This window comes from Ursus arctos, unplaced genomic scaffold (genome assembly GCF_023065955.2).
Source record: "Ursus arctos isolate Adak ecotype North America unplaced genomic scaffold, UrsArc2.0 scaffold_17, whole genome shotgun sequence".
Taxonomy (NCBI): domain Eukaryota; kingdom Metazoa; phylum Chordata; class Mammalia; order Carnivora; family Ursidae; genus Ursus; species Ursus arctos.
This window is the reverse complement of record NW_026622841.1, coordinates 40234968-40523325: the sequence shown is the minus strand read 5'-3', so window position 1 is coordinate 40523325 and position 288358 is coordinate 40234968. Positions and strand designations below refer to the sequence as shown.

The window sequence follows — 288358 nt, the reverse complement described above, 5'->3', positions numbered from 1 at the left end:
ATAGATAGTCCCCGCTAAATGAGTCAGTGGCAATACACCCTAGTGGAGAGGCAAGGGAGATGAAAGGTTCAATACTGAAGAGAGGCATGTAGATCCTAATAAAGATTGAGGATAGGGCAGGAGACCTGAGACAAAACCTCCAGGTACTAAAATCCCAGTTCCAGGTAAAATCTATGACCCTGCCTTCAAAGTTTACGAAGGCTATGATGAACAAAATATAACATAAGAAAAACAAAAAACAAAAAACAAAAAAAGACCTAGACTAACTACTGATTACCCTGACTCAACTGAACACAATAATGACCTGAAAAAAGAAGAAAAAAGAAGGAGAAAGAGGAGGAGCAGGGGTACTTTTTATCTGTGCATAAATATTATTCACCTCAGTTGTCGGTGTTCTTTTATGTAATGTTCAACAATTAATAAAAATTGCAAACACAATGTGATCCCTCATGAGAGACACAATCAAAAGTCTTACTCAGGTAGTAGAGACGTTAGAATTGTTACATAAAGTTTTAATATATTTAATTGAATACTTACTTTTGTCTTAAGGTTCATTGCTATTAATTAACAGGGTATATTCTGAATAAAAAAGAAAACACTGTTAACAAGTAAAGGAATACATAATTATGGAGTTACTTCATGAACTACATGGGGGGAAAGCTCTAAAGCTGTTGTGAGTGTTGAGATGCCTCCCTATATATGTTCAGATGCATAACCTGTCAGTTTCTATTTTCTACAAATATTTTATGTGTATATGACCTATAATTTCCTCTTGACCACGGCGATTGGTGGCTTTGCGACTTTATGTGCGCATCTTCCAAGTTATGGCCAGGATAGTGGTCAGCAGACATAGCAGCATTGAATATTTCTCCCACCACCATTAGAGCCTGGAAAGATAAGCTGTTCCTAGCTGCTTCTGAGTAGACATCTTTTATCAGAAACCACCTGCACACTGGGAGGTGTGAACTATATGGGAGATATTAGTGACACTGAGGGTGAGAAAGATTATGTAAAGAGAGAAACAGTTTATCACTAGTAGTCTCTCTGTCTTAACCAAAGTTTATAGAGACAATTCTATTGATTACAAATAAATCCCACATTCTACTAATAAGACTATGTCAGAAATGGAAGCATTATAATAATCCATATAAAATTCTAATAGCAGGGTGCCTGGGTGGCTCAGTCAGTCAAACATCTGGCTTCGGCTCAGGTCATGATCTCAGGGTCCTAGGATGAAGCACTGCATTATCTGGCTCCCCGTTCAGCAGGGAGTCTGCTTGCCCCTCCCCCCCTTCATGCCCCCTCTCTCTCTCAAATAAGTAAATAAATAAATTTTTATTATTATTTTTTATTATTTATTTTTTAAGAATTTTTATTTATTTATGTGACAGAGAGACAGCTAGCGAGAGAGGGAACACAGCAGGGGAGTGGGAGAGGAAGAAGCAGGCTCCCAGCGGAGGAGCCCGATGTGGGACTGGATCCCGGAACGCCGGGATCACGCCCTGAGCCGAAGGTAGACGCTTAACGACTGCGCCACCCAGGTGCCCCAATAAATAAATTTTTAAAAATAAAATAAAATACTTATAGCAATTATTTTAACTTACAAAAACAGAACTTTCATATATATAAACTTTATACAAAGTAGGGGTCTACAAATCTTATTTTGGATTATATAATTGCAATTAAAGTAACAACATTTTATTTAAAATAAAGTCTAAACCTAATGTAAAATCAGACTGGACATCAGGTAATAAATTTAGGAGCTCCAGGCTAACCAAACAATTGTCCTTAAAAACCTAAGTTTGTGTATATAGGCATGAATTTATAATGAAAGGAACCATAATTTACATTTATAAAACAATGGAAGCATCACATGTACTACTTTTAATTAGAAAACATAGAGTAATTGAACAAATTATAAAACTTAAGTAATGAGTCTTATATATCTATTAAAAGAAAAAATATCCAGTATGACACAATAAATACAATCAAATATACAGACTTCACTGAAGGACGTTTTTTACAATGTTTTGTTGTTGTTTTTGTTTTTTTGTTTAATTTTGTTTTGTTTTTCCATTTACCCCATCCCTCTCCCCTCCAGCAACCCTCAGTTTGTTTCTTATGATTAAGAGTCTCTTATGGTATGTCTCCCTCTCTTATTTTGTCTTGTATTTTTCTCTCTCTTCTCCTACGATCCTGTTTTGTTTCTTAAATTCCACATATGAGTGAGATCATATGATAATTGTCTTTGATTGACTTATTTCACTTATCATAATACGCTCTTGTTCCATCCACATCTTTGCAAGATTTAATTTTTTTTGATGACTGAGTATGTATGTATACACACTATACATATATATACCATACTATATATATATATATATATATATATATACTATACATATACATATACATATATTGTATATATGTGCCACATCTTCTTTATCCAATCATCTGTCGATGGACATCTCAGCTCTTTCCATAGTTTGGCTATTGTGGACATTGCTGCTATAAACATTGGAGTGAGGTGCCCCTTTGGATCACTACATTTGTATCTTTGGGGTAAATGCCCAGTAGTGCAATTGCTGGGTCTCAGGGTAGCTATATTTTCAACTTTTTGAGGAACCTCTCTACTGTTTTCCAGGGTGGCTGCACCAGCTTGCATTACCACCAACATTCACTGAAGGACTTTAAAGAAACTAAATACAAAAAGTAAGTCTTAGAACGTGAAAAAGGTATACTGAGGCTGGAGTCATAAAGCACGAATTTGACTGCATCATATACATAAGTTTTAAATCATAAATGTATATATGACAATTTTAGATGCCTTCTAATGACAGTACAGAACTTAGCTGGTATCTTTGAGTGCAAGCACATATATAATAAAATTATTTTAAAGCTTAAATGATGGTGAGGTAATACAATAAGTGATAAACTATAATACTTTTGAGACTGTGATTGGGAAACTTGTTGAATCATTTATATGTTTTAATAAGCTAATTAGAAAAGTTATAAACATATATTTATTAAATTCAACTTATAAACCAATAATATAGACTATATTTTTTAATACTTATTTTTTAGAAAATTCTTAGTTTTTTCTTTATCATCCCAAAGGAAGCCCTAGAGTTGGAAATTCTCAAGTTCCCCTTACCTTATCAAAAACCTCAGGGACACTAAAAGTGGGATGTAAACAGATGAGAAAGGTTTCACTGAATTAATATTATATCAGCAGTTTTGTGTTAAAGACTCAAAGCTCAAAATATCAGTAAACATAAGAGATTTATTAATCACTCATTCATTTAGCTTTGAGCTTTCTTTTATAACAAGCTCTCTGATACTGGTTTCTAGGTACCTACCAGCCCTTTTAAAAATTTCAAAAATAAAATATATTGGTTTCATTGGTAAAGAGAATACAAAGAATCTTTGTTGGATAATGGAAATTCAGGATATGAGATGGCCCAAATTATGGAATTCTCAGATTAAATAAGGAGTTTATTTCAAGAACAAGAAACCATGGCATTTGAGAAAATAAATAATTATAAATTTTGAACTCACTATAATTCAATTATATACAGTTCTGGTAAGACACTTATATGTAACATATATGAAATTTATGTAATATGTGTTTGTGTACTATGTAACATATATGATACACAATACATATATATATAAATATATGTATAATTTAAACCATTCCTTCATAGAATGGCAATCTTCTTTCTTTTAAATATATCAAATTTTAATGACTTGAATATTCACATCATTTTTGAGATAACGTTTCTGGTATAAGAAAAATTCTTAATGAAAAAGAGAAGTACCAGCAAGGTACATTCTGCTCAGGGCACACGAGTAAGCATAAAAAGGGCATCTGAGTATCTGAGTGGTGAAACATATGTGGGAAGTGCCACAAAATTGTTTTGTCTGTAAGCTTACAAAGCATATCTATTTTCACACATTTTTCAATTTTTTGTTACTATTCTAAATAGCGATCTTCTCATTCAAATATGTCTATCAACCTATCAAAATGGATAAAGAATGACAGAATCATTTCACTATTAGAAAGACTGACTAATTGACTTTATAGTTTTCATGTATGTTTGGTTTAGTCACTATTCTTAGTGGGTAAATATAATTATCACATAATTATTTTATATAGCACAACTTTTATTTCACTCAGAATGATATTTATGATGGTTAGAGGAAATTCAAGAATATTATAAACATAATTTATCCTGAAATGAATAAAATATTTACACAGTCCATGTGCACATAACATCTGTCAAATCAAAATCAAATTACAACAATAATTTGAGTGTTTCCTCTTTGAATCTTGGCAATTCCACTTATAAGCTATATGACATTAAGTTACATAAATTTAGTGGAATTTCCCCAAAAAAACACAAATAAACAAGCAAAAAATAGTTCAATTCTAATGCTGCAGAGAAGAAATCTACTTCTAAAACTTACGACATTCTTCCCCTAGATTTTGTTCAACCATATTTCAAAAACTTAAAACACTTCCCTAATTATGTACTAATATGTAAATAAACCAAATAATATTAAGACATGCAAAATCAATATAATAGAAGTTTCACAGGTTCACATATTCAGAATTGTCCCTAAAGTATATGCCAATTGACAACTGTGCTCATGAATATGTGTAAAACTCAGACCCTTCTCTTAACAGAGAGAAGACATGACAGAAGCCTTGTGAAGGAAGAGAGAAGAAAAGAGTATTGATAGGCCATTAGCTCCCCTAATTTAACTGTTATCCTAATTTTCATGAGGGGAAGGGTCCTGATCTTAATAAGAAGCAAGTATATTTTCTTCCATTTCAGGAAAAAAGTGTAGGTTTTGAGGATTCTAGCAATCGGGGTCTCCCTTTCCCTCAGGGAAGGAATGAAGTTAGACACAGCAATTGCACTACTAGGTATTTACCCCAAAGATACAAATGTAGTGATCCGAAGGGGCACCTGCACCCCCAATGTTCATAGCAGCAGTGTCCACAATAGCCAAACTGTGGAAAAAGCCAAGATGTCCATCGACAGATGAATGGATAAAGAAGATGTGGTCTATACATACAATGGAATATTTCTTAGCCATCAGAAAGAATGAATATTTACCATTTACATCGACATGGGTGGAACTGGAGGGTATGATGCTGAGCAAAATAAGTCAATCAGAGAAAGGCAATTACTAAATGGTTTCACTCATGTGGAATATAAGAAGCAGTACAGAGGATCATAGTGTATAGGAGGGAAAACTAAAACGGGAGTCATCAGAGAGGGAGAAAAACATGAGACTTTTAACTATAGGAAACAAACTGAGGGTTGCTGGAGGGGAGGAGGGTGGGAGGATGGGGATAATTGGGTGATGGGCTTTAAGGAGGTCACATGATGTGATGAGCACTGGGTGTTATATGCAACTGTTAAATTATTGAACACTATATCTGAAACTAATGATATACAACTGAATTTAAATAAAAAAATTTTAAAAAGATGTTAGTTGAAAAAAATGAAGAAAGAAAGAAAGAAAGAAAGAAAGAAAGAAAGAAAGAAAGAAAGAAAGAAAAGAAAGAGAAGGAAGGAAAGAGAAGGAAAGAAAGAAAGAAAAAGAAAGAAAGAAAGAAAGAAAGAAAGAAAGAAAGAAAGGGAAAAAAAGGAAGGAAGGAAGGAAGGAAGGAAGGAAGGAAGGAAGGAAGGAAGGGAGGAAGGAAGGGAGGAAGGAAAAGAAAAAAAGGGCCTGATGTTCAACTGGTTGAATTCCTATGAGTTCAGATTGGATATGGGGCTATTGTATGAAGGCTGTCACCAGTTCCTCCCTCTGCATTTGCAAAACATTTTCAATTTTATGAAGTTATCAGAAAATATGCTCCACCAAAACATGGGATAAATAAAAAATAGACAAAAATCTGGAAGACATGAGATTCAGGAACCTTGGAATCCAATTCAGGAATCAGGCTAAGGAATTTAAGGACACCATCAAAGGGATGTCCTGAGATCACCATTATTCATCAGACCAAGGAAGTAACCAACATTGGCAGGAGTTATTTAGGAGGAATGTTACCAAGCAAAACTTGAAACTAATGAACTATTTGAGAAATTGGCTTTGTGGAAAATTGAGGGGTTATTAAGAGTTTTAGCAAGAATCAGCAATTAGCACAGAGAAAAGCAAGTTAATGAAGAAGGCATTGAATATCTTCAGGAAAACATAAAGAATTGGTGATGGTAGTTCAATAAGATGTTTAGCTACAGATAACATTTGCATAGGGATGTTATTTAAATACTGTTATTGACTTAATATGAGTACACTGGGAGAAAAGGAAGTAGAAAATATGATGGTATAAGATAGCTAAATCTCATTCATCGTAATAGCAATATAAAATTGATACCCAAAAAGACACTAATATATCATTTGTATATTTTCCATTTGCATCTTTTCCATTTGCTAGTATATCACATTTAAAAGGACCAAAAATGTAAAATACTTGAATGAGCCTATATTATAACATTAATACTATTGAGATTATCTGCTTTCCAGGCTGAAGTGATTTATTCATTATTCTAGTCCTGCTTTAGTCCTTTGTAAGTTGTGGTAATTATGCTTTTCTTTTTAATAAAAAATATGTATAAAAATAAAAACTTGAAAAGGCAAAAAAAAATTGGCAGAAGAAACATCTAATACAATTTGCTTTGTGGGAGGAAGACTGATGAGAGTGAGCAAGGTTGGGACAAGAAAATGATATATTTCTCAAAAAAAAAAAAACCAAAACAAAACCAAACCCTTAGTGTATGATTTAACTTTATAAATAATGGGCACCATCATGTTGATAGATTAAATCAATTTTAAATCAATTATGCAATTATGTGTTATTCTGACAATTGGAAAAAGCCTAGGTAAACATTTTAAGTAGGAGAAGAAATTACCACAAACTGCCTCTTTCATAGTTCTATAATTGTGAGTGGAAATTTGTTTCATCTTACTTTTTAAAATGATTAATCTCAACAGTTGATTTAAAAACTTATAAGATCTCTTGATTAATCATTTAAGTTTGTATATTTGTATACATAGACTGTTATGATAAACTCAGTCTCAAATATTCCCCCAGTTGCATCTTAAATGTCTACTAATTACATGTCCTATAAAGTCAAATCAATATACCAAATTCAGCTTCCCAACTCCCAATTAAGATCCTATTATTATTATTATTTTTATTATTATTATCGTTAGATTCTAAAAATCACTGATTTGTTATCTTAATATTACACTTAATTTTATTTAAATTAGATTGCCCATATTTATAAATAATAACCTACATAATCATCTCCAGAAACGCCATAGTTGCTATTAATTCTGAACCTAGTTTTTCAAGTTTTACTATTGTTTACGAGTCCTTTCAAACTTTATAGTAAATTCTTGTTTTGCTTATGTTATGCAGCCTCTGCTTTTTTTCCCCAATGAAAGAACTTTTTTTTAATCAGCAGAGTTAATATCCTAAGATCCAATTTGCTTATGTTAAAGAATTTCTCTATATTTATTTGTGAATAGTTTAACAATAAAGATTGAAATACTTAGCATACCATGCCAAATGCTCTACTACTCTTCTTAAACTACTTCTTACATTATGTGTTCTATTTAGTTCTTGTTATACTCTGGGATGCTCATGATTCTCTGAAAACACACTGTCTATTGATATCTTGATGTCTTCTCTCCTATGTTTACATATATATACACATATACATGTTTATATATATATATATAAAATGTTTATAAATATATACACACACGTATGTATATACACACATACATACACAACGGTTTATTGTCACATTAAATTATTTTGGACTCAAAGCTAACTTTTCCACAATGACTTCAACAATAAAAATGTTAAGAATGTCTATGAATCTATAGTGTTTATTTGTGCCTGTTATATTCATTTTTTAAATTCTGTGTTGTTTATAAATTATTCCTACTTGAATATTCTTTTACTCAAAACAGGGATAATGCCTATATAATTTTTCATCCCCTACCATGGCTGGCATAATACCTTACACATAATACAGACTAGATGATTTGTCCCTTGAATTGAACACTGAAATTATATAATCATACTGAGGTTAATTTCTATTTCTTTTCTTTCCCTCATACAATATGTATTATTAATAATAATTAATATTATTACAAGTGGAAAAAAGCCAAAAGTGGTTATAAAATTAAGGAATGTACAGATAGTGATTATTTTCATAGTTCTGCCAATCAAATTCCAAGCAAAATAATTGCCTCCCTTGGGTTCCCAATAACCCAGAGGACATAATGTATATAATAATAATATATTTTAAATATGATTCAGAAACAACATTAAAGTATGGAAATAGTGGTTGGATTCACGTTCCAAAATTAAAGTGCTATTATATAATTAGTAACACTGAATTGATTTATTTTTTACAAAATCAATTACAAACTATTGAAATTATTGCTCTTAAGCCTTACTGCACCAGATTTTGCTGATGTATTTTTATATATGTCTTCAGTACAAATATATTGGTTTATTGGAAAGGAAATGTGTTTCCCAATTATATACTGTATAAAGGACTTAAGAATGCTTCAAGAATTCTTTTTGCAAAGAATTCTCATAAAACTTTTGATGTGGAAGACACTGTTTTCCTAGAAAGGAAGCTCAGATTTTTATTTCTCACAAGGATGAAGTTTATGAATATCCCTGATATCAATTGTCTGGGTTTGGCCTACACGAGGAGGAATAAATACTTTGGTTATAAGAGAAGGGGAATACTCAATAGTCCAAATCCACATTTGCAGAAGGATAAATTCTTATCTTTGTTTGGATGAAGTAATAGCTGAGGGAAAGTGTAGAATATACAGGAAAGAATCTCCCCTTATAGTAGATTTCACTCAAGTTTCTATGTTGGGGGGACATGAGACATCACTGAATCTATTCCTAAGGTAGCCAAGGCTTTGGGAGAGAAAGAATTCTTCATACAGTGAAGGAACTATTAATGCTGAAGAGTTTTCTTTACTTTCTTTTTCTTTCTTTTCTTTTTCTTTCTTTCTTTTCTCTTTCTTTCTTTCTTTCTTTCTTTCTTTCTTTCTTTCTTTTTCTTTTTCAATTGTTAAAACTTTCTTTTTCTTTTTTGTAGTGTAGCAAAACCATGACATAGGTTTTAATTTTAAAGCAGAATAGTGCTAGTCCTTATATTTGTCCAATAAAGCAAGATTTTTGTGTCCTTCTGTGACAGGCTTATTTTATTTAGCATAATGTCCCCCAGGTTTATCCATGTTGTCACATATAGTAGGATTTTTTTTTTTAGCTGAATGATATTCCACTGTATGTATTTACCACATTTTCTTTATCTTTTCACCTGCAGATATGGGCATCTAGATTGTTTTTGTATCTTATCTAAGTATCTTATCTATTGTGAATAAGCCTACAATGAACATGGGAGGTATTTCTTTGAAGTTCTAATTTCAAATAGTCAAACTCATAGGAACAGAGAGTAGAATGAAGTAGAATGATGGTAATCGAGAGCTGAAGGGGGAGAAGGAAATAGGGAGTAGTTATTTAATGGGTATAAAATTTCAGTCATGCAAAGATATATGAGTTCTAGAGATCTACTATACAACACAGTGCCTATAGTGAACAATACTCCATTGTACACTAAAAATTAGTCAAGAGACAAGTGTTTTTACCACCAAAAAAAAAAAAAAAAGGCGGGTGGCAGGAGGAAACTTTTGGAGGTGATAGATATGTTTATTACCTGGATTGTGGTGATGTTTCCACAGGCATATGCATATGTTCAAACCCATCAAATTGTGGGTTTGAACACAAAGGTGGATTTGTGTATCAAACATACTTTAATAAAGTTGGTAAAAATAAAATACAGCAAAAATTAATCTAATCAGAGGAAATTAATAAAAATGTCACTAAGAAGAGAAATTTAAAAATAAAATATTTTGGAAAAAAAGAAATAAGTTTGTTAAAATTTAAAGAACATTTATATCCTTGAATATCACATGTAGAGTTTAAATATACCTGCCACATATTCTCCTTAACATGACTTTGCTGGTCTTGATGCTATACTTTTCTAAGCTGCATCTGATGTACTTTTTTTCCTACAGTCAAGTGTCAAAGCAACAATCTCAAAATTCTAAAATGTTGATCTCTCTTTTATAATTAGCTACAGAAAAGAGGGCTAATTTTTTGTACAATACTAAGGTATCATTTATTTTTGATCAGTAAATAAACATTAATGCTTCTCATGGAAATGTCAAGCCAAGAGTTCACTGGCTCCCATATAGTTACCTTTTTTCTTTTTTGAAAGATTTTATTTATTAATTTGTGAGAGAGAGAGAGAATGAGCAGAGGGAGGTACAGGAGAGGAACAACCAGACTCCCCATTGAGCAGGAAGACGGACATGGGGCTTGATCCCAGGACTGGGATCTTGACCTGAGCTGAAGGAAGACACTCAACCGACTTAGCCACTGAGGTACCCCTAATTAATATTTTTAATATGCTCTTAATACCTCCAAGACATCATGAAAAATTCAAAGGTGATCCTTGAAAATAAATGAGTTATCGTGAACATATATTTCAGAAAAAAATTCATGTGTTTAAAAACTTTCTTTTCAGGTAATATTTTCTATTATTTTCAAACTTTAAAATATAGCTAGTATTTTTACCTAGCACTCTGACAATTTAGATAATAAAAGATCAATTTGAGCAGAAAATGACAGAAGTACTGAGAAGCAAGAATTCAAGGGATCAGGAACAATGGAAAATACAATAAAATATTCAATTTTCTGATTATTATATAAAATCTAAAAGTCTGTTATGTGGCCCTTTGGAGAATTTATTTTAAAAAATACAGAGTTTTGGGGCACCTGGGTCGCTCAGTCGGTTAAGTGTCTGACTTCAGTTCAGGACATGATCTCAGGGTCCTGGGATCAAGTCCTGAGCCAGGCTTCCCACTCACCAGAAATGTCCCAAGATCAGTTAGGGCACTACTTTTGTGAACTAAAGAATCTTCCCCGATTTTAAGAACTATATCTACTTAGGTCCTTCTGCAATTACATCTGTTATTTAAACTGACTCTTCATAGCTTTTATTCACACTCTATTTTTGTTAGGATTAACAAAATCTTCTCACTGGCAGAGTAAACTATTGTTTATTAACCTGAGGGGCAGATCTCACGGAGAAAGAAATCTCAAAATAGACTTAGATCTTTCTGGCTATTCACAAGATATTTTATAATTGTCATCCTGAATGTTTTTTGCTTGTTTGTATTTACATTAAATTAATGAGGAAGTGTCAGCCTAATGTTTATGTGCGAGTTTTTATGTGTGCTTTTTAATTTTTAAGGTAAAATTCTTATAAACATATGCATAACTTATTCTGTACTTTTACAATTTGAATTTTCGCAGTTTGCATTTTTATAGTTTATCACATAAATTACAATTATCTCATTGGGTATCAGAATTATTATAATGGCCATTTCTTTCAGAGACTACTCTTTATTTATAATTATTTAATATTTGAAGACATAAAACTCTGGAATCCTAATGGTCTCATATTAATGATTCTTTTTCTTTAAGATTTATTTATTTAGGGGCACCTGGGTGGCTCAGTCATAAGCATCTGCCTTCAGCTCAGGTTGTGATCCCAGGATCCTGGGATTGAGCCCTGCATCAGGTTCCCAGCTTCTTCCTCTCTCACTCCCCCTGCCTGTGTTCCCTCTCTCACTGGCTGTCTCTCTCTCTCTCTGTCAAATAAATAAATTTAAAAAATAATATTAAAAGATTTATTTGAGAGAGAGAGAGAGTGTTCCAACATGAGCCAGTGGGACGAGGGGCAGAGAGAAAGAAAGAGAATCCCAAGCAGACTCCCTGCTGAGCATGAAACCTATGTGGGGCTGGATCTCAGCACCCTGATATCATGACCTGAGCCAAAATCAAGTAAGACGCTTAACTGACTGAGCCACTTAGGCGTCCCTTAATAATTCTTCCCTCCCTACTATTAATATTATGAGTGTCAATACACAAAATATCTGGCATTTTTAGCTCTTTTTTTCTCAGTGATATTTGGGTTTCTCATTAAGGTAAAAAAAAAGAGGTGATTATAATTGTGATAGAGTTTTTTTCTTGTCCTCTATATTTTACCACTTAGACAATGATTATTTCTCTATGGAACACTGAACAAAATAAGGCAAACATTAAATTAGCCATAATTTAAATTTTAGTATCCCATGTATACCATAACTTTTCCAAGGACACTATTTCTCGAATCACATTTTAGTATATATTTTATTTTCTTCCTATTGAGATTCTTTGAGGCTTTTGAATACAAGGGATAAAAATATATGACTTAAACATTTATCTTTATTGTAGACTATAATGACCCAAATAACATTCTGATTATCTATGGTATTGATTCTCATTTTCTGAAAAAAATTCTAAAACAAAAACAAAAACAAAAAACAAGCCTTTACTACAACAGCATAGGAAAGTGTGATTCCTTTCACATAGATTCTTCACATATTCATTAATTCAATTAGAAAGATTTGGCAATGATGATGTGTGAAAAGAACAGTGAATATGGAATGAAAGTAAAATACATTGCAAACTACACTATACTGTATGTTAGATTGCAAGTTGGGAAAACTACTCAAGATCAGTTTTCTTATATTTAAAATGTGACTAAAAATAATTACTTTAGTGATTATTGAAATAATTAATGAAATAACTATAAAATCCTCAAGCACAGTGATTGAGATACAGTGAGTCTCAATTGAATATTTTCTTGCATTAGTCATTATAGGAGTTTTTGGCTCCTTTTTGTGTCTTTAAGTTCAGTAAATGCTAACATTTTATTGCTTTGAAGTATTTTCCTATATCCCAGTTTAGTTCCCCGGTGAATTATGCTAAAATTCACGAAGGGCTCATATTGCTTAGGGTATAGCCTATGCAGCCTCTTAACTGTGTGTCTTCTATCTCAGGCACACAACAGAAACATACAAAGGAGAACAAGAAGGGTTGCATCTCAGCCACATTCTTTAGTTCCTCTTCACCATCTCTAAGATAACATTGTCATGACAGTGTCTAACTTTTTGACATAACAGGTGTTAAGATTCTGATGAGAAAATATAAGAGAAAAGGCAGTGGGGAATGAACAACTTATTCAGGGTTAAAAACTGAATTGTGTAGAGATGGTAGGCAAAGAAGGCTTCCTGTTTATGTATGTTCCTCCATCAACTGTCAGCTGAATCAACCTCCACACTATCCAATCTAGTAGACAGAAATTATTGAACCTTCATAATTACTGAAATATCCACTTGCTATAAAATAGGCAATATATTGTTTATTCGTCCTTTAGAATTCATAAATAATTCCTTAATGTCCCAAATTTACATGCTTTATTTCTGTAAAGAGAAATATATAAAGATAAAAAAATTATCACAGGTCTAAAATAGATAATTTGGTGTTAAAATTTAGAAACTACCTAGAAAATCTAAAATGGAGATTTCCTAGAAGGTAAAGAATGTGTCTTTTCTTTTGTTTCCTTGGAGTTACTCAGAGTTCCACAATTATTACTGGTAGAAAAATGAAGCAATACTGTAATGCAATATTTTGTTCATTTTGCACTGTTAGGTAAATATATTTTAGTCAGGAAAATTATCTTCATAAACATGAATGAAATGTGAAATGTGTCTATAAGCAAATATTCCAGTGGGGAAGAACTCAATAATACTCTAAGAATTCAAAATTCCATTGTAAATTATATTATACCTCAGCCATGTTTGCTTCTTTAATAACTGATTTTTTTTAGGAGAGTTTGGTCTTCTCTCCATGAGACATGCTTCAGACATGTCTTTAAATGATTTTTCATTCAGTAACTGTTGATGGCAAAAATTCAAAATACTGCAGTCATATTAAAACTGGGCTGAGGGGCACCTGGGTGGCTCAGATGGTAAAGCATCTGCCTTTGGCTCAGGCTCATGATCCTGGGGTCCTGGGATCAAGCCCCATGTCAGGCTCCCTATTCAGCAGGGAGTCTGCTTCTCCCTTTCCCTCCACCTCTTTCTCTCTCTCAAATAAATATATTTTAAAAAAATCTTTTAAAAAATAAATAAATAAAAAATAAAACTGGGCTTAGCAACATACCATTCCAGATTTGCATATTTGCTTGTTCACAATAAACAAAAAAGTCCCGAGTGTTTAATAAGGTAATGAATTACACTCTTATATTTTTTATGAAACTAAAAATAAACTCTAGAAATATGAGAATAGGTTCAGCCAAATTTTATGTTAGCCATAGAAAATAATGAATGTCACACAAAGGCCCCTGAATCTATAATAAATTGGGCTATGTTTATGTCATAAATACATTATTAATTTTCTCTCATTTTAAGATTCTGAAATTAAGTTCCAAAATTGTGACCAAAGGATATTACATAAAATTATTTAAAATATCTGTTTTTAAAGGAGGAAAATTAGATTTTAATTTGAATGATATCATTTACATGTGTTATGATACATATGTCTTTGGCCATGTGGCTTGCAAGCTTAATAGAAAACTTACTTTCAAATTATTGAGTACCATTTAATTGCTGTAGGATTTTCTCAATCTCATTTCTGAGGATTAATTTGTAAAACTATAATTTTAATGTTTGTTGTACCTATCTTACTGAAATCATTTCCATTCAAATAAGATGTTATATGAGATAACACTACTGTACCTGAAACTTTCAATTATTGTACAATCATACTTGTAGTGGTATCAATAGCAATAATTATGTATACTTAAGTTGTCATTAAGTATACTAAATAAATATATTTTCTTTTTCAATGAATATAATGTTATCAATCAATATAAATCTATGTCTATGACATAGTTATAATAACTGGAGATCAAAGTCATTTATACAGATAAAACTGTGTCACCCTAGTCTTAAATAACTCTTCTATCTTCAGTTTCATCAACAATAAAATAACGCCTGTTGTATAATAGTACTGTGATTACAAAAGAAAATATAAAATACTTGGCTCATAATAAGAACTCAAAGCATTTCATTAAGATATAGAAATTCGTGGTACGGGTAATTCATATAGGTGTGTAAAATTGAGAATACAATGGCCATTTGTTGTGAAATAATTGGCAGGAAAGTAACAAAATTCATATGAAAATGTTTATAAAATTAAGAAGCGTAGTTTCAAAGCAATGATGTTTTTCACTGTTGTTATGCTTATTTTAGAAACTAAGAAAATGTTTTATAAAAATGATTTATTACAATTTACTTTAGCAGTTGTGCCCAGAATCTCCTGTTATTGCAAATGTCTACAGCTTCGTTTGAATTATAGTCTAAGTCTACATATAATAATTCTTAGGCATAACTTTCTTTGCAAATGTTATGAGTTATGAGTTAATTTATCAACTTTGTAGATGCAAGGATGTAATGACCTACCGTTCATACAGTCAATAATATTTACTGAGCAGAACTGGGGGGTACATTAAAACAATAGCATACTCCAAATTCAGGCCCTTTGCAATCGCTGTCCCCTTGGATCAGTCTTCCTTAAAATATCCATTTGTTCACTCACATAACATCAAACTCTGCTCAAATGTCATCTAATCAGAAAGGTCTTCTCTGACAACACCATTTAAAAGTACCCTATATTATTCTTCATAACATCACCTATATTATTCTTCAAAGAACTTATCTGAAATGCATTACATTTTCAGTAGACTTTATTTTTAGAGCAGTTTTAGATTCACAACATCGAGTAAAAGGTACAGAAATTTTACATATACCCCCTGACCCCACACATAAATAGCTGCCCCCAACATCAACATCCCTACCACATTGGTACATTTGCTACTAGTCATGAACCTACAATAACATATCATAATTACTCAAAGTTCATAGTTTACACATTATAATTCATTACTGATCTATGAGTTTGGACAAATGTATAATGATATGTACCCATATCAGTACAGTACAGTTTCACTACTCCAAAAATCATATAGGGGCACCTGGCTGGCTCAGTTAGTGGCACATGTGACTCTTGATCTTGGGGTTGTGAGTTCAAGCCCCACATTGGAAGTAGAGATTATTTAAAAAAATAAAATCTTGAAAAAATCGTATAATGAAAACCCTGGAGAAATTTAAATGCCTATTACTAAGTGAAAGAATCCAATCTGAAGAGGTTACATAGTGTATGCTATGATCTGAATGTTTATACCCTTCCTGTCCCGATTCATGCTGAAATCCTAACTCTCAAAAATAATATTAGGAAATGGGACCTTTGGGAATGCTTAAGTCAGGAGTGCGGAGCCCTCATGAATGAGATAGTGCCTTATAAAAAAGGCTCTAGAGAGATCCCTAGTACCTTCTATCATGTGAGGACACAGTAAGAAGGCACCCTCTATGAACCAGGAAATGGACTCTCACCATCCGCCTCACTGAATCTGCCATTGCCATGATCTTGGACTCTGCAGCCTCTAGAAGTATGAAAAATAAATTTCTGTTGTTTATAAGTCACCCAAGTTGCAGTATTTTGTTACAGCAGCCCAAACAGACTAAGATGCTGTATGACTGAGCTCTATAACATTCTACAAAAGGCAAAAATACAGAGACAATTAAAAGGTCAATGGTTGCCAAGAGTTAGTGCGAAGAGAGGGATGAATAGGTAACTACCTAAGCTCCACCTCCAAAAGTATCTTCCAAATGTAAAACAATAAGGGAAAAGTAAAAGTACACAACACCACACCTTTGGTGTAGCTAAAAAAAAATGTTCAAATATCAAATTAACTGTAAGTTAAAAAAAAAAAGAAGAAGAAGAAGAAAGAAAGAAAGAAAGAAAGAAAGAAAGAAAGAAAGAAAGAAAAAAGTCTACCACACATTCTCATGTTCTTGACCCATCCCCACCACACTGAAGGAAGGCAGAAAGGAAAAGCTAGTAATTGGCTTAAGGTTGATCCAAAAACACTGCAAAAGTGAAGATACTAACATAATGTCCTATGATGAACTCATGGCCTACAGGGAAAAGACTTAAAGTATTTTGAAGGGGTACTAAAAATGAATACATTCTGGGGAAGAAAAAAATGCAAAAAGAAAAGAAGTGTCTGTTGACAGCTGTGGGATAAAGAGGAAAAGAAGTACAAGGGAGACCATTCATGCCCCTACAAAAGAAGGTCATCCAGTGACAGAGATAGTGGGTGACACTGACTTGCTACTGGTCTTTATGGAAACTGTTTCCTTACTATTCTTTAGACTAAGACATTTCTCCTGCATCACTCCCACTGCACTGTTGGAAAGAGAGAAGAGGAGTGCTGGCAATAGGTTTAAGGTTGCACTAACACCACTGTCAGAATGACAAAGTCTATTCTAACCCTTAAAATATGAAAAAGTGCCCTGGTTAATCAGACTATGGGCTGTAGGACAATAAAATAAAATAAAATAAAATAAAATAAAATAAAATAAAATAAAATAAAATAAAATAATAAAATAAAATAGGAAAGGGAAAGGGAGAGGGAGAGGGAAGGAGGGAAAAATAATGAGCTACAGATTTTTTTAATAAACTTAGTTAATAAAATGTTAGTATCTAGAAATACATTAATTGATAATACATTACGATCAAGTGGTTACTGCTTTTAGAAATTATGAATAAAACTTTTATAAACATTTTTTGTACATTTTTCTTAAACAGAATGAAGATTTTCAAGAAAATTTCCAGAGTAATTAAATATTTTTAGCAAATGGTGCTGGACCATACCTAAAAACCAAAATGAACTTTTAACTTTTAACCTTACCTCACACCATAGTAAAAAAAAAATAGTTTGGCATGGTTCATAAACCTAAATGTAAAGCCCAAAACAATAAACTTTGGAAAGTAAATATCAAAGAAAATATCATTTCCTCTTAGGTTAGGCAGATTCCTTAAACATGACACCAAGTACATAAAATATCAAAGAATACAAAGATAAGTTGGTCTTCATCAAAATTAAAAATCTTTATTTTATTTTTTTTAAAGATTTTATTTATTCATTAGAGAGAGAGAACACAAGCAGGGGGTAGTGGTGGAGGGAGAAGCAGACTCCCCACTGAGCAGGGAGCCCACTTCAGGGCTCGATCCCAGGACCCTGGGATCACGACCTGAGCTGAAGGCAGATGCTTAACCAACTGAGCCACCCAGGCACCCTCTTAATACTTTAAAAGACACTATTAAGAAAATGATTAGAAGTAATATTTGCAAAATACATATCTGATAATGGAATTATATCCATGATATATAAATCATATTTAAAATTCAATAATAATAAAAAGCAAATGACCTAATTTGTTTTTACCTTTAACGGGGAAAAGTTTTAAAAAAATGCTAGGCAACTAAGCATAAGATGCTCAATACTAATAGTTATCAGGAAAATGTTATGATATTACAGTACACACCTTTTACCATGGGTATTCTTTTTAATGGGAGGAGGAAAAAAAGAAAAAAAAAAACACTAACACTGGCTACACCAAGTTCTGGTGAATATACTAACTGCAAAACTCAGCAAAGGCTGGTAGAAATGCAAAGTATAAGTACTTCGGAAACCAGCTGAGAGTCTCATAATGTTACACTAACAATTACCATATGATACAGCAGTCTCATTTGCACGCATTTACTTAAGAGAAATGAAAACAAGTCCATAGAAAGACATGTACAAAAACGTTTATAGTAGTTTTATTCATAATATCCAAAAGTGGTAAACAACCTAAATGCCCATCAACTAAGCCACGGTAAACAAATTCTGATAAAGTCACAGAATTGAATATTAAACAAGACTGAATATTAACCAAGAACAAAGAAAGTAATTTTATAATGATAAAGCAGTCAATTCATCAAGAGAGCCAAAAAAGGGAAGGAAGCAAAGAAGAAAAATGGAAGGAAGGAAGGAAGAGAAGGATGGAAGGAAGGAAGGAAGGAAGGAAGGAAGGAAGGAAGGAAGGAAGGAAATTAGTTCTAAATGAATATGCACATGATAATAGAGCTTTAAAAAACGTGAAGCAAAAACTTGAACTGAAAGGAGAAACAATTATAGCTAGGGATATCAAAACTCTTTAATTATTGGTAGATAAAGGTCTATTGGTAGAACTAATAGGTAATCAGTAAGGATATACGAGACTTAAATAGAAGTTTGATCAATTTCCTTAAACAGCAAATTGCCCTAATTGATATGGTACCTAACAAGAGAATACACATTGTTTTCAATGGCTCATGAACTTTCATCAAGGTAGAAGTTTGTTTTTTGTCTGTTTGTTTATTTACTTTTAATTTTCTAATTATTTGGGGAAGTTTTTGCAGCCATCTTATTGTTAATTATCTCTGCTATAAATTGTGTCAGAAAGCATACTTCAAAGTTCGAAATCTTTAGAAATTCAGTGAGATTTATTATATCACCCAGTATTTGTTATACATTGGTGAATATTTTCTGTACTTAGAATGTGTATTTTGCAGTTTGGCATTTGATGGTGTTGATCAGATCTCTACATCTTTCTCTATTTTTTTTTTCCCCTAGTGGTTCTGAGTGGTTTCTCAAAAATCCTCAACTGTGTTTGTGATTTTGTCAATTAATCCCTTAATTTTGTTAGTTTCCCATCTTTATTGAAGGTATTTTTACTGGCTATAGATTTCTACATTGACAAACCCCCACCACTACCACCACCAGGACTTAAATATAATGTCCATTGTCTCTTGGTTGTCATTGTTTTTTGAAAAGAGGTAATCTTATATTTATATCACTCTTCTTATATATGCAAATTATATATTTTTCCTCTAGTTGTTTTTAAGACTTTCCTGTATCTTTGGCTTTTAGTTGCTTTTACATGGCTTCCTTTGTATTTATATTGCTTAGGATTCATGCAGATTCTTGATTTATAAGTAATTGTTTTTCACCAAATTTAAGAAATATGCAAACTTACTTTTTCAAATGATTTTATGCTGCATTTTCTCTATCTTCTCCTTCTAAAATACCAAATAAAAATTCATTAAACCTCTTCATTTTGTCCCACTGGCCTTTGAAACTGGCTCATTAAAAAAAAAAAAAAAAAGAAAGAAAGAAAAGAAAAAAAGTCTCTCTTTGTCTTTCTTTCTATTGTCTGTCTGCTCCTCTTTGTCTTTCTGTTTCTCTGATTAGATAATTTCATTATTTTGTGTTCAAGTATATTGATGTTTCTTCGGCCATCTGTGATCTCCTAGTAAACTGATGAGGGCAATTTTTCATTTCATTTATTGTGTTTTATTATGTGGACTAACCCTTTAGTCCTTGTTCTTATAGTTTCCATTTGCATCCATAAATCATACTGCTCTTCACTCATTATTTCCATCATTCCCTGTAGATTATTTATGAGGTTTATCATTGCAGATAGTAATAGTAGAGAACTGAATTCTGTTATTTCCCTTTCGTTAGTGTTGATTTTGTGTACTAGAGGGCGGCAACTCTATCCAATTCACATACCAAACTCTACCTCCCCTGTGGTGGGCAATGAATGAAATCTCTATTCTTGTTCTTTTCTTTTCTTTTTTTCTTTTCTTTTTTTGTTTTAGACTTCCAGCCGTTCCTTTTTTTTCTGGGAAATTTGAAGTTTCCTCCATGTAGATGCAGTTCAGTGATCAAAGATCTATCAAAGATTTATGTAGAGTATATATACAGATTTTGGAGTACTCTCTCTGCTCATATTACACAGTCAGGACTGTATTTCTCTCGGGCAAAAAGATTTAAACAGGCAAATCTCAGTTTCATTTCTTCTAGTGTCCATTTCCCTTCCATTTCTGCATTGTAGGGAAGGTTACGCTTTAAATCATTCTTTAAAGTTCAGTTTTTTTTATATAATTTTTCAGAGTATATAATGGTTATCTGTGAATGGATTAATCAGGGCAACTATTCCATCATTACTAAAATGTATTCATGCTAGAGCATCTTAAAGTAAGCAATTCAAAATATCCAGAGTTTCTTAAGTGTGGGTAAAAGGATGACGAGACAGAGTTTCCCCAATTGAATGTTCTATATGGGAAGAGTATCTTGCAGCATGCTGCTACTTGTCAGTAATTTTTTTATAGAATTTTTATAGCTTTTTGCCTGTTTGGGCATTACTAATATCCACTAAGTATCCAGGCAGGTTTAAATATCTTTATTGCAGGAGAAAAAATAGTGTATGTTATGATAGAATGAAAGCCAAAGTGGTGTTATAGAGATTTCATAGTGGATTGTGTCATATGATGAGCCAATAATGTGTGCGTGCGTGCGTGCGTGCGTGTGTGTGTGTGTGTGTGTGTGTTCCTATTTATCAGGATTCAGAATTTGGCCTTCAGAATGGAGGTCATGAATAGTGGGTAAGAACATCTTGATTTATGGTGTTTGGATACAACTAGGGAATGAATAAAATACTGCAGTTGGATGTAAATTAGTTAGTAGATGTATTTGAAGATCCTTTTGTAGTGTTTTTTTGAGAAGCACAAAGAGGGAATAAAATATGCAGATGACAAATACGTATCCATCAAGCACAACATGAGATATTTTCAAACATTGTATATTTATACAGATCGTGTCTTTATTCCTATAAATATTTCTTATTTCATAGATGAGAAATCCAGCAGTTGTTGAGGTCAAATATTTATCTCACATGACAGAATTTATGAGTGGTGGAATCAGAATCTGAATCTAAGGATACCTACCTCTAGACCTCGAGCACTTTTGAGGCTATATGAATCATGGTGTCTTTTTGTGGCGTCTATGTGCTTGAATATAAGCATCCCCTCTAAGGAAAGGCGTGCAGGAACTCAAATATAACAAACTGCCTTAAGTTTTTAGATAGCAAAAGATCGAAGAAAAATATTATGGCATATTATTCATGTTTGGTCCTATCAGTTGAGTATGCAGGATCCACACAGAGGTGGCCGGAAGCAAAGTTTTAAAGAAGACATGTATTTTAATTTCTAGATGTCCCCAAGATTATACACATGAATTTAGTAATTTCAGAATTGTTCTGGTTTTCCCCTGAGCTTACAACCACTATATTTTCCTTAAAGTTTTTGTTGTTGTTGTTTTTGTTTTTTTATGGTTTTTTTTGTTTGTTTTAGTATCTTTTTAATCCCTTGATGAATTCAAATGCTATATCCTACAAGAAGACTTCATTAGATAGTACATCTGTGATTGGCACTGCTATTTTTTAAAGTGCTAAATAATGTGTGAAGAACTTATATTATGCTAAACATACAGTTATTTATTATGTGTACATTTCTATGACCCACTGCCATATCCATACCATATGTACAATATGGTATGTCAATACCATAAAGTACAGGAGCTAACTGGCTATTAACTAACACATTAAACACTTTGTAGGTATTCCTTTAGCATTCCCCAGTTTTTTTTTTTTTTAAGATTTTATTTATTTATTTAAGAGAGAGAGAGCACGCACATGAGCAGGCAAAGGGGCAGAGGGGGAGGGAGAGGGAAAAGGAGAGAATCTTAAGCAGACTCCACGCTAAACGTGGAGCCTGATATGGGGCTCAATATCATGACCCTGAGATCACAAACTGAGCAGAAACCAAGAGTCAGACATTTAACTGAATGAGCCACCAAGGCACGCCTTACTTTTAATAATAGAAAATTCTGTAGTAGTTTTAATTTGTAAATTGGCCCACAAATTTAAAAGTCCAAAGTTTACGTTGAACTCTACTTTTTTCTTACTTTTGATATTAAGTTAAAACACAACTTCTCAAGTTATTTATGTTCTAAGAATTTTACTATGATATGGTTTATAACTGGATCTTAAAATGCTATTGCAGAATGGATTTTACTGTCTTTCAAGCATGTTCTTAAGGAACAAAATCAGTAATGCAACTACAACCCACTAAATTAATGTTAGGTCTTTTTTCTAATATTTCAGTGAGTATTTTCCATCATTTTGTTATATTACCATGTTTTAAAAGGTTTATGTAACTGATTGCCCCAACTGCAGCATTTAGGAAAGTTTTTTTTGCAGTTAGCACTAGGATATCTCAAGTTCCTAAGCTCATTTCATTTGTGACTTTTGAAAGCTAGCAGTCAAGTCACGTCTTTTCAGCATAAGACTCCAAGGAATTACACAGATAGAAAACTAAAAGAAAAAGTGAGTTAAGAAGAGTTAAAAGCAAGCCAGAGTAGAAGGAGATACAAGCAGCAAGAAACAGCAGAAAGCATAGCTTCAAAGTAGGATATATGGACTCTTGTGGTACACACAGATATCAAAAAAAAAAAAAAAAAAAAAAAGCCCAAAACAAAGGGTGACATTTTGGTATTCACCCAACCTTCGAAAGGAAGCCTCCAGAGAAATGGGGAAAAGTATCTTAAGGATTTTTTACCTCTGAGATTGAACTTTTTGAAAAGATGTAGATTGAGATGAATAATAGCATTCTTTCAGACTGTGATTCTGTTCTCTACATGTAGAAACAGTGCTTTATATACACATAGGTATATCCCTTCATTTTCACGAAGGAAGCTAGGATTTTGAGGGGAATGTGGCAAGTATTTTCAGGTTCGAAATAGTGGTTGTGATGCTTCACTTATATAAAAATGCACCTGTTATAATGAGTTGCATTTATTGTGTGCTTAATTAAAACTGTGTTTCAATTTACATATAATTTATGAAATTTTGTTTCATGAAGATAATTCCACCATAAGTCACTTTTTCATTAGTTTCAATAAAACAACTTTTGGGATATTCAAGCCAATCTTCACGTCAAATCCCTTTACCTAATACAGTCCAATCTCAATATATAGGACATTGTGTTTTACTTTTTGAATGGTAAGGCAGCCTCCTGGTGGTATAGGGAATATTGAGATTTACAGTCAAAATGGATATTCTAATATAATTTTAATTTAAAATGTATTCATTTAGATTTATGCAGCCAAGGAGCTGGATAATTGAGTCCAAGTACAAAATAATCCACTGGTACTACTATTGCTTAGAAATTGGATGGAATGATGGTTTGTATCGGTAGTCAGATACAGAATCTGTTGCCAATGAAATCACTTGTTTCAAATGAAATCCTGTTTGTCTTATAAATGCAATACTCTACAGACTTTAAAGCCATGGGTTATTCAAAATAAAATAGATATAACTAACATGCTAGGATTTCTTTCTGACAGGATGCTCTTTTTATTTTTCCTGGTCAAATATGTATAAAAAATACTGGGATATTTCAGTAAATTACAGAAAACTTTTTGAAAGAAACCAATTAATGGAAAGATAAAAACTTTTAGCATTTTTCTAATTAAACAGATTTCTTTGGGGTCACCATGTTAGTAACAAAAGTGCCTCTCCTAGGTGGGTGTATATTTTTCTGACTCAGCCTGAAAACTGTACATTGGAAATTAAGTGAAAATGGATTTCACTGTATTTTCAATAATAAAAAAAATATGTATGAAACTACCACTGGCAAGATGGATTTAATCTCCTACTTGAAACAATCCAAAAATAAACAAAATTTTTTAAAAATGTGACTTTCAAGACGTCGGGCATCAGACTGGACATCAAACATCAGGAAATTAAACATAATCAACACTGAAAAATGGGGAACAAACAAGTCCTAAAACTGTATCAGCTTACTCCTTTGATAGCGTTTCTGACTAATGGTAAAGGGACGGGAAAGCCAGTTGGAGCCTGACAGGCATGGCATGTTAATTTTAGGAGCTGGAGCTGGGAGAACATAGAGACTAAGATGTCTTAAGTAAGAAAGACAAAGTCCCTGAGAGGAAAGAACTACACAGAGAGAAAATTCCAGAGACCTGAAGATGGTCCCCCTTGTGTATGCAGCTGAATATCAATCAGTTAATCATGTTGTGGGGAAGCAGCCTAAGAAAATGGGAAGAACCATCTGAGAGGAGTAGAGGGAACTGTATCCAGTGCTCACACAGGGCATCACTCTCTTAGACAAGAAACCTCATGACTCACAAGGCATTAAATACAGGATTCAGAAGAGTTTCATTACGGTAGTGAGGATGATTATTGGACTGAGCTGTCATCTAACCAAATAATCCTAAAAGTGATATACAAAAGGACCAAGCTAGTTCCAAATAACTACACCAGGCAAAGCTCAAAAACAGCAATAATACAAAACAATATCCAACAACTAACAAAGTATTAATAACACCTGGCATCCAAACAAAAAATACCAGGCATACAAAAGGCAGAAAAATGCAATTCATAATAATGAGAAAAGTCAATCAATTAAAAGAGACCCAAAAATGACAGAAATGTTAGAATTAGAAGGCCAAGGCATTAACACTATTATTATGTCTATATTTCATAAGTTCAGGACCTTAAGTAGAAGCACTAAAGATACTGAAAAACACAAATTGAACTCCTGAGAGATGAAAATTATAATGGATACGATAATACTACATTCTAAGAGATTAATAATAGATTGGAAACTGTAGGAAACAAACAAAGGCTACCAAAGTAGAAAACAAAGCAAAATAAATTATCTATAAACTATCCAAATCTAAAAGAAATCAGAGATCTACACTACAAGAATGTTACAGAAAGTCTTTTACACTAAAGGGAAATGATTCCATGACAAAACATAGATTTACACAAAGGAAGATAGAACAATGAAGATATTAATTTTGTATGTAAACAAAGTTTTTATAAAGTAAATCTTATTAAAATATAATTGAATGCTTAAACAGAAATGATTACAGTGGAGTATGGGGTTTACAGTGTATATAAAAATAAAATATATCACACCAGTAGTACAAAAGATAGGAATGGTTTAAGGAAAATATGCAATTATAAGTTTCTTATACAGTATTTGAAGTGGTATAATATCACTTAAAGGTAGACTGAGAAATTTTAGATGTATTCTAAAGCAACCACTGAAATGATGAAATAAAGTTGTATTGACCAAGATGGTCTTAATGTCTCCCTCGGTTTGATAAATTTTAGACAGGTTTCTTCTTGACTATAGGCCCCTGACCTTCCTTTTCTTTGAGCATTTCTTCTACAAAAATTGCAAACACTAATTCTTTTTCTGCCCTTTCAAGATGTAAATATTCTCCCAGTATCTTGCCAGTTTTACCCCCAGTAATATCTTTCACAAGTACCTGAGAGCCATCCCTTTGAAATAAAACCATCAAAAAATAGTACCCCTAATCTCCCAGTTTCTGTGGGATGGAAGGGTTTCTGTGGAAGGCTCCAAAGAAGCCTAACTTCTTTAAGCACCAATTAACAAACACAGGTGTCTTAATCTCATTGAGCAACTTCCCCCCTAAAGTCCTCCAGTATTTTTCCTAGCTCATCTTGGCACTTAAAACTCTCCCATTTGTTTTAGTGGACTTGAGTTCAATCTCTTCTTTGTAATAGTCTTGCTCTATATTGTAGTAATCTTGAATAAAATCTTCCATACTTGTTTCACTCCATCCATTTTTTCTTTGAGAATACTTAATAGACCAACAAAAGAGATGAAATAAATCATAAAAAGCACTTAAAAAAAAAGATAGAGAAATAGGAGAAAAAGAACAAATGAAACATATACACACAAATAACAAGGACTTAGAATTAAACCTAACTTTATCCATGTTCACATTAAATGTAAATATTTAAAATATACCAACTAAAAGGCAGAGATAATTAGTATGCATTTGAAAAAGACCAGATACGTGCTGCCTATAAGAAGCACACTTCATGACACAAATACAGTAAAATTAAAAGTACTGAAAATGATGCAACATGGAAGGAAATTACCAGGATTAAAGAAGATTATTTCTTCATGTTAAGGGGATCAATTCATCAATAAGAAATAAAGATCCTAAATATTTATGCACTAGTAATGTAGTTTCAAAATGTCTGAAGAGAACATTGATAACACTGCAAACAGAAATAAAAACATCCATGATTACAGGCACAAATGCCAATATTGCTCTCTAAATAACTGACAGAACAGACAGAAAATCACAAAATATATAGAAAAGATGAATAATACCATCTTGCAAGGTGACTTACTAAACATTTTTGTTCATTTACCCAATGACAACAGAAAATGCTTTATTTTCAATTGTGCATGGAATGTTTACCAAGAAACACAGTTTTCTGGACAATAAAACAAGCATTAAATTTAAAAGATTCAAATAGTACAAAGGACATCTTCTGAAAAATTATCAATCAGTGGCAGATCTCTAAAATACTTGTGTAGCTTATTTGGAAAATAAATAACACATTTCTAAATATCACATGAGTCAAACAAGAAATTAAAAGGGAAAGATAAAGCATTTTAATCTGAATAAAAATGAAAACACATATCAAAATATGGGCTAGAGCTATGCTTAGAATTAAAATTTATACCACAAAACATCTGCAATAGAGAATAAAAACACGTCTCAAATCAATGACCTCATCTTTACCTTAACTAGGTAGAGAAAGAATAGCAAAGTAGAAAAGAACTAATAAGAAGCAGAATAGAAATTGGTAAATAGCAATCAGAAAAACAAAAGTGAAATCAATGAAACCAAGACTTGATTCTAAAAAAGAACAAAGATGAAGGACTGGCACTACCTGTCCTTAAAACATAATATAAAACAATGTGATTATTAGAATCTTTGGGTATAAAAATGGGAAAATGAATCAAAGGGACACAATAAAGGGTCCAGAAATAGTCCCACTCATTTATGAACAAATGATTTACAAAGTGCAAGGGATTTCAGTGGAGAAATTATAGTATTTTTCCACGAATGTTGCTGGAAATATTGTTTAGCCATTTGTAATAAAATTAATTTTGAGGCATGCTTTACACCATCCACAAAGAACTAATTCAAAATGAATCCTAGACTTCAATGTAAAACCTAAAACCATAACATTTTTAGAAATAATCTTAGGAGAATCCCTTTGTTATCTTGACTAAGGCAAAGATTTCTTAGATACAACACAAACAAAATCTATTAAAAAAAAACTTGGTAAATTGCACTTCATAAAAGTTAAAATTTCTACTTCTTAAGATATTCTATAAAGAAAATAGAATAATAATAAACAATAATAAAGTAGTAACTATATAAGAACAATAATCCAAACTGGGGAAAAGTATGTGCAAATCGTATTTAAATTAAATAACACGTATTCATATTATTTAAAAATGAAAACACTCAGTAAGAAAAAAAAACTCAACTAAAAATGGAGAAAAAGTTAAAGTGGCATTTTCCCAAAAAGTACTTATGAATATAAATAAGGCATGGCTACTAAATGTATTGTGGGATCTTCAGTGAGATCATGGAACAGAAAAGGGAGATTAGGTGAAAACTAGGAAATCTGAATAAAGAATGCACTTCAGTAAATAAACAAAAAACAGCTAGGTATAGCCCTCTTTGCATAAGATCTATTCTTTTTTATTTTATGATTTTGCATATCTCTTTTATTTTGAGTGGCTGTAGTAGGCAGAATAAGGGTCGTCAAAAATATTCATGCCCTAATCACTGGAACCTATGAATATTTTTCTATGCTTGGCAAAAGGATCTTTGCAGTTCTAATTAATGTAAGAACCTTAAAATAGGGAGATCATATTGGATTGTCCAGATAGGGCCAATATAAGCACATGAGCCTTTAAAAAAACAGAACTCTTTGCATCTGGAAGCAAGCAAGAAAGTTGGCAGAAGGGGAATTAGTGAGATCTAAGCCTGAGAAGAATTTGGTACACTGCCGCTGGCTTCCAGAAGTAGGGGCCCAAGTGCAAGAACCAAAGATAGGTTTCTAGAAGCAAAGGCAGCCCCAGTTGGCAGTAAGCAAGGAAAGAGGACCTTGGAAATTGGATTCTGACAATTACTTGAATGAGCAGATTCCTCCCAGAAATTTCTGACAACAGTCTATCTGGCTGACACCTTGATTTCAGCCTTGTGAAACTGGAGCAAAGAAACTAGCTGAACTAACCTTGAATTCTGATCTAAAAACCTGTGAGATAATATATTTGTTTTGTTTTAAGACACTGAGTTTTTGGTAATTTGTTATGGTAATAATGGAAAAGTATAATATATTCTGTTATATAAAACAAAAAACCAAAACACTTTCTCTAGGGGACCTATAGCATAATTATCAATGCATGAGAATTCCAATTGTTCTGAATCCCAACTTTTGATATTGTCTGTGTGTGTGTATATATAATTTACACACATATATGTACATTTTAGGTCTTTTAGTTGTGTAATAATATCTAATTTTGAACTTAATTTTAATTTTTTCAAATGACTAATAAGGTTGAACATCTTTCATGTGCTTTGCTATTGTATATATATATTTTTGGTGAAGTATCTGCACAAAACTTTTATTTTTATTGGGTTGTTAATTTACAGTCAATTTTCATTATTCACAAATTTTGTATCTGCAAATTTTCATACTTGTGAAAATGTATTAGTAACTCTGAAATCAATACTCAATATCATTTGTATACATTCATGTGTGCAGAGCAGTGAAAACTTGAATCACTCAAGATGCGTGTTCCCAGGTGACATCAAACAGCACCCTTTGCCTCATTGTTTTAGCTCTCACACTCAAGTTTACTTTTAACAGTCAATGTAATGCAATGCTTTTCACATTTTTTGTTGTTTTGTTGCTAATTTCACTGATTAAAATGTCCTTCAAATGTAATGCTGAAATGATGTATAACATTCATGAGTGTAAGAAAGATACAATGTGCCTTACGGAGAAAATGCATAAGCTAGGTAAGCTTTCCCCAGGTATCAGTTATAGTGCTGTTGCCTGTTATTTCCATTTTAATTATTCAACATTGTACAATAAATAAGGTGTCTTAAAACAGAAACACATATACAACAGGTTATGTATTGATCAGTTAATGAAGATGTTTCAATCAGAGACTCATTAGCAACCTAAACCTGTATTTCTCCAAGGAACAATGTTCTCTGTTCAGTAATTCAGTGTCTGTGACGACTCTACAGACAGAACTATCATAAATAACGAAAACCAAGTGTACTTACTTTGAGCATTCTTTATATATTCTGGATATAAATCTTCTGTCTGATATGTAATTTGCAGAGACTCCCTGTTTGTGGCTTGCTTTTTAATTCTCTTTACAGAGTAAAGAGAGTAAAGAGCAAAGTGTTCTTTATAGAGTAAAATATTTTAATTTTTACGAAGTTTAATTTGTAGGTTTTATTTGTTGTTGTTTATGGATCTGCTTTTTGTAGTGTATCTGAGAAGACTTAGTCTAAAATGAGGTCATAAAGATTTTCTTCTAGGCTTTCCTTAAAGAGGAACTTTCAACTATCAATTTCCATCGACATGAGGAATTCCCTTTAGCATTTCTTTTAAAATACTAATATTGTAAATACTCCTTTTTCCTTCATTTGCTGTGCTTTATTTTACCTATACTTCTGAAGGACATTTTACTGAATATACGATTCAAAAGAATCATAATTCTTTTGTTTCAGTGCTTGAAAAATTTTATTCCATTGTCTTCTTGAATCAAAGGCTTTTGATCAGAAATCTGCTAAATTATTCTAACCAGTTTCCCTATACATAATGAGTTGCTTTTTTCTGAATGCCAGTAAGAATTTTTTCTTTATTTTTGGTTTCAGATATTTGATTATGATGTCACTTGTTTTGGATTTCTTTAAGTTGATCTTATTTAGGGTTTGCTGTGTTTTTGAGTATGTGGATTTTTATTTTTAACCAAATTTGGGACTTTTTCAATTATTAATTGTTTTTTGTCTGCTGCAATCTGTCCTCTCCTTCTTGGACTCCTATCACATGAATATCAGAATTTTTGACATAGTTCTACTGGTTCCTAAAATTATGTTTTTTAAAACTTCTTCTCAGGTTTTACATTATAATTCCAACATTTGAGCTGTTGAGATTGGCATTCATTGATTACCTTTTCAGTAGAAAATTATTTAGGTTTTCCTTTTTCTGTGTATATTATAAAAATTTTGGTATGCATCCTTATAATTTGAAATTTCATGTGATTCTGGGTCCTGTTTACAACTTCTAGATAATATTGATTTTTGTTGTTTTAGCAGAAAGTCATCAGGTTAGGTTAAGACAAAAAGTCTTTACTAATTTCCTGCTGGCCTTGCTTCTGATGTCTATTTAGTTTACCTTTGCAGTAGTATCTTGGCCCACCCTTATTTTAAAATTCCCAGTCTGAAATCTGAACATTGGTTTTTAAGCTATATTTCAATGCTTAAAGTTTTCTATGATGATTCAAGTCAGTTTCATGCATGCAAAGCTATGGGGTAAACACAGGTCTTCACACCCCTGGCTTTAAATTTAAAGCATCCTTTCTCAAGCCCCTTCCTCTTATGATCCTTCCCACTCCAGCCTGTGTTTCCCAGTGGCCCCTTCCCAAGGTTCTGCCTATGAATGAGGAGGTTTAAATTTCCCTCACTAATGCCAGAATTCTATTTCCTAAGGCCTGTCATAATTCTGTCGGTTGGAAGTGGGCAGGTCTCCTTCTCTTTACTGGCATTTGTCTGGTGTAAGACAAAACAAAACCTTCAACATATTCCAAATTCCATGAGAGTGAAAAAACTCATGGAAAGGTGTTTTGGCCACAAAACTCTATAGAACACTCCTTGGAATATTAATAGTTAGAAATAACGATAATAATTTCTTAAAATCTGTAAGAGTCTAATCTGCAAATGTTCTGTTGATACTTAATGTCTGTTCACTGAAATATGTTATACCAGCAACGTGAGAGATAAAAGACAATTTACCCCTCTATCATCTTAGTTTCCTATTGCTAAACTTCAAAGTTCAATAATTACTGTTGTGTTGTATACCCTTTCCACAAATGACTTGCCATTCTAATTAGTAAAGATTTAGGAGCAGATAACAAGAAAACTGCTGGTATAAAAATACCATCACTATTCATTACAAAATATAAGAATATTTGCTCAACTCACTTTGCTCTATAATTCAGTTACCAGATGTTATTTCTATTTTGAGTGCAATAATATGGATCACTTGATAACCTCAATCATGCCAGAACAGTCAAAAAATTCTATTAAAACTCTCAGAATGTCTTATACATAAGAATCTATAACAGCACAATATAAAATCAGCAGATAATGTTTTCAAAATTTTAAAACTTGAATCAAGAAAATAATTAACAACGATAATAATACATTAAAGCCTTTAAAAATGCCCAAAAGTCTCCTTCTGTAAATGTAAAAATGTTTTCTTCTACTTCCTTATTTTCTTTTCACTAGGGTCTTGCTAATCATTGCATATCAGCATCAAGATAAATTACTTCTTATACATTTTATTGTTTTCTGTTTTTTCTAATTAGTAATATTGCATGAGAGCTGTTTTCTATTATGTTTTATTACTATGCTTTAGAGTAAGTAATGATTTGGGAGATGGTTTGAAAACATGAATACTCTTAATAACATTACTACTGTGGGGAAATATTTTCTATTTTCTAATATCTACTTACCAAAAAAAACTTTTGGGAAAGAAAAACATTTAAAAGTTTATAAATATGTAATATGTAGCAGATAGTAAAAGGAAAAAAAAAACTTTATTAAAGCAGCATTTTGTAGAAGAGCTACTTAACCTAGTATTTCCCACAGTGCACAGCTAGTCATCACTGTCAGGTGGACTCCCTCATTCCATCTTATTCAGCTAGTCATTCATTTCAAACATTTCTTAAAGAAAAAAGATTAAGATGGTTTTAAGCTTTTAGTAAGAACAAGAATTATACTAGATAATTAATCATGATCATATAAAGCAATGAAACGACTTAGTTTCAAACATATACAATGAAAACAGTCGCAAGATTATATTAGCCCCGATTTTTTTTCTCCTCGTTGGAAACCAGAAAGAACTCTGTAACAGGCGGGTAAAATAAAACTCCGCCATAGACTGGTTTGTATCCCTTTTTGTTATGTTTCTCTTGATATTCTCTTATACCCTCACCATTCTCTGCCAAATTTTCTTCCTTGGAAATGAATTTTTGAATATGGTTAGTAAAGACACCTGGTTTCATACCTTAGCTCAATCAAATTACCAGCTAGGTGGTCTTGAGTAAAATACTTTCTCTTGCTTAAATGTATATTATATCTCTCTTTAATTTCTATGGTAAAGGATAGAAGAATTACATCCACTCTCTACATTTATTGTTAAGAATAAGCATCTTTTGACATACCTCTAGGATTTATGTACTTATTTTCCCTAAGACAGTGAAAGATATTGGCTGTTTGTATGTGCTGTCCTGCATGTTTTTTCTTAGCCCCGCAGCTCTAAGTATCTGATTGTGTAAGATGTTTGTTCTTCTCAAGCTACTTGTAGGTGTTAAAGGTGACATATCATATTATTTTGTATAAAAATAAATAGTTTATGGTGGAATATTATACTGAAAAATCTTCCCTTTTGGAAACAGTAATATGCTGGGAATGAATACACTGGATGACACTATGGGTAGAAACTCCTTAATTGTTTTTACTTATCAGCATCATAGAAGCTGACATACATAATCCATGGTCCTTTAAACAACAACAACATTTCTATATTTTTTAATTTTTTCCTTGACTTTTGAAATGACATCTTGATATTGACCAGGCAGATATGGCAGTTGAAATAGTCCTGAGTCATCCAACACAGAAAGAAAAAAAAAGAAGATACAAATACATTATTATAAAGCACAAATGCTTTCTCTTACGGTATCCGACACACAAAGATTCAATGTAAAGTAAGAATTTGAAAATCAAGGTTGTTTGTCTTTCCCCAGATTAAATAAAAGAGATCACAGCAGGTAGGGAAGATGGGAAGAAACCAAGTAGATGGCAGATGATGAGATTGCAAAGCTGCCACATTTTGCTAGATCAAATTCTGCCCTTCCTCAGCATTGTGGAGCTGCGTGCAAGTTGAGTCAATATTGCCAAGTACAAACTGGTAATAAAAACACATTGATCATTTATGGGAACTAACTCTCATCTATGGCTCACTCTACTTAGAAACACCTTTGCCCCAGTAAACCATTTCTACCCCATCTAGACATCCTTCAGCACATGTATCATCACTATCCTCCCTCCAAATATAAATCTGCATACATTAAAGAGTGAGCTGACCATGAGAGGAAATCTTTATCTCACCAAGGAGAAATTTAAAAAATCTAGTCAGATATATTCCAACTGAGCCACTAGAGTAGTAAAACACATCTTTCACACATCCAAGGCCCTACATAGAGGATCTCAGTTTACTTTTCAAGTGTCATCTTCTTGCTAGGTAACATTGTTCTGACTACACTTTAACATAGGCGGCTCTAAGGAAAGGCCTTGCTTAAACTTCTCCATAGTTTTCAACATGTTATATATGCAAAAGCTAGCATGGGTGCTGCATTTTTCTCTTAGCATTTAAGGATTAGCTTGTTCCTTTTCTTTGTTCTCATTGCAGTTTGACTATTCACTCACAGTATTCATATCAAATAAGGTAGTTATTTTTTCAGGTGTATATGTCCTCCACTAGCTTGTGTGCACAGCTCCAGGATGATTAAACATAGAAAATATTCCTATGCTCAAAATCACACCATGCACAAAAAGCCTGAATGCCATGGGTAATGACATCTGTTCAATAAAGCTTCCTAAGACATTATTTTTCCTACATAATCATGACCCTATACACTTATTCTTTTCTCTAGCATCTTTGATTCCTCTTTTCTAATTTACAGTAACTGACAAAGTTTGATATTCTATTGCCTTTGTTTTTCTTTTCTTTTTTTTTTTAAAGATTTTATTTATTTATTCGACAGAGATAGAGACAGCCAGCGAGAGAGGGAACACAAGCAGGGGGAGTGGGAGAGGAAGAAGCAGGCTCATAGCAGAGGAAGGAGCCTGATGTGGGGCTCGATCCCATAACGCCGGGATCACGCCCTGAGCCGAAGGCAGACGCTCAACCACTGTGCCTCCCAGGCGCCCCTTGTTTTTCTTTTCTTAATGTTTTAGGCCCATAGTAAATATTCAGTCCTTTCTGCTTCCTTTACTTCACTATCTTCTCTTCCAATTCTTAAAAATTTATCATTATCCTCTATAACATGATGCCCTGTTTCACTAGTAAATATCTGACAGCTTAACTACAAGACAGGGGAGCCTGGGTGGCTCAGTTGGTTAAGCATGGGACTCTTGGTTTGGGCTCAGGTCATGATCCAAGGGCCTGTGGGATCCAGGGAGTCTGCACTCAGAAGCAATTCTGCTTGAGGCTTTTCTTCCTCTCCTTCTGCCACTCCCCCCACTTGTGGGCACATACACGCACTCTCTCTCAAAATAAATACATTAATCTTTTAAAAATTTTTGAGATTAATCAGTAAGAGTAGCTAGCATATATTAAGTACACAGTAGATATGTAATACAAAAATTGGTGTTCGTTTAAAGAAACACAATTTGTGATAAGCAGAACTGTAAGAAACCTTCTGTACTTAACAGCTGTCTACTAGATAATAAAGTGATATTAAATAAATAAATAATTGTAATCACTCCATAAAAATACTAGAAAATGCATTCAAAACCATTAGCTTCCTCTACTTCTAGACCATCTACCTCTAGACTAATCAAATCGTTATGAAACATGGAGACATAGGAGAACATTTTGTGTGCACTTGCCTTTCCTTTTGCATCGTTTCATTCCAACATGAAAGAAAACACTTGAAAAAACATATTCATTTGCCAAACTCAATCCAGCTTTTTAAAATTTTTTCATGGAATGGTTAATATGACATCTAAATTGCATTAAAAATCCTTAGGTCATTAACACAGTTCCTATGTATGACTTATGAGTGGTTTGGGCCAGGCTACCCTATGACATCATTATGTCAAATGTCAACCTGAATTATAACTGCAGAATCTTACAGTATTTTTAACTAAAGTGGAAAATCTATTCATTATGGCCAAATCCTGCAAAGAGAGGGAAGATACAAATATAACAGATTTCATAAATACTAATTTGGACTGATTTTTTTAAAAAAAAATTTTAGTGTTTAATTACTGCTTAGGTGAAGCTGAGCTACCAAATTTGTCCTTAGTTTCCTCATTTGCCCTGGTTTGTTCTTAATGCTTTGGAATAGATCTGTAACTGTTTTGTGTTCTTCAAATAGATTTCTTCAAATTATACACTTCTGTACTACAAAGTTTAAACAGAAACTTTCTGTATTTAACAGCCAGGTGGACTATATGAAACATTTTACAGTTCAGGAATGTGTCTTAATCTCCTCCTCCTACATCATATTTCCTATCCTATGCACTATCCCCTACCTATCCCTGGTCATACATAAAAAATAGCTGGCTAAGGACTTCACATATTCTCCATGCTTAAGACAGATTTTATTTCCTTCATTTCTAGTTTATGCTGTATTCCTGTAATATATCTGTCTGAAACAATTTTATATATCTGCATCCAGCTAATCTAATTTATTTTGCCTGAGATATTTTAGAATGTTTATTGTGTCATCCTTTCAAGAAATGTATCAGTTACAAATCTTAATCAAGAAACTATTGTCTGCATAAATACACTTTTTTATTTCACTTGAACAAATTAAAATTTGTTTCACAAGCTCCCATTCTACCAAACTGGCAGAAATTTAACCTCAGTCATCACCTGGGTTTCCCTAAGTATACTCTTCCAGAATCACACATGAACAAAACAGGCTTTACAGAGAGCCTGAGGCAAAGGAAGTTAGAGCAGGGAGAGACCCCTAATCTATTCTACTCTGCTCTATACTGACATCCCCATCAGGGAGCAGTTCTTTGAAAATTTTGCCATTTTCTCAGGCACTGTCAGAGTGTTCTGCAGAGTACCCAGTATGCTGGTGTGATGGGATCCATAAACTTGTGTATCTTCTCTGGTGAGAGAACAACGAATACTATTACTTTATTCTTGTTATAGCTGTCAACAGTAAGATGATCTTTGTTTTCAGGAGAACAATAGCCAGGACATATACATGCTTTTTTGGTTTGTTTGGGTTTTTTCAGAAAATATGTAGACTTTTTTTTTTCCTTCTGCCATTGTAAACTTGAAATCATCTAGGCAGGGGGCATTCTTGAGAGTTTAAAATGTTGTATGCCCAAAAATGGTTTTGAATCCCAGTTTATAGTTATGGTAGAAAAACTGTTAGTGGAGTAGCCTATCTCTCTGCTGATAAAAATTATAAACTCAGAAACAAAAAGCAAAACCGTTTGAAGGTAGCAGAGTCTGAGGGAACATGACCTTTGAGAGAAGGTAAACATGATAGGTGAAATGCACATTCATTCAGCTTTGTTTCTGAAAGTACTGTTGTATTTTCAGGATATTTCAGAGGTGAGGCTCAAACAGAAAGTAGTCACTTAGGGCTGAGGAGTCAGAGATTACACTTTGAGTCTGCAAAAGCAATTGAAAAGCATGGAGCCACAAAGGTAGGAGTCCCAGATCTGATTAGAAACATACCACACATGCTTGCTCCATACCAGACCTGCAATTCTGCGGGGAAAGACTCCAAGCAGCCCAGGGAAATACTACAGACAGAAGACTAGAAATTCTCAGCAGAGATTTCATCAACTGCCTGCCACCGGGGATATGGCATGTAAAGCAGTAGTCTTGCCAAGTCAGAGGGACTTGGTAAACAACTCAGACTTGTGAATAAAATTAAAGAAAGGCCACATGTTAGAAATTAGGATCAGATTCCATAACTAAGGACAATTCTCACATTAAATGCTGAAACAATCATCCATAACATCAAGATGATCTTACAGTAGTTTATCTGCTTACTGGAACAAAATTTAAAACTTCTTAGAAGATTAAAGATTTCAGACTTCCCCAACAATGTATGATTGACAATTTCCAGTTTGAAATAAAAAATTAATAGGCATATGAAATTACAGGAAAATGTGATCCACATAAAGGGCTACAGAATCAATATAAACAAATCCAAAATAACCAAACTGTTAGCAGAAAATAAATGTAAAATTACTATGATAAATATGTAGAGAATCTACAAGGAAAGATTGAAATGAATCAGCAAATGGGATATTTTAAGAGATGTACGGAGATTTTTATGAAAATATGTAATAGAAATCTTAGAAGTGAAAAATACATTACCAAACACACACACACACACACACACACACCATACCTCAGTGAACTGGATATACAGTACAGTAAACACAATAAAAGAAAGGATCAATAGGAATAAAGACAAGTCAGTAGTAATTGTCCAAATGGAAACACAGACAGAAAGAAAAAGTTTGAAGAAAATGAAAGAAGCCTTAAAGATCTATCCAACAATATCAAGTAGTCTAATACATGTGTATTCAAGTCTCAGAGAGAAGAAAATGAAAATAGGGCAGAAAAACATTTGAAAATTATGGGCCAGCATTTTCTAAATTTTATTAAGACAAACAAAAAATCCAACTATGTGTGCAGAAATTATAGCAAACCACAGCAGAATAAATATAAAAGCATTCCCAGAATATCATGTTTAAAATGACGAAAAACAAAGATGTAGAGAAAATATTAGAAGCAGCTAGAGAAAAAAAAGATTATATACAACAGATCAAAATTAACTTCAATGGCTAACTTCTTGTCACAAAAAATAGAATGTAGAAGACAATGAAACCATATTTTTTAGTGTGCTGAAGAAAAGAAACAACAAACACAATTGTCAATACAGATTTCTACAAACAGTGAAATTATCTTTCAGAATCAAAGATAAAGTTTATGTCAAATAAGTGAATTCTGAGAAACCAGCTCAAAAATGATAGAGAAAATTCTTTATGCTTAATAGGAATCAGACTACATGTAAATTCAGATCTATAGCATGAAAGAAATACTACTGAAAATAGTACTTAAGAGAATAATAATATGTTTTATCCATAGCCACATATCCATATGTGTATATCCACAGCCACACCTATATATAGCTATACTGAAATTGATAAGAAGAAATGACACTTTCATAGTAATAGTCACACTAATATAAACATCTTAATTTCACTAAAGAAAACTAGAAAACTCTTTGGAGAATGACTTATTGCAGATCACTAGCAGATATATTTTGTAAGAACAGAAATATAAAAGAACACAAATAATAAGAAAATTTGGGCAAGTATCTATGAGCCAGCTTGAAGACATTCCACTAGCTAAATCTGAGATCATCTGAAACAAAAATAGAAAGGATCATAACTAATGGTAATATTTTGAAAAAATAAACCCATGAATCCCTCTAAAAGATGTCAAAAAAATCACTTAAATGTTATCATTACAAGTGACCGTTTAAAATAATCCATTGTGCTGAAATTTGTAGTAAAACAAGATAAATTAGGCATTCATTATGTCTTTTTAGGAGGAGTTATTGCATGCCACAGTTGGTGGAATAAGTTACTGTGTGTGTGTGTGTGTGTGTGTGTGAGAGAGAGAGAGAGAGAGAGAGAGAGAGAGACAAAGAGAGAGAGAAAAAGAAATGGTTTTAGGAAGAGTGAATAGAATTTTTTTAAGGAAATATTTCAGAATAACTGCCATTCTGTGCTTGATTTTTAATAATGTTTTGTTTAGTTCATTGTCGGGACATAAAATGATGAGTATTTTTGACATCCCATCATCAATGACCTTATAATAATAGGAAAAACATTGCCCAGTCAAAAAGTATTGCAAACTAACTTCTTGAAAGCTTTTTTGTTAGCAGAGCCATTTTCCCAGAGATGGTAATATAGTTTTAGTCTTCACTGTATTATAATGCTTAACTTTGTTTTCCACTTTCACAAATATTACTGACTTCACTGAAGCAACATTTAAAAATATATTTGCGTACTACGTGGTGAGATGGCAACGGAACTCCAGTAAGATAATATATTACTGAATATTTTGAATTTAACATGAATGCTAATGGTATTATTTCTAACCATTTTTATAATTTTTATTTGAAAAAAATTTATTTTATACTGAAAAAATATTATATTTGCAAACTTTGGGATACTGTCCCTTGAAGAAGTTTGGGTTTCAACTTTCCACATTCAATACAAACACCATTATAGAGAATGCATACATATATATTTTTTAAAATATTAAAATCAAAAGCTCCTGAAAATACACAATAAACAAAATAAAACCAAGTATGCTTTTCTGAAATGTAGCAAGTGTATTTGTACATGAAGAATAGATAAAATCATCACTACTACTAAGTAAATATAAATTATAAAAAAATAAATGAGTACATATAAATAAAATATAAATAGAACAAGTAAAATCACTAAAAGTCAAGAAGGATTTAAAAACGGGTAATATATTTCTGCATCAAGCTCCTAGTCTTTTTAATAAAAATATCTCACCTACTTTTAATCTTTTAAAAATTTCATGACTATGTAGTTTCTTCTTCTGTTATTATTTTTTAACTGCTTTACTGAGCTATAAGTGACATGAATAACTTAAATGCATTTAAAGAGTATAACTTGATATGCTTGTGATGCAAGAATACACCTGTGAAACATCACTGCAAACAAGATATTAAACAATCCCCACAAGAGTTTCCTGTGTCCTATATTGTACTACCTCCCTTTGGTCCTCTCAACACCATCCCTATCCTCAGGCAAGTGCTAATCTGCTTTCTTTCACTATAGATTAGTTTATAATCTCTGGCAATCTATTTTATATAAATATAAATAAATACAGATTTTATATAAGTAGAACAATAGAGCATATACACTTTTCATCTAGTTTCATTCATTTGGCATAATTACTTTGAGATTCATCCATATTGCAGTGTGCAGCAAGTTCATTCTTTTTTATTAAATAGTATTTCATTATATATATATACATAGAGAGAGAGAGAGAGAGAGAGAGGGAGTTTGTTTCCAGGTTGGGGCATTCTGAACATGGCTAAGAACATCTGTGTAATAAATTTGCAAAGTTTTCATATGGACATATGCTTCCATTGTTTTTGAATAAATATCTAGAAGTGGAATAGACAGGCTATACAGTAGTTGGTAAGATGTTATAGTATAATGTTAAAAGAAAAAAGAATGTAAGAAAATCCTGCAAAACTCAACTTAAAATTGCAGTAACAATGAAGTAACAATGAACCAAACCAAGACCTCAAACATGGGGAAACTCTGACTAAATATATGAAACAATGGTTTTGAAGACATTGAGCATAAGACAATAAATGGGAGTGACTCCTTAGAGGAACCAAATTAGGCGAGCTTTTTGATTAGCCCAACTTACTCCCTAGAGAGAGAGAGTCCAGGTGATAGTGAAAAAAGAGGAAATGCAGGCAGAACCCAGTGTTCTCCCTAGGATGAGGATAAACAGCTCAGAGTTCAGTGAGGCAAAATGGCTAGAGTTTTCATAGCAGAACCCTGGGGAGTAGAGAATTCTCAAAATCTGCAGAAGGTGCCTCCTCCAGTTCAGCTCAGTACTATCATATGCATGTGAGAAAATAACTCAAGAGCAGGAGAAGCACACAAAGACTAGAGGGAGAACTTCCTGAACTACCAAAGGCCAGGGGTAGTTTCTGTTACCATCAGTAGAATGGAATACTTCATAACTGAAAGGACTTTAGATAGATTACTAAAGAGGGAGTTACTTTATTAATAGGGGAAATTAGCCTAAATTGAAGCCTTCACTCATTTCACCTAACAAACGTAGAACCAAGGCCCTATCACTGTTTTCACATAGCTTAACTGCATGCCAGAGAAAGTTCAAGAATATTTATAGGAGTACAAAACTATCCAGGATTCAACAAGGAAAAATTGACATACCTTTGCATCCAATCAGAAATTACTGGTCACAAAAAGAAACTGAAAATTATGACTCATACTTAGAAAAAAATAACCTATAAAAAATGACCCAGTAATGGGGGTGCCTGGGTGGCTCAGTCAGTTAAGCCTCTGACTTTGGCTCAGGTCATGATCCCAGGTTCCTGGGATCGAGCCCCACATCAGGCTTCCTGCTCAGTGGAAAGTCTGCTTCTTCCTCTGCCCCTCCCCCGTTTGTGTTCTCTCTCTCGATCTCTCTCTCTCAAATAAGTAAATAAAACCTTAAAAAAAAAAAAAAACCCTAACCCATCAATGGCAAAGATAATAGAATAAAAAAGGACATTGAAATAGTTATTATAAATATGTCACAGGTTTAAGTAACTAGAGAAAAGATTGAACACGTGGAGGATATTAAAACTTTCCAAATCATATTAAAAAAATAAAGAAATCAATACCCAAAGGAAGATACCAATTAATAAAGGATTAACTAATTTTATTATTGAGCAAAGTAAATATTCTAAAGGTGTGTTGTCATCCAGTCATAAGTTGAATTTTATCCCTCCAAAAGATGCTGAAGTCCTAATACCCAGTACTTGTTAATGTGATCTTATTTGGAAGTAGGGTCCTCGCAGATGATCAAGTTAGGATGATGTAATTAGGATTTGCCTAATCCAGAATGACTATATCCTTACAAAATGGAAAAATTTGGACACAGAAACAGATAAGCACACAGGGAAAGTGCCATGAAAAGATGAAGGAAGAAATCCAGTTGATGTGTCTATAAGCCAAAGAATGGCAAAGAGTGCCATTAAACCACCAGAAGCTAGGAAAGAGGCATGGAACAGATTCTCCCTCACAGCCCTCTTAAAGAACCAAACCAACTGACACCTTGATCTCAGAATTCAGCCTCCGGAACTATGAGATGGTCATTTCTGTTGTTCTAAGCCACCACTTTTGTGGTACTTTGTTACAAAAGAAAACTAATATTAGGCCAGCCACTGCCTACAAGGCAAAATTTTTCAGCTTTGTGGTTACGGAATTGGAGCTACGATTGTTCTACATCATCCTACTTTTAGGAAACAATCAAAGGTACTCAATTTATGTTAGTAGCTACACTGAGCTTATTTTGATGCTCTGTTTTTCATAATTCATTACCAGGCTTAGTCTTTACCCTGTGTTCTTCATTAATTCTTTGTCAGTACCTCCTAAGGATGCCCCCGACAGTGTGTTTACCACATACAATTTGTCACATCCTTCATCATTCCTCAGTGAGGTTAGATCAAATTCTTTTACACACAATTATTTTCCCTTTTGATGTTATTTTAGAGTTTCACATTTTCCATAAATTTATATTGCGCTGTTGATTTCTCTTTGAACTGTCCTTAATTTTCTACATACCCAACAATTCCAAAGCAGTATACATAATAAAGTGATGATAAATAATATGATAATACAGAATAAAAATTCAAAAAGAGTATTAGTTTCAGATGAACAGCCTTTGAGAATATACTATACATATATATATATTTAAAGCAGATTCTTGATTAGCTAGATGTAAGAATTCTCGTTCATTATATAAACAGCTTTACAAATAGTTGATTAGTTTTAGTAGCTCATTTTTTAAGTGCTTTACAATTTGAAAGTTATTCTTTAGTTCTCATTTTAGATTTTCCCAATTAGATCCCCCAATATACCTAATGCATAATCAACATAGTCTAGTCAACACAGATAGCCTAAAGATTTGAGTCACAATTTTTCTTGCATGGCTCAATATATTTTATAAATATCTATCAACTGTGCAAGTTTTTTTCTTTTTGTTCTTACAGATTAAATCAGGGCCAACAGAAATAGTCCCGTCTTCCCAAATAATGTTTCCAATATAGAAAGACATGTTGCACCAAGACCATTATCCATTATTGAAGTGCATTAGAAGATGCTTATTGGAGGTACATTAGGAGCAAATTTTAGTTCATTGTAAACCTCAGGGACAAACCCAGCCAAATGGCCATCTTTTATGTCTATCAATTTTTTAATACTAGCACTTTAATTGCAGTCAATTAAATCTCTTTGAATGTCAAGCATTCATCTAACATATTTGTCCCATATATTTATAGGAAAAAAAGCATATATCCTTAAGGAAAATTACGTTGGTTTGATTTTTCAACAGTTTCAATCTGTAAATGACATTTTTATCTCCTCTATAAATATCATAAACCTTCTTATATCATCTTTTAATCCCTCCATAGATAGTATGATGCCCAATACCCAACTGTTCCCATGAGTAGCTACAATCCTATAGTTCAGTACTAGTAAATATATCCTGTAATTATTTGTCCTATTGTTATAGAGGTGGGGGCTTATGACTATTCTTTAGCTGTGTTTTGTTGAAACAGGATTTCATTCCAAGCTATCCAATTCCAAATTGTCTCCCAAATACCTTCTAATTTTGTTCTGATCTCTATACCTTGTATTATGTTCTGATTCGATCTGTTTGCATCTGAATTATGTGTTTCTGTAACTGTCCTAGTGTATCAAGTTTGTCAATATTTCTGTATCATAAGAGTTTACAGTTCTAATCCTGGGTTCTATTCCCACAATTTTGTATTTAATAAGCCCCTTTCAGTTTGATGATGGACAAATTTTAGTCTCACTGTAAAAATATCTCAAAATGGAAAGCCTATTATATACAAATAGAATTAAATCAAATGACATTAGTGCAAGAATATTAAGAAATAAAGTCATTTAATTATTATAGGGTCCTCATGTATGGGTAGTGGAAATTGCTAGGTTCTAACTAGTTTCATTATAGAAAACTGTATTTCAGGCCTTTCAGAAAAACCAACCGATCATCTGGGCCAGAACACTTTTCCATTTTACATCTATATTCAGTTTTGTTAACACCCAAATGGCTAAAATATATAAAAATCAGAGTGTTAGGATAATGGTAAGAGACTTTCAACTTTAGTACCATTATGTTTTTAGCTCAGTTGGTGAATAATTCCTTCCTTTTGGTATATTCAATAACATAATGGGTGATGAATTTAAAAGTGTATTTATTAATATTTTGTTAATACTGACTTTAGACTATGGAAAGACTTGGAGTTTTTCATTTCTTCTAAACTTAAACTATCCATGGTTGCAGTATAGACCAAAAAGGGGGGGGGGGGGGGAAGGAAAAAAAAAAGGTTTCTTCAGCCTTCATCTCATAGGACAATTTGTAGTTGAGGTACTCCTTTTTGAAAGAATGAGGAATAAAAGATAAAACAAAATGATAAAATAATAAATAAAAGAATGATGAATAATACTATAAGCTCCATATTTAGATATGAAATATAAATATCAAATATGAAATTATTGTCAGAATAATTTTTTTTCAAAAACTGATAAAACTGACTTTGCCTGAAGTAAGTCCATTATAAAATCTTTTCTCTTCAGCTCCCCCGTTATGTAAGTTACTGCCTAGAGAGTATAACCTTATGGCCCTTATAGGGAGCAGCAGCTCATCCAATCAGATGTACTGTCTCAAATGCAAAGCATGTCTGCAGCTGGGTTTCTTCTTCACTTTGCTAGCAAGTGAATTATCAGCAATATATGGCAGGTTCTTTCTTAGTGCAGTGATAATCCATTCTGTTATAACACTTTGTTGTAGACTTGATCTCCTGATCCATATCAATAAAACACTTCCTCAGGACATTTTTCCAGCATCTGGTTACTCCATGGTTAAATAAACTGAGTAAAATAAGCAAACCTTTTCATTATTTTACCTATGAATACATTAATGATATCAGGTAAAGGGGTAGGTTTAAATCCTAAATTTGTAGATCTTCCAAACATTAATTCAGAGGGAGTTGGCCTTATTCTTAATAAAACCAGTGGTAAAAACACAGACCACAGTGATTTGACATAATTTAGCAACATAATTCTTTGGGATATAGTTCATTTATTCCACTTGTCCAGAAGACTGGAGATGATAAAACGTATGATACGTTATTATATTTGTATGCTAATACAGAGACCCTGAATTACCAGGGAAGTGAAATGACTTCTTCCATTGGAAACAGTTTTAATGTGTGGGATGATATAATTCAGTAAGGACTTGATTACCATTTGAGCTTCTGCTTTAACTAATGGGAACACGTCTGGCCATGCAGACATCACACATACTCTCACTAACAATATTTCTTACTTTTTTTTTTTTTTTTAATTCAAGGGAAAGAGAGAGGGAGCAGGCATGAATACAGCAAGGGAGGAAAAGTCTGAGAGAGAGAGAGAGAGAGAGAGAAGCAGACTTCTCGCTGAGTGGGGAGCCAGACACTGGGCTTGATCCCAGAACCCATGGATTATGACCCGAGCTGAAGGCAGACCCTTAATTGACTAAGCCACCCAGGTGCCCCTACTTCTTATCTTCTGATGGCACAAGCTAAAGAAAATCTATTTGCTACCATGTCTCAGGTAATGTCCTCACCAGGCTTCCTTCACATCTTATATGTTACCAATAAAGAATTTTTTTCTGATGAACAGCAAACATTTGTATTGTTTCGATAATTATTTGATCCTTATTATAAAGATGGTAAAATTCCAAGTCTTCCAGCACATTCCTTTTGTTTGAAGAAGTTTTTAATGACATTATAAAAGCCATTAGATATACAAAAATTTAGGTACAAGAACAATACCAGGTAATTCTCATGTCCCTGTTCTACTTGATTTCCAATTTTCTAATTCCTTAGAAGTCATATATTTTTATAACTGTGAATAGCAGTTCTTGGATAGAAGTACTGGGGATTCAGTTTCCCCAGTATACAATCTAGCAGCCCTTTTTACAGCTTAGTCTACACATTTATTTCTTTTAGGCATTTCTTTTTTTGTCTGGTATAAGCTTCATAATGATATATATAAATACATATATTCATTAAGGAAGTGGCAATGACTCTAATAAATCATTATTTTCCCATGTGATATTTTAGTTCCCATTGATATTAGAAAGCCTCTATTCTTGCTAAATTGGGCCACAACATGACAGACCCCAAATATATACTTACTTTCAGTATGGATATTCACTTAAGAATGCTAGCTAATTTGACCACTTGAGTAATAGCTATGAGTTCTATCTCTTGAGCTGATTTAGTTTGGGAAAACATAATACTTTAATACATCATGAAGACTAACTACTGCATAAGATGCTTTTATACATCCCGGTGTATTTCTCACACAAGGTCCACCAACAAACAGTAGTAAATCAATATTGGGAATAGGAATATCAGAGTAATTAGGGAAATCAGACTGTGGTATGAGTACATAGTCTATGACTATGAGGCAGTCATATTCTGATACGGTCAGGGTCAGGCAACAGAGTAGATGAATTCAAAGATTACGACTGCTTAAAATAACAGTAGGATTAGACAATAAGACTTGCTCATAGCTAGTCTGGCAGCACAGTGACAAGTGTTGCCCTCGTGAACCTATAAAATTGCAGTAACAGCATGAGGTGCATTTAAATAAGTTAGCTGTCCCAGAGTTAAAGCCTAAACCTTTTCAATCAGAAGAGAGGCTAATTTTACTACTAATATACATCTTGGCATTTCCAAAGGAACAGAATCCAATAATACATAAAAGTAAGCAATAGGCATAGAGTCAGAGCCTACTTTTGAGTAAGCATACAGTCACTAGCAGCTCTCTCATTCTTGTGACATTAAAGGTTTAATACTTTATCAAAATTAGGAACAATTAATCTAGGAGGGAAATGGTGGTTACTTTAAAAGTTTGAAAGACTTTTTCAGCTTCTTTTGTCCACAATAAAGGTGCTAGTGTATCACTGTAACGTTTCATCGAGAAGCACAGCCTTTATTGAAAAAGCAGGACTCACCAGTCCCCATCTCAATGTTCTACTGTACTGGTTCATATGTTTGTTTTTCTTCTTGCTTTACGGTAGACTGCTTTATTTGTAAAAGTGATTGACCAGGATAAAACTGTCTTTCATTCATTGGCTGATAACAAATATTCTAAAACTTAACTTCAATTTGACACATTGCAATTTACCTAGAGAGTCTTTATGTCCTTTACAAATTTAGTAAAGCCAAAGTACCTTCTTTAAAGCATGTAAAGTGTTATCCACTATCAATAAATCATTCACATATTGAATGAATGTGGACCTTCTGAGGTAGGGAAATATTTTTAAGGTCTCTTGTAAATGCCTAGAAAAATAATAATAGATGAATATCTGGATCACAGAGGGATCCATGCAAAAATAGTGCAAGACACCAGAAGTAAGCAAAAAAAGGAATCTTAATTACTGTGCCAAAAATATAGAAAAGAAAGCTGAACTTACGCCTATTACAGAAAAACATTTAGCCTATACAGATACAGAAGTTAAGACAATAACAGACTTGAGTACCACAGGAATCAAAGGAATCACGCACTCATATTTTTTTTTCTCTAAGATCTTATATAAATCTAAAATGGGACAAATCCTTGTTAAATCCTCCTTCCATTGTCACAAATCAACATCTCTTCTTTATCATGCTCTTTTTTTCTAGCTTTTTAATTACAGGTTCTACTTCTTATATTTGAGCTAGAGAGAAGATATTATTTTAGACACAGCCCTAGCTTTTTGAAGTTTTGTTTGTTTGGTGTAAGTTATAACAATGGAATTGATATCTTACATTAAACTGGTATAATTTGTAGGGCCCATAAACTTACTATTTCTTGTAGGTCAGGTAATTTTTTTTTTCTCCTGTGTATGCTTGACACACATTGTTACATTAGTTTCAGGTATACAACTTAGTGACTTGACAAGTTTATACATTATGTTATGCTCATCACGAGTACAGCTACTATTTGTCCCATTATATTGCTATTACAATATTACTGACTGTATTCCTTATACTCTGCTTTTTATTCCCATAACTTACTCATTCCATAACTGGAGGCCTATATCTCCCTCCCCTCTTCACTCATTTTTCGCAACCCCCACCCCCTCCCCTTAGCAACCATCAGTTTATTCTATTTATAGTTCTGATTCTGCTTTTTGCTAGTTTATTAATTTTTTTTAGGTCAGGTATTTTTTTTAAATGTCAGATGAGAGTGCCATTTTGGTTAAGAAGGAGCATATTTAATAATTCAGGTACTGTACCTTAAAAGGAGTCACAAAAACACTCCATCTAGAGTACAGTAGTCCTTAATGTACACAGGAGGTCCCTTCACGACTAGTAAATAGGCACATCAAGATACGAGGGAAGGGCATGATCTTTCAACATAGACCTATTTTCATGGGGACCTCAAAGGAACAGACACAAGGTTATCAAAATTGCCATTAGGAATGAAAGAGGTGACATGACTACAGTTTTTACAGATATTAAAAAGATAAGAGAATTTTATAAAATACTTTATTTCCTAGATTAAACAAGTTATATAAAATGAGCAAATTATTTGTGAAATACAAATTTCCAAAGTTCACTTAAGACCAAAATAATAACTAGAATAGCCCTTACAACTATAATTAAAGACCTTTCAAAAACAAAACAAAACAAACAAAAACAACAGCAACAACAAATAACATCTACGGACTGCTGACTTCACCTGTGAAGTATTTATGAAAAAAATACCTAAAATGATATAATTTTGGGGAAAAAATCTTCCAGTTTAAAGTGTATAAGTACTCCCATCTCATTCTGTTACTCTAATACCAAAATAAGGTCATTATAAGAAGAAAAAAGCATTTTTAATATATACAAACATCACTCACGACCATATATGCAAAAGTCCTTAATATCATTTTAGCAACTGGACTACAACAAGAAATATAAAGGATAATATTTAATAATAAAGTGGGTTATCCCAGGAAAGCAAGGTTGGTTTAATATCAGAAAATCAATGTAATCCCATATTAACTGATGAGATAGAAAACTGTAGGAGCTACTCAATGATGCATTTGACAAAATCCAACTTATATTTCTGATCAATATTCTTAAAGGAAACAAAAATTAAAAATAGAATTAAATTTGCTAAACCTTACAAAGGATAGCTACAAAAAACTAAACAAAAACAACAAAAGTACAGCTGTTTATAGTCTGAAAACATTTCCCCTAAGACCAGGAAGAAGCACAGCATGTCCAATTCAACACTAAAATGGAGGTTTTAGCCACTACAATAAGGACGGAAAAAATTAAATCCAAGCAGATAGAAAATAAACTGTCAAATTGATTTTCAAAGTGGTTCTGTCATTTTATAATTCCACCAGGTGTGTATAAAAGTTCCAGTTCTTCAACAATCTTACTAAAGGTCTGCCATTCTAATAGATGTGTAGTGGTATCTCATTGTAGTCTTACATTTCTCTTCTAACTATGACAGGAACATCTGTTCATGTACTATTACCTATTTGTATATCTTTGGTAGTGTCTTTTCAAAATTTTTGTCTATTTAAAAATTTTTGTTTTATTTTCTATTGCTCAGTTTTGAGCACTCTTTCATATAGCCTGAATGCAAAACTTGACCACATAAATGCTTTACAAAGATGTTCTCTCTAGCTATACTTTTTATTTCTTAGTAGTGCATTTCAAAGAGCAGAAATTAGGGGCGCCTGGGTGGCACAGCGGTTGAGCGTCTACCTTCGGCTCAGGGCGTGATCCCGGCGTTATGGGATCGAGCCCCACATCAGGCTCCTCTGCTATGAGCCTGCTTCTTCCTCTCCCACTCCCCCTGCTTGTGTTCCCTCTCTCACTGGCTGTCTCTATCTCTGTCGAATAAATAAATAAAATCTTTAAAAAAAAAAAAAAAACAAAGAGCAGAAATTATATTTTTATGAAGTCTAAATGATCATTTTTGTTAATGAATCTTGATTATGTATCCAAGAATTGCTTAAGTGAAAGGCATAAATATTTTCTCCTAAATTTTTTATAATTTGTGTATAATGTGTTTTTAATTATTCATATAGTACAAGTGTGAATCAAAGTTCCTTCTTGAGTGTATTTCTTTGCTTGTTTTGCATATGGACGTTCAACCTTTCCAGAACCATTTGTTGAAAAGACCATCCTTTCATGGTCTTTAACCAATGGGTGGCCCAGTCAATTAAGCATCTGCTTTTGGCTCAGGTAATGATCCTGAGGTCCTGGGACTGAGCCCCTCCATGAGGAAAAGAGTCTATTTCTCCCTCTCACTCTACTTCTCCCCCCAAGCCCCCCCGGCTTGTGTGCTCTCTCTCTCTCTCAAATAAATAAAATTAAAAAAAAAAAGACTATCTTTTTTCAATTGTACCACAATTTCACCTTTGTGAAAAAGCAATTGTCCATTTAAATCTGTATGTATTTCTGAAATGCCTAGTCTGTCCAATGATCTATTTTATCTATCTACATTAATATCATTTCTTTATGATCCTTTTAATATTTATAAAATTTGTAGTGATGTCACCCTCTTATTCCTGAAATTGGTACTGTCCTCTTATTACTCATTGATTATTCCAGTTAAAGATTTACCCATTTTATTAATCTTCTCAAAACATTAACTTTAAAAATATTGATTTGCTCTATTTTGTTTTGATTTCCATTTCATTGACTTAGCATCTGATCTTTAATGCTTCCTTTCTTTTATTTACTTTGGGATTTATTTGCTTTTTATTTTTTTAGTTACTCAGGCTGTAAGTTAAGATAATTGACTTCAGGTATCTGTTCTCTTTCAATGTAGGATTTTAGTGCTATAAATTTCCCCTTAAATTGCTCTTCATTGAATTTATTATACATTTATAATATGTAATTTAGTATTTTATTTGTTGATTTAGGGTTTACTGTAAACATCATGAAATTATCACTATCTGTCTTCAAGTGATTTTTTAATATCTCATCTTTAGTGTAAGAAATTTAAAGTATTATACTTCCATTTACTCCCAACCAAACTTTGTGCTATCATTACTATTTCATCATGTGTTATAAATCCTGCACTGCTCTTTATTATTTTTATGTAAAAAGTCAGTTATCTTTGAAAAGATTTAAATAATAACAAAAACGTTATATATTTACACATATAACTACCTGTGCTCTTTGTTCCTTTGTGTAGATAGATACATTATTTCCCTGTGGTATAATTTTCCTTTACTTGAATTACCTGAAGTAATTCAGTTCTGCTGGTTAGGGATTATCTTGACTTTTGTATGCCAGAGAAATCTTTATTTCAACTTCTTTTTGAATGATATTTTAACTTAAAAGTTCTAGATTGGTAATATTATTTCTTTAAATACTTTGGAGATGTTGCTGTAATATCTTCTCATTTGCATTGTTTCCATTGAGAAACCTGATTTTATAGTTATTTTTGATACTCTGTATGGAGAGTATCTTCTATCTCTGATGACTTTGAGCTATTATTTTTATCGCTACTTTGAGAACTTGATTATGATGTGCTCTTGTGTGATTGTACTAATGTTTATTGTACTTGATCTTTGTTGAGTATCCTGGAACTTTCGGTTTATACTTTTCATTAAATTTGAATGACAGCTATTATTGTTCAGATATTTTTGTCCCTCTCCCTTCAGGGTTTCCAATAACAAGTGTATTGGAACCTCGAAGTTTCCCTATTGCTTTATTATCTATTTTTGTTTGATTCTCTATTTGTTTCTGCTTTTGACCCCATCTTCTCTCTGTATTTCATTTTGGATTGCATTGCTGTATATTCAAGATCACTAATCTTTCATTCTATGATATCTACTCTATCCTTAATCCTCTTTTTTAAAATTTCAACAATTGTAGTTTTAATTTCTATGAAGTTAATGCCATCTTTTTAATAATGTACATTTCCATACTTAACTTTTTGAATGTATAAAAACATTTTTAATAACTGTTTTTAATGTCCTGTGTCAATTTTAATAGCTGCGTCATTTCTAGGTTGATTTCTACTGGTTGCTTTTCTCCCTGTTATAGATAGTATTTCCCTGCTCTTTCCCTGCTTGCTTACTTTTTGTTGATTGCATGTTTGTTTGTTTTGTTTTTTTTCACACCAGGTATGATGAATATCTTGTTGGGTGCTGGATTTTTTTAATTACCACAAATTTTCTTGATCTGATTCTGAATGCAGTTAAATTACTTAGAGTTTCATCCTTTCGGAAATTTCTTTTAATATTTATTAAGTGGTTGTGTCAGACTATTGCTTAACCTAGGAGAAATTAATGTTAAATTAAATGTTAATGTTAAAGTAAAACACTTATTTTCTTGTTTTTTGTTTGTTTTTTGTTTTTGGTTTGTTTTTGTTTTTATTTCAGTACATTTGACATGCAATGTTACATTAGTTTCAAGTGTACAACACAGTGATTCAACATCTCTATATCTTTTGCTATGCTCACTACAAGTGTAGCTAAGGTAAGAAACTTCTGATTATGCTATCCAATGCCCTGCAGGTCATGAGGCTTTCAATTTAGACTAGTGGGAACAGGTATTTTTCTTGGATGTGTGTGACATCCAGGCACTGTTAACTCATAGTTCTTAAGCTTGCCTCATATGCATGTGTCGATATGTAATTACCTGAATATTTGAGAACACTCTTCTGCATAACTGCATTCCGCCTCTGCTCACCAATTCTCTGTCCAGAAAACCTTAGACACTTTGATATCCACAGATTCTCAGCTTTGTCTCTTTGATCAGGGAGTATGCAGGGCTTTGCCTGTGTGCCATCCTCACCTGCCACCTAAAGTCAATCTCAAGGTAGGAAGCTGAGCATTGATAGGGCTGAACTTGTTTACCATTTTTTAGGGATACTTTGTACTCCATTGTCTAATATCTAGTTTATTGAAAACCATTCTTGCAAATGCATTGTGAATTACTGATTATTTCATTGTTTATAAATTATAAACCAGACTACATCCTCCCACTTTACAAATCTCTGTAATACTTTATTTGGACAAAGAAACGTTACAGATAACTATAATACTGAGGAGAATTTGCATGATGATGTACTGAACACTCTGATCTATCAGCAATAATAGCCTTAGGTTGAGATTGAAGATTAGATGCATTAGACACAATAAGTTTTACCTGAGACAAGTTTAACTTTTCAGAGGAATTAAAATAAGTAACCACAAGAGTAGCAACAGCATGACAAAATTCTGGTGACTCTCAGGCACAGCTTCTAAAGTCCTCCACTTTGTACAAGGCATGGGTAAGTTTACAAGTCGCAAAGCTTGTAGGGTGCAGACCATCTCTAGCTCAGGAAAATAATAAACTTCAGCATCCCTTGAATTTCTACCTTTCCTCAGAAGTGTGTGAATAGTATCTATTTTCTATTGTAGCTCAGTATCATTTGTTATCATTAACTTATCAAATACTGCTTTTCCAATAAGCAGTCATGAATAAACTACATGTTCTTTTTTGGTACAGAACATTTTTCTCAGACCTAACATATTCTTATAAATCCACTGGAGTTAGTTGCAAGAATGATTCAATCAAAGATTTTCCTGAAGCTAATGGTGGAGTCATAGACCACCTGTCAACATTTTCCTCACAGATAACATACCCATTATTTGCTTAGGATACTATTTATTCTATATGAACTCATTCACATCTCAGTATGCTACTCTAAACAGTCTGTAGTTAGTTTCATATACAGAATAAAGGGAATATTTAAATCAAGGGCTAAATGGTGGTGGTTGGAATGAGAACGGAAGGTAAAGGGAATATGTTCCTTTTTCTTCCATATTATTATGACTTCATGGATTTTGGTATCAATGTCCTTGGAAGTAATTTGCTACATGTGTTGCAATAAGAATTTTATGAAATTTTGTTACTCTGGAAATCAGTAATCAATACTCTCCACTGTTTGGAATATACAAATATTTCAGAATATCAAAAGCTCAATTTTCTAACAGTAGCACACACTTGTAGATCACCTATTATGCATAAGGCACTGTACTCTACATGTATTTGGTTAAGTAAATTTAAAATTATTAACAAAGCTAATCTCTCCCAGTCTCACCCAGGCAGAGTAGCGTACTATCCAATGGAACTGAACTGACCCATAACTTGTATTATTCATCATGTAAATATCATTGTTAAATGTAATGCATAACCTCACTCTCTTTAATGGACTGTAAATATATGTGGATACTGAAGTTTTTTTGCAATTAATATAAATATAACTAAAATTTATCTGTTCTTACACCAAGTGATATTTCTTATCTCAGCTGTAAAATGAAACATAACTCCTATGCATGTCCAGCATACAAACTGATGTGATAATCAAATGAAACTGTATATGTGAATCAGCATGGTAAACTTTAGTGTCTTGTCTTAAAAGAGAAAAGAACCAAATAACGACTAGACTGTTTCTCTATTCAATACTTAAATGGAGAATCTTGATTATTATCCATGTTAGTCAAGGATGAAATTCTACTGTTATTAGTTTTGCCAAATTCTTTAATTGTATATTAGGCTTAAATAAGCTGATTTCACCTCAATTTTAAATTGTATTATAATAACCCTCATGATATATTGATTCTATAGGATTACTACTCATTATGTAAATAAAAACTTAAAAATAATCACTATGTTAATAATATGACTTAATTTTCTGACTTTTCACATAAATTTATGTAATTTGATGGTATTAGGAAAGCTAACATAAAAGAACAAAGACATCGTCATTATATTTTATAATTCAAAGCATGCTATTGAAGAACAGAGTTATGGAAATATTAAAAATAAAAAATTCATTGTTAAATTATATTAAACAGAGAAATGAATTAGCTTCAAAGTATTTTAAAGTTAAAATAACTTTAAATATATATCAGAAGAAAATTATGGACAATTTCTATTTCCCTAGTAGGTATTCTAACTTTATTCTTTGCATATTTATTATAAATGATAATCCTTTTGATCTTTTAACTTCATTAGAACTTCTTAGAAATTTAATTCACTTATGGCAAGTTTATCTTATGTGAGTTTGTAAATTAAATTTACTCCTCTACCTCAAATGATTCCCTTTCAAAATAATGCAACAATTATTTATGTTAATATTCACTGAGCAAACATTTATTGAACCCCCACCCCATCATATGCCAAACACCATACTAGAAGATGAGAAGACAAAAGGGATAAAGAGTTTTGAGCTAAATTAACAGTTTCATCATTTCCACAATGTACCAACTAGCCAGATGTAGGACCTGGGATATGCCCTCAGGACACACAACCTGACAGCAGGGGGAGGCATACATGTGAAACAGTAAGGGGCAATAAAATATATTGTAATTAACAGTAAAACCTATTCATTTATCAAATCTACCCATATTACTTGGTCTGAGAAACTTAAATTTACAACTTGAAATTAATGGTAAAAAAAATCATTTTGTAAGAATGTAAAACAAAATTCAATGATTTACTTTCCAGATAAATAGCTATAATTCTTACAGGTGTATCTGGACATTTTAGGATTTAAATTTGCTAATAAAGCTTGCCTAGAATAAAGCTTGAAATTTGAGAATAAAGCTTGCTAGACGGAGGGGAGTTTGATAAAATGACTTAACGGTAGGGTGCCCCTCATGTAAAGATAGCTTAAACGCAAGTCTACTTAAGAAGCAAGCTAAATTTAAGCTTGGTTTGGGCAGACTCCAATACTCAACTACTGCAAGATAAAAACTCACTTGTGGCGGACAGCAATACAATCATGATTATTCACAGTGGACTTGCAACCATTTTTTAAAGCACACTGTGAGAATTCAGCAACCTGAATGTTAAGAACAGTGAAAACTAGACATATTTAGATCACACAGTAAAGCAAATAAAATTAAAAATGGAAATATATTTTGCTAGCAACAAATTCAAGTCTGAGATAATAAAACAAACACAAAAGCCTTGTATGAGTATACGGAAGGGAGCCAAGACCTTACTACCACTTTTTTTTTTTTTTTTTTGGTCTGGAAAGTACATGACTCACTAACAGAAGTACTCCATATGACACTGTGACTAATCCTGGGTGAAAGCTGATGGTCCACTTAGTTCTCGTGGTGGTTCAGGGCAGATCAGGAACTGCCTGTACTAAACACAGCTGGCATTTCCTCTAGAGGAGGTAAGTGGTAAAGACAGGATTATCAAAAAATTATTTTTTAAATATACTTGGTGTTAGAATATTTCATATTGATTCTAAAAGTATTTTGTTATCATTATCTAGAACTTTCAAGCAAACTTAATGGACACATATAAGTGATAAAATTGCCATCTTTTTATCTCATGTGTAATGAGGGAACAGTGTGGAGAGAACTAAATAGCTGACCTATCTGTCTGTCAGTCTGTCTTTCTTTCTCTTGCTCTCTCTCTTTCTTTCTTTGTTTTTCTAAAGCCTCTAAAAACTTCTACAGTAGGTTTTATACCAACAACTAATTAAAACTTTTGTAGACAATATCCAGTAAACAAACACACTCTAAAAGAATATTCCCCAAGCATGGAGATTTACTAATGAATTACTGTCTTCCATGTATCTTTCTTGGCTACTTCCCTAAACAATATGGCAAATTTTCTAAAATACAGTAAGGACAAGCAGTGTCTGACATACTCTGTTGGTTTCTACCTTCAGCATTATAAATCTAGTAAGAAATATCAATCCAAGGTTTCCCCTTAATGAGGTCTGCTGTGAAACCAAGAAAAGAAATATAATCTTTGTAGCATTAATGTGAAATAGTTCACTAGTTAGAATATTTAAAATAATGACTAAAAAACTAACTAAATGCTTATATTCTAGGATGACAATTCAGTAGTACTTTTTGTTTAAAAAATGATGATGATAGATATAAGATCTATCTATCTATCTATCTATCTATCTATCTATCTATCTATCTATCTATCATCTATCTATCCATGTATCTATATATAGTGACAATCTTACTCTTGGATAAGAAACTAAGATTCCTAGTCTCAGCTTGTTCTTCTGTGAGTGAGAGGGCTGGATGGGACACATAGATACTTTACAAATGAAGATGATATGATTCACTCCTTAAATTCAGAGATTATAAAACTAAGGAATTATTAATAACTCAATTGATTATAATGGAATATTTTAAAGAAATATTTCAAAGAAATGAATTACCACCATGATGTGAAGAAGAATCTGTTGCTACTGAACATTATCCCATACAATTATATTGGCTAATACCAATAGAAAGTGTTGCTAATATTAATTTCTGTTTCATTTATTTTAAATCTGAATGTATTTGATAAAACTAGTGTAACCTTATCTGGAGTCACACATTCTAAAGTCATAAAAGAGAATCTTATAATTACTTAAAATCACTTTCTGCTCAAAGAACTATAATAAGTAATTGTTTTAAGGAATGGCACTGAGTTACAATACCATTGTATTTTGATCATGACAATAAATTATTAAAATAGCGTAAATCTAAAATATATCCATATCCAAGGAAACCGAGATGAAGAGCTATTTCAGCATCCTCACTGTTTATATAATCCATAAAGAAGTTTTCTTAATTGGCCAACAAAATCTAATGTATAAGTTGGCCACACAATGCATACAAAAATGTTTTCAGATGGCTAGAGACATGTTTCCCATACATTATTGAAAAGATACATGCTATTTCTAGACAGTATACTTTACCACCAAAGGTATTATGCACCTATTATATTTAGTATTGAATTTATATATTGTGCTAAAAGGAAATAAAATTTTCAGGCAGTATGGGGAAACATAACCATTGAAATATATGACCAAACTGACTAATGTTCCCTGAAGAGAGGTACTTTTAAAAGGAGCATCTTTCAACAGCTGTGTGACTGACTAGAACTACTTCTTCACTAATGCTGTGGTAGAAGATAAGAAACTTTTTTTTTTTTTTTTTTTGGTGATGGTGCCTCCCTCCATCTGTGTACAGGAGTCTGATTCTCCTTCTCCCTCTCCCTCTGTCTTGCCCCCCTGCTTGAGCTCTCTCCCTCTCTCTCTCTCAAATAAATAAATAAAATATTTTACAAAGAGAGAGAATAATAATACCTAGGCCATAGATTTATTTGTGCTGATCAAGTCGACTGACAAAAAAAGCATTAACTAATAAACATAAATTTTTAATAATACCTGTGACATAGTAAGAAATAACGGAAACTCTTATGTTTAATGATATTATTCGTTTCCTTTTTATCTCATACAGGTCTTCCCTCTAAGATATTCTAATCTGGCAACATATGAATAGATTTTTTCCTTATATTAAGAATGACAAAAACAATTTCTAAAATGAAATTGTTATTCTTGTAATCAATAATTTCTGATATGCTCTGAATTGATACGCTCTGACTTGGTCCAGCACATCATGCTGAAAATTAAATCACCCTTTATCTCTGATATTTTGATTTGAATGGACCTCCTATTGCCAATAGTAAGAGCAACTGTGTTACTTCCCTTTCAGTTTCCACTATTTCCACCATAGTCAGAGAGGCTAAGACCAGATTGATATGCAAATATCTTGGTCATATTCTAAAGTCTCCTGTTCATTCTATCACTTCAGCTCTTTGGGACTGATGTTGGATTTCCTCATATCCTCATCCTCTAGTTCCCTGACATTCAGGAGTAAGGACATGAAAATTCTCAATTCCCAGGATGTGGTACTACAGGGTTTTCTGGGTCTCCACCTTGGCCTACAGCACTTTACTTCCATTTTTGGGGTATGTCAAAGCAAGTCTTCCCATATTTTTGTTATTTGTAGGGGTTTCCATCTCTGAAAAGCTGATGAAGTGAAAGCAGTGATGATGGAAAAAGAGGTGTAAGAGCACTTAGCTCAAGATTGTGTTTGCTGACATGGTAGTTGCTATAGAACTTGTTGCTGATAACAATTAATCCACAAAGACAGTGTGCATTCCTCTCTACTTTGTTTCACACTGAGGGTTTTCTCCATTTCTTGGAACAAAGCATGGGTCTCTAGTCAATGACAGTGATACTATCTCAATGGAATGAATTCTGTAACACTGATGATAAGTAGAATTCTCAAAATAATTTCTGATATTGCTGTGAATATTAGTGATTTCTGAGTTTTATCAACATTTTAGAAAGGGTTCAGAATAAATTTCTTCTCAGATGGCTGTACTGATGGTGTTTGAAATGATAAGCTGTTCTTATAAATACATATAAATGTTCTTATAAATGACTGAAATTTTTCACTGGTATCAATACCAAGTACAGTGAAAAAGCTTTAAAAAAAACTGTAGTGTGCATGTATGTACAGCCTAAATTAGTTTATTTTGCATCTCCATGAACCTATCAATGAATTTACCCTTGTATATTTAAATGATACTCTCTAATCAAAACAAAAACATTGCATAATTGGTACTATGTTTTTTATTATATTAACATTTAATATAATTCTAAATATTTCAGGATTTGAGAAAAAGATAATTTGAAAACTTGTTTTAGATGTATTTGTGTACAAATTAAATTTGTATCAGTATGAGGATTAGGGAAAAATAAGTAATGAAAAATTATTTGTATCAAGTATGATGGTTAAGTAGAGACAATCTTGCCACTATTTTTCTCATAGTAAAGTTTCCTTTTTTCTCCCCCTGTTCAGAAGCAGAGATTTGTGTTTTTTAATCCCACTGATTTGGGTGGCTCTGTATTCTCAGGAGCCAGCAGAGGAAGTATTTTAAGAAACTGCTGTTAGTGTTAGCTCTCTTAGCTTGATTCATGACATAGTCTCCTGCATGCCTATATTTTCTTCTTTTAGTCTATAACATGTAACAGCTACTGATCAACTGGAGGCAAATTTCTTCAAACTTCTGGGAGTAGCAGTTGGTAAATTTAGCATGTCCTGCATACAAAATAGCAAAACACTTACATGTATGAGCTTTGGGATCAGATAGACTGATTTTAATTCTAAAATTTATTGGGGGTATATTTTGTCCATATTTTACTCAGTTGCTGTTATTGCTACTGTTTTTCTTTTTGTGATAATTCTCTCTGGTTGATTTTTGCCTGGCTGAGATAAAAAGGAAATGGTTGGTATCATTAAAAATTAGAGTTTTTTTTTTTATTTTTGCATACTACATGCCAAGCACTACAAATGTTTATGTGCTAATTAATTTGATTTTGCCATGCTACTGCCTCAACCAGTAAGTCAACTCTACAAAATGTATGACACATACTATGGATTCTGTAATTGCAGCCCACAAAGAACCCCTCTTCCTAAAGACAGCTGAGGAAGTTTAAGAACTTTTAACTACAGCTTGGACCTTATAGAAGCTGTACAAACCAGCATCTCCATTCAAAGTCATTGGATGTGACCCTGCTGCTTTGCTAAGTCACTTTCTTGGGAAAAAGCAGTTGGAGCAAAAACGGATCAAGTGATTGGACTGCTATCACTCTTAGAGGAACAAGACTTTAAGATCAGCTGCTCATTGGATTGCTGTAGAAGTCCACCATCACATTCTCCATGCATAAGTATTAATTTGAAAATGTACTGCACTATTCTATTTTCCCCTATTATACTTTCCTCTCTTCTGAGAAGATAGCTAGTGTAGTTATTAATAACTTCAGAATGGATGGATGACAGCACAGACATCTGTACTTGGATTCAATTGTTTTGACAATGTTGAGTTAGTGCTCTGTGTGAGTCTGAATTTCTTAGAGATTATCCAGTTGCATTGTTAGGATTTGATCTCTCAGTTACTACACTTAATATAAGTGGTTAGTACTATCATACAGATAGAAAGAACTAATGGGCAAGCTTATGTCTCTCTCATAAGGACTCTACTCAACTTACATCTCCGACTATTTTTATTTAAGTGTTTCATATTTAGAATCCCCTCTCTATCTTAGCTACAAAGTAAGAAATTTCCAGCACATACAGTAAGGAGGATCAACAAATAAGAAACACAGTTATTGCTCCATTTGGCTATTGTGATAAAAATAGAGATGGATTTGACATATATCCCCTACCAAGAAAATTCTAAGAATTTTAAACTTTGGCGCAACAGAACAAAATCTTTACAGAAAGAAGCTTTATGAAATGACTCAAAGCATAGGATAAGTCCATCTCGTAGTGAACAGAGACTTCTTACACAATTGAATATCAGTCTAAGAGAGTTCCAAAACCATGAAATATCGTACCTATGGTGCGAAAGAGAATAAAATGTGATACTGAGCTCTCAGTAATCATGCTTAGTTAGATAACTAAAAGCCTTGACATATCTTTGCAGTTTAATGATAAACAGTTTATAATCCTTAAACTATATGGTTATCGAACAGTATGGTTATTGAACAAATATCTATGAATCCAAGTAATAGTCTTGTGACACTAACTTCTTCATTTAAAAAATTTTGTCTAAAATACACTCTAATGAAAGAAAATTTTCTTCCTGTAGTAATATTAGCATAGAACACTTGAAAACAACAAATCATTGACACAAGCATTCCCAAAAGAAACAAAAGTATGTTCTGAATTTCACCAATATTAAAAACTGGAGTTAGAAAAAAATCTCAGTATTAATTTCCTAATATTCTTGTTTTAGATAAAACTAGTACTTTTTTTTATCATCTAAATCTCAGTAATCCATGTTTTTTGTTGTTGTCATTGTTTACATCATACTTACTTTTCCTCTAGCTAGCTGTGCATGCAAAAACACACAAAAAAGGAGGAGGTAGAATTTTACATATTAATCTTTAGTAGGAAGGTCTCAAAGAAGTGGTTGAGGATTTCTGGTCAGGACAAAATAATTAAGACTCATCTCCCTCAGTTAAATACAACTATAAGGCCTGGAAAGAACACGAGAGAAAACCAAAGGAGAACAGTGAAAGGTAGTATGTAGGTGAATTCATTTTGTTATGGAGATACCTGAGGACTGGAAGAACGCCACAGCAAAAGGCGATAGCCCAGGGTTGGCATTTCCCATCTCCAAGCCAACAATAGAAGATAGCCCAGGTCCGGTGGACTCACATCTCCGGTAGGTCAAATGGGAGTTCGGCTGACAATATCAGGCAAGTTTGGCAGAACCAGCATGGTAGAATCTATCAAGATCCCTGTCCACTATCAGCAAATATAGTAAATTAAAGGATAATAGTTTATTGCATTTCCTTAAGGGGATTATTCTGAGTTCCTCAGACAATACATAGATGTCCATTTCTTCTGGATCAATCATTAGAGTTTTATTAGTTTCCTTTGGTCGTGTCATGTTTCCATGATAATCATGATCCTTGTGGCATTGTGTTGGTGCATGCACAATGGAGAATGTAGGTACCTCTTCCAGTTTTTATAGACTGGCTTTTGCAGGCAAAGAACGCCCTTCACCCATCAGCACCTCTGGAGAGTCTGGTGGTGTTCACCAGTGCACTTGCTGTTGGAGTCCTGAGGCAGGTGGATCTGATGCCTGGGCATGTAGAAACAGGCCTGGAGCCTCCGTTCAGTGAGGCTGTTGTGATGCACCTGGGATTTAGATTCTGTGCCCACAGACGACAACCAGGCACTAAAAACAGATAGGGTGAGCCTGGACTCTGCATCCAAAGGAAGCCATTGCGAGCATCGGTCCACAGGAGCTGAGGGAGCCACAGGCACTTAAGTGGGCCCAGTAACTGGGCTCCCAGGAACTCAATGAGAGCCTGGTGCTGAGGAAGCCACCTGGGGCTGAAGGAGCCATCTGGGGGTGTTGGAGCCTGCTAGTGACCTGGTAAGCTGGGGGCCCGCATTCACGGGCTCTTTGGGAGCCTGGAACTGAGAAAGCCACCAAAGCCGAGGGCCTGGGTTCCCAGGAGCTCGCAGAGAGCCTGGTGCTGAGGAAGCCGCCTGGGGCCTATATGGGGCCACCGCAGCCCATGCCTGTGCGGGCTGGCGCCTGCCTTCATAGCACAGTCTGGAAGCCTGAGCTGAGGAAGTCACCTGAAGCCGCAGGAGCCGCCCTGGGTAGCTGGAACTGGAAGGCCTGGGTTTGGAAAAGGCGGGCGGAGTTTGTTGCTTCGGGGACAGCCTGGGGCCAGCAGACACCAAGAAGAACCCGCATCTAGATTCCTGGGAGCTCAACGACAGCCTGGCGTCGAGGACGCCTGCCGTAAGGCGCAGGGGACAGCGTTACTGCTGCGTTGCCGTAAGGCGCGCAGAGAGCTGGAAGTCTGGTGGCCAGGATGCCACCACGACTGCAGGAGCCGCTGGAGGCACCGAGGTGAGTAGGGGCTCAGTACGTGGAGCCAGCCCACCAGGAGCCACCTAGGGCCACAGGAGTTAGCCTGGTAATGGGGCGACCGGCTTTGGGGTCCGCGCGCTGTCATCACTTCACTGTCCTCCCTTGAGTACGTGGGGCTGGCAGGTCTTGGAGGAGGGATGGGGGGGGGGGGGCGGTGTGATCTTTCTTTCCTAACCTCCTCTGTGTGCCCTTTGTTATTTCTGTTCTTTGCCCAGGTACTGCAATCCCTCACCTGGAATCCTTGGTTCCTACGAAGGTATTTTCATGCGCCGTTGTTCAAATTGATGTTTCTGGAGGGAGGGTGAGAGCTGGAAATTCCTATGCTACAGTTTTGATGCATTTATTTTTTAGTCTGTTTTTATTTCTAGGGACATTTTCAATTTTATCCAAGTTATGTTGGATACTAGTCATTAATTATTTATTATTTAATTAATGTTTGCATTAGGTTCGGCTGTTTCACCTGTTTCATTCCTAATTTCCCTCGTTTTTGCTGAAACATGTTTCTTCATCAATCTGTGAAAACTTTAAGATTTCTATTGGGTTATTTAAAGCAACTTTTTGCTTGGTTGTTTCTATATCTTTTTAATTAATTCAAGCTTTTATCCTTATTGTATTCTGTCCACTTTCTTTGGATTTATTTTGTTTCTCTTTCCCCAGCATTTTAAAATGTGCCACTTGATTATGGGCCTTTAATTTGGTCCTCTGAACCCCGTATTTGCAAACCCCCTCATCTTCTCTATCTAAGTGTGGATTTCAGCCACAGGTATCCAATTCATTAGTCTAACTCTAAACCAATTACCTGCATTCTCCCAGCTCCATCCCTAAACCCATGGCGCAGAATTTTTGACATGAAAGTTTGGGTATTTTTTTTTTAATGGAACCCAAAAAAATATTGACAGATAAAATATTTGTCTTTTTCTTCCATTTCCTGAAACCTTTATTCTTAGTGTAGTTTGGTGTTTTTTTTGTTGTTGTTGTTTGTTTGTTTGTTTTTTTAGGGATACGTGTTTGAAATTATCAATTAAATTTTGTGCAACTACTGATACGATTTTTAATTGATTTATGATTGTAATCAGTTAGGTATTAAGCTACAGGCCTTTAGTTTCCTGAAAAAGTTGTTTGAACGTGTTGTATTCTTTGACTTAGATTGCTAATACTTAGTTATTCCTCTTCATTCGTAAGGGAGACAAGTTTCTCTTGCAACTCAAGCATAACATATCTTTTTTTTTTTTTTTTGCCTTAATTGTTCATTATCTTTAATGAAAAAAAATCTGTATTTTCACCCTCCCCTTTTTAAATATGGAAATTTGGTATACTATCACATATCCTCCACTTTACCACCTTCAATTATTTTGCTGGGAATTAAGTTGGGTCTGTAGATTCATATGATGATGATAAAGATGATGACAATGAGACAGGGGTAAGAGATGATGATGATATTTTTATATTACTCAGTAACTTTTCTCTACATAATTTTCCTAATAATGAAAATAATTTCTATAAAAAATAACTTCATATTTTACAAATTTATGTTTCAAATATGCAACATCTTTCAGAGCTGTGTTATTTATTCTGGTTTTTCACACCTTGTTTTTTTGTCTCTAAAATGAAACACATCTCTGTTTCTAAGACCAGTACACCAAAGCCAGACTCTTGGTGGTCTGCCTCAGGTCAAATTTCAGTATGGGTTCAGTCAACTGTGGGCAAAAGACAAGAGCACTAGATAAAATCGTGCAAGCCTAAGAGGAATGCAATCCATTCACCTTGCTTGCTAATTTATGTATAGTAGTACTGTTTGCCTATTGCAAAAGATAGCTGTTATTTTTCACATTTCCTACATAGCACTGTCTTCTTAACAAGTGTGCAACTATGGGCTGGGTTCTCCAGAGTGATGCCTTAACCTATTTGAACAAAGTGTCTGTCAACACTAGCAGGACCTATCAATGAGGCAAGGATGGAGTGATCGAGTCGGAATTGGGGATATGTCAGTATTTATAAGATAATAACAGATTTTTCTCTCTTCTTACAATTGAAGGGTGAAAGAAAGAATTTCCCAGAAAAATAAGGAAGGGGAACTTTTAGGCAAATATATATATATATTATATATATATTTATTATATATAATAAATATATATATATATTATATATATATAAATATATATATTTATATATATATATATATTCACCATAGTGCATATTCTAGTTTGTATTTGCATTTTCTTTGCAAATCTTATTAAAATATATTTTATATTTATTCCATAACTTTATTATGTTTATACCGCATAGGAATATTTGCTTAGTATTATCAGATCACTTACTTTATTTAGAGCTTCTAAGTCTTATATCTTTCCAGTGATCATTCTGTTTGTTCATACTTACTAAGAGAAGGCTGTGTTTATTCAGTATTGATTGTTGACATGAATGCTCTTCAAAGACTGAGTTATTACTATTCAAATTTTTTTGGCTCAGAAAAAAAAATGAGAAGGGAAAGTCTGCATGTTGCCATTGATATACTTTTTTCACAGTTTGAGCTAGATGCGGCTTGAGTAAAAATTAAAGCCTTAAATATTTTGCCTATAATGATCTTTTTCATGTCTGTTGTTGAAACATGTTAGGACAGTACCCTATATATATTTTTAAAGATTTATTTATTTCAGAGAGAGAGAGGGAAAGAATGAGCATGGGGGAGGGTTGGGGGAGGGAAAGAGACGCCTAAGCCTACTCTGCGCTGAGGCCGAGCCGGTCGAAGGGCTCAATCTCATGACCCTGAGACCATGACCTGAGCTAAAACCAAGAGTCAGACACTTTATTGGCTGTGTTACCCAAGTGCCCCAAGACAGTACCCTATTTATTAAAAGGGATGAATATCGTCATTAAAAGTTAAGTAGTCTCACTTTCTATATTATGCTATCCTTAGCAAGTACAGCTAGAAATGAGTATCATGGAAGACCCAGTACAACTGAGATCTAATGTTATTAAAGCTAGTCTTTGCCAACATCCTTTGTGTTTCTGAAACAAATCAGTATATTCTCCTGGGAGCATTGATTATTTATTCCTTCATTCATTCCATACATATTTATTTAGCTCCTTCTATATATTCCAGGTAGTATTTTAGGAAATGAATATATGAAAGAGAACAAAAGAAACATGAATATAGAAGCCCACTGTCTGGTTGTAGAAAGAAGAATTAAACATGTGTAATCAAACCAACAAGCATATCTAATGAAATTGTGAAAAGAATTACAAGAATAAGGTGTTAAATAATAGCTACAATGGGGGTTATCAAGACAGCTTCTTTCATTACAGATTAAATTTCTGTTTCTAGAAATAAGATTAGTAAGAGTGTTCCCCCTCATTCCTCTCCAGATGACCAAGTCTTTATAAACAGACTTCATGCAAAAGAGTTATGAATAAGATATAAGCAAATTTTAATGTTATCTCGGTTGTTCTCAAAATCATACAAGGAAGAAAGGGTAGAAAGCTTAGCAAAAAGGGAAGTTAAATTTTTAGTGTCCCTAATTACCCTAGTCAAGGTATAGTGGAGAAGAGAATTGAAATTATTTTGATAGCCTTGGCATCCTCAAGAAAACTGGCTTGTTACATATCCATTCAGAAGAAAAATTACTTCTCTGAATATCTTGAGTTTGTAATAATTTTGGCACTACCCACTAAATACTCTGTTATCTAAGGCTGTTTTAGACAGATGGCCATTGGGCCTTTCAGATTACTTGGTTAGAGTCATCTTACTGGCCATTAAGCATGGCCAGACATCCAGGGGCTAGACTGGCTAGGCTCAAGTAACTTAGAAATCCTCTACAAATATATTCCTAATTATATCTGCTTTTTTCAATTTTATCCACAGTTTTGGTGCCCAAATTCAAAGTGCTTTGTTACAGTTAGTCAGTTTGGCTTTAGATTTAAGTCCTTAGGTTATTTAGGGTCTTACCAAATTTGAAATGTTATTGAGGGGCTGGAGATACTAAAAAGGATTATTTCAGGAACTTCTACTAAGATTTCAGCTCTGTCCTTATGGATCAAAGTCTTGCAAAGAGGTAAAGGAGAAAATACTCTAAGCAAAGGGGATGGTAAATGAGAAGGCCCTGTTAACAAAACAATTTGGCACTCTTACTGCACTTTCTTCCAAATGTGTCATATAAATTTAGTCTCTCAGCAACTGAATATTGTTGATTCCTCTTTATTTTTCTTCAGACTTGATAATAGAATGGTACCCTATATTTATGTTCTTCGAATGTTGACATGAGAATTTTAAAGATGGAGAATTAAATACTTGTGTTTACATACGCTTAATACTTGCGTTTACATTTCTAGATAGAAGAGGAATTACCTTTCCTAATGTTAGGCTGTAAAGGCAACCAAAGAGCATATAACCTTTACTTTTCCTCCAAGAATAGCTTAGCAATAGGCCATGGAATATTATTTGGTCTTTTGTGTTCACAATGATAAATAAAGGGGTTTAAAGTTCTGAGACTATAGAGATGGTCCTTTTCTGTCTGAGTATAGGCTAGGAGCTGGAAAGGGGTCAGATTAGTCTCCTGCTTGCTTCTCTAGGCCTCACAAAGGTCAACCTTCTCCAAGACTGTTTGTTTTTCTTGAACTGATCCTTTATCATTATCAGAATGGAAAGTGGATGTGGGCCTATTAAAAAGGAGCTAAAAATGTTTCTTCTTAAATCTTTGCTGTACTAGCCCTTTAGTCGGCATCCAAGGGCAAATTAAGACTTCCACTTTGTAGAACCCAAATTACAAGACAATTGATTTGGTTTTTAAAGCTAAATTATCACAATAAGCAAAAGCAGGCCTTTGTCCAGTATTGTTCTCTGTGGGTGCATTTCTTCAGGTTGTTGGTAGCAGTGCATGTGGCTTGATAGAGAGGCAAAGGAGGAACTGAGATACATCTAAGTTAATAGATTTAGGGACGTCCCCCAAATCAGTTCTTACTAATCCCCTCAAAGATGAGTTAAAACCATTTCTTTATATATCTTCCTATGTATATGCTGTGTATTCCTTATCCTTCCTTACAATTTAGTTATTCACCGTATTCCCTCTGCTCTTTAAAGTTATTATCCATTGCACATCTTTAAATATTTTTTCTATTGAATCACTCCCAGATAATAACTCATTTTTGTATCCTTCTTAGACACTGAGTTGGTCACATTTTCTCACATGTAAAAATTTCAAATGATGTAAAAGTTGCAGTCATGATTTTTCCCCCCTTTTGATAGGCTAGGTAAAACAGTAGTGTAGACAGTTCACTTGAGAGCTGTCTCAAGAGATGCTAAGCATACTCAGACTGGCAGGGAACCAAACTAGGCTGTGATGACTCTTTCCTGTGAAGCTCTGTGTTGGGTTGGGTGGCAGGATTTAATTTGGGGATTAGGATGAAGGTTTAGGGGTGGCTCAACATAGTCCATCTTAGCCTACCTAGTTCTGTTTGGGTCTTATGTGTAATTTCTTAAGGGAAAAAAAATTACTACTCTACTTACCTTTTTGATTAATTGTTCTGTTCATATATTTGTCTTCAGAACTTCAAGGGTAAGGGTGGCACATGAATGAGTTTTCCAGGTCAAATACTGCATTATACTCTCCTAATGTAAGTCAGATTTATTAAATATCATGGTACCTTCAGCCAAACTAAATTTGTTTTTCCTGGAATATTTTATGAGACACATTGCTGTGTATTTCCTCTTCTTTTCCATGTCAGAATAATTTATCTAACTGCTTCTTATCCTATCCATCCTTAAAGGTATACCTGAAAAATACACCTCTTCTATCACAGTATTTTATATTTGTGAACAGTTTATTATGAAGATCTCGTTTAGGTCAGACACTCAATGCATAGAAAGCCACTGAATGTGGATTCAGAAAGGATTGACTTTCGTATAGGCTATTTAAGAGAGTGTAACCTTGGGAAAGTAATTTATAACCCTTATGTATCCCTTTTTGTTCAGAGGTATATTCAGCTATGTAGTAACCCATTTTACTAGGTAAGTACATAAGAAAATATATAAATTTTATCATCAATAAAATGTATTTTATAATGTTTATATATATATATAACATTTGATGTAAAAAGTGCATAAATATTATTAAGTAGAGCTGCTATTATTCCCACTTTACAAATAAGAACATAGTGATTGATGTCCAATATCTGACAGTGTTTAGGTGCAACTATTAAAAACCAAGTTAAATCTTTTGTCTTGGTATCCATTCTACATCACGTGTCTATTACGCTCAGTCAGAAAGCATGACATAATTTTGAATACCCATTTTTCTATGTATTTAATAATCTTTCCTGATTTGTAAAGCTTTTTTGTAGCTTGTTAATTATAATTGTAAATAATTTTGTAGTTGTTTTTGTTTTCTTTCTTTTTTTTTTTAAAGATTTTATTTATTTATTCGACAGAGAAAGAAACAGCCAGTGAGAGAGGGAACACAAGCAGGGGGAGTGGGAGAGGAGGAAGCAGGCTCATAGTGGAAGAGCCTGATGTGGGGCTCGATCCCATAACGCCGGGATCACGCCCTGAGCCGAAGGCAGGCGCTTAACCGCTGTGCCACCCAGGCGCCCCTGTTTTTGTTTTCTATACCAAATTGTGACCTCCTTTAGGCATTTATGAAATCTTTACATAGCACACATTATGTGCCAAAGTGAGGCAACAGAGAAACCTAGGGCAAAGAGTTAAATAACTTACATGAAGTTGCAAACCAGTGAATAGCAGATTTGGGGATTTGAATCCAGTAGTCCAGCTTCAGAATCTGTGTTCTTTAGACATACTTTATTTATATTGTCTTTCCAATAATAGCTTACTCATTTTTGAATTCTCTAAACTCACCCCTTAGTGGCTATAATTGAAATGGATGGGTACATTGTTAAAAAAATACATTTGTTAATGATGATTAACCTTTTTTAGAGACTCAATATTAAGAATTTTCATGGACAGATACCCATGACAGAATGATCACTATAGCATAATATAATATCAGATGACTCCTTGAGGAGAATTTATATTCATCATAAATACTTACTGTAACTGTGTCATACCTATTTTTTTTAGAATGTAATAACGCAATTGGTTTATGGCAAATCTTGTTAATTCGCTATAATTAATTTACTAGAACAACAATTTCAAAACATGATAGAGAAGAGAGATACCAGTAACAACTCAGAGATTGTCTGATCATTTAGTTTTATCACCAAAAATGAACAATAAAAATTATTTAATAACACTAAAGAAGGGAAAGGATAGGGACATCTTAAAGCAAAGCATCATTAGGGGTGCCTGTCTGGCTCAGCTGGTAGAGCATGCAATTCTTGATCTTGAGGTTGTGAGTTTTAGCCCCATGATGGGGGTAGAGTGTACTTAAGAAAAAAAATTAAGTTAATAAAAACACCTGACTTAAAATCTGTAATCAAATTTAATATAGATAATCATTGAGTTACCATTGTCAGCTTTCCAGACCAAAAAACAAAAACAAAAACAAAAACAAACACAAAACACAAAAACAAAACCAGAGAAAACATATATAGATAAATGAAGAAATACTTCCTTTGGAAAATAATTTTGTAAGAGAGTTTAAAAGTGACTTAATATAATTTATTTATTTATTTTTTAGCATGAGGATCTCTCTTAATTCTTGAAGCCTATTCAGTTGAATACATTTTCTTCAACCTAAAACTAGAGCTGAAAACTTGGTTTAAATGCCCAGTGTCCCATGGTCATTTAAAATTCTTATTATCCACATTTGAATTTAGCTTCCTTTCCATAAAGTCATTATTCCTATGCTCCCCACCATAATTCTGGGCATCTACCATGTATCCAGTTACGAACATCAGAAACCTAATAATCAGTTCAGATTTCTCTCTATTTTTTATTCACTCTTATTTGATTTTTTACCAAGTCTTGTAGAATTTTCCTTCTGAATATGGCTTGAGTCCACTCCAATATTCTGTATTTATATCTATATTTATATTTCTGTTTACCTCACATCTTAATCTCTCTAATCTATTCTTAAATAGTCTCTCTTTATTCAGTCTTGTCACTCTTAAAATGATCTTCCAGGTTGCAATCAGATTCATCTTTCTTAAATAAAATATGACTGTATTATTCTCTTGTTCAAAAATTCTCAGTTGCTCTGCAACCACTAAAGAGAAATGTTTAATCTCATTGTCTGGCATAAAGTCCCTTGATGAAGTGACCTCAGACTACTTCTAATTCAACATTTGCCCCTCTATGTCCTGCACTTTAAACTATAGTTCCCATCACATATCGTGCTGTTTTATAGGTTCATGATTTATTCACAATGATCCTTTGATTGAAAAAAATCTCTCTGTCTTCATCTGGTTAATTCCCTTCAGCCCTTTATATTAACTGTCAGCTATTTTCACCAGAAAAATCTTTCCTGATGAATATGGCTAGAATAATTATTCCTTCCAGTTATTCTGAAGCACCTAAAATGTATATACAGCATAACGTTTCCCACAATTTAATGAATTTACCCTTTTTTAAAAAAAATTTAAATAATGTTGTCTCACATGCTATATTAGATATCCCTCAGAGACAAAGTAGTATCCCTTTAAAACCAAGACTTTGGACAGTGTCTGAGTATAACTGATATGCAATAAATGCTGGTTGAACTTAAAGATAATTACGTACTTCTGTGTGAATAGGACCTTCAACTTTGACCTACTCAGTAGTTAATGAAAACCAAATTTTAATGAAGAATGTCATATCATTGACTTTCACAAATTAAGATTTGTGATATGTATTTTTTAAAAAGATTATGAGAATGGACTACAGGTGATAGAATTATAAAATATATAAAGTTTAAATATCAAGAAATGAAGTCTGTGTGTGTATGATATATACAAACACTTGGTGGAAATAGACTATGTTTTTAACAAGAAGGAAAATAAAATGACAGAATTTATCATGTTAGAAGGAAAATGCTGCAAAGTTTATTACTTCTCAAATATAGCACCTCAGGCCAGAGTCACATTGAGAGAATTTGTGTTAACTATAATATTTTAACTGTAGATACTCAACTTCACAGCTTTCATTTTTTTAAGATCTTAAATAAGTTACTTTTTAAGAGGTATTCTCCTTCCCTAAGGATAGAAGTTGAATTATTTAAAACTCTGTCTGACTCTTTTAAAAATTTAAAAAATGTATTAAAGCATATTTAATTTTTCTCTTGTGAAGAAAAAAATTTCCAAGCCTGAAGGTCACTTGCAAACCAAATATTTGTAAGAATGACCCATCTAGCCATTGAGGATTCTGTCTTGATATAAATGAGCACCTTAAACCATAAATTGGTGTTTTTCAGAGAGGTACTGAAAAATAAACTGTTATAAAATTGTCAGCAGCTGACAACCAGAAAACTGATTCTGTAATTTAGTGAGAAACTAAAAAGATCAAAATCACATTTCTGCCTTTTAACAGGCCTGTGGCTGTAGCACAGAACCTGCTAATAGCGTCGTAGAAGGGAAGGAGGAAGTAGAGGTCATAAGGCCCACTTTACACTGTTGGGGAAATGGATGTGCCTATTCTTAGTCTGCTGTGACTCTTAAGAACAGAAGACTTAAAGAGGTACTGGCCGTTCTCTGAGAGAATTAATCAGAAAAATTCAGACAAGTCATCGTGCTATGTGTAGAACAGTTTGGCTGCTAATAATTACAGGTTTTTTTTTTACCTAACTATTCTGACGCACAAAACAATTAACACATATTCTCTAGTTTACCCTTACAAATGGATTCAGAAGAATTAATCATCCATCAGGCTTTTATACGTTTTTCTTACTTTAGCTTATTTGATCAGTGTGTCCCCTGCATCTACTGAATACCATAGAATAATCTTTTTTTGTATATTTCTGTATATTCATATGTATTCCAATATCCCAATAGTCCTCACTTGATTTTAGTTCTCTGACTATAATTCTAATCGTGGTACGTGGCAGTTATGTACTTTTTTATATTTTTCAATCTAAAAAAAGACCAGATTCTTTATGTGGTTAGGTAGCATAGAAACATTATCAGTACTGAAGAAAAATACTTAATAGTGGGCATTTTAAGAGCTAGGAGATTCTATGTGAAATAAACAAAAATACATACTATCCTCCCAAGGAACTGGATATTTATCAGTATTTAGTGGCCTTTCCCAAAGATCATAATAATCATATTACTGAAACTTAGGAGGTTATATATTTATAAGCAAAGGAGTGATCAATCCTTTGTAGTTTTGTTCTCAAAGTACAGCCTGAAGAACAAACCATGGAAACACTGCAAATGCTGCTGATTCTTAGTTTGCTTTAATTATTATTATTTTTCATTTTAAGTTGACAGCTCTTCTGTCCCAGGTACACTTATTGCTCAACATGTCCCATTTCCTTCAACTTACTTTCCTTTAGTGTTTTGTTTTTTTTTTTTTTAATTCAGAGCCTCTTCTGAATTGCTAATACTGCACACACTATTAGGAGCTCCCTTTCAAACTATAGTCATTAAAGTTTTCTTCTCCCTAATGGTTGAGCTCTCCCCAGATATAAATTAATAGTTTGGAGGCATGAAATATAACTCCTAGAATACAAAATAGTAGAACCAAAGGTTGACGGAAATACTGGGTTTCACAAAATTAGTGGGAGAAAGTATAAGTGAAAGTTTTATCTAAACATTAAAATAGAATTTTACAGATTTATCAGTAAGTTTACCCATATTGCTGGCCTCACAGTGTTTATTCACAATGTTGCTAATTGATGTTTCTCAAAAGCTAAGTATATATCAATCCTTTATCAACTGAGTCATATTTTAAAAGAGACATTATCACTTAAGAACATTATGCCGTTCCCTTTTTAAAAGGAAAAACAACTCTAGACAGCTTTTCTTTTAAAATAGGCTGTGTATGCCGTTAAGGATTTTGTATTCTAAATAAGTTTGTTCGAAACGGGGTACAATAATACTGTCTTAATTATAATTATTTATGCTGTTGCTGTGACATTCAACAAAAGTTTGTTGGAAAACATACAGGATACTAAAACTGAACTGACTTTTAAGTCGCCGTAATAATAAACTTGCAAAAGTAGGCTGCACAATTTCCAGATTTCTGTTTCATAGTCGTAGAATGAAGAGAGAGGCAAAAGAAAGAGAAAGAAAAGAAAACTCAGCTATTATTAGCTCAAACATAACCAAAGCAAGATTGTACCTTCCAGCATACATATCATATATGTTTCTTATCCAAATGCTTCTTAGATTTGAGGAAGGGTAATTGTCATTCTTTTTTAAAATTTTTATGTATGTATGTGTGTATGTATGTTCAGTTAGCCACCATGTAGTAGCTGGGTGGTGGGTATTAAGAAGGGCATGTGTAGTGATGAGCACTGGGTGTTGTGCACAACTCATAAATCATTGAACACTACATCAAAAACTAATGATGTACTATGGTGGCTGATTGTCATTCTTGTTACTGGTTTTTTGTTTCTTTGTTCACAAATTTGATTAATTCTTAAGCAAAGTGCATTCCTCTTTATATCAAAATAAGACGAAGACTTGTTCTTTCTTGGAATATCCCTTTCTCATATTTCTGACTTTTACTTGGGGTCCTTTACTTTCTCAGGACCTTGGAGCCCTAGAAGTTCAACCCAACCTTTTATAGACATTGGCTTCATTTAATACCTTGGCTGTTTTGTTTTTTATTTATTTTTTTAATTGGGATGTATCTAGTTTTCCTTGAATTACTTTTAAGTTGCTAGGACCAGGTAAACTCACTTACTTTATGAAAAACAGCTCATTGACAGTAATGCTGCCCTATAAGTAGCTTTCAGGAATTCAGAGAAATGATAGTAAATGTAGACCTCAAAGAAAGATAAGATTTTTTGTGACAGATTGGCATTTGGATGTGCTTGGAATGGTAGGAATTGAATAGTAAGAGAGAAGTGGGATCAGAATCCAAGCTTAAAGAGAAAGCATATACACAATAACAGTTACAATGAAGGCTCTATAATTTATCATTTAGTAGCCTTGCCTAATTTTCAGTTCTGTAATACTTATTTTTGACAAATTAGTAACCCATGAATAAATAAATACCCAATAAAATCTGCAAAAAACAGTGATTCTCTGTACAATGATCTCCATAAATGCATTTTCAAAAATAATGCTTTCTAGACTATCAACAATTTATGATTTTCTTAATATCAAATATAAAAGATCTTATGGACATTATTTACCTTTTTTTTTAAGAATTTTTTTAAAGCAGTTTGGGTTCATAGCAAATTGAGTTGAAGGTATAAAGATTTCCTTTATGCCCTCTGCCCCCACTTATGCATAGCCTCCCTCATTATCAACAACTCCCACCAAAGCAATGAATTTGTTATGATTGATGAATCTACATTGATGCATCATGGTCACCAAAGTCCATTGTTCCTTCTTGGTGGTGTCCATTCATTGGGTTTGAACACATGTGTGTATATGTTGTCCATCATTGTGGTATTATACAGAATATTATCGCTGCCCTAAACATTCACTGTGCTCCACCTATTCATTTCATCCCCTCTCTACCACCAGCCCTCAACTCCTGGCAACTACTGATATCTTTACTGCTTCCATATTTTTGCCTTTCCCAGATTGGCATATAGTTGGAATCATATAGTATGGAGTCTTTTCAGATTTGCTTCTTTCATTTAGCAATAGCTTTTAAGTTCTCTCCATGTCTTTTCATGGTTTGATAGCACAGTTTTTACTACGAAATAATACTCCATTGTCTGGGTGTACCAAAGTTTATCTCGTAATTTACCGAAAGATACTTTGGTTGCTTCCAAGTTTTGGCAGTTACGAATAAAGCTGCTATCCACATTTGTGTGCAGGTTTTTGTGTAAACGTGTTTTCACCTCTACTGGGTTTGAGTGTAAAGCTCAGAGACTCTTTCCTCAGCTGTGTCCAGTCTGCTAGTGAACTCATCAAAGACATTTTTCATTTCTGTTACATTGTTTCTTTTTTCTTTCTTTTTTTTTTTTTTTAAGATTTTATTTATTTATTCGACAGAGATAGAGACAGCCAGCGAGAGAGGGAACACAAGCAGGGGGAGCGGGAGAGGAAGAAGCAGGCTCATAGCAGAGGAGCCTGATGTGGGGCTCGATCCCGGAACGCCGGGATCACGCCCTGAGCAGAAGGCAGACGCTTAACCGCTGTGCCACCCAGGCGCCCCTGTTACATTGTTTCTTTACCTGCCTTTTTTGCGCCCCCCTTTCATTCCAAGGTTTTATGTAAATTTTAGTTAGGTAGTTAACATACAGCATAATATTAGTTTCAGGTGTAAAATTTAGTAATTCATCACTTACATACAACACTCAGTGCTCATCACAAGTGCCATCCTTAATATCCATCACCAATTATCCCATCTCCCCTGCCCACCTCCCCTCCAGTAACCATCAGTTTGTTCTCTATAGTTATGAGTCTGTTTCTTGGTTTGCCTCTCTCTCTTTTTCTTTTTACACCTATGTTCCTTTGTTGTTTCTTAAATTCTGTGAGTGAAACCATATGGTATTTGTCTTTGACTGACTTATTTCACTTAGCATCATACTCTCCAGCTCCATCCACATTGTTGCAAACGGCAAGATTTCATTCTTTTTTATGGCTGAGTAATATACCTAGTAATACCTAGTAGCACAATTTCTGATCTAAGGGTAGTTCTGTTTTTGAAGAAACTGCATACTGTTCTCCAGAGTGGCTGCACCAGTTTGCATTCCCACAAATACTGTAAGGGGGTTCTGAACCCTTTCTCTGCATCCTCACCAACCAGCACCTGTTGTTTCCTGTGTTGTTAATGTTAGCCATTCGGACAGGTGTGAGGTGATACCTCATTGTAGTTTTGATGATGAGTGATGTTGGGCATCTTTTCATGTGTCTGTTGGCCATCTGTATGTCTTCTTTGGAAAAACGTCCATTCATGTTACATTATTATCTCTAGCATGTATTTTTGGTTCTTAAGATTTCCATCTCTCTGCTTACATGGCTGATCTCTTCTTAATGTGATATCTACTTTATCTAGTAGAGCCCTTCGCATATTAACCACAGTTGTTTTAAACTCCCAGTTTGATGATTCCAATATCCCTACCATATCTGATTATGATGTTTGCTTTGGTCTTCAAATTGTGTGTGTGCCTTTTGGTATGCCTTATAATTTTTTTTTTTTCTTGATAGCCAGACATGTTGTACTGGGTAAAGGAAATGATGTAAATAGCAATGTGGCAGGAAAGGAGAAGCATTCTATAACTCCTGCAATTAGGTCTCTGTTTTTTATTGAGCTTATGCTTCTGAACTGTGAACTTCACAAGTGTTTCTCGGGGGATTTTTCTCCATGCTTAATGTAAAAGCAGATGGCCAAAGTGGGCTGCAGTTGGATATTTTCGTTCTCCCACATGGAAAGCTAGTGTAGGTTAGAATTGGTATTTTTCTTCTCCCACATGCAAGGCTTAAGCTGACTGATGTTGGGTATTTTCCTTACTCCAGGTCAGTTAGGCTCTGATAATATCCCAGCAGGTTTGGCTTTGTTTTTCCTTTCTGAAAGCAGCTCATGTTAAAAAGAGTAAGATACTCTGGTGAGTATCAGAGTGGTACCTTTTATCTTCTCCTAGCAGATTGCACGAAGGGATATTTTTCTGATATTTACTCTGAAAACATGATCTAGATGCAGATGAATATCACAAGATTGTGGGGGATCCCTTCTGTGGGTTCTCCTGGAATTTTTAACTCTTTGAGTTTTCCACACTGAGCTCAGTGTATTCATTCACCTGTTTGTCTCCCCAGCCAGTGTTGGGGTAGTGACTTGCCCTGTTTCCTTACTTCTCTCATGGATCCAAAAGAGTTATTGATTTTCCAGTCTGTTCATCTTTTATTTATTGTCAAGGATGGAGTGATGATTTCCTAGCTCTTTACATGCAGAAACAGAAACTAGATGTCCAATTTTATTTGCCTTTTTAAATCCAGGGTGATATGAATTAATTTAATCAACCTTTTGCAGAATATTTTGGGAGTGATTATTTGTATCTATTTCAGAAACTAATGTATTTTCAGCTGAAAATCTTCTGTCGTGTATATACCTACATTATAAGAATCTGACAGAGTTCCTACAATTTATCCAGCTCTTTCCTTATGCTTCTTCATCACATCTTTAATTATTTCAGCTTGTTATTGTTCCTCATAACAAAATGCTGTTGAGTAGTGTCTAACAATTAGGTAGATCCTTGCCTCTATTACACCCCTTGCTTTCTGACAAACATTTTACTATTTATACTTATTTTTAAAATCAAAAGAAAAATTTCAGTCAAACTTGCTTTAGGTTTACACTTCTAAATACTTTCTTGACTGATGTTTATAGCAATAATCTTAAAAGAATCATTGAGTTAGAAAGCAGGTGAAATTATCTTACGATTAGTATAGTGTTTTCTGGGCCATCTATACCTGAGAGATGCATTTGTGTTTTCATCACAGGCCTTGTTGTTTTGGATTTCCAAGGTAGCTGTAAAACTGAAAGAAGGAATTCAGTCGAATGCTCATGTTTAATCTTGGCAAGGTACTATATTTTTAACAGCACTTCTAGTTGTCATTTTAGTCATTTTTGCTTATTAATAAAAGAATTTAATCATCCAAAACATATTTTGAAAAGCTGCTTAACAAAACTTGATTATTTTTTTTTAATTTTTTTATTTTCATGTTTTTTTATCATAATGTTAGTCACCATACTGATTACTTTCTAATATGAGTTCAGTTTAATATAAGCATTCTGGGTTTTCGTAAGTATGCAATTATGTAGTACAAACTATATATGACCTAGTAGACATTTATATCTGGAAAGAGATCAACTTTGTGTTCACGGTGAAATTATGTTCATGACAATACATAGAACATTAATATTGAGACTAGCCATTTCTTTAAATTGTTCTATGAGGAATTGTGTGTCTTGTTTCTAATTTGTAATAAGATCAGAATAAAGTCAGAATTAATGAATTTTTTGTAGAATAGAGAGATGGTCATAATAGAATGGTAGTTTATATTAGAGTATAGACATAAGAAAGAACATGGCATTCTATTTAAGTCATTTAAGGTAACTGATAAAATGATAATCATTATTTTCTTAAGACTCATTTTCTTAGATGTCACTTACTGAAGACTCCCCATTTTGGATCAAAGCTATATACATAGGCCATACAAAGAAACTATACATTTTTATTCACCTAAAATGGTGTCATATTATTCATGTATAAAATTTACCACCTGTGATCAGAGAAGACTATCTTAGGCCTAATTGAGAGCTATAATTACTTTATTATTTAATTATAATATACTTTCCTGTCTAATGTCCTGACTCATAGTAGATTTAAAATGTTATGATTAACCAAATAAGTGACAGAGTAACATTTTAGAGAACACACCCAATCATTTTCAGGGGAAAAATAACATAAAGGAGGGTTCAGAGTTATAGTTACAGCCCTGCTATTTAAGTAGCATGACTAATCCATGATTTATGTGAGGAAGATTGGCAATTTTAGATTAAATCATCTTTAATATGAGGAAGTTTCTAAAAGAATGAGTTTCATATTAAGCACCATCATTGCTGTGGCATGTCTCTTCAGGAAGATAAAGGATAAAAATCTATATTGTAGTGCAGTGCTACTGATTCAGTAGATCTGGGCTAAGACCTGAGTTTCTGCTCTCTAATAATCACAGAGGTAGTACTGGTGATTCTGGTCATGGACCACATTTTGGGTTCATGATCCCTTCCTGAGTATTTTATTGCGTGTCATGATGTAAGAGTATTATTGGCAAACTAAATAATATTGAAGAAAGGCAACTTTATTTTTATTACATACTTGAAAATATTTTATTTTGAGGAAAAAAACAATTGAGGAGTGTGATATTTAGACAGAAGTATATAATAAGGAAGGAGAGGAAGATGTAGAAGCTATTTGACGATTTGAAGAACTAACTGCCATTGGTTATTGCAAAGGTTCGGCTTAAATGAGAGCTTTCTAACAAAACTGTCTAAAATTAAATTGACTTCCTCCCAGAGAAGGGGCTTCCTTATAGCTGAGCATATTTTACATAGTCTGACTAGTTAGCTAGGGATTCCTGAAGTAGATTAAAGGAGATAAACTTTGAATTCACCAGAATTTATATCCTGTTGCTCATATATCACTTCTATTTATTTTCTTAAAGATCTGAGAATCTTGACAAAAGTGTCCGTTCTCAAATACTAGAATATGATATGATTCTTTGCATAAAGGGGATCTATATGGACATCTGGTTCAACCTATCCAATAAAAGCACATAGGAATAGTATGGGAGTAATCATAGTATTTTTAGCATTTACTTTGGTTCACACATTGTGCAGAGCAATTCACATTGCATTTTTGTCAGCTAACTCTCATAACAAACTAATAAGATATTACCCCTGTTTACAGATGAGGAAGAGCAGACTGAGTGATAAATTAGCTTGACTCAGGTTATACATCTAGCATATAGCAGAGACCAGATTCAAAGCCAGACTGTGTAATTAAAGAATTTAAATTCTTAACCATGGCTTCTCCTCAGAGAGGATAAAAGAAGGACAAGTAAGTTAGGAAAAATGCTGCTGATAAAATCCTCTTGAACTTCAAATGCCTGCATGCTGTTTTCCTTGCACGATCTTAAGCTAAAGAATCAGGAAATTTCAAACTCCTTGTTTGGTTGTACTACATCAACATCTAGACGGGGACTGCATCACTTCTGTTTAAGCCATTCTTAGTGAAGTCTGTAGGAGTTCATGGCTGACTCACACCATTACAGAAAACAAAAATGATCCTGGTCTTTGCTTTGGTGAAAGTAATGGAGTATCAGCATTTTTATAAACTTCTATCAAATGTTCTCATTTTCAAAAGCATGGACTGAAAATAAATATTTTCAAAAAGAAGTAAGTCTTTTAATCTTGAGGATAAACTTTATTAATAACTAACATTGACGGCATACAGTAGTCTCCTCTTACACACAGGGAATATGTTCCATGACCCCCAGTGGATGCCTGAAACTGCAGTGGTACTGAACCCTGTATATACTGTTTTTTTCCTATGCATAAAAACCTATGATGAAGTTTAACTTATAAATTAGGCACTATAAGAGATTAGCAATAGCTGATAATAAAGAGAATAATTATAACAATATGCTGTAATAAAAGTTGCATGAATGTGGTCTTTCTCAAAATATTGTATACTTGCACTTGTCCTCCTTGTGCTGATGTGAGATGATAAAATGCCTACATGATGTGATGAAGTGAGGTGAATGTTGTGGGCATTGTGATGTAACATTTACCGCCATATGACCTTCTGAGGATATGTCAGAAGAAGGATCATCTGCTTCTGGACTGCCTTTGACCATGGATAATGGAAAACATAGGTAAGGGTGGGGGATTACTGTATATTGTTAATAAAGTTTTAGTGTCCTCATCTTGGAGATAAACCTTATGCAACTGCTCTTTAACAGCATTCTTCTGAGTTACATTTAAAGAGTATGACAAATTTGCAGGAAAAAAAAAAATCAGAGTCCTAGGCAGAACTTCAGAAAACAGGCTTGTGCAAAATAATAAGGGAAGAGAGTATATTTTTACACTGGGGCAGAGCAGCTAAAATAAACTCAAGGAGGCAAAATACTGTCCATTTAACTTGACATAAAGAAGGGAGTAGATTTCTAATAATCTTTAGAGGCTAAAAATATATAATAGCCTCGTTAACAGTGAGGAAAGAACAAAAGAAATGGGAATACTTTTGAATTCATAACTGTTAATTCTATAAAAAAGAAAAATGTGGAAAATAATGAAATAATGCAGGTTATTTAACTAATTAGAACATCTAAAATAACTGTTCTTTTTCGTTGTATTTATAACAATCTGATTTGTGAAGAAGATAATGTTTTTTTTTTTAATTAAAGGATACTTTCTATCTGATCGATAGCTATTCTACTTGTAAAGTCCCTTCCTCTTTCTTTAATTTCTTTGAGCTTCTCTTTTTTTCATCCTCATCTCAAGGAATGAATGAATGAATGAATAAATAAATAAATGTTTAAAAGGCACCAAAAAATGATGAAAACCCAAGGAGTAAATGCTAATCTTAAATTACAGGGTAGTCTAACATGTATCCACAGAGACTTCCATAGTAAAAATTCCTTATATCTTTCTCACACAGTCTTATTATTTTCCAAATATCATAGCATTATAGAGCTAGAAGGGATGTTAAAAAGCAAATGCATCCCAACTGCCATACCTACAGAATGAAGAAATAGAGACCCAAAGACATAAAACTGGCCTGTAGGAAAAGGAAGGGCATAATCTTGAACTTCTGATTCCAATTACAGTGCTCTTCTGGCATGCCATCAATATTTAATACATGATTTTTCTTCTTTTTTTTTTTTTCTTCTTAACTCACTTTTGTTTTTTTAATTTGAGAGAGAAAGAGAGGGTGGGGGCAGGGACAGAGAGAGAATCTTAAGCAAGTTCCATGCCCAGCACAGAGCCTGACACAGAGCTCGATCTCACCACCGTGGGATCATGACCTGAGCCAAAATCAAGAGTTGGACACCTAACTGACTGAGCCACCCAGGTGCCTCTTGATATGTGATTTTTGAATGTAGGATCTTTACAAATTTCAGTTTAGAAAATACGTGATAATCCTTTATCCCTTAAGGTAAATAAAAACAAAATAAAAACTTAGGTTAAAAAATCATGGAAAATAGACATTATTCTATTTCAATGAAAATTAATACCCAGGGTGATTAAATAAGTCATACAAATTATAAAGATTGTAATTATTTGGTTGGTATGAAAAGAGATAGCAGGTGAGTTTCCCACATATTACCATTGTGGAAGAAACATTTTTTCCAAGTAAATTTTAATTAGTATCATAGAAAAATGATTCAGCAGCAGCTCAATGAAGTTCATCTCAGTTGGGTTATAAAAGGAATTTGCTTGCTCTTTCCAGTTCCTCAAATAGGAATTATCTACAAGTTATAGTTAATAATGATCAAAGGTAACTTTAACATGTAGTGGAAAGCACTAATTCAAGCATTAGCAGACTTTGTTCTTTACTAGTTTTTACCATGTAATTGCCTTACAAACATTCAAGGGCATAGGCTCAAATTTCATATCTACAAAACAGTAAGAGTAGATCCGGCTGTGCTTACTTCACCCAGTTACAGTAAGATTCAAATGAAAGACTATATGAGTGTTTATTTATAAATAATTTAGATTCATATGTCAGTGCAGGTTATTAGAAATCAAGGAGTGCCAACTTCTCAGTTTTCAGATAAATAAAGGAAGATTCTAGAAAAATTAATGACTTCCCAAAGTCATATAAATAAATAAGAGCAGAACTAAGAACTTGTTTATTGTTGTATATCCCTTTCCATTCATTTCTGAATTGCATTGTTCAGTCATCATTCTCTTCAATGTCACCTTTTTCCAGGGACTATCACTAGGAAAAAAACAAAAACAAAAACCTTTGTATACTATCATACATTATAAAACATTACCTACCAGTTTTTTAGTGTTACCTTTTGTACTACTGAAAATTGAAATGTCACATTTTTGCACAAATAAGGTACTTTCAGCATATTAGTTTGATAAGAAAAAGTGAGAAATTGTTTTGCACATAATAGATTTTCTTTACCACTTAGTATTCGGTGCCTTTAAACATTAATTTTGATTTTTTCATTTTTTAATTTTTTTTTGCCAAAACAAGACCATTCCAAATATTCAGTACATAATTAATCCAGAAGCTATATTTTTTATGTACTTACAGCATTTGTCTTTTTAGGACCTAACAAACATCAATCTGATTAATTATTTTAGGGGCAAGTCACAAGATAGGAACTTCTATGGTCTAATGAATCATGTTATATAAAAGCATGGATTCTGTATTATTGGAATATGGAATGGCACATACATACTAAGATGATTAGGTAAATATGTAATAAATAAATGCAATATTACATAATTTGAATACATGCAGCATAAATATCTGTATAAATCACTAATCATTAGGGAAATGCAAATTGAAATCATGATGAGATAATAACTTACACCTGTTAGGATGGCTATTATTAAAAAAGTTAAAAGATAAGTGTTGGTGAGGATATGGAGAAAGGGGAAACTTTATGCACTGTTGGTAGAATGTAAATTGCTATAGCCATTGCAGGAGACAGCATGCAGTTTCCTCAAAAAATTTAAAAGAACAGAACTACCATATGATTCAGCAATCCCACTTCTGAGTATATATCCAAAGGAAATTAAATCATTATCTTGAGACATCTGTACTCCCAAGTTTATTGCAGCATTATTTACAATAGTCACAGTAATGATGCAATCAAAGTGTCCATCAGAGGATAAAGGATAAAGAAAATGTGATTAAATGTGATAGGTACAGTGATATAAAATATTATTCAGCTCTATAAAAGAAAGAAATCCTGTCATTTGCAACAACATGGATGAACCCAGAGGACATTATGCTAAGTGAAAGAAGCCAGACACAGAGAAATAACTGCATGATCCCATTTATCTGTGGAATCTAAAAAAGTCAAGTGCATGGAAACAGAGTAGAAGATTGGTTACTGGAGGTTGGGAAAATGGGGAGATGTTGGTCCCAATGTACAAATTTTCAGTTATAAGAAGAATAAATTCTGGAGACCTAATGTGTACAGCATGGTGACTGTAGTTAATAATAATGTAATGTATACTTAGAATTTGCTAAGAAAGTAGATCTTAAGTGTGTTTGCCACCAAAAATAATAACAATAATAATAACAGCTGAGGTGATGGGTATGTTAATTAGCGTGGTCATAGTAATCATTTCACACACACACACACACACATATATAAAATCACGTTATCCACCTTAAATATATACAATTTTTATTTGTCAGTCATATTTCAGTAAAGCTCTATTCAACAAATCAATGCAGATTTTATATTATTAAAATAATGCAATGGCATAAACATGATAAGGTAATTAGATATAGATATTATTCATTATTATATAATTTGAATATATAGCAACATCAGTGTCTATATAAATGTATTAATGGTTATGGATAGATACTTCTAAATTCTTTAAAAAGTAAAAGTGTAGTCAGTTTTTCAAGTAATAGTGAAATATATGCACATGTAATATTGGAGATCACTGATTCTTCAGAGAAAATAATCTATCGAGATTTAAGTATTACACAGTTTGAAATTAAATAAAATTAACCAGAGTTGTCTTGTCACATATAGCCTCCAAAAAGACTGAATATAAGGCAAGTAGAGCACTACACTCTAGACAGCTTAGTGGTCTCTCTGAAATACTAAGATGGATTATGAGTTCGCGTCACTTGCATTGGTGCTTGCGTTTCTTTGTCTAAATCCAGTTGCTTTCTTAATATTCTCCACGTGGAAAATGAAGCATCCCATTTGCATTTTAAAAGAATGTGACATGGTAAATCATGCCCAGTGCCAAAGCTAAGTTATTTCTTTAATATGGTTATGATGTAATCCACCCCAGGTTTATTCAGATGTACGCAGAATCCTAACCCTGACCTTTATGAATTCAGTATGGTGCTTTATTAAAAGAATATGTATAATTTTTCAAAATGGACAAAAGAGAGGTTTTAATGTGATTTCACTCTTTCCAAGTTCTTAAAATATTTAACCCTTTCATGTTTAAAGAGTTGTTCTTTTCTTCTTCTTCTTTTTCTTTTTTTTTTTGTTCTCCACAATTGAAGGTAATAGAACTTAAAACTATAGAGACAAAAAGTAGATTAATGGTCACATAGATCTGGAGGGGAAGTTGGGGAAAAATAGAAGTGACTGCCAGAGGGTAGAAGTGACTGCCAGAGGGTACGAGATTTCTTTCTGGGGAGGATAAAATTTTCCAAGTTGATATTGGTAGTGGTTGCATAATTCTGTGGCTATAATAGAAAAATTACATTGTATACTTTAAATGAGTAGTTTATATGGGATGTAAAGCACCGTAAAGCTGTTAAAAATTTAGCCTCCAGGGACACCTGGGTGGCTCAGTCATTAAGCGTCTGCCTTCGGCTCAGGGCGTGATCCCGGAGTTCTGGGATCAGCCCCACATCAGGCTCCTCTGCTGGGAGGCTGCTTCTTTCTCTCCTACTCCCCCTGCTTGTGTTCCCTCTCTCGCTGGCTGACTCTCTGTCAAATAAATAAATAAAATCTTTAAAAAAAAATTTAGCCTACAAAACAAAAATGTAAAAATCATATTTCCTTAAGAGAAAATTTCATGAGCATTTTGAAAATTCTGAAGTTTGATCATATGCTCATGGATTATGCGTTATATTTCAAGCATTTACTAATATGGGTGAAGTTTACAGGATTGCTCTCAACTAAACACTTTTTTTTTAACTAAATTCTATCTTCTTGTTGAAAATCCAAGTAAAGGGAAAATACTATTTGTGTTGGGTAACAGTTTAACTAGTTTGTTATGCAGAATATTTACTTTTCTCTCCAAAGTGTTTTCAGGTGATCAAAGCTAAATTTGTTATTGGCAATACTGTAAATTCTTCTTTATGTATACTCGTCTAATCCTCCTCATACTCTCTGGGGTATAGAATGTAATTATTCTTATTTTAAAGTATGTTAACTTGAGGCAGAGAGAAGGTAAGTAGCTTGATTTGTGTGGCAAAATTATTAAGTGGTAAATGCAAGATTTAAAAATATGAAGTCTGACTCCAGAATAGCTTTCAGTTATTCTGCACAGTGTCTTGATAAGATTCAGAAGTACTTGCTGGCTTGGCAGGGTAATACTGGACTCATATTGACTATGAAACTAAAAGAAACTTAAGCAGCAAGTCACAAATAAACACTAAATTGCAAATCTCCTTTTGATTAATAAGGTTTTATTATAGTGGTAGTAATAAAAATACTTAATATTTATGTAGTATTTGATCTATGCAAGAACACTTTAAAAGAAGAACACTTTAAAAAATTATAGCTTTCATATTAAAGTTGAGAAAACTGAGATGTAAATGTGTGCAACAATTTGACAGTCATGCAGCTACACATTAGTAGAGTCCAATTATTTATTCTCTAATATAAAACATAGGAATTATGGAGAGCTAGGAGGAGAGATTATATATGAAACTTTAATCTCTTCTGTAAGGAATCTAGACTTTACAGACTTTGTAGTTAGCACTGACCAGGAGCTCAGCCATTATTGAACTACCTGCCTCTAATAAGCTTATCTTAACTTTCCACTAGGAAAGTCATTGCCTAAAGACAGGTAGATGTGCCTAGGCATGAGCTTATTGACCAGTAGGCCAATTAGCTATAGGAAAAATACCAAAGATAGTATTAAGTATTATTTATGAGTCTGTTAGGGAGCTAACGTCAAATGAAAGCCTACCTATGTTTGTGGTAAGAAATCCGATAGAATTTTATTGCATTCCTGATACAGACTCCATGTAGTAGCAGCTAAAGGGGAGTCGTTGTATAATTAGAGAAGAACATCAAAATTAAACTCACAACCCTGAGATCAAGACCTGAGCTGACATCAAGTGTCGATGCTTAACTGACTGAGCCACCCAGATGCCCCTAGACTGGTATTTATTTTAAAATGACTACTTTTAAATTTTAGTTCATTCATTCTTAAATAATGTGTTATTTATCATCTTAGACTTTTTTTTTTTTTGGGAAATAAAACACTCCTAAGTGAGACGTGAGTCAAAAAAGAAATCACAGAAGTTAGAAAATACCTTAAGATGAATGAAAATGAAAATACAAAATACAAAGTCTTATGGGATACAGATATGTCTGTTTTGAGGGAAATTTAGAATTGTAAACCTATATTCAAAAAGGAAGGAAGATGTTACATTAATAACCTATCATCTTAAGAAATGACAAAATGAAGAACAAATTAAGGACTCCTGAGTGGCTCGGTTAGGTGACCAATTCTTGGTTTCAGCTCAGGTCATGATCTCAGGATTGTGGAATTGAGCCCCATGTTGGGCTCTGTGCTCAGCGAGTACTGCTTTTGCCCCTCTGCTCTTCCCCTGCTCACTCGCTCACTCTGTCTCTCAAATAAATAAATAAAAATAACAACATAAAAAGAACAAATTAAAAAGGCAAGCAGAAGAAACTTAAAAAGATGAGATCAGATATAAATGAAATAAGATAAAACAATAGAGAAAATAAATATATACAAAAGCTGATTCTTTAAAGAGATGAGAAATTGACAGATTTTTGGCTATTCTTATCAAAGATAAGATAAAAATATCAAATTACAAAAATCTGGAATGAAAGAGAAGGCATTACTATTAGCCTTATAGAAATAAAAAAATAAATTGCAATACTGGGAACAATTGCATGTTAATAAATGAGAAAACTAAAGAAATTTGGCAGATTCCTAGAAAGATACAAACTACTTAATCTTAACTCAAAATTAGAAAATCTGAATAGAACTAAAACAAGTAAAATAATTGAACATGTAATCAAAAAACTTTCCATGAAGGAAAGCCTGGGACCAGATGGCTACACTGGTGAATTCTGTCAAACAATTAAGAAAGATTCAAAAATCGTTCAAAAACTCTTCAGAAAATAGAAGTGGAGAGAACACTTCCCATTCATTCTGTGAGAGTCAGTATTAGCCAGATACCAAAACCAGGCAAAGATAACGCAAGAAAATGTAACTATAGACCAATATCTCTTATAAGTATAGACACAATAATCTTCAAAACTAATGCTAGCAAACCAAGTTCAGCAACACATAAAATGCCATGGCCAAAGAGGACTTATCTCAGGAATGCAAAGTTTGCTCAAAATGTGATATTCAATTGATACAATTAATACACCATATTAATATAATAAGGGGCAAACCACATGATTACCTCCATAGATACAGAAGAAAAAAGTGGGTAACTGCCAACACCCTTTGGTGATAAAAACCTTTCAACTGAATAAAAGAGAATTTCCTCAACCTAATAAAAGCTATACATGAAAAACCCACACTAACATATTTAATGGTAAAAGGCTAGAGCCTTTCTGCCTAAGATGAGGAACAAGGAAAAAAATCTGCAATTGCTACTTTCATTCAACATTTTATTGGAAATTCTATCTAGAGTATTTGTCAAGAAAAAGAAAAAAAAGGAGTACAGATAAGAAAGGAGGAAGTGAAAATATCTCTATTTTCAGAAGATACTATCTTCTATAGAAAAAGAATACACAAAAATGTGATTAGAACTCAGTATGTTTAGCATAGTTGCAGGATGCAGGGTCAGTACACCTGACAAGTTGTATTCTTACACACTAAAAATGGGATTAAGAGATTAAGAACAATTACATTCACAAAAAACATCAAACCTTAAATGATTTAGGAATAAATTTGACACAATAATTGCAAAACTTATACATTGAAAAAGCATCCTTGAAAGAAACTAAAGGAGATATAAAGAAATGGACAAACCTCCCATGTTCATGGATTAGAAACTTAATAGTGATAAAATAGCAAGCTTACTAAACTGGTTTATTGATTCAACATACTTCTTATCAGCTGCCTTTATTTTTTGTTGCATAGTCAAGTTGATCCTAAAATTCATGTGAAAATGCAAGAGATTCAGAATAAAATAATCTTGAAAATGAAGGGAAAAATTGGAGAATTTACAGTGCTTGATTTTATATGTTACTATAAAGCTACAATAATCAAGATAGTGTAGTAGTGTGATAAGGATAGAAATACAGATCAATGGAGAAAATTAGAATGAACTTCAGACAATCAAAATAGAGATTTTTGACATAAGGGCTGGTGGTGAGCATCAAACATATGCTTATCTATAGAGCAATGATTACATTTGGCTTTATAGAAAAGGAATATGCTATAATGGCCATATGCCATATGTGCTGACACTGTAGGTAAGGAACACCAAACAAAAGGGAGAATAAGGATAACACAGGCAAAACATTATTTTTATTTTTTACCAGTAATAATGAGCAGTGACAGCAACAGTATTGTTTTCTCTGTAAGGCAGGATATAGCAATGAGTGATATGAGATACTTTAATTATGCCATCCCCTGTGTTCTTGAAAACCAGAATTTTCAGAGTGGAAAAAAAGAAGATACAGATGTAATATAAAAGATTAAGTAAACATCCTGGAGTCCCAAATTTGAATCAGCATGGCAATTTTATTAGCTCTCTTTACATCTCTCCTTTCTGCCTTTTCCACTGAGAAGGCCTGGAAACAACGACCGATCAAATACTGAAAAATGCTAGTGAAAAGATTTTGGTTTTGGCCCAAGTTTCTAAAGTTAAATTTGCAACTATAAAATATATGGCTGCTTATTCACTTTCAGTTTCTAAAGGTTGTGCCTAATACTAACTCAAAACTATGAAAGGAAGGGAAAATGAGGAAAGATAGTTCCAGTTTAGATAATTTGGCATGGTGCAGATCCACTACATACAATGTCTCTTTATGCACTGGTGGGTGATAAGATGATAAAAAATCATAAGGAAGTAATTGATACATGAGTCAGGATAGAGATTATTTGTAGAAGAGGGGTGGGCACTGTGACTGAAATAGGGTGAAAGAGTTTCTACAGTGGATAGCAAAGCTGTCTTGATTTTCGTTGTCATTACAGGGTGTTCACCTTGTAATACTATTTTGTGGTCTGTACAGTGGTTTTGAATGGTTTTATGTATCTGTGTTTTATTTTACAATAACGTGACTGAAAAAGGACAAAGATGAATTTCTTTTTGAGGTGTCAGTGGGATAATCAAAGAGACAGTAGTATAGTGTATGTATGTTTGGAGTTCAGGAATGAGATTTAGAGTTTGAATATAGATTTTTGTTTTTATTTTTTTTTTTCATAGTGTGGAGTTACAGGAAGGTGAGAGGTGTAAAAAGAGAATACAGCTAAGACCAGGCAAAGGGAGATACCTAGGAATAGTACTGGGGGGGAAAAAAGAGATAAAGCAAAAAACAGCAGAAAATGCTATTTAGTGACCTATACACCAACTAATTACTGTTGTATGAAATGTTACATGGAAGTGTTTTCTGAAATAATTGTTCTCATTGTCAGGGTGAGTACACAGAGTAAAGAAGCAGACATATGCCAGTAGGCTTTCTAGAAGCCAACAAGCTCTTCTTGCTCTAAACATTTATAACAAATGTCAAGTCCTTAGAAAAACTGTTGGAAATGATCTTTTGTTTTCCTTAGGGTGTCAAACTTGATATTTTTGTACAGCTTTCATTACTCCCAGTTTTTTTTCTGTAATTTATCACTTTTGTTTTATGGATCTGCTAAGGATAAGAATGGGGCGCCTGGGTGGCGCAGTCGTTAAGCGTCTGCCTTCGGCTCAGGGCGTGATCCCGGCGTTCCGGGATCGAGTCCCACATAGGGCTCCTCCGCTGGGAGCCTGCTTCTTCCTCTCCCACTCCCCTGCTGTGTTCCCTCTCTCGCTGGCTGTCTCTCTGTCACATAAATAAATAAAATCTTAAAAAAAAAAAGAAGTTGTGGCATGAAAATTTGGCTGTTTTCTCTTACTTTTTCTATGCCTAGAAAGGTTTTGTTTATTTTTTATTTTTATTATATTATATTTATTATATTATATTATATTATATTATATTATTTGGACTACCAGACATGGGGCTTGAACTCACAACCCTGAGATCAAGACCTGAGCTGACATCAAGAGTCGATGCTTAACTGACTGAGCCACCCAGATGCCCCTAGACTGGTATTTATTTTAAAATGACTACTTTTAAATTTCAGTTCATTCATTCTTAAATAATGTGTTATTTATCATCTTAGACTTTTTTTTTTTCTTAAGTGCTCATGGCAGTAATTCCATTAGATTCCCTGTAAAGAAATGGTAAATTTCATTCTTGGTATAAACTATACTTTGAATATGTGTACTTTAATCTCTTCATAGTTGAGCAATTTATTTTATTATAATCAAATGTTTAGTTTAAAAATCTGAAAAACATCAGAGTTAAGTAAAACATCTGTCAGATCTAAAAATAATTTTCATAATTGGTAAGTCTTGGTGGAACACTTGAAATAAAACTGATGTGCTCTTGAGTATATCCTGCATATGTTTTCAAAAATTTCATAGGTTTGATGGTTCTAAGAATAATGAAGAGAGTATTAAACCATAGGATTAGGTAAAACCAGAGCCCAGACTGCCTTTTTCTGCCATGATAGCGCATTAGAGATATTTGCACCTTATGTCAGGTGGGATTTCATTATTATCATGGACTGTAATAAAAAACCATGATGAATCTTTAAATGAGTATTTGGTATTCATTAAAATACAAGACAAAAAAACAGCTACTTCCCTGAATGGATACATCATAGCAATCATGGCAAACCAATGTCTTACATGATAAGAAAGCAGGACTGATATATACTCTTAAATGGCACATAAGAAAAAGAAATGTTATCAAACCTCTTTTGAAAGGATTTTTCCACTCGTCTCTATTTTTAAAACTAATTATCAGAATCAACTACGTATTCTCATCCTTAGAAAAAACATGACAAGAAGCAATGAGGTATTGTCCTAGCACTACTTAAGTCTGCCATCTGGTATAGATTGAGAAGAATTGTAATGTGAACTCATTTAATATATCTGCATCTAATCTGAAGCATGAGCTTCAAAATCATACAGTGCCATCATTTTGGTCATCAAAATGATAAGATTCCAAATACTAGTTTCCATTAAAATGAATGATTACACATTAAAATTCAAAATTAAATCTGAAGAGTTTTTAAATTTTTTAAAAAATCTGTAATTTTCAAGGGAGACAAATAAGACATTCAAATGTAAAGACTTCTCCAGTGCCACATGGTAGTTCTCTTTTGAACAGGTTTTAGAATGCTAATTTCCTAAACACCAATTCTGGACTTCTTTTACAGAGAATCATAATCTCTGGAGAATATTTTCTGTTCTGAAACATAGAGTTTGGTGCAGCTATTTTGGCTTATTTATATTATGAACATGACAGGATAGAGTTTTTGAATTATTGTATTCTGTTGAATCTAAATTTAATAGATTGTCTGAATATCTTCAGAAGTAACTGAAATCAACTTATTACTGGTAGCTTTTTTTTTTGTACAGAGCAAAACAATTGTATTAATTCATTCAGTAAACATTTATCTAATTTTCTGTCTGCTAAATACAGTGCTACATCATGTAGATATCAAGTTGAAGAAAAGTGAGACCCTTTCCTGTTTTCCCTGAGAGATTTTGAAATGTTATTGTAATATAAATGTTATTGTAATATAAAATACAGAGGTCATAATGCTTTCATCAAATATTCTAATTCTCCTTTCATCCACTGTCCTCCTCCCTTGAATATGCATATTTTCAGGGCCTCATTTTGGCTGGTAAAGTATAAGCAGAAATTGGGTCACTTCTAAGAGAAGCTATAATGCTCCTTTGTGACTGCCACATTTTCTTTTTCTTGGCTTGAATATCATAGAAACAAAAACACAGAACCTTCTCAGTTGTAGAGCCCACATGAAGTAAAAAATGTTTTTAAAAGCTACTGAAATAGTGGGGATTATTTGTTATGCAGCATAACTAAACCTATTCTGACTGATATACACTGTGTTAAGTATTGTCAAGGTACTAGCAAGTTTCACCTGGCACTCGGGAATTTAAGAAAATTTTAAGAAAGGAACCATTGACAATAATGAAATCAAGATGTAAGGAATTACCAGTAATGGTACGGTAGGCCAGGGCTAAAATACCTTCATCGTCAATATTCTCAGACCTGAAAACACAAGCAAAGGGATTACCAGATGAAGGAAAAAAAAATGTGTTCTTTGGATGCATCCATGTCAAAGTACTTCTACAGGAAAGGAACAAAGACATTTAATGCCCCAACCTCATTCTCTTCCCTTCCTCATACCTGCACCCAATTGGAAGTGGTAGAATAGAGGTCAGCCTCCCAATATGTACAGTATGTGCACGAATTTGGAAGGGAATTTGAAAGATATTTGACACAAATACAGAAATTGACCCATGTACAGATTATTATAGGAACACATGAAATAATACATGCCATAAAATAGTCAAAACATGAGGGCTTTTAAGAAAGTTCTGGAGGAATACAGCTTGAACTGAATCATAATAGACATGAAAGAATTACTTTAGACAACTTTTAGGGTCTTCTAATCTGGATATTAGATGAAAGCCCAAGCAAGTACAGTATTTGCAGAAATAGAATAATGATTTACTATCAGGCCTAGGATAATGAAATGATAAAGCTGAAGATAATGCAGTGGCCAGAACAAGGAAGGTTTTATATGTTATATTATATAATTGTGACTTAATCCTAAAGACCAAAATCTGAAGGATTTAAAAACAGTGACATAGGTGCTCCTGGGTGGCACAGCAGTTAAGCGTCTGCCTTTGGCTCAGGGCGTGATCCCGGCGTTATGGGATCGAGCCCCACGTCAGGCTCCTCCGCTATGAGCCTGATTCTTCCTCTCCCACTCCTCCTGATTGTGTTCCCTCTCTCGCTGGCTGTCTCTATCTCTGTCAAATAAATAAATAAAATCTTTAAAAATAAATAAATAAATAAATAAATAAATAAATAAATAAATAAAACAGTGACATAATCAGATTAGTAATTAAAAACAGTATGGCAGTAATAGTAATAATAATTACATTATCAGATTATTATAGTATGCAACATGTTTTGAGCACTAAAACTCCCCGTGAGGCAGATACTATTATTATCCCCACTTAGGGAGTATTGAAGCAGAAAGTGGTTGTTCTAGATGACATAATAGTAAGGAATGGAGTGGAGAGTTGAAACTAGATCTCTGAAAATAAATGAGTATAAGTGCAAGACTGAAGGCAGGAAACTATAGAAGTTATTCAGATAAGAAACAATACCAGAGAGATCATGATAATAATGGAGAGAAGAACCATTCCAAAGTTTAAACCTGTTGGTAGGTGTTTGATAAGCTATGCAGAATGAAGGGGAAAAAGATGTCAACCACATCTCACCATACTCCTAACTGAAAACAGCCAGTTTACACTTTTGACAATTTACACAATTGGCATTTTCACTTTGAGCAAAACTATTCAAAATTAGCACAGTATATGTAGATTCACAGATGTTATTAGCATACATATGTATATTTTTTGAATTGTTGAATGTATTTCAGATCTCTACACTTAAAAAAGCAAAAACAGCTTAATATTGAAAATATTGCCCCTTAAGGCTTGAAAATTAAAAATTAAGTGAAAAAAAAAAACAGGAGAGTTAAATTTGTAGTTAGCTCAGTCATTAAATCCATAAAGCTAGGGTAAATGATACTGGGCCTTTGTGATACCTACCTTAATAGACCTGTGTCATTTGAGTATTTAAAAAGCTAGTTAAAACAGCAACTATAGTTCCTTAGCTCCATCACCATCTCACTAATTTTGTAGGACAAACCTATTTTTATCTTCATTAAATGCTTAACTAGCTCTTATCCTCCTCTAAGGTAATATAGGGTATTTTTGGTTGTGGTAAAATTTAGATGAGTTGTAAATGAATAATTTAAAGAGTTTTTAACTTTAACTAAAATCTTTCTTTTTTCTCTTCTTTTTCATCTATATCTTGTCATGTAAACTGATTACATAAAGATTGTCTAAGGATTTATTCTATGACTGAAAACAATCATTCTTTCCAGTTAATACAGTGAGAATTTTATCTGCCTCTCTCTCTCTCTCTTTCTCTCTCTCTCTCTCTCTCTCTCTCACACACACACACACACACACACACACACATTTTGTGCCTCAAATAGGTACTATTTGAAAAGTAAATATAACTTTTAAAATTAGAAACCATCAGCGCATATGTTGATCAAAGTGGAGTGGTGTTATATTAGAAAATACGTATCTACTAATCTACTCTGGAACAGAGACTATGTTATCTTCCTTTAAAGTGTAAGAGTAAATGTTGCAGAGAAAATTATTATTATTAAGGAAAATTTTTATTCATCATATTCAAATCCATGAAAACACTAATGGAAAAAAATAAGGCATAAATTATTAGTCATGTGTATAAGCTGAACGGACTAGGTATTTTAGCATGTGTATTAGCTATCTATTGTTGCATTTAAAAAGTGCCTTAAAAACTATCCACACAAAATAAACTATTACCTCACGCTTTCTGAGTGTCACGAAAATAGGAAAGGTTTAACTGACTTAGGGTCTGTCATGAGTTTGCAGTCAAGCTGTTAGCTAGGGCTGCCATCAACTGAAGGATAATCTGTTTCCAAGATCACTGATGAGCTGCAGATAGTAACCTTCATTACTGCATTCTACTGAAAGCTTGACAAGAGCTGGATGATCCATTTCAGTCTTACTCCTGTGGTTTACGTGGTTGGAGTCTTCAGTTCCTCACCTTCTGGGGACGTGGTAAATGGCTTTTCCCAGAATGTGTGATCCAAGGAAATGGTGGCATATATGGAAGCCATAGTACCTTTTATGACCTACTGTTGGAAGTAACATACTATTACTTCTGCCATCTTCGTTGGTCACATTGAAAAATCTTGATGTAGTGTAGGAAGGGAATATATGAGAGTGTGAATATCAGGAGAATTGGCAATTTTGAAGGTAGGCTGTCATAACGTGTTATAATTTCTATGTAGTAAACAAAGGAGAACAGGGCAAATTATAACCAAATAATTCTAAATAAATAAAGAAGAAATAAATTAAAAAGTGGGGTTAAGCCAATAGATTAAGGCTAAGCATAGATATAAAACAAAAATAAAAATGGAAAAATAGTTACTTAAGTTACAGAAAAGATTTTCTGAAGAGGATTTAGAAAATACTAAGGAATAAAAGATGATTAATGATAGCACTTTAAAAAAAGCAGATATCACATAGCATGAAATTCACCCTTTTAAAGCGTACAATTCAAATTTTAATATATCTCTAGATATACAACCATAAACACTATCTAAATTTAGAACATTTTTTTTCACTCAAAAAAATAATAAATCCTGTTAGTATTCACTATCTGTTTTGTCATAACCCTAGCTCCTGGCATCATCTTACCTACTTTCTATCCTATGGGCTGCCTGTTCTGGACATTTCATATTAATTAGTAATTAGTAGAATCATATAATATGTGGTCTTTATGCCACATTTTGATCATTTGATGAATATTTTTTTTTTCCACTTTTTGGCTACTCTGAATAATGCTGCTAATAATATTTGTGTGTAAATATTTGTGGGGATATATGTTTCATTGCTCTCGAATATATACCTACGAATGGAATTGTGGTCTATATGATAATTGTATTTAACACCCTGAAGAATTGTCAAACTGTTTTCCAAAGTGGCTGCACCATTTTACTTCCCCATCAATAGTGAATGGAGGTTGCAAGTACTCAACACTTGCCATTGTTGGAAGTGTACAAAAATACAATTGATTATTGCATATTGATTGCACATCTTGCATGTGTGCTGGACTTATTTATTAGCTCTAACAGTGTTTGTTTGGAGGTTTTCTTTGCATATGAATTCCTTAAATATTTTTATATAAAAGATCATGTCATCTGCAAATACTGTTTTCTTCCTTTTCAAACTGGAATCCTGACAAGAACCTGAAGTACAATGTTGACTATAAGTGGTGAAAGCTGATTTAATGGAGATGTATTCAGTCAACATAAAATGTGATGTTATTCTATTAAGACTTTTTTAGAAAAATTTTTAATTGTCAACAAATACAGAGATTTCCCGTATACTTCTGAACCTTTATATGCATTACCTTCCCCAGTATGAACATCACTCAACAGAGGGTATATTTGTTACAACTGATGAATCTACATTGACGCATCATAATCCCTCAAAGGCCATAGTTTGCATTATTGTTCACTAGGTGTTGTACATTGTGTGGGTGTGAACAAATGAATGATCACATGTATCCATCATTATGGTATCATGCATAGCATCATCACTTCCCTAAACATCTGTGTTCTGCCTATTCATCCCTCCTACACCTCAGTCCCTAACAACCACTGATCTTTTTATTATTGCCATAGTTTTGCCTATTCCAAAATCTTTTTTTTTTTAAGATTTATTTATTTATTTTTAGAGAGAGAGCAGGGGGAAAATGGCAGAGGGAGAGGGAGAGAAAGGATCTCAGGCTGACTTCCCACTGAGTGTGGAGCCTGTTGCAAGGCTCAATCTCACCACCCTGAGATCATGACCAAAGCCGAAATCAAGAGTCAGATGCTCAACCAATTGAGCCACCCAGGTGCCACTGACTTTTCCAAAATCTTATATAGTTGGAATCATATACATAGTCTTTTTAGATTGGTTTCTTTTACTTAGTAATAATGCATTTCAGGTCCCCCCATATATTTTCATAGCTTGATAGCTCATGTACTTTTAGCACTAAATAATATTTCCTTGTCTGAATATACTACTGTGTATTTAACCATTTGGCTACTAAAGAATTGTCTTAAAAAGGGGTAGCAGAGGCACCTGGGTGGCTCAATTGGTTAAGCCTCTAATTCTCAATTTTGGCTCAGGTTATGATCTCAGGGCTGTGAGATGGAGCACCATGTTGGGCTCCGCGCTTGGTGTGGAACCTGCTTAAGATTATCTCCCTCTCCCTATGCCCCTCCTCCCCCTCAAAAAAATAAAAAGAATTCTATTGGTTGCTTTCAAGTTTGAACAATTATGAATAAATCTGGTGTAAACATTGTATGCAGGATTTTGCGTGGACATAATTTTTCAACTTCTTTGGGTAAGTACCAAGGAGTACATCTTCTCAATCATATGGTAAGATTATATGTACTCCTCCAAGAAACCACAAAATTGCCTTCCAAAGTAGCTTTCCCATTTTGAATTTTCGCCAAAAAAAAAAAAAAAAAAATCAAAGTTCCTGGTGCTGCACATCTTTCCCAGGATTTGCTGTTGTCAGTGATCTAGAATTTGGCCATTCTTATACATGCATACTGGTATCTCATTTTAATGTGCATTTTCCTGATGACATTGTGTATGGAGCTTCTTATCATATGCAGATCATATCTTTGAAGAGGTATCTGTTAAGGTCTTTGGCCCAGTTTTCATAGGGTGTTTATTTTCTTACTGTTTAGTTTTAAGAATTCTTTGTATATTTTGCATAATAGTCCTTTATCAAATGTGTCTTTTGAAAATATTTCCTCAAAGTCTGTAGTTTGTCGTCTTCTGCTGTCACAGAGTTGACTTTTTTTTTTTTTTTTAATTTTAATGAAGTCCAGCTTATCAGTACTTTCTTTCATGGATTATCTATGTGTTGCTAATACCACACTGTCTTGATTGCTGTAGCTTTATAGTAAGCCTTGAAGTTAAGAAATGTAAGTTATCCAACTTTGTTATTTTTCTTCAATATTGTGTTGACTGTTCTTTGTCTTTTGCCTCTCTATATAAATTTTAGAATCAGCTTGTCAGTATCCACTAAAAAACTTTTGGGATCTTGATTGAGATTGAACTGAATATTCAGTCAAGTTGGAAAGAACTGACATCTTGACAATACTGAGTCTTTCTGTCCATGAACATAAATTATCTCTTCGTTTATTTAATTATTTTTTTTTACTTCATTCATCAGAGGTCCAGACTCACATAACTAAGTTAAGATGATCCACTTAAAAAGAAGTATTACTCCATTTACTAAATTATTACTATTTTCTTTAGATTATCATATAGGCTCAAAGAATTGAAATTTGAGATTAAAAGTCATGAAAGTTCCTATATATATTAAGCAGTTCTGTTCTTAGTTTTCTAGACAGGATGTTATCAGTCCTTTTTAGACATATCTAGAACATTCTGACCCCAAATGCATTTTATAATACATAATACTGTGTGAAGGTAAACTTTTAGTGGATTCCATGCAATCATGAATTGCTGTAGTTCTCAGAAGACATAGATATTGTAAACATCATGAACAGAACAGTGAAATGCTGAAGTAAATATTGTTTTTGAATTTTTTTTTATTTGAAAACTAAAATTTACAGGAGCTGCCTGTGTGCTGGGCATCCTTTTCCCACATTCACGTGTCCCAGGGGTCAGATGGAGGGTTTCTCCTTGCTTGTGCAGTGCCATGAGAGCAGAGTACAAACTGCGGAGAACTGAAGTCATGGCAAGACAGGCATTTAGGAAGTTTCTTCCTCTTTGACCAAGTTGCACTTGAAAGGAGTACAGGCAGTACTGTAACCAAAGGAGGCATTATGCTTTTAGAAAAATCTCAAGGAAAAGTATTGCAAGCAATAGTAGTAGTAGCTATTGGGTCAGGCTCTAAAGGAAAAGGTGGAGAGATCCAGCCAGTTATCGTGAAAGCTGGAGATTAAGTTCTTCTCCCAGAATATGGAGGCACCAAAGTAGTTTTAGACACAAGAATTATTTCTTATTTAGAGGTGGTGACATTCTTGCAGAATATGTGATTGGAATAAATCATTATTGAAATGGCTTCATTTAAAGCTGCCTATTCCACTGCAGTTTTGAAATCTTTCATTATGTAAATAATTTCCAAGTCTCTCATATAATTGTTACCCAAACTAATGCTATTCAACGTGTAAAATTTAGTTTCAGTGCAGTGATACAAATATTACCAAGTAAAAATACATAAATGAGATAAAAAATTAAAACTTAGAGAAAAGTTGTAGGCACAAGTATGGCAACAAAAAACACTTGTACAACATTTGCTCCAGGTTCATATTATCAACATTTTGCCACCCATGCTTTATCATTGCTCTATTTACCTATCTCTCGCTAACCCTTTCTCTCCCTGTCTCTCACCTGTCTAATTATCTCTGATTTGCATATATCATTGCCCTGTCTCTAAAGACCTCAATGTGTTTTTCATGAGAATAAGGATATAATTATATATAACTAAAATATAATTAATTTCTGACTTGAAATAAAATATTTATCTAGTGTACGGTTTTTATTTCAAACTTGTAAGTTGAACCAGTGTGCCTTATTACATTATTTTCCCCTCGAGTTCAGGATTCTAACTAGAATTGGGCCTTGTATTAATCTCCTTTAATCTAGATCATTCCCACATTCTTTGTTTTTTATGTCATTGATGTTTTTGAAGAACACTTTTTTTTTAATTTTTGATAAAAGAGTTATTATTTCAGGTCAGTTAACATTTTTTCATAAGTAGATTCCATTTACACATTTCTAGTGAGAATATTGTATAGTTGCTGTTATGCTTTCCTCAGGTATCACATCTGGAAGTACACAATTTCCATTTAGTCTTAATTGATGATCCTAATTTTGATCACTTATTCAAAATTGTTCTCTGGTTTCTCCACTGTACATTACTATTTCTGATATTGCAATTAAGGAGCAATCTGTGAGTACAGGCATACCTCAGAGATACTGCGTGTTTAGTTCCAGACTACCACAATAAAATGAATATTGCAATAAAGCAAGTCAGATGAAGTTTTTGGTTTCTCAGTGCATAAAAAAATTATGTTTACACTGTATTGTAGTCTACTAAGTGTACAATAGCACTATGTCTAAAAAATGTACATACCTTAATTAAAAATACTTTATTGCTAAAAAATGTTCACCATCATCTGAGTTTCAGCGAGTTACAGTCTTGTTGCTAATGGAGGGTTTTGCCTCTGTGTTGATGGCTGTTGACTGGTCAGGGTGGTCGTTGGTGAAGGTCGGGGTGCTAGTGGCGGTTGCTTAAAATAAGACAACAATGAAGTTTTCCATGTCAGTTGACTCTTCCTTTCGAGAATGATCTCTCTGTAGCTCGTGATGCTGTTTGACAGCATTTTAGCCACAGCAGTTCTTTCAAAATTGGCATAAATTCTCTCAAACCCTGTCATGTCCTTGTCAACCAGGTTTACTTACTATTCTGATAACTTTGTTCAAAGTCATTTCAGCAATCTCTATGGCGTCTTCACCAGGAGTAGCTTTCAACTGAAAAAAAAAAGAAAACATTTTCTTTGGTCATCCATAAGAAGCAACTCTTGATCCGTTCTAGTTTTATCATGAGATCCCATGATAATCTCAGGCTCTACTTCTAATTTTAGTTCTATTGTTATTTTCACCACATCTGCAGTTACTTCCACCCCTGAAGTCTTGAATCTTCAATTTGTAAAAAACACAAAATCTATGAATGGTAATAATGTGAAGAAAAATAAGGTAAGGTATGTCTGTATATACTTTAAAACCATGCCAGTATTTCACTCCTCATCAAAATTTCCCATGAGATTTAGCAAAATGTTGTCAGAACACTGGTGACAATCTTTAAGATGCTGGCAAAATGTTGATTTTACAATTCTGGCACTCCCTCTGTATTTCCCAGGTACCACTGACCAGTCAATATTCTATAAACAAGAAGCTTTCCTTTAGCCTATTAATTTTACTCATTTATATCTTTATGTATATATGTATGTATGTATGTATGTATGTATCTATGTGTGAATGTATTATTAGGCTATGGGACCCTTTTCAAGCTCCTGTGTCCTTATGACACAAACCTATTATTTTTTTTAACCCTTCCTTAAATTCTGGCAAAACAAGATATTCAAGACTCATACCTACCCTGCCCAGCCCTGAAATTGGCAAATTATCCAAGAAACTCTGGTTCTTTTTAGTGGAGAGTGGCACCAGAAACTAACATCTGGGCAGTGGCTATATTCATTGCTATTGAGTTTTCTTTGCTTCTGATCCTTTCAACAGATAGTAGTACAGAATGATTGCTTGTACATACACATGCACATTCATAAATTCATATACATATACATGCATGGATACAAATGTAACAATGAGGATGTGTGTCTATATGTATTTTTTCATTTTATAATGAAGAAAATAAATCTGTGTATTTTATTTAGCATTTGTTTTTGAGTTACAAATATGCCAAAACAGTCTGCTTCTAATGAAAGTAACCTTAATATAAACCTAAAAACATGCATATATATTTAGTAGGATCTTGTTCCTTTCTAGATAAATTATATGTCTGATATACATTAACAAATAACAGCAATATTAGAATTCAGAGTATTTATCTTTTTGCATGGAGACTTAATTACAGTACAACACACGCACACAAACCCACAGAGCAATGATGTGTCATAGGTAGTGAGACATTTAAAATGCTTACCAACAGCCTTTTTTTTTCCTCTTTTTTTTTTAAGCAACAAAATATTTTCAGTCCTTGTCACCTTCTCACATTCACCTAGCACCATAGATGCGAGGACTTACAGTAAATAGTCTCATACTTAAAACCATAAAGCATGTATTGAATAGAATTGTTGAATATATAATATATAATAAATATATATAAAATATATAATCAGTTTACATAGACAACACTAGTTAAAACTGCAACTCAAGATTCCGTGTTCTTTCTTGCCTTTCCCACTCCATATTTCTATTTTCCTTTTTCTACACTGCCAAATTCTCGTTCGTAATAACAGAAATGTGTTTATTCATTTTCTTAGTTCCTTAATATATCTACAGTAGTGTTAAAGTCGCTCTAAGCATACCACTGCAAATAAATAAGCACAGGTTTCTTAGCAGTTCTCTCTCACCCCATCGTTCTTAAAAGTTTGGGTATATAGTTAAATACTATGTTCTGTATTCCTTTGTGCCTTTCACAGTGGGAATGAAAATAGACTTCATTTTATTTCATAGTATGATAAAAAGAATCTGCACCGTAGTTTATCATTTTATTCACCAAAAATCTTTCTTCTTATAGTTTTTTAAATGCATTTAAAGTTTCAGATCTTCATTTCATTAGTTTTGTTCGAGTTATTTCCTTTTTCATGTAGTAGTGTACCAGTATGTCACTTACAGCAAAAATAAAAGCATAACATTTACTCTTCCATTTCACATAATGTAACACAACTACCTATTCATAGAGACTGTTGGATAGTTTATTTAAAGCTTTTGTACATAAATTTAGGTTCTAGCTTAAAGGACTTCTGACTTTGAATTACCATGGCAATCCTCTAATCTTCTGCCATGCTGTCCTTCCTTCTTCTGTCCTCTTCTGTCTTTAAATTGAGTTCTGATTTCATCTTCAGCTTGAGCATTGTTTTTATTTTTTGTTTGGTTATAATGTGGTTAGAACAGAAAAATAAAAGCTCTTCAGATGGATGCAATCACAAAAATCTAGAAAAGTGCACTTAGGGGGACTGTGAAGAATGTTGAAGGAAAAGTGTAGAGAAAAGGGCCATCAACTCTACTAAGGAAAGTACTGTAAACCTGATTGTAACCTGCTCCCTACATCTCTCTTCAGTCTTGCCACTACAGCTTGATTACTGAAATAAAAATTATGGGTGAGAAGCGACTTAATGTCCATCTGAGTCCATGCAACATACGCAAGAGGAGCTTTGTAAGCATGCTGAGTTAGAAGTATGGGAGGTGATAAAGCCTTCATTCAGGGCCAGCTTCTTGGGCTTTTGATTGACCCACGCAGTCTCACAGGGCCTTGTGTTCAGAAGGGCCCTGCACTTGATTGAATACTATCCTATTGTAATCTTGAAATTTTTAATAATTTTTATTTTTTTTTATTTTTTTAAAGATTTTATTTATTTATTTAACAGAGATAGAGACAACCAGCGAGAGAGGGAACACAGCAGGGGGAGTGGGAGAGGAAGAAGCAGGCTCCCAGCAGAGGAGCCTGATGTGGGGCTCGATCCCATAACGCCGGGATCACGCCCTGAGCCGAAGGCTGTGCCACCCAGGTGCCCCGTTGAAATTTTTAATAATTTTTAAATAAGGGGACCCACATTCTCATTTTGCAATGGGTCCTGCAGATTATGTAGCTAGTTCTGCCTTCAGTGACAAGTTTTGGTGAATATTAGAACAGATTGCTGTAAGTTATGGGTGTTTGATCTATGTATTACAAATCGTAAGGAACCTTAGTAGCCAAGAGTTAGATAAAGAAGCAGAAGCTCTTCTGCTCTCTCTGAACTGATGAGGTCTGCTATCCTCTCTGTCTATGGTGCTTTGTTGAGGTGAAAAATAACTTCAACGTTAATAAGCCCCTTTAACGTACTAAACGTGCTACCCTGTACTTTTCCACTCACATTTTATTCTTTGTTTTCTTCTTTTTTGTTTTCATTGTTATCTTTTAAAATAAGAGCGTAACTGGGGCACCTGGGTGGCTCAGCTGTTAAGCGTCTGCCTTCGGCTCAGGTTATGATCCCAGGGTCCTGGGATCGAGCCCCGCATCGGGCTCCCTGCTTGGCGGGAAGCCTGCTTCTCACTCTCCCACTCCCCTTGCTTGTGTTCCCTCTCTCACTGTCTCTCTCTGTCAAATAAATAAATAAAATCTTTAAAAATATATATATAAAATAAGAGCATAACTCACTGGAATATATTCCCAGACTTAGCAGATATTAGCATTCGCCATATTTCAGACTTCATTAGGAAATTAAATGTAACAATCATATACAAAGCCGCATCTTTTAATTCCCCAAAGATCCTTCACCCCATTCCTTATAAGTAGCCAGTATACTGGAATTGTTTTGGATCTTTATTTTCCAGTTTGTATACTTTATTTAAATGTATTTATACTTTCATAACAAGTAATTTTGGTCTTATTATTTTACGTACTTACCTTTCTTTAAGGCTTACTCAGTGCAGTCATCTTCTCATTCTCCTAGATGTCAGGAAAGTCTGACGGTGTTCAGGTGTCCCACCTGCTTGGTGGCTGCACCATCCAGAACACCTGGACTCTGAGGGTCATTGTAGTGGAAATGAAAGCACTTGAGGAGCATATTGACCAGAAAGTCTTCCATCACTCCATCTCCCTTAAGGCACACTTTTTCTGATAGCTGGCCTAAACACAACTTTTATTAAATATTATCTTAATACCTTTTTCATTGATTTTCCCAATATCTTTCCCTGTATTTGCACTCATCATTTATTGAGTTATCAATTCATACTTCTGAAAACTCTCTATTTTGTTGTTCAATTATTTCTTTAAAAAAATGTTTATTTGAGAAGTCTCTGGATGATAAATGTTCCTATGTTTTCACATCTTTAACTATTTTATTTATTTATTTCTCCTGAATAATATTTTGTCTCAGTATATAATTTCAGATTTCATGGATAGTTTTTCTCAGTTATTATCCCACATTGAGTGGAATATATTTAATCCTTGGTACTTGGCAAGCATCACACTACTAGATCTCTGCTTCCTTTTGATTCTAACCCCATTGCTCTTATTAAATTCAATTTCTGCTCCTATAATGATAATTATTTTGTTTTTTATTTAAGTTGGGGTTTGGGGGTTCTTGCAGTTGTTGCTGCTTGGTTTTGTTTTTAATATTTTTTTCTACCTTTAAGAGTAAATGTAATTATATCTGGCTGAATTGGGCAATCAAGGACAGCCTCTTCATTTTAAAGTCAGCTGATTAGCAACCTTAATTCCATCTTCAACTCTAACTCCCATTCTTTATGTAGGGTAAAACATTCACAAATTCCAGGGATAAGGAGGAGGGCATCTTTGGGGATGCCTACCACACCACCCTAAAGGAGTAGGATGAACAGTCTCCAGAGTTCACACAGGGATTATCTTCACAGGAAATAGTTTGTTTTTCCATTAACCTTTAATTCACAAGGAATGTAGGGTGTATTCATAAAATGATTCTCACAGTGGTGGGCAAAATTTGCCCTAACCTGAAGCCTGCTTTGATCTCATTTAGTTAAGATTATAAATCTTTTTAATTTTGCCCAATCTGATGCATTTGTTTTGCTGTAGTTTCGATTTTTTATTTTCTCATTTTTTTTATATTTACCTAGATTATGATTTTTGGTGCTTTTTTATTCCTTCCTGAAGAACCAGGTTTTCATCTAGCATCATTTCCTTTTAACTTGAAGAACTTACTCAAGCTTTTCTTTTAGTTAAGGTTTGCTATCAACAAACATATCTTTGTTTCTTTTAATGTGTGAAAATGTTTTTATGTAATTTTCACTCTTAAAGGCTGGTTTTATTGGGTACAGAATTCTGAGTTCACAGATTTTATTTCCTTTTCTTTTTTTTTTTTTTTTAATTTTAAATATGTTGGTTCACTGTCTTCTGGCCTCTGTTGTTTTTGATGAGAATTCAGAGGGTATTTTGAATAATCTATACCTGTATGTAATGGGCCATTTCCTCTGGTTGCTTTTAAAGATATTCTCTTGGGGTGCCTGGGTGGGTTAGTTGGTTGAGCTTGTGACTGTTAATCTCAGCTCAGGTCTTGATCTCAGGGTCATGAGTTCAAACTCCATGTTGGGCTCCACACTGGACACAGAGACTACTTAAAAAAAATTATCTTTACATGTTGATTTTAGCAGTTTGACTTTGATGAGCTTAGGTATGGTTTTCCTTATATTTATCCTGTTTAGTGTTCTCTGAGCTTCTATTTTTGTCTTCAAAGATTTTATTTTTTGGATCAGTTTTTTCTCTGCTGTCATTCTGGGGATCTAATTACATTTATGTTAGGCTCTTTTATACTTTGTCACATTCCCTGAGGCTCTGTACATGTTTTCAATATTTTTTTCTCTCTCTAGATTTTTTTTTTGAAGATTTTATTTATTTTTTTGACAGAGAGAGAGACAGCCAGCGAGAGAGGGAACACAAGCAGGGGGAGTGGGAGAGGAAGAAGCAAGCTCCCAGCAGAGCAGGGAGCCTGATGCGGGGCTCGATCCCAGGACCCCGGGATCACGCCCCAAGCCAAGGGCAGACACTTAACGACTGAGCCACCCAGGCGCGCCTGTCTCTCTAGATTTTTCCGAATAAATAACTTTGGTACTCTTTCTTCAAATTCATTTAATTTCTTGCAGTATCCATTTGCTGTTAAATGGGTCTCGGGGGCTAAAATCAAGATGTTAACAAGGTTCAGTTTTTTAAAGAAGGCCTAGAGGATAACATATTCTTAATGCCTTTTCCATTTTCTATAGGCTACCCACATTTCTTGGCTCTTGGCCTCTTTATTCCATCTTCAAAGCCAAAAAATTTACATTTCTCTAACCCTTCTTCTATTATCAAATTTCTCTTTGGCAAAAGCTTAGAAAAGGTCCTGGATTTTAAGGACTTGTGTGATTAGATTGAGGTCAACTCAAATAATCCAGTATAATTTCCCCATTTCCAGATCCATAACTTTAATCATGTTTACAAAGCCTCTCTTGCCATGTAAGGGAACACATTTACCAGTTCTGGATATTAAGACTCAGACTTCTTTCAGGGAGAGGAAGTGGCATTATCCTGCCTGCCACAGCTAGCCCAGTTTTGTTGCTGTTGTTGTTACTGTTGTTGTTCCTGTTGTTTGTGGGGTTTTTTTGGGGGGTGGGGGTAATTCCAGGTGTTTTATTTTTTAGTATGAAAATTTTTAAAAAATTTAACTTTATAGTTTCTATTTCTCTATAGAAATTTCCTAGCCTTTTATTCATCATGATCATGCTTTACTCTATTGGCCATAGTTAAGATAGTTGCTTTAAAATTATTATCTGCTAAGAATTCTTGTTACAAGTCTCCATTATTTGAATTTTCTTTTGGAATATTACTTCATATGACTATAAATTTGGCTTGCATCCTCAGCATTGTGATGATACAATGTGGAAATATTGGATTCTGTTTTACTCTTCCCAAGAGTGTAGATGGTTTTTGTTTAGCAGGGCTCAAGTTGCATGAGCTGTAGCTGATATTTTGGTTCCGTGTTTGTAGTTTGATTTACTTGCTTGCTGTTTGCTAAGTGAATACATGTTTCAGGATTTAGCCTGATACCCGAATATCTGTGCAGAGTTTATACAGAGATTTGATTCTCTTTATCCCTCAGTTATTATTATGTAAATAACAGTATTATATAAATAATATCATTATATAATTAGCCTATCGTTTAAATAATACATTATTATTTTTCACATTGATAGTGACTGCGATAGTCATAGATTCCCACCCAGGGTTCTTTGGGCCAGCAGGATTGATTCTCTACCAAACTTTTGGCCATAACAAACAACAATGACTGTGACCTATTTTCTGGTTAGGAGACAGATAAAACAGCAATCCCTGTTAAGGCAAAATCTACCTCCTTTATTTCATTCCCCAGTGCCTTCAAGTAGGTCTTTATTTATTTTTTCATTATAGTTCTTACCTATGTGAGTGTCATCTTTCCTGCTAGAGCATATTCTGGCAGACCAGAAACAGAACTCCCGTATTTTTATGTATAGATTTTTTTTTTTTTAAGATTTTATTTATGTATTTGACAGAGAGAGAGCACAAGCAGGGGGAGCAGCAGGCAGAGGAAGAGGGAGAAGCAGGCTTCCTGCCGAGCAGGGGAGCCAGATGTGGGGCTGGATCCCAGGACCCTGGGACTCTGACCCGAGCCAAAGGCAGACGCTTAACTGACTGAGCCACCCAGGCCCCCTTTGTGTATAGATTCTAACATAGTTGCATACTTTTTAATATTAGTTATTTTAACGGTTGCATTGTGCTGTCTCATTGATATTTAATTTGCAATTCAGTAATGATTAACACTATAGAGAATGTTTATATACTTCCTTGATGTTTATACATCTTCTGTTCAAATATTTTTGGTTAAGTAGGCTATCTTATTATCTTATTATGAGTTGTAAGGTTTATTTTATTGTTTAATATTATATATTTTATTAAAATGATACATATATATTATTTTTCCCATTCTGTAGCTTGTACTTCATTTTCTTAATGATGTCTTTTAAGGACCAGTAGCTTTTAAAAAGATGTTATAAAGTTCAGTGTTGTGTCTTTTTTTCTCCTATGGTGTACACTTTTTTGTGTGTTATTTAAGAAATCTTTGCCTACTCCAAGCTTATGAAGTATTTTTGTAGGTGTTTTGTAGTTTTAACTCATTTTTTTTATTGATTGTCATAAGTAATAATTGACATGTTATTTTCCTTTAATCCATTGGGATATCCAGTCTTTTCATTATTATTTGTTTCAAAAATATTTCATTTTCCTTTTGTTTTGTCTCGGTAGTTTCGTTGGAAATTTGTTGATCTTATATGTGCAGTTCCATTTACTAAAGTCTCTATTTTGTTCCACTGAACAATAGGTCTATATTTCACAATACCATGCTGTCTTGATTACTGTAGCTGTGTAGTAATTCTTGGAATCAGGAAGTGTAAGGCTACAACTTTCCATATCTATACTTCCTAAGGAGATTTTTTGAGTGATTGATATGTTCATTATCTTGGTTTTGCCAAAGTATATTTATGTCAAAATTTATCAGATTATCAGGTTTAAGTATGTGCATTTCACTGAATGTCAACTGTATCTCAATAAAGATGTTAAGAAATGTGTCACAAGAGTAAGAAAAGTAAAAGGTGGATGCAGATGGCTTAACAGAAAATATCTTTTTCCTTAAAATAACTATATTATAAAGGCAAGTAAAGTATTGACCTATTTCCCAACCAAATATAATACTTTCTGTATCCTGTCTTTAGATTAATACTATATTATGATTGTTTTGTGTATGATTATGAAAACTGGACATTTCTTGCAGACATAAATTTCATCTGATCTGGCAGCATTTCAGCCATTGTGCTGAAACAAGATTTCAAGGTTATGTATCCCTGACTTAAAATTTAATTATCCAGTGTTGTGGATTCCTGAGTTGCTCTTGACTCACCTTTGCTTTCAGGTCTCTCATTTAATTGAGATAAACCTAGGACCCCTTCAGTATTCGACTGCAAAAGTTAAAATGGAACAGCTTAATGGAGACAAAAGGTGATAAATACAAGAACAAAAAAGTTCCTTGCAGATGTTTTTAGGTTTTGATTTTGTTTTTAATGTTGAGGGTTATGATTAATAGGTGTGTATTTCTAATAGAATAAGAGCTTATGAAAAGAGACTCTCCAAACTTAGTTATGAGGTATATTAGTCAGTTCCTATTTTTTCCTACTCCTCCTCCTCTCTTGCCCAATTTTATCCAGCCACAGATAGTCTCTACGTTTAGTTTGAACATGCCAAACTCATTTCCTCTGACAAGAAATCTCTGATATTAAATGCTTTGGTTTGATGCTTATATTCCATTGAAGTCTCAGCTCAATATCTCAAAGTAACCACCTCCAAAGAGAGGCCTAGTTTTATTTTATTTTATTTTTTTGAGAAGCCTACTTTTAATAACCCAATGTAACATAATTCCCAGCACCCATTATAATTTATTTGTGTATATCTGGAATTATGAAATTATATTTATTAAATAATTAAGTCATTTATTTTATGACACTGTCCACTACCATATTTTTTCACTAGAATCAAAATTCTGTGAGGCCTGGATCTTGCCCAACTTGTTTATCACCTATATGAAGGTCCTTGAAGTATATGTACATATAGTATCCATTTAATAGATATTGACTAAATGGAATATATGACACTTGAAAATCATGTGGCTTTGTGTAGGTACCTTTACCTTTCTCTAATATCAGGTTTTCTATATAAATGGGTAAGATTATAATTGTCATGTATATACCAAGTGCTTTGTAATGAAAATAGTTAAGACACTAAAAGCATCCTTCATTGTTGTAAAGGAATATAATTATTGTGCTATTTATTTCTCTTGAAATGTATAGTTTTATTGCTAAAGTCAGGAAACCTGTGAAAATTTACTCAATATGCTTGCAAATTGAGTAATTATGTATTCTACTTTTAAGAACATATAATTACTGCTCTTTTTAAGGAGCCACATAGTTTATAGAAATCAGTATCTAACTAAAGGTTTCAAACAAAAACTCAGAACAGAGAAAGACTGTAGCTATGTGTGTAATTGATTCATTGAATATGAAATTGTTTTATTTTCTCTAATTACTGTTTCATGTAAAAATCTTTCCCCTATGAGTAGTAAATATATTTGCAGCAGATCTCATGGTTTTTTGGTTGCTGATAGTTGTTAAAAAAAAAAAAAAAATCCCACTTCACCTTGTCACACTGGTGGAGTGACATGGCCTTTCTCATTTGATTCTGTCCAGTAGGATGGCCTTTGCCAGTATGGTGGTCTCTGTTTTATGACTTATGTCTTTAAAAATGATGAGCATTTTCATGTGGGTAGCCTATTGATGAATTTATGAATGAAGGGGACTTGTTTGACAGCAGGTAATCTATGAAAATGAGCCTATAGATTAAAAACAATGAATATCCATTTTTAGAGATCTAGAAACTAATTTTTACATGCATAAAAACCTATTGCTAGTCGGTAAAATCAGTAAAATAATAAAGATGCTATATTCATTCACTTTTTTTGAGAACCTACTAGTTTGATGTCATCACATTGAGATAATGCTAGTGATCAGTTTAATACAGCTTGATAAAAGCAGAGCTATAGTTAAAGTGAATTTTGGGGATGCCAGAGTGGCTCAGTCTGTTAAGCGTCTGCCTTCCACTCAGATCATGATCCCAGGGTCCTGGGATCCAGTCCCACATCAGGCTCTTTGCTCAGCAGGGAGCCTGCTTCTCCCTCTGCCTGTTCTGCCTGCTGCTTCCCCTGCTTGTGCACTCTCTCTGACAAATAAATAAATAAGATTTTTAAAAAAATAAAAATAAATAAGGTGAATTTTATGTATGACTATATGCGATATTACCAACAACACATAAAAGAAGAATGCCTAAAGATTGCAGGGAAGTATATTTTCAGAGAAGTATATTGCAAAAAGAAACAGAAATAGCAAAGAACATATATTACCTATATTTTATTTTGAAAGATGATTTTTTAAAGTCAGACTATCACTGATGAGAGAGGAAAAAAAAGTCACCCTTAAAAATAAAATATAGGTAATATACATTTAATTAGCTTTGTTGTATTTATATTCTCCTTTAAAAAAATCTTACATGTATGTATTTTTTAAAGTACACAGTTATGTTGTCTATACAATTTGAATATATAATAGCTTTAAAAAGTGTTAAATTGTTTTATGAAAAGAAATATAAAATACTATTTTTTCTCATACATAGTTTTAAATAATCCTATTAGTGATTTCTACTGATTGTCACTGCTAACTAGTTTGTGGGGTTTGTTTTTGTTTAAATAATAGAATTTATGTAGCAAAAAATATAGAATAACATATGATTTCAAAAGGATATTTTCGTATTTCATGTTAATGTGATTGCACATATATGTTTATTATATACTATATTTTTGTGGTTTTTGGACAAAGTCAAGTATGACTGTGCCTCAGGTGGGTGTCTGAAAAGTTGGCCACCCTACTCCTGATGCTAACATCACAATCAGAAAAACTTCCCTTTGTCTCGTTTATTTATTTATTTGTTTAGCCTTGTAGCTCTTCATTCAAAGTGCCTTAATGCAGAATGTTTAAGTTTTATATAAGAAAGAGTACTCTGGTTTCCATTAAGGCTCTTAAAGTTGGAGATGTTCCAAACATATGTTAGGAAAACTTAAAAAAAAAGAAAAGAAAAGAAAAAAATTAACATACACTGCAGGAACTAGTATCATTTGTGACAGAGAACCATTTATCAGGAGCTCATCAAATTCTTCAATTTCACTTTTTTTTATTATTCAATTCAAATAAACTTTAATAGTTTCCAATTAGATATAGTATGTATAATGTCACCATTTTAAGGATTTTGTGTGTATATTTATAGACTATCCTATCACTCTTTTACATATGAAGTAAAGGATGTCTGAAGTCCTGTTTTGTTTTGTTTTGTTTTGTTTTTAAGATTTTATTTATATATTTATTTGACAGAGAGAGACAGCCAGCGAGAGAGGGTTCACAAACAGGGGGAGTGGGAGAGGAAGAAGCAGTCTCCCAGTGGAGAAGCCTAATGTGGGGCTTGATCCCAGAACACTGGGATCACGCCCTGAGCTAAAGGCAGACGCTTAATGAAGGCGCCACCCAGGCGCCCCTGAAGTCTGTTTGCCATGTAATTAACTAATTGTTTTGAGGTGAGGGAATTTAAAGTAGGTTCCTTTTTCTTCTCCATACTACTTGAATTTGTAATAATAAACATAGGTATTTATAAGAAAAGCCATAAAAATCATTGATTCTACTCGAAAAGATTAAAAAATATTGCACTCATAAATGTTGACAGTTGTGCATATTTATAGAACTGCTATTGGTAGTAACGTCAAAGTAAATTAAAAAATTTTTTATCTTTGATTTAGCAATCCCATTTCAGTGAATCTAGCCTGCAGACTTTAAAAACAGTAGATTAAAAAATTTCAAAAATACGTTTACAACCCCATGGTTGGCAAAAGCAAAATACTAGAAAACTTCATTTCATTTAATTGAAGAGTATTTAACTATGGTAATTCTTTACTCTGGGATACTCTCCAATTACTAAAAATGATGAGGTACATCTATGTGTTCTAATTCAGAAGACCATGGTAGACTGTAAAGAGACAAAAAAATAAGTTTAAAGTGTGCTAGAAATTGGGGTGCCTGGGTGGCTTAGTCCATTAAGCGTCTGCCTTTGGCTCAGGTCATGATCTCAGGGTCCTGGGATCCAGCCCCACATCAGGCTCTCTGCTCAGCAGGGAGTCGGCTCTTCCAGCTCCCTGTGTGTGTGCTCTCTCTCTCTCTCTCTCTCTCAAGTAAATAAATAAAAATCTTTTTTAAAAATGTGCTAGAAATTGTTCTAGCAATTTGTATATATGGACTTAGGTACTTAGAGCATCCCAATAAGGTCAGTCTATTTTTTACCAGCAGTTTACAGATGAGCATACTAAGTACTGAGAGTGTAACTTGCTCCTTTGACAGAGATGCTAAGAACAGTCTGGCTCCATTGCTGTTTCATATTATAACCCTTTGTTGTAACACTTGTAACATCAGAGCTGATGTATACAGTATAATTTCACTTTCGTGTAAAAGAGTAAGAGACAGATGTGTTTATAGACACAAAGAGACAGGGACAGAGAAGTCAAGATCATGGTGTATTTACATCTACAAAAGAAGCATGCAACATTTGACCCAAGTCAGCCACATAATTATCTGAAGAGAAGGAAAATTCTCCTTTTTATATGTTAATTTGTAGGGTTTTGTGGGGTTTTTGTTTTTTGTTTTTTTAAGTCTCTGAAACTTTCAGTGAGAATAAATCATTAAATAAAGATGAAAAATATGTTTTCATGGGTTGTATTATCCACCTGAGTTGAAAATTGCTTAAATTCATAACATAGCAGCTTCTAGGTGAGTGATAGATTAGAGGAAACAGTATCAAAGTTGGCAAGTAGGACCTTGCTTAATCCTTCAAGTATGCTGAGTAAGCAACAATGTGTGTTTTCTTTAGATTTTTCTGATGATATTCCAGTATTAACCATGGGCATTTTTTCCTCTCTTTTAGTTAAGACTGCAGTGCACAATATTGAACTATCTTCTGCCTTCACCCACTCTCAAAAGAACTACAGAGGAAAGGTTTTAGTGTATTCTTCTACTGAAAAGAAGATCCAGTATTTCCTAAAATATTTCTATGAATTTAGAAAATATTTTATTGGGATTTGTTTCCTAAGTATTATAAAGGCTTTTGGAATTATGACCTATAATCCATCCCAAACCATCCCAAACCACAAAAGCAGTGTAATATCTTGGTTCTTTACATAGACTTTGGTGATGAACAGGCTTGGGTGGCAATTCTAGGTCTGTTCTCACTAGCCATGAGACTTGGGCAACTTGCTTTTTTTTTTTTTTTTTTTAAGTCTAATGGACATAATAATACCAATCTCATTAGTTTGCTGTGCAGATTAAATGAGATTGTTAAAGTTCCAAGTGCAGTCAGTTCCTGGTAAACAGTAAGAGGTAATACCTAGTTTTAATTGATGATTGTATTCATACAAAGATTGTTTATGCACAAATCATATATATGAGAACACATACATGACTAAGAGAGTAAGATGAAAAGGAGACAAAATAGTGTAGCATGTGTCATTGTAAATAAAAAGGTAAACTGAGGCAAGCTCAAATTACCAGAAATTGAGTTTATTGATGAGATTCAGGAATAGCCAAAGAATTGCAGTTTGGGACATACAAACCGTAGCAAGCTATGGGCAAGTCCTTTGAAGGTTTGTGGTGGGCTGTATTAATGAGCAAAGAGTGCACAATAGGAGGTTGGGGGAGGGAGTCTAGCTAGAGTCCAAGCAGTGAGTTCATGGGCTTGAAGATGGAGAGAGATGTTGACAGATGTTTCTGGGTCAGGAGATAAGTTCTTGTCTTCCCTAAATCAGGTATTTACAGGAAATCAGTCCCTCACCTCAGTTCTTAAAAGTTTTGTTTTTCTGAGAGTAGATGAATGAGATTGTCCATTTCATATTTTCTAGTTACATTTTAGATTGAAATTCTTTCACACATGTTAAATTATTGATTCATTCAGTAGCCCACTGCTAGATACCAGAGGAGATCCCAGTTTTAAAAGTGACACACACCAATACAAACATAAACAAAGCACTATGATAAGTGCCATAGTAAAATCATAGACATGTTTAGAGCAGAACCACATAAAGGACTTAAACTAAACTGGAGTGATTAGGAAAGATTTCTTGGGGCTGCTGGTTGACAGAGCCTCTGTGGACCAGTAGAGAGAGAGGGTATTTTATACAAAGGAAACAAATTGCCTAAAGGCAAGAGAAAGCATGGATGCCTGGGGATTGGGGAATAATTTGCCTTTACTAGAGGCTAAGAATACCAGTGGAAGAAATGGAAGAGATTCAGAGGAGAAAAGTAGTCAGAAGATGAAGAGCCATTATGCAATGCTGAATTTTCATTTGTATCCATTAGATGATGGGGAGTAATTTGGCAAAAGCAAAATGTTTGTAGTTTTTAAGCAAGAACTAATTCGGTATATATTTTGGAATGCTCACTCAAAAATGGGTTGTAGAGGTCATACTGGACAGCAGAAATCCATTGGGGGAAAGTGGATTCAGAGGTGTAAGGGATTCAGCTTCTAGTTTTGGTTATGCGTTAACCAGTTGCATGAACTCAATCAAATTTTTTAACTTCATTGTTCTTCAGTTTTATGAAATTGAGGAAAGGTGTTAGATAATTTATAAAGTATTGTCAAGCACTAATGTTCTTTACATATTATAAAACATGGAATTACCTTCTCAAACGACAAATTCTTACCTCAACTAGTAATTTCTGGGTAGATAGATGTTCTTTTTTTTTTTTTTTTTTAAGATTTTATTTATTTGACAGAGAGACACAGCAAGCGAGAGAAGGAACACAAGCAGGGGAAGTGGGAGAAAGAGAAGCAGGCTTCCCGCTAAGCAGGGAGCCCGATGCAGGTCTGGATCCCAGGACCCTGGGATCATGACCCGAGCCCAAAGCAGATGCTTAATGACTGAGCCACCCAGGTGCCTCGGGGTAAATAGATGTTCTGATTCCCAATCCCACTAAAGGGGACGAATTGCACCCACAGAACATTAAGCAACTCTCCAGACACCAGCTATGTCGTACAATTTGATTCAATTCTGACACTGTCTACCAGGAGACAGTATCAGATTCTACAGGTTAAGGGTTCAGTCCTATAAGACTGCCTTGTCCCCCCAATCAAAAATCCAGATTATTATCTGGGCTTCTGACTCACCAGCTGCAGACTAGAGGTTCCAAAGACCTCCTCCTTGGGTTTGGTTAACTTGCTAGAATGGCTTCTCTGATTTGCTAGAATTCAGAGAAACATTTTACTTACTAGATGGTGGTTTGTTATAAAAGAATGTAACTTAGGAATGGCTAAATGGAAGAGATGCATAGGACAACATACGAGGAAAATGCGTAGAGCTTCATGCCTTCTCCAGCTGTGCCACTCACCCGGCACCTCTGTGTCCACCAACCCAGAGGTCTTTGAACCCTGCATTTTGAGTTATTATGGAAGCCTCATTAGATAGTCACGATTGATTAAATACCTGAACACGGGCAGTTTATTCAGCCTGCTGCTCCTCTTCTCTTCGTGGAAGGGAGGTGGTGAAAGTTCCAGCCTCTTAATCTTATGAGGTTCCTTTGGCAACCAGCCTCCATCCTTAGGTCGCCTAAAGGCTTTCCATTAGTCACTCATTAACATATCAAAAGACACTTTTATTGCTCTTATCACAGGAAATTCCGAGGGTTTCAAGAGCTCGGTGCCTGGAATAGGGTTGAGGATCAAATACCTTTTTTTGTAGCGGAACTAACAGCTCTAAAGGCCCCTCCTTCTTTTCTGCCTTGGTGTTTGAAAGTAAAGTAATCTATACTTAAAGCCTGACCTACAACATAAATCAAGCTATGTCAACATTCCTGAACGTAACTGAGACACAATCTAAAACTTAAACTGTAACGGAGACAATAATATTGTTTAAAGCTCTATAGGGAACTAAAAGAATGAGACTGAGACTAATCCAAAAGCGCAAGACGGGAGCACCTGGGTGGTTCAGCTGGTTTAGCATCTGCCCCTGGCTCAAGTCCTGATCTCAGGGTCCGGGGATTCAGCTCCACATCAGGCGCTCTGATCACTGGGGAGATTGCTTCTCCCTCTCCCTCTGCTTACAGCTCCCCCAGCTTGTGCGCTCTCTCTCTCTCCCTCCCTCCCTCTCCTCCTTTCTCCCTCTCTCTCTGTCGAATAAATAAATAAAATATTAAAAAAAAAAAAGCACAAGACAATCATGTGACCAGAACCAGGGACTTGATCAAAACAAACAGATAACCTCAACTAGAGCCTACAAGTTCCTCTGAAGAGTTATAATTAACCTTTGATTTCATCTGCTTAACCTTTGAGACTTATTTCCCCTTCCTTTCTCCTTTAAAATCTTCTGCCTGCACCAAGGTGTAAGATGTTTATTTGATACATCAGTCTGCCATTTTCTCAAGGTAGCTAGCTTTCTGGAATTAAGTTACCACTTAATTCTTGGCTTGGATAACTTATCCCTTGACTTACTGAACTGACCTTTGGGAAGCAGATTGGACTTGGGTTCAGTAATACCTATCTCAATTATAAATCACAGTATCCTACTTGGTTATTGTGTGTTAGTCTTGTTACCTGTGTATCGATTTTTAAGGTTAAAAAGCAATAAATTCACTTTTGTGAATTAAAAAATCCACAAAATCAGCTAACTTGAAAAGAATCAATGAACCCAGCTCTAGTTGATATAACTACAGAAACTCAAGTATTAAAGAACAAAAATTCCACTGAGTAAAGATCTAATTGACTTTATATAATGATTCATGAATCAGACAGCATCCCACCTAACAAATGGAAGGATGCTATTGTACAAAATGGAAGGATTTTATAGGCAGAAAGGATTGGGACAAGGAAGTTATTTGAAAAAGAAAAGAAAGGATTATTTCAGGCAAGGTCACCTTCCCATAGGGAGAAGGGCTGGGGGGTTTATCGAGAAATTCCAGACTGATTGGTTTAAAATTCCACTCCTGGAAAAGGCTGAAACTGCAATTAGGTTAGGTATTAAGTCTTGGTGGGGCTTAAAGTAAGTGACTCTATTTTGGGCCTATTTCTTTCTTCTTCTTTTTTTTTTTTTTTAAAGATTTTATTTATTTATTCGACAGATAGAGACAGCTAGCTAGAGAGGGAACACAAGCAGGGGGAGTGGGAGAGGAAGAAGCAGGCTCCTAGCAGAGGAGCCTGATGTGGGGCTTGATCCCAGAACACCAGGATCACGCCCTGAGCCCAAGGCAGACGCTTAACCGCTGTGCCACCCAGGCGCCCCTGTTTCTTTTTAACAGAAGAAATTCAGAATCACCAGAATGACTAAAAATGTCATCAGTAAGGTTCATGTATTTCAAAATGTGTTTTTGGAAGTAGGAAAGAGAAAAGCTTCTTTTTATTTACATTAAGTGGTAAAATATTAAGTAAAAGTGAATATGTTGCCACTGAATTTTCATTTATCATCATACATATCATTTTTATCTTACCTTTAAAATGTTTAAAATCTAGTATAGGGGCGCCTGGGTGACTCAGTCGTTAAACGTCTGCCTTCCACCCAGGGCGTGATCCCAGGGTGCTGGGATCGAGCCCCGCATTGGGCTCCCTGCTCTGCTGGGAGCCTGCTGCTTTCTCTCCCCCTGCTTGTGTTCCCTCTCTCGCTGGCTGTCTGTCTGTCTGTCTGTCTGTCTCTCTCAAATAAATAAATAAATAAATAAATACTTTTTAAAAAAATCTTTCCCCCTGCTTGTGTTCCCTCTCTCACTGGCTGTGTGTGTGTGTGTCTCTCTCTCTGATAAATAAATAAATAAATAAATAAATAAATAAATAAATAAATAAATAAAATCTTTTAAAAAAATGTATAAAAGTGAGCTAATATTTGTACATAGTATCTTTTTATAAAATACTGAAGTAGTGTACTATTAAGTATATATTTAGAGAACTATAATTAATCTGTATAAATTCTCAGCACTTTTTAAGTTATAGAAACCCATGTTCTGTTATGTCCCATGTCAGAAAATACCACTTTGTTTGTTTTTATAATTTTTTTTAAAGATTTTATTTGACAGAGACAGACACAGTAAGAGAGGGAACACAAGCAGGGGGAGTGGGAGAGGGAGAAGCAGGCTTCCTGCTGAGCAGGGAGCCAGATGCAGGTCTGGATCCCAGAACCCTGGGATTCTGACTGGAGCCAAAGGCAGACGCTTAAAGACTGAGCCACCCAGGCAACCCTGTTTTTATAATTTAACTGTGAAACAATGTTTTACATCAATATCTGATCTATAATTTTTATCAAAATCTTAGTGGAAATTTATCATGAAATTTTTAACATTGAATTATTTAAAATTGACCGTATGCATCACAAATTTGATATTTTAATTTTATCCCCCATCAAGAAAGGTAGGCAAAAACCACAAAGAGCTTTCTCATTTTATTTTTAAATGTATGTGGTTAATGTCAGATAGCTGATACAAGAAGGGCATCCCTGATTTTGGAGCCAAACCATTGTTTGGGGATCCCTGTCTTGTTCCCTATTAACCAATGACCAGTGTCAAGGCAATAAGTTTTTGGGATCCCAAATTCTTCTGTGAGTAAAATAGGCAATGAACTGACTGCCTTCCCAATTATACATGGTTTGTTGTAAGGATCAACTAAAATAATTTAGAAGACCTTTAGAACTTACAAATCACTCCTTAAATACATGCAGTTATTCTTATTATGAGGTATATAATTCTGAATGATTTATTGCTGGTTTTGTATCATGGTGCATTAATATGGAGATAGAACTACTATGGCAAGCATCAAATGACAAGCATTTTGAAAAGGTAGGGAATGTGTGAAAGGTATCAATTTAAAATGGAACCGGCAGATATGAAATGGACTGTCTCATGCAAGTACCCTCAAAAGCACAGAACTTAAGGACTGAGAGACTGATTTCCTATAAATGCCTGATTTACAGAAGATTGACATTTATCTTCTTATCAGTGAATATCTGCAGGAATCTCTTCCCATCCTCAAACCAATAAACTTCCTGTTTAGAACCTGTCTGGACTCCCTTCTCCCCCTTTTTGCACTTCTTGCCCATAAATACAGTCTCTAGCAAACCCTCAAAGGACTAACCTGTAATTTGCTACAGTTTGCATGTCCCAAATTGCAATTCCTCTGATATTCCCAGATAAATTCGATTTCTGGTAATTTGTGCTTGCCTTGGTTTACTTTCTTTATTTAGATTAACACATGCAAATAGTTAATCACTTAAAATAATATATATATAGTCATTAACTGTGATGATTTGAGAAATCCATGATTATTACTAAAGAGAAAACAATGATTGCTGTGGCTATGCTGTCTTTTTTGAATAATTCTCTAATGATACTGATAACTAAGCTATAGTTTTATTTAACTATAGGTTAAATAAACAGTGTTAAGAATGCTATATTTGTGATCAGAATTTTTATGCAGAGTATGATTTGCTATTTTGTATTACATATTTCCCAAAGAACTGTTAACAGAAATGAAATATCTAACTGTAAGCAATTGTGATTTAGCCAGTTACATATATTGGTCAATTTATGTTGAATCTAGTAATAAAGCAGAACCTATTATTTTAAATGACTAATATAGGGCATAGGCAGTTTTGGCACTCGATAATGGGGATTCAGTAAAATAAACTAGCCGTTTGGATGGAGATAGATGGAGCAGCATGGAGTTTATATTTTAATTACTTCAATATCTCACTGACATTAAAATGTTCCTGTTGGCAGAGGTTGGGGTTTTACAATGCAGTTGTAGAAAGTAACATACCAGTTGCAGATCCAGTATTTATTTGAATTGAGTGTGATTTACAGGAATGAGTGCTGTAGTACTTTTCAACGAAGAAATAAATTTTTACTTAATCCTTTCCCATCTGATACATAATCTGCTGGACTTCTTCCAAAATTGAATTGTTGACAGAGGGAATACTTCTTTAGAGATTTATTATTTGAATAGGAAGTGAGATTGGGCAACCGACATTTCTTTGGAGAAAGTTTGCTGATGTCAGAGGATTGACAAAGTGCCTCTTTTCACGTTTTCACCAAACACCTTCTGCTTACACACTCTTATTGTGGTATGTTTTCCTTAAGCATTTAACTGTCTTTCATTGTTTAATTGTGAAATAATTTGACAATGATGTCTGAGTTGTAATCTGCCATGTATCCTGTGAAAATATCATGAAAACATTTATTAAATAAAATTTTTAGCATAGAAAATTCAGTATATTATTAAAAATTGATACTATGTATCATGAATTTACTATAAATTTTATGATAAATTTAAGGAGAAAAAGACAAAAACCTAACTCTTAAAAATGGGCAAAAGATATGTACAGTCAAAAGATACATGCTGGCAGTTTAGAGAAAATGAAATAGAAATATGAAAAGATATGTCACACATAGTAAGACAAATAAAAGCTACTAAAACAGAATTTTTATCCATCAGATTAAGAAAACTCAAAAGTATTTGCCATGTTTTTGGAATCATACAGTATGTAGTCTTGAGTTTACTTCTTTCATATATATATAAACATACACATATATGTATAAACATACATGTATGTATGTAAATACATATAAACACACACATATATTTAAGTATATATAAATCATACATATTTTTATGTTTAAATATATAAACATACATATATTTAAACATATATATTACATGTATTTAAATATATATAAATACATGTATTACATATGTAATATATATATGAAAGTATATATGAAACTATAAATGTGGTATGAAGTATGAGCCAAAATTTCTTTTTCTCTTTTCTTTTCTTTTTCGGGGGGGGCAGTGTGGTATCCAGTCGTCCTAGCAGCAACAACACCTATCTTTTATTAATTTAATTATCTTGGCAAGTTAATAGAAAATCCATTTCTAATACATTCATACATACACATATATGTATGTGTATATATGTGCATATACACACACATATCATGCGTATATTGCTCTTAGACCTTTGGTCTCAAGATAGGATTTTGCTGTTACTCTATAATTTTGCCTACTTTAGGGGTAGGAGTGATGTTCTTTCCAGCTTTCTGCACCGTCTTAATATTCCCAACTCTTTCAGAAGTGAAAGAATTTCTTTGTTCTTCCAAGTTTATCTATTTGCTTTTCCACTGTGTGCAATGTAGTTAGGGAAAATTTTATTAAATTTTTAATTTTTATTTTAAAGAGTGTAGCTTCCTTTTTGTAATATAGATGCAATAACATTCCTTTTTATTTATACATGTTTTAAAGTTTTGTTTTACTAATTTTGGTTCTTGTTTTACATTATTTCATGTAGGTATTACTCCTTAAATATCTGATTCTCTTTCTTTTTTATTTCTTTAAATCAGTTCTGTTTTGGAGTTAAGATATTCTGCATAAGCATCTAAACTGAGTGGAAGAATCAGAGATTTATGCTTGTATTATAGCGTTTTGTATTCTAAACATGGTCTATAAACCAGCATTAGCATCCTCTCAGAACTTTATAGAAATGCAGAATCTCAGGCTCCATTCCAGACCTACCAAATTGAATGTGCATTTTTAACAAATTCCCAGGTGATGCAAATGGGGGTTACAAGGAAGAAGCACTGGCTTGTGCTATTTTCGATAACATTGGAAAATGGAAGAGATGCCAAATTACAAACTCTTCTTCTAGGTTTGCCTCCTAATCTAATCTTTTTCACTGATTCAGACACTTAAGCAGTGAGTCCAGTTTAAGGTCACTAAATTTCATACCTCTAAGAAGTGCTGTTTGTACTGTAATCTTGGAATTGTGCTTCAAAGAGTGCTCACAGAGAAATGTCATAAAGTTGTGAAATGGGGTAGCACTGAGCTATTCTACTGCATTGTCTTTGCTGTAATTACTGAGGAACTGACCATCATGATTGCTCCTGCTGTGATATCCTAACTAATCTGGTTATTTCCTCCTTGGCATTTTGTTCCTATATTCTTCCAACTCCAAATGCAGCTTACCTTTGGAGTTTGCCACCCACATTTTAAGTGTGCTCTTTTGACATCCTGCGTTATAATCTCCCCCTTGAGCATGACTGACTCTTTCTTTCCCTTTTCGTTTCGTTTCTTTTCTTTCCTTTTTTTAGATTTTATTTATTTAAGAGAGAGAGAGGGAGATGCAGACTCCCCACTGAGCAGGCAGCCTGATGTGGGGATTGATCCCAGGACCCTGAGATCATGACCTGTGCAGAAGGCAGACAGCTACTTAACTGACTGAGCCACCCAGGCGCCCTGAGCATGACTATTTCTGCTCTTTGGTGATTTCTTTTAGTTTCACAAGCTCTCTACTTCTTTTACAAAATAAGAATGGATTGTGTTGTATGTACTTAATATATATTAAATATATTTTCTTATTTTGGTTCAAGGGAGTTAGAGTGTAGCATATCCACTTTAAATAATCTTGAAATCAAATGCAGAGCTCCATCTTTTTCTTCAAACTTTTCCAACAGGTCATGCTGAATGATTTCTTAATTTTGTTATGTTAACAAATGTTAAGCATTTGTTTCTGTGTTTAATTTTCATGATGATTTTATTTCTACTCTGTCATAATTTTATGCCTATTAAGTTTTCTTCCCCATCCTTCTTATTCTTGTCCTTGTTTTCTTTTTCTTCTTCTCCTCCTCCTTCCTCTTTTTTTTCTTTTTTTTTTTTTTTCAGTATTTATGGATGAATCAAGTGATGCTGGTTGCTTTGTGATTATTGTTAATTCAGTCCAGGCATTTGCCTCTGGATTTAACTATTCTACATAAGTTATCACCATGTAAGCAGTTAGAACTATGGCAATTATCTCACTGCCCCCAGACTGAGAAAGCACACTGATCTCTTTTGTTTCCATCATGTCACTACTAGATGTGTAGAACACATTTTTCAACATTTGTACATTGGTTTGGCTCTTCTCTTGTTTTAGTGAAAATTGATACTTCTTTCTTATTTTTTTCTTCTTTTGATAATTTTCTATATTTTTAATGGGTTACAAAAGAGGGGAGGAATATAAAATTTCCTTTTTCTTTTAAAGAAAAGCCTCCACCAATATCTTTTGAATGATCACGTGAATGAATATATGATTACTACTGAAAATAGAACAATCATCTTTATAGTCAAAATGGCCAGTAGGGTGAAGAAGCCATTGTCTTTTTTTGTGGGTTCACTTCTCAAATGCTTTGACTACTTAACATTAAAATTTCAAAATATATTTTTTAATTTTAAGGAAGATTATTACTTCAGTTGTTTTAACATGCATGATAGTAAAAATATATGTAAAATTTAACTTGCCATAGTAACTGTAAATTTATTAATAGAAGCCACCATTGTTTATTTTGTATTATTGAAACAGTAACAATTTAGAATACTCATCATGTTTGAAAACATGTGAATATAAAGTGTATAGAAAATGAAGTATTCTTCCCAAATAATAACATAATAGAATGAAAAAAAATGGAGCTGTTTTTATTTTCAAAAATGGAGAATTCTCAATCTGATAGTTTAAATAAGTAACAAGATAAAATACTGTCTCTTACCTAAGCTTGTGTCTCTGATTGCAACTTTTCAAGGTATTGATTTTCCTGAGGTGAAGTTTGTCAGGTTTACTCCCTTTGAATCACCATATTTTACTTAACGCAGTATCACAGGCAAAATACATTAAATACATAAAACGATCAATAAGGAGCAAACCAATTTAAATTAAAAATATTTGATATGGTTTGAGTCTATCAGGCTGTGCTGTTTCAGTATTGTCAAAGGTGTTAGAACACTGAAACATTGCTGGGAAATTCATCATAAATGAATATATAGAATTTCTGAAGGGCAGCTTGCCTTTTTACATCAAAACACACCAAAATTTGTAAATCTTTTTGCTCAGAAATTTTTCTTTCAGGAATTTAATCATACAGAAAAAATTATAAAAGATGTTTTTTATTACAGCATTGTTTGGGCTAGTGTTCAGTTAGAAACCAAGAAAAAGACAAGAGTCGTTTGGTCAACAATTATAAAATAGACATGCGATGAACTTCTCGCAAACATTGTAAGTAACATTGTAGAAATGAAGTATAATAAAATATATTATTAGATCAAAAAATATTTTACATAAGTAAAATTTATATTTTAAAACTAAATTACATTTTATAAAATTAAATTATATTTTAAAATTCTATATTTTAGAGTAAAATTATAATACAGATATAAATTAAGGATATTAGTTGAGTATATAATATGTGCCAGAAACTGTCAGTGGTAGGGGTACAGAATCCAAAATAATACAATAAAATTAAAAATATTAAATGCCTCTGTCTCACATATTTCTGAAGTTTTATTAAGAGGACAACTATTACTTATCTATATAAGGTATTATAAATGGAGACTTTATTTTTAGGGAACTGAATGAAATGGTCCCCTTCTTATAATAATAGAATTTTTAGCTGGGACCAACTGAAATCTCTATCTTCCAGCCATACAGAGCCACAAGAAAAGTAATATGACATGTTCAAGCGGAATGATTTGTGCATAGGCTGTGTCATATTCTTAAGGGTCAAGGGCATGCTCTCATTTCTCCTTTTATTCTCATCCATCTGACTAATATGGGAACATGGTAGGATGGCCTCTCTAGTACCATGCAGATGGGAATAATTCATTAGGTATTACAGAAAACAGGGGGTTTGACTTGATCCTGTGGTTTAAATACCCAGCCTTTAACTACTTAGATCTGATATGTGAGAAAGAACAAACTTTTATCTTGTTAAGGTCTTGTTTTTCTGGGTTCTGTCAAACAGTCAAACATTCATGCTAATAAATATAGAATGCAGATTATCTGTTGCTCAGTAAAGGGTTCTCTAGTTGTAGCACTGACTGAAAGGATAATCTGTCAGAGATCAAAGGAAGTGAGAGTGGCGCCTGGGTGGCTCAGTCATTTAAGTGTCTGCCTTTCAGCTCGGGGCGTGATCCCAGACCTGGGATGAGTCCTGGGATCGAGCCCTGCATTGAGCTCCCAGCTCTCCCACTCCCTCTGCCTGTGTTCCCTCTCTCACTGGCTGTCTCTCTCTCTGTGTCAAATAAATAAAATCTTAAAAAAAAAAAAAAAAGGAAGTGCTAAAGGTTAGTTTATGTATAAGGTAGGAAACAGAACGTACAGGGTGCTTTGGTTTTGTTTGGGTGGTAAGATAATCAGAGCCAATCTAGATGATCATTTTACTTTCCGTCCTTGAGGATATCAGCACAGAATTAAGACCCAAGAAATAAATAAAAACAATCCCAGAATCCCATCTATGAGAGTCTGATTTGGGGGATCATTCCTATTATCAAGTGTAGGATTGCATTGAAACTTGGATTGAGTCAGGAAAACAGACATCATTTATTTTGTTTCATTTTGAAATAATTTTAGTTATACAAAAATAGTAGTGATGGTATAAAGAGTTCCTATATATCCTTTATCCAGCTTCCTCTAATATCAATATCTGTTTAATCCCAGTACAGTGATCAAAACTAAGAAATTAATATTGGTACACAACACTATTAATTAAACTATACACTATATTCAGATCTCATCAGGTCCCCTACCCCCAATAATACCTTTTTTGTTGCTGTTGTTCCTCTTCCAGGATCTTCTATAGAGGATACCATATTACATTTATAAGCCATGAACCCTTATTCTCCTCAAGCTTTTAACATTTTTTCAGTCTTTCCTTGTTTTTATGACCTTGACACTTTTGAAGAAGACTGGTCAGTTATTACGTAGAATGTCCTACAGTTTGGGTTTACCTGATTTTTCACATGATTAGATTGGGGGTCATGATTTTTCAAATACCACAGAGGTGAAGTACCTTCATATCAGAGACACATATTAACACAGTCTGATGATTAACACCTTGGTCAGTTGGTTAAGGTGATGTGTGCTGGGTTTCTCCACTATAATTTTTTTTTTCTTTTCCATACTCTATTTAAATGAATAATGAAAGGAGTCTCTAAGTTCAATTGTTAGTCAAGGGGAGGGGAATTAAATTCCACTTACTGGAGGAAGAATATCAAAAAGTTTGTAAATATATGTTAAAACAACCACAGGAATTAATAAATATATTGGGGAAGCGATAACTTTGAAACTATGAAAACCCCCTGCTCTTTTTTAAAGTTTAATTTAGCATTCATCTTGGATACAATAATTATTACAGTGGATTGTCTGAAGATCACTTTCTATTTCCTTCTTTCTTTATACTTTATACATTTAGTGCTTGAAATTCTTCTGTAGGAAAGATTTATTCTTTCCCTCCATTTGCTCATTTCTTCAATAATTTATTTATATGGATACAAATTCATGAATATTTATTTTTGCTCAAATAGTCTCAGTTTTGATCATTGGTAAGTCTTTCGGGCTGACTCCTTTGCTCTTTTGGCATTCCCCATCATTCATTTATTTGCTTGTTTGTCTACTTATTTATTTAGTCCTTATTTTTTGATAAGCCTCAGGCTTACTTTGTTTTTTCCCTGCCTCAGTCCTAGATTCAGTCATTTCTCCTTGAAACCCTAGATATTAAAATTCATTAAAAAAAAAAAAAATTCTTGGGATGCCTGGGTAGCTCAGTCAGTTAAGCCTCTGCCTTCAGCTTAGGTCATGATCCCAGGGACCCCCTATGGCACAAGCTTTTCCCTCTGCCAGCCACTCCCCCTGCTTGTGTTCCCTCTCTCTTTCTCTCTAATAAATAAATAAGATCTTTTTAAAAATTTTCTAGAGATTGTATAGATTTATGTTTAAATTTAAGTCTGTGATAGATTTTGAGTTTAATTTTATGTAGTAAGTGTATGTGAAATACATGTTGAATTTTGTTTTGTTTTTTGAATTTTGTGGGATTTTTGTGTTTTTAATGTTTATTTATTTTTGGCTACTTTGCCCTTTTTCGGCCAAGGACATTTCCTTTTATTCTTAATTTTTTCTGGGAATTAAAACATTTTTAAACAAAATGAGTTTTGCAATACTTGTATCAATTGAGAATATTATAATTATATTCTATTAAAGTGGTGAACTGTATTAATTGATTTTCCTATGTTAAATCGGTCTTGCATTCCTGGGATGAAACCAACTTGGTTGTAATATATTATTCAGTTTATATTATGCTGCATTTGAGTCATTAATATATTGTTAAAGATTTGTTGTTGTTGAAGTTTGCCTGTGTTCATTTGTTTAACTTACACAGGTCTCTTCAGAAATCTTTTCTTTCTTGAATGTGCTTTAGGTAGTGTATATATTTCAAGTATTGATGTGTTTCATCCAGGTTCTCAGATTTATAGGCATAAAATTATTTATTGTATTTCCTTATCATGTTTTTGATGGGGCTCAGCAGTGCTGCCTTTTTTTCACATTTGATACTGTGAACTATATATTTGGTAGTAATAGTGGTGATGTTCATATGGTTGATCAGTTTAGCTAGAGTACCATTTTTTTTTTTTTAGAGTACCAATTTTGTTCATTTTCCCCCAGAACCAGCTCTGGTTTCATGATTTTTTTTTTCTATTTCCTTTTGTTGTCAGCCTTACTGATTTCTACTTTGTTTCCTTTGCATTTAATTTGTTCTTCTTTTTCTAGTCTCTTAAGGGAGAAGTTTTGCTTAGTAATTGGAAATCTTATTTTCTAATATAAGCAGTTAATTTTGTAAATCACCCTCTCAACACTTATCTAGTTTTATACCACACATTTTAATATTTTGGTTTATTTAGGGTTTGTTTTTGTTTTGGTGTTTTGTTTTGTTTATTTATTTATTTATTTATTTTTGGTGTTGGTGATCCCTAAAAATAATCTGACTCTTCCAGCAATCCTAGCCTTATTGAAAGATTGATTTTGCAACAAGCTTGTTGGCATGCTGGAGGGGGAGCATAGGAGTGGGGACATTCTCTGAGGTACTGATTAAACCTTAGTCTTGTAGGCTTTCTGACCTCATGTCTTGAGAATGTGGCCTTCAAAGCTGCTTCTGGTTCTCTGTCAGATGTAGCCATGTATTCGTGCCCTTGGCCCTATGGGTAGAGTTTTAGTTTTTCCCTGTTTCTCTTCACAGATAAAGTGAGTTTCCTCCAGCACTCTTGAATACGATTTTCTTGCCTATTTCCCCACAGATTAAGGCCTTTTTTGTTTGTTTGTTTTTGTTTTTTGTAGTGTGGTGGCAGGAGTAGTGACCAAGAGAGCCTAAAGATCCCCCGCAAAGCAGTTATAATTCAGGCAGGCTTCATCCTGATCTGAGACCTTGGATCTGCCTCCCTTTTTGAGCATTTCCTATAGAAAATTTGCAATTGTAATTTTTTTTCTCTGCCCCTTTGAGACAAAAATCCTCTCCCATCCTCTTGCCAGTTTTATAGTCCAAGAATGTCTTAAGAAACTGAGAGCATTTCTTTGAAATGTAATCAATCATCAAGGAAGATAATACCCCTCTTTCTCAGTTTCTGTGGGAAGTGGGAGCCTAGCTTTGCTAAGCACTAATGACCTAATCATATTGTGTTTTGCAAGCACAGATGACCTAATTATATTGATCAACACCCACCCCAAAAGAAAACATCCTCCAGAATTTTTTCTATAGCTCACTCCAGGATTTAATCCCTCCCAGTTTCTGCCCTCCCCTGCCCTTCCCCTGGTATTGATTTCAGTCTCTCTCCTCTTTTGCAATATTCTTGACCCCTGTTGCAATAACCTTAAATAAAGTCTTGCTTGTGGTTTTTAATGTCTCATTACAATTTTTCTTTGACAACAGGATACATGGCTTTGGTGGACTTTGGCAGTGGCAACTATTTTTCTGTACCCAGCACTGTGTCCTAGGAAAAATTTTTCCAGGATTCCATTACCATCCCTGTGAGCACCTTCAGAGGTTCCTGTAGGAAAAGTCTGCAAGAGGGCATGAATACAGCCCCCAGACTTCTCACGCTGATCCATGCTCAGTGTTTAGCAATTTTTAATCATTTTTGCCTGAATCTTCTCATTAATGTATTTGGCATTCAGTGACGTCTGTTTTAGGTCATCCCATGGTCTAATCGTGTTTCTCCTTGCAGGTACCTATCGTTCTCCAGATTTCAACTTAGTTTGCTTTACAACTTCAGTCTCCCTTGTGTTCAAAGTAGTCATTATTTCTCAGCTTGTTCAGCTATCATCTTGTAATAAGGGTGCAAGGAACTCTCCTTCAGTTCTCTACAAATCTTATCAGAAACTGGAAATTTTTAACAGATAGAAAATAACATAATGATTTAAAAAATTGAATGAAAAAGAACTGAAACCTTGAGGCAACACAGAAGTAGTAACTCCAGCAAATAGCTACCACATGTAAGGCTGGGGAGGGGGCGGGGAACAGAAGGAAGAGGTTAGAACCTAGAGTCTTGGCAAAGTGATCCCACAGATACAGGTCTCATCTGTATGGGAGGAAGGTACTGCAGGCAAGGGCTGTTGTCTGAGGATCTCAGAAGTGTGGGTGAGGAGCCTGGACTTAGACCTCTTTGGTTGAGGACCCAGCTGGCTGGTGCTAACAGGAAATTGAAAACAACCGCTGCCATTTTAACTACCTATCCCTAGAGAGTGAGCTCTGTTGCTAGGGTGATGCTGAGAAGAACAGTGAGCAAATTAGATATATTATGACCACTCAAAGGCCTTCAGACTTTCTGTCTTTCTCTGCAGCGCTTGCTCTTAGTTAAATGTAGCAGTAATATAGCTAAAAAGTAAAACAAATGCATAATCCCAGCCCCAGCACCAGGGGTATTAAAAGATAGGTACGAGACAGAGGAAATAGCTCAGTAATCAGCATAAAAATGTCTTAATGTTGTTTTCAAAAGCAGATATATACTATTTCATGCTATATATAAAGTAAGCATGGTTGTATGTTTTATATGCATACAAAATCTACAAATTAAAATATCTTATCTTGTTATATGACACTTTTTTTTGAAGATTTTATTTATTTATTTTATTTATTTATTTGAGAAAGAGAGCATGTGCACAAGCAGGGGAGCTGCAGAGGGAGAGGGAGAAGCAGGCTTCCCGCTGAGCAGGGAGCCTGATGTGGGGTTCCTTCCCAGGACCCTGGGATCATGACCTGAGCTGAATGCAGACACTAAACCAACTGAGCCACTCAGGCGTCCCTATATGACACTTTTTTTGATGGCAAGAATACTTGAGAGATTAAAGAGACATACACACAGAGAAAGAGAAATTATTGTGGTCCTGTTTTAAATTCTTTTTTTGTTTTGTTTTTTGTTATTCTTACTTGTTAATTATGTTTCATTGTTTGTACACCTTGATAGAGGAAGTATCTTAATGCTAGAATCTAAAAAACTAAAATTTTAAGGCTGTTGAAATGACCTATCCACTTCAACAGATGCATTCTCTAAGGTGCAGGATTCTCTATGGCATAATAAAGACAGTTTGGGAAAGCCTGTCATTAGAAATGTAATACCATATTCTCCGTACATCATGTCACATTATGGGGTGCATTATCCTTCTGCTGTGTGAATTTTATTCCCATTACCACAAAGAGAAAATAGAAAGAAAATTAAACTTTAAGAGTTTGCTTTGTTTTAGGGCTTATAAATTATCATTGCTAATGAATTTTTATCAATATTACATGGAGAGAAAATACAGAAATTTTATGTATCTATTGCTTTTCAATTTTTGTACATCCAATGAATTTCAAATTAATGTTTCTAGAGCCATTTTATTTTGATTTTCTTTTTCCCTTAAGAAGAGTTTGTTCTTATAACAAATTATTTAAATGTTACTATATGAAAAGTTACTATGTGAAAAGCTTTCCCAAGATGTATATTGTGATATTGTGTATATAATGGATCTAAATGTTTTTTGTTTTTTTTTTAAAAGGGAGGGGGGAAGTATACACTCACACAGGAAATAGTGTTCTTGAGTTGCATGCATGCTTCAGTAGCTCTCTTTTGTTCAGAACTTCAGCATACTTGCACATCATTTGCCATGTGTTTAATATACAAAACCAGCACAGGCTCTCTTCTAGCTGTATCTGTGACTGGGTGAGGAATCAGATTGCTAAAAAATGGACGTAAAGGAGATACACATGAAGGATCTTTATCAAAAGTTGTTGTTCCACATATCACAGATGGAAATCTAATCGTGCTTGTATTCATGTATCCATTTATTACACTTCAAAATTTACCATCTGTGTGAATTCTTATGTTTTGCTTTAGAAGTAAACCTTCACAGTAGATGTGTATATAAGCAGGGACTTACAAGTTGAAGACAAAAATAAAATCAAAGCAAAACATCATTGAACATTTTGTTTTGGTGGTGGTAGGTGATAATCCTATTTGACTTTTAAATTTATAACCTTGATTAATTTAAGTTTTGTGACCCAACTTCAGTGACCCAGCTTCAGATATCTTAAGACAAAAGGCAAAGTGGAAAAAGTAAAACAATATTTGTTTTACAGAAAATGGAGAATTTATCTGTAAACCATTTGAGATCTTTTCATATTTACTTTTGGAATTAGGGAGAATTTAAGAAACTCTGTCTTACTATGTGTGTCAGTATACATGAATGATAAATCACAGTTCATAGTTTGAGGAATCTCAAAGAATGTGTGTAAGTGTGCTTATATGTGAGTAACAATTAATGTTATTCCCTCTATTATAAGAGCCATGTTCACTGATGTGTTCCTTCAAGAGATTGTCTTCTCAGAAATACAGCTTGTGCATTCATTTAATTTTTAAGTAAAGAAAATGATAAGTGTACATGTGGAATGAGTACTAAAATCAACTTAAAAATATATATGATAAAATGTGCAATAAAATATTTATTTCAGGGGTGCCTGGGTGGTGCAGTCTTTAAGCGTCTGCCTTTGGCTCAGGGTGTGATCCTGGCGTTGTGGGATCGAGCCCCACATCAGGCTCCTCCGCTAGGAGCCTGCTTCTTCCTCTCCCACTCACCCTGCTTGTGTTCCCTCTCTCACTGACTGTCTCTCCTGTCAAATCAATAAATAAAATCTTTAAAAAATGTATCTATTTCAGATTAAAATAATAAAAGATCAAAACTATTTTCAAAGATATTAGAAAGAAATCCATATTTGTGATTTTAAAATTGCTTTCCAGTTTATGCTTTTTATCTTGAGTTATTATTCTAAGTTGTTGAATACCTTATAAGCACTCAGTGCATGCTTCTTGAGGTGAAACAAACTTTTAAAAATTGGATATTTTTACCTAAAAACAATAATAAAATTCCACTGTATCACAGACAGAATTTCAAAATAGTAAAACAGTCAATATTTTTAAAAAATGGTAATTTTATTTTGGGCAAAATGGCTTCAAACTCTCAGTTGAAATAGTCTCATTGATAGTGGATTAACAGAGATGCCAAAATTGTGTGATTGGGTGAGGGAAGAAGGAGAACCAACATCTGCTGAACCCTTAGGAAAACTTCACTGAGATAACATTATATAAATTTATCATCTTCTATGTTTTCATAAATGCAGTTATAAAAAACATTCATTGAGGTTTTTTTTTCTTGCTCCAAATTGTTAGCAATAAGAGAATTAGAGATGATCCCTGCCTACTATACTCAAAAAATTACTGAGAAAGTGATTGACTATGACACACTCCTATTATTATTTGATAATAGTTGTCATAAAATACTTGGCAATTATTTCATAATTATGTTTAGTCACATAATGTTATAAGGGAGCAGATCTGAACAAAATGATGAATTTTTCTCATATGACATTTAAATAGTTGTACTTGAATATGGATTTTTGATAATTATTGAAAATAATCAATGACAATATGCAATATACAGTTGATTTTTGTTTTCATTTGTATTTTGAATACAATCCTCAAATCTAGTCCATTAGTTAGGGCCAAAATTCCTCACTTACCTTAGTTTTCCATTGGGGCACAGGATACTCTCTTCTTATGCCCCAAGTACATGCCATATTAAAGATCTTGTATCATAGAAAATTATTCCCAGAGTCAACCAGTATACACCTGACTCCTACATAGCAACTGAAATTTGTGCCTTGCATTGCTGATCTGTGAAACTAATTAGATACAATAATATTTACAATTGTCCTATCATAGTTTAATTATCCACATGCCTGAGATCTTTGTGTCTGTAACCTGCCCTCTGGGTCACATCTCTAAAACTATGTCACTTCCTGAAATTTCTGTCTACATACGCATGGAAGATGTTGCCTTGTTTCAGTTTGTTTCCATTCATAACCAATGCAGGAATGAAGAAGGATCATCTTGGGGCACCTGGGTGGCTCAGTCATTAAGCATCTGCCTTCCGCTCAGGGCGTGATCCCGGCGTTCTGGGATCGAGCCCCACATCAGGCTCCTCCACTGCTTCTTCCTCTTCCACTCCCCCTGCTTGTGTTCCCTCTCTAACTGGCTGTCTCTCTCTCTGTCAAATAAATAAATAAAATCTTTAAAAAAAAAAAAAAGAAGGACCATCTTGCTTCCCATTAGAGACTCTTTCTGCTGTGCCCCCCTTCCTACTGCAGTCCCTGCAAGTAGAAAATGTTCTGTTTAAAATAAGTGAATAAATAAATAAATAAATAAATAAATAAATAGTGTTTGAAGAAAAGTGGCATAACTCAAGCATTTATTGCTTTTGGAAGTTGCAACAGAAATATGGTCACTGGGGGACCAATGACCTCTCTAAAGTGATTTGAGCAGCGTGAATATCTGGGAAGGGCATGGATTTCAACATAGAAAGGACAGCCAAAATAGCAAAACAAGAAGTGTGAAGCTGAGTGATTACAGAATATAAAGCTACATCACATGGAGAGCCCTAGTCAGGAGCTATAGTATTAATCATGTCAAATACATTATTTTCTGGTGATCTTTAGAGGAGGAGTAATGTTAGATGATGACCTCAACGTAATACCTTGCTTTAATTACTCAATTTGTAGAGAAAAATCTACTGACCTTCCAATTAATGAAAGGTTTTAGAAAAAACTACCTTAAAAATAACATTTTCAATATTTGCATTTTTTCTATTCAAAACACATTTTAGGGATTGGAAATATTGTCAAATTCTGCAATTATAAAAAGTATGAGATTATTTTTACATGAGAGAATGCTTTGATTTTTAAGAAAATTTATAGATAAAAATAATACGAAAACAGTGTTCATTGAGGATATGTTGAATTTTATCAATATGAATATATAATTGCTCTATGTTATAAAGTATGTTTATTTTTCCACATTTTTGTTAACACTATAATTTAAAATGTCTCTTGAATATTTGAAGAATCACAAGATACGCTTTTATTAAGTGTAATGTTTTTCTAGATAGGAGGGAATCATAACCTGATTTATCAAACTCGGCTTAATAGATTTATGGATTTTTAAATATACCCTGTAAATTATATTTGTAACAAAACATTTCTGAAGGGATTTTATTTTAAACTGGAAGTGTTTTTAAAGAATAATAAATATAGTTAAATGTTTATAATTTTTATCTTCTCTGGTGTTCAAAAAATTGACAGTATGCTTATTTCAAACCTCTTTTACCTAGAAACTTACAGTGAAAAATTATTTTCACATTCTATGAAACCAGATTTCCATTTACTTGTTAAATGGAAGTCATTTGCATCAAATATTTAAAAATGCCCTTGGTAGGTATTTAATTTGAAGTGTAGGCTCATATCTAAGTAGGAGAGTCAATTAATATGGGAAAAGCTGTCAGATTCAGAGGACTCCTTCCTTCCTGCCTTCCTGCCTTTCTGGTTCCCTACCTCCCTCCTTCCTTCTATTTTTCTACCTTGATTTTTACTTTTCCTTCCTTCCTTCCCCTCTCTCTCTTCTCTTTGTTCCTTCCCTTCCTTCCTCTTTCTCTTTCTTCCTTTCTTGGGCATGATTATGGACCGTCTATATGTAAGCTGTTTAAAGAGGAAGTTGTAACAGAGGGATGGGAGATGACAGTGAAAAGTAGTAAGACAGATATAACTCTCAGTGGAGGTTGATTATCAGTTTCTGGTTACTAGATCAAATGTGGTTGATGCGTAAGTGACAGAGGTTTCATAGTGAGATGTTTCAAATTGAGACTATGGAAAAGATCCTGGTTGGGTTATGACAGTGTCCCAGGCATTACCATGGGTGAGAATGACTAGAATGAGAAGGAAGACAGGATCATTCAGACTGCTACCAAAGTGTGTGTAAGATTATCTTCTCTGAAGTACAAATCACTAAGAATTATGATATTAATACAAGAGAGAGTGAGAGTGAGACATGTATAAAGTCTCTGAGGAATTGACTAGAGCCTATCTAGTGCTTATAGATAAATAGGGGGAGAAGTGCATGGAGTATTCTGATGATATGAGATTTAGACTTGGTTTTCAAGATGATGAAAACATAACCGTCTAGAAGCTGCATCGGAAGCAATAAGGACATATACTCCTTTGGTACACAGAATAGTGGCCACCCAAAGTTATCCATGACCTAATCCTTGGAACCTGTGAATATATTTCCTTACATGGCAAAAGTGACTTTGCAGATATAATTAAGTTAAGGATCTTGAGATGGGTAAACTCTCTTGGATCATCATAGTGGGCCAAATTTCAGGGGCTCTTACAAGAGGAAGGCAAGAGTGTAGAGTCAGTGAGGGAGACGTGATGACAGAAACAGAGGTATGATTGATGCAACCAGGAGAAAAGAAGTATGGGAAGTCTCTAGAATCTGGAAAAGGAGAGGAACGGACTCTCCCCCTCAGGCTCAAGCTCTACCAGACTGCTTTAGAATTCTAACCTCCCAAACTGTATGGTAATAATTTTGTGTTGTTTTAAACCACTGTATTTGTGGTAATTTGTCACAACAAGAGTAGGAAACTGATAAAACCCCACATCCAAATACAGTGGAACACAATTTAGGAAGAAAAATAGACACCACCTGAGAGGGCTGTAAATGAAGCAGTATCCTCCAGAGATGACTGGATTTCACTTAGAGAAAGAACACGAAGGTGTCATAAAGCAGATAAAGAGAAGATTGGGGAAATATTTCAGGGGTTTGCAGGAGTGGAAGCAGGGCTCACAAAAGGGGTATATACAGAGTAGTACAGGAGTAAGAATCTGGGGGAATGAGGATGAACTAGGCTTCTCATGTTGCCTGACAAAATGAGGAAATAGAGGACAAATGAAATTAGTATTTATGGCACAAGACCACCAGTGGGTGTGAAGTAAGAGTGGCCTGACTATAGGGTGGCCTTTCAAGGAGTAATCATACTTGACCATGGAGTCATGGAGGTAAAGGCAGGGTGGTGTTAAGTGGAGCATCCAGAACTCTCAGGCTCTCTTCTTATTATAAAACTATGCAAAATTATGAGACTTTCTTTTCAGACCTGATAATGGATAGCATAAAAGATGAAGGTGAAACTAATTAAATAAGCAGTGCATATTCACTATAATCTAAGGAGTATAAGTAAATCGTCCCTTGCATCTTAGTTCTAAAAAGGGGTCTTGGAGGGCACCTGGGTGGTCCAGTTAGTTAAGCATCTGCTTCCAGCTCAGGTTATGATCTCAGATACTGGTATCAAGTCCCACATCGGGCTCCCTGCTCCGTGGGGAGTCTGCTTCCCCCTCACCAGTTTCCCCTGCCTATATGTTCTCTCTCTCTCTCTGTCAAATCAATCAATCAATCTTAAAAAACAAAAAGGGGCATTGGGTAGCTTTGTGGGTTTTGGGAGAAAAGAGTTTGCTGAATCATGACATGTTATATGGAGGCTCATAAACAGAACCAGGAATGATAGACACTTGAAATTTGTATTAGACCTATCTGTTTGAATCTGTTTCAGAGAAAGGGATCATGAGGTATTGTGCACAAGAATTATTTGAAGCAGTACTTACCATAGCAGTGAAAAACTATGGCTGTTTCTCTCCATGTTGAGAACCAGAACTCTGGCTAGGAGTTTGGCTGAAATTTGGAAAAGCTTGATTTTTATGTGTATTTTTATGAGGCAAATTGCTAAGTAATATGGATCCCTCAAATAAAAAGTAGCATTCAAAGAGTTTTAAGTAAAAGAGACCAATGCATGCAAGAAAAATTGCACTTTTAACAATAGTGATGAAAAAAAACCTGTGCCTGATGATTCCTCGTATTCTTCCCTTTTGAAAAACAAGTGTCTTATTTTACTGTATGCTTTCAGTACAATATGTTAGTCCATGAATTTTGCAGAAGGTGAATCCATAGGAAATTATCAGAACAGCAATATATGTCCCAAAGCCTAAATTCAGTAGCAGTTGTACGTGTATTAGTTCAGCAAGCAGTACTGGATTTTCACAAACATGCTGACTTATGATGACCAAAATGAGAAATGAATAACCAGCAATGAAGCCTGGATAGCAATAAGTGGAAGTCGGCAGATGGTGTGTGAATATCACACTGGCACTAGAAAATAGCAGAACAGACAGCCATGCTTACTATGATGACAGATTGACTGACTAGAAAAGCTTGAATGCACTTGTGGTGTTTTCCCTAGTGTTTTAATTGGACACATAAAAGTTCATATTAAGCTCCATATCAGTTAGAAATGATAAGTCAAATTCAGCTTTGTGTTGGCTTGGTATATCTGTTCATTGTGTGTGTGTAGGAAGGGGGGGGGAATCTAAATACTGACTAATTAGCATAGAAAATGATCTATTTTTACATCATTCAACAGATACTAATGGTTTAGTGGATGTCCTTTGAAATAAAATTAAGTGACCCAGAAAAACATGAATATTATACTACTAACTTTATGTGATATACTGCTTATGATAAAATGTGAAGTTTAATTATTTTCAAAGAAAATATAGCCAATAATGTGATTTAGGCAGAAGCATCGTTCATCTCTACCTTGCTCCAAAAGGTTGCATTAAATCATCAAAACAATAGCTATCTTTATACTGTAATGATGTGTCTATAAATTTGCGAGTGAGTCAAAGGTGAATTAAGAAATGCAGGCTTTCCAGATAAGTAAACCTCATGGTGCTTGAATTTAAATGATTAATGGAAAAACACAATATATTAGGAACATGAGGAAATATCCATTCAAGGAACACATCAATAATATAATTTGAAGATATGATATACAGGGATGGCAATAATGTTTCTCTTAAAGTTTTCAAATGTTGTCATGTATCTTCAAAATATGATTCAAATAATTATGCAAGAAATTCTTGACTTTATTTTTATTGTATATCGTCTCTTCTGACCTATGCAGATGAGCTATAAGTAAATGGGGGGGGGGGGGTTCAAACTATGACATACTGTCAATATTACATAGAATTCATGGTTGACAATGTATGAGTTTGAGAAACAGTGACACCCTTGCTTTTCAGCTTCTTGATCCACTCACAATTCACAGAAATAATCGTTTGTAAAAAAGTCTAATTCACATTTCTATATGGAGTTTAGTACAGTTTTTAAAAATATTTTGAATAAGGGATGCCTGGGTGGTTCAGCTGGTTAGGCATTTGCCTTCAACTCGGGTCATGGTCCCAGGGTCCTGGGATCAAGCCCCACATCAGGCTCTCTGCTCAATAGGAGTCTGCTTCTCCCTCTCCCTGCCACCCCGCCTGCTTGTACTCTCTCTCTGTCAAATAAGTAAATAAAATCTTTAAAAAAATATATTTTGAATAAAATTATATAATGAAAGTCTGAGTTTTAAGAAATCTTCATCTTATCATCAATGAATAATTCAGTATTTGTCATTATTTTGATGACTGTATGTAATATTTAAAATTCAGCAACAACAGTTTTTTAGTGTCATATTGGGAAGAAATATGTTGTGAAATATTTAGGGACTTTAGAAGGATTTCTGTCTTGAAAGGTGAAAATTGTGATATCTGGTTCATGATCCCAAGCAATATATATTAAATTGACTAATACATTTGACTAATGTTTTGTTTAATATTTTTCTGGATCCTATGTACTGAATTATGTCCATATAGGCCTGGCCAAATCTACAAAGCCAATTTGGAGATACAATGAAGACACTCTGTTGTTAACCATAAATTCCACTGTCAGTGTTAAGGAACCTTTTTATGTGCCATCTGCAGATAGCATCCAATATACTTAAACAGGCTATGCAAGAGTGATCTTTTTCAGGAATTTAGTTAGAGAAATTCCAAAATAGCAAATTAATGAATAAATAAAAATTGCTTTTTGAGAGTAATAACAAGAATCAAAGTAGTATGTGTTGTACACTATTTACTGGTGGAGAGATAAAGTTATTACCAAATACTGTTATCATGTTATCTAACCTTCATAGTTTAAAAAAGAAATAAGTGTCTCCCAAACAGCTTTTAATGTTCAATCCAGCTATCCAAATGTCTGCATATCTGTTATAATTTCCTAAAGATATTCATCTGTGTCACCCTTAATGACTATGTCATAATGTCTCATCTATTTTACTTAATTTCAGACTAGCATCAGATGTCATTTAGCTTCCATGTACTTGACACATTTTTTATAAAGAACTGATATAACAGAATACCCAATCCTTTTCTTGTTATTGAGGAAAAGTGAAAAGAGATCTATAGAAAGACTGGTCATATGAATTACTGTGAAGATATACTAAACAAGATTAAACAAAATAATGTTCTTTTGATTATTAGAATTTTAAAGTAGCAATGAGATTAAAGGAATATCCTCCAAACTGAAATTAGGTGACTAAGTTTTGAGTGAAACAGAGAGACACACTTCAGGAAATAAATTAACCCCAGGACTGACTATTCAGTCAGTTCTCAAATCAGAAATAACATCCATCTTCCTTAAATAAGAAAAAAGAATTTAAAAAAAGAAAAAGGAGGTTCATAGCTAAGATGGCAGCGTAATTGGAGGACCCTAGGCTCATCTCATTCCTTGAACACAACTAGATAACTAGCAATTCATTCTGAAAATCCAAGAAATTGACCTAAGGACTGATAAAACAAACTCCAGAACTAGAAGGAGAGAAAAGGCCATGTCAAAGAAGGTACAAAGTATGGAGATATGGTTTAGGGGAGAAAGGGATCAACGGGTGCTGTGGAGGAAAGGGAACGCTGTTGTGGAGAAAGATGAGAGAGAGAGAGGAGCACATGGGAGAATGAATGCACCAGGAAAACACTTCCCCAAAGCCATTGGCTAGGAGAACAAGAGGGGCTGATTTTCGTGAGTTTTTACAACCAATGGGGCTCCAAGACTGGAGTTTTAAAAAAGGTCAGCAGGCTTGGTTGCATTAGAGTCCTGAGGGCACTGCCCTACTCCTGGAGAGAATGCAAGCAAACACCCCAGGGGCAGATGGCACGATCTGAGGAACTCCTAAGACACACATGGGAAGATTGTTCCCCTTTCTTGGAGTGCATCTATGAGAGGTGGCATTCACAGAGACACCTCTCTGGGGACAAAAAGAGCTGGTGGGTGCCATTTCCCACTACTGCCCCTCAGCCTAGGTGCAGAACCACCTGCCCAGGGCCGCTCAGCCTGGCACTGACTGCCTAGCCTGCTTTTTCCAAGTCCCACACCCCTGCACTCTGGTGCAGCTCCCCTTCTCAGTCAAAACTGCATCTGTCCCAGTGGGTGAGACTCTACCCGGAAAACTAGCACAGGTCCCTGCCCACACCATGTTCCTAAAGTTTGGAGTATTAAAAGTCATCCTGGTTGGTTGGCATAGAGCCCAGAGGGCACTGCTCTTCTCCTGGAAAGAAGGCAGGCAAATAACCCGAGACAGACAGTGTGAAAACGGTGATCTGAAAAACACCAGAGATGCACAGGGGGAGATTATTTCTTCTTCTGGAAGTGCTTCCCTGCAACGAGTAAGCAGAGACCCCTCTCTAGGGACAAAGGAATTGGCTGGTGCCATTTCCCTCCCCCACCTCTCAGCATAAACACAGAATCACCTGCAGTAAACAGCACAGTGTCCACACTGACTACCTAACCTTCTGACACCAAGTCCTGCCCCCCTGTGCTCCACAGATACTGCCCTTCTCGAGCAAGTGTGCCTCAGTCCCAGCACAGCAGGCCCCTTCCCTAGAAGACCAGCAGAAACCCCCACCCACGCCGTGTTTCCCGACTAGAGTGCTGCAAAGCTTCAGTTCTAGTGGAAGTAGCATCAGGTCTCCTAACAGCAGACCAGAGCACACCTAGTTTAAACTCACCACTCTGTCCAGACTCCAAACACTGCCCACTGCAGGCAAGGAGAGTCTCTGCAGATGACTGGACTAAAGAACAGAGCAGCCAAAATACAGCAGCAGAGCACACACAGCACGCACCTGAGACATACCCTGAAACACCAGGCCCTGGACACTATATGAACTCTTCATTAAAGCCATTACTCTCAGAAACAGGAAACATAACAGGCTTTTCTAAAACACAGAAGATAGAGACTTGGACAAAATGCAAAGACAGAGGAATTCATCCCAAATAAAAGAACAAGATAAGGTCAAGGCCAGAGATCTAATCGAAGCATAGAAATAATAGGCCTGATGGAGAACTTGAAGCAACAATCATAAGGCTATTTTCTGGGCTTGAGAAAAAAAATGGAAGACTTCAGGGAGGCCCTTACTGCAGAGATAAAAGAGTTAAAAAACAGAAATGAAAAATGCAATAACTGAGCTTCAATGCCAGCTGAAGTAATGAACAAAAGGATAGAAGAAGCAGAGAAATGAAAAAGTGATATAGAAGATAAAATAATGGAAAATAATGAAGCTGAACAAAAGAGAGAAAGAATTATGGAACACGAGAATAGACTTAGGGAACTCAGTGACTCCATCAAACGTAACAACATACGTATCATAGGAGTCCCAGAAGATGGAGAGGAAAGGAAGGAGAAAATTTAACTGAGGAAATAATAGCTAAAAACTTCCCTAATCTGAGGAGGGAAAAGACATCCAAATCCAGGAGGCACAGAAAACTCCAATCAAAATCAACAAAAGCAGGCCAACACCAAATCATATTGTAATTAAATTTGTAAAATATAGCCATAAAGGAAAAAAAAAAAAACCTAAAAGCAGCAAGACAAAAGAAGTCCTTGACTTAAAAGGAAGACCCATAAGGCTAGCTACAGATCTCTCCACAGAAATTTGACAAGCAGAAGAGAGTGGCATGATATTTTCAATGTACTGAATGGGGAAAATCTGCAGCCAAGAATACTCTATCCAGCAAGACTACTGCTCAGATAGAAGGAGAGAGAAAGAGTTTCCCAGACAAAAAACAAAAACTAAAGGAGCTTGTGACCACTAAACCAGCCCTGCTAGAAATATTAAAGGGGACTCTTTGAGTGGAAAGGAAAGACCAAAAGTGACAAAGACAAGAAAGGAACAGAGACAGTCTCCAGAAACAATGACAAAACAAGTAATAAAATGTCACTATACACATATCTATCAATAATTACTTTGAATGGAAGTGCTCCAATCAAAAGATAGGGTGTCAGAATAGATAAAAAAACAAGATCCATGTATTTGCTGCCTACAATAGACTCATTTTAGACCTAATGACACCTGTAGATTGAAGGAGATGAAGAAACATTTATCATGCAAAAAAAAAAAAAAAAAAAAAAAAAAAAAAGCCAGAGTAGCACTACTTACAGCAGATAAACTAGATTTTTAAACCAAAGACTGTAATGAGAGATGAAGAAGGGCACAATATTAGAGTAAAGGGGACTATCCCACAAGAAAATGTAACAATTTTAAATATTTATGCCCCCAACTTGGGACACCCAAATATATAAAACAATTAATAGCAATAATGAAGGAACTCATTGATGATAATGCAATAATAGCAGGGGACTTTAACAGCCCACTTACATCAGTGGACAGATCATGTAAGCACAAAATCAACAAGGAAACAATGGCTTTGAATGACACACTGAACCAGATGGACTTAGCAGATATATTCACAACATTTCATCCTAAAGCAGCAGAATACATATTCTTTTCAAGTGTACGTGGGACATTCTCCAGAATAGGTCACATATTGGATCACAAATCAGGCCTCAGCAAGTACAGGAGTGAGAGCATACCAAGCATGTTTCCTGATCACACTATGAAACCAAGTCAACCACAAGAAAAAATTTGGAAAGACCACAAATACATGGAAGTTAAAGCACATGCTACTATTCATACAAATGGGTCAATCAGGAAATCAGAGGAGAAATTTAAAAAATACATGGAAACAAATGAAAATGAAAACAAAATGGCCCAAAACCTTTTGAGATGAAGCAAAAGTGGTCATAAGAGGGAAGTATATGGCACTAAGGCCTACCTCAAAAAGCAAGAAAAATCTCAAACAACCTAACCTTACACCCAGAGGAGCTAGGAAAAGGACAACAAATGAAGCCTAAAGCCAGTTAAGGAAAGAAATAATAAAGATTAGAGCAAAAATAAATGGTATACAAACTATATATAAAAAAAAACACACACACAGTAAAACAGATCAATAAAACCAGGAGCTAATTCTATTAAAAAAAAAAAGTAACAAAATTGATAAATCCCTGGCTAGACTTATCAAAAAGAAAAAAGACCCAAATAAATAAAATCACAAATGAGAGAGGAGAAATAACAACACCACAGAAACATAAATAATTACAAAAGAATATTATGAAAAACTATATGCCAGCAAATTGGACAATCTGGAAGAAATGGATAAATTCCTGGAAATATATAAACTACCAAATCTGAAACAAGAAGAAATAGAAAACTTGGACACACCAACAAAAATTGAATCAGTACTCTGAAATCTCCCAACAAAGTCTAGGGCCAGATAGCTTCACAGGAGAATTCTACCAAACATTAAAGAAGAGTTAATAGCTATTCTTCTCAGCCTATTCCAAAAAATAGAAATAGAAGGAAAAATTCTAAATTCATTCTATGAGACCACCCTTACCCTGATACCAAAACCAGACAAAAACTCCACTGAAAAAGAGAACTACAGGCCAATACCCTGATGAACATGGATGCACAAATTCTCAATAAAATGCTAGCAGATCAGTTCCAGCAGTACATTTAAGGAATCATTCACCATGAGCAAGTGAAATTTATTCCTGGGCTTCAAGGGTGGTTCGGTATCAATATGATACAAATCAATCAGTACTATGCAAATTAATCAATATGATATACCACATTAATAAAAGAAAGGACAAAAACCATATGATCCTCTCAATAGATCCAGAAAAAGCATTTGACAAAGTACAACATCTATTCATGATAAAAACCCTCAACAGAGTAGAAATAGAGGGAACAGACCTCAACATCATAAAAGCCATATACAAAAGACCCACAGATAATACCATCCTCAATGGGGAAAAACTGGGAGCTTTTCCTCTACAGTCAGGAACAAGACAGGGATATGCGCTCTGACCAGTGTTATTTTAACGTAGTACTAGAAGTCGTAGCCTTAGCAATCAGACAACAAAAAAGAAATAAAAGGCATCCAAGTTAGCAAGGAGAAGTCACACTTTCACTATATACAGATGACATGATAACTGTATGTAGAAAACCCAAAAGACCCCACCAAAAAATTATTAGAACTGATGCATGTATTTAGTAAAGTAATAGGATACAAAATTAACGTACAGAAATATGTTTTATTTCTATACACCAATAATGAAGCAGCAGAAAGAGAAATTAAGGAATTGATCCCATTTACAATTGCCCCCCAAACCATAAGATACCTAGGAATAAACCAAAGAGGTGAAAGATCTGCACTGTGAAAACTGTAACACACTAATGAAAGAGATTGAAGGTGACATGAAAGAAATGGAAAAATATTCCATGCTTATGGATTAGAAGAACAAATATATATGGATGAGATACGAATGTCCTTACTTCATTAACAATACATACATATATATACACACATAAAAATTTTAAAAGTGCTTGAATTAGTTAAATACAAATATGCTAAAACAGGATAAAATCAGATTTGAAAGAGAATCCAAAAAGGGAAGGGGCACCTGGGTGGCTCCGTGGGTTAAGCATCCGACTTGGTTTCAGTTGAGGTCATGATCTCATGGTTCTGGGTTTGAGCCCTGTGTCAGGCTCTGTTCAGTGCAGGGTTTGCTTCAGATTCTCATTCCCTCCCCCTCTGCTCCCCCCTCTGCTTGCTCAAGTCCTCCCTTTCTCTCTAAAATAAGTAAATAAAACCAAAAAAAAAATAAATAATGACAGGGAAATACACATGATGTGGTACAATTAATTAAGTTGAAGATAATATAGATATGATGTAACATCCAGTTTCTTTTGTACCACTCAAAAGTGATCAAAGTTACACATGTATTAGTAAGCAAATCAGCTGATTGCTTTTAAACATAAGGATACAAATTTTGGGGAGAGAGCAAAAAGGATTATTTGGTTTTCTAAGAAAGTATTTAAATAGCCTAAGGAGCTTACAAGTCTTGAGGGAGTGAAGAGGAATTTTTGCAAGAGGCCTTCCTCAGGCTTTTGGATGTGTGAGGCATATATGATACTTAACATTTGATAGCTTGTATGAAATGTAATTATTTATATTAGAGACACAGAATAGCAAAATAGGTGCTAAGTGACCCCATTTTCTAAAACTAACTGCTAGACCACCTAAGTAGTATATGGTAACATTATAAAAAACACTTTGACATGTATTAATTAGCCTATTGACCATCTCTAGCTCTTTATAATAAGGTTAAAGATTTAGAGAGAATAGAACTGTTGCTGTTTTGTATACAAATCAGCCTCTGGTGAGAGGTGTTAGTAGTGAAGATTAACCAGAGGGTCTTAGGATAGAGGCAGAACATTCTGAGTAATTGGTGTGGTTTGGGTGCGAAGCTTCTGTGGTGAGGAGGATAATTTATGGCTTCTTATCAAACAGTATAGAAGCTTTTCAACATTTTAGCAGCTGGTCTTGCCACACTGAGGCAAACTGGCTGTTAGCACTGTTTTGCCATGTCTCTATTATGATATGATATGATATGATATGATATGATATGATATGATATAAGATATCAATATATGATATACATAAGTGCCTCTAAATACATATTTAGTTTTGTCTATGTTAAATTTTATATAAATAAATTAATGCACATACTCATATATGTAATCCATTACATTTTATTCATTTTTTCATCATGTGGTATTTAGCTATATGAACATGGTACTAGTATTTACTCATTTTGTTCTTGATGAACATTTATGTTGTTTCAGTTCATTTCACTGTATCAATACTGCTGACTCCCCACCTTCTCACCAGAGGCAGATTTGTAGCGAAGCCAATGAAATTTATGCCTCACTGTCCTTTACTTGCAAGGGCCCTTCCTGAGTTCCAGTTCATACTTCCATTTACAGAGACTCTCCCTCCTACTTCATCCCATACTGCTAGTTTCAGTCTCCGCATATCTACATGAGTTCATGCCCAGCACATATGGGCCCTCCAGGACCCCAGGCCAGTGCTGCCCAGCAGCACCCATTCTGGTCGTTCAGTGCTTGATTTTAAATACTTTGAGGGTCATCCATTCATCATAAAAAAGCAAAGGAATAATAGCACTAAATTCAACATAATATTTACCTCTGGGAAGAAGAGAAGGGCTTGAATTCAGGAGGGATTGTAGGTCCTTCAAAACTTCAGGTTATATTCTGTGTCTTTATATAAATTGTTGGCATTTTGTTTTATTAACCTTTAAATTAGGTATATACGTATTTATCACATAATCTTTTATATATTTCAAGCTTAAAAATATATAAAAATATAAAAGGTAAGTTTGGCAACCTCTTACAATATTGAACAGTCTAGATAAAACATGTCTCAGGGTATATTTGGGCATGAATATATGAGCTCGAACTGCTTATAATAAACGAAGTTATCAAAGTGCCAAATTATCTGTGCATGGGAAAAATCTTTTGTTTTCAGTAAGATAATTGTTTCCTCTGAATATAGTCACCTACCCTGCTTATAGGTAAGGCATTCTTAAACTGTTACAACTTGGTTTTGCTCTATGCAGAGGTAGATTTCCATTATAAGACCATGGATCACCTAAGCTACTTCTGAAAAATACAAATTCTAACTAGTTCCAAGGCCAAATGTATAAGAACATCTGCATTAGCCATGCAGGAATTAATATATGACAAGATTGCTGTCTTCATTCTCATGGACACTTAGGTTTTAGAGCCAGTCTATGTCATTTTTGTGGAAGACTACATTTTTTTTCTTCCCTATTACGATATTAGAAGATTTCCAATTTATTTACATAATAGTATGTTCTGGTCCTAACAGTCCATAATTTGATCCAAAGGACTGATAGTGAAGATGTTTATTATCTTTCTTTAAAGGATTAAGTTATTATATTGGCCATCACATAATGCAACTATATTTTTAGGTTTCTTAACTGTTTAAATCTTAAATATTAAGATTACAATAAAACATCTAGCAGTAGTCATATTATTCTAACTTTTAAAAATTTTACACCATATTGTGCTGCATATTATTTACACAACAGCATTGAAATTGAAAATGCACTTGTTTTACTTCAACGAAATTTTCTAAATGAAAATAATGCATAATAAAAATATTATGTAAAGTAATTGCCTCCAAAATTACTCATTATTGCTTTTATCACATTACATGCATCAGAAGCCATAATCATTATCTCGATTTTCATTACAGAAATATATTCAGTTTATACCTTGGCATTATTCTGATTACACAAAGTCCCATTAAAATTAGTAATGAGTAAAACTGAGAAGGTACGGATATTTAAGCTGTATGCATATGGTAGCTTTTCTTAATGGAAATGTATTCAAAATGTGTAGTTCTTTGGCCTGGGAGGTTTGCAAATGTGTTCTGATGTGGGGGCTAATATGTTTATGTTTTCATTTGGCTTGAGAGACTTGGCTGATATTCTACATAAAGTTACATTATTAGTATATAAGAAACTACAGTATATGCTAAGCAATATATATGCTGATTTTTCTCATTATCTCCAAAACTCCAAAGCTATATAGACAGTACAGATGGATAGGTTTAAGAATCATTTGTACTGCTCTACCATCTTCTGAGAACTCCAGAGATATGAGAAAATGGGTGTCTACTCAGAAATGTTAGAGGTACAAGGAATCCATAGAGCTCTATGAAATTTACTTCTCATCTTGAGCTGTCTTTAGTGATGAAATCATACTAGAATGTATCAATTCTATGTCAGTTGAGAGGAATGCAGTCTGTTCTGGGAGGATGAGTGAAGTGCACATCACATTCTGATTTCAATTGCCAGCTTTCAATACACACTACATAGTGAAGCTCACACATCAAAGGGAGACCATAATGATCTTTCTTGTTACATATACTGTGCTTTTAGAATCAACCCAAGTCCAAAAAACAAAACAAACAAAACTAGCCATCCCTCAAACATCCTCTTTTCTTTCTCCAATATAAGTTTATACTTCATTTCCCAACTGAGATAAATATATAGTGAATGCAAAAAATTATTTTCTTAAAGGAACAGTTTACCCAGCAATGACTAAAGGGCATTTTGTATCAATGTATAATATAGTAAATGCTTCCAGCTCTTGCAAAGGAGGGATTTTCAGAAATAAGAGCCAGATCAGTATTAAGCACCTTTCACATTCAGAGAAATTGGACTGATGACAGAAGGAAACAAACAAAACATTATACAGTATATAGAATAAAGGATGGATGGATGGATGGATGGATGGATGGATGGATGAATGGATGATTTAATCTGGTGGTTTAAAATTATACACAAGTATTATTAATTCTTTGTTAAATGACCCAATTCTGTATATCTCCATTCAAAATGCATAATATATAAAGACATATTTTCCATAATTTATTTATGTGTGTGTATATATATGTGTATATATATACATATATATATATATATGTATATATATTTCATTCATATTAATGGCTTTCCATTATATACCATGTCAAATTTGAAGAGAAATTAAAATAAGATGGATTTAACTCTATATGTAAATTATAAAAAGAAATAATAGTAAATTATATCAATATAAAAAAGCAGAACTGTATCTTGGAATTTAAAAATATCTAAATATACATATTTGTAGTTTATGATTATTTAAATTTTTTTAAGCTATTGAGGGTGAATGGCTTAAGCAATAAATAACCTTGTTGTATATTTTACCAGAATGCCACAGTGTTGGATTAGACCGAGCACATTTCCTCTGAAATACAATAAATACTGAACAATACTTTGCAAAATGAATAAATGGACAAGTGCCTGCTAACTCTACCTTTAGACAATATTTCAGGCTAGTCCTCTAAGATCAATTAGATTAACTGTTTACAGGTTTATCATTAAGTAATCAATTAACTGTAAATGGGCTAGGTGATTCATGCCTTTTAAACTGCATGGATAACTGCTAATTGAATCAGATATCAAACATGCAGTGAATATTATGATAGATGAGCTACCAGTTTGACATACAAACAATTAAAACAACAACCACGTCATAACTGTGAGTATCTGTGTTCATAGCTATGTATTTATATGGTTTACAAAGTGTTCACATCTCTTATACCACTCTTTAAGGACTCCAAAGTCAAGCAATTATGACTCGGGCTATTTCAGATACATAAGAATTAGCAGAATCAGAATTAGGAATTTAGGTTTGTGTCTTTAAATCTAATCCCCTTTTTACTACATGATAAATAATTATAGTTGTAGACATAGATAATAAAACCACACACACATAAATATATAAACGCATATATATATCAGTATACTTACAGACACTATGACGATACTAAATTTGCCATATTCAAAATCATAATAATAAGTTTTGGGTTGTCAGAATGTAGTGCTAACAGAGAAGAGGAAATGACGAGTATAAGGAAAGTTAGAAAAAAATCATAATACTTTGCTTAAAGTGAAGGAAGATACAAGAAACTATGATAGCTGATCTCACGCATTTTAAGAACATTCATGTGAAAAAAAGGAATTTGTTCTGTGATGGGATTGTGGCATCAAAATAAATAAACGGACTTCATGGTTTACCATCATTTTTGCCTGAGGAAGGTTCATCTAGAGTAGTACTCCGGCCATATAAGCAGATGCTGATGCCCTAAGGAAAGTTGAGTCTTCATTCCTGCACTCACACTTGATGCACATGCCAGTGCTGTACTTTGTTCTCTGTAGAGATTTGGACCAAGCGGGAAGATTTGATTTCGTAGATTAATTAATTCCCTAGGACAGGCTGTTCCTTTAAAATCTGAGAATTCTTGTTGCAGACAGTGAGTTTGGAATGCAAAAGACATGTCAGGGGTTACAGCTGTGAACATTAAAGGGAGGCAACATGATTCAGTAGGGGGAGTTACTAGACCAGGATGCTGCTCCGGCAGTGTCTACCAGCTCAGTGAGAAGCTCTGGAGCAAAGACTGCCCTTTTTAGAAGTATCTCATGTTGGATGAAAACGACTATGTCCCTGAGTGACTTTCTCACGCCTTCTCTGGAAGTGGCACCATCACCTTCTTTAGCTCTTCTGCTGGATCTGTCCTGAAAAAAGCATGATGTTGGCTAGAGAGCTGAAGCAAACCCTGAAGGAGCTAGCAGTGAGCTGGCAGCGATCAGCTAGCCGTTTTGCCATTTTCCTCTGAGTTGGATGGACTTCCTCTCTTGAGGGGGTCCTGAGAGCATATTTGTATCCCTGCCACACCCTACCCTTACCTGCTCCTATGACAACCTTCTACTTTGCGGAAACTAGCAGTTACACAGGATAAAAAACTTGGAGTCATTACTCTCTCTTCTCTTTAATATACACTGTGTTATCTATCAGTCCTGTTGATTCTCCTTTCAGACACTGTCCAGGTCACTGCCTCCATACCTGCTGCCCCAGTTCAACCCATCATAATCTTTCTTCTTGGATTACTGTGATAGTTTCCTCACTAGTCTTACTGATTTTAAGCTTGCCTCTATAGTTCTCTACACAGTATATTATATCTCCTTCGTGTTCTCAAATCTTGCTGTCCATATCCTTGGGTCCTATCATATCTTTCATTTACTCAGACTCTTCAGTGATTACCCTTCTTATTCTTGAGAAGAAAACCACATTATCTCGTCCTCTCATTGTTATTATTAATCTTTATTCTGACCTCTAATCCTCCACTTACTCTTCCAACCTTAATATTCCTTAAATATGCTAGGCACCCTTTAGCCTCAGGGCCTTGAACTTGCTGTTCCCACTCCTTTCATACATATTCAGGTCTTTGATAAAGTGTCATCTTTTCAGAAAGACTTTCCCTGACAACTCTATTAAAAGTGCAATTCAAGCCATAACTCCAGGTTGAAACATGGCACTACCATTTCTCCATCTTTTATTTTTCTTCATAACACTTATCAACAAGTGTCAATTACTGTATCTCCAGGACCTAGACAGATTCTGGCATTTGGTATGTTTTTAAATGAGTATTTGTTGAATGCGTGAACTATCAAAAACTATCATTTTCCTACTTTCACTCTGTGATGGTAATAGGAACTGTGTATTTACACATTTTGTGTGGTTATCAGTGATAGACTGGGTTGGGCCTGATCCGAAAATAACCGGAAGATTATTAAGAACAAGACAACAGCTTAAAAAGAGATCCATGACAGGGCTCCTGGATAGCTCAGTCAGTTAAGCTTCTGACTCTTAATTTCAGCTCAGGTCATGATCTCAGGGTTGTGAGATGGAGCCCGACATCTGGCTCTGCCCTGGGTGTGGAGCCTACTTGGGATTCTTTCTCTCCCTCTCTCTCTGCTTTTCCCCCTCTCCCCCTCACTCTCACAGGCACGCACTCTCTCCCTCTAAAACATAAGAAAGCAAGTAAATAACAAAAGGGATCCATGACATAAGAAATGTAACACCAAGTAATGGTAAATGCCTACTCTGTGACTGGCTCATGCAAATTATTAATAATTTAATTAATTATTTAATTTGTCCTTAAATAGGTATTAATGTCATCTGGTCTACTCATAGAAACAGGTTTAGAGAAGTAAAGTACTTAACCAAGTCTCTGTTTATATGGAGAAGTAAAGATTATCTTTCCCATCCCTTTATCATTTCTACTGCATTGTGAGAATTAAGTACAATAACCATTTGTCAGGAATCATGCAATAACTTCATAAATTTCACCAAAAAATTTTGTATTTCCTAGTCTTTTATGGCCCTCCCTCAAATGCACATTATTTTTTTATCCCAACCTTGATTTAAATATATAACTCAGTCTTTAGCATATCTAGATTTGTAACTGTAAACTCAGATCTTTCACAAAGTAGCATTTACTCATTCATTGACAGTTCTGCCTATCCATCCACAATTAATTCAGTCACGCATTCATTCGCTTATTAGATTTTTCTTTGTGCAGTATCCTGATGGTTTATTTGCAGGTCACAAAGACAAAGTTTATACCTTCATGGGAATTAAATATATATAAGAATTTTATATAAGCTAAGTGACACCAGTATTAAAAATAAAATTTTCAGTCATTGGGTGCAGACATTAGTTTAGAGATTAAAACATACACATAAACTCCCACATACACCAAGATGAAATAACAACATCTTAAGAATGTGGTCTTGATGGAGCAAGTGAAGAATGGTTTCCTGTTCTTAAGAATCAGAGTCTTGATGGAGCCAAGTGAAGAATAGTTTAGGACTATTCCAACCCAAAGGAATTGCCAAAGTCAAGAAAAAATGGGGGCATATTTGAAGAAATGTATTATGCTTAGCTGAGCTTTCTAAGCTAAGTATATCTTATCTTGAGAGGAATTGGAAGCCATGAAAGTATTTTAACTGAAAGACTGAAGTTGCCAGAACTGTATAATTGAGGGTTATACATGATAATAGGGAAAAAAGGATTGAAAGGGAGCTTCTGCTGATACCTGGTTTCCCATGCCCTGATAGTTGAATGAAACTATTTTCAGTAAGTTTAACAATGACTGCATGTTGCTAAATATTGTTTATATATGTCTTATACCTTCATCTTAAGTTTGACTTCCCATTATCACTTTGTACATAGTAATAGAAAGTAAGCAGCAGGACAGAAAGGTTAAAAACTCATGTGAGATACAGAATGAAAAATACAAAAGACCTAAATGGGGCATACTGGGATAGACTCAGAACCCAATTAGCCAGACTTATTTTTAATGCAAGTAGGAATGCGAGTGTCATGGGGGAAAACAGCTTGAAAAATGTAGACTTGATTTGAATTTGGTCATTTTGGGAAATGGCATTGGAAGTTGATTACTGAACCATATGTAGGTAAACCTAATGGGATTACTGGGCCATAAATTATACTGACACAAATCTTGGTTTTCATGCCATTGTCTCCTATAGATCTCAGCTAACAGGTGCAAGAACCAAGTCCTGACCCTTGGAGTCCATACCCTATTCTGCGTTGGACAGGGGCAAAGAAGGGAAGAAGAGGTAAGAATTTGGGATGTGGGCAGCAGGAGACTGAATTTGGGCCCTGACTTCTAATAAAGTGAAGAGAGATTGATTAGAGCTAACTGAGTAATTATTAAATAAGTGCTGTTCTAAGTTGCCATGTACAGTGAAGTAAAGGTGATATTTCGTCAATTATGTAAGTTTCAAATTTTTCTCTGAAAGCAAGGTTACTTAAATAAATTGCTGGACTTGTCCGGACTAAGCATGTGCTTAACTATGTCATTCTAGACTTTTTTCAGGCTTCATAAGCTGCATTTAACTTGTTTTTGTTGAGCTAGCAGAATGTTAAAAAAAAAAAAAAAAAGTATTCCAAGAACTTCACCACAACTACTGCTTTATAACAACCTTTTTAAATCTATAAATGAAAATTGCTTAACCTTTAATGGCATTTGAATATAAATCAAAAGAAAACAAGCATATATGTACAACATGAAATATAAAGGCAAACTATAATGATAAGGTATTTCAATAATTAAAAATCATTATTCGTATAGCTTATATTCTTGTGAGATTTTCAGATACACATAAAGTATCTTTAAGCATGTCATTTTTAAAGAATTTTGGTGTAAACTAAGAAATAATGCAAATGTAGCTAAGCTGTTCCTTAAGCAAATGTAACCAATTCTTAGAACATGCTCTCAAAGATTTTAAGATCTTTTAATGACAAAGAAGTGAGAAATTCAAATATCATAACTGCTTCGTTGTAAGTATGCCTCCATGTTATAAATTTGTCTTCTTCACCCACTCCAAACTTCACACCTCATTTCACACAACCCTATATACTTGGAATAGCATTCCGATTAATGTTCACTCTTTTCCCTCTGTCTGAAATCATTTTTTTCACTCTTTCTTAAGGCCATCTGTTTTGTGGCAAACCCACCTGCTTCAGTTGCTCCTTTGTCTTTTTTAATTTTTCTTAGCAACCTCTATAATTGCTGATAAAAACTCTCTTCATGAGAATTATGAACTCATTGAGTGAGAATTTAAATGTGCTTGACCTGTTTTCCTTCCTACACATTTCTGTATAAAAGCCAGGTACTCATAAATAATATTAGGAGTAATAATATAATTGAAAATACTAAACAAAAGATTTATCCTCTCAAATCAAAGAGATGCATAAAACTCTGAGATGTACATTTCTGATTTATAGCTAAGTGCTGAAAAATATTTGAAGACATAGCACTGAACATATATTAAATACTGCTTTTGTATAGCTCGCCTAAAGGATAGGATAAAATTTCCACTTTCCTTTAACAACAACTTTAAAAGTATTTTAGAGTATAATTTTAAAAATCAATATTTACAGTGTACGTTGCTGACATATATTTTATGCTATAAATGCCAGAGTATCGAATTAACAGTATTTCCACTTTGTTTAATATATGTTTTTCTGTTAAAATTATGAAAAATTGATCATTTTGAAGACTGTCCTTTTTTTTCTCTCAACATCATATATTGGTTTGTTTTTTCTAAGATTTTATTTATTTGAGCAGGAGAGAAAGAGAGAGAGCGAGCACGGGGAGAGGCAGAGGGGAAAGGAGAGGGAGAGAATCTCAAGCAAACTCTGTGCTGAGATCATACCTGAGCCAAAACCAAGAGTCAGATACTTAACTGACTGAGCCACCCAGGTGCCCCTCTCAAAATCATTTATACATTTTTTTTTCCCATAAAAAGGCAAAAAAAAAAGTTTGACAAGTATAGCTTCAACTTTTCAAAGACTAAGTCAAAATGTTTTTATTCAGAAGTACAGCTGGATTCATATATGCTGAATATTTACATAATAACTGAGCAAAGGCAAAACAGAATTTATAAACCACTTTTTGGTTAAATAAATAAATAAATAAATAAATAAATAAATAAATAAAATTTTCCCTCGACATCATTTATAAAAATTTTAATAAAATTTTTAAAAAGTAGTTCTACCTTCCTGAACACATAAACACACTACACACACATTCTATTGAATACCAAAAAGAAAGGTGTCATAGGTTTTATTTTTAAGATGTTAATAAAATTACCAGGGCCATTTATTGTTGAGACCTACCACTTTAGAAGACTGATGGTTCTTAATAATGACTTTGTGATTGATCATTTAAAAGTGACTGTCATACTGTCTTGTCAGTTTGTGTTTGTAATATAGTAGAAGTCTCGTGGATACTCTGAAATTTCTATCTTATAACTGTCTGGAAAAATATGTTTTTGTTCTTGTTGTGTTATTCCCATATAACTGTGTTCTCAGGATGACCAGATATAAAACATTTATTAATTCACAATAAACATCATTTATAGATAACTTCACATCTTTTTCGTAGCAGTCTGTAAAAAGGAGACTTTGATGACAGATACATTCCATATAGATGTTATTTTTTCCGTCCCCCGTATTCAAATAGACTTTTGTGCTTCAATGACAGCATTTATTCTATTTGCATATTAGGACTAATGGTGCATTTATCCACATTTTAAAGTGTATTTAAAGAACTTGCAGGTAAGGGATAATTTTTTCATCTTTGCATATGCTGTAGTACCAAACAGAAAATTTTTGTACATCAATACATATTTATTGAAGTAACTACTTAAGAATACATTAAGCAGTTTTTTTTAAAACCTATCATGTGGATTTAAGAATTTAATTTTATTGTATTTTATACTAAAGTTTTTTTCATATGGCAGTTGTAATCGTATATATAGTACATTATCTTTCAAATGTACAATTGGTATAGTTGCTATAGAAAATATAATGATCACTATGGTAAACATATCATATATTAAAATATATAACATATTAAAAGAATGTATAAATTATCATAGTTTTGTTTTAAGAATTATTTAGTGAACTATCCAACCCTTAGCTATTTGGGAATTTTTCCATCAAAAGAACCATTTCACGTTTCACAGGTCAAAGCTACCATTTAGGGAAACATGCATTTAGCTTACAGCAAAATTCTGAAGCTCTCCTGGTGAGAAGTACTTAGATATAAACTGTGAAATGAAAAGAAAACTACACTCATTTTCCTTAGCCCATAACATGAGAGTTCAAAAGGAAAGAAGCACTTCTCACCAAGAATAAACTGTGAAATGCATGGGAAGTTGTTAGAGGCTGTGCCAGGGGATTTGTAGGAGCAAGTACACAGAACTTCACAGCTATTAGTGGTTAATTCAAAGGTACTTAAATCAGCAGTGACTAAATGGCATTAACGTTACATCAACAAAGTGAACTGCAAAGGTAACCATCCTCAAATTTTCTGTGATTGTGAATGATTTGTACTTAAAGTTAAGTATATGAAAGTCCTCATTATAGTTGCCATTGCTCCAGAAATAAGTTAAAAGAAGCCTTGCTTATTTTTTCCCTGCTAAGACTACTGTGACATACACCAGGTCATCTCTTCAAAAGACAGCTGGCCTGATAATTAGTTTTCGATTAAGAAAACTAGATACTCAGGCAACATAGGGATTACAACTTGCTCAAACTCTCAGTCAAGTATAGAAAACTAATAACCATGGATTATATTGATCATATTTGAATCAGTTATTGAAGGTGAAAAAATCGATCAACTTCTATTTCTTTAATTCAAAACAATATTCCTAAAACTAGAAGCAATCCTTCGTAGCCACAGATTATCAATGAAAATATTTGAAATTTCCATCTTTTATTTAAAAATGGTCACATGTATGCAAGTCCATATGGTTGACCCTAAATATGTATAGCTTTACAGCATTTCAGTTGCAGTCATCCAAGTAGAAATGTGTGAAGGAAAATATCCCATTTTTAAGCTTACTGATATATGAAAATGTTATCTGCAAAATAAGCCACAGATGAAATGCTGTAAATATGTGTTGAATCTCTTCAGTGAAGTAAGTGGGTTACATTTTTAAAGTTGAATGAAATAATCATAACCCATCAGTAAAATGTGTAAGTGGCCCTTGATAAAATTTGTCACTTTTTGTCTAATTCAGTGTGGTTACTTCTAAGATATTTTTGCTCATTCCTCAGTATGAAAATCCACATCGTTGAATTACTCATTGGGGATCATATGTCACTTTTTCAGAACCTTATCCAAAATGTCAGTTTAATCCTCGACATCAGTATATTCTTGAAAACCTGGCAAGTTTTACTTTTTTCTACTTTCTTTAAATTGTCATTAATGTAGTTTAATACACTTTATTAGTAAATCCAAAAAAGAAATCAAGAATAGATGTAGAAAAGAAAAGTTGTTGGTTCTTTGTGTATTTAGGAGTCTAGTTTAGTATTTGAGTAACTTATTCAATAATAATTGTTGATTGCCACTTAAAATAAAAATCATCATCTTTTACCTATAAAAATATCCCTTAAACATAGATTAATTCACAAATGGAAATTGGTGGTATGCTTTCATAAGACAAAATTGTTGGGATTTAAAATATGACATTTTTTATGATTTGATATCTATCAAATCTGAGAAATAAAAATACATTCTACAGATAGTTTTGATTTGCATTTTCAAATTAATATTTTCAGTGGGTTGTTAGACCTACCACAAGAGCAGATTTGTTCCAAGAGTGTTTACATATCTCTGCCATGAAGTGCATCCTTAGTCTAGAACTGAATGAACCAAAGCTGCTCACATTACCTCTAGATACAGACTCAGGGACTACTCTCTGTTATAGGTCATTAAATGGCTTTCTCTGGTAAGCAGTGTACAGCATAATCCTGTGCAGTCTGAAAAATCCCTAGAGATGCTTACATATAAATTGCCTGTTTTCCACTGAAAAGCAAAATAATTCCAGTGGAGAGATGTTACCATTTATGTTCAGGAAAAAAGGATGGGCAGACCCCTAAGCTGCAGAACTTCAGTACCAACTAAATATTTAGTAAATTAAGCAAAAGAAGAGCTGAAAATGAGTTTGAAATCTATGTAATGTGCAGTAGGCTTACATGATATTAATTGATAGTATAAATATATGCAATGGAAAACTTACTAAAAATTCACCGTGAGACTAGAACAATGCTCTTAATTTCCCAATCTTTGCTGGCAGTTTTGAACAAAAGGAAGTTTTGGTTTGTGTTTACGCACATTATCATCATTTAACAGTAATGTCGTCTTCATCGTTATTAACACACTCATTCTCATCCTTATTTTCATTGCCAACAAAACTTGTTACCAAGCATTGTTTTAATAACCATTTGTATATTAACTCTGATTTCACAAGTGAGAAATTTGATTCTTATAGAAAAGTTTTAAATAACTTGCCTGAGGTCATGCAGTTATTAAACAGCAGTTGGGATTTGAACCTGTGTCATCTGGTCCCATCGTTCACTTCTCGCGTTGCAAAAATCATATCATAACTTTAAACATAACTTGGGAAAGAACATGTTTTCTAGGTTTCTCATATATGGGGGAGTGATTAGAAAGTGACTCAGAATACTAAATTTTCAAGTAATTGCTTCCAAAATAGCGTCTGCAACGTAACCCAAAGGTTCAAAGACAAAGGTGCCTTTAAACATGGAGACACAGTTAATTAGATTTTTTTACAGTTAATTAGATTTTGATTGTTTGTTTGAGTGAGGTGTTACCACAGTGAAAATAGTGTTGTTACTATTAATTATTCCCCAGTGAACCACTCCCTGTATTTATTCCTTGTGCGGTCCCCTCATACATTGACTCTAGGCCTGACCTTGTGACTTTCTTTAGACAATTTCACAATTGTAAATACCACACAAATAGAAATTTTATAAACACTTGCAAATTGTGCTGTTCTCTTGTATTATAATTACAATGTAAAGAAGTCCAAGCTATCTATAGGCAGGCAGCACGTGTAGACAGAGAGAAGTGTACAGGATTTATCTGGACTTTCTAGCCTAGCCAAACCATCATCTGAAAACAACCTAGTAAGCTCAGTCACCTCCGTATAAGTGGAATGGCCAAGATGAGCTCATTCAACCCACAAAATCATGAGAAATAATAAATTGTTGCTGTTATAAGCCATTAATTATTGGAGTAGTTTGTTACACAGCAATAGTCAATCAAAATACAGAGTCTTATTAAATAACTTTGTCGAGAATCTTATTTCAGTGGAGAAAGAATAATTTATATGAACAAACTGGAATCTCATCCACATATTTAGTAGGGTCTATGAATATCTTATACACATATTTAGTAAGATCTATAGCATGAATGAATATCCCATACACGTATTTAGTAGGGTCTGGGACAAAGTGTATAATCAAGAAATTTTGTAATTCTAAGCTATTTTATTGATAGAAATGTCATTTATTGTATTTTTACTGCCACATTTTTGATGCTACAGTCAGGGAAATGATAGTCTCATTTCAAATACCTTTCATATGTATATTGTATATGTGTGTAAACAAACATATGTATGTATATGTATACAATATACATACACATATATATACATGCATGTATATATATATTATTGCCTAGAATATATGTAAAATGTGGTTTTAATCAGTTTAATAATTAATATAATTAATATAAAGAAATTTATTTTTTTAATTTTTATTCCAAATTGATGTCTGTGTTTTAATTGATCAGTTCAACTCATTTGTATTGATTATGATGAAACTAAAATTTAATCTTGTTTTTTATTTTCAAATTATTTATTTTTTTCCTTTTTGTTATCCATTTTTTTAAATGAAATTTCTTCTATTCCTTACATTTCCCTCTGCCATAATTATTTTCAACTGAAGACATAAGCACACGTTTCTCGCCCCTGTTGATTTCTTTATTAAGGTGACTCACATTTTTTAAAATATTTATTTATTTATTTATTTGATAGAGTGAGAGAGCATGCAGGGGAGTGGGGAAGGGCAGAGGGAGAGGGAGAGAGAAACTCAAGCAGACTCCGTGCTGAGCACTGAGTGCAAAATCCAACGTGGGGTTCGATCCCATGACCCTAGATGAGACCTGTGTTGAAGCCAAGAGTTGTATGCTTAACCAGCTGTGCCACCCAGGTACCCCAAAGACAACTAACATTTTTTTTACCCTCTTAACTTCTTTATATCCCCTCCTCTTATATATTGATATTATTTAGAATTTTAATTTTGTATTGCTATTAATATACTTTTTAAAAATTTTATCTTAGCCTTTCATTCTTTCGATATCAATTCCAAGACTGTCGGTTATCCTTACATCCTGTTTCTTAAGCTCATCTCCTATATTTGTGTTTCTTCTTATTTAAGATATACTCTAAAATATCATCAAAATAAAGTATTTTTGGTGATTTTTAGCTGCATACAAAGCTCTAGGTTAAATATTCATTTCACTCATTATTTAAAAAAAAATAATTATGTTTACTTCTTGCTTTCAGTGTTGCTCCTGAGAGCACCAACACATTTTTTTTTTCTCTGTAGGTAACATATCTTTCCCATTTAATAGCATTTAGAATTATTTCTCTTTCTTTGATACTTTTGAATTTCATTGTAATGTGTAATAGGAGTTTATAAATTTCTTATTTGGCACTCTGTAATGCCCTGTCAATTAGTGTTCTTTCATTTTTTTCTAATTCTGGGAAATTTATTGCTATCTTTTCATCATATGCTTATTACTCTCCATTTTAGTTTTTCCATTTTCTGGTAATACTATTCTCTTATTTTATTCTAGCATCCACATCTAAAACGTGGTTTTCACATTTTCTATAATTTTATGCTAAATTTCTAACCAGAATTCATATGTTCAATAAACATTTATAAGTATATCTTCTTAAAAACATGTTTCTAGGGGCACCTGGGTGGCCTCAGTCGGTTAAGTGGCTGGCTTCAGCTCAGGTCACAATCCCAGGACCCTGGGATCTAACCTCACATCCATCGGGTTCCCTGCTCAGTGGGGAGTCTGCTTTTCCCTCTCTACTGCATGTACTGTCTCTCACACTCTCTGTCTCTCAAATAAATAAATAAAATCTTTAAAAGAAAAAACCATGTTTCTAAAAACTATCTTATTTTTCTGACTTTTCAGAATTGTATTTTTTTTACAGAAAGAAACTCGTATGGATATTTTTATCAAAGTTATTTTGTTAAAAGGAATAATTAGCATTCATTGTTTTAATAATATGTTTCCTGATACAATAAGATAATGTAAGACATCCAACAAAGTTCCAGATAGTTTATGGACCCTCAGGAGATGCTACGTCATTATCTCTCTTTCTGCAGCAATGAGACAAGTATAGAGAATTGGTAAACACTTGTTCAAAATATTAGTGTAGCTTTTCTATCCCAGGAGAAGAGCAATAGGGAATGAAAATAAACTATACTTATAACTAGCTCATAATCTAGGGTAAAATTGGGAATAATAGGCAATAATCCAAGGTAAATTATTTTTAAAGTTTAGACTTCTGAACATATACATATAAATGTATAGATTTATTCATTAGCTACTCTGTGCCAGGCTTTCTGGAAGTTGTTGGTAAATAACTATGATCCCTAGTATCAAGGAACATTATGCATGAAGGGTAAGAAATATGGGCAAATATTCATTTATATGGTGGATCCTATAATGAATAAAGTGATATGAATAAAGTGATACACAGTCATTCTGCTTAGAGTTATCCAGAAATGCTTTCCTGAAGGGAAGATCTGATCCAGCTCTTGTGGATCAGTGTGGATAGTCTAGTAAAGAAGTAAGGGCAGGACAAAACAACTGCCTGGCAAACGCGTTTTATAAAATTGGGATGTTTGAAAATATTGATATGCATATGTAAAGCTTTCATGATAGTAGGCAGGGAAGGAGTAATTTCTGTTCTTTGTTCAGCAAATTCATTCTCCCTCATGGAGAATGAATAATAAGTGATTCTAGTGTGTGAAGAAACAGACGTTGTCATGGGGATAAACATTGCTTCTCAACAGTAGTTCATTTCTAGTACCTGAATTAGAGTGAATTGAAATAGTCTAGTTCAAGTCTTGGGGCATCTTCTCTTCCCACTCTGTATTAATTCTTCCAGAAGAATTGTTTTTTTGGCCATTAGGAACAATTGTACCACTAATACATTGTTGCTAAAAACAACTTGGAAAATTTCTACAGGGAAAATCTCTAGCTACATATTCAATAGAAATGATGCATAATATATCAAATAGGCATTCAGTGGCTAAAGATATGGTATTAGTATTCAGAAAGAAAATACAACGTTCGTATTCTGATTGAGAAAATTAAAATTATTGTATATTCAAGGAACATATTTAAGAAACTTTTTTCTTTTAGACTCATCTTAATGGATACAAACTATGACTAAAGTAACTTTCCTCGAGAAATGGTGCATAAACTAAACAATAAGGCTTTTTCCATGGTATTTAAGGCTGTTTTTTTGAAGTCTCATATTATGTTCTACATATAATGCAATGTCATGTGGAGTGATCTGACATCAAAAAGCCCCCAACCTCTAGTAGGTGAACCTTCTCGTCACTTTCATGTCTAAGAAAAATTGAACTCATGTTGGGTTCTCAGAGACAAAAAAGAAATGGCAATGCTTTGTTCACTTTAGTTTGTTCTAATTCCAAGAGACTAAAAGCTTAGTTCTGAAAAACTACATTTCAATTCTGCTAGCACGCTAGGGCTTTAGTGCCCATTCCTGAATAGTAATATTAACATCACTAAATTTGTTTTCTTAGTTCACACTACATATTTACCTTTTGTGATTCTCTGAACTACTTCGAATCAGTGATTATTTTTAGTAGTAGCTCTTTAAACCTTAGACAATGTTCCTGTTATGGTCATTCCATATAAATTATAGCCATTCAAATGGATAAAGTTACAAAATGATTTAATATAAAAATTCCCATACATTTAAGAAATATTTGTCCTGGTGTTAAATTGAGAAGAAGAAAAAAGAGAAATTTCGTATTTGGTAAGATACTGATGTAAATATACTACATGCCAAGTGTACTCTCTTTTTTATCTCTTTCTTCTGTCACACATGCACCCATGTATGCATATCATTAGTTAAAAAAAATAGAAGTGATTACTTCTCTTTCATATTCCCTTATGGAATAACACAGTAAAGCCAAGAATGGCAGCTTAATTGGAGGAGATGAGAAATAAGAGTATAAGAATCACCTGGGGAGCTTGCTATCATGTGGAGTTCTATCTCTAAAGACTGATGCCTAAAGTCAGTCCTGAGAACCAGTGATGACTCTGGTGTAAACTGTGAATGCCTGCTCTGTGAAATTTAGCTATACAGGAGTGAAGATATTTTATTTAATTTAATCTTCCACTAAAACAAAACAAAATAAAACAAAACACAAAACTGTTCATGGTTATGGCTTTCAACTGTAAGCTTAAAAACAAAGGAATAGTGGGACATGGCTTGTGCTTCTCCTTCCTTAAGACATATCCAGAGAGCCCAGTATAACTATTGGTGTATTGACCTTGTTAAAATGATCAAAATCAATCCAAGGAATGAATCATTAATAATTTTAGATTACATGGGAAAAATACCTGGAAAGATGCTCTTTCAACTGTCACTGAGGCATTCATATTCTTAATTCTTAATTGTGAAAATCCTCTCTAATCTCTGCTTAATTGTGAATCCCTTAACTAAAGAAATTATTTGCAATGTGAAAAATTCTATGTATAGTCAGTAAAGAGCTTCCTGTTAATGCATGTGTCTATTGACCCCTGTTTCCTTTAAACCAGAAATCTACATGATACACTCTTCTTGTAAGTTGAGTCATTTAATTTACACAGAAACCCTGGATATTTACTCTTTTTTAAATTTTTAAAAATCAGTTTACAGTGAAGCCCAGTAACATGTTAAGGTCATATACCTTGAGGGTCTAAGAAAAGAACATGATCCCAGATGTTTCTTCTCTCTGTCTCTTCCTCTCTCTCTCTCTCATTCTCTCTTTTTTTCTTCAGCAGTGTTCTTTTCCATCTATCCATGTGCAATTATTCTGCTCTCTGTAGCAAAACCAGTTTGGGAAATAATAAAAATATAAATGATAAGATAATGTGTACGACAATGAGATAGAATGTCCCTTTCTGTGTAAAGTAACAAGAGCAGTAAGTGTTTTTGAGGCGGAGGTATTTTTGTTTGTTTGCTTTGTTTTGTTTGGAGTTGGGAAAGATGAATAATAAACATTAATTTTCTTTTAGTGAGCATTATCACTGCCATTCATGTTGTTAGTGCCTCAGGCACTAGAAAGTCTAATATGTCAGTGGTATATTAATAAACCTACTTTGTACATAAATTAATTACAGATTTTTTATGGATATGATGCCCTCTGTTTAGAGGTTTTAGCTTTTATAGGAAGTCAGCAACTAATTCAGAAGTAGCCTACTTTCCAGTGACTAAATAGGTACATGGAATGAGAAAATTTGAGTAGGAAAAAATTATATGGCCTAGTTTTGCCCAAAATATTTGTAATACAGATAATTTGAACATCTATGGTGAGCCAGGAATGATCATATAACTTTGTATATGGAAAATGTATGTATGCATAGAGTGAATATATTTTTATCAAGAATGAATGGTATATAGTATATGAAGGTCCTTTTGTAGTCTAAAAGACAGAAATAAATTTTTACTAATGAAATAGCTATAAATGATTTAGATTCATTTCTTGGACATTAGTGAGGTGGGAAAATAAAAAGAAAAATTAACAGGCTTCAAACAGAGATAACTTAATTTGACAAAAATTATATAATGGTGAGTGAACTTCAATGAAGAAGATAGATAAAGCAATAAAGATAAAGCTATTCTAGGTATAAAATTTGTCGGCAAAGTGTTTCTCCAAGAGACATGGTGTCTTATAGAATAGTTACTCAGATCATGACTCGTGTGTTAGCTCATCTTCCTTTATCTCATCACTCCATATCCCAGATTGAACGCCAAAATATGGCTTCTCTATGTCCATACTTGAAGCAGAAGTTATCTACTGAGCTTTTTACAAACCTGACTATTCTGGTATGCATTTTAACTTCAAATGGTTTATTTATATGTTTTGTTTTAGTATTTGTTTATCGTTTCATGGTAAATGGAATTGACTACAGATTAATTTTTGGCTTTGATGTGAAGGCAATTAGAATAATGGGCAGATGCAACTAATTTTGGAGCAATTTTCTGGAGATAGGTTCAGTGATAGTATAACTATATTTTTAAAAATGCAACCATTATCAAGCATTCAACCCCCAGGTGTCACAGGAGAGCTAATATATCCATGTATTATAAAACATCACCCCCCCCCCAAAAAAAAAACGAAGACTAAAGAGCAAATTCATTCATCAAGCATTAAAATTCTAATTTTAGGGGCACCTGGGTGGCTCGGTCATTAAGCATCTGCCTTTGGTTCAGGTCATGATCCCAGGGTCCTGGGGTGGAGCCCTTGTCGGGCTCCCTGCCCAGCTGAGAACCTGCTTCTCCCTTGCCACTCCCCCTGCTTACATTCCCTCTCCCAGTCTCTCTTTCTGTCAAATAAATAAAAACCTTTAAAAAAATCTAATTTGAATATGACACTTAAGTTATATAGGTGTTTCCATATGTAAAGATGTATACCGATGACAACTTTAATAATGTTATCATCCGATTTCTTGACACATGAGAGCTAAAAAGTTTAATTTTGGAAAGCCAGTGCAGAATGTTCAATGTTTTAATTTATGTTGCATTCCAATATCATTTTATTATGGAATAAAACAAAGTAAAACAAAAAAAGGACATACTATGCCAGACCAATTGCTAGGTGAAATATACATGACAAGTTCATGTAACTGCCTTGGACTTTCTATTAAGATCTGGCAAGGCTGTCATGTGAAATTTCCCATTTTACCCTCTCCTTCCTCATCCACTTCAATTACATCTGGGATCTTAGGCTGGGTCAGATCTTCACTGATTTTAATTTCTTCATACGATTGCTTTAGATGATTCTGGAGACACAGAATCAATAGAAATTGAAAATGAAAACTGAGACTAGCTTGTGGTTTAGAAGGCTATGAGTAGCATCATGAAATCCAAAAAAAAAAAAAAAAAAAAAAGATTTCCTAATGTTTCTGAGATCTACTTGCAACATAGCACCCATAGTTAGTACCATATGTATACCTAAAAATTTGCTAACAGGATAGGTTTTATGTTTTGTGTGGTAATAATAATAATCATAAAAATAATAGAGGGCAGGAGGAAATTTTTGGAGGTGACGGAGAGGTTATGGCATGGATTGTGGTGATGGTTTCATGGTATATACTTATCTTTAAACTTATCAAGTTTTTATGAAAAACATTTGGAGCTACATATAATTTTATTCTTTCATGGTGAGTACTTTTTATCTTTATAGAATTGAATTTGTAATTTGATTTTTTTCTTTAAACACTGTTAAGCACCAAAGTTTAAGATTTATCATTTGAAGCAGTTATGGCTGGTAAAAACGTCACAAAATTAACATGATGTAGGAGACTAAAGCGAAGTGGGTAAAAGGTCAAGGAAATGTGAAACTAGGTTGTTGATTTGTAATCCATATCCATAATATATAAGCTGGATGATGGTGTGATATTTCAACAGATTAGGGTAGAATGGCCTAGATGTCCAAGGATTAAAGTGTTGAGGAAAGGACACTTACGGCATATTGAAATGTTATGAATTTCAAAGGAGAAAAAGTTTTTACCTAATGATGGAAAAATAATGATTTGCTAATGAAGACTAAAGACCATGCTTAATTGTCCACCTGCAGTGTGAGAGCAAACCTGGGGAGTTTTGCTACCTAACAGGTAGAGCCCTGTACAAAATGAAAATATGGGGCTCCTCATTCAAAAAGTAGGGGGAAAGTGCTATTAAAGGTACTAAGATATAAAACTTTTGTTTTCTTCTGCAGTCTCCTTCTTGATGGTTTTTCTCTGTTTTTGCTGTGTAATATTGTTCTAAGTAAAGAAACATTAAAAATTAAAATTACGAACATAAATACTACTGTTCATCCTTACATTTTGCATGCCAATTTTTAATGCAAATATGAGTATTTAACTCATATGCAGAATCACTAAAATTAAGCAATTTATATTTCTTAGTTTGTGTGTGCATATATATTTTGTTCTTACTAGAATAGTGGAAACACTGCACAAAACCAGCTTCAGTCTTTTCATTCATTGTTCGATATGCACATGTGCTACCAATGCTCTTACCTTAGGCTTGCTAATGAATAAAGTTTAAAAGAAGAAGAACAGTGGGTTGGGTTTCTTTTCCTTTCCTTTTTGTGTCTTCATTTTCAGCATAAATGGTTGGATAAATACAGAGAAGCAACCATGAATAGAAAAGGATATAATGCAGGTTTTTGGTCATTTATGTCTTTGAATGCCATTGGATTCTTTTTGGATTCAAAGAAGTTCTACTTTTAATATAAAGTGTGGCCTTTTGGGCCTTTTGGGACAGTCAGTGGCCTGCTTACTCAGTTGAAAGTAACACATTAATCACTCATTTTAGTCTCGCTGAACTCCCTTACATCATGAGTCCATTGGAATTCAGTGTTCCTGAAGGATCACAAATGCTATACACAAATTGAATGACAAGGAACAATAGGAGATCCCAATACTGCATTTATCTCCTCTGTCTACATTTATACTCCATTGCACATCAGACATCACATTTTAAGAAAAGGTCAGAGATAATATTGAAAATATCACACAGTGTCAATATTATATTAAATCAAACCTGGGGTTCTTCTGAGCACAGGGCCCTGTGTTACTTGTGCAAGTCATATGCCCTGAAGCCCTACCTGGGTTGAAGTGATAAGGAGTTCTAATGGGAAGGCCCAGTTACAGGTAAAACAAAGCAGTGAATGTAAAGTCCAAGAAAAACATTCCGTATATAGAATATAGAAATCTGTTTTTCTTAGAACAGAGTTTCTGAAGGACCTGATTATAACATTTAAGATAGAGAAGAGTAATTGGAAGAAAAAAAGTTAACATAGGATTGTAGGAAATAGATACAATAAATAAATAGTCTTTATATATGAGAATTAAGCAAAAATGAATGGAGACGTTGCTGGCTTAATGTTTCCAAGTGAAACACTGATACGAAGTTTAGGAATAGTCACAAAGCAACTTATATTTGTATGGGGAGTGTCTGGGAAGGCAGATATTGAAGGGAGTCACCACAGTCTGGGGACGTGTTGCAATTGTTCATATTTCCATAATGGAGGCTTCTGGACATATATTTTAACATTCAGTGAATTGTGTGACTCCTTCTAGAGACAGATTACAAAGAGGGCTTCCAGATCTAGAGCTTGGTAGAGTGAGGAGTAGAGGTCAATTCAGGTCTCATGAGGAATTTTTTAGAAGAACACTTCGAGGATTATCTTGTCCCAAGACAGATCTGAGATCACAGAGTTCTTCTGAACTTTAACGTGATATACACGTACTATTTTACTCTTGGGAGGGCTTTAAAAAATGACAATGACTGAGCTTTTTTTCATCATTAAAGAACAATCCTGATAGTTTTAGTATGGGAAGGAATCCTAGCATTTTCTAAATTACCAATGGTGTCCAAACACTAGAGTACAAAGAAGAAAATTTAAATGTCCTGATATCTCCATGATTTTTCTGAATAAATAAGAATCATCTTTTATTCTTATACATTCATAAAACCATGAGCTCTATGTAAAATAGAAAAGGAGAGCTAAAGTTTTACTGAATGCTATTATATTATTGAAGTAAATTTTCTTAACTTTGAGATAACATTTCATACCACTAAGTGAAGCTTCTAGATTCCCCAAAGTGTGTGATGAAAGAGTTGAAAGAAATACCCAGATTGTCCATTTTTTTCTCTCCCCTCCAACCTAATGGGTAAACCTAAATGTATGAAAAGAGATAATATCCAATTTATTAATATCTAATTTGGTTATTTTGAGGGTAATGAGTGTATTATCTATCTACTCAAACCAATATATAATTCTATAACCACAATAGGTCATAGTTAAAATAAATTATACTTTAGTTGTAGATATTTTAATAGTAACATTTTACGATTTGTGTCCAGTGTTATTTTTAAAAATTATTGCTTAATTTTTGTTAGTGTGTTTTGTTTTGTTTGGCTTTTTAAAAATGTATGCATTACTGAAGACAAACCATTGAAAAGTGGATTCTGTGAGGATGAGTACAGATCAAAATAAATTGTTCAGAACTCACAATATATGACATATGACTTCCAGAAAAAAAGCAATGTATGACAGCTAAAAAAAAAAAAGAAAATTAGAAAGCAAGCAAGCCATATAAATCAAATCTGTCACTTCTATTAAAGGAGTTCTGTGTATGTCTAAGGCAAATTTTAGGCAAAAAAAAAAAAAAACAGCAGAAAGAAAAAGAAATGGAAAATAACCAAAAATTGAGAATTCATATTAAAAATATGACACATAATATAAAAGAGAATTGTAGAAGTGAATCAGAAATAAAAGTTCGGGGAAATACATTGTAAAAATTTGGAGAGCTAGTTAAAGAACTTAGTCAAACATGAGAGAGCTATCTATCATTTATGCTTTTCTCAGTGACAAAAAAGGAAATCAGGAAAGACATACTAAGAAGAAGAAAAATTACCTACAAATAAGTTGTTGAAGGCAGTTAAGGATAATAACAATGAATACACAAGGACAGAATAAAAATCATCAACTGGTCTCAATCTTATGGGAGTGCACACTCACTTCTGGAGAGAGGATCTACTACTACTGCTACTACTTCTAGTAGCAGCTGTATTAGAATGCTGTAAGAAAGACAGTGTCTAAATTTACATAAGCATTAGACTTTTATTTGTCTGGGACTGGTTCCATGGTTTACTGTGGTCATCTAGAACAGGTTCTTTTCAAAGTTAAGCTCTGCCATAGTCAGTGTCCTAGGGATGTTTCCCCCAGTGGTGGCAAGAGGACTACAGCAGTGCCTAGCCTGAAGTCTTCACACAGCCATGTCCAGAATCAGGAAGGATAAACTAAAGATTTTGGTCCTTTTGTTCTTTTTCCTCTTTCTTGCTAAGAGGAGCAATATTTCTTAGAATTCCAAATAAAATTCCTTTATATTCCAATGGTCAAATTAGGTCATAGGCACAGTCCTAAGTGAATCTATAGCAAAAATGGTATAGAAATCCACAAGTGGGTAAGACCAATTTTGATTCTTCCCCTGAGGTTTGATTAGCAAAGTGGAGAAGTAGGCTGAAGTGGGAAAAACTTTTGGGACATAGATATTTCTGTAGTAGTAATCAGTATTGATTGCAAGTTTTCTACTTACAGGTATGCTGTATACATTTCATTTTCTAGTCATGTTATGTAGTTCATGTAGTTCTGTACCTATTTAACAGAAGAGTAAATAAAGTTGTAAAGCCAAATAGCCTAGCATAGTTTAACAAAACATGAGATAGCATAAGATAGCATAGTTAACAAAAGATACAGAAATTATACAAATTCTCTTTATCCCATCTCTAAATAGCACACCAAAGTTGTAAGACACAAAACTATACATTATAATGAAAAATGAATTCATATTTTGAATAAAATATTATGTAATAAATTAAACCTTTGAAGCTTTAGAAGAAGGGTATACAGTTATGAATTATGATACAAAAAGAAAAGTTTAACTCATTCTATAGATATGTGTTATCAGTTAGTATGGTTTCTCACAGGGCTCAAAGTCAGGAAGTTGAATACCAAGGTCCAAGCGCCATTAGTATGTGTGTGCATGTGTGTATATAAATATACATACATAAATACACATGTACATACACATATATATATACATACTTTAAAGGTAAACAAAATCTGATTTGCCTAAGTAATGAGATAAATAAAATAATGTTCATATTAAAATAGATGATAGATAGACGCATAGAGTAAAAAGGTATTTGAGACAGATGTCAAAGAGGGGTAAGAAGTTTAAAGTTCACCCTTGAGCAAAATAAAGGACTTAAGGATTAGCTCTTGCTGTGTGGCACAGAGTACAAAAAGGTAATTAAAAATGTTCTTTTCAGCCCCCTCTATTCCATTAAGATATAAACCGAGTGACCTTAAAGCCTATAATCACAATCTTGTTTTTTAGGGCAGGAAGCAGGAAAATACTCCCAATATACTTGGCATTTTTCCCCTTGTTACTTCAACCTAGTCAATAAAAATGCAAGGTAATACTGAGTTATCCTATGTTCTGCAGAAATGTTAATTTCTCAAGAGCAACAGGTTTTGTTCCTTGGATACTTAACAAATGATGTTCCAGGTGAAGGAAGTTCCTACTGATAAACCTTATTTCCTGAGCACTGAACAAGTGATAGAATCCAGTATATAAGAATACATGTTATATTTGGAAAAGAGAAATGATCCTTATCTATGAAACTTGAAAGAAGAGAGAAGTATGTTGTAGATACGTTAAGTAAGTAGTTATTACATAAAGGAGCTAAAGATGGTCTTTACCATTGGTAATTGGTACCAGTGGTCTTTACATTGTCTCCTACATTGTTCATTTCTTCAAAGAAGGCTGAGACCCATTAGCTCAAAACCTGCTGGTACTAAATTGAAATTTTTATACATAGTTTTCTGCTATGCTTTGGAAGGTAGTAAGCCCATACTGATACAGGTGAGAAGTGATGAGATTGCATACCACTGTTTCTTATGTAACATGGAAATCTAATCATAGTTGTACAGTCCTTTAAACTATGAAGAAACAGTGGTTGCTAAAAGGAAATTATACTAGTGCTTGATGGGGGGTGGGGGGTGGGAAAGGAAAAGGAAAGAAGGAAACCACGGAGAAAATTGAGGCATGTGTTCTTAATGATAAAATGCTACATAATTCTATATTCTTGCACATCATCTCCCATAAACTATTTCTCCTGAATGATTTCTGTTTAGTAAATTCTTTTTTTGAGCTGATGCTTCTAATTTCTTCTAACAAATCAAGTCAGTATCCATTAGGCATGAAAATAATTACATTATATTCCATTTTGGTTTGGTTGCTTCAGTCTGTTTTGGGGGTTATAGTCAATGAAGGCAAAATAAGGAAAACATGATAATCAGGAGAACCTAATTAAGATATGATGTATCTAAATTTCTATGGTCTCCAGTATGGATATTCACTCTACTAAGTAAATGAGACCTGGCATACACTATTTGCAATTCTCAAGCAAAATGTCTTCCTCCAATCTTACTTAAACCTACATACTCACAGTACACGCAGTGAGTTATTATTTCTTGTTCTTTTAATGATTAGAGAAAGATGGGATCACACACAGTCGTGTTATGTCTTGCTTTCTTTTCTATATTTGACCACATAACTACAATTCTTTTTTTTTTCATGTTATCTCTTAGTAGTAAAAGTTGTTATTAGTAAAATCAGTTGGATATTTCTTGTTCAACATATGGTACTTCTCAGTTGTTTTCCTCCATGAGGAAGAAGAAAAAAAATATTTTATTCAGGCTAATCTTTGATATGACTTGTAATTTTTTTTAAAAATCACTGACTATTGACATATTCTAGTTCTCTAAACCAAACCATGCCATCCTATTTGGAAGTTTTGATTTTCTATTATCTCTGGGGCTTTATAGATTGTTTTTATTTAGTCAATTTATCAGAATAGCATTGTAGGTAGTATTGGTGTCTGTTACCATTTTTGTAAAAGAAAAGTTTCTAGAATTGTGGCACATTCAGTGGTATAGTAACTAAAATTTATGGGTCAGTAAGAGTTCCTATATGACATTTAAGAAGTTATGTGCTTTCTGTTTATTCCCTAAAGAGTTGAGCTCATTTGGTATACATTCACCATTATTGGTAGTGTTGTCCAAGAGTCATTGAAAAAATTATATCCTCTAAATGCATCGGGGTTACTTATGCTGTGAATATTTCAGACTTTAATAAATAGAACATTTGGGTTAGTTCATAACACTAATTATAGCATTTCCATTGGTTATAAAAATAGGGTAGAGTCGAAAATAGAAAATTTTAATTAAAAACATAAATAAATCATACCAAGTTAAGCACCTTCTCAAGTCCTACATCCCTTGTTTAAAAAAAAGTTGCCTTGGGCTCAGAAAACCGTAAGAACTATACCATTTCTATTACTTTCTCTCCTAAGTGAGTCCCTCACATAATATTAATGCCTTATAATTCACAATAAGATATAACATTTTTTCAGGGTATTTTTAGTAGATTGTTATTTACAGAACTGATGCATTTTGGACCTGGAAATGACTCTGAGTATTACGCTGTCCTGAATTCTAAAATACTGAGGTTCAGTGAGGTCAACTCAATTTCTAAGACAAAAAAGAGAATTTAGTGGTATAGCTAGAACCTTTACGTTGGACTCCTGATTCCTAGTCTGTTGTAATTGCTACATGTCATTACCCCACCCCCACTTCTCACCACTGGATGAGGACATTGTATTGATAACTAAGCCTTTGTCTCACTGTTTCAAGTCAGAGTGTACAATAGGTTGACATGCAGGGAAGAATCTATCAACTAGTTTATAAATAGTTGAGAATTAAGACTAATCATTTACATTCCTTCAAAGTTAAAGCAAACCACACAGAAGCAGAGTGAAAATTTGCTTTAAAATACATATTCATAGAGGAGATTTTCAAGCTCTGATAAGAAAAATTGCTTCAATCTCACATTTGCTTATAGCCACAGAATAGAAATCTCTAATAATAAATATTACAGATTCTCATATTCTGTAACTGTCTGTATTTGTGAGTCCTAGGAGGTCTCATGGCTTATTCTTCTACCTATGTAGTGATAAAGTCTCAAATACAGCATCACTTGCTAACTTAATCTGTGTGCTATTTAATAAATATTTTTCATAAGACAAGATATGAAACCACTTTGTTTCTCATAGCTCAATTCATTGTCACTCATAATACTTAATTTTTAGTCTTTCAACCAGTTTTTCAATGTATATAACAATCAAGGTATATAAACAATTTTTTTAACCAAAGATTGCAAGGGGCCTATTAATATAATCCACATATTTTATAGGATATGTTTGTTCTTTATTTTTTTTTCCTGAAAACTAAGGAAACTGAAGATATTGGTATGAAGCTGAGAGGTTAGTGGATCTTGAGGCTTTGAGGGGCAAACAAGGTATATAATAAAATCCAAGGTGGTAATTTTGGAGACATGTAAGACAGAAGGAGAAATCTGCTCTAAAAGCTGTTAACAGAAGTAACTGGAATACGTGGGTTTCAGCTTTATGTTTTTCTTCATCCAGTTCATTTAGCCCATATCCATGCCCCTAACCACTTATGCCTCCTCCTCTGATATTTGATGACCCTTAAGCATATTATTTACAAATACATATTTGCCTAGGTTCGGATCCCAGCTCTGTCATTTATTAGCTGTGTAATCTTGGGCAAAATTGGTTGTGCCTCTGTTTCTCTATCTGTTAAATGGGAACGACATTGAGAATATCTTTTAGAAAAGTTCCTGACATGTTAAAAACGCTAAAATATTTATTGTTGTTGTAACTATTTGTTTTATTTTTATTTTGTCTTCTCTGATATGGTAGCCTCTTTGAGCAGGAATTAATATTTCCTGATCAAAACAACTCAGCCAGGTATCCTGATCATCAGTAACTTACTGAGGACACAGGCAGATTTCTGCTAGTGATATCACTAATCATCCACTGAATTTAGAACAGTTTCATCAATCAGCCAATAAGGAATCAGAGAAATAGAGAATTAAGCTGGTGATCATTCATTTTGGCGAGGGTGTTGCTGTTCATTTTTTAGTTTGATTCTTAGCTTTATTATCTATCAGATGGCTAAAGGTGACCTTCCAAATTGTTTATTAAGAATAACTTCAGAGATTTTGTATTTTCTGACAAATTCTTGACTAAAATTTCTTTTTTTAAAAAAAGCTACTTTTTCTTGGGTTTCTTAAATAAAATCTTATACACATACATAGATAAAGCATCTACTGAAGTTTCCATTAACTTTTACAAAAAGACTCTAATAATGGGATTATCTAATATTAAGAACATAATCCTTCCTTGGATTATTAACTATCTTTTCTATCTTGCAAATACTTATTAAAGCCAACTCCTTAGATTGTAAGTGGAGGTGGGAGGTATAATTACACAAAATATTTTGATCAATACTACTTTATAGATGAAAAATTGAGAGGTAGTTATTCAAATATTCTGATATATATATATATATATATCAGAATATATATCCAGAAAGATACATACAATATATCAGAAAATATATATAAAATGAGAAAACCCTAACCATACAGAAACATAAAATATTTTCTCAACAGTCTTAACAGGATCCACTGTCACAAAAATGTGGCAACAGTCATAACTGGACAGTATATGACCAGAACAGAGACTAGTACTTTCTGAGATTTGCTGGCTTGTGAAACAGTTTTTCACTCAAGTAGAACTGATTCATATTGAATTCCATGGGCATTTGAACAAGTAGTTGGTTTGAGTAGGAGTGTAGGAAGTCCTTTTAAATTGTCTGAAATGAAGTTGTTGAAAACAGCAAATGTGTTATACAAGTGTGGTGAACTAAACAATACAGTGAAATCAGTGAGCAGTCATTTGTGCAGAGCATAAATCTTATGATTAAAAACCTAAGCTGAAATATTAATATAATTATTATCCAGGGGAGTGATGCTAAAGGCTAAAATAGTTTTTTTCTTTACTTTTTTGCACATTAGAATATATATGATAAAATGAATTTAAAGCTTATAAATGAATGAGCGCTAAAAACAAATAAGAAACTGAATTTAGGTCAATTGGAACAAAGCTTCCTAAAATACATACACATAAATATCAGTACAGTACAAAATAGTTTTTGAAGATGGAATCATGGTTCTCTCCATGCCTTAATTTTTGCAAACGGATAAGTAAATTGTATTTGTATTTATTATGTCTATTCACAAAAATTGCTTCTACAGAGATTCCTAAATGACATTCTTAAGTGGAGTTCTGAGGGTAACATCAGTTATTCTTTGGTCCCTGGTATTTTTATTCTCATAATAATACTGACATATTCCTTTTGTAGCATTTGATTCCTCTATCTGATCATATACAATAACATTTATGGAAGGGGGAAACTCAAGACAGTCTTTACTAATAACTGGAGAAAAGCCAGTGTATTTCAGTAATTTTCTGTGTAAAATTGTGATTAACAAATGAATTGGAAACATGTTAAATTTCACCATGTATTATCACTTACTCAAGTATGTGTATGAGAAAAATATACTATTGATTTCTCTTACATTTGTGTAAGTTTTATATTCATAATTTGCTGCTGAAAGTTTAGGTATTTTGATCCTTTGAAACAAATAGGGGCAATTTACCAATGATCTTTATTAGTGTTAATATTTAGTGAAATTTTCTATATGGGCACTATGTAAAAAAATATTCTGATTTTCCTCTGTTACTGGCCTCAAGAAAATGAATTGCATGTTCTGAGGCAAATTTAAAAAAAAGACAATTGTAGAGATAATAGTTATTCATTCAATAGTGAATTATTATTGACATTTAGGCAGTTTTATCATATTATTACAGTGGTTTCTGACCTGAACTTCAGTGGAATCATCATCGTCTTTTCTCTGATGTGCATACTTCTAATTTATTAACTGTAGGAGGGAAAAAACAAAAAAACAAAAAAAACCTTTAGTACCTGAAGGCTTAATTCCAGTATCTGATTGAATTCTGCAAGTGGAAAAAGTGAACGCAAGTGTGCAACCAAAGTTTTCTGAGTTCAAGTAATGAAACGCCCTAAACCTGACACTAACTTTTTGAATTTATAGATTTTTTACTTGGCAACATGAACTCTTGGCTTACTTTGGTCTGGTTGTAAAATAAGCTGCTGCTCAAATCCCAGCAGAAGATTCTGGTCCATGAAAGTGTTTTACTGCTGAAAAAAAAAGTTAGTATTGCCTAACTCTAAATTTCATATTAAAATTAAAATTATAGGGACGCCTGGGTGGCACAGCGGTTAAGCGTCTGCCTTCGGCTCAGGGCGTGATCCCGGCGTTATGGGATCGAGCCCCACATCAGGCTCCTCTGCTAGGAGCCTGCTTCTTCCTCTCCCACTCCCCCTGCTTGTGTTCCCTCTCTCGCTGGCTGTCTCTATCTCTGTCAAATAAATAAAATCTTTATAAAAAAATTAAAATTATAATCAAATTATTTGGACAGTTACTTATATTGTGCCTTCGTGTAATCCTTAACTTTTGCCGTAGCATCTTTAATAAATTACTCAATTATTTATATCTTTGAGGAATGAAAGAGTCCTTATTTTTGTGAATCACCAGTACCTTGGACAGTGCTTATACATTGAAACAGCGTAGTACTTATTGGAACAGTAAGTTGAATTTAACTGTTTCATTTACCTAGGGCAGTCAATAAAACACAGAATATAGACAGAATGACCAGAGGTGAGTATCTGACAAATGTTTTTATGTTTTTACATCTTAATACTTTTTAATATGCTTTTTTAAAGTTACATCTGGCCATAGAAATGATCTAGTAATTCAACCAGATCACATTTAAATCAAGAAACAGATTTAGACATATCCTCGGAATAATAACCTATAATTTATGCCAAGAAACATGTAAAAATACAAATATTTCTAGCTTCCATATCTAAAACATAGAATAATTCATTGATAAACTCATAATGTATCAAGTAGATCATGGCCAAACATAGATCTTTGCCTAAAAGGATATACTTTGGTTCACTATCAAACTAGCAAACAGGTAATACAAAAAACATTATGTGAGATCTACACGATTCCTTTAATTCTCTCTTATTTTTAGAGAAAAGAAGCAAGGTTAAAAAAAAAAAAAAAGAAGTCTTCCAGATCCAAAGAACCAAGAAACTGAGGCTTTTAATCCTGATATCATTAAGGTGTAGAGGAAACAGAGCAGAAAGACCATTCAATGGTCTTTCTATTACTGGAGTTACAAAAATATTTTTATTTTCTGTTTCTTCACATATAGTTAGATTGATAGACATAGGTAGGTAGGTACATAGATACAGGTATAGAGATAGAGATGAATATATTTTCATGCCTATACGATTTCAGACTTCAAGGTATATTACAAAGCTGTAGTCATCAAGATTGTATGGTACTGGCACAAAAACAGACACATAAATCAATGCAACAGAACAGAAAACCTGGAAATGGACCCACAACTATATGGGCAGCTAATCTTCAACAGAGCAGGAAAAGTATCCAATGGAAAAAAAGTCTCCTCAACAAATGGTATTGAGAAAACTGGACATCAACATGCAGGAGAACGAAACTGGACCATTTTCTTATACCATATACAAAAATAAATTCTAAATCGATGGAAGACCTAAATGTGAAACAGGAACCCATCAAACTTGTAGAGGAGAACACAGGCAGCAACCTCTTTGACCTCAGCTCTAGCAATTTCTTCCTAGACGCGTTGCTAGGGGCAAGAGAAACAAAAGCAAAAATGAACTATTGGAACTTCATCAAGATAAAAAATGCTTTTGCACAGTGAAGGAAACAGTCAACAAAACTAAAAGGCAACCTACAGAATGTGAGAAGATATTTGCACATGAAATATCTGATAAAGGGTTGGTAGCCAAAATCTATAAAGAACTTATTAAACTCAACACCCAAAAAACAAATAATCCAGTTAAGACATGAATAGACATTTTTCCAGAGAAGACATCCAGATGGCTAACAGAGACATGAAAAAGGTGCTCAATATCACTCATCATCAGGGAGATGCATATCAGAACCATGATGAGATACCACTTCACACCTGTCAGAATGGCTAAAATTAGCAACACAGGAAACAACAGGTGTTGGTGAGGATATGGAGAAAGGGGAACACTCTTGCACTGCTGGGAATGCAGGCTGGTGCAGCCACTCTAGAGAACAGTATGGAGGTCCCGCAAAAAGCTAAAAATAAAACTACCCTATGATCCAGCAATTGCACTGCTAAGTATTTACCCAAGGGATACAAAAATATACATTCAGAGGGGTACATGCACCGTGATGTTTGTAGCAGCATTATCAACAATAGCCATCCTATTTACTAATGAATAGATAAAGAAGATATTATATATATATATATATATATATATATATATATATATATATATATATATACTCAGTCATAAAAAAGAACAAAATCACCATTTGCAATGACGTGGATGGAGCTAGAATGTATATGCTAAGCAAAATAAGTCAATCAGAGAAAGACAAATAGCATATGATTTCACTCATGTGTGGAATTTAAGAAACAAAATGGATGAACATTCAGGAGGGGAAAAAGAGAGAGAGAAACAAATCAGGAGAGACTTAACTATAGGGAACAAACTGAGGGTTGACGGAAGTGAGTCAGGGATGGGGTAGATATGGGATGGGTATTAAGGAGGGTACCTGTTAGGAAGAACACTGGGTGTTATATGTAAATGATGAACCCCTGAACTCTACCCCTGAAACTAATAGTGAACTGTATGTCAAGTAACTAGAATTTAAATAAAAAAAAAATTTTTTTTAAAGATATATTTTCATGCCTGAAAGTGACCTATCCATCACCTAAGACACTTGCTTATCTTGATAATTTTGATATTTACCACTTGGTTTGAAGCAAACCAACTGCTAGTTCCTTTCTTTTAGCTTCGAGTGGTGTGTATCTCTCTTAGAACAAATCTGTAGGTGAGGGGTAAGTTTTATCTGGAAAATTGATTTTTCACTGAAGTTCTTTTTGCGGAAAGATTCGATTTCAAGGCCTAGTAGCCCTTTATGATTTCTGAGAAATTCACACTAGTGACTTCACTAGTGTGACTATCCATCATTAGAAGAGAGAGGATCCTTGATCCTTGGAAATTTGAATTATCTTCCACTCCTATCCTCTTGGAACTTAAGGTATTTTTTTAAAGGCAGAGAAGCCATTAACAAATGTACTAATGGGTATTTGTTTTTTCCTAGCTTTTATAAAATCTTAAGAAAATTTGGCACATTTTTATTCACAAAACAAATCCCATAAGAAAGAAGAATGCATTGTTTTGAAATGAATTAAAGACTTTCTTTTAGTTATGGATTGATTACCTATAGATTGTCTTTATTCTCTACCTATTTAAAACGTTTCTTTTCAGTTCCCATATCTCACTTTTACTTGAGTGGGTCACCCCTCAAACCACTTTATTTTAATCTGACATTCCTAATAGTCTGATCTCTGATTCTGTATGTTGCCAAGTAAATGAATACAGATGACTCAGTGCCTTACCAGTCAGTTCCACCCACAGGAAACTTTCAGTCTTGTATTTTATCTTTTCAAACAGGGTTATTGGCTTTCCCCATAACAAAGAAGACAAACAAAGATGTCTCTATTAAGAAAAATTTATGGCATTAAGGAGAGCACAAGTTGTGATGAGCGCTGGGTGTTACACACAACTAATGAATCGCTGAACACTACATCAAAAACTAATGATGTACTATATGTTGGCCAACTGAACATAATAATAATAATAAAAAGATTATGAGTTCTGCTTTATGCTCGCTGGGTTAACAGTAATGAGGAAGTAGCCAAACAGGCATGCCCAGTAAGTTCTTATAGATAGGAAACTAGGAATCAAAAGAGGCCAATGAAAGATGTGGATTAGCAAGTTCTTTGCATTGAGATTGAAGCCATGATAATGAAAACAAAAACAATATTTTGTAATCAGTCTTGAGGAAGGATGAATTCTATTAACAGACGTTGAAAAAAATGTTAAAATAAAAACCGACCTAGCTACCAAATAACAAAGTAAAATAAATTTAAACTATTTTCAAACAATATGAAATACAAAGTAAAATAATTTGGAGAATTATTTTTATAATAATTGTATAAATTGAAAGTCTCTTTAAATTATAAAATTATTTGTTTCTCTGATTCTACTTTGAAATGAATGGTGAACTGAAAAGAAAACTATTTTCATATTTAAGAATTAAATTCTCCTAATTTGGTCAGGTGAAACATATATTTATTTTTGTTTAGTCATATTATAACAATTTGATGATCACCTAATGTACATTATTCAGCAAACTGTTTGCACACCAAGGCTTATTTTCTCATTTGTAAAAAGTTAAATTTTCCGTATAGCATTTGATATGAGTACATGACATAAGTTGTGATAACCATCATCTTACCTGCCAAGTAGTAATTTATTTATTCCATTTGATTTTGATATAATTTATAGTTATTATTTAACTTATTATTTTCCATCCGTATGCCAAATATCATATTATTCCTTTTTCTTCTATCTCCTATTTGTTAGTCAACCAAATATAGCATTCTCCAGTGGTTATGAGTGTGTGCAGCCATTGCCAGGGACTGAGAGGCTATTGATTTGATAGTTGTTGTTTTTGGATCAGTGTGAGCCTGGCACTTCTAAGGACCTTTTGCAGCCAATCTATCTTGGCTCACTGGGCAAAGTAAACTCCCAGGCCAATAAGAGAGACCTGCTGAGTAAAATAAATTACTTGAAATGGCACAAAAGCAAGAGTTCTTTTTTTTCATTTTTTGGTCCCAAAATGTGCTGATCTTCTTCCACCAAACACATATCCTATCTTGGAACTACAGATGACAGAAGCATCTTTCAAGGCAACAGTGGGAGAATAAAAAAACACCCACTTTCTTGGGTGAGAATATAATGTCAAACCAAGAGGATAAAAAAGATAAAGGAAAGAAAAAGTGGCATCATATTTTAGGCCTGATGATAACCATTCTAATTTAATTCAGATTTTATCTCCGTGAATCTGGGTAGGAATAAGTATGCTATGAGAATTTTTTTCCTTAAAAAACATTCAATAATATACTTTAGAATGATGAATATTTAAAAGCCATATTTTCCCTTTATATATAACTGGAGTGTCCCCTTTGCTTTAACACAAAATCATTTCATGTTTTTGTCTATTCTGAGTGTAACTGGAGAATAAATGCTCAAAGATGTGTTTTCTTAAAAGTTTGCTTGATTTTAACACAACTGTTTATTTGTTTTCGAAATTACATTGGCATACAAAAAGTCCATGTTTCTGAAGGGGCAGAAAATCTTTGTTAAAATAGTTAAGCATGATTTACTTAAGGATTTGCCCCCATCCTAAAAGATCAAGAGTTGTATCAAAAACACTTAACAGTATGCAACTTAATTCCTGGGACAGACATGTTTAAAACATAGGCTCATTAAACCTCTGTTGAACTTAATTAATTTACTATTTTTAAATTAATTAATAAATGTCCTTTGAATTCTATCCATTTTACTTATAATTTGAAAATTCTGCCAGCTTTCTACACTGATCATTTAAATGAATGTAACAACTATCTATGTGATTACTGTTAGAGTAAAAAAAAAAAAAAAAAAAAACATTTAGAAATAGAAAATTCACTTTCACAATAGCTCTGTGACTTCGTGCAAACCATGCCCCCTGAACATCATTTTTTGTTTCATCTCTGTAATTGCAATGATGATGTCTTCTTCATCTTCTATCAGGATTGTTATGTTACTATCCTGGATGGGCTATCAAATTTTGAGCTATCAGAATAAACTTTGACACAAGGATGATGTCAGTCTATTGGAAAACTGTTGCAAAACCCCCTTTCTACTTCCCTAGCAGTTCATCTTTTCAGCACAGGTATTATTTTTTCACCTCTTACCATTATCATTTAACTCTTTTGGAAACTTTCCAGACATCTACATGTCTCTTAAAGAGATTTTGGTAGAGAAGTGGACATAATGCTATCCTGAAATATATGGAAAATAGATGGAAATAGATGGAAACAAAATAAGGTACATACACTTCTTTTCATTATGAGCACAACATCAAAATGCTGTTGGTATTTTTTTGTTTTGTTTTGTTTTGTTTTTTTAAGAAGGAGCTCACAGCTATACAGTTTTGGAGAAAAACTCATAAGTTTGTCATGAGACAGTTTGTGTAATAAATCTAAAGTCCGGGGGTAGGATTTAAAGTATCAGCAAAAGTTGTTGGGATGACTAGGATGTGGAATCACAGATAAGTGCAATTGCAAGAATAGCCCAAGCTCTGTGCAGTGGTCCAAATGGATAGATCGAGGCGTCACTTCATGAAAGAAGAAACACTTGAAGAGAACTGATTTTAGTAGGAAAAACGTGAGTACAGACTTAGATATATTGACTATGAGATATCTTTGTGGCAGCAGAAGGGTGGTGTAATTAGACTGAAAGAACTGAAAGCACGGAGCTCAGAGGCCAGGCCTGCACATTAGTATCATCTGCAGTTAGTTGGAGCTGACTGAAGTCTGGCTTGTGAATGAAGATTCCCAGAGAAGGAGTGCCAAATGAGAAAAGAAGAGGATCAAATACCAAGTTTTTAGGAAATCCCAACATATAAAAGATAGACATGAAAGAATGAGCCAGCTAAGGTGACAGAAATAACAAGAGTAGGTAGGGAAAAATAAGAGTATATTCTGTAATAGTAGTTTTAAAAAATGATTAGGAGGAGAGAGATAAACAAGGAAGAATGCATTTTAGACATTAAATACAAATGACAAATGCCCTGTTGTGAATGCAGTCAAACACTTCCATTTAACTCAAATGGCGGAATAATTCCTGTGTCCAAAGCACTATGTGCTAGGGACTGAGAGACGGAAGGTATATTTAAACAAGTGAGCAGGGAAAACTTATGGAATGGCTAAAAGCTCTCCTTGAAAAGCAAAGATAAAATGGACAGAATTGTCAGAAACAACTACTTTAGGATTCTGGAAACTGAACAAAGACATGCAGCAAATTGAGAAATATTTATTCAAGAAGTCCTAATGGGAATTTGTGGTCTTTCAGCCTGAGGAGCGTATACGGTCTCCCCTAACACAGATTCATCGTGTGGAGTACAGGACAGGCCATGTGGACCTGCCCCTTTGCTGCCAAAGGGCCCGCTTTAATTTGGTATGGGATGTTGAAAAAAATCCATGCCAGGGCACACTGTTGAAAACAACAGAGAAACAATACAAGAACAATAGCAAAGAATCTAGGATAGCCAACATCACACCTTTAATGCCATATTACAGGCTGGAGCAAGCAACAGACCAGCAGACCAGCCATAATTTTCACCGAAGTTCTGGGGAATTTGTCTTGATAATCTTTCACATAATTTAGATGGTCTGGATTAGCTTTCATATAACCATGATGATATAGAATGTGGTGCATTTGAATCCATCCAAAATCAGGAAACACCAGAGGAAGCCTTAATTGTCTCGTTGTCTCTGGCTGACTATGAGACCTTGAGCATATGGAAATTAAAGGCCAGAGAAGAATTATAAAAATATTGAACTTTGAATTTGTTTCCAAACCATGCACATATTCGTCAGCAAAGAATGGTTCCTGTTGGCTCAATGATTTTAAGTACTACTCTTTACCAATTATTCGCTGCCCACTGAACTACGTCGACCCAAGAGGAAGCCCTAGGAAGTCGGCTTAAAAATAATATATTAAAAAAAATAAGAGAGAGAGAGAAATTAAAATAACAATAAAAACTGAGCAGAGACCAGTGGCCATTCATTTTGGGGGACACATACTTTTTTAAATTATTCAAAACAAAGAAACAAACAAAAAGAAGGATTGATTAGAATCTAGGCTAAAACTATGTATTACCTATAATGTCCAATTTTCAAATAATAATAATGATGAGACATGAAAGAAACAAGAAATTGAAATGTGTGCACTTGAAAAAAACACAGTAACTAGAAGTGTCACTGATGAAGGTTTAAGCAGAGAAAAGATTCAAAGAATTTATATTTATAATATATAATAAAGGTAAATATGTCAATAATGACTCCTCAGATATATTATATCAATGAAAATAAAGAGAACAAAGTGAGAACTCTGGAGTTAAAAAGTAAAATAATTGAAGTTATAAACTTCACTAGAGGAATTTTTTTTAAAAGATTTTGTTTCTTTATTTTAGAGAGGGAGAGAGAGAGCCAAGCAGGGGGGAAGGGCAGAGGGAGAAGCAGACTCCCCACTGAGCAGGGAGCCCTATGTGAGTCTCAATCCCAGGACCCTGGGATCATGACCTGAGCTGAAGGCAGAAGCTTAACCAACTGAGTCACCTAAGTGTCCCTCACTAGAGGAATTTAGAGCAGATGTGGGCTGACAGAAGAATAAATCAGTGAATGTGAAGATAGAACCATAGAGCTAATCGAAGCAAAAGAAGAGAAAGGAATAAAAATAATCAACAGAGCCTTAGAGACCTATGATACACAATTAAGCTTACCAACAAATACACAATGAAGTCCTGGAAAAAGAAACAAGAGAGAAAGGGCAGAAAATATGTTTGAAATGATTGCTGACCACTTTTCTATATTTGTTGAAAAAATTAATTTGCACATCCAAGAAAACCAAGAGTTTCTCAATATTGTAAACACAAAGTGATCCACAACTAGATACATTGTACTTAAAATGCTGAAAACTAAAGAAAAAATCTTTTTTAAAAGATTTATTTATTTGAGAGAGAGAATGAGCATGTGGCGGAGGGGGAGGAAGAGGGAGAGAGTGGACTCCCCATTGAGTGTGGAGGCCGACATGGGACCAGATCCCAGGAACCTGAGATCATGACCTGAGCAGCCGAAATCAGGGTGCTGAGATCATGACCTGAGCCACAATCAAGAGTTTGGCCGCTTAACTGACCGAGCCACCCATGGACCCCTCAAAGACAAAAATCTTAAAAGCAGCACCCATGTTACTTCTGTTGCACTTTATTGATTGCAGCACTCACAACCACAATGATTTTTTTTTCCTGAAATGAAAATATTCTAATCAAAAATATTATGGATGCCTTACTTCCTAATTTTACAGTCCCTTTAGGTGTATATAGATACTGGTTTTAAGAGATAGTCTATCCTTGGGGCACCTGGGTCGCTCAATTGGTTAAATGTCTGCTTGCGGCTCAGCTCATGATTCAGGGTCCTGGGATCGAGCGCCGCATTGGGCTCCCTACTCAGTGGGGAGCCTGTTTCTCCCTCTCCCTCTACCTGCTGCTCCCCCTGTTTGTGCACTCCCTCTCGCTCACTCTCTCTCTGTCAAATAAATAAAATCTTAAAAAAAAAAAAGATAGTCTATCTTTTAGATTATTTGATTCTTTGGGTGGTAATATAACCGATGAGAAAAAAATGTATTTTACACATGTGATTTCAAATTAGTTATGGGCCCTTTCTTTCTCAGATAGATTCCTGGAATGCTTTAATGATTGATGACTGGAAGCAAAGTCTCAGTCCTGGTCATAGACCTCATTGCTTTCTTGCCTTCCCGGTTAGGTCATTCCTAAATTAAATCACTACATTAGTGGGTTGAATAGTGACCCACAAAATTTATGTCCAACTGGAATCTCAGAACGTGATTTTATTTGTAAATAGGGTTTTTACAGAGATAGTTATTTGAGATCATATTGGGTTAGAGTGGACCCTGAATCCAATGTCTGGTGTCTTTATAAGAGGAGAGTGCACATGGAAACTACATGCACAGGGTAGAAGGCCATGTGAAAAACAGAGGCAGGAGTTGGAGTCATACACCTACAAGTCAAGGCAAGAATTGTCCAGAGACACCGGAAGCTAGGATGACTTAAGGCAGGATTCTTCCACTGAGCCTTTAAAGGAAGCATGGCCCTGCTGATATTTGATTTCAAATGTCTAGACTCCAGAACTGTGAGAGAATACATTTCTGTTGTTTTAAGCCACCCAGTTTGTTGCAGTTTGTTATGGCGGACCTATGAAGCTAATATGATTATGTTCCAGAGAAAGGAACATATTGTATTAAAATAATCTGAAATAATAATTATGAGAAGTATTTTTATGTGTAATATATATAATATCTATATATATAATATAGCATATATAATATATATAGTATACATATAATATACCATATGGATTATAATATATATTATACCATGCTATATATATTTATAGTATATATAATGTATTTATATATTTGTGATATCATTCACATAATGCCTAAGAAGAACATAGACTGAGATACTTAAAAAGTATCTATTTTAAAATCTTAAAATAGACTCCTCAAAAAATAAAAGATTAATGTAACTGCTTATCAAAATATAATATTTTGCTAGTTACTAATTGCTATGCAAATATTAAGTCATACAGAAGTTTATGCATTTTAGCTTCTGATCCATCTATAATATAAATTAGGATGATTTAATTTTCTCCACCCACATTCTAAAACCATCATTAGCAGAAATATAAATTATTCCACATACTTTACACAATTCATCTCAATGAAGGATGAAACTTAAAAATTTGAACTCATAAATCAGAGACAATGCAGACAACATGTTACTCACTAAATATATGAGAGTTCAATATAATTTTCTCTTATCTACATTTTTTCTGGGAATGTAAGATTAATTACTAAACTAAATCAATTAATTTTGAATGCATATAATGTAAATAATTACAATTACAATTTGGATACCAGTACTGCATTACACAAAATTTATGTTTGCTTTCATTTATGTAATCACTGGTTCTTACTAGGAAAGAACAGTGAGGTATTTAGAGTCTACATGATGTTTCCAACATGTTTTAAAAAGAAAAGAAAAGAGTAAATATTGAAATAGTTCTGTAAGTCTAGATAACAAGTTTGAAATAATAAATATTTATTGAGTTTTAATTTAATGTGTGTAACAGAACATGTAGTGAGAAAAAAATGAGACAGCTTGTTTCAAGCCTTCATTTCCAGTAAAATGAAAATAATACCTTCCTCATGAGATTTCACTAGTATTAAATGAGATACCATAGGAGTGTCTGTCATTTGTTTGCAGATGCATTCCCTTCCTTTCATTTGCTCTGCTAATTATTTCTGCATCCTCTGTGTTTTTCAAGCTTCCATGACCATTGGCTTCCAGCAAGGCTTGTCCAGTGACAGTCCTGGTGGGAGACTGAGAGTTGAGAGAAAGGTATAAACTAGGGTATTTTCCCTGTTTTCCTCTGCTTCAGTCAGTAACTTCAGATGTATCTTTGTCTCCTTGATGGTTCCAGTTCCCTTTGGACAGCATCAAGTTCTGTGGCTCCTGATCAAAGAAATCACGTTTAGGAAAGTACCATTATAGTTATAAATTGCTATGCAAGGCGTCAGTTATACACCAGTAGATGGATTTTAGCTTTTAATTTCCCCCATAATGTAACTTGGAAATATTTCTCTCCTTCCTCACCCTATATTCTGAAACCAGTCATTACTAATGTGGCATTTTTTCCAGGTCATTTATCATTCTAACCATCCCCTCCTTATCTCTTAATGTACTTTTTAGATATAAGTTATTATTAATAGAATTAAATCCCATACTTCAAAATTAATGTTGGTACTTCAGCATCTCAATTAATTTCCAATACAATGAGTAGAAAAAATGTTATTAATATTTAAACCATTTTTTTACCCTCATGCTCCATGCTCTTTTCCTGTTTCCACTTCCTATTTGTTTCTGTTTTTTACTGTTCCTTCTCTTATTCTCCTACTTTCTTTCCTTGCCTACAAATAAGAACTATTGCCATCTGTCCTGCCAACTTAACAGGGTTTTTGTGAAAGCAAAATAAGCATCTGCATCTAATAGTGTTTTGTAAACTGTAAAGAATTATTCATATATTAGTGTATCATTTTGCGCTGGCTTTTCTTTTTCCTTTCCCCGTGCATACCACTGACTTTTTCCAAGATTGATTCTTACTGCTATTTATTTCTGTCCTACATATCTTAAACTATACATTAGTTTTATGTGGATGAATCTCAATTCTCTTTCAAATTCTGACACAGTTGGCAACTATCTACTCATAATTTTTACTTCAGCTATCAACATCACCTCATTCACATTAGGTCCAAAAGCAAAATCATCACTATTGTTCAAAAATTGATTTATTGGGCTCTATTGCCTGTTCTCATTCGCTCTGTGAATATTTTTTTTTCTTTTGATTCCATGGTCTAAAATACTGACGTCACTTTTTACTCCACTTTTCTTGTATCTTACCTCCAAACACGCAGATTTGTTGATTTTTCTTTCTTAATAGGTCTTTTATCCTTTCTTCCTTTTGCTATTTTCAGAGTTTTGCCATCATTGTTGTTGATCTTTTCTTTAAGACTTACTAAATTTATACAGTTGTTTTACATTTATATCAGTGAAGATCAGTCAGGAAATCACAGTTGATATTACTTAGTTCCATGTGGACATTTAAAATGGAATAACAGGTGTGGGAGAGCTGAAAAGACAACACAAAATGTTGACACAATCCAGGAATTAGCAACAGCAGGATGCTGCCACCACCGTGTGGGCTGGAGTAAAAGAGGAAGCGGAGTTCAGCTCTGTTTTGTTAATGTAACTGAAAGTATTGAATTTAATTTTAGGTACCACATTATAAGAAGGATATTAAAAGTTAAGAAGAAGGCTATTATGATAGTGAATGGCTGGAAAATGTCAAGTGAATAATCTGAGAAAACTATTATCATTTTGCCTAAAGAATAGGTGGAGTGCTGGCAACAGAAAGGATATATCGATAGCTGTCTGCAAATACTTAAAGAATGTTAATGGAAATATACATTGTGCTTTTTATTATACCTAAGGCAGCTTAGAAGATTATGACATTGATTTTGGTCAATGTGAAGTCTGATTTTAGAGTAATTAATGCTGCCCCAAAATATACTTTGCCTTGAAAATAATGAATACAGTATCATAAACATGAGATTAGAGTACTCACCTGGAAGTTGACTTTGAAGCTAAAGAAGAACGTTGGCAATGTGAAGGAGTAAAAGCAATAAAACTTCCTACGTTCTTGGCAAATTTTAAGGTTTAATATTAGATGGGGAAGAATATCAATTAAGTTCAAAATAGGTGATTAAAATTTTCACATGGTACCGAAAATTAAAAATCAAGATGATCCAGGGTTGTTGTTGGTTTGTTTTTTTTTTTTTTGACCAATGATAGTTTCACCAGTGAAACTTTCATGAGTGCATTCATTTGTGCATTTATGAGTACAAAACCAAGTTGGCAAATAGAGTTACTGGTATGTATCACTAAACTAAGGAGAAAAATAAATCAGTAGAGGGAACGAACATCAGTGTGAAACGAAGTTTTGTAAGCTGTAGAAGTAGACACTTAGGCTTACACACTGTGAAGACAGAGTATTACATTAGAGAGAGAAACAGAGGTTTTACTATAAAATAGGATAATTAGGTGATAGAAATGATGCAAAGAACAGTCTCAATAGAGACCTAATCAAGCCAGTCAGGAGAGAGCCAATAAAGAAGAAAGATACGGCTCTAGTAGCAAGATTCAGGTCTCATGGTTCTTAAAATTTTCCACCATAAACAAGGCAAAAAAGCCAAGCTCTCCCTCCCATAACTATAAAAAATACCAAGCCTCCATTTGGTTTTATTGACTTCAAAGTGTTTCTGGGTTTTTTAGCCTTATTTCATATCTTGTTCTTACTACCTATAGTCCTCAAGGATAGACTTGATCTTCCGCGCTCCAGTATCTTTGTGGAAGAGGCACTCTGGAGGCAGGTTGGGTGGACCAGACATACTTTTTCCAGACAAAGAAAGGATGGATCTATATCTATATCTATATCTATAGAGAGAGAGATAAATATATGTATACACTATATATATGTACATATATAGAGATATATGTATACACATATATGTTAGGCAAATTTTAGGAAAAGAAGGATAAAACTGACTTCAGTCTTCAGTGGACAGAGTTTTTCTTTCTGAGAACGGCAACAGATAAGGTTTTGAGTTTGAAGAGAGCTTGGCTTTTGGAAATAGCACAATGAAAAGTGAAATATAGTTGAGGAAGAGGATTACTGAGCAGGAAATGAAGATAGAAAGTATAACATTGTAACAGGTGCAAATTTCATAGTTTTCCATTTCCATTATTAAAATTTTTCATGTTTGTATGAAGGATAAAAATGTAAATAAAATTGGTGTTTAAAAAGCAACCAAGCTTTTTATCAATAGGAAAACTATTTCTTCACAAAATTTATTTTAAGAAAGAATTGGGAATGAGGGAGTTTTGAGAGGTTTGGATGAGAAAGAAAAAGAGGGGAAATATACGCAATATAGAGATAGATTGTGATTGTTTTCTAAAAGAATCTTTTTGACACATGATAACATACAAAAACACTCAATTTTAAAAATCAAATAAAAGGACAAGAACATATACCAAGGCAAACATGGAAATATTGTGGTTACTTAGTGTTTTGCCCCACTTCATACAGTTAGTCTATTATGACTTAATTTCACAATAAACCGATAGATTTCTTTAAGTAAGCATTGGGTCTAATAGAATGTAATAAAGCTGATAGAGAGTAGTTTTAAGGTTATCCCTATCAACCTGTGTAAACAAAAATGGTCTTGATAACTTAGATTGTTCAGATTTTATCAACCTCAGGAATATTCCCAATACATAAAATTGTGTCTATTAGATTCGTTTACATTTAAATTTTCTTTTTAAACTACAGTTGTCTAGTAGTACCTTTTTATGTCTTTTCTGTATGCTCCAGGAAAAAAAAAGACTCAACTATCAAAAATGAAATCATTTAAAATGTTAATAGTTGTTATATGTGTGTGGTTGAATTTGAGATTTTAAAAAATATTTATGCTAGGTGTATTTTCTAAATTATTCTTTGGACATATACCCTTGTTAGAAAAAAATGAATATTTTATAATATGCATTTAATGTTCTGTGTATATGTGTGTAAACAGGAATGTGAATGATAAATATAATCTATGCTGGAAACTAGTTCAGAAGAACATGACAAAAATGGCAAGAGTTCCCATATTTTTAATGTATAATGATGTGGTCCCAATCTGGATGAGATATGAAGTGTAGTCAAAAGTGGGCTAATAGAATAACAAGGAATGATTCAGCCACCTTTTAAATAAGTGTGGGGGGACCAGAAGAAGATAAAGTAAGAAGTTGTGATTCCAAGAGGAGGAAACCTGTTCAAAATTGTGCTGTGATGATACTGATGAAATTGAAACTCTCCCCATCAGTAGCTAGTTTAGAGTTGAGAAAAACAATGAATCTAAGGCAGGGGAAGGCTATTCTGTTCTAGATAGATTATCTATCATGTGCAAAAGCACAGGGATTAGAAACAGAAGTTAGGGTAGATAGGGAAAAAAATGATGAGAAATTTGCTTTTTTCTTACAGTTCTGAGTCGGCTATAAAGATTAAGTAATTTTTAGGCTTATACAAATTGATACATTTTTTTACATCAAGCAAGATATTTGACTCTGGAAAGTCAGAGTAACAAGGACAGTTGAATGAGAGTATGTGGCAATGTATTTTCCGTGTTCAAGTGGTAATCTGCTATACTCCCAAAGTGTGTGATTGTTAGAATCATGGTCATGCATTAGAAATAATAAGTGTTTTTTTTTTTAAAGATTTTATTTACTTACTTGTTTTAGAGGGAGATTGCGTGAACAGGGGGAGGAGCTGAGGGGGGGAGGGAGAGGGAAGGGGAAAGAATATCCAGCAGACTCCGCACTGACCGAGGAGCCCGAGGGGCTTGATCCCAAGACCCCCCAAGCCCCCAAGATCATAACCTGAGCCAAAACCAAGAGTCGGATGCTCAACCAACTGAGCAACCCTGGCGCCCTAGAAGTTAAGTGTTCTTAACTGACAATCGTGATGAGTTTAATAGGCTGTCTTCTAAAAGAGCAGACTAAGTAGAGGGAAGTCCTTCTCAAAACTCATTAAAAGAAAGCATAATTATAGTATCTTCTATTTAGAATATAAAGGCTAATTCCAAAGATCCAAAAGTGCCTGTTGGAATTTATCTTGAAATATCAGACAATCTGTTATGAAACAATATGGTTGCCTGCATGAAGAAATATGTTCATGCCAAACCAGTTAGTAGGAAGATCATTAACAAATAGTATAAACAGAGAAGGAAAAAGATGGGTCCCCTAAGGAGATGAAGTATTTATGTATCTTGGCTCAGAAATTCACTTGTGTTCAGCCCAACAGGTAGTCCCATACAAAGATACCATCTGCCCAGTGAAGTAAAACAAATTTTAGGTTTCAAGTAATATAGAGTACAACAATCCGAATTCATGTGAACATATAAGGCATCTTCTCTTACTAAGTCTAAAGAGAAAAAAGATATTTTCCTTGGGGCAATTAGTTATGGTGAATGTAGACTCACCCAGAATGAGTAGGCCACATAGCATGTTAGAACTTGTGAAAATAAGGGAGATTGCTGAATAGAAATTAATTAAATATTACCACCTTTCCACCCTAACTGCCCAGTCCAATAAGACCACTGTACTGAGGATTAAGTTAATCATAGTTCTTGCCACAGTATCATCATAAGCACCACCTGGACCCTCTCTTGACAACAGATTTGATTTTATTCTCATATAATTTTCCCCTTCATCCCTCATTCTACTGACAGTCATCCAATTAGACTTTATTTGTTCATGTATAATGTGTTTCGTAATATATGTTTTATTAACACTCATTAAGGTAATTTTTAACATCTCATATTTCATTGAGACTTATATTTTTTTAAGTTTAATCCATGTGATTAAACTTTTGTCTGACCAGTTACTTGTAACTTCACTTATACTGTGGCGTTCACCCTTCACATTTGCCTAGTGTCCTTCCCAGTGATGGATACGTAAGATTCCTATCATACTCTAACTTTTCTACCACAAACATTAGTGCAAGGAACATTCTTGTGCTTAGCCCTTAATAGATATATGTAAAAGAGAAAAAAAATTATATTTATATGATGGAATTGCATACTTATGGAATATGAGACTATTTTATTTTTAGTTGACTATTGCCATATTGCTTGCTAACACGACTGCAACTGTTTTCAGGAATCTGAAAAGTAAATGAATGTTTGTATATATCAACAGTCCCAGAGACAAATAGCATTATCCGGTTCTCTGATTTTTTTTTTCCAAATAGGGAGAAAAGTGTAGTGTGTGCTTTCTCCTTTTCTATCAATTCACTTTGTTTTTCTGATTGCTAAAAAGTCTGATTATCTTTTCATATGTCAGTTAACCTTGTGGTTTTATTCTTTAGTAATTCACCTAAATGACAGATTTTACATTGAACTGAGAATGTCTTGGTAATATGAAACATTAATGACAATTCTAAAGAAAAGCTGAAGGAATGTGAGTACCAAGGAGAGCATTGTTATTTAAAACAATGCAGAGCCAAAGAGGACAGTTTGCATAGTAGTTGAGCCACCCTGCTGGAGTTAGGAACCCTATTCTGTGCCTTATTAGTTATATCATTTTTGAATATGTTGGCAGTGTTTTCTCATTTGAAAAGTAGGTATCGTATTAGTACCTACTTCATAGAGTACCTGGGAGATTAAATTAAATAATATACAGAAGAGACTAAAAAACAAAGCCCAGTCCTCATGAGCATTCAATAAATGAGTGTTTTAGGAACCATTTCCTCTAAATTTTCCATTAATAATTTTAGATTTCTTTAATTTTATACAGACAGTTTTACTTACCACATAATGTTATTAAGTAAATTAAAGATTAATGAAGGGAAATAAATTTCATTCAAGTGAACACCAGATATTCATATCAGATTCCTCGGGCCATTTTGCTATGTACGTATTCTGTCTTTCATAGCTCAGATGAACAAAGCTCACATCAGGACATGAACTGAGAAGCCAAAACCTGTTCTGTCAGCATCCTCCCTACATTTGTGAGATGTTCTGATTAGATGCTTACAAAGGTTACCAGGACAACGGATGCTATCTTAAAAGTTAGCTGGATAATGTACTCCAGAAAGGCAAACCATTACCAGCCATTTGTAAATTCATGTATTTCATTTCCCCTCCATTCCTGCTTCATTTATCTTCAACCTTTTTTAATATATAAGCAGAATCTTAGTTGCAAAGGTTAATATCGCTTCTGTTCCTAATTAGATGAAATTTGCTACCTCTCACTATGAATTTAGTTCAGATATCTCATGTCTTATGGTGCTCATAAGTGAAATGTGTTCAGGGAAAACAATATAGAATTATGGGCAACCCTACAAATATCTGTTTACGTAATTTTATGAGAAGCTGTGGGAATTAAAAAAATAGTGTACTTTTAATTAGGGTAAAGGCTTTTTTCCCTCTTCATTAGTAGAAAAAAATGAGTTGAGAAAGCTTTGTCAAAGAAACGTATTTTAAGGCCAAGAGCTTAAACAAAAGTGAAATTTAATCTCTTGTCTCAGTAACAAGGATGTTAGAGCTTTTTTTAAAAATAGAAGTACAATTTTTAAACATTTGACATAGTCACTTCTAATTAATTACATGTTGATTCCTATCATGAAAACTGAAATATTTAATTCTTGCAAAAATGATAAGGAAACTAGAAATAGACTTTGTGAAATTCTGTAATTAAGGCCTTGTGACTGGCCAAAACCCATGATGTAATTGACCAGGAAATATCTTAGTGACTATGTAAATACATGATTATTTTAAGTATCTTATCATTTTGGCACTGGTTTAAAAGGTTGAATAGCACTGTTTGTAAATATAATCTTGCAATTAAATTTGCATTTTTGTTCTGGATTGCAAGGGATATTTGGAGATTGTGTTTCTTTGTCATTAGCTGTTTTTATTTTCTTTTGTCCCATTTATCGGTTTGTTACTTCTATACCCACTGCCTCCCATTAATCACATTTTCCGATGTCCTATACATTTTTTATTTATATTCTTCCTTGTATCCACTTAGATTTAGTGCTGTTCAGATATATAAATAGAGAAAAACATAATTGAACAAGATAAAATCTTTGAATTAGTTGATAAATGGAATAAATTAAAAAACAAAGGTAGGAAATTATGTGAATGTACTAGAAAATAATGGATGCAAGACAGGATATTATAGCATTGTGGGTAAGAGCACAAATTTGGAGTTAGACTAAATTAGGTTTGAATTCCTGCTTGCAAATTTACCTGACTTTGGGCAGATTACTCTAACTCTCTAAGCTTCAGTAGTCTCAAATATACATTAATATATTAGTACTTGCCTCACAGAGATGGTGTAAAAAACAAATTATAAAATGCCAAAAAGCATTTACACCTGTATCTGTCATATAGAAAATGTTCAGTAAATACCAAATATGCTCATGATGGTGATATCTTATACATTTCATAGTGGTTTTGGATTTAAGTGTTATTGTGGCAAAAAATTTAAAATAGTTATATTTCTCTTTCATCAAATTAAATGCAGTCGTAGCTTTGATGAAACACAACTATGCTCAATGAAACAATATTCTCTAATGCATTCTCACAAATAAAGCCAGTGACAAGTGTTAGAGGACTTATTATGGATGGTAACACCACTTGCTGATGGCTGAGGGCTACAAAACAGACTGCAATTTGGTAAAAGAAAATGAGTGGGTTTGGAGGGAAAATTTCAAAGAACAGAATGTCTTCCAAATATTCTAATAAACAGTTTGAATAAATCTAGAGTTACCATAGCTTATGTAAAAGAATACATAAACTAATTTTTGCCTCTTTTGAGAGTTTTGGTAGGGATCAGCTGTCTAAATACTTTTTAGATTACAGTTTTCTGGGAATCATTAAAGCTATGTTATGATGTCTTACAAAACGTAAGCTTTAGTGTTAATCGTAAAGAATAAGGTAGGCTTGACGTTCTCCTAATATTTATAAAAGTACCAATTTGTGTAAATTTAAAAATAAGATGTAGAAGCTGTATGTCCCTACCTTTCTTCTCTCCCATCATTTAATGCTCATTAATCAACCACCCTCTTTCCCATTCTTCTTGTCTTTTATTTTCCTTCACTTGGAGAGAAAAAACAAACAAACAGCAAAACTGTGTAAACAGATGCTTACAGAGTTATTGAATGTTCTCAGAGGTCCAAGTAAAGCCTGTTAGAGAATCCTGGCCTCATAAATTCTGTGAACCACCAAAACTCATTCAAAGAGAGGTTAATGGGTTTTGACCTAATCAGTTCTTCCAAGGTCCTTTGTGGTTGTTCTGAAATGGTATAAGTGGTTCACAAGTACTTGATATCAAATTGAAGCCATTCTCAGTGCCAAAGGAAAAAATCTTATGGGCACTTGGAGAACTATTAAACTGCTTAGGCTGGAATGAGAGAAGAATGAGAGAAAATTAACATTCCAGAAATCTTTTGGGAGTTACGTATTACCATAGAAGAATTTGGGTAGTAGTAGCCAAGTGTTCATGGTTTATACTAAATTTTTAATGAGGACTGTGATGTGATTGGAAGCCTTTGGTTTCTGTCAAGAGGAGGAAATGATCCAAAATGATACGCAGAAATCACACACTGTTGAAAGTAGAGGTCAGGAGTATAAATTCTGGACTCTGTTGCCTAGATTTGAGTCACGATATCCCATTCATTAGCTTTGAGACCTCAGTTACATGAAATCTGTCTCTTAATCTTTGTCATCTGTAAAATAGAAGTAATATAATACAGACAAGGAACATAAAACAGAGTCAGACACAAATAAATTACATGTACATGTTTGTTGAATGAATATATGCTAGGCACCACAGTATGCATTTTCATGTATTATCTTCTTTAAATCATGCTAAAATCTGCTTAAATAGGTATTCATTTTCTCTCATCCAGAGTGGAGGAATTTGAACTTTGAAGTTTAACAAATTATAAACTCAAAATAAACTAGAATTTAAACTCGTTATTTTTCACATCTGTCTGAATGGCTAAAATCAACAACACAAGAAACAGCAGGTGTTGGTGAGGATATGGAGAAAGGGGAGCCCTCCTGTGCTATTGGTGGGAAAGCAAGCTGGTGCAGACACTCTGGAAAACAGTATGGAGATTCCTCAGAAAGTTAAAAATAGAACTACCTTATGATCCAGCAATCACACTACTAGGTATTTACCCGAAGGATACAAAAATACTAATTCTAAGTTATGCAGTGTTTATAGCAGCATTATTTATAATAGCCAAAATGCGGAAGCAGCCCAAGTGTACATCAATTGATGAATGGATAAAGAATATATATATATATATATATATATATATATATATATACATATATAATTCAGCAATAAAAAAGAATGGAATCTTGCCATTTGCAACAATGGAGCTAGAGATTATAATGCTAAGCAAAATAAGTCTGTCAAAGAAAGACAAATACCATATGATTTCACTCATATGTGGAATTTAAGAAAACAAATGAGCAAAGGGAAAAAGAAACAAACCAAGAAACAGACTCTTAATTATTAGAGAACAAACTAATGGTCACCACAGGGGAGGATGGTGAGGGATGGATGAAATAGGTGATGGGGATTAAGGAGTCCACTTGTCATGATAAGCACTGGGTGGTGTATGGAATTGTTCACTATAATGTATACCTGAAGCTGACATAACATCCTATGTTAACTATACTGGAATTAAAATAAAAACTTAAAAAAAAAAATAAACTCAGGTTACTATGATTCCAGGCCCAATATATTTGGTGGTGTTTGTTGTTAAGACTGGTAAAGATAGCCCTGGAATCTGATTTTTTTCTTTAACTTAAAGATTAGCATCCATATTTTCTCCAGCAAAACACTGACATAGGCTGCTGTGTGGCCAAGGTACCCCCAAAGAAATGGGGCCTGAGGGAGTCACGAGAGCACAGAGAGTTAAGTGTGCTTGTGCCTGTAGAAGTGAAAGTCCTGGCCTTCTTATTCTTGTAGACACTTCAGATCTCTTGGCTAATACCTGCCTCATGTAGTTGTAATATTAGAAACATATATTCTAGTTACAGGTTCTGGCCCATAATGATGATTGTCAGCATTTCTCGCAAAGATGTTTAGTAGTCCCTGTGTTGAAGTCACGTCAATGACAATTTCACAGTGGCTTTTGTAGCACTTAAAATGCTAGGAGTTCATGTCTTCGTAAAAAGAGTTTCTGAAAAAAAGTCACTGTGAGCAGAACATAAGAGAAATAATTGTCTTTCAGTGCCTCAGGCATGCTCTCACCAATCCAATTTTAAAGGAGAAACAAAACACAGAGCAGAGGGGTAATAACAGCCATGTTTTAGAAGATGAGGCAGAAATGTTAGATGACTCAGGGAATGTCTATAGATTGAGGTTTTTTTCAGCTGGCCCCAAGGGAAGAAAAACATGAAGAGGAAAAAATTAGATGAATATGAGCAAATATCATTTCAGTAGGCTGAAGCCTGGCACCAAAATAAAATGTGCAGCAGTAAAAACATGAAAAGTAAATAAAATGAATGGCTGTCTAAATGGAGGCATAAAGGAAACATCACTATACACATAGCATAACTTCTGATTTCATATAGTATAAGGAATGCTCTTATACCAAGTAAATTTTCAGAAAGAAATATTAGCATGAACTCAGCCTAACATTCTATATTTTATATACGGGCATGAATAGAGAACTTAAAAATATATTCCAACTGTAGATAGAGCTTAACCTAATTTAAGGGAGTGGAGTGGAGCACAAGATCTGGTTCCTGGTGGTAGAGGGGTAGTTGTTATTTAGATAACAAATTCATTACCTTTATGTGTGTAAAAACCATCCCTTTTCCCCTGGCAAGTGCTCCCCTCAGGGCAATCTGCAAAACTGCAATCACAAAGGTGTCCTAGGGCGAGAAGTCTTTGGGGGCATCAGTTACTAAGTTTATTTGCCAAAACTACTTTATCTGTCTGCATTGGTAATGGACGCCCTTATTTTTGTTCTGTGTCACTGCTGGATAAATATGGGGGAGGAGGCTGGAGAGTGAGGGAAGGGCCATGGCAACCTTTCCAAAAATAAGCATCAGGATCTGGCAGGCTGAACCAAGCCTTGATAGAAATCCAGGTTACTTTGGCTTCTTTATTTACTGTACACCCACAGCGTAAGTTCCAGGCTTAGTATCAGGGATGGGATGTAAAGGTGGGGTACAGTGATCAGGTCAAGAGATTAAATGATCAGATTTTTGTTTATTTTTTAAAAATTTTTAAAGATTTATGTATTTTAGAGGGAGAGAGAGCAAGCATGCAGGAGTAGGGGGAGGGGCAGAGGGAGAGAATCTTCAAGCTGACTCCCCACTGAGCGCAGGGCCCTGACATAGGGCTCTATCTCACAACCCTGAGATCATGATCTGAGCCAAAACCAAGAGTCAGATGCTTAACCAACTGAGCCACTCAGGTGCCCCTAATATTCAGATTTTTAAACTGCAAGAAACTATCTCAGAGCCTTGGCATTATAAATGAGGAAATGGTTCCAAAGAAACATAGGGAACAATCTGCCCAGTATTACCCAGTGCAGAGTTAGACCAGACTGTAGGTCTACAAATGCATTGATGTTTTCTCTTTCCTTAAAGAAATCCATGGATCCTAATCAGTTTATAAATATCTTTATGGGTAGAGAGGTACATTGTATATTGCAAGAAAGTCTAAAATAACATGGGGTAGAGTTCTGGCTTTGCAACCACTGTGTGTTCTTCCTGTAGTACCTTGTATATATTTCTACTCTACTGCTTATCACATTGCATAGGAATTGTTCCCTTGTCGGTGATTAACACAGTTTCTGAAACATTTATGTATTTTAGTTGAGATTAACTGTATGATCTTGACTAAAAAAATTACCTTTTCTTTCTGCCTCAACTTTTCTTCTTCAGTAAAGAGAGTAATAATTTTTTGCGTGTTAGACTGGGTTGTTGCAATGACGAAACACTGTAATGTATGTGATACACTTTACAAATGGAAATTAATCATTCAAGGAAAATGGTAGTGGTGGTAGTAGTGGAAATAGTAGCAGTGCTCATCATACATTAGTAATCCCTATCCAATTAATATGGCCAGAATGAGGAAATTCAAAGAAGAGAGGTGAAGGAGTCTGTCCTTTATGTGAATAACATTTGCCAAAATGATAGCTGTTGTTTGGTGGATCTAAATTAGACCAAGCCAAAATGGTTGAATAACAGAAAGGGAATGTACCAAAACATAACATTTTCAGGTGAAGTTGGACTATATTTGGAAACTTGAATAATAATGCAATAGGCTGAAAAGTACTCCTACAAAAACAAATAATGGTATAGGTGGAGAAGGTGACTAAATAATAATCCTCTTGTCGTAGTGTTGGTCTTTTTTCAGTCCAAACCCACTTTTTCTTGAGTTGAGCTTTATCAAGATGCTTATTTATAACTTTTAAATGAAACATTAGTAAAAAATTCAGAATGCAAGTGAAATATGACATCGTATGTTATCTAGAATTTGTGATATGACACCCATTGTGAAAATTCAAGGCTATCTACTTTTTTAGTTAAAATATAATATTAGACATTGAGGGTTTTATTAAGATGCCCTTTATTGAGAAAAGTCAGTGTGCAACCAAAGCAAAGCCTGGAGAAAATTTTAAGAGTTAATCTGTTTAGATTTTTAAAGTCATTTGTCAGTAAATAACAGATTTTCCCATTATTCTCATTTGTGGTTGCAAATTGTTTTCTCAGAAATAACCATATATTTGTTCTGGTATTCAATGGTAAACTTGAAGGTGAATGCTAAGAAACTATAAAGTACACAATATTAAATGAAATATGTATTAATAGTGAATATATTACATTTTATTCTGAAATGCTTTTGCACCATTGATTTGTTAACTTATCAGTTAATGTTCTCCCCATGATCAGTTTTGTTCCTTTGCATATCACTTGATGAATTCTTTTTAAAGAAGTTTATATTTAGGTGTGAGTTTTATCATATATAATTTATTTAATTCTCTTTCGTGTGGGAAAATGGTAACTGAAAGTATATTGGTAAACTTGCTCTTAGTTAAGTGATTGGTCTTTTGCTCTCTGAAGCTACAAATCAATAATCTACTGGTAAGTGAAATTTTTTAAAGTCAATCAGTATAAAACTAAGTATTTATAGACATAATTGATATAGTAAGTCATTCCTTCCTATTCAAGATGCTTATTCATACTTACCCAAAAGTGTCTAGATATACTGGTACTACAGATTAGACAAAATTAGCATACTTTCCTGCCTAGCTAGGCCAGAATCTGTATGTGTGTCCAGTAATTGGCACTTCACCATCTTTGTTACTGATATACGCTGTGTTTTATTTCATTTTGAAGGAGGGATGGAAGCAAGAATACTGGTGATCTGGTGGTTGGATAGACACAAGTGAATTTTCAAAAATGTGTCCATCTACTGATGAATGAATAAAGAAGATGTAGTGTATAAATACAATGGAATATTACTCAGCCATCAAAAAGAATGAAATTTTGCCATTTGCAATGTGGATGTAGCAATAATGTATTATGCTAAGCAAAATAAGTCCATCAGAGAAAGATAAATACTGTATGATTTTACTCATATGTGGAATTTAAGGAACACAACAGATGAACATATGGGAAGGGGGTAAACAGCAGAGAGGGAAACAAACCATCAGAGACTCTTAATGAAAACAAACTTAGGCTTGATGGAGGGAGGTATGTGGGAGACGGGCTAGTTGGGTGATGGATATTAAGGAGAGCACCTGTTATGATGAGCGCTGGGTGTTGTATGTCAGTGATGAATCACTGAATTCTACTTCTGAAATCAATATTGCACTGTATGCAAAAAAAAATTTCATGAATGTTCTCTTCACATGGTTTGAACTCTTCAGTTTAGAAGCACAAGGGTCGGAAGTTAAGAGGGCTATTTATTTTTATCAGATACCATTGAATGTAGGAAGGGTATTGGTCAAGAGAGACTTTGTCAGGTGCTAAATCCAAGGAGAAAACTTTTGGAGTCAGGTGAAAAAGAATGTTGCAAAACTGGTGAGGAGGAGCAAATCTGCCAATCTCTATGTGTTTCACAAAAATATTTGGGCACCCAGAATACAGAACACTTTTGTATTGAACTCTAGAAATCTCAGTTTCATCAGTTCCCTTAACTCTCAAAAGGGAATAAAGATAATAGTAGCACTTCATTTGTAGTGTTGCTCTAAGCACTAAAATGGAGCATTCTAGTTGCAAGGCTTATAAGAGTGTCTGGCACATTGCACCCACTCAGGAAATGTCAGGTATTGCTTTCTCATATAATTACTTCTTATTCATGTTAGACTTGTGAAATGCTGAGACTTCACCAAAAGCATTTTTGGAGTCCTCTGTTTAGACAAAGAAGTTGATGAAAAAACTCAGTCACAAATTTCATAGTCCAATGTAGGTGAGAGTGATTGATGAAGATTTTAGGATATGTAAGTATTTGCTTATTGTCTCCTTAGTGCAAGTGAAGATTCTTTGTAGTGTCCAGAAAATATCTTTTCATGTTCTTTATTTTCAGATGTGCCACCACCCACTAATTTCATCTGTCCCTTTCTCAACATGAGGAAAAGGTAACAATGCTGTACTCACAGTGCCGTGAGTCTTAGGAACATGTTTATATTAAAACAATATAGATCCTCTTGTCTCTCTAGTTTCCTAATACTATTTGTTTAATTTGTGGTACATGAATTTTAATGATTCTGTGTCATCCACCAAACCACCCATGCATCCTGGCTTCTAAAGAGTCTGTCAGAGGATATCACTGTGCTTCACTGATAAACACAAATGCAAGTCTCACTTTGAGTATGTAGAAAATGTGAAGGGTAATTTATTTCTTGGTCATGTTGCAGAATTCTGATTAGGGCTATTGCTGTTTAGAAATAGAATTTTGGGGGTGACTGGGTGGCTCAGTCAGGTAAGTGTCTGCCTTTGGCTCAGGTCATGAACCTGGGGTCCTAGGATCAAGCCCTGCGTAAGGCTCCCTGCTCAGTGGGAAGTCTGCCTCTCCCATGCTCATGCTCCTCTCTCTCTCTCTCTCTTTCTCTCTCTCTCAAATAAATAAATAAAATCTTAAAAAAAAAAAAAAAGAAATAGAATTTTCTTCCACTTCCAGCTTCTAGTCACTTTGTCTATTTGGCCTTCCTCAATAGCCAAGTGAGAACTTTTTTTTTCTCCCTCTTAATGAATTCCAATAATGTTCCTGGACCCTATTTTAAATATCTGTTATATACTTCCTTGGATGTAGTACTTTATCAAGATACTTTCCCTTATTAGGAATTTTAGTAATTTTTAGTATAGTCTATGACCTATATATTTTCCTCTAACATATTTTCTGCTTGCATTAGTTATTCAGTAAATGTTCACTGATTTACAAAACATAGTTTATTTTCTCCCTCTGTTAAGCAGTGTTCTACAACAATCAAACTGTGGTATGCTCTGTTTGCCATCCATACTTTTTAATTGCTGAAATGGATCACCGTCACATTTTATCTGCATCATCAACAAACCTTATAAGTAGTCTAGCAGACTGGGATGCTCAGTATGTCTGCTCTTTTCCCTGAACAATTAATTTCACAATTAGAACTTTATCCAATTATTTTAAGGTTCTAATTCATGTGAAATTATAATTAAATTCACCTTGAACTCTTATTAGCTCTTAAGACATTGCCAATAATAAATTTGGGGCCATTTCTGAGAACAAAGTTTGTTAGGAATAGTGAGAAAAATATTAGGGAATCAGGATCCAGAGGCGTATAGAAAAAGTTTATAAGAAGTGGATATTGAAAGAGGTAAAGCTAAACTTTGGCCTTACTTTCAAAGATTTCTCTTTCAATATAAATATTTGGAGAGTTTGCTTTGCTTTCCCTATACCACACATAACCTTTAATCCTAAATATTTAACATGAATCTGAATCTGGGAGAAAAAATTATAAAGAAACACGGAAATTTTATTTTTAAAAATGTCTAAGAAAGTTGTGTTTTCTTATGTTGAAAGCGGAAATAATTTCCACACTTTAGATAATGAAGTATAAACTATAATCCACTGTTGAATTATGTTGCAAGTGAATTCTCTTTTAATATAAACTCCATTTTCTTTACTTACAAATGAGATTGTTTGCCATATGTGTTAACTACTGATTGAGCTTCTAGATCACTTGGTACAGTTGACAGTTTCCTTCTAATAATGAAATTTTATTCATATTTAGTCCTAAAATATAACAGAAATCTTACTTTGATGCATACAGCACAGAGATAAAATGGTTTTCCTCCATCTTTGTCATTTTAGCAGTTGCCTATGAAAATATACTACAAAGATCAGGCATGTTTCCCAGTAAATCTGTGGCATGTTATGTCCCTGGGATCTGGGTTCCACAGAATTGATGTTACCATCTGAATCATAGCTAGCCTTGGGATAAAATGTATGAAATCTACCCTGGTCCACCATTATTTGTGTATATCTGTTGTCCTACCCCATCTAGTTTTCAAACAAAAAAGAAAAAAAAAATCTGCGTTCCCAAGGTTTAAAACTGTGTTATGGTCCACAGAGAGAGAAAGCTGAGTAGTGGTTTTCAGAAGCTGTGGGGTCAGAAGAAATGGTGAGCAACTCTTTAATGGGTGTTGGGTTTTATTTCAGGGTGATAAAAATATTTCATACCTAGAAAAGGTGATGGTTGCATTGTGAATGTGCCACTGAATCATATACTTTAAAATAGTTAATTTTATGTTATGTGAATTTTACCTCAATAAAAAGAAAAAAAAAACTATATCAATACTTTTGAAAGTTTTCTAACAAATGATCCGTATATGTGTGGATTTGAGCGGATCCATTTTTAGTGTTCAGTATCTTCTTGTTCACACCTGGTCAGAATCATATTTCTTTATTTCCTTTTCCAGTTACTGGTATTGCCATGATCAGTCACCAATTCACTCCTCTCTCATAATCCTTTTTGGTTTTTTGTCCCATTACATTAGTTATAATGTCTTATTGCGCCTATTTCTTCTTTTTATCTATCTTGGTAGGTGAAATTTTTACTCTCTTCACCTCTGAATTTCCCAGAACAGAAACAAGTGTTTCACCTTTTGCCTTTTCTGTTCTGTGATATACAGATTAATGGTCCTCAAAAATGTCTGTGTCCTAATCTCCAGAACCTGTGAATGTTAGTGTATGTGGCATAAGAGACTATGAAAACATGATTAAGGACCTTGAGAGGAGCATATTATCCTAGACTATTTGGGTGGACCCAGTGTAATCCAGTTCTAAAATCCTATAAACTTTCCATACTATGGTAACAGACGGAGACTATGGAATCGTGGTCAGAAAGATGCATCATAACCAGGTTTGAAGATGGAAGAAGGGGTCATAGGCCAAGTAATAAAGACTGTTTTTATAAGCTGGGAAAGGAAAAGAAATAAATTCTCCCCTAAACCATTCAGAAAAGAGCACAGCCCTGCTAACACTTTGATTTTAGTTCAGTGAGGCTGTGTCAGACTCTAATCTGCAGAACCGTAGAATAAGTTTTGTGTTGTTTTAAACAAATAAGTTTACATTTTCCTTTCTCACATGACTTTATGATAACTACCTTCTTATCTCTCAAGTCTATTTACTTTTTCCCATTTATACCTTTACTGCCTTGTTTTATGATTCATTACATTTTTGGATCATAGCAATAAATTCATAAATACTTCTTTTTTTATTTCTAAAGTCACTTCACTCTAATTCATTTTCCACAGTGCAGTCAGAATTGCCGCACTAAGAGAAGAATCTGAGTATAAATTATTAATAAATCCCGTCAGTCATTCCTATTACCCTCAGGATAAAGTCCAATTTCCTCATATGTTTCACCAACCCCTTGGTGATCTACTTCCTGATCTCTCTTCATTTATCCTCCAATGATTTATGGTCCGAATGTACATTAAGTTCTGAAAAACACCCTATTTCTCTTGCCTTTGGATACGTAAGAATTTTTGCTCATTTACACTACCATCTCTACCTAGTTAACACACATTTATTCTTTACCTATCAAGATAAATAACACCTTTTTTAAGAAGTCTTTTCTGAACCCACAAAATTAGGTTTCCTGTCACTATTTGATCTTGCTCTCATTGTGCCCATGATGATCGCAATTGTAACATTTATCTGTCTACAGAATGGTGTGATTTAGTTTTGACTTGTAAGTATCCTTCACCGAATAGTAACTTTTTTGATTTTTAGATCAGTTGTTAGGTATTCAAAAATGATATGTAAATCAATGAATAAATATAAGTGTTTACCTTTTGCCAGTATGTATGCATGTGGACCAGTGTTTTAATGCTTACTTCATGTAGCATCTACCTTACTATAACTTTAAATTGGTGGTTGCAGTTATAACATAATTTTAATCAAAGTCTTCTTATAAAAAAGGTAATACTGAACGACGTGGAGAATGTCATCAGCGTACTGCTTGGTATAAGTCTAAATTATTCATTTATGTCCACCTTATTGGATCCAAAATAATGAATCTGGTGGCTCTTATCTAAATTATAGGCATACTGCCTGTGAGGAATTAACCAGCTTTTAGAAGTTTGCCTTGCAAATCCAAACCTATTAAATGACACAGAATGTCTCAGCATGTCATACAGTAATGCAATTATCACTGACATTAATTATTACATTCTAAATTGCCCTTTTAATCATGTCTTAAAAGAGGAAATTATGATTACTTTCTGCTCTTTATCATTTATCTCTTCTCACTCTGTTTGAAGAAGCAGTGTCTGGGTCCAAAAGAATAGTTATAATAAAGCCATCAATGACTATTTTAGTTAATAATACTTTTAAAGTTTTCCAGAAAAGCCATATAAATATTGAAAATGTTAGGTATATTAGCCACTTCTTGATATGAGTGCTAGTTGATTATTTTATCAATTCAAAGCCCTTTGTAAAATGTTATCTTAACATAGAAAAATTTTAAATATGCTTTATAGAAACAACTAGGGTATACATCATTTATATAGTTATTTCCTCAGGGAAAATAAATAGAAAATCTAAACTCTGAATTTTTGCTTCTGAAGACAACCATTTAGGTACTCAGTGACTTATACGTAGTGTATTCAGTTGCAGTAGACTTAAAGTCCAAATAGACTTATTCCAATTTTGATTACCCATACACCTGTTATTTGCCCTTCAGTACATCTTACTATATATGGGATATTTTATTAATCTATAAAATGACCTTAATATTTATTCTATCCCCCTGTGTCATAGAATTAAGATAGTAAATCAAACAAGATAGAATATTATAAAACTGTAAAATTATAACAGTTTGACATTATTACTAAAATGAAAAATATTCAGCTATGACCAGGTTGAATCCTTATTAAAGTAAATGAGCAATATAAATCATTTGAGAATAAACAATGTTCCAATTTAAACATTTTCTCTAACAGTCACCAAATTAAAACATTTCTTCTCCCAGTTAAGTTCTCTTTATAACATTTTAAAGTACTCAAACCAGATTGCATTGATTGTGTGTTAGGTGGTGATGGAGGTAGAGATTATGCATGGCATCGTTTACCCATGTATTAAATAAAGAGCAACAAATTGCATTAAAAAATAGAGCCAAGGGTCTTATCCTCAAAAAGATTATAGTCAAGGAGGAATACAATCAGTTCTTAAGTTCAATCTCACCAGTGAGAGACAAAGTTTTAAGTATTGCTTTGTAAAGTTTGCTATGAGAAATACATGACTGACAAATGTTGTTCAATATTCCGTGTATTCAGAGGGCATCACACACTTTCATATGTACAAAATTCCCTAATGAAATAATTGTTAAGGATCAGAGAAATTAAGTAATCAGTTCACACACATTAAAAAGATTCCAAGTTTATGGGAAAGGATTTACATTGAGAGGTCATAGAATCTGTTGCACTCTTTAAAAGATAAGAAACAGCTATGGTCTAATGAGAAGGTTCATTTGTCTAAGGAACAAAACGTGTTTGAATTCTGTTTCTCAAATATTTAGTTGTATGACTGGGCAATTGAGGGAATTTCCGTAAGTTTTAGGTGTTTGTGAAATGGAAAATTAACATCTACTCCACTGAGTTACAAAGCATAACTGAAACACAGTTTAATATATCAACTATTAAAATCCCCTATGTCTGATTGTTCAGGATAAAGTAACTAAGGGAGAATATTCACTAAATATAAAGGGATATTAAAAATTACATATTATAAATATGTGAAGATGTATAATGATTAAAAGTGTGAATGACTAAACTGAGGATTTTTTAAATAAAATAAAAGAAGGCATTCTTTAAAAAGAATGTTATAAAATATCAAAGATAAGAAGAAACTATAGGAGATTATATTAAGAGGAAAATATATAATAATTAAAGGAATTGATTTAAGTAAGCCATACAAATATGTCTGTCCCTTCCAGGCAGAAGAGAGAGAATTCAAGGTCAAAAAAGTGGGCTCATATTTGGTGTGTCCAAAGAAAAGCAAGAAGGCAAGTGTGTCTTGGTTAGAGAGATAGAGGAAGAGAATTGTAAGAGATGAAGTCAGAGTTAATCTCTGGCACATTAAGTTATATTTTAAAGGGCATTGTAGGGATTGGGGCTTTTATTTAGAAAGAGATGGTATGCTGTTGGAGATTCCAAAGGCAGCAATGACAGAATCTTTCTAAAGTATCTCCATTACTGCTGTATAGAGTGAAAGAAGTCATTCAGAAGCTATTACAATCATTCATTTGCAAAAGGTCAAAGAAGGGTGACATGTCAGAGATGTTGCAAAAGTTGCCAAAATTAATGAAAGTTTTGACCAAGTGGTGGCAAATTAGATTGTAATGGTCAGACTTGGAGTAAATATTGTATTTTAGAAAGAAAGGAAACTCCTTGTGGACAGAAATTATCTATGTATCTATGTATCTATCTATGTATCTATCTATCTATGTATCTATCTATCTATGTATCTATCTATCTATCTATCATCTATCTACTGGCATACCTTGATTTATTGTGCTTCACTTTATTGCACTTTGCATATATTGTGTTTTTTACAAATTGAAGGTTTGTGGAACCCTGCATCCAACAAGTGTATGAGCATCATTTTTCCAACATCATTTGTTCACTGTTCACATTTTGGTGATTCTTGCAATATTTCAAGCTTTTACAGTATGATTATTATTATTTCATTTGTCATGGTGATGTGTGATCAGTGATTATGTCTCACTAAAAGCTCAGTTGATAATATTTTTTAGCAATACAGTATTTCTTAATTAAGGTATGTACGTTTTTTAAAGATAATACCGTTGCACAATTAATAGAGTACAGTATAGTGTAAACATTACTTTTTTAAATATTTATTTATTTATCAGAGAGAAAAAGAGCAGAGGGAGGGGCAGAGGAAGAGGGAGAGAGAGAATCTCCAGCAGACTCCCTGCTGAGTGCGGAGCCTGACACAGGGCCCCATCCCATGACCCTGATATCATGACCTGAGCTGAAATCAAGAATTAGATACTTAACTGACTGAGCCACCCAGGCGCCCTGTGTAAACATTACTTTTATATGCACTGGAAATGAAAAAATTATTTGACTCATTTTGTTGCGATACTTGCTTCATTTCAGTGGTCTGAAATCAAACATAGTATCTCTGAGGAATGCCTGTTGGTATGTGTATTTGTATACCTCAGAAATCACTCTCAGTCCCTTTTTTGCTTGCGCAAGTGGGAGGCAGCAGTGGCATTTTTTGAGATGAGGCTTGTAGGAACAGCAAGTTTAGGAGATGCGGATGCTGTAGCTAAATGTGGATATTAATCTTGAGATGATTACTAGACATCTCCATTGAGTTCTAGTGGGCCATGTGGTATACATGTTTTGCATGCAGAGGATATGCCTGGCCTTGGCTATTGAATTAAATTTAGGATAGTCAGCATATGGATATTACTTAAAGCCCTGAGAATACTGGGAAGTGAGTATAGATGGTATAGAACAGTGTTTCTGAGACTGAACTCTGGATTCCTGGAAAATTTAGAGGTCAAAGACAAGGAGAGGAGAAACCAGCAGTGGAAGCTGAGAAGGTGTTTGTAATGAGGTAGAAAGTGAACTGAGAGAGTGGTGTCCCAACAGTCAATTCTGCCAGTGTAGAGACAAAACATGGTTACTATGCAGACAGATATTAACAAAATAGCTAAATAAAATTAACCTAGTGAACCATTCAGCAGAAATTTTTGCTTTGTATCCATCTTCCTAAAATATTTGTAAACATAAAATCCTGTTCGGGCCCATTCTACTGTTCATTTCTATTCTGATTGGAAATTACAGAAATTGAACTTGAACTCATGTAGAAAAACAGGAAATTCCAAAAACAAATGGATTAAATGATCAAAGTAAAAAAGCAAGACAGAGAAAGAGAAATTTCTAGACTTAAAAATAAGCAAACAAACAAGCAAAATTCACACCAGACCAGGTGTGAATTACGCTTTTCTCCACAGGTATATTTCATTCTCTCTCACTGAGAGCTCATTTCTAATAAGGGAGGACACTTAACTACTCACAGATCTCAAGTCCCTCACTTTTTAATATCTACCACCATAAAGCCTGGATATTTTGAAAATTCTTAGGGAAAATCTCTGCTTGACTCGAACCTATTCTTGAACTAGTTACCTATGGCCGAGAGTGGAGTCAGGTAAAAGCATAGGCATTCCCAATGAAAACAAATGGATGAGGTGGAGAAAATACAAGTTCCCCAAAGAAAACGAAAGAGGAGTGTGATTATAGGAACAGTACAGAAAGGATACTAAATAGCAAGGCAGGGGAAAAAAAAACAGTTTGCACCTAACCATGAGCCCTATGTTCTAGCCTCATGATCAAACAAACGTTTCCTTTTTTTGGATTTTGGTTTCTCTGATTAATTCTTGCCGCTGTCAATGAGTCCAAAATATTAAGGATGATGTCAGTGTAAATTTCAATGGGCTATATGAAATTATGATTAATTTGATTGAATTCAGGCTTCTCAGAGTCACGGCTGGATTTCTTCAATTTAAATTTATTTTTAATTCAGATTACTAAAGAAAATAACTGAATTCGCACTATTGCTGGAATTAATCTTTTGAGGTTCTTTATTAAGATCTACAAGATATATATAATTCCTCAGCAACATGACATTTCTAAAGGATTCCAGAGAGGGAATCATCTTTGGATTACTTTGGATAAAATTTTGATTGGATTTTTATGAAGATAAGTAGATATCAAGCTAATTTTAAGTTTTAGAATAAGTTTCTATTAAAATACAACATATATTCCCATCAAATATGTGCATATCATGGATATTTAATTTTAAGAACAAATTATCTCACATGATACTCAGTTATGTAATGAAGTACAAATTTGATTTCGAGGTAAAAAAGCATTCATAACTTACAAATTGTGATAATGCAAGTAATTAAATGTCTATATTCCTAAGGTTTTATGAAATACCCATTTTAATATTCAAAATAATAATAATTCATTTACTCTTCAGAACAATCTGTTTGTGATGTTTCTGTGCCATCTGATTGCTTTTTTCCCCTTTCAACTGTACTTTAGATTGTACAGTTAAAAAAATAAATCCATTTCCATTCATTTAATGTATCTTGAATCTGTTATTCCAGTTTCCTCTAGAGCTTTCTATTGTCCAACTCAGTCTCACATGGGCACAGTCTTTGGTGTTTAAAATCTGATCTGCAATGACCTCCTATCATTTTTCAAGCATTATTAAACTCAGATTAATGTGTTTAACTCATACACTTAAATGCCATGTACATTTTCATTCAGATACTCTTGTCTACTATATTCTTAACAAAATAATATTTAAAAAATAAATTCAGTGTTTTTCACAAATCTCAACTTATAAAGAGTTATCACTTTAGTATTTCACTGAGTAATTATATATAATTAATCATATTTTGTCATTAATGTAGAAAAGAGAATTTTTCATAGACACCAGGAAAAAAAATAATGAATACTATATATAGTGCTAAATTAGAAGTATGTTTATTGTCTGTATGAAGCTATCGGCTACTCTGTTGAAAGAAACAACCTTTCTAACTCTGACAATGTTTAGGGCATAAGCTACCTAAAATGGACCATTTCCTCTTTTTTTTGCTGACGTTTTATTTGATTCTGTAACTGCAAATGGTCATCCAGTGCTCTGTCCCAAGTAATCAATATGCTAAGACTTCTTTCTCCTCTCACTTAATTAGAGAAATGACATTTCCTCTCTGCAAAATTTCAGACCTGGATTCCTACTTCAACAGAAAGATTTTTTTTTCAAGTGTGGACCATTCACTCTCACTTTTAACTATATTTGCACTATTCCAAATTCTGGAAAACAAGAAAGCAATAGTACACAAAAAGCAGTGAACCAGAACTTTGTTCCACTTTTTACTAATTATCTTTGTGACCTTAGATAAACCACTTAATCTACTTGTGTCTCATTTTTCTACACAGTAGATTAATAAATTATAGCAAAATAATCTCTACTCTCTCTCTTACTTTAATATTTTTTTATTTCTAGCCGATAAATATGCTGATTTACTAAGTGCAGAACTTTTTCTTGCCATTCCTAATATATTGGGAAAAAATAGAATGTAATAAAATTTTCAGAGTCCCTTGAACAAAATTGCTCTTTTGATTGATGTTCCTCTTACTAGTTTATTATGTGACTAGTAATCACATTTTATTGTATGAAAAAATATATATATATTAGACTAATGTACTCTTTCTTTGTTAGCTTTTCCTTTGTTCACAAAGGAGTGGTGGCATGAGAATATACACAGTGGACATGACTACATAAGAACCCATGCAAAGTAACTCATTTTTGTGGACTTGCTAATTTACACAGCATAATTTCTCCAGAGAATGATGGGATCTTCTCTTCCTTTTGGTTTGCTGTGACCTAGCTACAGAATCACTGATGAATTAATATTGGAGCATGCCATGTTTTTACCAAAGGAGCATAGAGCCTGTCACACACTTTCCTACTATGAGAAATAAAACCAACATAACATGAGGAATACATATCAATTGATTTGACTTGATGTTCCTAGACACTGGGAACTGTATGTCTCTCTGTGTTAAAAAAAAAAAAAAAAGTAAATTATTATGTGTCCCTTCTTCTCTTTTCTCCCAGAAAGATATTTATCCTCTGGACAAACATAGTCCTGACTGGAATCCTGTTCACAGGATACAGTCTAACATACTAGATCCATCCAAATGAAATGACAATGAGGCATTCAGTAACCATATGCTGGAAGCACTTGATTAATCCACGTATTTTCCTGCCTTAACACACACTTCTGAAAGTGGCATGGGCCACAGAGCATACAAGAGCATTAAGACCTATTCCCAGAAAAAGAGCCGACCTGAATTAATAACAGATTTTCCATAAGTAACACCAAAAAGGATTTTTTTTTAAATTATTATATAATTCTGTTTTTCAGGAAAGTGATATGTCATAAGACAAAAGCATTTTAGACCAGTAGTTCTTAACCGGGGACATCACTTAAAATCACATCTCAGACGATTTAATTAACAATTCTAAATTCCTGGACCTAATGATTCTTATCCAGTGGGTTTTCTGGAGCCCAGGAGTCTGTCCTTTAATATATATCGGTAAATGATATTGTTGCAAATGATATGTGAACAAGAGCTTGAGGAGCAAAGCCTTAGATAGATACACCCATATGGGCTGTCACACATATGCTTTTTATAGACAATTCAAAATTACTTTTCTTGCAAATATTATATGTACAAAGTTGCCGAGTAATGTGAACAATTAAGTTGCATAATTTATTTCTACTTAAGAAATACTTCTTAGGATGACAGTTGTATCTTGATGGTGTTTGCCAAGCTAATAAGAATTGAAATATATTACCTAGATATTTTAATTTTAAGCAAAATAATAAACTAGTTCCTGTGGTTGAATTATGCAGAGAATTGAATTTACAAATAGGTCATTTATAAGGGCATGTTTCCCATCTTTGGTATCTAAGGAACCAATCTCCTTTTCTCTAATTATGAATAACACCCTCTTATTTCTTTCATTTTGAGGATTCACTTTTGCTGTGTCCTCTTTTCTATGAAAGCACTGTTTTATGGACTGAATGCTTGTGTTCCCCCAAAATACATATAGTGAAGTTCTAATCCCCAGTGTGGCTATATTTGGAGATGGAGCCTCTAAGGAAGTAATTAAGGTTAAATGAGGTCATTAGAGTAGGACCCTGACTCAGTAGGATTAGAAAACACACCAGAGTATTCTCTTTCTCTCTCCTTTCACTCCCTCTCCTCTCTCTCTCTTTCTGTATGTGCACAAAGAAGGTATTATGTGAGCATGTAGAGAGATGTCAGGTACCTGTAAGCAAAGACAAGAGGCCTTGGAATGACTTACCTGGAGGAGTTTCAAGGTGCATATTAGAGAAAGCCAAACTGCCATGAAAGGATAGTTGGTGGAAACATGGATGTTAAAGGGTGATTCTTCTAAGGGCCCCCAGAGAAAAAAGTAGAGCTGGAGAAAATTTAAATATTTGGAAAATTCTGTCTGTCCATATTTTCGAAAAATGGAAAGTATCTTCTGAAGAGAGCACCAAAGATGTGGCTGGGCTATCACTAAATAGATAGATTATGGGATTATAAGAGCAGACACACTGCCAGTTTGAACTGAATGTGATGGGGATTGTACAAGTTGAAAGAAGACGGATTTCTTGGCTTTATACAATGGGGCCATAGAATTACTTGGCTGCAGACAGGCGCTATTCTTTTTTTTTAATTTACTAAGATTTTTTTCAAGTTTTTATTTAAATTGCAGTTAGTTAACATACAGTGTGATATTAGGTTCAGGAGTGGAATTTAATGATTGATAAGTGATCACACAAGTGCCATCCTTATGTCCCCATTCTTTAAGAAAAGGGAAGAAAGCCCAGCGGTGATTCAGAGATCATCAGGGACACTGACTCAGTTTCAGCCAGTCAGACAGCTTCTGCCCGGCATCTTGGAGGCACGACCTCCATCCCAGTGTGGTACGATAGCCCGACTGAGTCCAGAAGGCAGAGCGTTGAAACAAGGAGTGTTTTTCTCCAGCCTTAAGATCTGTTGGAATTTGCCTTGCTAGGCCTTGGACTTGCTTGGCACTTGTCACTGCTTTCTTCCTTTTCTGATTTCTCCATTTTGAAATTGAAATGTATATCTTATGTCTGTCCTACCATTGTATTTTGAAAGCACATCTGTCTGGTTTCACAGACTTGCAGATGGAAAGGAATTTAACCTCAGGATGAATTGTACATTGATTCTCACCCATGTCTTATTTAGACAATATTTAGATGAAGCTTTGGACTTTAGACTTTAGTGTTGTTGGAATGAGTTAAGCCTTTTGGAGCTGCTGAGATAGAATGAATATATTTGCATATGAGAAGGACATGAATTCTGAGACTAAATAGTTATGTCCCCCCAAAATTCATATAGTGAAGCCCGAGCTTCCAATATGCTGTCTATGGATATGGGATCTCTGAGGAAGTAATTAAAATTAAATGAGGTCACAAGGGGAGGGTTTTGATCTGATGGGATTATTGTTCTTTTTTTTTTTTTTTAAGATTGATTTATTTATTTGAGAGAGCACGAGCAAGGGAAGCCCAACGTGGGGCTCGATCCCAGGACCCTGGGATCATGACCTGAGCCAAAGGCAATTGCTTAACTGACTGAGCCACCCAAGTGCCCCTCTACACTTAAATTCTAAAGAAAGAAATAATAGAGAAAAAATTAAGGTAATTTACTATTTTCCATTGCTTCAGGGTAAAATGTTTAGCAAAAGATAAATCTGTACTTTTTTCAAATAAAAAACCATAATAAAAAATTTTAAAAAATAAAAAAATTAAAATTAAAAAACAAAATGTCAAACTTTGCCCATTTGATAAGATTTTACAATTTCATGTATATACTACTAGCTTTATGTAGGGGTCATCCTGAGGAAAAACTAACCTGCTTTCTAAATATAGCAACATGATTAGAAGCACACTTTCCAATTTCTATGTATTTTTTAAAAGTTATAAATACTTTCCCTCAAGTAAGCAAAACGTATATATAAATGTATTGGATTATTTCTAAATATCTATCAAAAATAGTCACTAAAATGTTACTCTGCATAGAAACCTGGCTATTGATCTATATACAAATCACAAAATCCATCTCTCATGGATTTTATAACTGTATCTTAACATGGAAGTGACCTGAAATTTTAATCATAAGACTAATAAGTTAGCTTTCATAAAATTGAACATGAGGAATAAATGCTGGCACATGCTGTTTACAAAAAAGGATAGATTTCTATAAAACTGAGTTAGAACAATTAGTTTATTCTGAAGTATAAAGTGGAAAAAGCAATGTTATATTACATGCCACGTGTTCTAATTGTAAGATGGATTTTTATTAAACATATGCTGCAAAACCAAGATTATCTAATTTAGGTACCCTTAGTCTCTATAAAATACTACATCCCAAATTATGCTTAAAAACCCAAATGTGCAATTTTTGATAATCTAAATTTGTCCTCGTTTTAATGGTTTTAAAAGTGTTTGAATTTCATTGGACAGTAACTTAATGTGGCCACATTTCTATGCTCACAGAAAATCTCTCATTACTTACCAGGCACTCATACCTCCATTAGCAAACACAAAATTTCCATTCTCATCTTCACATTGTAGTAATTAAATAATTTTATTTACTAGTTTAACAAATCAGGTATTTTGATTTAATATGTATTTAATATCCACAGGCCACCTGATTTTATCCATTCACTGCTTTGAATTGATTAATTTTATCCTCTGTAACAATGAATTTTTCATACTCCTACAGTTAGTATGAGCAAGGGCTCATCTACCTACATTGCTTTGGATTATGATACACCAAATTTGCTCCCTCTGCCTCTTCTGCCTTTCTCTGAATGCTGGTTATGTGCAATTTAGGGAGACGTGAATGTGCTTTGAATCATTAAAAGACTCTGAACATGTTTCTGGTGCTACATCTAATCTACTCTTAGAATTTTTTTAAAAAAGTTGAATTAAGAAACTCCATTTTCGTTTTTTGTTTGTTTGTTTTCACATTTTTATTTACATTCTAGTTATTTAACATATAGTGTAATACTGGTTTCAGGAGTAGAATTTAGTGATTCATCACTTACATACCCAGTGCTCATCATAACAAGTGCCCTCTTTCATATCCATCACCCATTTAACCCATCCCCCTGCCCATCTCCCCTCCAGCAACCCTTAGTTTGTTCTCTATAGTTAAGAATCTCTTATGGTTTTAATTCCCTCTCTTTTTTTTCCCCCTTCCCCTATGTTCATCTGTTTTGTTTCTTAAATTCCACCACATATGAGTGAAATCATATGGTATTTGTCTTTCTCTGACTGACTTATTTCACTTAGCGTAATATGCTCCAGCTCCATCCATGTCATTGCAAATGGCAAAATTTCATTCTTTTGATAGCTGAGTAATATTCTGTTGTGTTTGTATGTATATACCTACATACATACACACATATATGTATATGTACCGCATCTTCTTTATCCATTCATCAGTCAGTGGACCTTTGGGCTCGTTCCATAATTTGGCTATTGTTGATACTACTGCTATAAACATTGGAGTACATGGGCCCCTTCAAATTAGTACTTTTGTATCCTTTGGGTAAATATATAGTAGTGCAATCACTGGGTTGTATGGCTCCATTTTTGTCTTTAACCAAATTATTATGCCACCATTGGTATTTTTGCATAGGTTATTTCTATTTATACATATAAGAAATCAATTAAAGGCCATCAAGATAAGAGCCATGTTTAACTACTCAGAGATTCACTGTTTAATCCTCCAGCTCTACCAGTATGACTGTCAGTGACCTGGCCAAATCTATTCATAATATATTTAGGGTATAGATAGGCATATAGATAGACACAATGCTGTTCCTTCTAGTTCCAGAGTGGTACTGGTTAGATTACCTGTCTGCCATCAGTGAGACTAGGTATTGACCAAATGCTTTTATCTAGCTATTCATATACTTTGTGCTTTAATTTTTCTAGCATGTTATAAAAATAATATTCTCTCTGATTCTTGCTTAAATCTTTTTACGTGTGGTATAAAATTGTTTTTCTTGTAACATTTTTCTAGCTCCTTCATATGTTTATTTTATAAATAAATTCAATATATATTTTACTTAATTTTACTTCCCCACTTCATTTTGAACTTCAGAGTCACAAAATTCAATCATAATATTAAGATAGTGGTGTACTTCCATCATTGTTCTCTAGGATGTCTGGCTTTTGTTTTTATTTTATATTATTTTGCATTTATCTTTTATCTATAATCTCATTATTCTTTGTCATGAGTCACTTCTCTTTTATATTAAATTTGCATAAATGGTATCCTGTAACTTACACTTTTTTCACAGAATTATATTTTAAATATTTCGATATTGGCACATGCTTATCTACTTACTTCCTTGTAACTGCTACAGAGTTTTCATAGTATGTTACATTTTATTTATGCAGATTTTTTTAATTGATGTGCATCTGGGTAGTATCTACTACTTTTTATGACAATTTTGCCAATACCAAACTTCTTTGTACAGGTTGCTTTGGGTATTTATACTTAAGTTTCTCTGGGTATGTATTTGGAAAGAATTTCTGAATGATGTAATATGAGCACGGTAAATGATAAAATGCATCTATATTCTTCCAACATTATATTCTTACCAATAGTTCATCATTCTTAAGGTTCCTTTCATTATCATCCTCTGTTTAATGTTACTTTTTCCATTTGATGGGAAAAAATAGTAACTTTTTTCCTTTTCTGTTATTATAAGAACATGAACGTCATTTCGTAGGCTTCTCAGCCAATGAGATCCTCCTATTACTAACTTATTAATTTTATTTGCCTATTTCCTTATGTGTTTACTGAATTTTCTTGCTACTTCTCAGGAATTCCCTATCATTCATATAACAATATTTTAATTATTATTCATGTTGTAAATATTTTCACTTACTGTTTATTTGCTTGTTAAATTTCATTCATACCATCCTTTAATTTTGATATCACAGATTTGTTCTCCCTTTTTTGGTTCTGTGATATTTACTTAAGGAAAATTATTTTCCATTACAGAGTCATGATATGATTCTCTTGTCTTTTTTTTTTTCTGATAGCTTTAGAGAGTTTTGTTTTCTTTTCTTTTATTTTATTTCATTTTTTACTTTCACATTCAATCTTTAATTCATCTGGGTTTATTTGTTGTGTCCTGTTTGAAGTAAGCCCTATTTTTCTCAAATAGCATAATGAAATTTTCTTCAGTTTTAAAAAATAATTTCTGTGCCAGATTAATGATTCCAACCCAATCATTATACAAATAAACAAAGAAAAAAACTTGTTAGTTATTATTACCAATTACCATGTGCCAACTACTAAATGAGGAGTATAGCATTTAATCCTTACAATTTTGAGATAGGAATTAATTTTTCTTTTTTCTGATGAGTACACAGCATCCTTTGGAAAGTTAATTATTTTACCCCATATTACACAATTAAGTAGAAATTGAACAATGTAACATCTCAAATAAGTGAAGACAATCCAATGCTGCTTATAGGAAAATGTATCTAAAATAAAAATCTTTATTCAATAGTATCCTCTTTGTTACATACGTCTTCACTATTTCTCCATCTTTATTAGACAAAGCACAGAATCCTTGGCATGATTTAGAAAACTTCCCACATCTAGCCACAGCCTACATTTTTACAAATTCATCTGCTTGTTCTTCCTGTCTCCTCCCACTTCTTACTCTGCCACACACAACAGTATCTTACTTTGACATGACACTGACAGTTAAGGCTTTTCTTTTTTGCTAATGCTTCCCATCTATCTATTGAGGAAACCCCAATTCCACTTAGATAACTCATAGTTATCCCTTGGGAAAGCACCAGAATCAGCTCTTCTGGTAAGCCTTTTCTGGATACCCGGTTTGTATCATTCCCATACTCCGTGCTTCTGTATATAGTCTATCATAACATTTTGCACCTGATTTTACATATTAGCAAAACAGACTGCAAGAATCCTCAAGCAGAAAAGTTACTTTTTTTTGCTGTATCCCACGGACATGATACAGGGTCTGATATAAGGTGGGCACACCAATAAAAGCTGGTTCGACTAAGCTGAACATAGAAATCTTTATGGCGAAAGGCATACAATTAGTCTTTAGGAAAACCTCTACCAAAAAAAAAAAAAAAGTATTTACCAGTGTTTACAATCATTGTTCATTTGATTCCATTTCGAAGAGACTCGCTTTCCTAATGTGAAATGTGATCATAGCAATGGAAACTTCATCTTTCTCCAACCTTGAAATGTTGGTGACTTGATGTCAAGTACTGCAAATGGAGCATCTCTTATAACCACAAGTTACTCACAGATCAGGAATTGGATCTAGTCTGTAGTATTCACTGCGGCTAGAGAGTGAACTCAACCAGTCAAACAGACACTCTTTGTTAAACATAGCTGCCCAATTAAGGGATTCGTGATTGTTTCAGTGGGTTTTAGTCTCAGTATGATACTATGGTTTGTTTAGTGTTGTTGTTGTTGTTGTTGTTGTTGTTGTTTTTGTGTCACTTGCAGATATAATGAGTGTGAGAAATGTAAAAATATATTCCTGAATGATATAAACAAATTGTCATGAACCTTGACCATTTTTACCTACAGAAAATAAGGATATATAAACAATTATGGCATTTTTTTTAATAGAAGAGAATGCATAACGTACAAAGATTATCCTATTTGGGACATGTTTTCCGTGTTCACATGTAAGCTTTGGAAAAAGTTAAATAGGACAGCTAAATACAACATATTTCTTACTTATCTGATAACTATACAGTAAAATATCACTCAGTTGAGCCTTGCAGTGGGAAGTATACAGGAGAAAAATATTTAACAACCACCCAAAGAAGAAATAATTTAGTAGATTTTTCTCTCTATAAATTATTAGTTGAGTCCTCACTCAGAGCACAGCTCCAAAATAGTAGTTCTCTTTTTGGCAAAGAAGTTTGCAGTAGATTCTTTCATGAACACTAAAGACAACAACAATGTGTTTCCTGAAGACTGAAATAATATGCTTGTGGTCCAGTCTTGGAAGCTGGAACTAGCAGTTACTTATCGTCATTTCTTGTGCAGAGTGGCTCTTATTCCCTCTTTGACTCTATAATTAATTAACGTAACATTAGTTGATTCACACTTGCATAATGTCAAATTCTCTTAAAACTGAACTCTTTCTTCTTATACTAAAAAGACAGATAAAACTGACCAAGTAAATTTACCAAATACCTAAATCAGGAGCACAACAGCATTCTTCACACAAAGTGCAAGCAAACAGTTTTATTCCTGTTTGTGGAGCTTAACCTTCTGCAAAAGTAATTAGTTCTATAATTAAAAAGCTATTTGGGATGATTAAAATCCTGTTATCTTGTGGCATTTAAAGACAAATGCAAATGTCAGAAAGGATGAATTCATTAAAATTTCTATTTAAGAGAAAAAATTGTAGATGGAGGATATTATTTATTAAAATAATACAGCTTCAGGGAAGGTTTGATCTGCAAAGATGACACTAAAGGTGGAAGGTATCTTTCTGTAGAATTGGATATAGCAATCAGCTATTATTCATGAACAGTTATTTTGGGGTTATATTAAACTAACACCTTATAATGACACAGTGTTATTTCAAAAGTGATGTATTCTTCTGGGGGACCTTATCTTTTTCAACAAATTAGAAATTATTAAGGTATTTAGTTATGAGTTGGCCATGTATATAAGTTTGGTAACCCCTCTGACATGCTATGGTGTGTTATCAATCTTAATTTTTCAGGCTGTGAATTCAAAGGCTAATTACTTTGAATGAATGGTCAAGCTTTAACGTCTCCCCTTGCCCCTCAAAATTAATAAAATTAGGAGAAGAGAACTAGAGGGAGTAAAAGGCTGTTGGACTACATGCTGCTAATGATAATTTCTCAGGTGAAACTAGTGTAGGAGGAGTCTATGTCTGCATTCTTTTAAAGAAAGCATAATTATTCATGAGCAGGTTAAATTAACTTCTAGTAGTATAAATTATGGAATATTATCATGTATTGTGAATCACATTTTAAAATCATACCTTTTCTATCTTTAGCATTTCTGTTCTCAACACATAAAAATACAAGAAAGAAGATACATAAAGAAATTTTAAGAAAATACATTTTGAAATAAAGATAATGAAATGAACTTTTGCCAAATGCATGATTTAAAATTAACCAAACACACAAACAAAAACCCCAACAAACTTTTAATTTTATCCTTAAATTTAGAGATTAAACAAAAAATGAATAAAGACTAAAGTACACGATAGATGGTTGGAAAGGAGAAATGTGTTTATTTGGTCATTATTGATGTATTTGCAAAGACGAGAGCAAATTAGACAAGTATTGAATGGAACACCAGTCTTCAATTTTAGAATAAGAGTCTTTTCTCTAGTTTGATATTTGGTCTCTATTATCTCATAGAGTAAGTTTCCTATCATTTAAAAAGACATTATAGTCTAGTCACAAAAGCCATATAGCACATAGGGTACCATGTGGCCCTCATGTCTCAGGATGTTTATTTGTTTGTTTCAAAAAAAGAGCCTAGAAGAGAACTAATCATCTCTTGAAAATTTAACGACATGGTCCCAGGGATAGAAATTTTCTGTAATACGACCATAGGGTGCTGTATACTTCAGATGCTTGGTTTTAATAAGACTTTATATTTCTAATCCATTATTGCTCTCTTTATTGGAGTAAAGGAAGGGATTTTGAATGGAAGGCAAGAAGCCTATATTCAGATTAGGAATCAAGGGATAAGACTAAGACATTATCTTGCAAAACTGAAATAGATGAAATAAGATCATTCAAATGGAAAATGATGGAAGAATGGAAAAATTACAATGCATAAATCTGAATTCTCCCACTGAAGATATTAGAAATAGAATATCCTATTTGAAAAACAAAAAAACAGATCTTAGGCAGACATTTCAGGCATATAATATTCACCTAATAATACATGCTCACTTTCAGCACACATCCCTTATTTTACATCCAAGTATAAACGATGAAGAAAATGCTCTGAGTATTAAGAAATGTAGAAATAAATTTATTGGTGGCTCAGATTTACTCAAAACCAAAGTCATTTGGTGAACAACGCTATGAATGGAGGGAGTCTAGGCATATTTATAGTCAAATAATTGATTTATTTATATTGGTATATTGACATGTGTGGTAAACCCTGAAATTCAGCAAATGTGTGAAAGCCTTTAATAGTGGATCATTTTTTTTTCATATATGATTTTTTAATGGATAATTCATCCAGATGAATGTAGGAAGATCTTTCCACAGGACTTATAACTTACTCAACATCAGGGAAGTTACATGGGTAAGAAACTAGATAAATATAGAGTATGTAAAGGCATTGTGAAAGATTAATATCTTACTGAACATCCCATAAGTGGTACTAGTAAGAAACCTTTCAAATGTGAGCACTATGAGTAATATGGAGGGACATTTTATGGTTGTTAGGGATCAAACTGGAAAAAGTTCTGTTATATCTCAAGACTTCTTCATCAAAGAATTCATCCCAGTGAGGAAATATGTAAGTGAATGCTATGGTTTTAAGGTCTTTGGGTATAGCTTTCAGCTATCTCAGTATCAGAGAATCTATCCTGATTAGAACCCCTATGAAATGAAGCACTGTGGGAAGGCCTTTCTTTTTGTGATAAGATCAAAGAGTAAATTGAAAAAAGGTAAAAAAGGGAAGAAACCCTATAAATAAATTAATATGGGAAGGTCTGTATCAAAAGGTCATATTATACTTGATGAGAGATAACTTTCATCATCTTTTAACATTTTACAAATAATATATGTAACTCAGGGAATTTCCCTTTATTTCTAATATCCTGTAATAGTTTTATGCAGACTTTTTATATCTAGCTAACATTTATTTCACTATTCAGTTCAAACTGTGAATCTAGGCTGACTAACTTCATCAAAATTCTTATTGTACCATACCACTTCATTATTCAGTTCAAGCTGTGACTCTAGGCTGACTAACTTCATCAAAATTCTTATAGTACCATACCACTTTCTCAATAATTTCTTCCTTTCATACTGTTTTTTTTCTAAGTCCTTGACTTGTACTTCTTTATTTTTCTAAAACTGTGGGCATGTAGGACTTATCCCAAGTATACAAGACTGGTTAAGCATCTGAAAATCAATTAATATGAGTCATCACATGAACAGACTTAAAAAGAAAATTCACACTACCATATCAATAGATGCATAAAAAGCATTTGACAAAATGTACCACTATTCATGAGAAGAAGAAGAAAAAAAAAAAAACCTCTTAGTATACCAAGAATAGAGAACTTCCTTAGCTTGATCAAAGAGTATCTACAAAACCCTACAGCTAACATCATACTTAATGGTAAAAAACTCAAAATTTCCCCGTAAGATCAGAAACAAGACAAGGTTGTTTCCTTTCATCACTGCTTTTCAGTATCCTACTGGAAAGCTAATGAAATAAGATAAGAAAAGTAAGTAAAAGGTATACAGTTAGGAAAGAAGATATAAAACTGTCTTTGTTCACAGATGATGCTATTGTCTACAAAGAAAATCTGAAAGATTTGACAAAAATAAATTCCTGAAACTAATAAGGAGATTTCGTGAGGTTGCAGGACATAAGGTTAATATACAAAAGTCAGTCATCTTCCTATACATCAGTAGGAAAAAGTGGAATTTGAAATTAAAAACAAAATATTATTTATATTAGCATTCAAAAAAATTGAAATACTTAAGCATAAATCTAGCAAAATGTATACATGATGTGTATAAAAAAACTGCAAAACTCCAATGAATAAAATCAAAGAATTAAATGAAAGGAGAGACATTCCATATTCATGTTAGAAATACTCAATGTTGTCAAAGTACTAATTCTTCACAAATTGAAATAGATTCAGTGCAATCCCAATCAAAATATCAGCATTAGCATACACATTTTGTGTATATTAGCAAACTGATTCCACTATGTAGATAGGCAAAGTACACAAAATAAGCAGCACAATATTGAATAATAAGGACAAAGTCAAAGGACTGCCACTACTTTACTTCAAGATTTATCATGAAGCTGTAGTAATTAAGACAGTGTGGTACTGGTGAAAACATAAACAAGTAGATCAGTGGAACAGAACAGAAAGCCCAGAAAAAGACCTGCATAAATATAGTCAACTGATTTTTGACAAAGGCACAAAGGCAATACAATGAAGCAAAGACAGCAGTCCTTCTAACAAGTGACCTGGAACAACTAGACATCCCAAAGCAAAAAAAAAAAAAAAAAAAAAAGACTGTGGGCTTAGTTGTTGCACCCTTCATAGAAATTATATTGAAGTGGATCACAGTCTTAAATATAAAACACAAAACTTAAAGGCAGCATATAGATATGTCTTTTTATTGGAGCATTTAGTCCATTTACATTCAGACTAAGTATTAATAGATACAAATTTAGTGCCATTTTGTACTTGTTTTGTCATTGTTTCTGAAGATTTATCTCTGTTCCTTTCTAGTCTTTGTTTCTTTTGATTGTCCCTTCCTACTAAGAGAGTCCCCTTTAATATTTTTTGCAAGACTAGGTTTCTGATCATGAACTCCTTTAATTTATGTTTGTTTGGGAAACTCTTTATCTCTCCTTCTATTCTGAATGATAGCCTTACTGGATAGAGTATTCTTGGCTGCAGCTTTTTCCCATTCAGCACATTGAATATATCATGCCACAGTCTTCTGGCTTGCCACATTTCTGTCGATGGGTCTGCTGCTAATCTTACTGGTCTTCCCTTGTAAGTTAGGGAGTTTGTTTGTTTTTTTGTTGTTGTTTTGTTTTGTTTTGTTTTGTTTTTTTGTCTTGCTGCTTTTACGATTTTTCTTTATCAGTATATTTTGCAGATTTTACTACAAAATGTTTTGGTGTTGACCTGATTTTGTTCATTTTGTTAGGAAATCTCTGTGCCTCCTAGATTTGGATGTTCACTTGCTTCCTCAGATTAGGGAAGTTTTCAGCTGTAATTTCCTCACATAAAACTTATGCCCCCTTTTCTCACTTCTTCTCCTGGGATCCTATGATACAAATGTTATTACATTTGATGGAGTTACTGAACTCCCTAAGTCTACTTAAGTGATCCAAGATTTTTCTTTCCCGCTTTTGTTCAGCTTCATTGTTTTCCATAATTATAGCTTCTGTATCACTTATTTGTTCCTCTGCTTCTTCCATCCTTGTGGTCATTACAGCCAGTCAGTTACACCTAAAGGAGCCAGAAAAACAATAACAAGTAAAGCCTAAAGTCAGCAGAAGAAGGGAAATGATAAAGATTAGAGCAGAAATAAATGATATAGAAGCAAACAAACAACAAAAACAAAAATCAGTAGAACAGATAAATGAAACCAGGAGCTAGTTGTTTGAAAAAAATAATAAGATTGATAAAACCCTAGCCAGACATATCAAAAAGAAAAAAGAAAGGACCCAAAAAATCACATCACAAATGAGAGAGGAGAAATAAAAATTAACACCACAGAAATAAAAACAATTATAAGAGAATATTAAGAAAAATTGTATGCCACCAAATCAGACAGTCTGGAAGAAATGGACAAGTTCCTAGAAACATAAACTACCAAAACTGGAACAGGAAGAAATAGAAAACTTGACCTCCAATAGCCAGCAAAGAAATTGAATCAGTAATCAAAAATCTCCCAACAAAAAAGCCCAGGCCCAGATGGCTTACAGGGGAATTCTACCAAACCTTTAAAGAAGAGTTAATACCTATTCTTCTCAAACTATTCCAAAAAATAGAAATGGCAGGAAAACTTCCAAACTCATTCTATGAGGCCAGCCTTACCTTGATTCCAAAACCAGACAGAGACCCCACTAAAAATGAAAACTACAGGCCAATATCTCTAATGAACATGGATGTAAAAATTCTCAACAAAATACTAGCAAATAGAATCCAATAGTCCATTAAAAGAATCATTCACTATGATCAAGTTAGATTTATTCCTGAGCTGCAAGGGTGGTTCAGTATTTGCAAATCAATGTGATACACTACATTAATATAAGAAAGGATAAAAACCATATGATCCTCTCAATAGATGTAGAAAAAGCATTTGACAAAGTACAACATCCATTCATGATAAAAACACTCAACAAAGTAAAGATAGAGGAAACATACCTCAAAATCATAAAGTCCATATACAAAAAACCTACAGCTAATACCATCCTCAATGGGGAAAAACTGAGAGCTTTTCCTCTATAGTCAGGAGCAAGACAAGGATGTCCACTCTCACTACTGTTATTTAACATAGTATTGGAAGCTCTAGCCACAGCAATCAGACAACAAAAAATAAATAAATAAAAGGCATCCAAATTGGCAAGGAAGAAGTAAAACTTACTATTTAGAGTTAACATACTATATGTAGAAAACCCAAAAGACTCCACCAAAAAAATTTCTAGAACTGACACACAAATTCAGTAAAGTCACAGGATCAAAATCAACATACAGCAATCTGTTGCATTTCTATACAGCAATAATGAAGCAGCAGGAAGGGAAATCAAGGAATCAATCCCATTTACAACTGCAACAAAAACAATAAGACACCTAGGAATAAACCTAACCAAAGAGGTGAAAGATGTACGCTGTGAAAAATATAAAATGCTTATGAAAGAAATTGAAGACGACACAAAGAAATGGGAAGACATTCCACGCTCATGGATTGGAAGAACAAATATTGTTAAAATACCTATGCTACCCAAACCAATCTACACATTTAATGCAATCCTTATCAAAATACCAACAGCATTTTTCAGAGTTAGAACAATCCTAAATTTGTATGGAACCAAAAAAAGACCCTGAATAGCCAAAGCAATCTTGAAAAAGAAAAGCAAAGCTGAAAGCATCACAATTCCAGACTTCAAATTATATTGCAAAGCTGTAGTGATCAAGACAGTATGGTCCTGGCACAAAAATAGACCCATAGACTGATGGAACAGAATAGAAAACCCAGAGATGAATCCACAATAATATGGTCATCTAATCTTTGACAAAGCAGGAAAGGATATCCAATGGACAAAAGACAGTCTCTTTAACAAATGGTGTTGGGAAAACTGGACAAAAACATGCCAAAAAAATGAAACCGGGCCACTTTTTTACACCAGACACACACAAAAAAATTCAGAATGGATGAAAGAGCTAAATGTGAGAGAGGAAACCATTCAAAATCCTAGAGGAGAACACAGGCAGTAACCTCTTTGACATTGGTCATAGCAACAACTTACTAGGTATGTCCCCTGAGGCAAGTTAAAACAAAAGCAAGAATAAACTTTGGGACTACATCAAAATAAAAAAGCTTCTACACAGCAAAGGAAACAATCAACAAAACTAAAAGACAACCTACTGAATGGGAGAAGATATTTGCAGATAACATATCTGATAAAAGGTTAGTATTCAGAATATATAAAGAACTTATAAAACTCAATGATAATCCAGTTAAAGAATGAGTGGAAGACATGAAGAGATATTTTCCAAAGAAGACATACAGATGGCTAACAGAGCTGAAAAGATACTCGGTATCACTTATCAGGGAAATACAAATCAAAACTACAATGAGATATCACTTCCACCTGTCAGAATGGCTAAAATTAACAACACAAAAAACAACAGGTGTTGGCAGGGATGTGGATGAAGGGGAACCCTCTTACACTGTTGGTGGGAATGCAAACTGGTACACCCACTCTGGAAAACAGTAGCGAGGTTCCTGAAAAAGTTAAAATAGAACTACCCTGTGAACTAGCAATTTGCGCTACTAGATATTTACCCAAAGGATACAAAAATACTGATTCAAAGGGGCACATGCACCCCAATATTTATAGCAGCATTATCAACAATAGGCAAATTATGAAAAGAGCCCAAAGGTCCATCAACTGATGAATGAATAAAGAGGTGGTATATATATACAATGGAATGTTACTTAGCCATCCAAAAAAAAAAAAAAAAATCTTGCCATTTGCAACAATGTGGGTGGCCTAGAGAGTATTATACTAAGCAAAATATGTCAGTCAGAGAAGGACAGATACCATGTGATTTCACTCATACATGAAATTTAAGAAACAAATCAGGTGAACATAGAGGAAAAAAGAAGGGGGAACCAGAAAACAGACTCTTAAATAAAGAGAAAAAACTGAGTTACGGGAGGGGAGGTAGGGGGTGGGTTAAATGGATATCAGGGATTAAGGAGGGCACCTGTGATTATTACTTGATGTTGTATGTAAGTGATTAATCACTAAATTCTACACCTGAAACTAATATTACACTGTAAGTTAATTAACTGGAATTTAAATAAAAACTTGAATAAATAAATAATAAGTGAGTAAATATATAAATAAATGGAAATGAACTATCAAGCTATGAAAAGGCATGGAGGCACTGTAAGTGCGTATTACTAATTGAAAGAAGCCAATCCGGGGTGCCTGGCTGGCTCAGTCAGAAGAGCGTGTGACTCTTGATCTCTAGTTCATAAGATCAAGCACCATGCTGGGTATAGAGATTACTTAAAATAAATGAATAAAAATTAAAAAATAAGGAAGAAGCCAATCTGAAAAGGCTACACACTGTATGATTCCAAGAATATGACATTCTGGAAAAGGTTAAACTATGGCGACAACAAAAAGAACAGTAATTTCCAGGAGTTGGGCAGTGGGAAAGATGACTCGGTGAGCACAAAGCTTTTTTCGGGCAGTGCAACTACTCTGCATGATACTGTAATGAAGCATACATGATTTAAGCAATTGTCCAAACCCATACAGTGAACCTAATGTAAACTGTGAACTTGGGTGACTGTGATGTGTCAGTATAGGTTCATCCATTTTAACTAATGTACCGCTCTGGTGGGTTATGCTACTAAAGAGGGAGTATGCATATTTAGGCTAGGTGTTGTATGGGAAATCTCTTTACCTTCCACAACACTTTTGCTATGAACTCAAAACATCTCTAAAAATAAAGTCTGTTAAAAGAGAAAAAATTCATACCCTTGTCATCATTGCTACTCTAACTTATTATTTAAAATATATATTATATTTTGTTTGTGAAGACAGTATCACCTATTTTCTTTTATAAAATAAGTTCTTATCTTTAAAAATATTGGAAAAAACAAAGATAAAAGGATGGCCACTAATGCTATCAGAAACATCCATCAAAACATTTTGAAAAGATTGTTTAAAGATATTTTATGAAAAAGTGATTGTGTTAATGATATCCTCCTAAATCTGATTTGGTTGTGACAAGTTGTTTCATGAAAGAGCTTAGCTTGGCTTATCAAAGTTCCTTAATACACATAAAATACAGTTTCATTGTTTATTTTAAAATAATATATAAATTAACCCTTCTTATAAATAAATGCATTACTGCGGAGTCTGGGTGGCTTAGTCAAGCATCTGACTCTTTATTTCAGTTCAGGTCTCAGGGTCCTGAGATTGAGCCCTGCATTGGACTCCGCACTGAGCGTGAAGCATGCTTAAGATTCTTTCTCTCCCTTTCCCTCTGCCTTTCCCCCTTGCTGGTACTTGCACTCTCTCACTCTCTGTCTCTAAAAATAATAAAAAAATAAAGAAAATGCATTACCATTAACTAAAAAAGAGATAGTTGTGCTCTCCTTTGCTCTACCTCTCAGGTGATATTTCAGTTTTTAAAAATTAGTCCATTGAGGTAATACTTGCATACAACAATATTCAACAATCTTAAATGTACAAATTAAAGACTGAAAATAAGATGTAATCATATAAATTACTACTACGATCATGATATACAGCTTCCTATCACCCTCTAAAAATTCTGTCATGTATTTGTCACAATCTGTCCCCATCCCCATCCCTAGCTCTAATGATCACAAACCTAGGTTCTGTCATTATATCTTTGCCTTTTCTATATTTTCATATGAATCACAGCATAAGAAGTGTCTTCAACTAAAGCATGAGCCAGTGAGAGCCCATGGGTCAAAGACTAGTCTTCATTCTTTAAAAAAAAAAAAAAAAAAAAAATCAGTATGTGGATCAAATAGCAAATACAAGTCTAGGTAACAAAACACTGGAGTATGTAGAATAATTTATTTAAAGGTACCTAAGAAAAGTAGGCAACTAAATACCATTGAGAGGTCTAAGAATAAACAGAGTCCAAAATAAATGCTATTGATGGTAGTTGATAGGCGTTAAATTATTCAGGAATTAAACTTGATGCTAACAGCAAATTAAAAAAATAGCTCACATTATCTGAGTGCTTTTCATTATGCCAGGCACTGTAGTAATTGCTACACAGTCAATCCCCACAGAAACCCTATGTGAGAATTACTATTATTATCTTCTTTTGACAAGTGAATAAAGTAACTTGACAAAAGTTACCATATTGGTAGAGCTGAAACTCAGGTAATCAAGCACTGGAGTGAGATCAATACAAAGTCCAGACCACAAAGCAGTTTAGACATTTAGTCCAATTTCAACAATTAATAGTTAAATAAGTCCAGAGTGGTTAAATGTATCACTCAGATTAGGCCAACTCTTTAAAGTCTGCATTAATATAATTTCCTGAATTTCAGTCTCAATATTTATTATTAACAATATCATTACTACTATTAATGTTAATATAATAACCATTTAATTCAATATTTAAAGTGTGTAGATATGTAAATAATATATAATATATATAATTGGTATGTATTTAAGCACATTGGTATATATATATATTGAACAGTGAATGAATCCATTTCATTCAGCATATTTTGATCAGTTGTTAATGAGGTTCACAAGTGGATAAACAGGATGATGCTTGAAAATGTTGATAGGGTACAAACTCGTGTAGTAGCTGCAATTGAGATTGACTCAGTTTTATGAACAATAGTTTGCTTATTATTAAAAAGAAAGGTTAAGAAAATATCATTTCTTCATAAGATCTAAGGCTGAAAACCTGTTATTTTATTGGATAAATAGTTGTTATAACTTTATGTAACCACACTCAAAAGAATTTTTAGATATCATTTTAAAGTGGTTTCTTTGGATATTTACTCAGAGTGAAAAGATTTCGGAAATAAGACACATTCTTATTGAGTTCTTTAAAAAAAACACATAATTTTAGGCTCAATTTCTTAGATTTAAGGCATGAGGTTTACAAAAAAATAAAGATTATCTTGAAATAGGACGTAATTGTATGCATTATACACAGTGTATTTCAGAACTATTTCCATACTTAACCCGGTAAAAATAACGTAATGTGTATATTTCAGCCTTTCATTATGGTGTCTGTTATAAACCTTAACTACTCAGCACATTTATTTGGTTTATTACTCAGTGGTGTCCTTCAGTCTGTTTTAATATTATGGAAGTGGTCAAAGGAAGTTTATGCTTCAGATGCTCTAGTTCTGTTTACTACCCAAGCTAAACCTAAATAAGCTGGCTCAGCACAATCCCAACCTGGCATTTTTCAGCATTTTTCACATTCTTACTGTTCCAGGTGACCAACAGTTGTGTACGTCCTGAATTTTACAATATCATGGCCACTGAATTTTAAAAAAAGTTCCTTAGATTCTATATCAAGTAACTTACAAAACTGAATAATAAAGTTATAGACCTCAGCAAGGGATATGATCATAATTAGAAAAGAGCCAGAATAAATTTATAAACCATTTCATTTCTGTAACAGTGGTGTGAATACAAATTGATCCTCCAGTTTTCTAAAAGGAGAAAAAAAAAGCATCTTGGGGCACCTGGGTGACTCAGTCAGATAAGTGTCTGACTTCAGCTCAGGTCATGATCTCGGGGTCCTGGTATCAAGCCCCACGTGGAGCTCTGCACTCCGCAGGGAGTCTGCTTCTCCCTCTGCTCGTGTGCTCTCTTTCTCTCTCAAGTAAATAAATAAAATCCTAAAAAAAAAAAAAGACTTAGAAGAAAAGGCAGCAGCTCTTAAAAAAAAAAAAAGGAAAAAAAAGCATTTCACATTCTTTTCCAGTAATCAATAGAATCAATGTAATATAAATATCAGTTTATCGAAATTTTTTTCTAACATATTGTTAAACATTATTCTCGATATGTCTGCACACAATGATTCATTGATAATTGATTTGTATGTGCTACTCAAATGAACATTTTACGTAAAGAGACATAAAAGTCTTTTTCCTTGATCACATAAGCAAGTAGGTAGTACACTGTACTGTTTGCTGGTAATGGCAGTTCCTGGAGGAAGTTGTTAGCTCACAATATGGAATTGCAGGATACATGTTACACTTTGTGTTTAGACAGGACGACCTCAGATGATTAGCAGAATATACCTGTGGGAGATCACTGTTGTACACTATAGTTACTCAAAATCTTTGACTTGGCATGAAATAACTTCTAAGCACAATGCAATTGTAAGCTAACACACTGAAACCCATGTCTTATTCAAGTAAAATCAAAGGCAGTCATATATTTAGGAGAGCATGAGACTCATAATGTCAGCTAAGGATCAGCCACAAGGGAAGACATGTCTTTTTAAAGGATTTTATTTTGATACAAGATGGAATCGTAAAATCAGTAATTCAGTTTAAAGAAGAATCAATAATTACAAGAGGAATATCCCATTTGTTATTAAAATGTAACAGATATTATGATTCCTGGAAGTGACTTGTTTAGAGAAAGGTTAGTCAGTTTTCTGGCTGAAATATGTTCATTTTTGAAGATTGTATGTCAATGATGTCAATTCATCGTGCTTCGGCCTTTGACCAAAATATGTATATTAAAAATTTGTCACTTTACTGTCCAAGTATTCTGGTTCCTAAAATCGATATTGTAAGAGACCAGAGTATGTTGACAAAAATCTACATTTTCTCTCAGCTCACAGATGGAGAGCCTAAACACCTTCAGTAAGTGTCCCGTAGGCAGTCACGCAGAGTCGCCTCTTTTCAGTTTGGCACACTACTTGGTTATTTTGGCCAGGAAAGGCTGATGCTTTTCTGTGCTACAGTGACACTTATTTAACATGACATAAACAGTGATAGCAAACTCTCTGCAGTGAGCAGAGGCTGAGATGATAGAATCTTGTCACTGTTTCAAAGAAAATGGAAAAAATCTTCATTTGTTGTTTTTTGAATATGTCGAATACCGAAGAACAAAGATAAGATTCACTAGGTGTAAAGGATGAAGGACTAATAAACTCAAGAATGAGCATAACTGTCTTTATTATGAAAGACTATCTTACCCTTTCCATCTGTAGTTTATTTGCAGCCAGTCCAGAGATTGAAAAATTGACAAGAAATAGGTAATGGGCATATAGTGCTTTACATATATCATTTTTTTTTCAACTTTTGTCATTCTATGAAGAAGTTTAATAGTAGTAGTAATAGTAGTATCGACATTTTGTTGGTGATAAAACTCAGATTATGTGACTTGCCTGAGGTGATGCAATTAGTTCATAGCAGTACCAGGATTTGAAAACAGGCCATCCATACTCCTCTAATACCTTGTCGCTAATCCTGTAATAAGAACGGAGTGGGTAACAATATATTGCAACCTCTGTACTCTGATGTTATGTCATGATTGAGGCAATTTAATCCAGTATATGAGAGAGGGCTATGAAAACCAATGAAATTATGTCAATATTACACTGTTACTATCATAAGCTTAGAGACAAGGTCAGGGAATGTAGTCAAAAGGATGCACAAGACGAGAGAAATCTAAGGTTCAATGTCAAGAGAAGCACTCCTACCTGAGCCCCAACAGGATATGTCCTTCTATTAAAGTCCTCACAGGATTCTGGATTTTTCCTTCATGGTACTACCCACTACACAATTGAAATTACTTATAAAAATATTTGTATACATGAAAAAATGTTCAAAATCATTAGCCATCAAGGAAATTCAAATCAAAACCACACTGAGATACCACCTTACGCCAGTTAGAATGGCAAAAATAGACAAGGCAAGAAACAACAATTGTTGGAGAGGATGTGGAGAAAGGGGATCCCTCCTACATTGTCGGTGGGAATGCAAGTTGGTACAGCCACTCTGGAAAACAGTGTGGAGGTCCCTTAAAAAGTTAAAAATTGAGCTACCCTATGATCCAGCCATTGCACTACTGGGTATTTACCCCAAAGATACAGACGTAGTGAAGAGAAGGGCCATATGCACCCCAATGTTCATAGCAGCAATGTCCACAATAGCTAAATCATGGAAGGAGCCAAGATGCCCTTTAACAGATGACTGGATTAAGAAGTTGTGGTCCATATATACAATGGAATATTACTCAGCTATCAGAAAGAACGAGTTCTCAACATTTGCTACAACATGGACGGCACTGGAGGAGATAATGCTAAGTGAAATAAGTCAAGCAGAGAAAGACAACTATCATATGATTTCTCTCATCTATGGAACATAAGAACTAGGATGATCGGTAGGGGAAGAAAGGGATAAAGAAAGGGGGGGTAATCAGAAGGGGGAATGAAACATGAGAGACTATGGACTATGAGAAACAAACTGAGGACTTCAGAGGGGAGGGGGGCGGGGGAATGGGATAGACCGGTGATGGGTAGTAAAGAGGGCACGTACAGCATGGTGCACTGGGTGTTATACACAACTAATGAATCATCGAGCCTTACATCGGAAACCGGGGATGTACTGTATGGTGACTAACATAATATAATAAAAAATCATTAAAATAAAATAAATAAATAAATAAATAAATAAATAATAAATAAATAAATAAATAAAAATATTTGTATAACAATGTCTATTTCTCTGCTGAATTGTATTCCCAGGTAGAACACAATGCCTTGAACATTGTAAGTATTCAACAAATCTTTGCAAAGAAATTGCAAGTTGAGTGCTCAGGAAAAGGGAGTCTAAATAGAAACAAAATGCAGTCACAAACCATTCCAAAAAGAAGTTTCAAATTTTAATGATACCACTTGTCTGCTAATGTTTCTTTGTGTTTTATAACCTAGCAGACATCTGGGGGTTGTAAGAGAGGTTTCTAAAAGCAACATTCTTCTTGGAAAATAACCCTCACATGTGTACTTTCCTGATTCTTAGTAGTAACTTTAACTTTGATCAAAAAGTCATTAGTGTCATATAATAACTCATTGCTTTCATGTAATGGATTAACTGTGAACACATAGACTAAATAAGAAGTGTATTGTTAAATCAGTAGCATGAAATTCTCTCTCTCTGTCATATATATATATGTCATATATATATATTTATATATGAAAAACAATTCCATTTTATCTTAGAGTTTCATTTGATCTGTCTGTGGGTGAATAGATAAACTACAACGTGGTATATACATGCAATGGAATATTCAGTTTTTAAAAGAAATTTTGATCTGTGCTACAACATAAATGAAACTTGACATTATGCTAAGTGAAATAAACCAGACAGAAGAGAAGAAATATTCTATGATTCCACTTATATAAGGTACCTAGAGAAGTCAAATTCACAAATTGAGTAAGTAGAATGGTGTTTACCAGGAGCAGGGAGGAGGAGGAAATGGGGATTATTAAGAAGGGACAATTTCAGTTTGCAATGATGAAAATGTTCTGGGGATGGACGGTGATGATGGTTGCACAACAATGTGAATATACTTAAAGCCAAGGATCTGTACACTTAAAAACTGTTATAATAGTAAACTTTATGTATATTTTACCATGAAAAAAAATACAGAACAAAAAAAGGAGTTTTACGTGAAATCATCTCACCAGAACGTTGTGGCCATGGTATTGTAGGTTTCTTGGACCTATGCATATTTATTGCTGAATCAATTGAGATGAAATTAGAGATTGTATCTTACTAAAGCAATAGATTTGAACTTTAATTTGAATTAATTTCATACTTCCATATATTACAAGGATATTTTATTTTTAATTAATTTACAATTAGTTAAAATACTAACTCTATTTTATTTGTTTAGAAACATCAATATTAGAAGCCAGTAACATAATTTTTGCCAACCATATGTACAAACGTGTCAAGTAATTCTCTCAGTCTTTGTCTAGGTTTATGTTTATTTAAAATAAAATATGAATTTTTATAATAATTAGAAATATATAAAAAATTGGAACACAAATGAACATATAGACACATAGAGGATGGTGTTGATTATATCAAGTAATATCAATGTTAATATTTAATATATGATTTTTATAATAATTTTACTGAAACAATGTTATTTTAGATCATTCCTATAATATGCTTTTGTACACTGGCAAACAGATGACTACGTTGATGACCCAATTCAGAAAGAGCACACTCTAAGAAAAAGTTCAATCCTAATCTTAGAATTCAGCTTCTTGAGCAACTCTTTATTGTTAAAATAGCATTTTTGATATGGTATGCGTTATGGAAGAGAGGAAAGAGTCTTTTTGTTTATATGAGCTAAAGCAATAATACTGATTTAATCACAAAATCTATAATCTAAATAAAGTCCTGATAAAATATACCATGGCATTAATGTTTGTCTTATTTATTTATTACTTACATATTGTTCTTTTTTTATTTCTTTAATTTCTTTTTCCAAACAACTATTTGTTGACTTACAAAGATGTCTTGTAAGTCAACAAAATGAATTAAATATGAAGTGTAGATTTTATTTTTAAAATATGTTATAAGGAACATTAGAAAATGCATGTATAAAGTATTGAGAAAACTCTTCTTTATTCTGAAGACTTGCAGAAAAATTGTCTGAAGTATTAGCAGTGGTGGTGACCATCTTGCTATTGTGTTTTACACATGCCCTGGAAAACAGAAATTTCATTGTGTATTCCATGTCTAGCAAATGTACAGAACTTGTGACATGATGCTTGTGTTCTATCCTTATACTTAATAAAATCTTGTTAACTTACTTTACTATTTTCCATTTAGCAAAGGTTTTGATCCCAAAGTCAGAAGAACTTCCATTTTCTTTGCTTTTAACTAACTTATATTCTCCCCTTGTTGGATTTAAGAATCCAATGGTCTAGCAAATTAAATGCAAGGAGAAAAAAATGAAGAGAAATTAAACAAGAAGGTGTGGGAGGTGTGGATATAAAAAGTTGGTTAGTATCTAAAAAAAATATTTTGGCACATGTGGGATACATTTTGGGAGTGTGGCTTTAGGATATACCCAACAATGATTAATTTAGTTATAATAATTTTTATAATGTCTTTTTATATATGTGTATGTCATCAAGACAAAATACGAACAAATAAGTCAGGAATGTCATCTGACCTTATAAACTTTTGCTAGAGTGAATCTAAGACTAGGAATAGTTAGGTTTCTTTTTGCAGAATCTAAAGGAATAGATGGGGAGCATATACTCCAGATAGTGCTCTATATGTAGAAATAAACCACCTCAGACAGCTATCAAAATATGGTAAATCAATTTATATTATATTCATTTTGCTTTATGTGGTCTGGTTATGTGTTTAATTATTGTTATTACATCTGTGCTTCCATGATACCTCAGATTTTCACTTAGAAGGAAGTTGATGTGGATATTATAAATAGTATTAATCTACCTAATATCCTTTCTAAACTTGATATTCATAAAAGAAAGAATCAGTGGCTTTTTCTATGATCTGGCATGATGTGATTTGGTCATACATCTTAAACATTCTATTAAAATACCTAAATATTTTTCCAGTTATAAAAGCCTTCAAAATAAGCCATTTGGTAGTAGAAATCAAGAAATTTGCATAACTTAAAGGAAAATACCATTTATGAGAAATGAAGAAACTACTAACTTTTGAAGAGTCTCTGAAGTAGGAAAGATATCTGATTTTTCTCTCCCTACTACACTGAATTAAGATAATTTAGAGGATTGATCCTAACTTCCCAGAAATGTAATAACTATAAACCCTCATAGATTTAAATGAAACAAAACAAGAACCAACAACAACAAAAAAACGTAGTCTTAGATCTCTGTTGTAAACTCTTATAATTTTTTTTTAATTAGAACCTTACTAAACATTATAATAAACATTATCATCCAGAGTATTTTGCCTTTCTCTTACATTTGGGTAACACTTTCATGTGTATTTTCATACCTGGAATTTAATTTTTATTGCTTACCAAGTAAAAGATGAGGGTTGAATAAATAACATACATGGAGATAAATTTGTAATGTGCCTGATGATCCAGGTACAGTAAATTACAATCCAAAAGAGAGGTTAAGAATCAGGGTACAATAAATACATATGGGGAAAGCGAAAGTCACTGAGGGATGAGAAAGGTAACAGAAATGGTTGCTGTCAGTGTTAGTCAAGTCTGTACATGCTACACAGTGCAGAAAATAAATAATATAAAAAGAAGTGACTTTTAAATCCCTTGAGAAAAAAAAAAATCCCTTGAGAAAAGCTTAGTAAAATTTCTCTTAGTAAATCTAGCAAAATTTTCTGATAATACAAAAAGGTTCAATTGCCTAAATTTGTTCTAATCTAGAACAGTATCAAAGTTGTTAACTAATCAGAATGTAACATTTCCATAATGACACTTTATAAGGCCCATTTTCTACCTTGCTGCTCCTAAAAATTAAATTACATACATTAAGCAATTTTCTAAGTGCTTTAAAAATATCTGTATTCTCTGATCTTGCTATTTGAAGTTTTATTTTTCAAACTAACACTTCCTGCAAAAGAGTATGGGGAAAAGAGAAATAACAGAAAATGCTAAGAATACTTAGAAATAAGATTTCCTTTCCTTTTAAAGATTATTGGCACCGAAGGAAAGGCCTTTTTAGCTCAGTTTAAATTTGGTTTAAATAGTTTTTGTTCTTTTAAAAAAAAATCAGAAAAGAAATACTGACTGACCTCCAACTCACTCAGTAAGGAATTTGGGGAGGTCCCACCATACCAGTGGAAACTTCATTTTATTTCTCTGCGTGGATTTTAGTAATTTACTAGATCTTTGAGCCATCAGAAGTTGTAGCTGCATAATACTGAAGGTCTCTAATAAGCTATCTTAACTCTAAACCAGTTCTATTAAAAGTGCTGATACCCAACAAGTTGAGATACTTACCTGAGAATGAAATTTAAGGCACTGCTCCTTTCATTAAGAAAGTATTGCATAAAATAATTTTCAGCTGTAGTAACAAATTTGATTTGTGAAACAGTTGATCACATGTTGACTTTAGTTGCCATTTCATAAGGTTTTATACCCATCTTATTACAGATAAATTTATCTTGACCTTACTGTATTTAACAGTTAATTTTGTCTGGAAGAAAAAAATCAAGTTCACATTCAATTAATTAAATACAAAATAACACAGATAGTGAATGATAAGTAATGGAAATCCTTAGTACCAACAGCTCATTATTTTAATCTTGTGCTCTTCTTATAACTCGCTCTTTACCTAAATCAGGGATTCTATTTCTGGTCTGTTATCTTTGCAAAGCTGTATATTTGATAATTTATATACTTCAAGAAATTCTAACTTGGTTGAAAGTGTGTGATCATGTTTGTGTGCACATCCAGCATGTCATGTATAATATAGGGTTTATTCTCACTCTTGACTAAATAATTGTGAGGAATCTTGTATCAAATAGGGCATATGGTGAGAAAGAATACATCTTGAAAAATCACTGTGATCCTTTCTAAACACCAATATCTAACTGAAAAGAGGCTGAGTATCAATGGTCTCCACCAACATAGAAAAGCTGAATATTTCGAGCTACACTTTAAAACCTCTTTTGATTACTTTCTTTACATCGTGCAAGATGAAATAACTAAGGGAATAGTCAAAGCATTTTTTACATAAAAACCTAAATCAAAGATCCCATGGAGAAAAAGTAATACACACACGCACATTCAGACAAATACATATACGCATATGCATACAAACATACATAAGAAAAATCAGAATTAGAATTGCTTGAATAATTCTTTTATAAAGTTTTAATTGTATCTTTGAGATAAGGGGTCATTAACAATTTGATATAAAGGAGAAAAAAACCTTCCGTATTAGTAAACAATTGATCAGCAGTGTGATTGCAAAAGAAATTTTAATACGTGATTAAGTACATGGAAAGATTTGGCCTGTACTTAACTCAGCTTTTTTCTTAATCACTTTTAGTTTAAATCTTAAACATATTTCAATTACCACAATTAGGAGAAAAGGTTTTTGGAATTGTTTTCCCTAGAAAATGGTCTACATGTTGATTATATATTCACTCTACTTTTTCCCACACATTTGACAAATTAGCTTCTTCCTTTAAAAAGCTTATTGATTTCCTATTCTAAGCCACTAAGTCAGAAATCAGCAAGGAATTAAATACATATTAAACAGACAACATGGTGGCTCAGTCGGTTAAGCGTCCAAGTCTTGATTATTATTCAGGTCATGATCTCAGGGCCCCGAGCTGGGCTCTGCTCTTAGTTGGAAGTCTGCTTGATTTTCTCTCTCTCCCTCTACCCTGCCTTTCCCTCTCTAAAATAAATAACTAAATCTTTAAAAAAAAAAGAAACTTACTGGTACTTACATTTTCATAAAGGAGAAGCACTAGATCTGGGATTTTGATGAAAGCCTAGATCAGTGATATTCAATAGAAATATAATGTGAAATCCAGTTATAACTTAAAAATTTCCAATAGGTGCTTTAAAAAAGCAAACATCAAATGTGAATTTTTTTTATTATGTTCAGTTAGCCAGCATATAATACATCATTAATTTTTGATGTAGTGTTCAATATCTAATGTAACATATAAAAATATTTATATATAAATATTTTAAAATAATTTTACATTGATTTTCTCTCAAATTACTCAAAATTGTGTGTCGATTTGACACTTAAACACAAATATGATGATAGATTTTCATCAGAAAACTTGATACGAATTTAGAAATTTACAGTAAAAAAAGATTCACATACACAAGTTGTTCCAATATACTTAAAACTTTACAAAAAGACTGAAAATTGGTATTTAAACTTAATTAATTATAATTAAATAATATTAAAGAGTCAATTCCTCAGTTTCATGGACCATATTACAACTGTTCAATAACCACATTTGTCTGGTGGCAAATGTAGGCTCTTTCATCTTATAAATTCTTCTAGAGATCCTAATATTTGCTATCACAGGGAAGACACTAGGAATATAGAGTAATGTATATTGCAATCAAATGGCAGATATAAATAAGAAAATAGTCAAGTACAGCGTACTACAAATAGTGTCTAATACAGAGGTATGCTTTAGACACTATGGGAGAAAATGAAATAAGATTAGCAATGATGGTACTTAAAGAGTGATGACAGAGGAGTGATGTCAGATAGATGGCAGTCTAGGAAGTTACAGACCTTTATTCTCCATGAAACATTAAATAAACAATTAGAAGCTGACTAACTTCATAGGAACTCTGGAAATCAGTAAAAAATCTAATGGAATCAAGTGAATGTCCAATGAAGAAATACTAGGAAAATTTGTAGAGTTTTATTAACATTTTCTCATTTCTTCTCCAGGATAGCATGGTCCATTTGGGGGATGTAGCATGTCACCCAACTTCAGTTCTCTTCTGCAAACTGGAGAGAACAGAGTGAGATGAATTTGCATTTTTCTAACCTGTCTGTAGACTTCCAAAGAGATTGGTCTATATAAAGACTAAATTAGAACTCAAATGGCTAAAAATAGCTCAGATCTCAGGCTGAGGGAACCAAGCATAATTCATTAAAACTGTAGGGGGCAAAAACCCACAGATATCTGGGATAAGAGATTTCTCAATGAGTAATACAACAAAACAACAAAGGCCCCAGGACAAACCAGGGTTAAGATTCTTAGGGAAATTAAGTTATTTAAAAGCTCCCATGTATACAGATGGTGGAATTGAGAAAATAGAGGTAGGCCTAGGAAAGATACATCCCCAGAAAAAAACAGAGAAGACCTTATACTTCATGCAGAGTGGAGTAGTGGAGGTCTTCCCCTGCACTGGGAGAAGTGACTGTTTTTGCAAACATTGAGTTTTAAATTAAAGATCACAAGGCATACAAAGAAGGAGGAAAACATGGTCCATGCAAAGGAATAGAATAAATCTCTAGAAACTATCCTTGAAGAAATATTTTTTAGACTTATTAAACAAAGACTTTAAAACAATTGTCTTAAATATGTTAGACTGGAACATGCAGAAGAATAAATGAACAAACTTGAAGACAAGGAATTTGAAATTACCAAATTGGAGGAGCAAAATTTTTTAAAAAGAACAAAGAAGAGTAATCTAAGCCTAAGGAATTTATGGGATTCTATCAGTTGGAACATAATACTTATTATGGGAGTCCCAGAAGCAAAAGCAAGAAAGGGGAGGAAAGCTTCTTTAAGAAATAATTGCCAAAAGCTTCCCAAATTTAAGGAGAGAAATGTATATACAAATACAAGTAGCTCAAAGATGTTTAAATATGATAAACTCAAAGAGACCCACACCAAGACACATTATAATCAAACTATCACAGGCCAAATACAGACAGTACCTTGAAGGTAATAGTAAATTGGATCATCACATGTAAGAGTTCCTCTATAAGTTTCTTAACAGAAACCATGGAAGCCAAAGGCAATAAAAAGATACATTTAAAATGCTGAGAAAAATAACCCAAATTATCCTCTGAGAATTCTTTAACAAAACTGGCCTTCAAAAATGTGGGAGAAATTAAAACATTCTAGGTAAAAGCTAAGTTCCTAACCACAAAATCTCCCTTCAAGAGATCCCAGAGGGAGTCTTTCAGGCTAAAATGAACGTACACTAGATGGTAATTCAAAGTGATACAAAAATATCAAAGCTCTCAGGTAAAGGTAAATATATAGTCAAATATAAAAACCAATAACTTTGGTTTGTAACTTAAATTTTGAATCTCTTACATGATTTAAAAGACAAAAGTAGGAAAATAGATAAAAATCTATGTCAATGAATATGTGATATAAAAAATGTAATTTGTGATGTCAATAATATAAATGGCAGGGGCAGAACTGTAAAGTAGTGCTGTCTTTAGATGCAGTTAAAGTTAAGTTTCTATGAGTTTAAAATAGATTGTTACAGCTTAAGACTCTTACACATAATCTTCAAAGTAACCACAAAGAAAGTACCAGTAGAATATACATACAAGAAAATGAGAAGGGAATCAACATGTGTCACTACAAAAAAACCCAAAAAACAAAAACCACAACAGCAACTAAATACAAACGAAGATAGTAAAGAAAAAAATGAGAGACAACAAATATATGACATACAATATATATGACAATTAACAAAATGGAGAGTTCAGTAGTTAATTTAGTGACTAGTCAACTACTCATTTAGTTATATAACTAAATTAACAATGTATCTTAAATAACCCGTGGGTCAAAGGAGAAATCACAATGCAAATTAGAAAATATTTTGAGATAAAATGAAAACACAACATACCAATACATATGAGAGTCAGCAAAAGTAGTGCTAAAGGGAAATTTAAGTTCTAAATACTTATGTTTAAAAAGAAAGATCTCAAATCGGTAGCCTAGCTTTATACCTTAAGGAATTAGAGAAGAATGAACTTAAACCAAAGCTATCAAAAAGAAGGAAATAATAAAAATTAGAGTAGAGATGAACAAATTAGAGAAATAGAAAAAAATAGAGAAAATCAATGAAACCAAAATTTGATCTTTCAAAAAATTGACAAATATTTATCTAGATTGACTAATAAAAAAGAAAAGATTCAAATCACTGAAGTTAGAAATGTAAGAGGAGATATTATTACCAAATATACAAAAATGAAAAGGATTATAAGAGGATACCATGAGCAAACTGTGCACCAAAAATCAGATAGTCTTATTACATGGACAAATTCCAAAAAACACATGACATACCAAGATGGTTTGATTACAGAATAGAAATTCTAAATAGACCTATAACTAGTAAGGAGGTAGAATTATTATTTAAAAACTTTGCCACACAAATAATTCAAGGACCAGGTAGCTTCACTGGTGAATTCTACTAACAGTTGAGGAATAAATAACACTAGTTCTACATAAATTCTTCAAAATTTTACCCAAAGCAACTTGTAGATTCAATGCTATCCCTCTTAAAATCCCAATGATTTTTTTTTTTTTTTGCAAAAATAGATCCATTGTAAAATTAATATGGAATCCTTTGGAAACCCAAATAACAATTGCTTTCTTGAAAAAGAAGAATCAAGTTGGAGGTCTTACACTTTCTGATTTCAAAACTTACTACAAAGCTACAATAATCAAAATAGATACTGGAATAAATAAACAAAAATTGGACTACATCAAATTTAAAATATTTTGCTCATCAAAGGACATGATCAGCAGAGTGAAACAGCAACACATGAAGTAGGAGAAAATATTTGCAAATCACATTTCTGTTAAAGAGTTAATATCCAGAATATATAAAGAACTCCTACAACTCAATAACAACAAAACAAACTATTTGGTTTAAAAAATGGAAGAGGTCTTGGGGTGCCTGGATGGCTTAGTTAAGTAAGCTTCCTACACTTGATCTCAGCTCAGGTCTTGACCTCAGGATCAGGATTTAAAGCCCTGCGTTGGGCTCCACACTGGATGTGAAGCCTACTTTAAAAAATAAATAAATAAGTAAATATTAAAAAATGGAAAAGGTCTTGAATAGAACTTTCTTCAAAGAAAACACACAAATAAGCAATAAAGACATGACAAGATGTTCAACATCACTTAACCATTAGGGAAATACAAACCAAAACCACAATGGCATATCACTTCATACCCATTAGGATAGCTATTATTAAAAAATTAGATAGTAACAATTGTTGACAAGGATATGGAAAGATTAGAATCCTTGCGCACTGCTGGTGCAAATGGAAAATGGTACAATCGCTATGGAAAGCAATATGGCAGTTCCAAAAAAAATAAATGTAAATTATCTAAAGTTCCAGCAATTCCACTTTCGGGAGAAGAACTGAAAGTAGGGACTTGAACAGATTTGTGTACACCATGTTCATTGCATAATAATCAAACAATGGGGTGCATGTGCCCCTTCTTTTCATGATATCTGTATCTTTGGGGTAAATACCTAGTAGTGCAATTGCTGGGTCATAGGGTAGCTCTATTTTTAACATCTTGAGGAACCTCCATACTGTTTTCCAGAGTGGCTGTACCAACTTGCATGCCCACCAACAGTGTAACAGGGTTCCCCTTTCTCCTTACTTTCTTTCACCTTTCTCTCTGACTATAGTTTTTTCTACCGCAGAGCAGAAAAACTCGTAGCACATATTTATTGTCCAAAGTCAATATAACCTTGTGGTTATAAATCTTATATACATAAAACATGAATGTGAATAGAAGCACAATTATAAAACAGATAATTTCAGGTGTTTTCTTAACAATAACCTCCCACTAAGAATGAGACCTGAATTTGATTTTAAATAAAAGCAGATGATAATGAAGTTTTATTCACTGTTACCCCTAACTCTCCACTGTTATTAGTGCAGAAATATGCCTGATTTTCCTAGGCAGTGTAACTACTAATGCAATTTTGAATGACTATATTCAATATACTAATATTGTATGTTATGACTTCCAGCTTGGAGTTTAATATTGTGTTGCTTGTTCTCTCACAGTGAATTAGAAATGAGAAACGCTTCAAGAGAATTGAACCTAGATTAGAATTTCAGGCTTCAGATAATCCTTAGTTTCTCTTTTAATGGAGCATATAGGAATATTCTTCCCTTCCACTTCTTTCCATTTCTTCTTTCCCTATCAAGGCTTATCCTTTTGCTTTGCTGATGTCTCTGAACATAAATTTATAGACAAAAGAAATATTTTTTTTCACTTTCTGGGTCTGTGTACGTCATACTTCTAAAGTTACTTACAATTCAAGCAGCATGAAGAAAAATGACATTTTTAGTGAGGAAGAAAAATAGATTTCAGAATAACTCCAAGATACCAATGCAAATTAAATGAAAATTGGAAGAGCTAGATTTTTTTTCACATGAATAGATATTTTCTTACAGAATAAACACAGGTTTGCTTGAGTGGAAAAAACACTGATTAGCAAAAGACAGGAGAAAGGCTGTTCTATTTTACATATAAATGAAAGTGATTTAAAAAAATGTGTATATAGTAGCAGTTTGAACTCCTAGAAAAAAATGCCTATTCCCTCTTCCCCAAAAATATATCAATCTAATTAATGAATTTTTTGTACTTATTTGTAGAAACATTTTTAAAATAAATTTAAGCCTATCCTTTATGCAAAAGAAAAGAAGATCTAAAGCACAAATTAGAGCTTTACCTTGAAAAAAGAGAATAGTTTCTGAAACAAATAACAGTAATATGATTATTTTAATTTTTTCACTATCTAAATTATCTGAAAGTTAATACATCAAAGAGATGTATTCCATTACAGCTTTCTGCATGAGAGAAAAATATTTTCAGATATTTAATATTAAATAATAGTAGCACTCTGAAAATATTACATATATAGGCAAACATTAAATTTCTCACTTTATAGGCTATATTGATAAATAAGTATTTTATTTAAATATATATAATTTAGATACCCAGAGTTGACAGGCATAACCCATGTTTTAAGAAGATTGTTGAAATTTTATAACTTATTATTGAAAAAACTGAAAACTTTCTGAGTTTTAGAGTTGTTTTTTAATTTAGAGCTGTTTTATTAATTTAACCTTAAACATACTTTAAATCGAAGTCTGTACTTTGTCATGCTTATTTTAATTAAAAATTATCCCCAAGTAAAATGTTCAGGAGGGGCATGAGTTTCAAAGTTTTCAGAAAGAAAATATTTCTTTGAACTTTTAATTAAATTGAGTGTTACCATTTATAATGGCTACTGATAAATGATGTAAGTATTAGCAGATATATAGATGATAGATAAATAATTAGAGATCAGGGAGGTAGAACTACAGATATAGATTATGGGACCATCTTTCTATCAAAACATGGCTATATGCTAGTCATTAAATCACTAATTATGCTCTTACTGTGCTTAATGTAATGATGTATTGGGAAAGGGAAATTCTTATTTCCAGAAATGGCACTGAAGCTATCAATTAAGTTAGGTAGATTATAGAGCAGTAATAGGTTATATACAGTTATGCTTTCCAGTCAAAACAATGTTTTCGAAAGTTATCCATCAGCTCTTTTTTTTTTCTTTCACCCCCTTCAATGAGGTTACAGCATACACGTGTATTACTACAAAAGTATTTTCTCTCAGTCTTTCATATGTCTTCTCATTCCTTAGGGTATGTTTCTCAGAGGAGATGTTTTTAATTTTTATAAAGTTCAGTTTATCATTTTTCTTCATCATGGGTTATGCTTTTGGTGTTGTATCTAAAAGCTTGCTAAGAAAAAGGTCATGAAGATTTCCTCCTGTGTTTTCCCTTAGAAGTTTTATAATTTTAGAATCTACATTGAGGTCTGTGACTTATTTTGAGTTCATTTTTATGGAAGGTATGAGATATATATCCCACTTACCTTTAATTTAGTTTTATCTTACTTTATTATCTTCCCATCTCTTTTATTCATTTTATTTTTCTTTTTTTTGCATATGAATGCCCAATTGTGCCAGCAGCACCATATATTAAGAAAAGATAATCTGTTTTACATTGGATAGATTCCCAACTTATCAACAAGTAGTTGACTACATTTGTGTCTTTCTGGGCTGTCTGGTGTAACTATTATGTCTAATTCTAATACTGTATTGTTTTGAGTACTGCAGCTTTACAGTGAGTCTTCAAATTGGGTAACATGATTTTCTGAGTTTTTATTAAAAGGTTGTTTGACTATTTAAAGCCTTTGCCTTTCCATACCAATGTTAGAATTAGCTTGTTGATATTAACAAAAACTTCTTGAATTTTGATTGATATTGTCTTGAATCTATAGACTAAATTTGATATAATTGACATCTTGACAATATAGAGTCTTCCAATTTATATGTGCAGTACATATCCCTATTTATTTCTATGTATTTTTAAATTTCTTTCATCAGTGTTTTGTAGTTTTCCCCATATTAACCTTGTATCCTACAATTATACTGAACTCACTTATTAGTTCTAAAAGGTATTTGTTTTTGTTTTGTTTTGCTTTTGTTTTCTTTAAGATTTCTACATAGATAATTATGTGATCTCTGGATAAGGACAGTTTTATTTTTGTCCTGTCAAATCTGTATGTATGTCTTCTATTTCTTTTTTCTTTTCTTTTGCACTAGTTAGTACATGCAGCACAATGTTAAGTAGAAGAGGTGAGAGAGGATCTCCTTGCCATTTGTGTGTGTGCCATATGTATACACACACACACACACACACACACACACTCACAGACAAAAAGAGAAAGAGAAAGAGAAAGAGAAACAACAGCATATGGGATTAAATTGCTCCTAAAAATAAGCTTAACATACTTGTTGGCCATTTGCATGTTTTCTCTGTAGAAGAGTCTATTCAAGTGCTTTGCCCATTTTTTAATTGAGGGTTTGGTTTTGTTTTGTTTGCTTTTGTTACCTGTGTTTTTCTTTTGTGTCACAGCCAAGAAATCATTGCCAAGAGCAACATCATGAAGCTTTTACCCTATGTTTTCTTCTAGGAGTTTTATACTTTCAGGTCTACAAGTGTATGAAAGGATACTCAACATAATTAATCATTGGGTAAATTCAAATTAAAACTGTAAAATGAGATATCACCTCATAACTATTAGGATAGTGTTATCCAAAAAACAAGAGATGACAGGTGTTGGTGAGGATGTGGAGAAATTGGAACGCTCCTATACACTTAGTGGGAATATAAAATGGTACAGTCACTATGGAAAGCAGTATGGGGGTTCCTCAAAAAATTAAAAATAGAGTTACCAGGTGATCTGTAATTCCACCCCACTTCTGGATATTTATCCAAAAGAGTTGGAATTAGGATCTCAAGGAGACATCTGATAATGATGAAAATAGCATTTTCATTGAGGTATTTTTCACAATAACCAAGATACGGAAATAACTAAATGCCCCCATCAGCAGATGGGTGGATAAAGGAAATGCAAAATATATAAACAGCGAAAGACTACTTTTAAAGCTGAATTCAATATTACCTTATGTGACAAAATAGAAGAACCTGGGGATATTATGTGAAATGAGCCAGTCACAGAAAGACAAATACTTCATGATTCCACTTTTATTTAAGAAGAATCTAAAATAGTTAAACTGATAGAGGAAAACGTAGAATGGGAATTGCCAGAGGCTGAAGGGAGGGTGAAATGTGAGTTCCTCCTAAACAGGTCTTAGGTTTCAGTTATACAAGATGAATAAGTTCCGGAGGTCTGCTGTACATTGTGCCTATACTTAATAATGCTGCACTGTATACGTAACCATTGTTAAGTGGGTAAATCTCATATTAATTGGCTCTTGCCACAACCTTTTTAAGAATGATAAAAATAAACATAAAAGTAAGTTGAATGAAAAATTGAGGCATAAATTACTATATTATGGAATAATGCATTTAATTCAACAAGTAATATAAAATACATGATTTGCATTGGAAATGTAAAAGCCATTATATCATGTAATAAAGGCTTCTTATTCAATGCCACTGCTTTCCTAGTCTTTCCCTTATTTCCTCAGTTTCCAAACATTTTGATATTTAAAAAAAGAGTAGGAAATTTAATGTAGGACACATGAAAAAGATAAAAATTAAGAAGATATAATGGAAGAACTGATTTGTTATGTGTGTTTCGTGTGTGTGTTTGGTTAAGTTGTTCACTTTCTGATGAGACCTAAAGAGAGATGAGTTACATACTTACCATGACTTTCTGAAGGCCAGCAGGAGACTGGCTATCCCAATATGTTTAAGTTACATAGAAGCCTACAGGATGCAACTAATTTTAAAAAATAATAATTTGGAAGTCTTTTGCATTTAAAAGCTCTAGTTTACCCCAATCAGACAAGTTCTGCTTCAAAAGTACAAATTTTACAATCCTTCCTTAGGTTTAGGACTAGAGAAAAGGCAGATAGGACACTGCTGAGCATGTCTGCACCTCCTGAGTCCCACCTTCCCATAAGCCACACATCCTGGTGGAGAACCGCATTAACTTGTCCCTGCACAGACCTAATCCCACAGCAGGAGAATGCCTGGTGCCTGGAGCACACTCAGCTACACTGGATGGGGAGAGTGATCTGTGATTCTGATACCCTGTAATCCTTGAATCTGTCAGAATACACACACACACACAAACACACACACACACACACACACACATGTGCCCGCAGACATGTGTACTAATATATCCTTGCCCTTAAGTCACACTTCACAGATACAGGATAAACTCTTTTTTGTATGGCTCCACTGCTCCTTTTATCAGAGTTTTCATTTGTCTGTTTATAAGTATTCAGTTTTTTAAAAAGTTTGAAAAGCTATTTTAAGAAGTTAAAGTTTGCCTTGAATATGTACTTGGAATGGAAAAGTGAAATGTATCCAGTTAAATGTATCTATTTAAAAAAAATTCTTCTACAATAGAAAGATAAAATAAAGCCTCCTGTTTTTAAAATTAATATGAAGAATTTAGATTATAAGGTAATATTTTAATATTCTTACACTTAAAAATCAACCTGAACAGGTCTCTTCTTCATCCATTCATTCAGTATATTATGTGTGTATTATGTGTTTGAAAAATTTTAGATTTACCAATCCCCAAACTTAATTTCCCATCTCAGCCAAAAATTTAAAATGTATTATGTATTTGTAAAATTCATATGTGTACTGCTAAAATTAAGAAAACATACATGCCAGGGATGTCATTATTTCTGTCAACACATAACATATATAAAAAATGCTTATTCAGAAATGGTTTTGCTAGATCTGTATTTTGTCATGCCCTGATACTTCACAGGTGTGACCTCACATTTTTTATTTCTTACATATTTATTGTACATAATAGGCATTAAATCATGTATTTTCATTAAGCACAAATGTACATAGATTTATGTATCAATTTGAAATTAACTTTTCATCTTTTTCTTACTCTGAGTGTTTTCTGTTTCTTAAATGATGATTACATGATATGATTGATATCATTCTGTTTGTCAAAACATTTCTGAATAAATTTGTTGGACCATTTATGACATCAAGATTTATGCTCATCATAATTTTGATCACATGTAGCTTGCAGGTGATACTTTAATTCAATGTAGGTAACAAGACTACTCATATGGCAAGGGCACAATGTTTCATTAGAAAAGCAGAGGCCAAATAATAATGAATAATTAATAGCACTACATTTAAAAGATATAGATACTGTAACAGTGCTCAGTTTATCTTAACAACATCTGCTACGTCTCTACATATCAATATAAATTAAACGTACATTTGGATTGTTCCTGCATTTAGGATATTTTTTATTATGCAAATATGTATATATACATTTTTATCATTTTAATCATTTTTAACAATACAGTTCAGTGGCATTAAGTACAGTCACATTGTGTATATTTAGAAGATTTTGTAGTTAGTTTTATTTATAGCATTTACGTGTTGACTAAAGTTAGATACATTTCCCTTCCTCATCAGATGTTTCAGAGTAATATAACCCAACTGCTACTGAAATAATGCAGTATAACTTTTTTTTACACTACTGTGTTGAATTATTGCACAAATTCTCATTATTTGCTCTATCTTAAAATACTTTTTATTGTGAGGACAAATGGATTTTTATTTTTACAGATTTTTCTAGAGGGATTATAAGAAAGCAACAAACAATATTGGCCTCAAGGGCATTATACAATGCAGAAATTTCAGTTATGAGTAATTGTATAAAGGTTATGGTACAAGAAAAGTTATATTTGTAATAGAGGCTTAAATCAAATCCTAGATCTTACGTTATAGTTTCTGAAACCATTTTGAATAAAGCACAATTTCATGTTAAAGGCCGAGATTGAGCATTACAGGGCAAGATTTAGTTATATTAAAACACTACACATTTCAGGTAAATAGCAATGGTACTCTGGGATGCATACAACCCATTTCACCCATGGAAAAAGCAGATTCCCAAAAAGGTATAGATAGGATGCAGAGAACTGCTCAGTTGCCGAAGCATTTAGTTCAGATAATATATACTCCTATGAGCCAGAAGCTTATATCTCAGTTGGATAAACATTTTCAAAGATAGATAAACTATGGAAACACTTCTACATTTTTAGTTTTTATGGTGGCATTCTCTGGATAGCTCCTGACTTTGAGGAGCAATGTTCAATTATTTAAAATATCTAAAGCAAGCACCAAATACAGCGCTTAAAGACTGTATCATCTATTTCTCATCTCCTCACCCAAGTGAATCAAAAATCGTGGTTTATGCCAGTTTATCACCAAATATGTTTTCTATTTCTCATCTCCTTCCAAATTACCAGCTTTCAGGGAGTAGAGAGGTGGGGATAAAAATCCAGTTGAAGCCTTTCCTGGGAGCCCTAAGGTTGCACGGATTCAGTAGCTTGCCTGTCAGGGACAGCATCACAGAAAATCTAACTTAGAAGACATCTTCTTCTATTCTTTTGAGCATTATAGTCACAGCGCTTTCAAGCTTTATTCCTTTTTCAAAGCTAGCCCATACATGTCAGCAAAAATTTGGTGTCCACATCTGGAGAAAACGAGAATAATATGGATGATTTCCCTCTGGTTGCATCTCTTCCGACCTTCAACTCTGCTTTTATTCACCCTTACATTTGTTACATTTGCTTTAAATTCAGAAGACTCTGCCCTTGGGTCCAAGGTTGTTATCTCTTCCTGTTATCCGTACTCCTTTATTTCTCCTTGAATTCTTTTAAAATCTACAGTAAGTCAGGATTTGTGGCTCCTTTGTTTGTTTGTTTGTTTCCTCTGCTGCAACCCCAGGGCCTATGTCTGTATCAGTACTTATCTATGCTCTATAAACATTCCCTCTTTTCCTCTCTTTCATTTTTAATACAGAACTTTTCAGTTTTATACTCTTTATACAGTTTCAACTTTTCCTCATTCTTCTCTTTTCCAGTATCATCTTTTATCACGCTCTTCTCATTCCCTTCACGCTGCTAAAATGTTTAAGAAATGATCAGTTACCTAATCTCCAAATCCAGTGACCTCGTCACATGTTCCCTGCCATTTTGTCTCTGCATGAAAAATTACACAATTTGCTTTTTTTCTTTTTGATTTTTTAAATACTTGACCTGTAAAATACATTTCTCTTTTGATTCCTTTTCTACCTCTTGTATTGTTCTCAGTATCCTCATTGACTTCCATCCTCCTATTTGTTAGTCACATGCCCCCCAAAGGTCTCCCCTAAGCCTATTTTACCCCTTTTATATATTTTTTCTTGTGAAATTTCATCTACTCTCATAGTTTAGTTTCAAGTGTTTTTGAAATGGACACTAACATCTATTGTTTTGGGCCCTTGACTAGGATGGTGTGTTATCGTTTCTTACAATGCTCACACAACCTTATATCAGGAGGTAGTGAGTGATTCCCACATTTTAAAATAAAGGATATATTAATGCCATGTGGCTAGGGGATAACAGAGCTAAAAATCCAAGTCCGTGTATCTGACCACAAATAGTTACATCTTATTACCTCCCTTCATCCAGGTAGCAGTTTTTCTCTCTTTTCATATCCCCTTCCTTTAAAGTACATAGAAATGTGAACACTTTAGCTCATAGGTAGAAGGCTCTGTGATGGGATATCAGTAACCTTGTGAGAAAGGAGCATTTACAGGTATTCTACCCTGTGCTTAATTGGGAAAGAGAGGCTTAGAGATCAGGAGATGGTTTCCTATGTGGAAGTCTAAAATGGCTTTCTTTGGATGCTATTGAAGACAGGACTCCCAAAAATACCACAGAGGGTTAAATGTATTGAGGATTCTGGATAGTTGTTTCACAGTCAATAATTATTTGGTAAAAAAATTTGTGTTATATTCATTGTTACATATTAGTATGTCCGAAGTAGCTTCAGGTTTCAAGATTGTTTTGAGAGAGAGAGAGAGAGAGAGAGAGAGCGAGCTTGCAAGCAGGGGGAAGGGGCAGAGGAAGAGGGATCTTAATCTTAAGCAGGCTCCACAGCCAGCACAGAGCTCTATGCAGGGCTTGATCTCTTGAACCTGAGATCATGCCCCGAACCAGAATTGAGTGTCAGATGCTTAACTGACTGAGCCACCTAGACTCCCCAGGTTTGGAGTTTTTAATAAAAGTTCTTACACAATATAAAGTCAAAACTAGACTTATAAGGGCTGATGACAAGTCCTTCTTGAATCAAGATAACAAAAATACTGAAGTATAAAACTGAGCATTTTCAGTGGAAAGTTATATTTAATTCCCTCTATTAAGTAATTCATCTTGGGGAAATAGCTGATGAGCTTTTTTGGACAACAAATATATCAGAGCATGCAGCAGAGTAAATTGAATGGGGATGGATGAAAAAATAAGTCATCCTCAAGTACATTTATTCTCCAGACTGTTAATACTATTTATAATTTGACTCTGACAATATCATATATTTGTATAAAATAAAATGCAACTATGACTTCAGATAAACATTTATCTGTCCCTATTAATGTGTCCTATATTAGCCCATGCTGATGCTGACATTTGAGAGAAAACTCACAAAAAATAGCAAAAGAAAAGATGAAGAGGAAACTTTTGTTGTTGTTGTACTTGTTTTAATGCCATCTTTCAAGGAGGTTATTTCCAACATTGATTTTGAATGTATTGTGGGTATAAATAGCTAACATGCATGCAACAAGGAGAGGAAGTTCAGTGTAACGGAAAGCACACCAGGAATCAATCATCTAAATAATTGTTAAGTTTTCTGATATCTCACAACGTCTGCAAATCTCACTGCTGAGCTACCATGCTAAAATGTCAGTGTGTGAGTTTCCCTATCAAGTGCAGAGAGAAAAGGTGCAAGATTATTTCGGTCCTCACAGAAACTATGGCTTCACACATCTGACAACACTTTAATCAGGACACCAAAGCAAATGTAGAAAGAACTGTTTCCATTTTTAGTTTCACAACTCATTTGTTAGTGTTGCAAAAGAACAGAGTGTTATATAATAACCATTCGATGTTTATTTTAGGTGTGTGTTATTCTTTATGTGGAAGTTCCCTGATGCAGAAACTTAGTTATTCTTTATACTACCATCTGGTTGGTGGTGCCTCAGTGGAAACTTCCTATAATCTGGCTTGAAGTCAAAAATAATGTTTTAAAAAGTTTTCTGTGTTTAGCATCCAAAGATGGTGCTTTTGGGTTTTGTTTTGTTTTGTTTTTAAGGTTTTATTTATTTGACAGAGAGAGAGACAGTGAGAGAGGGAACACAAGCAGGGGGAGTGGGAGAGGGAGAAGCAGACTTCCCACTGAGCAGGGAGCCCAATGTGAGGCTCGATCCCAGGACCCTGGGATCATGACCTGAGCCAAAGGCAGATGTTTAACTGACTGAGCCACCCAAGCGCCCCAAAGGTGGTGTTTTAAATGTTCAATGTTAATATTTAAATGTTGGAATCCTATATATCTAATAAATTCAGGTACACCATCTAAGCCTATGAAATTTTGTACAAAAATAAAATAATTTTTCTTCTGTTTGCTTTTAAGCATTGGAATAAAGATACACAATAGCCAAATATTCAGCCAGATGCTTTAGAACACTAATAAATACGTGTATTCCAAATGGTGATCAACACTTTCTCCTACCGGTAACATCCATTACAAATCTTCTTAATGTTATCACTATCTTCTCATCTGGCTACTAACTAAATCTTATTTACTGTATTTTAAATAAGAGGTGTATACCTTCACAGTGTAAAACATGATGTTTTGACTTATGTATATCATATACACAAAGTGAAATGATTACTGCAGAGTAATTATCCATAGTTACCATTATTTTGTGTATAGTGAGAGCAGCAGAGATTTACTCTCAGAAAGTTTCCAGTGCATGTTACAGTATCATTATGTATAGTCACAAGGCTGTACATCAGATCTCTAGAACCTATGCATTCTGCACATCTGCAGCTTTATACCCTTTGACCAACATCTCCCATTTTCCCCACCTCTTTGCCCCTTGTAACTGCCATTCTACTCTCTGCTTCTATGAATAATTTTTAGGTTCCACATGTAAGTGAGATCATGCAGTATTTTTCTCTCTGTTACTTCCTGATTTCATTTAGCATAATGTCCTCGAGGTTCTTCCATGTTGTCACAAATGATAAGATCACATTCTTATTTAAGGCTGAATAACATTCCATTACATATATATATACCACAAATTTTTTAGCCATTTATCCACTGATGGACACTTAGGCTGTTACCATATCTTGGCTATTATAAATAATACTGCAATGAACATAGATACCTCTTTGAGGTACAAATTTCAGTTCCTTTGGATATATGCCCAGAAGTGGTCATGTAGTGGTGGACCATGTAGTGGTTCCATTTTTAAGTTTTGAGGATCCTCCATACTGCTTTCCATAGTGGCTGTTACAACTTACATTTCCACCAATAGTGTGCAAGGTTTCCCTTTTCTCCACATCCTCACTAACATTTATCATTTGCTTTTGTGATAATAGGTGTCTTGCTAACAAGTATGAGGTGATATCTCCTTGTGTTTTTGATTTATATTTCCCTAATGATTAGTGATGTTAAGAACCTTGGATTGAAAACATCCTCAAAGTACTATTTTTCACCAAGGTCTGTGTAAGGAATTTTTAAAAGCTGAAAATTAAAAAAAAATTAACATCGGCCCTTACTTTATGACGTTAATGAAATTATTAAAAAGATAAGAACCCTCTATGTGCACTTCCCTGAGGAAGGCTCAAAGTAATATTCAACCATAAAGAATGCACTGTAATAACAGCATAGGTTTCATGCATAATCAGTACAGAGAGGTGGTAGACGTTGTTATTCATACTCTATTTAAATCTATGGGTGTGTAGGTTTTCAAGGGGTGTGGTTTGACTGGAACATGCAAGGTAGTTAAGCACAAATAAAATCACTGTTAGTCTTTGTTATCAGTCATAGACACTGGGAAATTTTGAGGGAAATTTTGAGTCATCTCACAACTGTAATATAATAATAATAATAATAATAATAATAATAATAATAAACAATACATAACAAGAAATCTGCCAAATTTCTGTGAATGGTAATTTCTCTAGAATAGAGTCCTAAAGGAGACCAAAGTTCTGGGGCCTATAGAAGAATGTAAGGAAAGTGAAGATTGGTCTGACTTAAGAACAAAAAAAGTTGATATAGGGAAAAATAATCTGAATAAAATATTGACTTATGTATAAACGTTGTTCATTACATTTAACAAATGCACCAAAATAATGAAAAATGTTATTAATGGGGAAACTAAGTATGGGGTATATGAGAACTCTCAAATCTATTTTTGCAGTATTTTTGGTAAATGTGAGATTATTAAAAATAAAATGATATGAAAGACGCCGCAAAAACGTAAAGCATAAAATCACGAAGATCATATGAAGAAGATACAGGTAAATTCAAATTGGGGATTTTTAAACATGCCATGAAAATATGAGTAAATATGCCTACATGATATTTCAAAATGCTCTATCTTTTCATTCATAAAATGTCCAAATTATAAGTAGTAACTAGAAGGAAAAAGCACCACATACATAAACCAGTTAGTTGATATGCCTCCATTAATCATAAGGGTAGGGTGAGAGTAACTTGCTTAAGTCTTAATCTCTATAAGCCATATCTACTCATAGGAAACTGGTTAAATAAATTATTTACAGTGAAAATGTTAGAAAAATAAACACAGTATCAGTAGTCACATAAGGAAAGCAGGAAAATTAAAACTTAAATAAGAATAGAAATATATAGAAATTATTAAAATGGCAGTCCTAATAAAGATGTATGCCTTAAAAAGCAGGTATGAACAAAAAATAAAAATTAACCAATCCAAATAAAATAAAAATAATCTAAATACACATACCTGAAAATTAAAAATTGGGGACATTCTTTCAAAATTGAATTTGTTCAATGTTTAGGAAATTAAATATCACACAAATTTTCCTTAGTATTAGAATTCTTCGAAAAAATAAAGTTCTATTCCAGTTTTAATGTTTCCCCCTAAATATGTGTGAATGGATCTTACTGTGATCCCTTTGATGTATGCCACCCTGCTAATGAGATATTTCTCTTATCTTCAACAAAAAGTTTTCAGTATAAATTTGCATTACTAGATCAGTATTTTAACAGTCTGATATAAGGCAAGAGAGTCAAAACCTTTGGCAAGCCAGTTGATTTCCTCTGTAATTTGCTTGGTGTGCTGTTTAAAGCACCTGAACCAGGGACCATTCATATTTATCATGTGTTGGTATGTCAGGGGTATTTGTTTTTCCCTAAGGGACAATACTTATTGATAGAATTACTTAATCCATTTCCAAATGGAAATTCGTTTGTCAAGTACGATTGTATTACGCCGTGTATTAGTTTGCTAGGGTTACCATAACAAAATACCACAGACTGTATGACCCTAAGAACAGAAAATTTTTTTCTCATAATTCTGGAAACTATAAGTCCAAGATGAAAGTGTCAGCAGGTTTAGTTTCTTGTGAGACCTTTGTCTTTAGCTTACAGATGGTCACCACCTCACTGTGTCCATATGTGGTCGTCCCTTGATCTCTGTGTTGTTTTCTAATCTCCTTTTGTTACAATGACACCTGTCATATGAAATTAGAGCCACCCGGGACCTCATGTTATCTTAATTACCTCTTTGTAGGTCTATCTTCAAACACAGTCACATTCTGGATGTACTGGGGGTTATGAATTTTGGTGAGACCTAATTCAGCCCATAATACCCCAGATGACCTCTACTCTATAGTAACATTTGGATGATGCCTTCCGGAGAAGAACTTTAAGCAACACTTTGTAACCAGAGAGAAAAAAAAAAAAAAAAATTGATGAGCAGAGTCTCTTTGTTTAGCCCAAAAGATCATTTGGAGTCTATTTACATTGTACAATTATTTATAAAGCTGCTATATGTGGGAAAAGTAATATTTACACTCTACTTCTAACTTATAAAGTGAATTACTCTTCTTGCTAATACTGGCACAATTTTACACAGTAAAATTGGGTAGATGCCTCAAACCAGCATCTTTTGAACACAAGGTAGAATATTGATTATATCTTAAGATTAGATTTCCATTTAACTTGAATTCACTTTTGAAGCTAGATGGATGACTTGATTAAATTAAGCTTTTTCGTTTTGTGGGTTACATAGTCAGTTTTTCTTTTGATGCATAGCATTTTCATTCTGTGATTCTATAATATTTCTTAGATTCTTCTTCATAGGGTCCTTATGGTATTTCTTATATAAGCCTAAGTCATTTCCAAAATACTAGACTACATTAAAATAAGAGGAAATTTTATTTGAAGTAAAAGCATCATAAGGTCTAAAAGCATTCTCAGAAAAGAATTCCTTAAGTTACTCAAAAATAGTTTCTGACTTTCTGTCCAAGAGCCTTAAGAGAGTTAACATAATTTAGGAGGAGGTCAGAGGAAGTCTCGGGATAGTCTGTCATTGTTTCTCTTTCTCTCACCTAATTCTGGTTCTATCCTGAATTTGTGTCTATCAACAGATTTGTGGATCATTGAAATTCAATATGTATGTATGTATTTATTTATTTATTGAAATATTTATTTATTTATTTATTTATTTATTTATTTATTTATTTAACAGAAAGAGCACAAGCAGGGGAGTGGCAGGCAGAGGGAGAGGGAGAAGCACTTTTCCCACTGAGCAGGGAGTCCTATGTGGAGCTTGATTCCAGGACCCTGGGATCATGACCTGAGCCGAAGGCAAACACTTAACCTACTAAGCCACCCCAGCATCCCCCCCCCCTTTTTTTTTTTAAGATTTATTTGTTAGAGAGAGAAAGAGAGAGAGATGTCTAGGGGAAAGGCAGAGGGAGAGGGTGAGAAATCCTCAAGTAGGCAGGGCTCCATCCCAGGGCCCTGAGATCATGACCTGAGCTGAAACCGAAAGTCACAAACTTAAGGACTGAGACACCCAGGTGCCCCCAGTTTGGGGTTTTTAATTCCAGTTGTGATTGGTATCAAATAGTAGAATGTCTAGGCAGGAGAAAGAAAATGTAGATGGAAAAATACCAATCTGGGTCTATCAGTGCTGTAAAATGAAAAAAAAAAAAAACTGTTGTGAGAAAAATGATTTTCATAGTTCATCTCTAACTTGTCAAAATGTTTCTGCTATCCAAATCATCGCCTTATATTTCCCTGCATTTCATGCATTTTATTAGTTTTCTTTTCAATGTAACCTTTCTCCCTGAATAGTATTTTTCTCTCTAATTTTTCAATAATCTCTAATTTTTCAAATGTGTATTTTTTTCTGATCTATTTCCTTTATATAGAAATTTTTATGATGGGGAAGACTTCTCTGAGGAAATGCATTCTTTAAAAGGTTATTACTGTAATTATTTTTACTTGTTGAATCTCTCCACTGGAAGGTTCTTTTGTTTTATAAATTTCCTTTTTTAAAAAATTCCACCATAATAGAAAAGTTCAATAAGAGTAAAATAAGTCAAGTGACAGTTGTTGCCTGAGGAGACATGAGAACTCTTGCAAAATATAGTGTTCTTTTTTTTCTTTGTTTTTAAAGGCCTTCCCATTTTGATGTATATTTCAGTGTACCAACATAGCTCTTATTATCATTGTTAAACCAAGGGACTGTGGCATGTAGACTAGTTAGCATAAAACACTAAATCTCCTTTTCCATGCTTAAGTCCATTGCTATTTCTGAAAAAGTAAAATATATAGATGAGTATGCAATATGCAAATTTCATGCCTAGTGATATGGGTAGTGCATAATCCAATAGTCTCCTTTTTTATCTACCAAAATAAAAATGCTACTTATATAGCCTTACTTATGATCATCCTAGTCTGATGTTTTAAGTTTGCATCTCTTTTGTTTATGATCTATAAATTTTATAGATTAGGGATGCCTGGGTGGCTTATTCGGATGGGTATCAGACTCTTGATTTCAGTTTGGGTGGTAATCTCGGGGTCATGGGATCAAGCCCCACGTTGGGCTCTGCTGTTGGTTGTGGGGCTCTGCTTGGATTCTCTTTCTCCCTCTCCCTTTGCCTCTCCCCGAACCCATGATCTCTCTCTCTCTCTCTCTCTCTCTCTCAATAGGTAAATAAATAATTAAAATCTTTTAAAAAGTAAAAAAATAAATTCTATAGATTATAAAATTGTTCATAATTCTAGTCCAGAGACGATTTGAAATTTGCAATATTTTTAAGTATTTATAATAACAATATATACATGTATCTATGAATTCACACAAAACATAAATTGTTATTAGACATGCAACAGCTAGTTCCCTTAGAACCTCGCTTTTTTGTCTCTTTTTGACTGTGGTGGGTCAATTTATAGAACCCGAATGTTCTTTTTCATTATGTCAGTATTATATATCTACTACACATCTATTTAATGTCTTCACAGTGGCATGTCAAAGTAGGAAGAGGAAACCAAAATAAATGATAATCGTCTGCTTTGGAAATCATGCCCTATTATTTTATTTGTGTGCATGTGTTTTTTTAGTATTACTTTACTTAAAGTAGAAATTATAGAAGTTATTATATGCTTACCTTTGTCAGAATGCCGTATAGATATAAATGTTGATGTATACTGATATATCACTGGTCTCTATCACCTTAATATTATTCGTAACCGTCCATTAAACAGATAGACAACTGTGAAGTTTGAGATGGAAGAGATCCATTTTTGCAGTTAATTTTCCTACAAAATCTGTAATATGCTAAGAGAAATGGTGAATCGCCAACTTAGTAATAGTCGTTCAGGCTAAAGTATGATTTGCCTATTGATTACTAGAAGTTTTAATAATTTCCTAGCCTCTCAAGCTTCTTCTACATTACTAACACTATTCATGGTGTGGAATTTTTAACTCAAACAAAGCCATCCTGATTGTGAATAGAATTAGGTTCCCCCTCCCCCAAAAAACTCTTTGAAATCGTAAAAGTAGATATGAAATGTGCCTTGTAAAATTGAATGAATTGTCAATTGACCAGTAATTCTTGTGCTGCTTTCCACAGGGCAAAATGAAAAATTCTATAAAAGAGAAGAGGGGAAAAACGCCATAAAATTGGCTTGGATTCTTTCACTGGGTAGGAAGAAAAAAAGTGTCACAGACAAAGAAAAGAGACTTTGGACTTGAAATATAATGAAAGTGATTTTTCTGAACAGATGAAGCAGATGGCATTTACAAAAGCAACCAAACTTTGTGAATAGTATAGAATTTTTCTTTGGTTCTCTTCAGAGACCATAACACTTGAGAAAGCAATGGGTCTGAAAGTTGATTACCAGGCCTTCACCCCTGTGGAACCAGCTCAAAAATTTAACCCTTGCTACTGCTAACTAACTAACTAGAGTCAATAACAATTATTTCTCGTGAGAATAATATGGCATACTTTTGGGGAATGTATCATATATGCTTACCACTTAAGTAACTATTTTTACAAACCTCAAATGCTACATCTAAGAAAAGACAAATAATAAATCAAGATAAAAATTGAAACTCTTTGAAACTCTCTAAAATTGACCAGTCCCTTCAGTAAGTTACTGTTGTTTTCAGAGATCCATTAACAGTGTCCAGCATAAAGCAGGTGACTGATTAATGCACATTCCCTTTACCACTTTTGAAAAATATCAGACAAATTTGAATACCACTTATTGGGAATGGTAATGAATTTAAATCAGTACCCCTCAGGCATAAATGCAGTATTATTTTAATATATGTGGCATTAGGTATATGAAATTCCTAGTTCAGATGAAGACAAGCCACTAAGAATATAAGTATAACTTTTATGTTCGTCAACTGAGACCATGACTAAAATGAACAGGAAAAAAAGAGTCTTGGATTCACTGAATTTTGGAGCCATGTGTTCTGTTATATAACTTATATAACTTATATTTACAGATGGTTAGTTTGAGGTTCTAGCAAGTCACATTATTTACATTTCACAGCTAATATCTATGATACCTTGGAACAATAACCAACTTACAATGCCCTAAAATATAGGCATTCAAGGTTTTTTCTTTTTCCTCGGTATTTCCTTCTAGTGAACTGAATCTATTTCCTTGGTTGTATATCTTCTCTAAATGACGGTGATCCCAAGTTTTTATGTCCTGCTCAGGTATCTCGTGTTCCATTTAGACTTATATATGTCCAACTACCTGCCATCAATTAATCATAAGCTCCTGAAAGGCACCATACTCTAAATAAAACTTTGCCCTTTTAAGTTCAGCTTATAGTTCAGCTTAGGTGGTATCTCTAATTCACAGTTTCGAAGCTGGAACAGTGAATGTCATCTTTGATGTTGCCCTTCCCTATGCTCTCCTACGCAATTAATCATATTTTCTGAAAATATCTATCATATCTTACTATCTGACTTCCTGCTATCTTACTCTGCACCCCTTTCCTCCAACATTCCTCTAAGAATATACTCAGAGTCCATGCTATAGCCACAGAAACTCTTTTTTTTCCTGTTTCCACAAATCTCTGTTTCATTTTGAACTTGCTGTTTTCCCTGTCTGAACCTTAACTTCCAATGTATACAAACTCCAATAACCAATAATAATTTGAGAACTCCCCCATATCTCAGACAAAATGCAATTTCTTGATCAAGCTTTGTCTACCTGAATTAGATGCTCTTCCACATGCTTCTATATCTGTTCTTTTTAAAAATATCATTTGCCACACTGTTCATATTGTGTCTCTAATAATCATCCCCACCTACCTGGACTAAACTGTGGAAAGTCAGGAATTATGTCTGTCTTATGCCCTGGTTATATCTCCAAAGTCTATTCCAGGATGAGAGTATTAGTAATCTTTCAAAAAATAATTACAAAATAAATATATAAGCAACTGAATGAATGAATGTATGTCAGGGGCTATCCTGCAAAATCAAGGTACAGTATGAGAATTGAAAAGTCGTATTTCTAAATAGTCCACACTTTTCTATGATCCATTTAAAAATTAAACATGCCCAGGGCACTTGGGTGGCTCAGTCAGTTAAGCTTCCAACTTCCACTCAGGTCATGATCTTCGGTCCTGGGATTGAGCCCCACATTAGGCTCCATGCTCAACAGGGAGTCTGCTTCTCCCTCTTCCCCTTTCCCTGTTGGTGCTCTCTTGGTCTCTCTCTCTCTCTCTCAAATAAATAAACAAAATCTTAAAAAAAATTAAACATGCCAACTGTTTGTTTCCTAATTTTAGAATAATTTATTCCCTAATGAAAATTTTTCCTTATACCATCATGAGTGAAGTTTGGCCTGATAGTCCAATCTTTAAAATTTAGCTCATCACACACTAAAATTTCCACAAAGGAAAAAAAATTAACAAATTTTTATATGTAATAGTCATCATTTATTTTCAGTAATGATATATGATTAATTTTAAATAGCTTCAAGTTTATAAGAGCTTTTAATCCATTTTATGTATCATTGATCTTTCTAATTTTTTTTTTTAGTAAGTAGCAATTACCATTAGTCCAATTTTGAGTATGAGTATAACAAAACACAAAATGGCATGTCAGTTTTTTTTATACTGAACTTGGATTTGTTTGCATTCTGGGAAAAGAAGTAAAATTTTCTAATTTCTCATTGATTTATCTGACATTACTCAGAATCACACCCTGAGATGAGTAGTATGTTTATTTGTGTAAGTACTCTGTTTGGGAGACAGTTCTAGTTAACTATGGCAAGGAAGTGAAGAAGTGAGACAGGAAAAGGAGATAAAAACATAACTCAGAGGTCTCCCACCAGAGAGGTAATAGAGCTGAGGAACTTTTATACCAACTCCCATGAGTTTTTCCATTAGGTCTGAAGTGGGTAGAGTCAGTGCTCCATGCCACCTGAGAGGTAGAGAGAAGACCTTGAAATAAAGAAATGTGGGTATTGAAAGCTAGAGACCAGATTAACATACACTACGATGTAAAAAACAAGGCGAATGGACATTTACTACAGTCACCATACGAAACTTCCAGACAATAAAAACCGAAGAACAAAAATAATTTCTACTGCTTACATTGAAAAGTGTTAATAGCAATATCAACTATTTTACTAGACTTTCAGTTCAGGCTAAGACAGGTATCTGTGACTGGTTTTACTTTCCAACTCTAAACAACCAAGACGCTGGACAAAATATATGAAACCGTTGTTTTCAGACACTGCACGTCAGACTCTGAGCTATGATCTCTGAAAGAAGGGAATCAATAGAAGTGAGCCCCCAGACAGTGCAGGACCCCAATGCAGAAAGCCAGATTTTAGGTATTACCATGATCTTATGGAGTTGAAGAAATTGAAGTGTAGGAAGATTGAGGTGGCTTGAATTTTTAGGACAAATTATCAGAGAGTTGGAAGCCATTTTGAGAAATCTGAAATAATTCCCTTTGAATCATTTTATGAGGCCAGAATTACCCTGATACCAATAATAGATAAATGTATTATAAGAAAATGAATCAACAGACCAATTATCATCATGATGCAAAAAATCTCCATAAAACTTCACTAAATAGAATCGAGCACTATATAAAACATATGAAACATTCTGACTGAATTTCAGTATCTTTAAGTTTATTTTGTAAGAGCATTCAATCCATTTTATCTATCATTTATCTTTCCTTTTTTTTTTTTTTTTTTTTTACAAAGCAGAAATTACCATTGGTCCAAGTTAGCTTCATCACAGGAATATAAGGATAGTATAATATTGAAAATCAAGCATGTGAGTATTATCAGGAGTAACCCCTTAATATTCCTTTTAGCAGAATAAAGAACAAACATATGATCATCTCAATGGATAGCTCTACCCCGGAGCTATTTGCCCTGGGTTTCAGTTACCATTTGTCATGTTTCTTAACCATCAGGTAGTGAAGTATGGCTCTTGTGTGGCGGTCGGAGAAAATGCTTGGTGGTGAAGAGAGAGAGAAAATGCTTGGTAGTATTTTCATTTTCTGAAAACAGCTAAAAACTATTAACCTAGTGTCTGAGTCAGTTTGGGCTGCTATAACAGAATACCATAGACTAGGAAGCTTATAAACAACAAGAAGTTATTTCCCTCAGTTCCAGAGGCTGGAAATGCATAACCAGATTCTTGGTGAAGACCAGCACTCTAGTTTACAGATGGCCATCTTCTGGCTGTGTCTTCACATAGTGGAAGAGGTAAGAGAGTTCTGTGGGGTCTTTTTTTATAAGGGCACTAATCCCATTCATGAGAACTTTACCCTTCGTGAATTAATCACCTCCCAAGGCCCTATCTCCTAATACCATCACAGGGGGTGAGGATTTCCATATATGAATTTGGTGGGGGTGGGGTGGGGGTTAAACATTTAGTCTGTAGCACCTGGTATGAGAAACCACTATGTATAAAGAGTTTTGAGAAAATCTGCTGAAGACATTGAAGCCAGTCACTGATGGTCATAACGGTTGATATCTGAAGTTCTCTTCAGGTTAAAGGTAAATAGCAGTCAGACTACGCTGGGCCATGGTGAGAGCAGAAACAGCTTGTTTTCTCCTGCAAGGTCACTACTCTGGGACTCTGTCCTCTATTTGCTTGCTTTCCCACACACCTCATTCCTCTCTACCCCGTAGTGCCCCACACTTGGGGGACTTTGATCTCTCTTGTTGCCATGGGGATGAGTCTCCCTTAGAAATTTGGGTTCACAGATGAGTCGTTTTAGCTTGAACTTTTACTCCTTTCTTGCCAATTTTCTGACATGCTAAAAGAGGTACTTGGCATCCATGAACATTAGGCCCATCTCCAAGCATTATAAGGAGACAGAACAGAAGTGACAAAAGGTCACAAACTGTTAAAAATAATGTTGGGTGTCACAGTGCTAATTGGTTTGAAATATCAGAGTCTCTGCATTTTTCAAAAGCCAGTTTAATCTGCCCCATTTTAGGAAGCAAAAACATCTAATTAAAAGGACTTGGCAAAGATAAACTCTTACCTGCATATGAACTATGTGACATGGAATGATCTAGTTGCCTCTAGCTCTCATTAATCTGTGTTACCCATCTCACTGTGTATGGACACAATAAATAGCTTTAGTTTTGAGGAACTGAAACAGCTTCATAACCTCTAACACTCTTAGTCAACACTAGAGTTTAGTTCTTAGGATAAATTATACTTGGTCATGGTGGGGTTTCTTAAGCTCAGTATTACTGCCATCTTGGGCTAGAGTGTTGTCCAAGTGGTAAGCTGTTCTGTGTTGGAGAATGTTTAGCAATGTTATACTTGGCCTCTACCAAGTATAAGCCAATAGCAAACCCCCAGTCATAACAATTAAATATGTCTTATGATACTTCTTTTGTGTTAAACAAGTACATTTTAGGGCACCATTTCAATTCTTCTGTTAAGTTATTTTTCGTAGTTATTATAGACCTTAAAATATTTAAGTTATCACTATTAAGTTCAAGGTAATACTAGTTTAATTCCTGTAAAACAAAACAACTTTACTCCAACATAGCTCCATCCCCTGGGCAATATATCATAAGTTACATGTAAAATATAAACATATAAATATAAATATATATATATATGTATGTGTGTATATATACACACACACACACAACATTATAGTTAGTAATTCACAAAATCTTATGCTTTTTTTTTTTAAATGAGATTTTGGCTTCCTTATTATGTTTTGTTTTTTTTTTTCCCCAAAGATCCAACATTGTAATTTAATTTTTAACTTCATTGATTTTTCCATTTCTGGGGTTTGTGTTTTTTTTGTTTGTTTGTTTGTTTTTGTCTTTACTACTTCCTTCCTTCCTTCTTTTTCCTTTTTTTTAATAATATTTTTTATTATATTATGTTAGTCACCATACAGTACATCCCTAGTTTTTGATGTAAAGTTCCATGATTCATTACTTGCGTATAACACCCAGTGCACCATGCAATACGTGCCCTCCTTACTACCCATCACCAGCCTATCCCATTACCCCACCCCTCCTCCCCTCTGAAGCCCTCAGTTTGTTTCCCAGAGTCCATAGTCTGTCATGGTTCATTCCCCCTTCTGTTTACCACCCCCTTTCTTCTTCCCTTTCTTCTCCTACCGATCTTCCCATTTCTTATGTTACATAAATGAGTGAAACTATATGATAATTGTCTTTCTCTGCTTGACTTATTTCGCTTAGCATTATCTCTTCCAGTCCCTTCCATGTTGCAGCAAATGTTGGGTAATCATTCTTTTTGATGGCTGAGTAATATTCCATTGTATATATGGACCACATCTTCTTAATCCAGTCATCTGTTGAAGGGCATCTTGGCCTCTTCCACTATTTAGCTATTGTGGACAATGCTGTTATGAACATTGGGGTGCATATGGCCCTTCTCTTCACTACATCTGTATCTTTGGGGTAAATACCCAGCAGTGCAATTGCTGAATCATATGGTAGCTCAATTTTTAACTTTTTAAGGGACCTCCACACTGTTTTCCAGAGTGGCTGTACCAACTTGCATTCCCACCAACAATGGGGGATCCCCTTTCTCCACATCCTCTCCAGCATTTGTTGTTTCCTGCCTTGTCAATTTTTGCCATTCTAACTGGTGTAAAGTGGTATCTCAATGTGGTTTTGATTTGAATTTCCCTGATGGCTAATGATTTTGAACATTTTTTCATGTGTCTGTTAGCCATTTGTATGTCTTCATTGGAGAAGTGTCTGTTCCTATCTTCTGCCCATTTTTTGATTGGATTATTTGTTTCACATGTATTGAGTCTGAGAAGTTCTTTGTAGATCTTGGATACTAGTCTTTTATCTGTAGTGTCATTTGCAAATATCTTCTCCCATTCTGTGGGCTGCCTCTTAGTTTTTTTGACCATTTCCTTTGCTGTGCAGAAGCTTTTTATCTTGATGAAGTCCCACAAGTTCACTTTTTCTTTTGTTTCTCTTGCCTTTGGAGATGTGTCATGAAAAAAGTTGCTGTGGCCAATGTCAAAGAGGTTGCTGTCTATGTTCTCCTCTAGGATTTTGATGGATTCCTGTCTCACATCGAGGTCTTTCATCCATTTGGAGTTTTTCTTTGTGTATGGTGTGAGAGAGTGGTCAAGTTTCATTCTTTTGCATGTAGCTGTCCAATTTTCCCAGTACCATTTATTGAAGAGACTGTCTTTTTTCCACTGGATGTTTTTTCGTGCTTTGTCAAAGATTAGTTGCCCAAAGAGCCGAGGGTCCATTTCTGGGTTCTCTGTTCTGTTCCATTGGTCTATGTGTGTGTTTGTGCCAGCACCATGCTGTCTTTGTGATCACAGCTTTGTAATATAGCTTGAAGTCCGGCATTGTGATGCCCCTAGCTTTGTTTTTCCTTTTCAACAATTCCTTGGCGATTCGGGGCCTTTTCTGGTTCCACACAAATTTAAGGGCTATTTGTTCCAGTTCTTTGAAAAATGTCATTGGCATTTTGATCAGATTGGCATTGAAAGTGTAGATTGCTCTGGGTAGCATAGACATTTTAACTATGTTAATTCTTCCGATCCATGAGCATGGAATATTTTTCCATCTTATTGTGTCTTCCTCAATGTCTTCCAAGAGTGATTTGTAGTTTCTGGAATATAGATCCTTTACATCTCTGGTTAAGTTAATTCCGAGATAACGTATGATTTTTGGTGTTATTGTAAGTGGAATGGATTCCGTAATTTCTCTTTCTTCAGTCTCATTGTTCGTGTATAGAAATGCAACTGATTTCTGAGCATTGATTTTGTATCCCGCCACATTATTGAATTGCTCTATAAATTCTAGTAGTTTGGGGGTGGATTCTTTTGGGTTTTCCATATGCGAAGAGAGACAGTTTGACTTCCTTGCCGATTTGGATACCTTTTATCCCTTTTTGTTGTCTGGTTGCTGTTGCAAGGACTTCTAGTACTATGTTAAATAGTAATGGCGAGAGTGGGCATCCTTGTCGTGTTCCTGATCTTAAGCGAAAGGCTTCCAGCTTTTCCCCATTGAGAATGATATTTGCTGTAGGCTTTTCATGGATGGTTTTTATGAAATTGAGGAATGTACCCTCTATCCCTACACTCTGAAGGGTTTTAATCAGGAAAGGATGCTGTATTTTGTCAAATGCTTTTTCTGCATCTGTTGAGAGGATCATATGGTTCTTGACTCTTTTCTTGATGATGTGATCTATCATACTGATCGATTTGCGAATGTTGAACCACCCTTGCATCCCAGGGATGAATCCCACTTGGTCATGATGGATAATCCTTTTAATGTACTCACAAAATCTTATGCTTTTAAAGGAAGCAAGAAGAAGGAGAAAAAATAATCTTTCACATTTGCACAAATAGTTGTTATTTCAGGTGTTTTCCATTTCTTTCAGTCCTTGTCATTTAACACCTTTCCTATTTACCTTTCTGTCCAAAGGACCACCTTTAATATTTCTCATTGGGTAGGTCTTCTTGCAATGAATTCTTTCAGTTTACTCTTATCCTGAAAATGTCTCTATTCTGTTATATTTTAAAAATATTGTGCAGCTTTATAAAAGTCTCGATTGACTTGTTTTCTTGTCAGTACATTTTCTTTAATATTTTTTTCTTTATGTTCTTTAGTTCAGGTGGTTTCTATTGACCTGTCTTCAAATTCATTAATTCCTTCTTCTGCCATCTCATATCTGTGGTTGACCCTAGGTAGTAATTTTTAAATTTTATTTGTTGTTATTTTCAAGTACAGAATTGCCATGTATACCTTTTTTAAAAATTAAATCTGTGTTGTGTTATTTCTTTAAAAGAAAATACTTAAGCAGATGGGCCAAAATGTTAATGTTTGTTAATTACTTAGTAGGGCATAGGTATCTGTTATTCTACCCAGTGAAATATTCTCTATTTATGAAATTTTTTAGAGAATTCTTTTTTTAGTTTTTTATTTAAATTCATTTTAATTAACATATACTGTATTATTAGTTTCAGAGGTTGAATTTAGTGATTCATGAATTACATAAAATACCTAGTGCTCATTACTTTGAGTGCCCTCCTTACTGCCCATCACGAAGTTACCCCATCCTCCCACCCACCTCCCCTCCAGCAGCCCTGTTTGTTTCCTAGAGTTAAGAATCTCTTGTAGTTTGCCTCCCTCCCTGTTTTCACCTGATTTTATTTTTCCTTCCTTTCCCCTATGTTCATCTGTTTTGTTTCTTAAATTCCACATAGGATATTATCCTTTAAAAATTTCTGTATCTTTATTGAAATTCTCTAATTGTTGCCATTGTGATAATATTTCCCTTTTCCTCTTAAACCTAGTTTTCTCTAATTGTCTACTTTGATGTCATTGTTTGCTAAAAACAACATGGGCACACTCAGAATTAATTACTAATGAATTCTTTTTGCCTAATTATGAGTCGCACTTTTCTGTGTGTGTGTGTGTGAGAGAGAGACAGACAGACAGACAGAGAGAGACTTGTAATCTCTTGTTCAATAGGAATGTTTTTCCAGATCCTAATTTTTTATTTTTCTTGACTATTCTAGACTTACTCTTCAGAATCTCTCTATCCTTTTGGATTTGCAGTAGCTGATGTGTCTGTTCAGATTTGTTTTTCTTGTTCCTGTTCTTATTTTTTTATCCTGATTTCATAGGGGTTCCCCCCATACCCACATGGCTTAGTGGTCAGTCAATAATTTGGACATGGGTAATACTTCAAGGCTTGACCTCAGTATGGCTTTTATTGTCTGCAGATGGATCTGTGGGGGAGGGGACAGGAATGCAAAGTGCAGCCATTCCTCAGGTCTGTGTGAGCTTTTACTTTTTTTCTGGGCCCTCTTTTGTTTCTCCTATGAATGAGTGTGGTTTTTCAGTCATCCAGGGAGATTTGGGGAGTTTATCTATCTCATATACAGATTCTCATCATTAAATTTCTGGCTGATCTGCATATGTGCCAACTTAGCTTACGTCAGTGGATCTGTGGGTTTTCTCTGTTCATTTCTTTATGAATTTGCTAATTATGTAGATACCACCACCAGGCATGAGTTTGCATCATCCACTCCAAATCAGTTCCATTCATTCTGGCAGGAAGGGTGCTGGTTTTTATCAAACCAGTTATATCCTGGTTAATTGACTTGCTGACCATAAAGAGGATTAAGGAGTATCCCCTGGCAGGAAGGCCTCCGATTCAGTCATTCTTACCTAAGTTCCAGCAGTTCTGTAATAAACACCTCTCAAGTATTGGCTAGGCTGTAGAGACCTGAAACTCTGCTGGTGATAATGTAAAATTGGATGATAATATTGGAATTGACTGGAAACAGGAACAAGGGAATCATTTGAGGTGCTGAAAATGTTTTATATCTTGATGGTGCCTGTGGTTACATGAGCAAATGCACCTGTTAAAACTTACTGAAAACTCTCTTTAAGGGGAAACATTTCACTTTATGTAAATTAAAACTCAGTAAAATTGATATAAACCTAGAATCTTATTTGAAGATTTTTTGCAGGTGCCAAGGTGGCTCAGTCAGTTAAGCGTCTGACTTGGTTTTGAGCTCAGGCTGTGATCTCTCAGGGTCATGAGATCAAGCCCCGTGTCAGGCTCTACACTCCGCGCAAAATCTGCTTGTGATTCTCTTCCCCTCTTCCTCTGCTCCTCCTGCTCATGCTCTCTCTCTTGCTCTCTCTCTAAAATAAATGAATAAATCTTTAAAACAGAAAGATTCTTCGTGAGATGCTCTTTTTCAGGCGGAACTGCTTCCCTTCTACTCTAATTTTGCTAAGAGTTTTAAATCATGAATGAACTTGAATTTTATAAAAAACTTTTATACTGGCTTTCTTGGAAACTGTTTAATCTACCAATGTGACAAATTATATGAAGATCTTCTAAAATCTCTAGATGCAAATAATTGCAAATTTACAGCAAAGTTGTAAAAATACTGCAAAGAACCTCATCTAACCATTACCCACATCACCATGGCTAACTCTTTTTCCCAAATTGCTTCATCATCAACCATTTGAGAGTTAAATTAAATATATACTTTTCCAGTTCCTCTAAATACATCAATGTATATGTCCTAAAAATAAAGACATCTGCATACATAATCACAGTAGTTATCAGTGAGTGTGTTTATTTCATCTAAGTTTTCAACCTTATTTGCATATAATTGTTCTACATGATTTTTTATTAATTTTTATCTCAGCTATGCTTATAATTACTTTGTCATTTTTCCTAGTTCATTTTTAAAATTTTTACTATCTCCTTCCTTCCACTACTTCTTCTTTTTTTAATCTTCAGAAAGTAACTATAATTATAACTGATGGCAACAATGTTAAGTCGGTAGACTCACTTGGAAAAAATGTCTGGGATTATCTGTTAAAGCTTAATTTATGGATATTCTAGTACTTCTAGTTATTTTCCTGAAGGAAACCTATATACATATACCAAAATATCGGTAGGTACAAGGATATTCATAGCAGCATTATTCATAATAACTCCAATTGGACACAAACAAGTTATCCAAGAGATAGATAAATTGTGTTGCATTCAAGCATCCACCAATAAAAGTGATTGAACTATATTATACTATAATTGTGGACCACTACTCACCAGTTAAAATAAATGAACTCTCCACATGAATGCATCTCATACATATGATGTTGAGTGAAAGAGTCCAAAGAGTACTCCCTGATTCTAATCCAGGAATTTAGTAATCAAAATAGTGATTAACTTGTGTCAGAGGAATCAAGAGAGACTATGAGAGGCCACAAAGGGTCCTTTAGATTTGATGATAATGTTCATGTCTTGATGTAGGCAGTGATTACATTGTTGTGTTCATTTTATGCATATTCACCAAGCTAAACACATCGTTCACTTTTATTTGGTACTATTAGTTCATTATTCATTACTTCATTAAAAAGTATTGATTGTCATTTAATATTATGACTCCATTTCATAAGATAAGATTTGAGATATCAAGTCTGTGATCTTTTTCCCAAGTGCATATGAATTATCCATCTCCCCCTTCTAAACCTGGGCGTGAATAGAGCTGCTGACGTCAAATTCTATAAAACGTTATATGTAGGATCCTCTTTACCTTTATAATGATGACTTCAAATTTTGTAATTGAAGTGAAATTATCAGAGTGAAGTAAGGACGTTTCTTTACAAATTTCATCATTGAATAATTCTTGTTTTTTATAAAGACTGTTAAACATTGATAATGCTTTACCTTTCCAATATCTTTGTTTTTATTTTATTTTTTTTTTAAAGATTTTATTTATCCATTGGACAGAGAGAGAGACAGCCAGTGAGAGAGGGAACACAAGCAGGGGGAGTGGGAGAGAAAGAAGCAGGCTCCCAGTGGAAGAGCCTGACGTGGGGCTCGATCCCAGAACTCCAGGATCACGCCCTGAGCCGAAGGCAGACGCTTAACGACTGAGCCACCCAGGAGCCCCCCAATATCTTTGTTTTTAAATAACTTCCACATTCATTGCTTTAAATGATCCTCAGCATTCCTATGGAAAAGTAGGTAACTTCCTCAGTCATACAACTAGTTGTTAGTTTGTTAGATTAAAATTCATATTTTCTGACTCCCAGATTAGTTTTATTTTTCCTTAACTTTCACTTTGCCAAACTGTCAGACCATTTCCTTAATCATATTCTGATATGTACCCTCCACAGGATTATTTCATACTTCTTCATAATACAAATGCATTTATTAACTCTGCCATGTTCCAGGGTCAAATTTGTTTTAAATCATGAATAAAACCTCTGATGTAGGTGAAATTACTCATATTTAGATTTATGTTACTCTCTCTAGGGATGATAGAGATCCTGATGTAATTACCAGAGCTTGAGGATTTTAGTTTCAGTAGAAGTTGTTTCTTGACACTAAGTTAAATGTGATACGAGAAATACTTTCAACAAAGCACCCTATGATGCATATGCTACACCAATAATGTACGAGGAAATCTGTGATATTTAAAGTGTGGTTTTAGACAGGAATCTCCATTTTTAGTTTTCAAAAATAGTGGTTTAAAAATGAAAATGTGTTTTCGAAATTGTTGCATTTGAAGAAGATATGCTATTTAGAAAGGGTGAGGTTTTAGGCACATTACAAAGTATCAGTGCACATAAAGAGTGAAATACACATTAATTTTCAGAGTACTAATCTCTGTGATATAAAATTTATAATCAAGGATATTCACTTTTCTAAAAAAAAGCAGAATCTCTTCTGAAATGGAGATTTTAGATTAGTTCTTTCAGTAGATTCATATATTCATTCTTAAGAAATCTGTTATGTGCTTTCTCAGCATTAGGGGATAAAAAGTGAATTTCAGGGCTAGGATTTGCCATACATGCCAGAAGACAAAATTCTCATTTATATATTGCATTTCAGAGTTTTGTTCTAAACATCAATCTTAAACTGACATTCATGCCCACGATGATTTGCCAATTTGCTGGTTTAAAAGCAGTATAACCCTCAAGGTCATTTTCTCCTAATTATACCCTGTCCATAGGAAACTTTATTGAAACTTTTTTTTTTCCTCAAACTGAGACTTGCTGAATAGAAAAAGTACTTCTTTCAGGTCAAGCTTTGTGCTCTGTGACATTATTTACTGATTTTTTATTCTACAGCCAGGCTTTTCATTACCTAATGCAATGAGATAGGACTCAGATAATAAGTTCAGTATATCTTTATGTCCTTAAGTCCAGATTTGCTTGTGAAAAATACAAGGGAAGTATTCACTCCCCTTATTTACTATTGATTTTGTTTCTTCAAGTTTTTCCAGCCCACACTGCATTGTCATACATTTTCTCCTGACAATGTCTATAACAAGAATTTGTGACATTTAAATATTTTACAAGAGAATTTTCTGAAAGTCAATTGCTGAGGAAGAACTGTAAATATATGCAAGTGTCAAGCAACAGTATTTTTCTAAATGTGAAATTTTCGGAAAAAGAACCACTCGTGTCACTGAGAGTCTCATCCCCTAATGCATACCTTAAAGTGTTGCTATCAAATAGATTTTTTAAGGTTTGGAATCATCAAGTCTAAATAGGGTATTCTTTCTAAAAACTAAAGTTTATTCAGCATTTATACATTTGCTTGTAACTTATAATTCTGTGATGGTATAGTTATTTTATAAGGAGGAGTAACTTTTCAAGAAAAGTTGGGGAATCAAGAGAGTGAGTAAATAGCAAGATGAATGCAGTTTGACAGGAATTGTTTCTCAGTGTGGTCAGCCTATTCTCATGATAAGCTGCTAAGGAAAGCATAGTCTGCATTTTAGTGCTTGATGAGGCTTGGGGGAAAGACAAAGTCCAAGGGCCTGAAGAGGGGAGAAGCTTGACCAAAGTTTGGTCAAGACAAAGCACAGAATAAGTAATGGGCAACTGTGAATGCTTGATTAGTCATAAGATATGCAGTATTAGACAAAATGCTCATGCATGTGTTAATTGAAAGAATTAGAGGTCAGTATTCTAAATATATGTGAGCATTCAGTCTGTTCCACTAAAATGGTGCTGGGGCCATGGCCAAATTAGATTTTTTTTTTTTCCTACATGATACCTCTCCTTTTACCCATAAGAGATACTCAATAAGCATTTCATAAATAAAATAGTTAGGAAAACTGAAGAATAATTAGCAATTAACAGTATCCTAACTTCAAAATGATACTTGTCTACATAAAAAATTTCTGAGGTATTTTACAAGTGTACATCAGTAAATACCAGACAAAAGAAGAAAAAGAAACCCTGACAGTTGACTGAAGGGAATCTTTTTCTATTAAGAATGATTGAGCTAAAACTATAGTGTACAAGCATACCTCGTTTTATTGCACTTCATTTTATTGCACTTTGTAAATACTGTGTTTTTTTTACAAATTGAAGGTTTATGGCAACCCTGCATGAAGCAAGTCTGTCAGCACCATTTTTCCCACAGCATTTGCTCACTTTGGGTCTCTGTGTCACATTTTGATAATTCTCACAACATTTTGAACTTTTTCATTATTATGTTTGTTATGGTGATCCCTGATCAGTGATTACAACTCGCTGAAAGCTCAGATGATGGTTAGCATTTTTTTTAGCAATAAAATATTTTTAATTAAGGCATGTGCATTTTTTAGACATAATGCTATTATATGTTTAATAGACTACAGTACAGTATTAAGTAACTTTTATATGCTCTAGGAAACCAAAAAAATGTATTTGACTCGCTTTACTGTGATATTCACTTTATTCCAGTCTGGGACCAAACCCACAATATTTCTAAGGTGTATCTCTATTAGCTTTCCTTGGATGATTATGATTTAATTTTCTTTTTGAAAGTTTTCAAGAGTTGTTAGTGAATAAGATTTGATTCAGCCTCAGTAAATGTATGGAATTTGGGGGTTTTGTTGTTGTTCAATGCTTTGTTTTTGTTTTTTTTCATTTTATCATGAAATACTGTTTCAGTTGAAGCATAATTGTCAAAATATTTTCTAAAATGAGTAATACTGTCTGTCCCTTTGGTACTTTGTATTCACAATTCCAGCACCAAATATGGTTTATAAAATTTGAGCGCAAGAGAAATTTGTATTACATTATACATAAAATGGTATTGAATTCCATACAGCACAAATGACTTGTCCATGGATGGCCCCAAGACTAGAAAGCAGCAGAGCAATGGCTAACACCAAGGCATGCCTAGGTCTAGACCACTAGTGTCCCACTACATCATACTGCCCCGGAGGAAAGCATGGATCCTAGCTGCAGATGTCAAGTTAAAACTTAGATTAGCATCAGATTAGTTTGCTTTTCAACTAGAGGCCTGATCCAAATAGGCTTTAAAAGCCAAATCCAGCAACTTCCAAATTAAATTTTATCATCTTTCTTTTTCTTTTCTTTCTTTTTTCTTTTTTTTTTCCCATCAAATGACAAAACCAAGTTTCTAAGAATTTAAATTGTTTGTCCAGAGCTATACACTTAATAAATGGCCAAGCCAGAATTTAAAATAGGATAATTCTAACTCAGCACAGTGTTCCTTGTACTTCGCAACACTGACTCAAGGCAAGCTGCAGAGATATCCATTTTCTAAAGCACTTAGAAATGGTTGTAGGCCATTATGATGTCTAAATTTCTAGGGAAACTCGTTACCCTCCTGCCCCTGGTAAATATACGATGGGTACAGAGTAATGAACATGCTTTCTCTATATTTCTGCCTGATTCACTTTTAAAAGCTTAACAAAAGTGATCATAGAAAATAAAGTGGGGGAAATTAATTATAAAGAATTATAATAGTATCAATAGAACTCCTCTTTCTAGATGAGAAAATTGTGATTTATAAGGTCTGGGGGCTTTCAGATGAAATATAATTCACATAAAGCATAAACTAGTATTTCACATTCTTCTACTCAGCAATTTTTATTAATTAACATATTTAATTGAGAATAATACTGAAAGAGTACTTCTTTCAGTGTAAATGCCAGCTATTATATATGTTAGGATTTTTAAGACATTAATACATAATAAAAAGCAATTACGTTAATGTGAATTAAATTCATTCTTTCCTGTATTTGGACAATCAAATAAATTTTCCTAATTAAAATTTTAGAATATACTACAGTGATTTTTTTTAATTTTACAATAAAGCTCTGATAATTGAAACTAATACAGAAGAGTCCAATAACTGACTTTTCCTACCTGAGGAATACAAATTAGTAAGTTTAGGTTATCATCTTAGTAAACTAATAAGAATAATTGCCCATCCAAACTGGTTTAACTTAGGAATTTTAAATAATGAACTTTAAGGCATAGATTTATCTCCTTTGAAAATGCAGTTATTTACTAGAATGTATGGAAAAGAAAGAAGCAGAATGAAAACAAGGGCACAAGTGGGGGAAATTCAGATTCATTCATTCATTTGCTCCATGTGAGGTTGTTCAAGATGCAGAGGTCAGCAAGATGAATCAGATTCTAACACACATCTTTGACAAACCTGTATCTCTGGGAGAGCTGAAGATACAGCAAGAAATGAGAGAAAACCAGTAGATAAATAACAGTAATACAGTGCGATATGTTACATACTTGTAGAACATCGGGGGGGAGGGGCATTTTACTTTCAGAACTTGAATTATATTTCCAATAGCAGGGGGGTATTTTATCTGGACCTTGAAGTTTATGTTGTAGTTTGTCCTTAGAGAAGTGAGTAAACAATATTTAGAGTGAAGAAAGAGCAGAAGTGAGAATGTTGGGAAGTGGTTCTTAAGGCAAGGGAGTGTGTGTGCATGTGCGATGTGTGTGTCTGTTTATATGTATAGAATCACGTCCTATGCAGCATTTGAGAAATGGTATTATTCTCGTAAAACTTGCAGGATATTATTGATATTTATTGACTGGGAGCCTGAGGTGAGAAATTTTCTGCACATAAAGAATTGTGGCAGTTCCCATGTGATTTGTGAATATTTTGTTGTACATTCAGGTAAATGAAAATGTGTTTATGTTTATCTAAGACTGTGTGTTTAGCCTTCACATGTGAACTCAAATAATTTTTTTTTTAAGATTTTTTATTTATTTATTGGACAGAAAGAGACACAGCGAGAGAGGGAACACCAGCAGGGGGAGTGGGAGAGGGAGAAGCAGGCTTCCCGCTGAGCAAGCAGCCTGAAGCGGGGCTCGATCCCAGAACCCTGGGATCATGACCTGAGCCAAAGGCAGACGCTTAACTACTGAGCCACGCAGGCGCCCCTGAACTCAAATAATTCTTAAATGGTTTAGTTTTTTACCTGGTTTGAATTTTCCAGGAAGCAACTAACATGTAAACCAACGGGAAATTATAATGTCTAAATTTCTAATTTGATCAAAAATTGTTTAGCATTTTATAAAACTGCATCACTGAGGTCAATGTGGCACATAGTATTTGAATAGCTCATACAACAAATTTATATCAGTTTACATTTATGGCTGCTGTATTCACAATGACTCTCTATTACCATTCCTATAATGTCTCTCTTCCTTTAGTTGTGCTTGATTATTTACATATTGACAATTATATATCTATTATGAATTAATTTTATCTTCTGTCTTCTTTAGATTATATTTACACAATTATATTGATTCCTATTGGAAGTGTATGCGTAAGTTACATTGCCTGCTAAATTCATTTGAAGGTAATAAAGAGAATGTTAAAAAGATTTGTTATGAAGATTGACTGCCACTCACCCAGAGCATTTAGAAAGCTGAATGTAATCAGGCAGGTTTCAGTGTAAGATAAGACAGCAGTCTAACTATTTTTGGTAAGAACACGTTTAAGATAATGGTTAGATATAAAGGTGGGGAATCAGGAAGCCTCACTGGAACCAAGAATATTGACCCTCTGAGCCTGTTGGATTTAAATAAAAAAAAAGAGAGAGAGAGATGGAATTACACGTGTAGTTTATTCCTATGAAGATTATAAAACCACTGACTAGCTCACAAGACCTCTGTTTCTGTTGCCACAGGAAAAAGTTAAACCTCAAAAAAGGCATACAGAAGGATGAGGTAAAAGGCCTCTTTCCCCTATGTTCCAGAATTCATGGCAGTACATAGTTGGTGGAATCTAAGTCAGATCTGGAAACTTTAAGTGCAAGACCCTCAAGGAAATTCAGTTTTTATTCAGGATGTCTCTGGGTCCACCTAAATGTTAACACTCTATTATTATAAAAGAAAAGGAAACTAAATATTATATGACCAGTAGCTGTGTCTGCCACACTGAGCATCTAACAAAAAGTTTGGGATATGACTCATAATAAAAAATTATAAAGGCCACATACATAGATGGTCATACATATACATATGTATGTGTGTGTGTATTATACCCCATATCATGACTTAAAAAAAATCAAATAACTGGACAGTTAGGATGCTGTAAGCTATAGTCAGTAATATATGTTTCTGTTATCTATTGTTTTAAGGAGGACACTGATAATTCAGTAGGTATTTTAGAAAACTAATCCTAGTGGGGCACCTGGGTAGCTGAGTCAGTTAAGCATCCGACTTTTGGTTTCAGCTCAGGTCATGATCTCAGGGTCCTGGGATCAAGCTCCACAGAGGGCTCAGCACTCAAGGGGAGTCTGCCTGAGGAATCTCTCCCTCTGCCCCTCCCCCAACTCATGTGCATGCACACACGCATTCTCTCTCTCTCTCAAAGAAATAAAATATTTTTTTAAAAAAGAAAGCCAATGCTAGTGACAGCTGTGAGCATAGTTAAGAATAGAGAGAAATAATCCTTTGGAACTGACTTCTGGTTCTATCAGTATGGCAAAGAAAAAGCTTTTTTTCCAAGAGATATCTGTTTGTTTGATAGATCTCCTTAGTAAAAATGCATGAAAGTAAATTTATACATTTTTATTACAAAGTGATACCACAAACAAACTATAAATTAACACTGGAGGTAAATGAAGGTACAATACTGAGGAACCTGCATTCTGTTTGCCAGAGTGGCTGCACCACTTTGCACTCCCACCAGCAGTGTATGAGGGTTCCCCTTTTCCCACATCCTCACCAGCATCTGTTGATTCCTGTGTTGTTAATTTTAAGATCTCTGAATTCACTACTAGATCATTTAGTTTCAGCTCATACATTCTTCAAATCAAAGTACTGTTGCTCATTCCATGGTTTTTGATTGTTGCAGAATTGGGAATTTAAATTACCTAACACATTTTGTTGGAAAAAGGACAGAATCTTTAGCCTAGGAATATGATGCCTGCAAAAAAAACTTCAGTAGTTTCCAAATGTAGTAAATATTCAGCACATGAACAATTTTTCATTGATATTTAATACAAAAATAAATAACTCACATTGAAATTTATAAGGGAAAATTTCACTTAGTTTTTTAAAGAACTTTTCCCAGAGGCAATAATCTTTCTTATTTTTCCCCTTTACTTCAATCATAAAAACCAAGGAATACTTGTTATTTTGTCTAGGAAAGATGAGGTAGGAAAATGAAATGCTTACAATTTGTTATACTACACCAAGGAGCAAGAGGCAATGGCCTTGACATGTGTTTTACATTCTGACCTTATATGCAAACTAACAATGTTTTGACAGGACACATGCCCTGCTGGAGAAGAGATTGCCACATTTCTTTCTGTAGGAGTGATGGGTTTGAATACTTAGAAGTAAAACAAATTTCTAAACATTCTTAACTAGATGTTAATAATGAATTTGCATCTTTGATTCATTTGCATCTTTTTTGATTCATTTAACTTTAATATATTTATTTGATGCAAATTAAATCCACCTTTCTATTTTGCCTAGTGGTCTAACAATATCCTTCCCAAGTTCCATTATAAGGGAAAACAATGCTGCTCTATGTTGCCATCACAGTATCCTTGAGGCATTCCATTTCAATACATGCAGGGGGAGGAATAATTAAAGACAGTGAAACAGCAAGGAGTAACAGCCTAGAACAAAGTCAGGCTACCATAAGAATTCTAAATTAGACATCCCTAATAATGAATTGACTGCAAAATGTATAATTCTATGAAATAACACCAGTGACTTGACCTCTATTAATATGTAAGGTGGCAAATTAAAGCAATTTTTTGTGTGGGTCTGTTAAAGCTACTGCTGATTCAGGTGTTACCACTATGAGAATTCTTATGGCATTTGAAAAACTAAAATCCAGATACAGACCACAGAGTCTTTAGGTTACTTTATTCCACTAAAACTTGGTTTTGTAATTACAAAATATTTCCATAAAGCCAAATAGAAGAGGTTGGACAAATTGATGACTACATTCCAACCAGAACTAATAGTCAATATTTTTTTAAATATATGCTTTATAATTCAGTATATCCACTGGTTTAGTGGACAAAAATAAATACATATTTATCTTATTTTGAATAAGCAAATTCGGGTAGGATAATTAGAGAAAAATCTGTGTATTTCGTTGCACCCTTAAAATGTTATCTAGTGAGGATATTCTCCTTTGAGTTCCCTGAGTTTTCTGGACAGTCTTGGGTAATAATAATAAAAAATTTATAATTACTT

General features: G+C 33.8%; 1 pseudogene; it reads left to right on the top strand.

Annotated features, from left to right (window-relative positions):
• The first annotated feature begins 101023 nt into the window (after positions 1–101023).
• Positions 101024–101347, top strand: LOC113253193 (10 kDa heat shock protein, mitochondrial-like; annotated as a pseudogene).
• The last annotated feature ends 187011 nt before the right edge of the window (positions 101348–288358 follow it).